This window comes from Neoarius graeffei, chromosome 1, assembly GCF_027579695.1.
Source record: "Neoarius graeffei isolate fNeoGra1 chromosome 1, fNeoGra1.pri, whole genome shotgun sequence".
NCBI classification, from domain to species: domain Eukaryota; kingdom Metazoa; phylum Chordata; class Actinopteri; order Siluriformes; family Ariidae; genus Neoarius; species Neoarius graeffei.
Window position 1 is genome coordinate 32,421,222 of NC_083569.1, and position 248,316 is coordinate 32,669,537.

The 248,316-nt window shown below is 43.5% G+C and overlaps 4 protein-coding genes, 1 long non-coding RNA gene and 1 pseudogene across 7 annotated transcripts; 1 reads left to right on the forward strand and 5 right to left on the reverse strand.

The window, feature by feature from the left end:
• Positions 1-2,381: 2,381 nt before the first annotated feature.
• Positions 2,382-29,643, reverse strand: LOC132887228 (uncharacterized). 2 transcript variants are annotated; one of them, XR_009654797.1, is made up of 3 exons: positions 29,577-29,643; positions 28,881-28,998; positions 2,382-2,531 (listed from the first exon to the last, which is right to left on the reverse strand). It is a non-coding gene; the product is annotated as an uncharacterized LOC132887228 (long non-coding RNA). The 2 variants fall into 2 exon arrangements; XR_009654796.1 differs by lacking the exon at positions 2,382-2,531 and adding an exon at positions 13,858-14,182.
• A 13,075-nt stretch (positions 29,644-42,718) lies between these two features.
• LOC132884785 (laminin subunit gamma-1-like) lies at positions 42,719-137,214 on the reverse strand. The gene is made up of 6 exons (XM_060918735.1): positions 137,031-137,214; positions 131,099-131,401; positions 80,896-81,200; positions 55,555-55,685; positions 42,891-43,057; positions 42,719-42,759 (listed from the first exon to the last, which is right to left on the reverse strand). Exons 1-6 carry the CDS (start codon positions 137,212-137,214, stop codon positions 42,719-42,721), a joined length of 1,131 nt encoding a protein of 376 aa, XP_060774718.1.
• An 11,287-nt stretch (positions 137,215-148,501) lies between these two features.
• Positions 148,502-182,907, reverse strand: dhx9 (DEAH (Asp-Glu-Ala-His) box helicase 9). 2 transcript variants are annotated; one of them, XM_060931000.1, is made up of 28 exons: positions 182,806-182,907; positions 176,449-176,573; positions 176,215-176,355; positions 172,023-172,134; positions 171,540-171,679; positions 171,219-171,367; positions 167,476-167,522; positions 167,180-167,316; positions 166,994-167,083; positions 164,358-164,513; positions 164,166-164,243; positions 162,141-162,332; positions 161,761-161,902; positions 161,459-161,541; positions 161,185-161,341; positions 160,958-161,055; positions 158,840-159,053; positions 158,637-158,731; positions 151,914-151,987; positions 151,621-151,773; positions 151,220-151,380; positions 150,977-151,088; positions 150,715-150,876; positions 150,430-150,557; positions 149,978-150,207; positions 149,778-149,893; positions 149,465-149,665; positions 148,502-149,234 (listed from the first exon to the last, which is right to left on the reverse strand). In XM_060931000.1, the coding sequence occupies exons 2-28, from the start codon at positions 176,557-176,559 to the stop codon at positions 148,841-148,843; spliced, it is 3,873 nt and encodes a 1,290-aa protein (XP_060786983.1). In that variant the 5' UTR covers positions 176,560-176,573; positions 182,806-182,907; the 3' UTR covers positions 148,502-148,840. The 2 variants fall into 2 exon arrangements, with proteins under 2 accessions (XP_060786983.1, XP_060786985.1); XM_060931002.1 differs by lacking the exons at positions 171,219-171,367; positions 171,540-171,679; positions 172,023-172,134; ... (1 more) ...; positions 176,449-176,573; positions 182,806-182,907 and adding an exon at positions 167,742-167,858.
• Positions 182,908-187,583: 4,676 nt separating this feature from the next.
• LOC132884793 (dynein axonemal assembly factor 4-like) lies at positions 187,584-191,084 on the forward strand (annotated as a pseudogene).
• Positions 191,085-209,959: 18,875 nt separating this feature from the next.
• LOC132887232 (RING finger protein 212B-like) lies at positions 209,960-238,335 on the reverse strand. The gene is made up of 12 exons (XM_060922742.1): positions 238,236-238,335; positions 228,554-228,606; positions 226,428-226,502; positions 216,321-216,427; positions 215,994-216,054; positions 215,863-215,891; positions 215,680-215,720; positions 212,429-212,453; positions 212,240-212,297; positions 212,088-212,148; positions 210,127-210,157; positions 209,960-210,044 (listed from the first exon to the last, which is right to left on the reverse strand). The coding sequence occupies exons 1-12, from the start codon at positions 238,333-238,335 to the stop codon at positions 209,960-209,962; spliced, it is 726 nt and encodes a 241-aa protein (XP_060778725.1).
• Positions 238,336-240,888: 2,553 nt separating this feature from the next.
• zp3f.2 (zona pellucida glycoprotein 3f, tandem duplicate 2) lies at positions 240,889-243,507 on the reverse strand. The gene is made up of 10 exons (XM_060918762.1): positions 243,447-243,507; positions 243,156-243,340; positions 242,976-243,079; positions 242,631-242,710; positions 242,375-242,552; positions 242,168-242,291; positions 241,522-241,610; positions 241,339-241,430; positions 241,201-241,265; positions 240,889-240,972 (listed from the first exon to the last, which is right to left on the reverse strand). Exons 1-10 carry the CDS (start codon positions 243,505-243,507, stop codon positions 240,916-240,918), a joined length of 1,035 nt encoding a protein of 344 aa, XP_060774745.1. The 3' UTR covers positions 240,889-240,915.
• Between the last annotated feature and the right edge of the window lie 4,809 nt (positions 243,508-248,316).

Consider the following 248,316-nt stretch of genomic DNA (forward strand, 5'->3'; position numbering starts at 1 on the left):
ACAGGTTAGTGAAGAGCATCTCAATATTAATCCTGGAGACTAATATATGTGCAACAATAGAAAAAGCTCAAGACTGACTTCTTAATTTACCAAATGAGATTAATCAGGTGAGAAAGAAGAGGGGAAAATGCTCAGAAATGCTGTGTGATCACCAATCCAGTTAACAAGAATGTACCAATGGTTTCTTAGACTCACACATTTTCACTCAGGCAACAAAACTATGATGCACACTATTCTTTAAGGCCCGGTCACACAGCGCTTTACGGCTTTATCACGGCCAAAACCCGTCAAAAAGTGCTCTCCCGTGAAGCAGACGATGTTGTTCGTGTTGATGTCGAAGTTAAGACGTGTTACAGCCTCATCGCGTCTGTAGCACTGCCGATCACGTGTTGAGCGCGGACGTAAAACGGGCACTCCACTGCCATAGCACTGCCAAATCACGGGTAACCGCGGCTCAGCGTCGTTGGAAGAGCGGCTTGCTGCGCATATAAAAGCGGTCGCGCACGGCTGGTCTTCACAGTTGCCGATCCAGATCTCTTAGGCTGGTGTCAGTCTCTGCACAATTTCATCGTACATCGCAGGAGGCATCCTCATAAAGTTCTGAAAGGCTCTTGGATCTTCGTTACGCAGCTCGACCATGAGACGGTCGTAAAGCCCAAGCTGAGGTCTCCTCGCAATCCAGTCACGCACCCAGATGTTCCGTACCACCCTCCTCCTCCTCCTCCTTCTTCTTCTTCTCTCAGCAAGGATATGTTGAGCCTGTATCAGTTGGTTCTGTTGGTGCTGGAGCATTAAGATGAGGACATCACAGCGTTGAGGGTTCATGTTCACCCCTTGACATCTAGACTGCAAGTGCCGAGGTCTCAGAAAATTACGGTATTTACATGCCGCAAATCAGAAGTGATGCAGAAGTGATTAGACAGTGATCAATCGAATTTAGAACTTGTTTGAGACGTCGTTTAACGGGCTTAGACAGTGCTATGTACGCGGAAAAATCCATTTCTCAGTGATAAGCCGCTAAACACACGCTATATCCCGTGATACCAACGCGTAACACCCGTCCGATGACCGTGCTCTGCCCGTGATAGACCGCCAAACTTTCGCGTCTTACCACGTCTCCCCAAGTTTTAATAACGGCCGGGACACTGATTATCACGTGTTTTTCACGTGTTGCATGTCTTTACCACGTGTGCCGGCCGTGGTTGTCCGCGGTCTAAAGTTTTGAGCAGTCCAAAACTTTTTGCCGCGTCCGACGCCGTTCCGATTTTCCCCTGCGTCCTGTCACGTCTGTATATCGACTGTAACACGTCTTAACTTCGACATCAACACGAACAACATCGTCTGCTTCACGGGAGAGCACTTTTTGACGGGTTTTGGCCGTTATAAAGCCGTAAAGCGCTGTGTGACCGGGCCTTTAGATGTTTGATGGATCTGTTAGCAAAGAATTAACTATTGGTTTTAATATCCATTTTGCATATTACCATAAATGTTTTTGACAGCCCAAGCAAAGACATTTACATGCCAATGTCAATCTTGCTACATTTCTGAAATAAATGTAAAGCCCCTTTATGCTGTACAGCTGAAGTTAAACTATTCTTACACTACTTTCCTGAAAGAACACAGTAAGCAAAAAAATTGTGTTATATCAGTTTAATATTGGCTCATGAACAAAATGTAATCCAAAAACAACTTATTAGAAATAGAGGTGTAAAGTCCATTGGTATTGGGTAAGGTGGAGTGGGGTGGAACTCTGCATCATTTACAATTTGAGATATGGCACTTATTCATACTGATGGGATGTATGCAACTTTTTCATATTTATACACTACCGTTCAAAAGTTTGGGGTCACTTTGAAATGTCCTTATTTTTGAAAGAAAAGCACTGTTCTTTTCAATGACGATCACTTTAAACTAATCAGAAATCCACTCTATACATTGCTAATGTGGTAAATGACTATTCTAGCTGCAAATGGCTGGTTTTTGGTGCAATATCTCCATAGGTGTATAGAGGCCCATTTCCAGCAACTCTCACTCCAGTGTTCTAATGGTACAATGTGTTTGCTCATTGCCTCAGAAGGCTAATGGATGATTAGAAAACCCTTGTACAATCATGTTAGCACAGCTAAAAACAGTTGAGCTCTTTAGAGAAGCTATAAAACTGACCTTCCTTTGAGCAGATTGAGTTTCTGGAGCATCACATTTGTGGGGTCGATTAAATGCTCAAAATGGCCAGAAAAATGTCTTGACTATATTTTCTATTCATTTTACAACTTATGGTGGTAAATAAAAGTGTGACTTTTCATGGAAAACACAAAATTGTCTGAGTGACCCCAAACTTTTGAACGGTAGTGTATATTTACAAATATCATTACTTTCATATTAAAATTTTTAGACCATCACTCTCAGTTCCAGAACTCAGTCGTGATCCCGTCCCTCTATAAGCCACTTATGCCTAAGAATTTCCTCAAAAGTTGGATGGAATTCAGTGTCTAGAGCCAGGCATCACATTATTAGATCATCACAATCTGTGTCTGTAGAGGATAGAGGTTGAGAGAGGTTTTGAGTGAGAGAGAGAGAGAGAGAGGAGTTGAATTTCAAAACAATTTTATTACAACCTTAGAAAAGACAATAACTACCAAATCAATTACTTTCAGGACTGAACAAGGAAAAAATACCAAAGAAATGCAAAAAAAATAAAAAAGTGTCTTAGGATCCAGATGTCTTTAAAAAAGAAATGTGCAAAATGTAACATCATTTTCAACTGTCCACAATGCACCATTGTAACACCATGTCTACTCAAAAGAATCCAGGGTTGTCACTTTTATAAAGCAATGAAAATCAATTCAAGTTCAAGATCCCACTAAAGTAGAGAAAACCAATACAATATCTTCATTAGAAATTTGTTCAACCTTGTTTTTGCAGCTCACATAACTTGCCATTTTTGTTTGTCCAAGAAGAAAATTAAATCAGTTGACACTTGAAACAACATTTTTGTAAATATTTGAAACCAAAAATAAAAGTCTCCATTGAACAGTCTTCATTAAACTGAATAAACAGCATCTGCAGAACAGCAAACAAAAGGTCTTAGCCTCACACACTGCATAAAAGCATGGAATATAGTTTCCCTTCAGGAACAAAAAGGGCACTCTTGGCCAATTATATCACCAAGGGGGGAAAGGGCACGGCCACCCTTATAAATTTGCTGCAACCCCCCCCCCCCCCCCACTGGCATCCCCTGGCCAGACCAGTCGCATATGCATAATATTTATTTATCTAGTGAAGTCCTTGAGCCAGACAACTGCCTCCTGATCTGCTGGGTTTCCCCCCCATAATTGTAAAGCGACCTTGGGTTTTGAGAAAGGCGCTACATATATAAATTGAAATTATTATTATTATTATTTATGGTGTGTAACGGCTGCAGTCGCAACCACATTCACATTTTCTCATGGAAATCCTGCACCACCATCTGAACATATCTGCATTTTCTTAAAAATTAACAAGAGCATGACTTCCTACAGTAAAGCCATGATGGAGGACTTTTTCCAAATTATCTACAAGCATTCTATCACCAAAGAATCATCTAACTGAGAAACATTATCATTTTCAATTCAGTCTAACCATGAAAGTAGGCTCTGTCTGGCCTTTGTGTCTGAAGAATCTGAGTGTTTTGTATTCATGTCAGTTTGGGTACTTGAAATTATTTGGTTCAATCTGACTCGTCTTTAAAAAAAAATGCTATGATATGTAAGGCAGTACGCTAATATATGCAGTCTGGAAAAATTAATTACAAGTTGTTGCAGCTGGATTCTAGAAAACAGCAAAGCATGATATTCAAATCAGGTTTTGACCAAATATTAGAGTTTTTTTCCCCTGCTAGTACTATGCTTTGACATTTACAATTTAAGAAAATGCTTACATAAATGTGCATATGAATATATGACACATGAAAGTTTACCTTTTTGAATTAAATTACAAAAAATGAACTATTTCATGATATTCAAATTTTTTGAGATGCACTAGTATATAAAACACACACACACACACACACACACACACACACACACACACGTCCATCTCAAACAATTAGAATAACATTAAAGTGATTTTTTTCATAATTTAATTCAAAAAGGTAAACTTTCATATATTCCATATTCATTACACATAAAATGAAATATGTCAAGCCTTTTTTGTTTTAATTTTGATGATTATGGTTTATAGCTTATGAAAATCAGAAATCCAGTATCTCAAATTAGTAGAATATTTCCTAATATCAATCAAAAAAAGGATTTACAATACAGAAATGTCCAACTTCTGAAAAATATGTTCATTTATACACTCAATGCTTGGTTGGGACAAATTACTGCATCGATGCAGCATGGCACAGGCATCAGTCTGTGGCAATGCTGAGGTGTTATTGAAGCCCAGGTTGCTTTGATAGCAGCCTTCAGCTCGTATGTTTCTCACCTTCCTCTTGACAATTGCCCATGGATTCTCTATGGCAGGGGTTTTCAAAGTGTGGGAGAGTCAGCCCCCCCTCGGAGAGCAAATAAACAACAGCGCCCCCCCCCCCCCCCCCCCCCTTACAATTTTTGTTGTTGCTATACTTAATGTTCCATTCGTATTTTTAAAAAATGGCTGTTGTACACATTATTTTTTTCTTTTTCACATTTTAAACATCTGTGCTTTTTAAAACATCTTGTTTTACACATTTTAAACATCTCATAGCATCGTTAGCTAGCACCTCTTGGCAGACAACACACTGTGGCAGTGGAGCATCTTCAGATCCAGTCCATAAAAATCCAAACTTTAAATAATCGTGGTCATACTTCCTTCTTTTTCGAGTCCCCCAGGATTCCGCGGGCCTTTTTTGTGATTGTTGCAGGCTAAAATGTCTGATGTTGCGGGGGTTTTCCAAAAAAAATTGCGATGAAAGTTGCTGTGTTTTTTAGGTTTTTGTTGCGATTACATTGCGGGAGGAAGTGAAAGTTGCGAGAAATTGTTGCGATTTTCTCTTTTTGTGATTAAAATTGAGTGATATGTTAAATATTAAGTTATTACTGAAAAACTATTGATTAAAAAAACAGACACTGAGAAATGGTCCTGTAAACAACTTTACCAATATAAAAGATTACCAGGACTACAAAAATGCAGAAAAATAGGCTTTACTTATCCAAATGCTCCTGTTGGTTCTAAAGTTAAAGTGCAGAGAACCTCACAGCACAACATGAAGATACCTTAAAATATAATATAAATGCCTCAGCTTTCATATAAGAAAAAAAAACTATTAATACTAGTACTGTGTACAGTCAGTCTCTCCTGAAGACTAAATTAAACAATAATTATAAACTAATTAAATAAATGGCTCAGGCTTCATAGAAGAAAAAAAACAATTTGAACAGAATCTCACAGTATGATGCTGAAGCTGCCTAAACAATGGAAAATAAAATACCATTTTGGCAAAAATGTTGGCATCCATTAATTTCTTGTATTAAGTAAAAAAAAATAAAGTGCACACAGTCCTTCACTGTAAACATAACACACTTTCAGTGTTGCCAGATACTGCTGACGTTTTCCAGTCCAAAATATGTTCAAAACCCGCCAAAATGCACTTGAAACCTCCCAATCTGGCAACACTGCGCGCATGCTGCTTCTCTTGAACACACGGAAGTAAGGCGGAAGGTAGTTTGTCGACGTCAACTCAAGACGACGCCAATGATTGGTCAAATTTGCGGGAAAGTTGCGGTGATTGGATATAATTGCAACACCGCCCTGAATTCGCGGGGATTGGTTGAATTTGTGCTGAAGTTGCAAATCGCAACATCCTGGAGGTTCTGTTTTTTTGCTTGGCCCAGACTTTGTCTCCTCACTCACTGTAGCTTTAGGTACTAAAAATCGATCCATTTTGTCTCTCACATTGCGCCCCCCCTGAAGAACTCTGGCGCCCCCCGGGGGGGGGGGGCGCCCCACACTTTGAAAAGCCATGCTCTATGGGGTTCAGGTCAGATGAGTTGGCTGGCCAATCAAGCACAGTAATAGCATGGTCAGCAAACCATTTGGTAGTAGTTTTGGCACTGTGAGCAGGTGCCAAGTCCTGCTGGAAAAAGGAAATTGTCATCTCCATAAAGCTTGTCAGCAGATGGACGCATGAAGTGCTCTAAAATCTCCTGGTAGACAGTTGCATTGATTCTGGACTTGATGAAACACAAAGGACCAACACCAGCAGATGATATGGCACCCCAAATCATCACATACTGTGGAAACTTCACAGTGGACTTCAAACACCTTGGATTCTGTGCCTTTCCACTCTTCCTCCAGACTCTAGGACCTTGACTTCCCTGCTCCTAATATTTGGACCATGAGTGGAGTAAAAGTTCAGTGGTATCTTGTGACATAAGATCATATTCTGTCTGCAGAGACATTCGCTCCTTGTAGGTACCTGGTAATTTTGAGGAAGCATACTGAGAGTCTGAGAGTGCTTGATGTTGCGATAACTTAGCCAATTTCTCTCTCTTTAACCTCTTTTTATATGCCACATAGGAAATGATCTTCCCCCTTATAAAAGCCTTCATCGTTTCCCACAACACAGGAGCTGTTACAGCTGTTACAGCTGTTAAGGAGTCTTCTTAACCTGAAAGAAAAAAATCTCGCCATTTTGAAATAAATGTGGCAAAATCCTCCTCCAACAGCAAATGTGTATTAAAACGCCATGGTGGTTGTGTATTAATAAACTTGTGAAAATAGATATTCATTGAGACTGAAGCATGGTCTGACAAGATAATTGGATCATATTTACAGCTGGAAACAGATGTAAGCAGCCTATTGTCCACCAAAAATAAATCAGTATGAGTAAATGTATGATGAACATGCAAAAAAATTTAACATTTTCTTTTAGCAGGATTAAAAAGGCACCAAGGGTCAACAACATTAAACTCATTCGTAAAGGCTTCAATAACTTTGGCTGATTTTGATTGAACAGCTGGTATAGAGGAAGAGCGGTCTAAAGAGGAATCCAACCAACAATTAAAGTCTCCTCCCAAAATGAGATAATGCTGAGAAAGATCCAGCAACATTGAAAATACCCGTCTAAAGAAGGCTTCGCCCTCCCAGTTGGGCACATACACATTTGCAAGAGTCACCTTAATATCATAAATCTGTCCGATAACAATAATAAATCTGCCCATGGGATCAGATATTGTTTCAACATGAACAAAGGGAATAGCTTTATGTAATAGTATAGCCACACCTCTCAATCTACTGGAAAAAGAGGAAAAAAAATAATTCTCACCCAACTGCGCTTCAACTTGGAACTATCAACATTTCTTAAGTGAGTTTCCTGCAAATAAATTATATGAACATCAAGATGCTGTAGATAATGTAAAATCTTACTACATTTGATTGGATTATTCAGGTCTTTACAGTTCAAACTAACAAATTTAATATCTCCACCTACCACAGGGCCATAAGGAAGAATAAAAATAATTGTATAAACCTGGAAGGTTGGGCTATGTGCCACCCCAAACCCATCAGAACCAAACAGACAAACAACCCCACCCCACCCCAGAAAACAATAACCTGCCCCCTCCCTCTCCTAGCAGAAGCATCCTAGAAATGGTGTGTGCTATCTCCCCCCCACTGCAAAACAAAGCCTGTTGTTACCTGTAGCTCAAACATACTACCCAATGACCTCAGGGAATGTGTAATTGAACTGTCCTATATTAAAAAATGGAAAAACAAGTTTTCACCATATAAGAACAATAGAAGAATGAAAATTAAATAAGATAATAATAATAATAATAATAATAAACCTTTGGCAAGTGCTAGCCACCCCTGATAGGGTTACAACATAGGGTTGGTGGGACCCTTTAGCCTTGGTTGGCATCCTGCCCAGGCTTCTTGGACTCGAGTCCAACTCGTGGCCTAATTTTCAGGACTCGTGACTCGACTTGGACTTTAGCACTGATGACTCGGACTTGGATTCATACGTTAACTGGATTAGGACTCGTAAATTGGAGATGAGGACTCTGATTTTTTCTTTATTTTTTGTAACATGCCATAATGATTTGGCAGAAGATAATTATATCTATATTAATTTTGTACTAATTTCGTGCAAGAGTGTCACACCTGCACGCCTTGGTGGCTGTATCAGATAGACTCTCAGGCGCGCTCCGGACAGCGTGTGCACCAAGCGGATTCTCGAGTGCACGCCATAAATGACTTGCACCTGCACAGGATTAAGGTGCAATCAGCGAGCCTATGTAAAAACTGTGAAAGCACACTTACTTTGCGAAGTATTCAGTTGTGTTGCTGACACATTACCAAGCCTTAATTCCTTGTTTGGTTTCCTGATTTCCTGTTTATCATCTTTGATTCTGCCTAGTCAACGATATCCTGTCTGTGCCTCACTCAACCTATTGCCTGTTTCACTGTTTTATGATTTTGCCTGCCATTCTGGGGTAGGTTTTCCAATAATGTTGCCCTTTAGGGCAAAAGAGAGAGTTGAGAGACTCTCTTCAGCAATGAATGTTGTCTCTGTACATGGTTTTCCCAAACTCACTCATCAGAAGGAGTCTTAATAGTAACATTATGAAGAGCTTCTTTGCAATGCGCATCCCCAATATAGGCATTAGCAGTTGCTAAATCCAGTCAAGGAGGTCACATAGCGTTCATTTTTTACCAAAAAACAATGAAATATAGTGTTTAAAATATGTTAAAATATTGTATTGTCATTAAGCATTACATATATCTCATCTCATTATCTCTAGCCATTTTATCCTGTTCTACAGGGTCGCAGGCAAGCTGGAGCCTATCCCAGCTGACTACGGGCGAAAGGCGGGGTACACCCTGAACAAGTCACCAGGTTATCACAGGGCTGACACATAGACACAGACAACCATTCACACTCACAATCACACCTACGGTCAATTTAGAGTCACCAATTAACCTAACCTGCATGTCTTTGGACTGTGGGGGAAACCAGAGCACCCGGAGGAAACCCACACGGACAAGGGGAGAACATGCAAACTCTGCACAGAAAGGCCCTTGTTGGCCACGGGACTCGAACCCATAGAACCATAGTTCTTGCTGTGAGGCGACAGCGCTAACCACTACACCACCGTGCCGCCCATTGAGCAAATAATAAACTAAATAATTAAGTAAATGTTTTCTCTGTGCCCACTCATTTCACTGTTACTCAAACATACAGTCAGGATTATTTCAACTGTTATGCACAATGCCAAGTTGGCAATGCTCTTCCTTATATGTACGCGCAGAGAGGTTTTAATCTGTGTTTACCGAAGGAGGTTTAATTGACCTTTTATATTTAAATACGTCTCTGTGTGTGTATATACAGTGCCTTGCAAAAGTATTCATACCCCTTGAACTTTTTCACATTTTTCCACCTTACAACCACAAACTTAAATGTTTTTTATTGAGATTTTATGTGATAGACCAACACAGAGTAGCACATAATTGTGAAGTGAAATGAAAATGATAAATGGTCTTCAAAATTTTAAACAAATAAAAATCTGAAAAATGTGGTGTGCATTAGTATTCAGCCCCCCTGCGTCAATACTTTGTAGAGCCACCTTTTTGCTGCAATTACAGCTGCAAGTCTTTTGTGGGATGTCTCTACCAGTTTTGCACATCTAGACACTGAAATTTTTGCCCATTCTTCTTTGCAAAATAGCTCAAACTCAGCCAGATTGGATGGAGAGCATCTGTGAACAGCAATTTTCAAGTCTTGCCACAGATGCTCAATGGGATTTAGGTCTGGACTTTGACTGGGCCATTCTAACACATGAATATTCTTTGATCTAAACCATTCCATTGTAACTCTGGCTGTATGTTTAGGGTCATTGTCTTGCTGGAAGGTGAATCTCCTTCCCAGTCTCAAGTCTTTTGCAGCCTCCAACAGGTTTTCTTCCAGGATTGCCCTGTATTTAGCTCCATCCATCTTCCCATCAACTCTGACCAGCTTCCCTGTCCCTGCTGAAGAAAAACATCCCCATAGCACGATGCTGCCACCACCATGTTTCACAGTGGGGATGGTGTGTGCAGGGTGATGAGCAGTGTTAGTTTTCCGCCACACATAGCGCTTTGCATTTAGGCCAAAAAGTTCAACTTTGGTCTCATCTGACCAAAGCACCTTCTTCCACATGTTTGCTGTGTCCCCTACATGACTTCTTATGCTTGTCTTTCAACAATGGCTTTCTTCTTGCCACTCTTCCAAAAAGGCCAGATTTGTGCAGTGGACAACTTATAGTTGTCCTGTGCACAGATTCTCCCACCTGAGCTGTGGATTTCTGCAGCTCCTCCAGAGTGATCATGGGCCTCTTGGCTGCTTCTCTGACCAGTGCTCTCCTTGGTTGCTCTGTCAGTTTAGGTGGATGGCCATGTCTTGGTAGGTTTGCAGTTGTGCCATACTTTTTCCATTTTTGAATGATGGATTGAACAGTGCTTCTTGAGATGTTCAGAGCTTGGGATATTTTTTATAACCTAACCCTGCTTTAAACTTCTCCAGAACTTTATCCCTGACCTGTCTGGTGAGTTCTTTGGTCTTCATGATGCTGTTTGTTCTTCAGTGTTCTCTAACAAACCACTGAGGCCTTCACAGAACAAGTATATTTACACTACCGTTCAAAAGTTTGGGGTTACTTTGAAATGTCCTTATTTTTGAAAGAAAAGCACTGTTCTTTTCAATGAAGATCACTTTAAACTAATCAGAAATACACTCTGTACATTGCTAATGTGGTAAATGACTATTCTAGCTGCAAATGTCTGGTTTTTGGTGCAATATCTCCATAGGTGTATAGAGGCCCATTTCCAGCAACTCTCACTCCAGTGTTCTAATGGTACAATGTGTTTGCTCATTGCCTCAGAAGGCTAATGGATGATTAGAAAACCCTTGTACAATCATGTTAGCACAGCTGAAAACAGTTTACTGTAGCTCTTTAGAGAAGCTATAAAACTGACCTTCCTTTGAGCAAATTGAGTTTCTGGAGCATCACATTTGTGGGGTCGATTAAATGCTCAAAATGGCCAGAAAAATGTCTTGACTATATTTTCTATTCATTTTACAACTTATGGTGGTAAATGAAAGTGTGACTTTTCATGGAAAACACAAAATTGTCTGAGTGACCCCAAACTTTTGAACGGTAGTGTATGCTGAGAGTAAATTACACACAGTAGGACTCTATTAACTAATTAGATGACTTCTGAAGGCAATTGATTGCACTGGATTGTATTTAGAGGTATCAGAGTACAGGGGGCTGAATACTAATGCACACCACATTTTTCAGATTTTTATTTGTTTAAAATTTTGAAGACCATTTATCATTTTCATTTCACTTCACAATTATGTGCTACTCTGTATTGGTCTATCACATAAAATCTCAATTAAAAAAACTTTTAAGTTTGTGGTTAAGGGATATGAATACTTTTGCAAGGCACTGTACACACACACACACACACACACACACACACAGTATATATATAAGATAAAACTTTACTAATCTCGAGGGAAATTCTTGTGCCAGAAGTCACACCATAACAATACAGTACAAGTTAAAATATAACAATACAAGCTGGGGTGGAGGGGAAAATAAGAACAAAATAAGAACTGTGCAAGATATAAATGCCTAAAAAACAATGCCTAATAGAACAACAATAGAAATACTGTAAGTTACATAAGGAGAATAGAAAAAGCAAAAAGCAGTGCCTTGATGGTTAGCATTCTAACAGTAGAAATAAGGTAAATTATGTAAGAAACTAACCTAATGGTGAAAGTAAATCTTGTACATACATTGGGGAATATATATACAAGGAGGTCAATTCAACCTCCTTAGGTACACACAGATCAAAACCTCTCTCTCGCATGCATGCGTGTGCTCTCTCTCACACACACACACACACACACACACACACACACACACACACACACACACACAATGTTAAAGGTGCAGAAATTTGTCTCATTTATGACACTAAATGAGATAATCACTCACCTTATGGAGTTATTTTGATTAAAATGTGGCAATATCAATGTGACATTCCAATATTCATATGTGATTCCAGACCATACTGAAATATATTCATAATATTTTGTGTATATTTATTTCATAATTAACTCAATGTGCTTGCAAAGTACAAGAAAAATAATTGAACACCGGCAGCAGATTCAACACCAATTTCCCCTGTTAACTGTGAGAGTCCCTCAGGGGCGCATGTGCATTCTATGTATTCGGCTGTGAGTGAGTTGCTCTTTGTTTTGAACGCATGGTCCGGGTCTCTCATAAATTCAGAGCAAACTAAAGGACTACTTGGGCTATGATGTTGTTCGGGTAAACCATGTTAGCTTGACAATTGATCTTAGGAAGTAATTAAAGAGACTCTTGGCCTTAAGAGGCTTTCGGGAAACCCATCCCTGGATTGTTTACCTGTCTTCACTTGTATTAATAAACACACCTTCTGCACTTGCATCCGTCTCCCAACCATCTCTGACAGAATACTTTGCACTCCCTGACAAAGAGAATACACATTCACCTATTCATACATCATGTTCAGGAACAAACTAATGTTGATGGCACTAAAACAACCAGTCAAATGGTGCGGTTGGAGTCTTGTCCTCGGACTTGACTTGAAAATTTTTTTAAAGACTTGGACTTGACTCAAACTTGAACACTGGGGACTCAAGACTGGACTCAGACTCGAGTTTTAATGACTTGACTACAACACTGATCCTGCCTAGAGGTGCCACCACAACCAAGAAGCCATTTCTCACCTATGTGATGATAATTATGTCTAACTTAGATACAGGTAGAAGTAACGGAATAAATGGGGCTGGAGTCACTGATGAAGGCACCTCGCCTGGCAGGGTAGCTGGGAGACAGCAGCCAGTGCCTGATCCTCATCTTGTGACTGCTGTGTAAGAGAACAGGTCAAGGAAGGGAAGAAGGAAGTGGTTGGTTGAGGAGAACAGGGTTCTGATAGAATGCTATTTCAAGAGTGTGCCAGAGAAGAGAGGCTATTGACAGACGATGGTGGGAAGAGAAAGGAATAATTAAAGTGTCTGAACAGAGACATGCAGACCAGGCTCGTACTATTTTGAAAAGCAACTGATTCATAACGGTTGAGTTAGAGGAAATCAAGAGGAATGTGGATGGTGATGGTGGTGAACAAAGAGAAAGGGTTACTGCAGAGGATGCTTTTGTTGATGCTGGAGATGAGGAATTAATTGGGACTGTCGAGGAGGGGGATGCAAGAAGAGAGCAGGAGAACCTGGTACAGGAGCAGGTGTATGATGAAGGTCCCCAGCAGCTGACCAAAGAACAACTGGATATTTGGAATAGACTGAATGAGATTAGACTGAGCAAAGATAGTCAGGACAAAATTCCAGCATTGAAAGGTATCCCAAAGCGGAGGATCAGAGAAGAGCTTAAGGTTGTAGAAGAAGTGGCTGCCTCAATACAAATAAGAGACATTTCAGAAACCAGCAGGCTGCTTTACACTAGTGCAGTGGTTGTGATAGAAAGACTGGGGATTAACCCTCTGGGGTCTGAGGGTATTTTCTGACATTCTAATGATTTTGGGATGCTCTGATTTTGTTGTCAATTTCTACAAATCTAAGCAGTATTTTCAAAGTCATATGACATTTTTTGTATTCAGCACAACTTCAGCTCCAATAATATCTGTGTAGTATGTATGTCATGATTGTATGTTTAAACAAATAACAGATAAATGAAAATGTTGTAAAAAGCAATTTTAGAACTGTGTTGGAACGTGTGAAAAAACATGACCTTACCTATTGTGACGAACCGTTTTGGTTACTTGAGGTGATTCTGTTCAGTCTTAAGGCCCGGTCCCACTGCACTTACGGATGCAAAGAGGATGTAAAACGTAAAAAAATATTTGCCATCCGTTGGAAAACGCTATGCATCAGTTGTGTACTCATTGCATACGTGCTTCATACGCTCTATCCATCGAGCATCCGTCCACTGTGATTTCATCCGCGCAAAAAGTTTTGAGCTGCACAAAACTTTTAGAACGGATGAACTTTCCGCCGTGTACGATGTAAATCCGCGACATATACGAGCAACAAACGTTCTATGTCCGTTATCATCCGTTAAACGTCTGCTGTAGCCTCTCTGCATCCTCTGGGCATCCTTGCAACTCACATCCGCTGCAGCTGAAAATGGAAAGAGGGAGGAAAGATAAGGTACATGAAACGTCTATTCATCGTTAGTAGCACAGAAATAGAAAGGATGTAAGCGTATGCATCTCGTATATAAAGTATTCAAAACGGACAAAGCGTTTATATCTGGGATGTATCTCGTATATTTAGGATGTCTGGAGTATGTCTAGAGTATGTAGAAGGACACCTAGCGGACAATCGATACTTTGTATAAAAAGGGGGAGAAAATCATCTAGTAGTAGAGATGTATCGATGTAGCCGCCAGCACGTCTTTCCGCTTTATGCTGACGGCGTGCATGCTGCATCCTTTTATATCCGCGGAGCAGATGCAATTCATACCCCCCGCATGCGCAGTGAACGGTCTGCATCCGATATACATCCGCGCAACATCCCCTTTGTTTCCGTTAGGCGTACGTGATGTATCCCCTTCATCTGCTATGCATCCGCTCTTTCTGCTATGCGTCCGCTTCTCAGTTATCACCGGTAACCCCTTCGGAGCTGTCATCCACTTCCATCCGCTAGGCTTCCTATGAACATGCGTTTAACATCCCCGCTATATACTACCCACGTCCGTTCTTTTCTCGCAAATTTTCGCCAATTTTGTCCATTTCTGGAGCGGATGAAAACGGATAGAGCCACCCCCGAAATTTTGCTCGTCCGCTGTGTCCTTTTTGCATACGTTTTGTGTCCATCGGCCAGTGGGACCGGGCCTTTAGGAATGTATCAAGCACAAAAACTTAAATCTGCTCCAATGCTTTGGACAATTAACTGGCCATCAAAAAAATTATGTCCTATTGTTTGGGGTTAAAGGGTTGGCAGTGGGAGGGGTATTCAATGAAAAGTTTAAAAAATTTCCATTCATTAAATAAGAAGTGTGAAAACCCCTCCCACTGCCAACTCTTAATCCCATCAGATTAACTCTTAATTCCATCAGGTCAACTCACAATAGGTATATGTTTTTTCACACATTCCAACAGTTCTAAAACTGCTTTTTACAAGAGCTTCATTTATCTGGTATTTGACTTTATTTTGGTATTTGACTCTTTTCAGTGTGTCTTGAAATTAACTCTTGTACTATTTTACTTAGTTCAGAGCCACAACCAACTCTGTTACACAATTACTCTGTAATTTTGCTCCCACTCCAACTTTTACTCTCTAAACTCAAAATAGATTAAAATTAACTATTTTGAGGAAAATATTTTAACTCTGGAAAGAAATTGCTCAGTCATTTTTCCTGTGTATGCACTACAGCACACACATATCAACCAATCTGCTCAACAGAAATAAAATAAGTATTTGCACTTAATTGAGCTGATCTTCAGCTGGATCGAGTCGAAGTAAAAAAAAAAAAATGCACCATTCATCATCAGTGTCGCAGTTCTCAAGATTGAACCGAATCGCTGTCCTGAATCATGAATTGAATCATGAATTGATTTGCTGTCGTGAAATGAATCATGAATTGAATCGCTATCCTGAATCATCCGAAGCGCATAAAATCTGCGTGCCATCTCGTTACAAGTTTTACCTCCAAATAGCCTGAACTGTCTGACAGATTTTATCCTGTTTATGGTGAGCATTTCCACTGCAAAAGAGAAGCCAATCAAAAGTCAAAGAGTGAAAGTGATCATCATGCCGTTACCATGTGAATAGTCTTTTGAATGGTCAATATGTTTATCATGCTTGTATGCTAAAAAAACTCGAAGACATTTCTCAATACATGACCTACTCATTCTAAACCTATCGAGCTTTGCCAACGAAGCTCTCAACCCCAAAGGGTTAAGCCAACCAGGAAGAAAGAACCTAACAAACCATGGTGGAAAAGACGATTACAAGGGCAGGTAGATCAGTTGTGGAAAGACCTTAGTTGATGACAGTAGATCTGCAGAAAAGAGTGCAGTTCGTCGAGAGTCAGGGCTCAGCTGTAACAAAAGAATAAGATTGAAACCAAGGGGATTGGAGTTGTGATTGAAGAATTGAAGCAGCGAAAGTCCACAAGATCAGGAGATACAATGAACAATACCAGCAGAATTGGTTATTTGAGATGAACCAAAGGCAATTTTATAAAGATATTGGTGACCCACAGGGAAGTGAACAACCCATTCCTGATGCTGCTGAATCCAGACAGTTCTGGAGTAACCTCTGGGATCAGCCAGTAGAACACAGAAAGGATGCTGTCTGGCTAAATGACTTGAAGGAAAAGAGCCAAGTAGAACAGCAAGGAGACCTAATCATTGACCTTGAGAAACCCCAAGCAACCCTAAGAAAGATTCCAAACTGGAGGGCACTGGGACCAGATAATGTCCAAGGTTTTTGGTTAAAGAACATGAACAAACTACATGAGCGCATAGTGGTGCAGCTGCAAGAACGTCTTGACGGTCGGAGTATACCTGAGTGGATGACCAAGAGAAGAACTGTTTTGGTGATCAAAGACAAGATGAAAGGGAATGCTTTTGGAAATTATAGGCCTATAATAATAATAATAATAATAATAATAATAATTTATTTCTTAAAAACGCATATTCACATAGAAATCTCAATGCTTTTTACAGTAAGAATCATAAAAAATACTCAAAAAAGATACGAATAGCTAATAAAAAATTAATCATGGCAGTTAATCACTTAAACAAAAATGTCTTTAACTTAGATTTAAAACTATCTATTGAAGGAGAGTCTTTAAGCTCAGCAGGGAGAGCATTCCAGAGCTTCGGTGCTATTACAGAGAAAGCATGATCTCCATAAATTTTTGTGTATGTGTGCGGAACAGCCAAGAGATTCTTCGTAGTGGACCTCAGACATCGAGTTGTAGAGTAATCGTTCAAGAGACAAGTTAGGTATTGAGGTGCAAGGCCATTACGTATTTTATATGTCAGTAACAGGATCTTGTAGATTATTCAATCTTGAACTGGAAGCCAGTGTAACCTCCTCAGAATATCTTGGATATTATCATCAGGCTTTGGTCTTGCAACAACTCTGGCAGCAGCATTCAGGACCCGTTGAAGCTTGTTGATCTCATAAGCAGGTAAGCCATACAGTAGGCTGTTACAGTGGTCCACTCTAGAGGTGACAAAAGCATGGACCAACTTTTCAGCTTGGTCTTGATCCAGATATCGTCAAATCTTAGCAATGTTACTCAAAGCCATAAAAGACGCTTTGCAACAATTAGTAATCTGACCCTTTAGAGATAGATTATGATTGAAGAGAACACCAAGGTTGCGGGCCTCAGGCTTGGGTGCTATAATTTTATCGCCGACAGCAATTCCAGGTAAGGTAGAGAGTGACCGGGCAAACTTTGAGTGAATATGCAAGAGTTCAGTTTTGCCATCATTCAAAACAAGCTTGTTGGCAGAACACCAGGACTTAATATCACGTATGCAGTTCTCAAGAGTAGATTGTGCAGAGTCTTGCTGATGCTTCTGGATAACACAATACAGTTGTGTATCATCAGCATACGTCATAGACGTTATTCCATGAGATGTAAATATGTCTTCCAATGGTGCAATGTAAAGGCAAAATAAGACTGGTCCAAGAACAGAACCCTGTGGGACGCCAGATTCCAGTAGATAGTTGGGTGATAAGAAACTATCAATCTTGAAGCACTGAGTCCAGTTGTTAAGATAAGAATGAAACCAAGAGATAACAGTGCCAGAGAACCCAAAACACTTTTCAAGACATTGGAGAAGTAGACAATGATCGATCGTATCAAATGCAGCTGAAAAGTCTAGCAAAATCAGAAATTCCTCATTGCCTTCATCCAGAATTCTAAGATCATCATTTTGTACGTGGAGTAGTGCAGTCTCGGTACTATGGCAAGAACGATAAGCAGATTGAAATTCAGGATACAGATTATTCTCATACAGATAGGACAGCAGTTGAGGAAGAACAGCGCGTTCAAGAACTTTCGAGAGAAAACGTAAATTGGAGATAGGTCTATAGTTATTCAGTATGTTAGCGTCCAATTTTGGCTTCTTAATGCAGAGAGTAACCAAAGCAGACTTGAAGACACTAGGAACAGATCCAGAGGCCAGAGAACTGTTGATGATAGACATTATAATAGGAAGCAAAACATCAATGCATTCCTTTAACAACACAGTAGGCACAGGATCCAAACTACAGGATTTAGAAGGTGATCTCATGACAATTGAGCAAATTTCATCAGCATCTGGCAAGATAAATTCCGTCAAGTGTACAGAACATGTGTTTTCAGGTGTGGGTGCAATCAGTTAATTATTGATATTAAGTGATCAATCTCGTTAAATCAGTCTCATTAAATTTTGAAGGTCAATAATTAAAATGAATCAATCCCATTGAATTGTTTACTTTGACTTGTTTGAATTGAATCATACCATAGAATCAGTCTCATTCAGTGAATCGTTCAATGAATTGTTTAGTGAATCATACCAATGAATCATTTAGTGAATCATACCAATGAATCATTTAGTGAATCATACCAATGAATCATTTAGTGAATCATTTAGTGAATCATACCATTAATCCTGGTGCTTAATAATAAATTACCAAACAGCTAAATTATGGTACATTTCCAAATTATTACGATCACTTACCATATTACATAACTTTTATATGCACCCTTTTGAATTCTTTGAGAAGATTGGGGACTTCACATATTGTTGTTCACACAAATAAACACAGCTTTGATAATAAATGAATTTATTATACAAAGATAAAAAATGGATAATCAATATATACAAGCAGTGAGATGTATATACATGTGTTTGTGTGGTGTGTGTACGGCCTAGCTTGTTGCTAGCTAAAACAAAGGAATGTTATCCAAGTAGAACAATAGGTTAGCTCTGTTGCTAATCTTTACTTGTGTGTGTGTGTAGGACTTGACCATGTGTTTAGCCTCGTGTAGCTAACTACACGTGGTGGAGGCCTAGATTAGCCTTGTGTTGCTAGTGTGTGTTTGCTAAAGGCCCTATGGCCTAGCTAAAGTGTGTTTGTTAGGCCTTATGAGGCCTACTGAGCACGTGTTGCTAAAGACAAAGGGAAGCTATCTAAAGTGTATCAGGCCTAGTCAGGCCTGTTGAGCACGTGTTCTCTCAGTAACAAAAAGATTCCACACTCATAACATTACCAAACTCACTGAAACCTTGATAAGGTCAAAATGTATGATAAAGAAATTAGTGTTAGTCAGAATAAGAGAGAGAGAGAGAGAGAGAGAGAGAGAAGCATGCGCAGCCTATCTATTAAAACACTTGAGAGAACATAGAACCAAAATAAAACACGCTGCGTGTCTAATAGTGTAATGAATAAACCTGGGTTTAAATTCACACTATTTCAAATAAAAGCAAATTCCTAAGACTATCTTAATTATGCCCAAATGCCAAAATCTTACTTAATCCTGCCTTTAGCAAGATATGAAGAACTATTCGCCGGTGTAGTTTCGGCCTCGCCGTGGGAGCACGTGAGCCGCTCGTGATGGAGGCGTAGAAAACTTTCTGGTCCAGCGGAGCACTTGGGTGGTTCCCGTGGAAAGCAGAGGATTCTTGGTCCGAACCTCAGCGTTCGTGAGGAAAAGTCTCTGATCAGAATAAGATGCACAGCGCTTTTGAGTTAAAAAGGATTCAATCGCTTCTTAACTTTTAACTGCCTGGGCTGCAGTCGTGACGTCACTTCTAATGCAAGTAAACCGGTTGTAACTCAGGTTGAGTTTAAAGATCGCACGACTCTAGAGTTTACCTTTGCCAAGGGTAAGTAAGAAAATCGCGCTGAGTGATGGATCTTGCAAGAAAGAAGACGTCTTTTTGATGGAGAGCGCCTCTTTATACGTCCAGATTCATCGGAAGCCAGACGTGAGAGACAAAGATGGCGGAGCTTCCGCTTGGATTTATGCGTGCATGGCAGACTGACGTAGGTGATCCCGCCCACGCGTGACGTAGGTCACACGGAAGTTGCCTGGGAATTGTAGTTCTGACACAAGATGGCGGCATGATACCTACACAGGAAGAGCAAATAGATGTTCAGAGTCAGTAGTGGATGATTGAAGATTGTCAACTTTGCTTTTAAAATGGTCACCAAAAGCAGCTGGCAAATCAGACTCATCAATGTCAGTCGGTAGAACCGTGGCCTTTCTTCCGTAGACAAGCATGTCGACTTCTCTGAATAAAGCTTTTTGGTCAAGATCTTTCAACTTGTTGTTATGATAAGTAGACTTGGCATTCTTGAGTAGCTGTTGGTAAATTGCACAGTATTCACGATATATTTGGCGATCTACTTCCAAACGAGTCGAACGCCATTTTGTCTCCAAACGATGTTTAATGAGCTTGGCATTCCTTAGTGAGTCATCGAACCAAGGAGCATGAGGGCGTAATGTCACATAGCGCTTACGTTGAGGTGCATGCTGTTCAAGAAGATCACATAAAATAGTGTCAAATTGTTCCATTAGTAATGAAAGGTCAGCAAAAGGTTCACAAGCCAAAGACGAACAGATCACTGATTCCCTAAATTCATCCAGATTGATGCTACGTAGGTTACGGCAAGTCACCAGAACTCTAGTCGGGCGTGGTCTAGGCAAGGTAATATGACAAGAGATCAAGGCGTGATCAGATGGTAAACCAAAGACGACATTAGGCTTGATGACCAATCCGCCAACTGATTTAGTAATAATTAAGTCGAGTAGATGCCCACGTACATGTGTAGGATCTTGTACATGTTGGATCAGCCCAAAAGATGAGAGGAGATCAGCGAAAGCAGAAGCATCAAAATTACTAGAAATAGCATCTAATTGAAAATTAAAGTCACCAGCAATTATATATAAGATTATGGGTAGGAATCGAAACAGTCTCCAGAAACGTCGAGAACTCATCAAAAAATTGGGAAACAGACAAGTTATGTCTGCCGATAATGTGGAAAGTACTCACTGTGATTATAGCAGACGATTTGTACCAACATCCATCACAAAACTCTCTGTTACCTGACGAGCAGAAAGGTTGCCGAAAGAATAGCACAGGAACAAAAGATCAGCTAACTGTAGATAGAGCAATTTTGCAGGATTGCAAACATAGGAAAACTAATCTGGTGATCATCTGGACAGATTATAAAAAGGCTTATAACTCAATTCCTGACTCCTGGATTATGGAAACACTTCAGCTTGTAGGGGCTGCAAGAATATCAAATGATTAATGACTGAAAGTATGGAGATCTGGAAAACACAACTTACAGCATGTGGCAAAGATCTTGGTGAAGTGTCAATTAGGAGAGGAATATTCCAGGGGGGACTCCCTGTCACCTCTTTTGTTTGTGGTTGCAATGTTGCCTCTGAGTAGCATACTAAGTGAGTCTCTTGCTGGCTATCAATTGAGCAAGAAAGAGGGCAAAGTAAACCACCTGATGTTCATGGATGATTTAAACTTTATGGAAAAGATGAGAGGGAAATCAACTTGCTTGTACAAACAGTTCATGCGTTCAGCAGTGTCATTGGTATGGACTAGAGGTCTGCGCGGGACAGAATTTTCAGTCCCGCTCCCGCCCGCTCCCACATTGTGCAGTCCCGCTCCCGCCATATTTTGTCCCGCTCCCGCCTGCAAATCCCGCATGATGCAGACGTTCGCGTTATTTCTCACGAAAGTTCTTGTCATTGGCTTGGGGAATTAAACATGCTGAGCTTAGCTGAGGTCTCCACTGACCGATCCTTCATTTATTGTAAGTTTATTGTTTAGACTCTGACATTCTGCTGACACATTCCAAGTTGAGCGCTGCATGCGCTAATGATTGACAGCTCTCGCTTTGATTGACAGCTCTCGCTTTGCGCACTCGCACTCCCACTTCCGAGTCTGTGGCATTATGATTCCAACCGTGATTTCATTCTCCTCTCATATGAAGTGCTGCGCAACCACAGCCAGCTCCTCAGATTATACACTGTCTATTTCTAGCTTTAAATTGAACAATCTGTGCGATACACAGTCCTTTTTAATACTAGTTAATACTTTTTAATACTTTTATAAATACTTTTTAATACTTAGGACTAATACTCGACTTTTTAACGGTAAATGTACCTCTTTTTAAAGCAGCACTTACTTCTGAAGCACTGTGAGCTTCACTAGAGGAGCTCTGCTCTTCTGCCATGATCGGAGATCTCAAACACGGAAGAGCGGAAAGGAATCGGAAACGTACGCGAGATTAGACCACATCTGCAAATTTAGGCATCTTAAAATGTTTTTATTAATGCCAAATAAAATATCCAGCACAAATTATATACGATAGACATAAATTAATAATTTATAAATTTTATTTTAAACACGTTTTTAGTTAGCGGGACTGCAGCTTATCACCTCTCCCGCCCACGCCCGCATTGTGCACTCCCCCTCCCGCCCGCACCCGCAATGAGCTTTCAAAATTTGTCCTGCGCCGCACTGCTTTGTGTCGGGTCCCGCGGGAGTGCAGGACTCTAGTATGGACTTTGGAATTAAAAAGTGTGCTGTGATGGTAATGAAAAAAAGCAACTTGGTGAAGTCAGAGGGTATAAAATCACCTGATGGAAGAGACGCAAAATATTGGTGATGAAAATGACGGTTATAAATATCTGGGTGTGTTAGAGGCCGATGACATCATGCACAAGGCGATGAAAAGGAATATGAAGGAGTATAGACTACCGTTCAAAAGTTTGGGGTCACTTTGAAATTTCCTTATTTTTGAAAGAAAAGCACTGTTCTTTTCAATGAAGATCACTTTAAACTAATCAGAAATGCACTCTATACATTGCTAATGTGGTAAATGACTATTCTAGCTGCAAATGTCTGGTTTTTGGTGCAATATCTCCATAGGTGTATAGAGGCCCATTTCCAGCAACTCTCACTCCAGTGTTCTAATGGTACAATGTGTTTGCTCATTGCCTCAGAAGGCTAATGGATGATTAGAAAACCCTTGTACAATCATGTTAGCACAGCTGAAAACAGTTTAGCTCTTTAGAGAAGCTATAAAACTGACCTTCCTTTGAGCAGATTGAGTTTCTGGAGCATCACATTTGTGGGGTTGATTAAATGCTCAAAATGGCCAGAAAAATGTCTTGACTATATTTTCTATTCATTTTACAACTTATGGTGGTAAATAAAAAAGTGTGACTTTTAATGGAAAACACAAAATTGTCTGATTGACCCCAAACTTTTGAACGGTAGTGTACCGGAAGAGTCCAGAAAGTTCTAGCTTCAAAACTGAATGGTGGTAATGTTAAGGCAATCAACAGTTGGGCAGTATCACTACTTCAATACAGTGGTGGGATTGTAAAATGGATGAAAACTGAAATTACTAACTTGGATAGGAAAACTAGGAAGCACCTGACAATACCTCATGCTCTTCATCCGAGGGTAAATGTGAGCCATTTTTACCTACCAAGAAGAGAAGGACGGCGTGGATTGCTTAGTGTTGAGGATGCCATCAATACTGAAGAAAGAAATATTAATGTATATGTCAGTCAAAGCCAGGAACTTCTCTTGAAGGCTGCATGGCAGAGGAAGAATGTTGATGAAGTTGAAACACCAATCGAGGACTGGACTGAAAAAGAAATGCATGGGCAGTATAAGAGAAAGACAGAAGAGTTGTCTAACGAATCTTGGAATTGGGTAAGGACAGGCGACCTGAAGGAGACGGAAGATCTAATATTTGCAGCTCAAGACCAGGCATTAAGGACAAATGCTGTGAAAGCCAGGATCAAGAAACAGAATATGTCACCTAAGTGTAGAATGTGTGGAACACATGATGAAACCGTGCAGCATATCTTATGTGGCTGCTCCAAGCTTGCCCAAGCAGAGTACAAAAAGAGGCATAACACCCTTGTCAGGTTGTTCATTGGGAATTGTGCAAGAAATACAGGACTGATTGTAATGCCAAATGGTATGAGCATGCCCCAAGTAGTGTGGAGGAAAATGAGGAAGTAAAACTGCTGTGGGATTTTACTATTCAAACTGATCAAGGAATTCACCACCGGAAACCAGATATTGTAATTCAGAAAAAGAAGACAAGGGAGATGATTGTAGACATTGCTGTCCCTGGGGACAGTAAAGAAAGAAAGAAAGAAAGAAAGAAAGAAAGAAAGAAAGAAAGAAAGAAAGAAAGAAAGAAAGAAAGAACAACTTTATTCATCACACACTTGTGAAATTCCTTTCTGCATTTAACCCATCTGAAGCAGTGAAAACACACACATGCACACATACCCAGAGCAGTGGACAGCCATGCTAACAGCACCCGGGGAGCAGTTGGGAGTTAGGTGCCTCACTCAAGGGTACCTCAGCCCAAGGCCGTCCCATATTAATCTAACCGCATGTCTTTGAACTGTGGGAGAAACCAGAGCACCCGGAGGAAACCCATGCAGACACAGGGAGAACATACAAACTCCGCACAGAAAGGCCCCCGCCCACCACTGGGCTTGAACCCAGAACCTTCCTGTTGTGAGGCGACCATACTAACCACTTACACCACAATGTAAAGTCATACAGAAAGAATTAGAAACATGTTATAAGTACCAAGATCTAGCTAGAGAGATTGGAAAGCTATGGAATTCAAAGACGAAAGTCGTGCCAGTAGTTGTTGAGGCACTGGGCACAATGTTAAATAAGTTGACAGGACACTTGAAGAAACTGGGTATTCCAGACAGGAAAATAATAATGCAAAAGTCTGCGCTCCCTCGGACCAGCACATATCCTTAGGAAGGTGTTAGAAGTCTAAAGTCTCAGGCTGAGACTTGACTGTAAGCTATTTATCCAAAGATGAACCATGTTTAATCCAAATAATAACAACGAGACCGTCAATGACTGCGTAGCTCACTCCGGGCCCGTGTAGTCCAGAAGAAACGATCTAAAGTGGGCCACCTTGCACAATAAATGTTACAAGCTATATACACTATGTGCAAGCTATATACAGAAGCTATATACACCCTAGGAGTACCTACCTATTCGCTAGAAAGAATCCAAAACGGTGATGTTTTGACCGAGAAGGAGCAATTTTTGTTGAACTGCTTATTAAGGCTTAATTAATAATTGTTTATTAATTAATAAACTTCATTAATAATTGTAATTAAGCAAACCTGGGTAGAAGTTATATGCACCCTAGGTACCCCTACCTTCATGCCAGAAAGAATAAAAATCGGTGAAGAATTGAGGGAGAAGAAGCAATTTGTGTGGAAACTGCTCGTTAGGGCTTCCATATCTTCATTATTAATTGCAATTATGCAAATTTGGATAGAAGCTATATGCACCCCAGGCAGACCTACCTTCCTGCCAAAAAGAATAAAAATTGGTGAAGAATTGAGAGAGGAGAAGTGATTTTCGTGAAATGTAGACTACACTGGACGGACGATGGACAACAAATGATAGCATAAGCTCATTGCCTGTCAGCTGGATAAGCTAAAAATAATAATAAAGAATATATTTAAAAAATAATACTAAGTGCCGTATAGCAAATTACAGTCCAGCACCGAATTCTTCTGAGCCAATAGCACAATCTCAAATAAAAACAAATGTAAACCTGAATAACTCAGCACCTAATTACTTAAACAATGTGATGGCACTTCTAATCAGCATAAAAGCAATACTGCCCTGCAGTCTGTGGACACAACCCAGCACTGAGCTGTGCATCCATGATGGGAAATATAATCTTTATAATCTTCATGGAAACACAGACTAATGCTTTATGGGCTCTAGCAAGTTCAAGAGTTAGTTTCCCTCTCGGACCATAGTCTTTTTAAACCTCTCGTTCACAAACTCCAATGCCTGGAACAGGTCCTCAAATCTGTGTGTCTGGCCGCTCGGTATGGTGATAAGTAGCATAGCTGGGTAATGGAGGCCAAACTTGATGTTAGCACATGAATGAAGCTCCTTCTTTACCTTGGTGAAGGCTGTCCTCCACCTGGCCACAGTCGGAGTGAAGTCTGGAAAAATGTGCACCCTTTTCCCACTGTAGAGCAGGGTAGAAGCCTCTCCAGCATGTCATATAATATCATTCCTAACTTGAAATTGGGTGACCCTGATGACCATCAGTTGTGGTGGCTCCCCCTCCTTCAGTTTAGTGTGCAGCATACGATGGGCCTTCTCCAGCCCAGGCTTAGCCTGAAGTTCCAACAAGTCCTGCAAAAGCTGGGCTACAAATTCTGTCAGTTGGGCGCTCTCAGAACCCTCAGGCAAACCCACCAGTTGAAATGTTATTCCACCTGGAGCATGCCTCCAAATCTTCACATTTCTTGTTCAAAGACTCCATTGTAGCAGAAAGCACAGCAATGTTAGCATGCAGGTCAGTTAGCTGGTCGTCATGCTCATTGGTTGAGCACTCCATGTCCGAGATAGTCGCACTTTGTGCAGCAACTTTTTCCTCCAACACGCTCAGGGCAATTGTCATTTGCTTCTTCACAGTCTCCGATATTATGATCTCAAACTTCATAATGATTTCAGCATGTAAGTCATCTACCATGACCTTAATGCAGTGTAGTATATCCTCATTAGCATCTGGCTTCACTGGGGACTCAGGCTCTGGGGAGTAACGTGACGGCCTACTGCGGCCAGGCTTGGCAGGCTAATTTTTCGACAGAGAGCTTGCCATTCATCTAGCTTTGTCACCAAAAAGAAGCAATGTAGTAAAAGCAATCCCAATATGTAACAAAAATGAATGATGGACAGACACAATTAATTAATAAAAAATATATAACAACACATTTCTGAGGAGCTACCACCAAACACATCATACACCATCCATGCTCCGGAGCCCCCCCCCCAGACCTTGATTTCCAAATGAAATGCAAAAGTTACTTTCATCTGAAAAGAAGACTTTGGACCACTGAGCAACAGTCCAGTTCTTTCTTTCCTTCACCCAGGTAAGATGCTTCTGATGTTGTCTCTGGTTCAGGAGTGGCTTGATATTAGAAATGTGACGTGCACAAACGTTTTCAGCCTCTTTCCTGAAAACGTCTGTGCACGGCGGCTCTTGATGCACTGATACCAGCCTCAGTCCACGTCTTGTGAAGCTCTCCCAAGTTCTTAAGTTGACTTTTCTTGACAATCCTCTGTGGTCATCTCTGTTGCTTGTGCACTTTTTCCAGCCAGCCTTTTCAGCAATGACCTTCTGTAGCTTAACCTCCTTGTGGAGGGTGTCAATGATTGCCTTCTGGACAACTGTCAAATCAACAGTCTTGCCCATGATTGTGGTTGCATGTACTGAACTAGACCAAGAGATGAATGGTATTTATACAGTTTTACTCAAGCTTGAAATGAAATATTCAAATATTTTGAGATTTTTTTTTGCACTGTAGGCCATAATTATCAAAATTAAAAGAGAAAAATGCTTGAAACATTTTACTTTGTGTGTAATGAGTATAGAATATATGACATTTTCACTTTCTTAAATAACTGATGGAATATATTGAACTTTTTCACGATATTCTAATCATTTGAGATGCAGTAGTGTATAAAGAATCACTACAAATCCAGAAATTGAGATGTCCACAGATTTCAGATTGTTGTAGTAATGGAGCACCAGAGTCACTAGAAGTGTAATATTACATTACTGTATGAGCACAGTAGTAAATGTTATTTATTTGTGTATTTTTAGAGCATATATTTTATTAATAATTATGAATGATGCACCTTTTTAAATGAGTGATTACACATGTAAACTCACTGTGCCCAGAGTTAATTATAGAAGCTACAGCAAATAGATACTGAAATCAAGTGTTGTTTATTGCTAATGTTTTTTCTGCAAACAAATTGAAATTAATCTCAAATTATTTATTCACACTTTATTATACTCTATTCTTTCTCATAAAGACACAACTCAATTTAATAAAATCAGTTTACAGGCAATATAAACATCACTACACCTTACTTTCCATCACTAATTAACATTACCCTTGCTCTGATGGCAGCAGACGTGACCATTAGCTAACTTAAACACGCTTATAATGCATAAATCTATATTGTCCAATTTGATGTTCAAATTTGCCTTCTGAGAAAAAAAAATCTTTTGGACTTTTTTTTTTTAAAGTATCAGTTCAGGCACCAGCACCGTTTTAAAAGAATTGTTTTAACACCAGTATTAGGAAAAAAAAACAAAATGATACCTAACCTGAATCATGTGGCTAAGAAAACCAGTTTGGAAACCCAGAAAACTTCTGGTCCAGACTGCTTGTTTCTCATTTGTGTTTATGTGGTCCTCTGTGCTATAAAATGGGCAGGAATTTGGGGTCGGGCTCAAGGAGTAAAAATAAATAAATAAATAAATAACCATTCAAATCTTATTCAACTCTTCCTATTTAACTGTTAGAGACCTAATATTGACAAATTCTGACAACTTGTGCCTAATGTATCTTTAACTCCATACCATTTATACTGCTAAATACAGATCAAACTATTATGTCGTATTTTACAAACTTGAGTTTGCTGACTTGGTTGTGATTTGCTTGACATACAGCTGTTCAAAAGCGGTCCTGAAGCATACGAGGGTCATCAGGTACAGGCTTTAAATGAAGTTAAGATTTGTTGGACTTCAGTGTGCTTAGAGGAAATGTGTGTGTGTGTGTGTGTGTGTGTGTGTGTGTGTGTGTGTGTGTGTGTGTGTGTAAATATTTTTCTACATTCCATTATAACACTAGTCTTAACACATTAGGTTAAGTCTTTCACTTAGTGGAGTCCTTGTTGAAAAAAGGTAACCTCATTCTCTGCAATTATTTGTAGCATGACAGTTTAAAGTGTACCTGCAGCCTGCTTCCGTTAATGAGTGATATCCGGGCTGGCAGCGGTCACACTTATCTCCCATGACACCTGGTTTGCAGCTACAACGACCCGTGTTGTCACACTGAGTGCTCAGAGAGCCTGGAAAGAGGAAGAAAACAAACAAATCTGTTAGAAAAAAAAATTCATATACATTCACACCTCTCACAGCAAAATTTACTGGTAAAACCTGTTGTTAAAACAAAGTATGGTGAAGCAGCTTTTAGCTACTATGCAGTACAGCTATGGAACCAACTCCCAGAGGACATTAAAAATGCTCCTGCTGTTGGCAGCTTTAAATCTAGATTAATGACCAAGCTGTTTTCAGATGCTTTCTGCTAACCAATAAATACTATCTTTACATGTTTTTAAACTTTACTTAACTTTTACAGTCTCTGCATGTTTTAAACTTTACTTAACTTTTATTCTATTTTATTCTGCTGTTTTTTACTGAACTTTTACTTCATTTTATTATTTTATTTCTACTATTGTTTAATTCTTATTATTTTTTTTCTTTCTTCTTCCCCCTTTATTTTATGTAATTTTATTTTCTATTGTTTACTGTTTTGCTTTTACCTCTGTAAAGCACATTAAACTGCCACTGTGTATGAAATGCGCTATATAAATAAACTTGCCTTGCCTTGCCTCACTCACTCAGTCTATCCCGTGTTGTCACTCACCAACAGGGTTACAGCTACATGGCAGGCAGCGGTGGTCTGGACCCACTCTGTAGTAGTTATCCAGGCAGTACTCGCAGTTGGGTCCATCTGTGTTGTCAGTACAGTTGCGGCAATGACCTCCATGACCCGTGGCATGGTACAGAGCCGGGTCGAAGTAGCATTCACTGCTTTTGCCATTGCAGTTGCAAGCTGAAACATACATTCACATTTCCAATTCACACAAAAGTAATACAGTTTCCTGAAATCTCTGAGGTTACCTTAATTTAATTCTTTTACACTCTTTAAAAAAAAAGTGTCAAGTGTCAGGCAATGGACAAAGTGAAATGTTATATTTAATTATGTGAACATTACATTTAATTATGTGAAATCCATCCATCTTCTACTGCTTATCTGGATCCAGGTCGTGAGAGTAGCAGCCTAAGCAGAGCAGCTCAGACTTCCCTCTCCCCGGCCACCTCCACCAGCTCTTCCGGGGGAATACCAAGGCATCCCCAGGCCAGCTGAGAGATGTAATCTCTCCAGCGTGTCCTGGGTCTGCCCCGGGGTTTCCTCCCAGTGGGGCATGCCCAGAAAACCTCCCTTGGGAAGCATCCAGGGGGCATCCTAACAAGGTGCCCGAACCACCTCAACTGACTCCTTTCGATGTGGAGGAGCAGCGGTTCTACTCTGAGTCTCTCCCAAATGACCAAGCTTCTCACCCTGTCTCTAAGGGAGAGCCCAGCCACCCTGCAGAGAAAACTAATTTCTACCGCTTGGTATCCGCTTGTATTCTTTCGGTCACTACCCATAGCTCGTGACCATAGGTGAGAGTGGGAATGTAGATGGACCAGTAAATTGAGAGCTTTGTTTTTTGGCTCAGCTCTCTCTTTACCACAACAGACTGGTTTAGCGTTCGCAGCACTGCTGACGCTGCCCTGATCCATCTGTCCAACTCCCGCTCCCCCTTACCCTCACTCGTGAACAAAACCCTGAGATACTTAAACTCTTCCACTTTAGGTAGCAACTCCCCCCTGACCCAGAGTAGGCACTCCACCCGTTTCCGGCTGAGCGCCATGGCCACGGACTTGGAGGTGCTGATTCTCATCCCAGCCGCTTCGCATTCGGCTGCAAACCATCGCAACGCATGCTGTAAGTCGCAGATTGATGAAGCCAACAGGACCACATCATCAGCAAAAAGCAGAGACGTGATCCTGCTGCCACCAAACCGGACACCCTCCGCCCCTTGGCTGCGCCTAGAAATTCTGTCTATAATTGTTATGAACAGAACCGGTGACAAAGGACAGCCCTGTGTGAAATTATGTGAAATGTTACATTTAATTATGTGAATATTTAATTATTATGAACATCCAAGAAACATGCTAGTATAAGTGTCAAGTGTGTGTCAGGACAGCAGATCAAGATCATTTGTACCGCAGGACAATAGCACTGCTTCAGGATCAGTGATGAATTTGCACATCCTGATGAATACATTGGTGTGAAATGTGAAAGAGCTGCTCAGAGATCAGCAGGCTTCCTCTGAGGGACGGGGAGGGAAACAGGAGAGGAGAGACAGGGTGTGGGAATGCTGTGCTCTGGGACCCTCCATGCTTGTATGTGCACATTAGGTCATGCATTTCTAGGAAGTGCCTGCTTGTATGACCAGTACATGGAGAAAGAAAAAACAAACAAACAAAAAAAACCTAACTGTCAATTTTCCTCCTGACTGCTGAGGATTCTAGGGAAGTAAAAGCAGGAAATTGACTGGTTAGAAACAGAGTAAATTGTAAGTGTAGTTGTATTGGTGTTATAGGTGCGTTAATGTCACTGTCATCACTATAAAACCACTACAATGTCACTATAGTGCCGCTTATGTTTTCACTATAATGCCATTACAATGTCAGTATAACACCAGTAAAATGCCACGACTATATAACTAACACTGCCACTATGATTTTACAATAATGGCACTATAACTCCATAGTAACACCACTACAATGTCAGCATGCCCCTTTTTCATCACTATGATGCCACTGTGTTACTAAAATGTCACTAAAGTCACTATAATGGCACTATATTGCCAATCTATCATAGTCACCAAATGCCACTGTGTCACTAACACCACTATGCCATCACTAACATCACGATAATGTCATCACTATAATGCCATTATAATGCCACTTATGTCACTATAACACCATTTATAACACCCCATCACATCACTATAATATCACTAACCTCACTATAACATTATATCACTAGCTCCACTACAGTGTCACTAACACCACTATAGTGATATAATAGTGATATTATAATGTCACTAACACGTCGTCACTATAACACTATCATATCACTACTGCTCCACTCCAACATCACTAACCTCAGTATAACGCTATTATATCACTATAACACTACTATATATATATATATATATATATATATATATATATACACACACACACACACACACACACACACACACACACACACAGTGGAGGAAATAATTATTTGATCCCTTGCTGATTTTGTAAGTTTTCCCACTGGCAAAGGTATGAACAGTCTATAATTTTAAGGGTAGGTTTATTTTAACAGTGAGAGATAGAATATCAAAAAGAAAATCCAGAAAATCACATTTTATAAAATATATAAATTGATTTGCATTTCGTTGAGTGAAATAAGTATTTGATCCCCTACCAACCATTAAGAGTTCTGGCTCCCAGAGACCAGTTAGACACTCCTAATCAACTTGTCTCGTCTCGTCTCGTCTTCTTCCGCTTATCCAGGACCGGGTCGCGGAGGCAGCAGTCTAAGCATGGAAGCCCAAACTTCCCTTTCCCCAGACACCTCGGCCAGCTCCTCGGGAAGAACACCGAGGCGTTCCCAGGCCAGCTGAGAGACATAGTCCCTCCAGCGTGTCCTGGGTCTTCCCCGGGGCCTCCTCCCGGGGGGACATGCCTGGAACACCTCCCCAGGGAGGCGTCCAGGAGGCATCCGAAAAAGATGCCCGAGCCACCTCAGCTGGTTCCTCTCGATGTGGAGGAGCAGCGGCTCTACTCCGAGCTCCTCCCGAGTGACTGTGCTTCTCACCCTATCTCTAAGGGAGCGCCCAGCCACCCTGCGAAGGAAACTCATTTCAGCCGCTTGTATCCGCGATCTTGTTCTTTCTGTCATTACCCAAAGCTCATGACCATAGGTGAGAGTCGGAACGTAGATCGACCGGTAAATTGAGAGCTTCGCCTTTTGGCTCAGCTCCTTCTTCACCACGACGGACCGGTAAAGCGACCGCATCACTGCGGAGGCTGCACCGATCCGCCTGTCGATCTCACGCTCCATCCTTCCCTCACTCGTGAACAAGATCCCGAGATACTTAAACTCCTCCACTTGAGGCAGGACTTCTCCACCAACCTGGAGAGGGCAAGCCACCCTTTTCCGGTCGAGAACCATGGCCTCGGACTTGGAGGTGCTGATTCTCATCCCAGCCGCTTCACACTCGACTGCAAACCGCCCCAGTGCATGCTGAAGGTCCTGGTTTGAAGAAGCCAACAGGACAACATCATCCGCAAAAAGCAGAGATGAAATCCTGTGGTTCCCAAACAGGATTCCTTCCGGCCCCTGGCTGCGCCTAGAAATTCTGTCCATAAAAATTATGAACAGAACCGGTGACAAAGGGCAGCCCTGACGGAGTCCAACATGCACTGGGAACAGGTCTGACTTACTGCCGGCAATGCGAACCAGACTCCTGCTCCGTTCGTACAGGGACCGGACAGCCCTTAGCAAAGAGCCCCGAACCCCATACTCCCGAAGCACCCCCCACAGAATACCACGGGGGACACGGTCGAATGCCTTCTCCAGATCCACAAAGCACATGTGGACTGGTTGGGCAAACTCCCATGAACCCTCGAGCACCCTATGAAGGGTATAGAGCTGGTCCAGTGTTCCGCGACCAGGACGAAAACCGCATTGTTCCTCCTGGATCCGAGGTTCGACTATCGGTCGAATTCTCCTCTCCAGTACCCTGGAGTAAACTTTCCCTGGGAGGCTGAGAAGTGTGATTCCCCTATAATTGGAGCACACTCTCCGGTCCCCTTTCTTAAAAAGAGGGACCACCACCCCAGTCTGCCACTCCAGAGGCACTGTCCCCGACCGCCACGCGATGTTGCAGAGGCGTGTCAACCAAGACAGCCCCACAACATCCAGAGACTTGAGATACTCAGGGCGGATCTCATCCACCCCCGGTGCCTTGCCACCGAGGAGCTTGCAAACCACCTCAGTGACTTCGGCTTGGGTAATGGACGAGTCCACCTCTGAGTCATCAGCCTCAGTCTCCTCAGTGGAAGACATGACGGTGGGATTGAGGAGATCCTCAAAGTATTCCTTCCACCGCCCGACAATGTCCCCAGTCGAGGTCAACAGCTCCCCACCCGCACTGTAAACAGTGTTGGCAGAGTACTGCTTCCCCCCCCTGAGGCGCCGGACGGTTTGCCAGAATTTCTTCGAGGCCGACCGATAGTCCTTCTCCATGGCCTCCCCGAACTCCTCCCAGTTCCGAGTTTTTGCCTCCGCAACTGCCCGAGCTGCAGCACGCCTGGCCTGCCGATACCCGTCGGCTGCCTCAGGAGTCCCGGAGGTCAACATGGCCCGATAGGACTCCTTCTTCAGCTTGACGGCATCCCTTACTTCCGGTGTCCACCACCGGGTTCGGGGATTGCCGCCACGACAGGCACCGGAGACCTTGCGGCCACAGCTCCGAACAGCTGCGTCCACAATGGAGGTAGAGAACATGGTCCACTCAGACTCAATGTCCCCCGCCTCCCTCGGAAGCTGGGAAAAGCTCTCCCGGAGGTGGGAGTTAAAGACCTCCCCAACAGAGTGCTCGGCCAGACGTTCCCAGCAGACCCTCACCATACGTTTGGGCCTGCCAGGTCTGTCCAGCTTCCTCCTCCGCCAGCGGATCCAACTCACCACCAGGTGGTGATCAGTTGACAACTCAGCCCCTCTCTTCACCCGAGTGTCCAAGACATAGGGTCGGAGATCAGATGACACGACTACAAAGTCGATCATCGACCTCCGACCTAAGGTGTCCTGGTGCCACGTGCACTTATGGACACCCCTATGCTCGAACATGGTGTTCGTTATGGACAAACTGTGACTAGCACAGAAGTCCAATAACAAAACACCACTCGGGTTCAGATCGGGGAGGCCGTTCCTCCCAACCACGCCCCTCCAGGTGTCACTGTCATCGCCCACGTGAGCATTGAAGTCCCCCAGTAGCACAATGGAGTCCCCAGTCTGAGCACCCCTCAGTACCTCTCCCAGGGACTCCAAGAAGGCCGGATACTCTATACTGCTATTTGGCCCGTAGGCACAAACAACAGCAAGAGCCCTCTCCCCAATCCGAAGGCGCAGAGAGGCGACCCTCTCGTTCACTGGGGTAAACTCCAACACATGGCGGCTGAGCTGGGGAGCTATAAGGAAGCCCACACCAGCCCGCCGCCGCTCCCCATGGGCGACTCCAGAGAAGTGGAAAGTCCAGCCCCTCTCGAGGAGCTGGGTTCCAGAGCCCAAGCTGTGCGTGGAGGTGAGCCCGACTATCTCTAGCCGGTACCTCTCAACCTCCCGCACAAGCTCAGGCTCCTTCCCCCCCAGCGAAGTGACATTCCATGTCCCAACAGCCAGCCGCTGTGTCCGGGGGTCAGGTCGTCGAGGCCCCTGCCTTCGACTGCCACCCAATCCACACTGCACCAAACCCCTACTGCTACCTCTGTGGGTGGTGAACCCACAGGAGGTCGGGCCCACGTCGCCTCTTCGGGCTGAGCCCGGCCGGGCCCCATGGGCAAAGGCCCGACCACCAAGCGCTCGCATACGAGCCCCAACCCCGGGCCTGGCTCCAGGGTGGGGCCCCGGCTGCGTCCTACCGGGCGACGTCACGGTCCTGGATTTTTTCTCCATAGGGGTTTTTTGGTGAACTGCTCTTGGTCTGGCCTGTCACCTAGGACCTGTCTGCCTTGGGAAACCCTAACAGGGGCATAATGCCCCCGACAACATAGCTCCTAGGATCATTCAAGCACACAAACCCCTCCACCACAATAAGGTGGCAGTTCTAGGAGGGGCTAATCAACTTGTTAACTGCATTAAAGACACCTGTATAAAAGACACCTGTCCACAGAATCAATCAATCAATCAATCAATCAATCAATCAATCAATCAATCAATCAATCAATCAATCAATCAGACTCCAACCTCTCCAACATGGGCAAGACCAAAGAGCTGTCTAAGGATGTCAGGGACAAGACTGTAGAGCTGCACAAGGCTGGACTGGGCTACAAAACCATAAGCAAGAAGCTGGGTGAGAAGGAGACAACTATTGGTGCAATAGTTCAAAAATGGAAGAAATACAAAATGACCATCAATCAACCTCGGTCTGGGGCCCCATGCAAGATCTCACCTCGTGGGGTATCAATGATCACGAGAAAGGTGAGAGATCAGCCTAGAACTACACAGGAGGAGCTTGTGAATGATCTTAAGGCAGCTGGGACCACAGTCACCAAGAAAACCATTGGTAACACATTACGCCATAATGGATTAAAATTCTGCAGTGCCCGCAAGCTCCCCCTGCTCAAGAAGGCACATGTGCAGGCCTGTCTGAAGTTTGCCAATGAACACCTGAAAGATTCTGAGAGTGACTGGGAGGTGCTGTGGTCAGATGAGACCAAAATCGAGCTCTTTGGCATTAACTCAACTCGCCGTGTTTGGAGGAAGAAAAATGCTGACTATGACCTGAAGAACACCATCCCCACTGACAAGCATGGAGGTGGAAACATTATGCTTTGGGGGTGTTTCTCTGCTAAGGGCACAGGACTACTTCACTGCATCAACGGAAGAATGGACGCGGCCATGTACCATAAAATTCTGAGTGACAACCTCCTTCCCTCTACCAGGACACTGAAAATGGGTCATGGATGGGTCTTCCAGCATGACAATGACCCAAAACATACAGCCAAGGCAACAAAGGAGTGGCTCAAGAAGAAGCACATTAAGGTCATGGAGTGGTCTAGCCAGTCTCCAGACCTTAATCCCATAGAAAACCTATGGAGGGAGCTGAAGCTCCAAGTTGCAAAGTGACAGCCTCAAAACCTTAATGATTTAGAGATGATCTGCAAAGAGGAGGGGACCAAAATTCCTCCTGACATGTGCGCAAATCTGGTCATCAACTACAAGAAACGTCTAACTGCTGTCCTTGGCAACAAGGGTTTTGCCACCAAATACTAAGTCTCGTTTGCTAGAGGGTTCAAATACTTATTTCACTCAAAGAAATGCAAATCAGTTTATATCTTTTATATGAAGTTATTTTCTGGATTTTCTTTTTGATGTTTTGTCTCTCACAGTTAAAATAAACCTACCATTAAAATTATAGAATGTTCATTTCTTTGTCAGTGGACAAACTTACAAAATTAAAATCAGCAAGGGCTCAAATAATTATTTCCTCCACTGTGTGTATATATATATATATATATATATATATATATATATATATAGATATAGATATATATATATGTTAGGACTAGGACTGTTTTGGCCTCTAGAGGCCGCTGTTATTTCCTTTTCATGTCGTGTTTATTTTGGCCTCTAGAGGCCGCCACTGTTCCTGTGTTTTGTGTTTGTGTTAATTGCCTAATTATCTTCACCTGTGTCCTTAATTAGTTTGTCTATTTATACCCCTGAGTTCAGTCCTCTTGTCACGGAGTCTTTGTGCTGTTATGTTTATCTCCAGTTTCCTTTGTACTGTGTTTTTTGATCTTCTTAGCTTTTGAATTTTTGCACTTTGCTTTTCTTTTGGATTATACTCTTTGGTTTTTTTTTGTCTTTTGTTTTGCCCTGTATATAGTGTATATAGTTTAAATAAACCTTTTGATTCTTTTTCTACTTCCGCCTCACGCCTCTGCATTTGAGTCATCCCCCTGGTGGCCTAGTGGGGGTTTGCTGGATTATCACACCAACGAACCAGGTTCGAATCCCAGCAAAACCCTAACAGAAAGACTCCGTCATGACCGACTCAGCAGAGGCTGCTTCAACTGTCTACCCGGCCAATCTTCAGGGAATTATGGCAGCTTTGACACGCTTCGGAGCGACCATGGACGCTCATGGACGTACGCTCACCAGCCAACGTGAGGCCCTCGCTCGCCACGAGGAACTGCTTCAGCAAATTGGGAAAACCCTGGCACAGCTGACATCTCTGCCTGCATCTCCTGCTCCTGATCCAGTTCCTGCTCCTGATCCAGCTCCCACTCCTGCTCCAGTGCCTCCTGCAATGCTGCCTTCTTCACCTCGCGAACCCAGCCTTCCTGCACCACAGAGGTATGACGGCAAGCACAGTGAGTGCCGAGAGTTCCTTACCCAGTGTCAACTCACCTTTGAGCTTCAGCCTACCACCTACACTACGGATCGCCGCAAGATTGCCTTTGTGATCACCTTATTAGCTGGTAAGGCGCGAGCCTGGGCTACTGCTATCTGGCAAAGACAGGGACCTGAGTGCTTTGATTTCCAGCTGTTTTCTGAAGAGATGCTTCGGGTCTTCGATCAGGCAGACATCAGTACCGACGCAGCCCGAAAGCTCATGTCCATCCGGCAAGGAGGAAGCGTCGCAGATTACGCCATCTCGTTCCGAACACTCGCAGCAGTAAGTGGATGGAACGAGACTGCCCTGGTGTCAGCCTTCCACCATGGTCTGTCTGACCCCATCAAGGACGGTCTGGCCTCTATTGGATGCCCAAGTGACCTCGAAACCCTCATCTCACATGCTATTCGTCTGGACAACAGGATGAGAGAACGCCACCAAGCCTTGAGCCCCCCCAGCCTCCCTACCTCTACCTGGAGACCGTCTACCTCCTTCAGTGACTGTCCAGAACCCATGCAAGTGGGTCGTACTCGCCTCTCCGCATCTGAGAGGGAGCGCAGAAGGAGGGACAAGTGCTGCATCTACTGTGGCAAGCCTGGTCACTTCCGAGCATCATGTCCCGAACTCTTGGGAAAAGGACCGCCCCGTCCAGCCGAGGGAGGGTTGTGACGGGGCCTACCCTCTCTCCCGGACTCCCTGGCCAAGGAATCTACATCCCGGTCTCCATCTCCTGGGGTGAGTCTGTCCACTCTTGTCAAGCTTTGATAGACTCAGGGGCGGCTGGGAACTTTATGGATATTCACTTCGCCCAAAGCATCAATATTCCGACTGCACCTCTTGAAGTCCCACTGTCTGTGTCTGCCCTCGATGGCCAAGCGTTAGGTGATGGAAGAGTCACCCAAGTTACTTCTCCAGTTTTCCTCCAGTCTCAAGGTCACAAGGAAGAAATATCCCTGCACCTGATTCCTTCACCTGAGTTCCCAGTTATTCTAGGCCTTCCTTGGCTTACTCGCCACAACCCTCGCATAGACTGGGTAACAAGCCAGGTTGTGGAATGGGGCCCTGCATGCCATGCCTCTTGTCTGCTCTCTAGCTCTCCTGTGTCTCCTGCCGAGCCCCCTGATCTCACCGAGTTATCTCAAGTTCCCACAGAGTACTGGGATCTCAAGGAGGTATTCAGCAAGAGCAGGGCCGCCGTTCTTCCTCCGCACCGGGCCTACGACTGTGCCATCGACTTGCTCCCTGGGACTACCCCTCCTCGTGGCAGACTGTTTTCACTCTCTCAGCCAGAACGCAAGGCCATGGAGGAATACCTCAAAGATGCCCTGGTCTCTGGGTTTATTCGACCCTCCACTTCACCTGCTGGAGCCGGCTTCTTCTTTGTCGGCAAGAAGGATGGGGGGCTCCGACCATGTATTGATTACAGGGGCCTGAATAAGATCACTGTGCGCAACCGATATCCCCTTCCGCTGATGTCCACAGCTTTCGACCTGCTCCAAGGCGCCACCGTCTTCACCAAGTTGGACCTACGGAACGCATACCACCTCATCCGTATCCGACAGGGAGACGAGTGGAAGACTGCCTTTAACACCCCGTCTGGGCACTACGAATACCAGGTGATGCCCTTCGGACTCACCAACGCACCAGCTGTTTTTCAGGCCCTAATCAACGACGTCTTAAGGGACATGATTAACCTATACGTTTTTGTCTACCTCGACGACATCCTTATCTTTTCCAAGACCGTGCAGGAGCACCGCCACCATGTCCGCCAGGTTCTCCAGAGGCTGCTACAGAACAATCTGTTCGCCAAGGCCCAGAAATGCGAATTTCATGTTCCCGAGGTCTCCTTTCTGGGATTTATTGTACGGACAGGCCAACTCCAAATGGACCCTGCCAAGACCCTGGCCGTCCGGGATTGGCCTACTCCCAAGTCCGTTAAGGAGGTTCAGCGGTTCTTAGGATTCGCTAACTTCTACCGCAAGTTCATCAGGAACTTCAGTTCTGTGGCAGCACCCATGTCAGACCTCACCAAAGGGACAGGTGGATCTTATGGCTGGTCTCCTCAGGCAGAAAAGGCGTTCAAAGACCTCAAGGACCGCTTCTGCACGGCACCCATTCTGGTTCTCCCGGACACCTCCCAACCATTCATCGTGGAGGTGGACGCCTCGGACAGTGGTGTCGGCGCGGTGCTCTCTCAACGTTCGGAAGGAAAGCTGCACCCCTGCGCTTACTTCTCCCACCGCCTGAGTCCTGCTGAGTCCCGGTACGATGTGGGGGATCGAGAACTGCTAGCGGTCAAACTGGCCCTTGAGGAGTGGAGGCACTGGCTGGAGGGAGCACAACATCCATTCCTGGTTTGGACTGACCACAAGAACCTGGAGTACCTCCAGCAAGCCAAGAGACTGAACCCTCGACAGGCTAGGTGGGCCCTGTTTTTCAGTCGATTTGACTTCACCCTCTCATACCGCCCCGGCTCCAAGAACACCAAACCTGACGCACTGTCCAGACTGTTCTCTGCCACTAACAGGGAGAATGAAGTCGGGCCTATTATCCCTGTGTCCCGGATTGTGGCCCCTGTCCGCTGGGGTATTGAGGAGGCTGTCCGACGAGCCCAACGCCAGGACCCCGGTCCTGGGACGGGGCCACCAGGCCTCTTGTACGTCCCACATCAAGCCCGGGCCAAGGTTCTCCAGTGGGGTCACTCTTCCCCTCTCACCGCCCACCCGGGAGCTCGGAGGACCCTGGACTTCCTGAAAAGACGCTTCTGGTGGCCTAACATGGAGCAGGAAGTAAGGTCATTTGTCCTGTCCTGTGAGGTTTGCACCAGAACCAAGAACCCACGACAGCGTCCCCAGGGTCTCCTGCATCCTCTGACCATTCCCCGGCGTCCCTGGTCCCACGTGGCAGTCGACTTTATCATGGGTCTCCCTGAGTCACAAGGTAACACGGTCATTTTGGTCTTAGTTGACAGATTCTCCAAGGCCTGCCGCTTCATACCACTGTGCAAACTCCCCTCTGCTCTTGAAACTGCGAAACTTTTGTTTAATCATGTCTTCCGAGTCTTTGGTCTTCCACAGGACATCGTCTCAGACCGAGGGCCCCAGTTCTCCTCCCGAGTGTGGCACGGGTTCTGCAAGGTCATCGGAGCCACTGCCAGCCTCTCCTCTGGGTTTCACCCACAGTCCAATGGTCAGACGGAGAGGCTCAACCAGGACCTGGAAACCACCCTGCGAGGCCTGGCTATGGATAACCCGACATCGTGGAGCACCTGGCTGCCATGGGCGGAGTACGCCCACAACACCCTGCAGTCATCGGCCACCAAGCTGTCGCCATTCCAGTGCCAATTCGGGTTCCAGCCACCTCTGTTCCCGGACCAGGAGGAGGACGCGGGGGTGCCCTCGGTCAACCAATATGTGAGACGGTGTCGCAAGACCTGGAGCAAGGTCAGGAAGACCCTCATACAGACCTCCAGAACCAACCAGACTCAGGCCAACCGCCATAGAAGACCTGCACACGGTTTCCGCCCTGGGCAGCGTGTTTGGCTGTCCACTAAGGACCTTCCACTGCGGGTGGAGAACCGCAAGCTTGCTCCTCGCTACATTGGCCCCTTCAAGGTGGTGCGCAGGGTGAACCCTGTCTCCTACCGGCTCCAGTTGCCCCGGACTCTGAGGATCAACCCCACTTTCCATGTTTCCCTGTTACGGCCCGTACTGACGTCTACGTATGCCCCTGCCCCTAGGAACCCCCCACCCCCCCGCATCTTCCAGGGGCAGACTGTGTTCACTGTGAATCGCCTGCTTGACTCCCGCCGGGTCCGCGGCGGGTTGCAATATCTGGTGGACTGGGAGGGCTATGGTCCTGAGGAGCGCTGCTGGGTTCCTGCTCGGGATGTCCTTGATAAAGAACTATGTCGGGACTTCCATTCGGCCCATCCGGATCGCCCTGGGAACGTCAGGAGACGCTCCTAGAGGGGGGGGTCCTGTTAGGACTAGGACTGTTTTGGCCTCTAGAGGCCGCTGTTATTTCCTTTTCATGTCGTGTTTATTTTGGCCTCTAGAGGCCGCCACTGTTCCTGTGTTTTGTGTTTGTGTTAATTGCCTAATTATCTTCACCTGTGTCCTTAATTAGTTTGTCTATTTATACCCCTGAGTTCAGTCCTCTTGTCACGGAGTCTTTGTGCTGTTATGTTTATCTCCAGTTTCCTTTGTACTGTGTTTTTTGATCTTCTTAGCTTTTGAATTTTTGCACTTTGCTTTTCTTTTGGATTATACTCTTTGGTTTTTTTTTGTCTTTTGTTTTGCCCTGTATATAGTGTATATAGTTTAAATAAACCTTTTGATTCTTTTTCTACTTCCGCCTCACGCCTCTGCATTTGAGTCATCCCCCTGGTGGCCTAGTGGGGGTTTGCTGGATTATCACACCAACGAACCAGGTTCGAATCCCAGCAAAACCCTAACACATATATATATATAAAATGCCACTATAAGGCCATCACTATATCAGCATAATAATGTCACTACAATGCCACTATAACATCACTAATGCCACTATATCACTATAACACCACTAAAACGGCACTATAACATCACTATAAACCCACTGTAATGCCATAATAACATCATTATCATGTTATGCCAATATACTATCACTATAACACCACTATGTCATACAAAGCCAATCTAATGCCCCATCAACACCGTTACTTCATGCCACTATAACACCTTTATGATGTCACCACTATGAAGTACAAGGATTTTACCTCTTGCGCCTGTCACATTTTCATTTGAGAAGCCCCTCGTTTCACAGGCATTGCTGTTTATTGAGAAAAGTACATTGTCTAAACATATTGAGACAATTCCGGATTCAGGTTAGTAAGTGCACCATGCTGTACTGCACTGTTCAGTGAAGAAAGTGTGTGTATATATATATAAGTCCACACTCACGCAGACACTCATTGGTGTGGTCAGCAGTGGCTCTTCTCCATGGGCGGTCATTATAAAAGGGTTTACAAATGTCACAGTCATCACCCTCTGTGTTGTGCTTGCAATTACACACCAGCCTGCTGTACTCGTTCTTCACACACTCGCTGGCATGACCGTTACATTTGCACCTGAAGAGGCAAAAAGAGCAGACATAACACCCCAAATCGTCACAGACTGTGGAAACTTCACACTGCACTTCAAACACCTTGGTTTCTGTGCCTCTCCACCAGCGACGGACTGGTAATCTGTGAGTTCTGGAAAAGTCCAGAATGGCCGTCCAGTCTACGGCCGATAATTGGTCTTTTTTTTCGGTCAACCGGCCCTGTCTAACAGTCTAACACCTAGGCCTACCAGCAGATCATGGCGCTGTAACGATAATTTGTCAATCAAACATAGGCCTACATTCTGTCAAAAAGCCAACAAAGAAGACACGAGTGTTTTCCTCTCTACCGCTCTGGAAATGGCGAGCAGAAAACGCAAAGAAAAAGGTGGATGGCAGAAATTAAAAGAGAAAAAAACAAAGTTGTTGGAGAATGAAGCTTCAAAATGTAGGAAGCTTACAGAGCATTTTGACCGCGGTGGTGGGGCTAGTGCCGCCAACAGCAGCAGTAACGTTGATGTGGAGATAGACAGCGAATCAGATTCTGAGCAACATGATGCGGATCATGATGTGGAGGGAGAGACAGCAAGGGGATCTTCACCGCACGAACGTAGGCATGGCTACTTGCCGGAGGAGGAAGAAGAGGAGGTACTGGTAAGTGACGTTATGTAGGCTACTCAATTGACTACTCTGATAATCAGCTTCTACTTATTTGATTTGCGTTGTGATGATGATAAATAATGGCTTATTGCCCTCAAAAGAAACACGCAGTGAATTTGACAAATAGGCTACATTAAAAATAAGGAAACACGGTAAATGACCGCAAATTAATTTCTTTATGCGCCGCAAGTTAATTAATGCATTGGCCTGGAACCTAATAAAACTGCAGCAATGATAACTTGTAATGGAAGACAGGGGAATCAAACTTCTATAGAGTTTAAAACTAATTTGTATCACGAAAAAAATTACAAACAATAACACACATTTACACATTTGATTTTATAGGCTATGGCTATAGGCTTTGATGTAGCCTAGGCAATTTAATTTCTGTGTCAAAGCAAGAGGGTACTTGAAATCTTTGATGAGGTATGAGACTGTTCTGACAGCTCAGCTTTTCCTTCGAATTTTTGAAGTTACCACACCTCTCTCCAAATACTTGCAGACACATGGTCTGGACATCTTGTCTGCTCACCGAATGGTTTTGGCCACTGAAGAATCACTGAGGAACATGGCAAGAGATTTTGAGTCGGTGAAGCAAGCTGTTGATGACTTTCAGTTTGCAAATGAAAAACTGACTGAAGAGGAATGTGACCTGGAAGTGGAGGCAATGCTTCCAGAGAAAAGAGCAAGAAAGAAGAAGAAGATGCCTGGTGAAATGGCAAGTGATGCGACTTTCACAAATGCTAGTAGTGTCTATGAAGCAAACGTCCATAATCAGATCATGGACACTGTAACAGAGAACATCCACAGGCGCTTTTTAACCCATGGTGCTCTCTATGCAGACTTGGTTCTTCTTGACCCAAGAAACTTCCCTGAAGTTTCTTTATCAGGTTTGCCCGATACTGCACTTACGGAGCTGAGCAAATGCCTGCTAAAGTTTGACAACAGGGCAACTACTGCCGCTTTACAAAGTGAGCTGAAGAACCTGGCTGCTCAGTGGCCACGCCTTAAACAGTCTGTTCTTGAGGAGTACACAGTGAGGAGAGCAGAGGATGACCCAGACGAAGTGGAGGAGGTGGACATTGTGAACAGCATCTGCAAATCCTGTAAAGAGTGCCCCAAATGTTGCTATCAGATTCTTTCAAGGTACAACCTTTTAACAGATGCCTATCATCTGCTTGGGTTAGGGTACAAGTTTCTCCTCACTCTGCCTGTAACACAAGTCGCATGTGAGCGAAGTTTCTCCATCTTGAAATACATCAAGAATCGCCTAAGGAGCAGAAGTTCTCAGGAACGCTTGGAAGCGTTCATGTTAATGGCCACAGAGAAGGACATTCTCATGTCACCGGACAGTGACACTGTAATTGACAGAGTGGCAGAAAACAGTGACCTTTTGAAGAAACTGCTACTCCCCCAGCACTAGCTACCTTGAATAGCTAACATTCAGAATGATTGATCAGTGTTACTGTTAATACTCTTATAACTGAGCTCAATTTACTGATCTAAAGTTCTTGCATAAATACTCAAAATGTTCTTGAAGAAACACTCAAAAATAGTTGTGTGGATTGTCAGTTATGAAAATTATGAAAAATAATGGATAATTGATACTGTTAATTGTATAGCCTACTGAGTGCAAGCTTTTGAATAATGACTCAAAGAAATTATTAACAAAACCCTCAAATTTAAATGTGTGAGGGATTTGAATTTGAAAATTCTAAAAAAGAATGATCAGTGCTACTGTCTTCAATATACATTCAAACAGTTCTTAAATAAATACTGAAAAAAAATAGTATGTGTGGGTTTTCAATTATTTCAAAACCATATAGAACCCCCCCCCCCCCAACCTCTCGCCCCCCGGCGGGCCCCTGCGCGCCCCGGTCGGTGGGTGGGCCTATTTGGGGGAAAAAGTCCAGGGCCTTTTTTTGGTCCCAGTCCGTCCCTGCTCTCCACTCTTGATTACATGCATGTAATGACCGTGATTACATTACATTGTAGTGTAATGTAATGATTTCCAAATTAAATTAAAAAAAATTTACTTTGGACCACTGAGTCTTCCCCATGATTGTGGTTGTGTGTACTGAACTAGATGGGGAGCTACATGGTTTTGATACTGTTTGAATAGTGATTTCCTCAAACTCGAATGAAATATTAAAATATTTTGAGATTTAAAAAAAAAATTTGTACTGTAGGCCATAATTATCAAAATTAAAATGGAAAAAATGCCTGAAACATTTTAGTTTACATGTAATGAGTATATAATATATTCAATTTTCACTTTCTTAAATAACTGATGGAAAATATTGAACTTTTTCACAATATTCTAATTTTTTTAGATGCACTAGTACATACAGAAAAGCCAAATGAAAACCATCACTAACACCAAAACAGAAGCAAACAAGGTTACAGTGAGCTAAAGAGAAGCAGTTGTGAACTGTGGATGAAAGTGATGTTCAATGATAAATCACAAACCTGCATTGGCCAAGGAGATAATGCTGGAAATTTTGTATGGCGCAGTTCCAATAACACATATGAAAATGACTGCCTGAAGCAAACAAGCAAAATCCCACAATCATTGATGATATGGCGTTGCATCAGGTAAAGGACCAGGGGAGATGGCAATCATTACCTCTACAGTAAAGGCACAGGTGTACATTGAAATTTTGGACAGTTTTCTCATTCCGTCAATAGAAAGTAGGTTTGGTGATGTCGTAATTTTTCAGGATGATAATGCATCTTGCCACAGAGCAAAGAGTGTTAAAACATTTCTTCAGGAAAGGCATATCAACTCAATGATGTGACCAGCAAAACATTATGGATCTCAATCCGATTGAAAATTTATGGTGGAAATTGAAGAAAAAAAAAAGGCCATGACAAGGCTCCATCCTCCAAAGCTGATCTGTCAACCGCTATATGAGAAAGTTGGAATGTGAATGATGAAAATATTGTTTTTCATTCATGAAGTCCATGCCTCAAAGAATTCAAGCAGTCATAAAAGCCCGAGGAGGTGCAACAAAGTATTAATCATGATTTTTTTTTTTGCTGATGATTCCATAAATTTTTCCTCTAATTGATCAGAAAAAATAAGCCATGAATTTCAACAATTTAAGTTCTTTTGTTTGAGGCATGTTTTACAAAGCCATAATGCTCAGCTGTTAAACAAAAATAGTTTTGTGTCATATCTGTGAATTGTATTATTTATTTATTTTTTGCTGCAAAGTAAACAAGCTGAATGAACATCCTCCAAGAGTCATGATTCCCTATTTTTTTTGGCAGGGGTTGCATCTACTGGTGATATTTTGTAATAAATTTAGATTCTTATTTTCCAAAATAAAACAAACTAGTAGCATAACCTGAATTATCAAAAACCTGACCAGGCAGTTACTAAGGATCAATGCATATTTACAGCGGTGCTTGAAAGTTTGTGAACCCTTTAGAATTTTCTATATTTCTGCATAAATATGACTTAAAACATCAGATTTTCATACAAGTCCTAAAAGTAGATAAAGAGAACCCAGTTAAACAAATGAGATAAAAATATTATACTTGGTTATTTATTTATTGATGAAAATTATCCAATATTACATATCTATGAGTGGTAAAAGTATGTCAACCTCTAGGATTAGCAGTTAATTTGAAGGTGAAGTTAGAGTCAGATGTTTTCAAATCAATGGGATGACAATCAGGTGTGAGTGGGCACCCTGTTTTATTTAAAGAACAGGGATCTATCAAAGTCTGATCTTCACAACACATGTTTGTGGAAGTGTATCATGGCACAAACAAAAGAGATTTCTGAGGACCTCAGAAAAAGCGTTGTTGATGCTCATCTGGCTGGAAAAGGTTATAAAACCATCTCTAAAGAGTTTGGACTCCACCAATCCACAGTCAGACAGATTGTGTACAAATGGAGGAAATTCAAGACCATTGTTACCCTCCCCAGGAGTGGTCGACCAACAAAGATCACTCCAAGAGGAAGGCGTGTAATAGTTGGTGAGGTCACAAAGGACCTCAGGGTAACTAAGCAACTAAAGGCCTCTCTCACATTGGCTAATGTTAATGTTCATGAGTCCACCATCAGGAGAAAACTGAACAACAATGGTGTGCATGGCAGGGTTGTAAAGAGAAAGCCACTGCTCTCCAAAAAGAACATTGCTGCTCGTCTGCAGTTTGCGAAAGATCATGTGGACAAGCCAGAAGGCTATTGGAAAAATGTTTTGTGGATTGATGAGACCAAAATATAACTTTTTGGTTTAAACGAGAAGTGTTATGTTTGGAGAAAGGAAAACACTGCATTCCAACATAAGAACCTTATCCCATCTGTGAAACATGGTGGTGGCAATATCATGGTTTAGGTCTGTTTTGCATCTGGGCCAGGATGGCTTGCTATCATTGATGGAATAAATTAATTCTTAATTATACCAGCGAATTCTAAAGGAAAATGTCAAGACATCTGTCCATGAACTGAATCTCAAGAGAAGGTGAGTCATGCAGCAAGACAATGACCCTAAGCACAAAAATCATTCTACCATAGATTAGATTAGATAAAACTTTATTGATGAATGAAGAATGGTTAAAGAAGAATAAAGTTAATATTTTGGAATGGCAAAGTCAAAGTCCTGACCTTAATCCAAACGAAATGTTATGGAAGGACCTGAAGCGAGCAGTTCATGTGAGGAAACCCACCAACACCCCATAGTTGAAGCTGTTCTGTACGGAGGAATGGGCTAAAATTCCTCCACGCCAGTATGCAGGACTGATCAACAGTTACTGGAAACGTTTAGTTACAGTTATTGCTGCACAAGGGGCTCACACCAGATACTGAAAGCAAAGATTCACATACTTTTGCTACTCACTGATATGTAATATTGGATAATTTTCCTCAATAAATAAATGACCAAGTATAATATTTTTGTCTCATTTGTTTAACTGGGTTCTCTTTATCTACTTTTATGACTTGTGTGAAAATCTGATCTTGTTTTAGGTCATATTTATGCAGAAATATGGAAAATTCTAAAGGGTTCACAAACTTTCAAGCACCACTGTATGTTTATGAACATTTGAGTCTTATATCAGACCTCTCCCTGAAACGTCCCACTTGCACAACTTTGCCTTGTGAACATGGATGGATGGATGGAAGGAAGGAGCCCCCCCAAAGTGTTGCTCTCAGGGTTCTACTGTACGTCACTAGCGTTGTTGGAGTATCATGGTCTCACTATTAAATGGATCAGTAAGATTCCAGGTTTGAACCTCATGACCGGCAGGGGCCTTTCTGTGTGGAATTTGCATGTTTTCCCAGTGTCTGTGTGGGTTTCCTCCCACAGACATGCAACTAAGGCAAAAATAACGAGCCACTGGGGTTACACAAGCCAGTGTATACTTCGTGCCAGTCCCAAGCCCAGATAGACTAGGGAGGGTTGCATAAGGAAGAGCATCCTTTGTAAAAAAAAAAAAAAATCTATGCCAAATCCAATATGCAAATCATGATGATCCACTGTGGCAGCCACTAATGGAAGCAGCCAAAGGAAGATGAACCCCACATGTCCTTGATTTACATGGGGTCATGGGAGAAACTCACAAATCTCTCCTTTCGATTTTGTATGCTGATATTTTGAATTGTTTAAAGCTGTGTTTAAATTAATACAATAAGTGATATATCAAATAAAATGGACAAATTTCACTGTCCATCTACCTCTGTGAAACAAACTTGAATTGTGTCAAATTGCATCCTAATGTACTATTAAAGGCCATTATTAAGTACCAACTCTAAAAGGTTGGTATTGTTATGTTTAGTGTTTGAATTTTAAAAATAGCTCATGTTACCTTCAAACTTGTTTGTTTTACAAACCTCTGTTCTACATTCCAGCCTTCTGGACTTTCTAGCTTAGTAAATACTTTTGAATACAAGGTCAGCATTTTCGATGTGAGCAGTAGCTCATGACAATGCTAATGATAGCAGCGGAAAGGTTTAACAGAGCTCATCAGTGAGGTTAACAACAATGTGGCTGAAATCACTAGACACTTTGCAGCTCACCTTGGATGGAAATCTGATGGACAGGAATGTTTGGGCTTTGAAATTCCTTGATATTTTATATTTATATTTAAATTAGAATACTGTGGAAAAAGTTCAATATTTTCCATCAGTTATTTAAGAAAATGAAACTTTAATATATTCTAGACTCATTACATGTAAACTAAAATGTTTCAACCATTTTCTATTTTAATTTTGATAATTATGGCCTACAGCATAAAAATCTCTCAAAATATTACAGTATTTCATTTCAAGTTTGAGTAAAACAGTATAAATATACTGTGCATCTCTCGGGCTAGTTCAGTACAAGCAACCACAATCATGGGGAAGACTGCTGACTTGACAGAAGGTAACCAGAGGGTAAGCCACAGATGGTCATTACTGAAAAGGCTGGAAAAAGTGCACAAACAACAGGGATGACCGCAGCCTTGATAGAATTGTCAAGAAAAGTCAATTCAAGAACTTGGGAGAGCTTTACAAGGACTGGACTGAGGCTGATGTCAGTGCATCTGTTAAGGGTGGCGAGATGTGGTGAGTTTGGATCCAAAAGCCAGATGTGCAGCTTGTGAACAGGCAAGGCAGGCAACTGCTTGGGGCCCCCCCGAGAGTTGGGGCCCGAGGGCTTATTTATTTTGTTTTTTATTGTTTTTATTGTTCTTTACCATTGTATTTTCACATTTGGAATTTTAAAAACTTTGGTTTCATACATTGGTGTCGGATTATTTATAACATATTGGTGATGAACACTGGTCAGAAGGGCCCCCTGGAAATTTTTGCTTGGGGCCACACAACAGACTCTAGAATTGCCTCTGCCAAAAGCAGAACACAGACCCGAAAATCCAATAAATAAAAAATGATTTAATTGAAGTCAAAGAGTAAATGAACAAAAATAGCAAAATAATCCAGACAAAATGAGGCAGGCAAGGACAAAAATGCTAGCATGAAAAAACATGAAAAATAGTCCTGACAAAAAACTGGAGACAAAAAGCATAGCACAAAAAACATGAAAAAATGACAAGACATGAGTGCAAAAAACTGTAGCAATGAACAGGCAAAACAGAAAGCAAAAATCCAAGAAGCAATAAGGGTGCAGAGATGACGTGAAAAACCAACGAGACGTTCTGGCAAAGTCTCCTTCTGAGAACGGCATTTAAATACACAGCATAGAAAACCAGGACGTGAATACAGACCAGATGGAAGTCCCATCCTGGATCCGGATTAGCGCTGAACTGGGAGATAATAAATCTCTGGAGTGGATGTCCGGGGCAGAGCATGACAGGATCAAGAACCACCACACACAGGCACCTTCAGGAAACTTATCAAACCTCTCCTGAACCAGAGACAACATCAGAAGTGTCTTACCTGGATGAGAGAAAGAACTGGACTGTTGCTGAGTGGTCCAAAGTCCTCTTTTCAGATGAAAGTAATTTTTGCATTGCAAAATGAAGGAAATCAAGGTCCTAGAGTCTGGAGAAAGCATGGAGAGGCACAGAATCCAAGGTGTTTGAAGTCCAGTGTGTAGTTTCCACAGTCTGTGATGATTTGGGTTGCCCTATCATCTGCTGGTGTTGGTCCATTGTGTTTTATCAAGTCCAAAGTCAACACAGCCATCTACGAGGAGAGTTTATAGCACTTCACGCTTCCATCTGCTGACAAGCTTTATGGAGATGCCAATTTCCTTTTCCAGCAGGACTTAGCACCTGTCCACAGGGCCAAAACTACTAACCAAATGGTTTGCTGACCATGATATTACTGTGCTTGATTGGCCAGCCAACTCACCTGACCTGAACCCCATAGAGAATCCATGGCTTATTGTCAAGAGGAAGATGAGAGACACCTGACCCAAAAATACAGACGAGCTGAAGGCCGCTATCAAAGCAACCTCGCTTGCATAACATCTCAACAGTGCCACAGGCTGATTGCGTCCATGCCATGCCACATTGATGCAGTAATTCATGGTAAAGGAGCCCCAACCAAGTACGGAGTGTATAAATGAACATACTTTTCAGAAGTTGGACATTTCTGTATTGTAAATCCTTTTTTGATGGATCTTAGGAAATATCCTAATAATTTGAGATACTGGATTTCTGATTTTCATGAGCTATAAGCCATAATCATTAAAATTAAAACAAAAAAAGGCTTGAAATATTTTACTTTTTTGTGGAATGAACATAGACTACATTAAATTTTACCTTTTTGAATTAAATTACCAAAAAAAGAGAACATTTTCATGAGATTCTAATTGTTTGAGATACACTAGTACATAAGATATGCAGCAAGGTGTAAATCATGCTAGCCACATTACTGCTGCTTTTGCATGCAAAAATCATGTATCAAGTATAAACCAGGCTGCTTTGCATCAGGATGCATCACACCACCCGACATGGATTATTTTCCTACAAGACTTCCCGCTACAGTGATAAGTTCATGCAAAGAATTTTAATTTTGTTTTTAGTTCCTTTCGTTACAGATATGGATGGTATTGACACAATAAAACGTTACATCAGTCTGCAATTCCAAAAAAGTTGGAACACTGTGTAGAATATAAATAAAAACAGAATACAACGATTTGCAAGTCATTTTCAACCTATATTCAATTGAGTACAATAAAAGGACAAGGTATTTAATGTTCAAACTGATAAATTTGATTGTATATTTACAAAAAAAAAACACTCATTCTGAATTTGATGCCTGCAATACATTCCAAAAAAAGTTGGGACAGGGGAATCAAAAGACTGGGAAAGTTGTGGAATACTCAGAAAACATATATTTGGAACATTCTACAGGTAAACAGATTTAATAGTAACTGGAAATGCTCAGTCATTCATAAGCAAGAATAGGGTGAGGTTCACCATTTTGTGAAAACCTGTGTGGGCAAATAGTCCAACAGTTTAAAAACAACATCTCAATGTACAATTACAAGTTATTTAGGGATTTGACCATGGACAATCCATAATGTCAAAAGATTCAGAGAATCCAGTGAAATCTCTGCATGTAAGGGACAAGGCCGAAAACTAACATTGAATGCCTGTGACCTCTGATCCCTCAGGCAGCACTGCAATAAACATGATTGTGAAAGGGAAGACTTAAGGAAAACTGCTGTCTGTAAACACAGTTCATCACTGCATCTACCATGCAAAGTGAAAGTCGTACATCAACAACATCCAGAAACACTGCCAAATAATTTGGGCTTGAGCTTATCTGAGATGAACTGACGCTGTGCTGTGGTCTGACGAGTCCACATTTTGAATTGTTTTTGGAAAGCATGAACTTCATGTCCTCCAGGCTAAAAAGGAAAAAGATCATCCATATTGTGACCAGCACAAAGTTCAAAAACCAGCATCTGTGATGGCATGGGTAACTTGCATATCTGTGAAGACTTCATTAATGTTGAAATGTACCTACAGGTTTTGGAGCAACACATGCTGCAATCCAGACAATGTCTTTTTCAAGGATGTTCCTGCTTTTTCCAGCAAGGCAAGACCAAGCCACACTGTGTTTTATCCATTGTGTTTCATCACAATGTGTTATAACAACATGGATTCATAGTAAAGGAGGGCAGGTGCAAAACTGGCCTGGCCGCCTCTTTCTGAAAATGTGTGGTGCATTGTGAAGTGCAAAAAAATGACAGACACCAGACTGCTGAACAAATGAAGTCATATATCAAGCAAGAATAGGAAGGAATTTCACTTTCAAAACTTTAATAATTAGTGTCCTCTGTTGCCGAACATTTACTGAGTGTTATTAAAAGAATAGGTGATGCCGTACAGTGGTAGATACATGCCCCTGTCCCAACTTTTTTGGAACGTGTTGCAGTCATCAAATTCAGAATGAGTGTACTGTATATTTACAAAAAACAATAAAGTTTCAGTTTGAACATTAAATATTTTGTCTTTGTATTGTATTCAATTTAATATAGGTCAAAAGAATTTGTAAATCATTGCATTCTGTTTTTATTTATGTTTTATACTGTGTCAATGTTTTTTTGGAATCAGGGTTGTAAATTTGAAATTTAAAATAAAATGTATATAAGGACATGCAAAGAAACTTTAGTGCAAAGATTTGGTAATACAATTTCCCTTCCCTTGCTTGTGTTTATTTAAATGGTGAAACTGATCAGGTTATCATACTCTGATATTTTCAAACCATAACACCATGAGGAAGCCCTCTGTGCATTATCAGTTCCTGGATTTGGGGTCTGTTGACCAGCAATACAAATCAATGCCTCTGACAATTACACACATACAGGACCAGCTTGCCCCATTCTGCTCCCTCCATAGTGTAATCCCGCACTGCCATGCAGGAATGTCAGGAATGCAGGCTGCATAATAGAAATCTGATCAACATTTCAAACAGATTAAGGTGAAAAGAAACTATGTGGAGCAGAGAGGGACTTGTTTAACACACTCTCAACACTAGCCTGATCCCTGCTCTTTTTTTAACAGCTCATTCCAGTCTCTTACTGAGTCATACAACAAATACTGGATGTGATTCAGGAGTCAGACATTTTGGAACTTCAAGTCAAGTCAACTTTATTGTCAAATATGCTATGCATGCTCGACATACAGCACAGATGAAATTTCAGTCCTCTCTGACCCACAGTGCAAACAGGCAATACAATAAATAAAAATAGAATAACTGAAATAAACAATATAAACAGTATAAACACTCTAGATAAGAAATAGACATAGACTAAACACTCACAGGTATGTGTATATATATATATATATATATATATATATATATATATATATATATATACACACACATACATACACATACTAGTGTGTGTGTGTGTGTGTATATATATATATATATATATATATATATATATATATATATATATATATATATATATAAAACTGGTGACTCTAAATTGATCGTAGGTGTGAATGTGAGTGTAAATGGTTGTCTGTGTCTATGTGTCAGCCCTGTGATGACCTGGAGACTTGTCCAGGGTGTACCCCACCTTTCGCCCGTAGTCAGCTGGGATGGGCTCCAGCTTGCCTGCGACCCTGTAGAAGGATAAAGCGGCTAGAGATAATGAGAATTATATCACACACATCACATTATCTCTAGCCGCTTTATCCTTCTACAGGGTCGCAGGCAAGCTGGAGCCTATCCCAGCTGACTATGGGCGAAAGGCGGGGTACACCCTGGACAAGTCGCCAGGTCATCACAGGGCTGACACATAGACACAGACAACCATTCACACTCACATTCACACCTACGGTCAATTTAGAGTCACCAGTTAACCTAACCTGCATGTCTTTGGACTGTGGGGGAAACCGGAGCACCCGGAGGAAACCCACGCGGACACGGGGAGAACATGCAAACTCCGCACAGAAAGGCCCTCGCCGGCCCCGGGGCTCGAACCCAGGACCTTCTTGCTGTGAGGCGACAGCGCTAACCACTACACCACCGTGCCGCCCTGAGAATTATATATATATATATATATATATATATATACACACACATATATATACATATAAACTTTTGCTAGTGTCCACAGATTGGCGGGGTCAGCACAGGGTTTATCACCACTACTCTTGGACTTGTTTAAACTTGGATGAAAAGCATTTTTGTCAGATCCACTTTTGGATTTAAGATCCTGGTCTCGAAAGTTTGATGAATTTCTGTGTTTAGAATACTTCCTAGATTTGGACTGATCAAAACGACAATGCATTTAATGTATTTGATTCATTCTCTTCATCCCTTGGTAACAGACACACCAGATACAACAGAAATGGAAAAAAAAATCCATATCAGGCACAACCTGTGAAATGAAAACATTGCAATTTACAGTAATGATGCACTAATTTTGATTACAAAGCTCTCACCTTCCTCCTACAGCAAAGTCGGAAATAGCATAGTAGTATGACTTGAGGACCTTCGGGTCGTTGAACATTTCATCTCCGAATGTGTTCAGCCTGTTCAGAGTTACTTTGATGTCTGTCGCAGTCACCCAGTCCTGCAAGCATAAGAATGCTTAAGCAAGACACTTTCACAAACAAAGCAAAGTAGAGTTTCTTACTCTCCTTTGTGTACAACAGTGAGTCACTGACCAAGCATCAACTCAAGATACGGACAGATAAAACATTTTATTTCTCATTGAACAGTTCATGGCAAGGCATGGACAGTAAGAATGTCATATGGAGATAATTGAGTGAAAGAAAATGCTGTATTCCATATACATCAAACTTCTGTCAACTGTCATCAACTGTTTTCTCTTCTCTCCTCAGGTTTCCAGCAGCTGGACCTCAGTCCTCCATCACTGCAGACAACTTTGCGATCTTCTTTGAGGAAACAATCGTGGCCATCCACAACTCCTTCCCCACCCCCCATCTCTTCCCCTTTACTCTCTGCTTCCCCCCTTTCCACAGCTGAAGTCTCCCAGCTCCTGCTCATTGTCCTACCACCTGTGCCCTTGATCCTATCCCCTCATCTCTCATCCAGACTATCACTCCTGACATCCTGGCTTTTATCACCCCCCCCTTGTCAACTCCTCCTTGTCCTCTGGATACTGTCCCTCCAGCTTCAAATGGGCGCACATCACCCCTATGCTGAAAAAACCCACCCTAGACCCTTCTGTCATCCAGAACTATCACCTGGTTTCTCTTCTCCCCTTCCTATCAAAGACGCTTGAACATGCTGTTGCTAACCAACTCTCCTCTTTTCTCTCTCAGAACAACCTCCTGGATCCTCACCAGTTTGGGTTCTGGGCTGGACATTCAACTGAGACTGCACTTCTCTCAGTCAGTGAGGCACTTCATGCAGCAAATGCTGTCTCCCTCTCCTCTATCCTGATCCTCCTAGACCTTTTTGCTGCATTTGACACTGATGATCACCCCATTCTCTTGTTATCCCTAGCAGCACTGGGGATCTGCAGGACAGCCCTGAATTTGTTCATGTCCTACCTCTCTGGTCACTTCTTCCAGGTTAACTGGTCTGGAACCATATCAGCACCACACCCACTTATCACTGGTGTCCCTCAAGGTTCAGTCCTTGATCCGCTTCTCTTCTCCCTCTATACCCAGTCTCTTGGCCTGATTATCTCTGCTCATGGTCTATTCTACCACTGCTATGCTGAGGACACCCAAATGTTTCTCTCTTTTCCTCCTTCTTACACACAGGTCTCCACTCACATCTCTGCTAGCCTTCGTGACATCCAGAACTGGATGGACAACCATCATCTGGAGCTCAACCAAGGCAAGACAGAGGTGATCTACATTCCTGTTCCATCCTCTCCATCCCTGGACTTTGTCATCCCTCTGGGGGACATATCTATTTCACCTTCAATCAGTGCAAAGAACCTAGGGGTGGTGCTTGATGACAGACTCTCTTCTTCAGCGAACATTGCTGCACTGACCTGGACATGTAGATTTCTCCTCTACAACATCCAAAGGATCTGCCTCTTCCTCACCATCTACCCTATTCAGCTCCTGGTCCAAGCGCTGATCCTCTCCTGCTTAGACTACTGCAACTCTCCCCTTGCTGGCCTTTCAGCATCTACCTTCAGACCCCTGCAGCTCATCCAGAATGCTGCATCCCACCTGGTCTACAACCTCCCTCGTTCCCTTCCATTGTTACCCCACTGCTTGCCACCCTTCACTGGTTGCCTGTCACAGCTCACATCAAATTTAAATGTACTGACTGCAGAGTCATCTGAATTTTTTTTATTGTGCATGGCATGTTCTTATCATCATCATCTTCAGCATCCCTCAGGATGCATGCATCTGGGGGGGTGTCACAGGTCAGCTATCTTCCTCCACTTCTGTCTATCCTGGGCAAGGTTCATGGCCTTATCCAGTGTAAATCCTTTTCCCCATGAGGTGTCGGCTGATGGTGTCTCTCCACCTCATCTGGGAGTGTCCTTTGTTTCTCCTGCCTTCCACCGTATGTTCAAATGCCCAATGGGGTATTCTATCTTTGGGCATTCGAAAGACATGTCCAGCCCAGCGCAACCTGTTTGATTCAATGTCTTCCTCGATTGGTCTCACTGCCATTGCCTGATGCAAGATTTTTAAAGGCACCTTGTCAACCAGTCGCTTTCTCATGATCTTTCTGAGATAGGTATTATCTGCGACTGTGGCAGCGGGGGCATGGCCAAGCAGCAGTCTGTGAATGGAGGGCGGGGTCGGGGAAGGTAAGTGGCTAAGTCACTCCACCTGCTGTTAATTAATGTGTGTGTTTGGTTGTTACAGGGAGGAAATGTAAAAGGAGTAAGAGAGCAGAGAAAAGGGTCTCTCTCCCCAACCACAACACATGTGTGAGTGAGTGAGTGAATGAATGAATGAATGAATGAAAGGAAGAGAAAATGAGTGAAAGAAAGCTGAAAAAGCAAGCTGAAAAGTAAAAATAAAGTGTTTGTGGAAACATCATCTCTTGCCTGCCGTGCTTCTGTGCTCCACCCACATCAGGGTCTTACTACAGTGGTGCTGAAACCCAGTAGTGCAGAAGGGAACAGCCCCATGGAGTCCTCGCCATTCAAAGATCTCATCCATGCCCTTGCCACAGCACAGCAGAACCAGCATCAAGTGCTGACCGCCCTCCGAAAGGAGCAAGAACAACGGTTCGAAGCCTTGGTGCTGGCCCAACATGAAGACCGCCAGGCGTTCCGGCACCTGCTCGCGTTCGGCAGGGTCCATGACCGCCACTGGAGCGGACCCTCCCCACCTCACCCTAACAAAGATGGGTCCGCACAACGATCCAGAAGCCTTCCTCGTGCTCTTTGAGCAAGCAGCGGAGGCGTGGGGTTGGCCGGTCGAACAGTGCGCAGCGTGCCTCCTCCCCCTGCTGACAGGCGAGGCGCAGCTTGCCACACTGCAGCTCCCTGCTGACAGCTGGCTCATGTACGTGGACCTCCGAAGAGCCGTCCTCCAGTGTGTTGGCTGCTCCCCAGAGTAACAGCGGCAGCGCTTCCGCTCACTGCACTTGGGGCCGTTCACGTTCGGGCAACAACTCCCGGATGCCTGCCGGTGGTGGCTGAGGGCAGACGACCACGATGCTGAGGGAGTTATCAACCTGGTGACACTGGAGCAATTCATTGCATGACTTCCAGAAGGAATGGCAGAGTGGGTACAGTGTCATCGCCCGGCGTCACTGGATCAAGCTATCGAGCTGGCAGAGGACCACATGGCGGCAGTTCCGATGGCAGGAAGATGTTTCCTCTTCTCCTCTTTCCTCTCTCTCTTCCTCTCCCTCTGCTTCCCGTCCTTGCCCCATTCCCCCACCGCGGAGGCGGGGGCCAGCTCCCCCCCAGCCGGCCCGGCGCACCCGTGGTGTCCTCCTGTTTTCCCCTTTCTTGTCTGTGTCTTCTCCCCCCCAGGTGAGTGATGTCCATAATACCAGTGCAGAACAGTTCACAACTACCCTTTAGTGTCCATCCACATTCTATTTCTGGGTGAAAAGCATAGTGTAAAGGCGGCGGTTAACCCTCGTCTCACCCACTTGCTGATTTCAGGGACTGATTGGCCGGGTTTTAAGGAGTTAATGACACACATAGTGAGGAGTGGGTCCTGCAGTAATCCATCTGGAGAAGACCCCGTACTAGCATTGGCAGGAGAAGCTGTCACAGAGCCATCTACGTCAGCACAGCGTCAGGGCGATACGTGGAGTGAGGAGCACCCCGCCCCTCCTCCTCTCTCAGGGATTCCCTTGGGGATTTCCCGTTAGAGCAGTCATGAGACAGGACTCTGCGGCATGCATTTGACCAAGTGAGAGTAATTGATGGTCAAATTCTCCAGCCAAATGCGACACCGGACTTCCCCTACTTTTCTATTAGTAAGGATAGGTTAAACCGAGTGACGCAGGACACTCAAACTGGTGAAAAGATAACACAGTTATTAATCCCAAAGAGCCATTGGGAACTCATATTCCAGGTGGCTCACTTTAATCCCATGGCCAGACACTTAGGGCAGGATAAAACACTAGCCCAAATAATGGCCCGGTTCTATTGGCCAAGGATTCATGGGGATGTCCGTCGGTGGTGTGTGGCGTGCCGCGAATGCCAATTAGTAAGTCCTGCGGCCACTCCAAAAGCGCCTTTGCGCCCTCTCCCTTTAATTGAGACCCCTTTTGAAAGAATTGGGATGGATCTCATTGGGCCATTAGATCAGTCAGCATGGGGATATCGCTTTATTTTAGTTCTGTTCTGGTGGACTATGCAACACGATATCCGAAAGCAGTGCCTCTCCGCAATATCTCAGCACGCAGTATTGCGGAAGCACTCTTCCGCTTTATCTCCTGGGTCAGGATTCCGAAATAAATCCTGACAGACCAAGGCACTTCGTTTATGTCATGCACACTGCTTGAGCTGTATGGGTTACTGGGGATTAAGTCTATCTGCACCAGTGTCTATCACCCACAAATGGATGGCTTAGTAGAGCGATTTAACCAGACACTCAAAAACATAATCCGTAAATTCGTAACTGAAGATGCGCGTAATTGGGATAAGTGGCTCGAGCCCCTGTTGTTCGCAGTACGAGAGGTCCCGCAAGCCTCCACGGGGTTTTCTCCCTTTGAATTATTCAGACATCACCAGCCCGCTAACCAATCTCACCTAAAAGGGGGCTCCAGATCCGGTCCAGTGGACGGAGCAGTGCCAACAGGCCTTCTTTGAGGTAAAAGCTGCACTGTGTGGGGGGCCACTCTTACACTCCCCTGACTTCTCTCTCCCCTTTATTTTGCAGACTGATGCATCGGACAGAGGGCTGGGGGCCATTTTGTCCCAGGAAGTGGAGGGCGAGGAGCACCCCGTGCTGTACATCAGCCGGAAACTCTCGATGCGTGAAAGCACGTACAGCACAATCGAGAAGGAGTGTCTCACCATCAAGTGGGCAGTCCTTGCCCTCCAATACTACCTGCTGGGGCACCCTTTCACTCTCTGTTTGGACCACACACCCCTCCAGTGGCTCCACCTCATGAAGGATGCCAATGCGTGGATCACCCGTTGGTATCTCGCCCTCCAGCCATTTAAGTTTGAGGTGATCCACAGGCCGGGGGCGCAGATGTTGGTGGCAGACTTCCTGTCCCGTCGGGGTGGGGGGGGGAGTCAGCTTCAGGCCAGATGGCTCCCTGGCCTGAGTCGGGCGGTGGGGGTATGTGGCAGCGGGGGCATGGCCAAGCAGCAGTCTGTGAATGGAGGGCAGGGTCGGGGAAGGTAAGTGGCTAAATCATTCCACCTGCTGTCAATTAATGTGTGTGTGTGTGTGTGTGTGTGTGTGTGTCTGTTTGTTTGTTACAGGGACTAAGGATAAAAGGAGAGAGCAGAGAAAGAGAGCTCTCTCCCCAACCACAATGCATGTGTGTGAGTGAGTGAGGAATGAATGTATGAATGAATGAATGGAAGCAAATCAGCTGAAAAGCCCGAATAAAAGAGATTGTACATACATCAACTCTCGCCTGCCATGCTTCTGTGCTCCACCCACATCAAGAACTGTTACAACTGCCAAGTGGCAAGGGCCCTTCGAGGTCACATGGCGAGTCGGGGATGTCGACTATGAGGCGAGGCGAACGGACGGGGCGGGGCATTGCAAATTTACCACCTCAATCTATTAAAATGTTGGAATGAGGAGGTCCCTGTGGCATTGTTGTCGGTAATCCCAGAGAAGGCGGAGCTGGGGCTGGAAGTTCAAAAAAGAAAATTGACATCACCAACCACTCCGGTCCCTTGTGGAGACCACCTCTCCCCGGCCCAAATCACGGAGGTAGCCCAGTTGCAGAAAGAATTTTCCGAAGTGTTTTCGCCCCTGCCCGGCCATACCCACCTCATAGAACACCATATTGAGATGCCCCCAGGGGTGGTAGTGCACAGCCGCCCTTACCGCCTGCCCGAACACAAAAAAAAGGTGGTCCGGGATTAACTCGAGGCCATGCTTGAAATGGGCATAATCGAGGAGTCCCACAGTGACTGGAGCAGCCCAGTGGTCCTGGTCCCCAAGACTGATGGGTCGGTCCAGTTCTGTGTGGACTATAGAAAAGTCAATGTGGTGTCTAAATTTGACGCATACTCAATGCCTCGCATTGACGAGCTGCTCGATCGATTAGGCACTGCTCGTTTTTATTCAACACTGGATTTAGCGAAGGGATATTGGCAGATCCCCTTGACTCCTCTGTCCTGAGAGAAAATGGCCTTTTCCACACCGTTTGGCTTACACCAGTTTGTCACACTTCCTTTTGGGTTGTTTGGGGCTCCCACGACATTCCAGCAGCTCATGGACAGGGTTCTCCACCCCCACACCACCTATGCAGCTGTGTATCTCTATGATATTATCATCTATAGCAATGACTGGCTGCGGCACCTCGAACACCTTAGGACTGTCCTAAAGTCGCTGAGGCAGGCGGGTCTCTCAGCCAACCCAAAGAAATGTGCGATTGGGCGGGTGGAAGTACGGTATCTGGGTTTCCACTTAGGCCATGGGCAGGTGCGTCCCCAAATTAATAAGACGGCAGCGATTGCGGCCTGCCCGAGGCCCAAGTCCAAAAAGGGGGTGAGACAGTTCCTGGGGCTGGCTGGCTACTATCGTAGGTTCATACCTAATTATTCAGACGTCACCAGCCCCCTGACTGATCTCACTAAAAAGGGAGCACCAGATCCAGTCCAGTGGAAGGAGCAATGTCAACAGGCTTTCTCTAGGGTAAAGGCTGCACTGTGTAGGGGGCCACTGTTACACTCCCCTGACTTTTGTCTCCCCTTTATTTTACTGACAGACACATTGGACAGAGGGCTGGGGGCCATTCTGTCCCAGAAGGTGGAGGGGGAGGAGCGTCCTGTGCTGTACATTAGCCGTAAGCTGTCAATGCAGGAAGGCAGGTACAGCATGATAGGGAAAGAGTGCCTAGCCATCAAGTGGGCGGTCCTTGCCCTCCGGTACTGCCTATTGGGATGCTGTTTCACCCTCTGTTCGGACCACACGCCCCTCCAGTGGCTCCACCGCATGAAGGATGCTAACGCGTGGATCACCCGTTGGTATCTTGCCCTCCAGCCATTTAAGTTTGAGGTGATCCACAGGCCGGGGACACAGATGGTGGTGGCGGACTTCCTGTCCCGTCAGGGGGGAGAGTTAGCTTCAGGCCAGACGGCTCCCCAGCCTGAGTCAGGCAGTGGGGGTATGTGGCAGTGGGGGCGTGGCCAAGCAGCAGTCTGTGAATGGAGGGCGGGGTCGGGGAACGTAAGTGGCTAAGTCACTCCACCTGCTGTTAGTGTGTGTGTGTGTGTGTGTGTGTGTGTGTGTGTGTGGTTGTTACAGGGAGGGAGCATGAAAGGAGAGAGAGAGAGCAGAGAAAAGGGGTTCTCTCTCCCCAACCACAACGCATGTGAGTGAGAGTGAATGAGTGAAAGGAAGAGAAAATGAGCGAAAGAAAGCTGAAAAAGCAAGCTGAAAAGTAAAAATAAAGTGTTTGTGGAAACATCATCTCTCGCCTGCCGTGCTTCTGTGCTCCACCCACATCAGGGTCTTACTACAGTGCTCATCGTCCTTCTTCTGGGCATTGAGTGTTTCTATTCCATATAGCAGGCTGAGTCTGACACAGGTATTATACACTTTGCCTTTAACATGCAGACTGATGTATTTGTCATAAATGATAGGTGAGATCTTCTTCCAGGCACATGCTGCTGCTTGCTTTCTGTGGGTGAGCTCCTCTTTTGCTTTGTCATTTTTGGAAATAATGCTTCCAAGATATTTGAAACCAGCTTCTCTTCAAGCTGTGTGCCTCTGATGACTATTGAGATACTCTGGGTATCATTTCTTGAGAAATGTACCACCTCAGTTTTCTCAATACTGACAGGCATGCCAAAACTCAAGAAGAGATCGTCCTATTCGGTATGTTTTGCAAGGAACTGCTTGACTCAGAGATTAGTGCCAAGTCATCTGAATAAAACAGCTTATCCTAGGGCCTATCTACCTTGCTCAGTCTACTGATGTATTCAATAATGATGAAAAGGAGAAGGCTTAGTGCACTGCCCTGACAAAGTCCAATTTTCACCTCAAATGGTTTGGTCAGCCCATGACAAGTCCTAACTCTGGCTTCAGCAGCCTCGTAAGTTGCCTCCACCAGTATGACGTCTCTCTCCCTGATGTTGAACCACCTCAGTACTAAAAAACCAATGGTCTTGGTACAATGTCATATGCCTTCATCAGGTCAACAAAACACGCTTGCAGTCTGTGGCAGCGGGGGCATGATCAAGCATCGGTCTGTGACAGGAGGGCGGAATCAGGGAAGGTAAGTGGCAGAATCACTACACCTGAGAGCAATTAACCTGTGTTTGTGTGTCTTCCCAGTGACCGCGCCCTATTTAAGGAGGGAGAGTGAGAGCAGAGGAGATGATCCCCGAACAAGACGCCTGTCGTGTGTGTCTATCTGTGTAATATAAATATTGTTCACTGAAAAGTGTGGCAATAAAAGCCCTTTTCCGAAACCTGATCTCTGTCCTGCCGTCCTCTGTGCTCCACCCACCCATACGAACTGCTACAGTGGTGCCGAAACCCGGGAAAAAGTGGAGCACCAGCCAAGCAGCCCCATGGAGTCCTCCCCGTTCGCCGACCTGGTCCACGTCCTCGCCACGGCCCAGCAAAGCCAGCACCAGGCGCTCGTCACCCTCCGGAAGGAGCAAGAGCAACGCTTCGAGGCCCTGGTGCTGGCCCAACAAGAAGATCGAGAGGCGTTCCGGCACCTCCTCGCGTCGGCGGGGGCCACCAGCGCTCCTACCATGGGCCCGTCTCCCCTCACCGTCACCAAGATGGGCCTGCAGGACGACCCCGAGGCGTTCATCACGCTCTTCGAGCAAGTCGCCGAAGCCTCGGGGTGGCCGATGGAGCAGCGCGCGGCACGCCTCCTCGCCCTGCTAACGGGAGAGGCACAGCTGGCCGCGCTACAGCTCCCCGCCGACCGCCGGCTGGCCTACACGGACCTCCGCCGGGCCGTCCTCCAGCGCGTGGGGCACACCCCAGAGCAGCAGCGCCAGTGCTTCCGCGCGTTGCGCTTGGAGGAAGTCGGCCGGCCATTCGCGTTTGGCCAGCAGCTCCGGGACGCCTGCTGGCGGTGGTTGAGGGCCAACAACCGCGACGCTGAGGGAATCATCGATCAGGTGGTGCTGGAACAATTCGTCGCTCGCTTGCCAGCAGGAACCGCAGAGTGGGTCCAGTGCCACCACCCGGAGTCGCTGGATCAGGCAGTGGAGCTGGCGGAGGACCATTTGGCAGCTGTCCCAGCGGCAGGACAGCAGATGGCATCTTCTCTTCTCTCCTCTTCTTTCTCTCTCTCTCCCCCTCCTCCTGTGTCCCGTACTCGCCCCATTCCCCCACCGCAGAGGCGGGGGCCGGCACCACCCCAGCCGGCCCGCCGCACCCGCGGTGCCCTCCCGTTTCTCCCTTCTGTGTCTGTCTCTCCCCCACCTCAGGTGAGTGAGCCCCAGATCACCGGTGCAGAGGGAAAGCCCGGGCCGGTTTGCTGGTGCTGAGGGGAGCCGGGCCACCTTCAACAGCAGTGCACGGCGATGGAAGTGGGCACGGTGGTTTGGATCCCCGACACACCAGAGGCCACCCTCGATCGGCCCGGAGCGTATTGCATACCGGTGAATATCCAAGGGGATACATATCAGGCGTTGGTGGATTCTGGTTGTAACCAGACCTCAATTCACCAAAGCCTGGTGCAAAACAGGGCACTGGGGGGAGCACAGGGGGTGAAGGTGTTGTGTGTGCACGGGGATGTTCACAGCTACCCTTTGGTGTCGGTCCACATTGTTTTCAGAGGGGAAAAATTCATAGTGAAGGCGGCGGTTAATCCTCGGCTTACCCACTCTTTAATTTTGGGGACTGATTGGCCGGGATTTCGGGGTTTAATGACATGCCTAGTAAAGAGTGGGTCCTGCTATTTGACAGGGGGAGGTCCCGGTGTCGCTTTGGCGGGAGCAGCTGTCACAGAGCCGTCTACATCATCTCCGCGTCAGAGTGAGGAGCCGCTGGCTCCTCCTCTCTCTATTGGGAAATCCCTTGCGGATTTCCCATTAGGACAATCGCGAGACGAGACTCTGCGACATGCGTTTGACCAAGTGAGAGTAATCGATGGTCAAACGTTCCAGCCGAACACCACCCCGTCCTTCCCCTACTTCGCAGTTATGAAGGATAGGTTATACCGAGTGATGCAGGACACTCAAACTAAAGAGCGAGTCACGCAGCTTTTGATTCCGAAGAGCCACTGGGAATTGGTATTCCAGGCGGCTCACTTTAATCCCATGGCTGGACACTTAGGGCAGGATAAGACACTAGCCCGAATAATGGCCCGATTCTATTGGCCGGGGATTCGCGGCGATGTTCGTAGGTGGTGTACGGCATGCCGCGAATGCCAGTTAGTGAATCCAGCGGCCATTCCAAAAGCGCCTTTGCACCCTCTTCCATTGATCGAGACCCCGTTTGAGAGAATTGGGATGGATCTCGTCGGGCCATTAGATCGGTCAGCACGGGGATACCGCTTTATATTAGTTCTGGTGGACTATGCAACGCGATACCCGGAAGCAGTGCCTCTGTGCAATATCTCAGCATGCAGTATTGCGGAGGCGCTCTTCCGCATCATCTCCCGAGTCGGAATCCCGAAAGAGATTCTGACTGATCAAGGCACTACGTTTATGTCACGAACACTGCACGAACTGTATGGGTTATTGGGGATTAAGCCGATCCGCACCAGTGTGTATCACCCACAAATGGATGGTTTAGTAGAACGGTTCAACCGCACCCTCAAAAATATCATTAAAAAATTTGTAAGCGAGGACGCACGTAATTGGGATAAGTGACTCGAGCCCTTGTTGTTCTCAGTGCGAGAGGTTCCCCAAGCCTCCACGGGGTTCTCCCCGTTCGAGTTATTATATGGGCGCAAGCCGCGCGGCATCCTAGACATGCTGCGGGAAAATTGGGAGGAGGGACCTTCACAAAGCAAGAACAAAATTCAATACTTTATGGACCTGTGCGCAAAACTCCACATGCTCACCCACCTAACCCAGGAGAATTTGCGGCAGGCCCAGGAACGGCAAGCCCGCCTGTACAAGAAGGGTACGCGCCTTAGGGAGTTCACACAGGGAGATAAAGTACTCGTACTGTTGCCCACTTCAAGCTCCAAATTGATCGCCAAGTGGCAAGGACCCTTTGAGGTCACATGGCGAGTCGGGGATGTCGACTATGAGGTGAGGTGAACGGACAGGGGTGGGGCGCTACAGATTTACCACCTCAATCTGCTGAAACTCTGGAATGAGGAGGTCCCCTTGGCGTTGGTGTCGGTGGTTCCGGAGAAGGCGGGGCTGGGGCCGGAGGTTCAAAAAGGGGCATTGGCATCCCGTACCTCTCCAGTCCCCTGTGGAGACTGCCTCTCCCCGATCCAACTCACGGAGGTCGCCCAGTTGCAGACCGAGTTTTCGGATGTGTTCTCGCCCCTGCCCGGTCGCACGAACCTCATAGAGCACCACATAGAGACGCCCCCGGGGGTGGTAGTGTGTAGCCGCCCTTACAGGCTACCCGAACACAAAAAAAAGGTAGTTCGGGAAGAACTTGAGACCATGCTCGAAATGGGCATCGTCGAGGAGTCCCACAGTGACTGGAGCAGCCCGGTGGTCTTGGTACCCAAGGCCGATGGGTCGGTCCGGTTCTGTGTGGACTATAGAAAAGTCAATGCGGTGTCTAAGTTTGACGCATACCCAATGCCTCGTATTGATGAGTTGCTCGATCGACTCGGCACGGCTCGCTTTTATTCGACACTGGATTTGACGAAGGGATATTGGCAGATCCCCTTGACTCCACTATCCTGAGAAAAAATGGCCTTTTCCACACCGTTTGGTTTACACCAATTCATCACACTTCCGTTTGGGCTGTTTGGGGCACCCGCGACATTTCAGCGGCTGATGGATAGAGTCCTCTGCCCCCACGCCACTTATGCGGCCGCTTATCTAGATGATATAATCATCTATAGTAATGACTGGCCGAGGCACCTTGAACATCTGAGGGCCGTCCTTAGGTCGCTGAGGCGAGCGGGGCTCACAGCCAACCCAAAGAAGTGTGCGATTGGGCGGGTGGAAGTACGGTATCTGGGCTTCCACTTGGGCAACGGGCAGGTGCGTCCCTAAATTAATAAGACGGCAGCGATTGCAGCCTGCCTGAGGCCCAAGACCAAAAAGGGGGTGAGACAGTTCCTGGGGCTGGCTGGCTATTACCGTAGGTTTATACCTAATTATTCGGACGTCACCAGCCCGCTGACTGATCTCACTAAAAAGGGGGGCCCAGATCTGGTCCAGTGGACGGAGCAATGCCAGCGGGCTTTTTCAGAGGTAAAGGCTGCACTGTGTGGGGGGCCACTTTTACACTCCCCTGACTTTTCTCTCCCCTTTGTGTTGCAGACCGATGCATCGGACAGAGGGCTGGGGGCAGTTTTGTCCCAGGAGGTGGAGGGGGAGGACCTCCCCATCCTCTACATCAGTAGGAAGCTGTCAGTGCGTGAGGGGTGCTACAGCACCATTGAAAAGGAGTGTCTGGCAATCAAGTGGGTGGTCCTCGCCCTCCGTTACTACTTGCTGGGGCGCCCCTTCACCCTCTGTTCGGACCACGCACCCCTCCAGTGGCTCCACCACATGAAAGATGCCAACGCGCGGATCACCCGTTGGTATCTGGCACTCCAACCCTTTAATTTCAAGGTGGTCCACAGGCCGGGGGCGCAGATGGTCGTGGCGGACTTCCTCTTCCGTCAAGGGGGGGGAGTCAGCTGCAGGCCGGACGGCTGCCTGGCCTGAGTCGGGCGGTGGGGGTATGTGGCAGCGGGGGCGTGGTCAAGCGCCGGTCTGTGACAGGAGGGCAGAGTCAGGGAAGGTAAGTGGCAGAATCACTACACCTGAGAGCAATTAACCTGTGTTTGTGTGTCTTCCCAGTGACCGCGCCCTATTTAAGGAGGGAGAGTGAGAGCAGAGGAGATGATCCCCGAACAAGATGCCTGTCATGTGTGTCTATCTGTGTAATATAAATATTGTTCACTGAAAAGTGTGGCAATAAAAGCCCTTTTCCAAAACCTGATCTCTGTCCTGCCGTCCTCTGTGCTCCACCCACCCATACGAACTGCTACACAGTTCTTTTTGGAATTCCAGGGTATGCTTTATGCATTGTCTGATGGTAAATATGGCATCTGTTGTTGACCTGTCAGGACAGAAACCATGCTGTTCTTCTCCTATCTCACTACCAATCTGTGCTCTTATCCTCCTAGCCAAGATTCTTTCTAGTATTTTCAAGCTGTGGCTCAAGAGCATGATGCCTCTATATCAAGTTCTTATGTCCCACAAAAACAATATAATGCGGATGAGACGTGATCATTATGATGTACTGAGGGTCACTTTCCTCTGTTTTGGGACCAAATATCCTACCTCTTGGAGCCAAACATGTGGAGCTTGAAGAAATTAGCATAATTATGGAACTGGGTCACACCAAGATGGCGATGCACAGAAAAGATCATGATTCTGTATTGACCTCAGAGAGTTTTGAATCACAGGCATGTAATTTATGGTTGACATTCATGAATAGGGCCATGAAACAAAAAAAGAATATATTTTCTCTCTGTTACTGCTTTTGTATTATTGTTTCTTTCTTTGCAAGATCAAAACATTAGGTGTATAATTCCATACTCAGACTCACCAATCCAAGAAAAGTGCTGCAAATTCTTTGTCATATTGTGGGTGGTAAAAGAGAGCAACTGGACTTGCTTGAAAATTCTTGAAGCCGTTTCACCTCTCATCCGAAAGGCTTCTTCAGTTCTGTCTGACTAATAGGGAGTATCAGGTATTTATCCTCTCATGGATGAAAAGCAATCCTAAGGTGTCGTTGAGTCATCCTGTTGGTGTGGGTCACTGGGGGCTGGGTGTGAATGGCCTAGAGAGTCGTTGGGGTGATCAATGGGTTGTTGGTTCTCTCTGTCCTCCTGTGAGTCACTGAAAACAGCTGGGTTTTGATGTGCATTCAGTTGTCTGGGATGTGTGCCAAGGACTGCATTGTAGGTGGCTGATAAATGGTGTCTTAGCCCACCACCTCTGTTCAGTGATGGCCTTTCCAGGTTGACAAAAATGGCTTCTTTAACTCCTCGCTCATACCAACGATCCTCTCTAATGCTAAAACGCATACGTTGCAATCCTGAAATGAGTGTTCTTTATTGTTAAGATGAAGATAGACAGCAGAGTCCTGGCCTGAGGAACTGGCTTTCCTGTGTTGAGCCATGCATCTGTGAAGTGGTTGTTTTGTTTCCCTAATATATGAGCCCATGCATTCCTCACTGCACTGAATTGCATACACTACGTTGCCCTGTTTGTGTCTAGGTATTCTGTCCTTAGGGTGGACCAGTTTCTGCTTCAGGGTGTTACTGGGTCTGAAATGTACCGGAATGTTGTGTTTGTAGAAGATCCTCCTGAGTTTCTCAGATAGACCAGAAATGTAGGGAATGACACTGTTCTTGTGTTTGTTCCTGTTATCTTCCTTGTCCGTTATGTTCCTTTTTCTGCTCTTGAAGAAAGCCCAGTTGGGATACCTGCAGTTCTGAAGTGCTTTCTTGATGTGATTTTGCTCCTTCTCTTTTCCCTCTGCCATTGTAGGAATGCTCTGAGCCCTGTGTTGCAAGGTCCTAATGACCCCAAATTTGTGTTCCAGTGGGTGGTGTGAGCCGAAGAGTAGGTACTGGTCTGTGTGTGTGGGTTTCCGGTAGACCTCGATGCTAAGGCTTCTGTCTTGTCTAATGTGTACAACACAATCCATGACGGGAGGACATCAGTGGGAATAATCTAGCCTTCTTGGATTGTGTTGTACACATTAGACAAGACAGAAGCCTTTGCATCGAGGTCTACCGGAAACCCACACTGTAGCGCGAATCACGTGTGGGTGGAGCACAGAGGACGGCAGGACAGAGATCAGGTTTGTTTAACGGCTTTATTGCCACACTTTTCAGGGTTGCAACACTGTTTCACAATAGCGCGAGAGACACACACACACACACAGCGTCTCGTCCGGGTCTCCCTCTGCTCTCGCTCTCCCTCCTTAAATAGGGCGGTTTACTGGGGAGAACACACAAAACACAGGTTAATGACACTCAGGTGAAGCGATTCTGCCACTTACCTTCCCCAACTCCGCCCTCCTGTCACAGACCGGTGCTTGACCACGCCCCCGCTGCCACATACCCCCACCGCCCGACTCAGGCCGGGCGCCCGTCCGGCCCGCAGCCGACTCCCCCCCCCCCTTGACGGGAGAGGAAGTCCGCCACGACCATCTGCGCCCCCGGCCTGTGGACCACCTTGAAGTTGAAAGGTTGGAGCGCCAGATACCAACGGGTGATCCGCGCGTTGGCATCCTTCATGCGGTGGAGCCACTGGAGGGGCGCGTGGTCCGAACAGAGGGTGAAAGAGCGCCCCAGCAGGTAGTAACGGAGGGCGAGGACCGCCCACTTGATGGCCAGGCACTCCTTCTCGATAGTGCTGTAGCGCCCCTCACGCACTGACAGCTTCCGGCTGATGTACAACACTGGGCGGTCCTCTCCCCCCACCTGCTGGGACAAAACGGCCCCCAGCCCTCTGTCCGACGCATCCGTCTGCAACAAAAAGGGGAGAGAGAAGTCAGGGGAGTGCAAAAGTGGCCCCCCACACAGTGCAGCCTTTACCTCAGAGAAAGCCCGCTGGCACTGCTCCGTCCACTGGACCGGATCTGGCGCCCCCTTTTTAGTGAGGTCAGTCAGCGGGCTGGTGACGTCCGAATAATTAGGTATGAACCTACGATAATAGCCAGCCAGCCCCAGGAACTGTCTCACCCCCTTTTTGGTCTTGGGTCTCGGGCAGGCCGCAATCGCTGCTGTCTTATTAATTTGGGGACGCACCTGCCCGTTACCCAAGTGGAAGCCCAGATACCGTACTTCCACCCGCCCAATCGCACACTTCTTCGGGTTGGCAGTGAGCCCCGCCCGCCTCAGCGACCTAAGGACGGCCCTCAGGTGTTGCAGGTGCCGCTGCCAGTCATTACTATAAATGATTATGTCGTCTAAGTAAGCGGCCGCATAGGTGGCGTGGGGCCGGAGGATCCGGTCCATCAGCCGCTGAAACGTAGCGGGCGCCCCAAACAGCCCAAACGGAAGTGTGACGAACTGGTGTAAGCCGAACGGTGTGGAAAAGGCCGTTTTTTCCCGGGATAATGGAGTCAAGGGGATCTGCCAATATCCCTTCGTCAAATCCAGTGTCGAGTAAAAGCGAGCCGTGCCTAGTCGATCAAGCAGCTCATCAATACGAGGCATTGGGTACGCGTCGAATTTAGACACCCCGTTGACTTTCCTATAGTCCACACAGAACCGGACCGAGCCGTCGGCCTTGGGAACCAAGACCACCGGGCTGCTCCAGTCACTGTGGGACTCCTCGACGATGCCCATTTCGAGCATGGCCTGAAGTTCTTCCCGAACCACCTTTTTTTTGTGTTCGGGTAATCTATAAGGACGGCTACGCACTACCACCCCCGGGGGCGTCTCTATGTGGTGTTCTATGAGGTTGGTGCGTCCGGGCCGGGGCGAGAACACATCCGAAAACTCGGCCTGCAACTGGGCGACCTCCGTGAGTTGGGTCGGGGAGAGGTGGTCTCCACAGGGGACCGGAGAGGTGCGAGATGCCAATGACCCTTTTTGGATCTCCGGCCCCAGCTCCGCCTTCTCCGGAACTACCGACACCAACGCCACGGGGACCTCCTCATTCCAGAGCTTCAGCAGATTGAGGTGGTAGATCTGTAGCGCCCCCTCCCTGTCCGTTCGCCTAACCTCATAGTCGACATCCCCGACTCGCCGTGTGACCTCGAAGGGCCCTTGCCACTTGGCGATTAATTTGGAGCTCGACGTGGGCAACAGGACGAGTACCTTATCTCCCGGAGTGAACTCTCTAAGGCGCGTGCCCTTGTTGTACAGGCGGGTTTGCCGTTCCTGGGCCTGCCGCAAATTCTCCTGAGTTAAGTGGGTGAGCGTGTGGAGTTTTGCGCGCAGATCCATAACGTATTGAATTTCATTTTTGCTCTGCGAAGGTCCCTCCTCCCAATTTTCCCGCAGTACATCTAAGATGCCGCGCGGCTTACGCCCATACAGTAATTCAAATGGGGAGAACCCCGTGGAGGCTTGGGGGACCTCTCGCACTGCAAACAACAAGGGTTCGAGCCACTTATCCCAGTTACGTGCGTCCTCACTTACGAATTTTTTGATAATATTCTTGAGGGTGCGGTTGAACCGTTCGACTAAACCGTCCGTTTGTGGGTGATACACGCTGGTGCGGATCGGCTTAATACCCAATAGCCCATACAGTTCGGCCAGTGTTCGTGACATAAACGAGGTGCCTTGATCAGTCAGAATCTCTTTCGGGATTCCGACCCGGGAGATGACGTGGAAGAGGGCCTCTGCAATACTACGTGCGGAGATATTGCGAAGAGGCACCGCTTCCGGGTATCGCGTTGCATAGTCCACCAGAACCAATATAAAGCGGTACCCTCGTGTTGACCGATCTAATGGCCCGACGAGATCCATCCCAATTCGTTCAAACGGGGTCTCGATTAATGGTAGGGGGCGCAAGGGCGCTTTTGGAATGGCCGCTGGGTTTACTAACTGGCATTCGCGGCACGCCGTACACCACTTACGGACGTCGCCGCGAATCCCCGGCCAATAGAATTGGGCCATTATCCGGGCGAGTGTTTTATCCTGCCCGAGGTGTCCCGCCATGGGATTAAAGTGAGCCGCCTGGAATACCAATTCCCGACGGCTCTTTGGAATTAACAACTGGGTGACACGCTCCTTCATCTGAGTGTCCTGCGTCACTCGGTATAACCTATCTTTTAAAATGGAAAAATAGGGGAAGGTCGGGGTGGCATTCGGCTGGAGCGTTTGACCATCGATTACTCTCACTTGGTCAAACGCGTGTCGCAGAGTTTCGTCTCACGATTGTTCCAGTGGGAAATCCGCGAGGGATTCCCCAATAGAAAGAGGAGGAGCCGGGGGCCCCTCACTCTGTCGCGGAGATGACGTAGACGGCCCTGCGACCGCAGCTCCAGCCAAAACGACACCGGGACCCCCCCCGGCTAACCGGCAGGACCCACTCTTTACTAGGTGTGCCATCAACCCCCGGAATCCCGGCCAATCAGTCCCCAAGATTAAAGAGTGGGTAAGGCGAGGATTAACCGCCGCCTTCACTATAGATTTGTCCCCTCTGAAATGTATGTGGACCGACACCAACGGGTAGCAGTGAACATCCCCGTGCACACACAACACCTTCACCCCTTGTGCTCCCCCCAATGCCTCGTCTTGCACCAGGCTTTGGCGGATCGAGGTCTGGTTGCAACCCGAATCCACCAACGCCTGATAGGTCGCCCCTTGTACACTTACCGGTATGCGATATGCTCCGGCCTGATCGAGGGCAGCCTCTGGCGCGTCGGGGATCCGCACCACCGCCCCCACCTCCATCGCGGCACACTGTTGCTGCAGGTGGCCCGGTTCCCCGCAGCGCCAGCAAACCGGCCCGGGCCTCCCCTCTGCAGCTGTGGACTGAGGGTCACTCACCTGAGGGGGGGGAGAGACAGACACAGAAGGGAGAAACGGGAGGGCACCACGGGTGCGGCGGGCCGGCTGGGGTGGGGCCGGCCCCCGCCTCCGTGGTGGGGGAATGGGGCGAGGACGGGACACGGGAGGAGGGGGAAGAGAGAGAGAGAGAGAAGAGGAGAGAGAAGAAGACATCCGTTGTCCTGCCGCCGGGACAGCCGCCAGATGATCCTCCGCCAGTCCTACGGCCTGATCCAGCGACGCCGGGCGGTGGCACTGGACCCACTCCGCGGTTCCGGCGGGTAGGCGGGCGATGAACTGCTCCAGCGCCACCTGGTCGATGATCCCCTCGGCGTCGCGATCTTCGGCCCTCAGCCACCACCAGCAGGCGTCCCGGAGCTGCTGGCCGAACGCGAACGGGCTGCCGACTTCCTCCATTCGCAGCGCGCGGAAGCGCTGGCGCTGCTGCTCCGGCGTGCGCCCCACGCGCTGGAGGACAGCCCGGCGAAGGTCGGCGTAGGCCAGCCGGTGGTCGGCGGGGAGCTGTAGTGCGGCTACTGCGCCTCTCCCGTCAGGAGGGGGAGGAGGCGCGCCGCGCGCTGTTCCATCGGCCACCCCGAGGCTTCGGCGACCTGTTCGAATAATGCGATGAACGCCTTGGGGTCGTCCTGCGGGCCCATCTTAGTCAAGGTGATGGGAGATGGGCCCGCAGCCGGGGCGCTGGTGGACCCCGCCGACGCGAGGAGGCGCCGGAACGCCTCACGGTCTTCCTGTTGAGCCAGTACCAGGGCTTCGAAGCGGCGCTCCTGCTCCTTCCGGAGTGTGACGAGCGCCTGGTGCTGGCTCTGCTGGGCCGTGGCGAGGGCGTGGACCAAGTCCGCGAACGGGGAGGATTCCATGGGGCTGCAGGACAGGTGCTCCACGGTCCCGGGTTTCGGCACCACTGTAGCGCGAATCGCGTGTGGGTGGAGCACAGAGGACGGCAGGACAGAGATCAGGTTTGTTTAACGGCTTTATTGCCACACTTTTCAGGGTTGCAACACTGTTTCACAATAGCGCGAGAGACACACATACACACACAGCGTCTCGTCCGGGTCTCCCTCTGCTCTCGCTCTCCCTCCTTAAATAGGGCGGTTTACTGGGGAGAACACACAAAACACAGGTTAATGACACTCAGGTGAAGCGATTCTGCCACTTACCTTCCCCAACTCCGCCCTCCTGTCACAGACCGGTGCTTGACCACGCCCCCGCTGCCACACACACTTACTGGGCTAAGGAGAGAAAGAACTGGATTGTAGCACAGTAGTCCAAACTCTTCTTTTCAGATGAAAGTAACTTTTGCATTTCATTTGGAAATCAAGATCCGAGAATCTGGAGGAAGAGTGGAGAGGCACAGAATCCAAGGCGTTTGAAGTTCACTGTGAAGTTTCCACTGTATGTGATGATTTGGGGTGCCCTGTCATCTGCTTGTGTTGGTCCACTGTGTTTCAAGTCCAAAGTCAATGCAGTCATCTACCATGAGATTTTAGAGCACTTCATGCTTCCATCTTCTGACAAGCTTTATGGATATGCTAATTTCCTTTTGCAGCAGGACTTAGCACCTGCCCATACTGCCAGCTACAGTAAATGATTTGCTGACCATGATATTACTGTGCTTGATTGGCCAGCCATCTCACCTGACCTGAAGCCCATAGAGAATCTATGGTCTTCTGTCAAGAGGAAGATGAGAAACACTCGACCCAAAAATACAGATGGGCTGAAGGCCACCATCAAAGCAACCTGGGCTTCAGTAGCACCTCAGCAGCTCCACAGGCTGTTCATCTCCTTATCATGCTGCATTAATGCAGTAATTTGTGATAAAGGAGCCCCAACCAAGTGTTGAGTGTATAAATTAACATACTTTTCAGAAGTTGGACATTTCTGCATTGTAAATCCTTTTTTGATTGATACTAGGAACTATTCTATTCATCTGATATACTAGATTTCTGATTTTCATGAGCTATAAGCCATACTCATCAAAATTAAAACAAAAAAGAACTTTTTTGTGTATTTTTTGTGTATGTGTCTATATAATAAAAAGAATATTACACAGTGGTGCGAAGATATGAAGTTTATCTTCTCGTGTTGAAAAATATTTCACTTGTTCGCTTCACTCACTCATGAAATATGTTCATCACTTGAAGATAAACTTCATATCTTCTTGCCACCATGTAATTTCCTCTATATATGTTACCTCTGCGTAACATAATAAGTGTGGTATTAGCTTCCACTGTTATGCTGATGACACACAGTTGTATGTTTCAGCAAAGTGAGATGAGAGACACTAGCTTAATAAATTTGAGGAATATGTAATGAACATTAGACAGTGGAAGCTTATTAATGTCCACCTACTTAATTCTGACAAGACAGAAGTGCTTGTACTCGGACCACATGTAGCTAGAAGTAGGTTTTCTGATTACATAACGCTGGATGGCCTTTCGGTTTCTTCACATGCAGCAGTAAAAGACCTTGAGGTGATCATTGACACCAGTCTTTTATTTGAAACTCATATTGATAACATTACAAGGATAGCCTTCTTTTATCTCTGAATTATTGCTTAGATAAAAAAAATATAATGTTGCATGATGCAGAAAAACCAGTTCATGCCTTTATTATCTCTAGGTTGGATTATTGTAAAGCCTTACTGTCTGTAGGTTGCAATAAGTGCATAAACATGCTCCATTCCAAAGTACAGCAGCAAGAGTCCTTACTATAACTCAAAGATCACCCCTATCTTATCCACACTGCATTGGTGCCCAATCAAATTTCGCATTGATTATAAAATACTAATATTGACCTAAAAGCACTGAATGGTCTCGCACCACAGTACCTGAGCAAACTTCTGGTCTTTTATGACCTGCCACGCCTACTTGGATCAAAAGGTGCAGACTATCTGTTGGTACCTAAAATAGTGAAGGCTACATCAGGGAGAAGAACCTTTTCTTACATAACCCCACACTTATGGAACAGCCTTCCAAGTAGTTTTCGGGACTCAGACCAAGTCTCAGTGTTTAAGTCTAGGCTGAAAACATATCTGTTTAATGAAGTGTTTAGATAATCGCTTTTTATTCAGTAAAGGAGCAGATCTGAAGAAAGAAAGAAAGAAAGAAAGAAAGAAAGAAAGAAAGAAAGAAAGAAAGAAAGAAAGAAAGAAAGAAAGAAAGAAAGCACAACTTTATTCATCACACACTTGTGAAATTTCCTCTCTGCATTTAACCCATCTGAAGCAGTGAACACACACATGCATACACAGGTAAGCAATGAGCACACATACATACCCAGAGCAGTGGGCAGCCATGTTAACAGTGCCCGGGGAGCATTTAGGGTCCTCTGGCATAGTATATTTTGGTAAACTGGGATGCATGGCTGCTGTCAGTGGCATGGTGGTGGAGTTGGTTAGCACTGTCGCCTCACAGCAAGAAGGTTCTGGGTTTCAGCCTAGTGGCTGACAGGGGCCTTTCTGTGTGGAGTTTGTATGTTCTCCCCGTGTCTGAGTGGGTTTCCTCTGGGTGCTCCAGTTTCCCCCACAGTCCAAAGACATACGTTAGGTTAACTGGCTACTCTAAATTGTTCATAGGTGTGAGTGTGAATGATTGAGAGGAGAAAACCTCTATAATAATCCAGTAGAAGGCAACAGGAAACCACTACTGTAATTCTTCCCTAGAGACTTTGATGGCTGAAGCCATTAGAGTGGCTATGTCACGTGGGTGGGTGGATAGATGGATGCTGGTGCCCTCCCATTCTCATATGTTCACTCAGATTGTTTTGTCAGTGGAGTGGCTGGCTGCTTTATGTCCCAGGGCTCCCTCATATCTGTGTTACCTTCTGGCTCTCCCTTTTAGTTATGCTGTCACAGTCTTACCAGAGTCCCTGCTTGCACTCACCGCACAACGTATACTGTTCTTAACCATTAGGTGACAATGGGCATACCTAACAACCTGTGTTTTCTCTCTCCCCTCTCTCTTTTTCCATCTCTCCCTCTGTTGAGTTACATGTCGATCCTGACACACCAGTGATGCTGGCATCTCCTGACATTTGGACCTGCCTGATCCACCATGATACCCTAACTCCTGGCTGGAGTCTCATCACATCACTCCTGTGGAGGATGGGCCCATATGGACAGTCAAAAAACACACTTAGAAGATGGCTCTGGACACTTACAGTTTTGCTATGATGGCTGAGAACCAGAGGACCAAATGACATGATATCTTTAGGACTGCAGTCGTCATGAACAGTTTTGCACTTAAGTTTCTATCAATGAACATTCAATAACTTCAACAAAATTGACTTAATGCTAAAACAATAATGAATGTCCTGGTTACACAGTTGTACTTTGTGACTATATAGAACACAGTTATAGAAGCAAGTTATTTATAAATCACACTATCTGTTATTACCCAAATGAGGATGGGTTCCCTTTTGAGTCTGGTTCCTCTCAAGGTTTCTTCCTCATGTTATCTGAGGGAGTTTTTACTTACCACCATTGCCTCAGGCTTGCTCATCAGGGATAAATAAATTTATTATGGATAAAATTAGTTCATTTGTTTAAGGTCTTTATTTTTCTGCAAAGCTGCTTTGTAATAAACAGGCAAAGCGCTATACAAATAGCTAAGTTTATTTGTATAGCGCTTTTAACAATAAACATTTTCACAAAGCAGCTTTACAGAAAATTAAAGATGTTAAACTTGAGGTAATTTTATCCCTAGTTTATCCCCAATGAGCAAGCCTGGGGTGACAGTGGCAAAGAAAATTTCCCTCAGATGACACAAGGAAGAAACCTTGAGAGGAACCAGACTCAAAAGGGAACCCATCTTCATTTGTGTGATAACAGACAGCATGATTATAAATAATTTGCTTCTACAACAGTGTCCTATATAGTCACACAATACAACTGTGTAACCAGGAAAATCATTATAGTTTTAACGTGATGTTTCCATCAATGAACAGTTTGAGTGCAAAACTGTTCATGACAACAGCAGTCCTAAAGTTAGCAAGTCAACTGTAGTACTCAGCCATAGGTGCATTACTGTAAATGTCCAGAGCCATCTTCCAAGTGCGACTTTTGACAGTCCATATGGGATCATCTTCCACAGGAGCAATGTGATGAGACTCCAGCCAAAGGTAGGGCATCAGGGATGGATCAGGAAAGTCTGAGGAGCAGAAGAGGTCAGCACCACTGGTGTCTCAGGATCGACATATAATTCAACAGAGAGGGACAGACAGAGAGAAGAGACTGGGGTGGGGGAGGGACATAGGTTGTTTGGTATGTCCAGTGTCACCTAATGAGTAAGAACAGTGTACATTTTGCAAACTGCCTTGACTTGAATTCACATTTATTTCATTTAGCATGACAAAAGTCTCGTAAATTTTGATAACATCAAATTAATAGCCAAACAATTTCCCCAAGTCTCACAATTTAGTCATGCATAGTTCACATAGTGGACATGTTTCACAAGCACATCTGGCCCACACTGGACACACAAATGATGAGAAAATATACAAACATTTTCCAGCTGTGACCAAGCGCTACCAAGTGCAAACAGAGTCAGGGTGGGAAAGTTGGAGGCATCACCTAGCAGCATGCTGCAACTCCTAGCAGTGACCAGGAGATGTGTCTGTCCACCCTGGAAATATCATTAATATCTCCATATCTCCTACACACGTGTGTGTGTGTGTGTGTGTGTGTGTGTGTGTGTGTGTGTGTGTATATATATATATATATATATATATATATATATATATATATATATAGTGGGAGCTTCTCTTATTGCCAGTCCATTCACAGTTTTACTCTCTCACCACATCCTGCCCTCCCCAAACTTTAGATGCATTTGCAACCAGACAACTAACTAACTGACTCACTGTTCTCACCTCTGTCACCGATTTAAATAGACTGAGGGATAGTGTGTGTGTGCATGTGTTTTCAAATATTCTCTAACTATCAAGGCAACAACGTTCACCAAAAGGAAGCTAGCCCTGTTTCACAAGTGATTATCAAGATTATCAGATAAGTATATAAGTACAATGGCTATAATGGGCTGTAAAACATCAGTGTGCAGGGTTGCCAGGTCTCAGCAAAGGATATATATATATATATATACATCTTAAAAATTGCACTTTAATAAACTGAAACGAGCCTTAAATTGGAAAAGACAGTATTTTTTCCCATACATTTGCACTGGAAACAAGTGCACTGTGGTGTGCACGCATTTCTAATTTGTTGCTTCAAAAAAAAAAAGCAACCCTGGAAACATTTATTATAAAGCCCACACATCCAAGCTATCTTTTGTTACAACAGGTTGAAGTTCCACAATCTGCCTGGCGAAAACAGCTTCTTGTGGGAAAGTTGGAGATGGAAAAGCACACACTGCTGCTGAGTTAGTGAGCGAACAAGTGTGTGTGTGTGTGTGTGTGTTCATTGCCAAAAATGACATCTGTTATTATGTCTAAAATTCTTAATTGAAATAACAGATTGTGTGAGAGCCCCAGTCAGAGCTAGATACACACAAAGTGAATACAACTAATGCTAACAATAACTTTAGCACTAATTGCTAGTTCTAAGTGGATTAACGAAACTTGGATAGCATGTCTACCTGAAGTACTGGGCTGCTGTCGAAGCTGTATGCACTAGGACGTCCTTCGAGCGTAGAGAAGGCCACGTTTCCTCCGGTGAGTGGAAAGATGTCGTTGAACTCATCCGTGCAGAGTGCCTGTTGCTCGTCCTCACCAGTGGAGATGAAATTTCGGTTCGGCTTGCCATAAGTTTTCTCACACGAGCCGCTGAAGTACTGGTATGGGATCCACGGGCCATCCTCGCGTGTGCGTTTGTACAAGACGAAGCTTTCTGGGCGGCTGGTGTGAAACTTCAGACGCACGTAGGTGATGTCAAAGGCCTTTCCTGAAAAATAGCACAAAACGTCGAAAAATATAAGTAAATAAATAAATAGCCAGAGAGAGAGAGAGACCATGAACTGCAATGAAGTAAGGTTGGTGTAAATAAATACAGGGCTCGACATTAACGGTAGTCTGACTGTCTGGGCCGACCAAATGTTTGGTTCGGATAAGTCAAATCCGCATCTGTCTGTCTGACAGGACACGTTGAATATTTGTTGAAAATCACCATTTTTATATTAATCATTAAAGAGTTACATCAATGAAAGTCCAACAAAACTAGTTCAATCACCTTGATCTGGCTGTGCTTTGTTTATGAAATTCCAGAGAAGCTGAGTGCAGCAGGTGCGTGTGTAAAAATAATCATGTCATAATATCTAATTATAGATTATTAGACTTTGAATTCATCAAAATCAGAGAAATGGTAATCAAATACCTCAATAAAATAAATATCTTTGATGAATCTTCATTTCATTCATACATTCCTGTATTTTTATTTTGTATGGGACACATTAAAGATCACAAATTTCATAAAACATTTCACAAGAATTTTACAACAGTGCCGAATTCACTTACAGCTTGTTTTCATTCATAACATGATTCTGTCACCCTCATCATGTCCAACTTGTTTGCTTTCAGTTTCAATTCTTTAACTTAATTTATACTTCAAGTTTTACTGGTTTAATCAAGATTAAACTTTATTTTCTCCAGAAACTTTAAATTTGGGTGAGTCTCTGAAAATTGCATATCAGGTAATGGGTTATAACGACACATGCACCATAATGGAGCACTGGATTAGCTTTAGTTTATTGTTAAAGTTTGAGCTTTATTGAAAAATGATAAATCATTAAAGCATAATAATTATCATAACTATGATGGTGGCCTGGGGAAACCACTGCCAAAACACTGCATCGCTCCTTGCACAGCCACACCTGTAGCGCTGAAGAAACAGTGGTACTTCAGCACTGTTGATTTTGACAGCCCAAGTCAGTGTGGCTATGGGGTGGAGCCAGCTGATCATGCACTGCTGGAGTGGCATAATTGGCATCTTAATTCACCCTTCTCAAGCAGCCATGAGAGTTGTGTTTCTGTGCCCGCTCACCCTTGCAGTGCAAGTTCTACACTGGTGGAGAATGTGAGCTTGAGCATGACACCCCAACCACCTTTCCCCATGGAACCACTCCTGCAGCATTTCCTGGAGACAAACCTCCAGCAGCAACAAATCGCATAGGAGCTCACAAAAGGCTTACAAGTCACCACCCAGTAGCTGCTGCACCAGTGAGGCAGAGCCCCTCCCCTTCCTGGCTGCCTCCTGGATTCCTGCCAAGAGGCCCTGCATCTGCTACACAAGCTCACCCATTCTGACAATGTGGAGGCATGTCTCTACACCTTTGAGCAGACTGTGTGTAGAGAAAGTTGGCCCAAAGAAGAATGGGCCCAACTCTGGCTCCTCTCCTCACTGGGGAGGCTCAACTGGCCTACTTCAGCCTCCCACCAGCTGTGGCAGATGACTACCCATTCTTCAAAGAGCAGATAGTGGGGTGCTGTGGGTTCTCCATCAGCCAGGGCACAACAGAGTTCTACCGCTGGGCGTATTGGGCCATTGTCAGCCCTCATTGCCAGACTGATGTGCTGCTAAGAACCACCAAGCTCTAGCAACCTTGGACATACAAAAACAAGGAGCCGCAAGGCCAAGAAAGGGCACCGTCAAGCCTCTTCCCACTTCCTGGGAAGTTGCCTCTCCCCTCTCAGACCTCACCAAGAAGGGCAAACCAGAAAAGGTGAAATGGACCAAGCAAGTAGAGCAGGCATTCCAAGCACTGAAGAAGGCCCTCACCACAACCCCATCCTCCAAAATCCAGACTTTGGCCTCCTGTTCATTGTCCAGATGGACACTTTGGAGATGGGCCTGGGTGCCATGCTCTCACATGTCATACAGGGGGAAGAGCATCCCATGCTGTACATCAGCCACAAGCTGCTCCCAGCTGAGAAGAACTGCATGGCTGTGGAAAGAAAAGTCCTGGCCATCAAAGTGGGTGGTAACTGAGTTGAGGTACTATCTGTCCATTTGTCATTTCACACTGGTCACCAACCAGACACCACTGCAGTGGATGATGGCCACCAAAGATACCAATGCTCAAGTTACTCACTCGTTCTTGTCTCTGCAGGAATTCTCTTTTCAGGTTCAGTACAGATCCAGGACCCAGCACAGGAATGCCGATGGCCTGTCAAGGAGATACAACCCTGGGAGGATGACAGGCTCAGAGCTAAGGAGGGGGATTTGATGGTGGCCCAGAGAAACCACTGCCAATACAGCGCATCACTCCTTGCACAGCTACTTCCGTGGTGCTGAAGCAACAGTGGCACTTCAGCATCATTGATTTTAACAGCCCAAGTCAGCGAGGCTATGGGGCAGAGCCAGCCGATTGTGCACAGCTGGAGAGGCATAATCGGTGTCTTAATCACCCTCCTCAATCAGCCAGGGAACACACACAGATCCGAGGGCTCTGGGCACAAAACTCATGCGCTTTCTCACTCTCTCTCTCATTCTGTGTGTACTTAGATAATCTCGCAGACATGAAAGAAGAAAATAACCATGAAATCAAGCTCCACGGATGTCATGCCGGCAACCCAAGCCACCAGACTGCTCCCTGTAAATGGCGCAGCCAGCCCCCACCAGCGACCTTGCCCTAGGCCAGTTTGGCTGCCCATTGTCTGTACTGACTGCACTCACTTTGCATTTCACTCTCCATCACTTTCCCATTCCCCATTTTCTTCATTAAAACTCTCCACGTGTTTTCACCAAAACTGGGGTTGTGTGTCTGTGCTCTCTCACCTTTACAGCATGAGTTCTACAATAACCATACCTGCTTTTGGTAAACTTTGTGAACCAACATCCTTTCATTGGACTAGTAAATACTCAGTAATTAAAAGGTTATGGTCAGGGCAAGTGAGAAATCTTGCTGCTTGTCCAACTGAACAAAAAGTTAATATCGAGTCCTGCTCATGCACACAAAACACTGCTCATGCTTCAAGTGTTGAAAGACAGAATTATAGGGTGAACTAAAGTATTACAAATAATAAAACTATAGCAATAAATTAATACTTGGTGATCTGGGGGGGGGGGGAATTGCATTAGATTTTCAAAACTGGAATCAGTCAGGTTTCTGCAGCAGCTTCTTCACTCTGGCTTATCCAATCACAAGCATTTATATAAAATTTTTAGCTTAAGGAAGCTAAAATCCTGGTACAGCTTTTTTTTTTTTGCTGGTTGTTTTTACACTTTCTGCTTTGATTAGTTCTCAGGACTACTGGTGATGACATTTTACTACTACTACTACTACTACTAATAATAATAATAATAAATTTCAATGAAACAATTTTTCAAGACAGAAGAGAGTCATTGGTTCAGAATAGCTGATGTGTATTAAGACAAAAGTCATGGAGTGGGCAGTTTTTGCTTTAATACAAATAATGTCCATGTTATTTAACACTGGAAATAGACAACAAATTTATTTTTCATTGATCTTCAGTACTTGCTTTATCCTGGTCAGAATAACTGTGCTTTAAATGACTAATCTGTTAACATTTTGGGAAATATAACCAATGATATTTGTTAAAGGTTCTTAGGCAGGTACTGATGAAGTAGGCTGGATTGGTCCAACTTTTTTTGGTAGTGTGTTTGAGTGGAATTAAAAACAAGCAAAATATTGTGCACCTGTATTTCAGAGGCAAAAGCTGGTACAAACAACAAAACACAAAAACTTCAAGTTGTCCTTGTGGTGATTTTATATGCACATACTGTTTGTCATCATCATCATCCTTCCATCTACGAGAGACGATGGTGTAGCATCCAGATATGTTTTCAGATATGTGAGGCTGTTGTTTTCTCTCCTTCCTTCTTGCTCTCTTGTCCTCAAGGTTTTAGTTCCTTGTCTCCTCTGATTTCTGTACATCCTTTGGCACCAAGCTGCATTAGTCCGGGAGCCAAAGGCCCAAATTTGGCTGAACCTGGCTTCGTCGGTTAAAGGTTTTTTTTTTTTGCTATTTGTTGTTGTCCAAGGTCTACTCATTAAGATAAGAGAGGGTGCCCAGTGATATCCCTTGGGCAATTCCGGATATTGGCCCTTTATTGTTGGATGTGCTGCAGTCATAGCCTAAATTCTGACATTTTGACATTCTTCACTTTATGTTCACCAAAGTCTATATATCATACTTATTTTTGTGTTTGTTAACATAATAGGATGAGTTTAAGGCCTGGGGGTGGGGTTCCAGCCATGGTTGGGGGTGTGGCCATGCAATTGGGGGCGGGGCTTATACCAAAAAGCCCTTTATTACTCTATTACTTTGGTTGTTAATGCGAGCCTTAAATTATTAGGCATACACTCCATTGTCATCCTTGTGTTTACTTCTGCAGGGGCATATGAGGGACACAATTAGCTAATTCAAGCCAACTTGTGTAGCTATCTTGCTAACTCTGTCAATCACACTGCCCCCAAAAGATCACAGCACGCATAAGCTAAGCAGAGAAACTATTTGACTGTAATCATGAAAGAGCAGTGACATGTACTCACTGCTCACCAGTGAACTAGACCCATAGTTTTACAACACTGGTTAGCACACCCAACTCTCACCTAGTAAATGCTAGTCACTGATTTTTTTAAGCTAATACATTAAGCTTACCAAAAAAAAACCCCTATGGAGAAAAAATCCAGGACCGTGACGTCGCCCGGTAGGACGCAGCCGGGGCCCCACCCTGGAGCCAGGCCCGGGGTTGGGGCTCGTATGCGAGCGCTTGGTGGCCGGGCCTTTGCCCATGGGGCCCGGCCGGGCTCAGCCCGAAGAGGTGACGTGGGCCCGACCTCCTGTGGGTTCACCACCCACAGAGGTAGCAGTAGGGGTTTGGTGCAGTGTGGATTGGGTGGCAGTCGAAGGCAGGGGCCTCGACGACCTGATCCCCGGACACAGCGGCTGGCTGTTGGGACATGGAATGTCACTTCGCTGGGGGGGAAGGAGCCTGAGCTTGTGCGGGAGGTTGAGAGGTACCGGCTAGAGATAGTCGGGCTCACCTCCACGCACAGCTTGGGCTCCGGAACCCAGCTCCTCGAGAGGGGCTGGACTTTCCACTTCTCTGGAGTCGCCCATGGTGAGCGGCGGCGGGCTGGTGTGGGCTTCCTTATAGCTCCCCAGCTCAGCCGCCATGTGTTGGAGTTTACCCCAGTGAACGAGAGGGTCGCCTCTCTGCGCCTTCGGATTGGGGAGAGGGCTCTTGCTGTTGTTTGTGCCTACGGGCCAAATAGCAGTATAGAGTATCCGGCCTTCTTGGAGTCCCTGGGAGAGGTACTGAGGGGTGCTCAGACTGGGGACTCCATTGTGCTACTGGGGGACTTCAATGCTCACGTGGGCGATGACAGTGACACCTGGAGGGGCGTGGTTGGGAGGAACGGCCTCCCCGATCTGAACCTGAGTGGTGTTTTGTTATTGGACTTCTGTGCTAGTCACAGTTTGTCCATAACGAACACCATGTTCGAGCATAGGGGTGTCCATAAGTGCACGTGGCACCAGGACACCTTAGGTCGGAGGTCGATGATCGACTTTGTAGTCGTGTCATCTGATCTCCGACCCTATGTCTTGGACACTCGGGTGAAGAGAGGGGCTGAGTTGTCAACTGATCACCACCTGGTGGTGAGTTGGATCCGCTGGCGGAGGAGGAAGCTGGACAGACCTGGCAGGCCCAAACGTATGGTGAGGGTCTGCTGGGAACGTCTGGCCGAGCACTCTGTTGGGGAGGTCTTTAACTCCCACCTCCGGGAGAGCTTTTCCCAGCTTCCGAGGGAGGCGGGGGACATTGAGTCTGAGTGGACCATGTTCTCTACCTCCATTGTGGATGCAGCTGTTCGGAGCTGTGGCCGCAAGGTCTCCGGTGCCTGTCGTGGCGGCAATCCCCGAACCCGGTGGTGGACACCGGAAGTAAGGGATGCCGTCAAGCTGAAGAAGGAGTCCTATCGGGCCATGTTGACCTCCGGGACTCCTGAGGCAGCCGACGGGTATCGGCAGGCCAGGCGTGCTGCAGCTCGGGCAGTTGCGGAGGCAAAAACTCGGAACTGGGAGGAGTTCGGGGAGGCCATGGAGAAGGACTATCGGTCGGCCTCGAAGAAATTCTGGCAAACCGTCCGGCGCCTCAGGAGGGGGAAGCAGTACTCTGCCAACACTGTTTACAGTGCGGGTGGGGAGCTGTTGACCTCGACTGGGGACATTGTCGGGCGGTGGAAGGAATACTTTGAGGATCTCCTCAATCCCACCGTCATGTCTTCCACTGAGGAGACTGAGGCTGATGACTCAGAGGTGGACTCGTCCATTACCCAAGCCGAAGTCACTGAGGTGGTTTGCAAGCTCCTCGGTGGCAAGGCACCGGGGGTGGATGAGATCCGCCCTGAGTATCTCAAGTCTCTGGATGTTGTGGGGCTGTCTTGGTTGACACGCCTCTGCAACATCGCATGGCGGTCGGGGACAGTGCCTCTGGAGTGGCAGACTGGGGTGGTGGTCCCTCTTTTTAAGAAAGGGGACCGGAGAGTGTGCTCCAATTATAGGGGAATCACACTTCTCAGCCTCCCAGGGAAAGTTTACTCCAGGGTACTGGAGAGGAGAATTCGACCAATAGTCGAACCTCGGATCCAGGAGGAACAATGCGGTTTTCGTCCTGGTCGCGGAACACTGGACCAGCTCTATACCCTTCATAGGGTGCTCGAGGGTTCATGGGAGTTTGCCCAACCAGTCCACATGTGCTTTGTGGATCTGGAGAAGGCATTCGACCGTGTCCCCCATGGTATTCTGTGGGGGGTGCTTCGGGAGTATGGGGTTCGGGGCTCTTTGCTAAGGGCTGTCCGGTCCCTGTACGAACAGAGCAGGAGTCTGGTTCGCATTGCCGGCAGTAAGTCAGACCTGTTCCCAGTGCATGTTGGACTCCGGCAGGGCTGCCCTTTGTCACCGGTTCTGTTCATAATTTTTATGGACAGAATTTCTAGGCGCACCCAGGGGCTGGAAGGAATCCTGTTTGGGAACCACAGGATTTCATCTCTGCTTTTTGCGGATGATGTTGTCCTGTTGGCTTCTTCAAACCAGGACCTTCAGCATGCACTGGGGCGGTTTGCAGTCGAGTGTGAAGCGGCTGGGATGAGAATCAGCACCTCCAAGTCCGAGGCCATGGTTCTCGACCGGAAAAGGGTGGCTTGCCCTCTCCAGGTTGGTGGAGAAGTCCTGCCTCAAGTGGAGGAGTTTAAGTATCTCGGGATCTTGTTCACGAGTGGGGGAAGGACGGAGCGTGAGATCGACAGGCGGATCGGTGCAGCCTCCGCAGTGATGCGGTCGCTTTACCGGTCCGTCGTGGTGAAGAAGGAGCTGAGCCAAAAGGCGAAGCTCTCAATTTACCGGTCGATCTACGTTCCGACTCTCACCTATGGTCATGAGCTTTGGGTAATGACAGAAAGAACAAGATCGCGGATACAAGCGGCTGAAATGAGTTTCCTTCGCAGGGTGGCTGGGCGCTCCCTTAGAGATAGGGTGAGAAGCACAGTCACTCGGGAGGAGCTCGGAGTAGAGCCGCTGCTCCTCCACATCGAGAGGAACCAGCTGAGGTGGCTCGGGCATCTTTTTCGGATGCCTCCTGGACGCCTCCCTGGGGAGGTGTTCCAGGCATGTGCCCCCGGGAGGAGGCCCCGGGGAAGACCCAGGACACGCTGGAGGGACTATGTCTCTCGGCTGGCCTGGGAACGCCTCGGTGTTCTTCCCGAGGAGCTGGCCGAGGTGTCTGGGGAAAGGGAAGTTTGGGCTTCCATGCTTAGACTGCTGCCTCCGCGACCCGGTCCTGGATAAGCAGAAGAAGACGAGACGAGACGAGACGAGACATTAAGCTAATAGATTGCTTATTTTAACGATATTGACTGTTGAAATAGTAATGTCCCTGGTTCCCTAGTAAAATTCAGGGCATTGTCCCCGATTATCATCTCAAAAGTCTGTTAACCTTACCCTCACCCCCACTCCAAACCACACTGCTTGTGGACTGAGGCCCTGTCCACACGGCAACGGATTCAGGTGACTCCGATACAATTGCTTATCGTTTAGGCCTGGCGTCCACACGGCACCGGCGTTTTGGGTGCCCAAAACGCAATCTTTTTGAGAACGGGTTCCAGAGTGGAAAGATCTGGCAACGTTGCCGTTGTGAAGTCGTCTGGATGAGTAGAACGGATTTGTTTACGATGACATCACAACCACATGACTGTGAGTGCTTCACGCCGGGTAGAAGTGTAACGAATATCACCAGGAAAAAGCCTTACAGAGCACTAGTGAGAGTGAAACACGAGCTTGGATATTATTATTATTATTATTATTATGTTCAGTGTTAGTTCACAGTAGTAATGCAAGAAGCAGAATAGTGACAGTAATAGTGAAGCAAAAACATGCAATTGTACAAACACTGCAGCTCTACAGCAAAATATTCATTTATGAAATGGTCTGATTCTTAACACCAGTAGTGCCAATGATCTTCTCATTGCGATGTGAGTTGTCAACAAATCCTCTAACTTGGTTCATGAAACGCGCTTACAAAATATTTTCACTGTGAATATTTATTGTGTAATGGTGCAATCCCGCCAGCAAAAATAGGGGAAAAAAGGAGCGATCTCACCTCTTCAGATGTTGATTTAAGTCTGACAATACATTCCTCAAAAAGGGCGTAGAGGAGCAAATTAATCCAATTTATTCCGGACCATTAAAGACGCCGCCTTCCGCGTAGAATCATACGTCATCCTCGCCGCCATATTGGATAGGTCAAAGCGGAGAATAAAGATTCATGTGCTGCCTTTAACTGTACCAACAGGTTTACCGTCCAAACGAGATCACATGGGATTACTTTTCACAGGTGAGAAACAAATTAATCCATCAACGTGTAGTATTCAATTTATTCCGGACCATTAAAGACGCCGCCTTCCGCGTAGAATCATACGTCATCCTCGCCGCCATATTGGATAGGTCAAAGCGGAGAATAAAGATTAGCTGCGTTTAACTGTACCAACAGGTTTGCCGTCCAAACGAGATCACATGGGATTACCTTTCACAGGTGAGACTGGAAAAATACTTTTCATTGTATTTGGTCATTATAATGTAATTTTACAAACAGATTTTCCTGACTTTGTGGCTAATATGAAGTCTCGCGCATTATGCGCATGCGTCCTTACTTCTTCTATTGTTCTGGTGTCTCCGAAGGGACCGTCTTACAGCGCCCCTAGAGGTGTGGCATGTGTATTGCATCGTTTTCAGCAAGCGTTGCGTTGCCATATGGACCTGATATTTTACTGATTGTTGCCCATTTGGACGCGATATATTTTTAAATAACATCTCGTTGCCGTTGTCGTGTGGATGTAGCCTGAGAGTCATGTGCACTAGCCAGTCCACTGACTAGCACGACTTTTAAAACGTTGGGCAGTAAGGTTTCCTTAAGCTAATAAATTAAGCTAATAGATTGCTTATTTTTACAATATTGACTGTTGAAATAGTAATGTTCCTGGTTCCCTAGTAAAATTCAGGGCATTGTCCCCAATTCACCCCCACTCCAAACCACACTGCTCTTCCACTGACTAGCACGACTTTTAAAACGTTGGGCAGTAAGGTTTCCTTAAGCTAATAAATTAAGCTAATAGATTGCTTATTTTTACAATATTGACTGTTGAAATAGTAATGTTCCTGGTTCCCTAGTAAAATTCAGGGCATTGTCCCCGATTCACCCCCACTCCAAACCACACTGCTCTTCCACTGACTAGCACGACTTTTAAAACGTTGGGGAGTAAGGTTTACTTAACATTCTCCTCTGTACTAGCTGGCATCCAGTACATAAGCATATTTTTACAGACACTAAGCAATGGCAAAGGGTTTAGAGGGTTTTTTTTTTCATCTGAACTCTTAGTTCTTTCCTTAAATAGTTTTTGTGTTTTGTGTGTGTTTGCATACTGTATGTAATTATTTTACATAATTATTGCTCATTAGTGTGTGTGCATGTGTATGTGTGCATGTGCATGCATGCATGCACGTACATGCTTTATGTACTGTAGTTCTTGTATCAAAATTGTTAATTTTGCAAATTTATGAAAGGGTCAATTACACGTTTGACTAATTTGAATGACAGTAAAGCGTGAATACTGTACAGCCAATTTGGTTAATTGAAAATCAGTATCTTTTGCTATTCTTGTGTGTGTGTGCGCATGCTGTATATGCCATTTTGCATGCTTGATATATTGCATACTGTAGTTTTACATAGTGGATCACTGGTGTGAATGTATATGCATGCTGTATATATTTCTATTTCATGCTGTATATACAGTAGTTCTTTTACATAGTGGATCACTGGTGTGAGTGTATGCATGCTGTATATAGTTCTATTGCATGCTGTAGTTCTTTTACATAGTGGATCACTGGTGTGAGTGTATACATGCTGTATATAGTTCGTTTACATAGTGGATCATTGGTGTGAGTGTATGCATGCTGTATATAGTTCTTTTACATAGTTATTGGTCATTAGTGTGTGTGTGTGTGCATGCTGTATATAGTTCTTTTGCATGCTGTATAGTTCTTACATAGATATTGATCATTATTTTGTATTAACTGTAGAGTTTATGTAATACTTGTATAAAAATCGCTAATTTGGAAAAGTTATGAAAGGGTTAATTAATCCACATTTGATGTATTTGAATGACAATTATAGAGAAAAATGTGAATACCTATCAGATACAGCCAACTTGGTGCATTTAATATCAGTATTTACACTGATATTATTTTTTTTGTATTTTCTTCCATTATTTGGGCATATAGGGCATTAAAGGGTTAATATATTAAATTGTCCAAGGGATATCACCGGGCACCCTCTTAAATCTTGAAGAGCTACCTCAAATCTATAAGATAAAGCAAAAAAAAAAACTTTAACCAAAAATTCCGGGTCCGACCCCATGGCTCCCGGACTACATGGTCATCTGCACATCATTCCCAGGTGGTGATATTAATGCTGGCCAGTTTCATGTCTTTCTTGCAGACATCTTTGTAGTGCAGGCGTGGTCATCCTGCCTGTCGTGAACCCTCTACCAGCACGCCATACATCAAATCTTTGGGAATGCGGCCTAGTCCATTCTCCTGACATGGCCGAGCCAACAAAGATACCTCTCTCTGAGAATGGCGAACATGCTGCTCATCTTGGTGTGTTTCAAGACCTGTGTTTGGCAATTTGTCCTGCTGTCAGATATATAGAATACGTCTAAGGCACCTCAGGTGGAAGCTGTTGAATTTCCTCTCATGGCTGGCATATGTGGTCCACACCTCACTACTGTAGAGGAGTGTGCTTTGCATGCAGGCCTGGTAGAGTTGCAGTTTGGTCTTCTTGGTAGGCTGGGGTTTTTCCAGACTCTCTGGTTTAGCTTTGCCATAACTGCTGTTGCCTTGGTGATCCTGTTGTTCACCTCTGCATCAATGGAGAGCAAACTGGAGACAGTGGACCCAGGTACGTAAAGCTGTCAACAACTTCCAGGCTGTGCCCATCTATGGCGATGTTTAGAGGTGCAAATGTGCCTTGCACCATAATGTTTGTCTTCTTAAGACTGATGATTAATCCAAACTCCTTGCAGGCATGGGAGAGGCGACTGACAAGTTGCTACAGGCCATCTTCAGTGTGTGATGTCAAGGCTGCATCATCAGCAAAGAGCATCTCACGGATGAGTATCTCTGTGACTTTGGTCTTTGCACGAAAGCGGACAATGTTGAAAAGCTTGCTGTCAGCCCGGGTGTAAATGTAGACACCCTTGCTGCAATCCTTGAAGGTGTACTGGAGAAGCATGGAGAAGATGATGCCAAAGAGCGTCGACGCAAGGACACAGCCTTGCTTTACTCCACTGCTGACTGGGAAGGCTTCAGATGTTGCACCATTGAAGCAAACTGTGCTGTGCATGTTTTCATGGAATGAAGTGACAACCATGAGCAGTTGTGGAGGACAACCGATCTTCTGCAGTAGTCTGAAGAGTCCGCTCTGGCTGACCAGGTCAAACATCTTTGTCAAGTCAATGAAGATGATGAAGAGAGGCATTTGATGCTCTTGACACTTCTCCTGCAGCTGGCATAGTGAGATGATCATGTCCACAGTTGACTGGCCAGCTCAGAAGCCACACTGGAATTATGGGTAGACAGGGGAGACAAGGGTCTGCAGGTGCACCAGAGCAACATGGGCGGATACCTTCCTGACAATGCTAAGGAGGGAGATTCCCTTGTAGTTGTTGCAGTCACTCCGGTCTCCTTTGTTCTTGTACAAAGTGATATTGGCAGGAGCGTAGCTGGGGAGGGGGGTCCTGGGTGCCCATGACCCCCCCCCTTTGTTGGACCATACATTTTTTCAATAGCTGCATAAGAATATTAGAAAAGCGCCCACTGTAATTTTTCTAACTTTTTTTTTTAAACTAGATTGTCACCTCAGCCTCATTAGAGTTTCTATAACCTTGACTTCCTGTGGTTGGAGCATGAAAACCCAGTTTGTCAGTGTGTGTGCAGGAGAGGCAGATGTAAGTGCAGATATGTTAAATAATACACAGTGTGATATGAGCATAAAATGCGTGAAATGCACACAACAGGCAAACAGTCCAAAACAGCAGGCAAAGTCATAATCAAGGAAACAGGCAGGAGGTCAATCGAGGCACGGACAGAATATCAGAGGCAAAAATATACACGATCAAGGGACAAGAAACAGGAGTTGAAAAACCAGGAGGTCAACAAGGACAGGGAACAAGGCCCTGTAAGGCACACTAGATGTGGCGTAATACTTCGTATAGTCCTTGCATGGGTGCAGTCCTTAAATAGCCCAAACATAGTTCATTGATTAAAGACAGGTGTTCTTTGTTAATGGCACGCGTGCCAGAGCTCGTTAGGCGCCCGCAGCCCGAGGCGCGCCTTCAGGCACAAGCCAAGGCACACAGGACTGACACAGTCCTGGCAAGTGCAACACAATCGCACTAGAAACTCGCACTAGGTCAAGCTGCCAGTGTAGCTGCAGTCTTTTCAGGTGCGAATTACAAGTATTTCCTCTTGTCTGTGAAGATTCTCAGTCATCCAGGTCATAGTAAACTGTGGGTGGTAGAAGAGAGCAAGTGGACTTGCTTGAAGACGTTTCACCTCTCATCCAAAAGGCTTCTTCAGTTCTGTCTGACTAATAGGGAGTATCAGGTATTTATCCTCTCATGGATGAAAAGCAATCCTAAGGTGTCGTTGAGTCATCCTGTTGGTGTGGGTCACTGGGGGCTGGGTGTGAACGGCCTCAAGAGTCGTTAGGGTGATCAATGGATTGCTGGTTCTCTCTGTCCTCCTGTGAGTCACTGAAAACAGCTGGGTTTTGGTGTGCATTCAGTTGTCTGGGAAGTGTGCCAAGGACTGCATTGTAGGTGGTTGATAAATGATGTCTTAGACCCCCACCTCTGTTCAGTGATGGCCATTCCAGGTTGGCAAAAATGGCTTCTTTAACTCCTCGCTCATACCAACAATCCTCTCTGGCTAAATGCATACGTTGCAGTCCTGAAATGAGTGTCCTTTGTTGTTAAGATGAAGATAGACAGCAGAGTCCTGGCCTGAGGAACTGGCTCTCCTGTGTTGAGCCATGCGCCTGTGAAGTGGTTGTTTTGTTTCCCCAATATATGTGTCCGTGCATTCCTCACTGCACTGAATTGCATACACTACGTTGTCCTGTTTGTGTCTGGGTATTCTGTCCTTAGGGTGGACCAGTTTCTGCTTCAGGGTGTTACTGGGTCTGAAATGTACTGGAATGTTGTGTTTGCGTAGTGAAATGTACCGGAATGTTGTGTTTGTGTAGTGACACAAGCTTGTACGACACATACACCACTCTCTAAGTTTCCATGATAATAATCCAGTGACAAGCATGAGCAAGATGACTGGTATAATTTCAACTGCAGGTTTTGGCTCAGAGTTTCCCTCTCCAAGAGGGGTTGTCGTTACCTTGACTAAGGAGCCCCATCCACCCTGGTTTCGAAATCAGAGTGAACCTTCTTCTAGAGAGATTGCCAACCAGGGCTAATGAGCTCTTTCCACCCAGAGAAACTGGTTTTAAGGCACCAGTAACTCGCTTTTGCCCCTACTCCTAGTTGGTCCCAAACATCTCCACCATGAGAAGGCCAGGAGCTGGACTGTGGCTGTCAGAGGCTATTGGAGATGCATGCCATTTGGGATATTTCTAAGGGGGTAGATTCTCAGGCCTACCACCTATCCCAGCAATGACAGCCACATTTTTTGGCTTACTTTGTGTTAAATAAATAAATAAAACACACACACACAATAATCCTGACCACCCTTTCCACCACACACTGGATAGACAGAGGAGCACCTTCTCCAACAGACTGTTACAGCTTCGCTGTCATAGGGACCGATAGAGGAACTCTTTCCTACCCCAAGCCACCATACTGTACAACAACTCACCTCTGTCTGACAGAGAACCCTTACCTCTCTGCTGTATAGTCCTGTTTGCAATCCTGGTCCTCCTGTAACTTTTGCACTGCCAGAGCTTGTTTGCTTACTGTCAGTCACTTTGTACTGTTAGTGTTTATTTGTTTTTAATTTATTTATCTTCAGTTCAATATTGCCACTTTTTGCACAGTTTTATCTTCCTATATCACAATTCTTGTTTTTAGCACTATTAATGCACATTAACTTGTATAAAGCACATATATAGATTTTTTTTATCATTACATTATCTGTATATTAGATAGTTGGCTTGTTCTTGGGATCTTTTTAAATTCTATTTCATGTTTTACAGTGTGTCATTTTCTTTTTGCATGTTTAATAACTTGCTGCTGCCACAAAACAATTTCCCAGCTTGGGATCATTTAAGTAACTCTATCTATCTACAACCCCAATTCCAAAAAAGTTGGGACACTGTGTAAAACACAAATAAAAACAGAATGTGAAGATTTCATGAAATGTGAAGAAAATCATGAAAACCCTATATTTCATTGAAAACAGTACAAAGACAACATACCAAATGTTGAAACTGAGAAATGTTATTGTTTTTTGAAAAATATATGCTCATTTTGAATTTGATGTCAGCAACATTTTTCAGAAAAGTTGGGACAGGGGCATGTTTACCGCCATGTTGCATCACCTATACTTTTAAAAACACTCTGTAAACAGAAGATGGGTTAAGGTCCAGGTGTGTGTGTGTGTGTGTGTGTCAGGGCTTTACATTAGCACCCGCCCACCCATCAAATGCGGGTAAAATTCGGCTTTGGTGGGTAATGACTTTAGTCCCACTAGCCACTTTGGCAGGTGGTTTATTCTGTGGTATGACAATATATTTTAATTGTAGTTTTCTCTGAAGGCATCTGATATAATAAACACATTGCAATGTAATATTATGTGCCTACAACTCCCATGAGCACCTGCATAAACATTCTGACAACGTTAGAATTGTTTAGAACGTTCGTTAACGTCTCAAATAAAACCAATGATACGGTAACTTACGGTTAATGAACAAAGCAACAAAGTTGCTGACGACTGACAAGTGCACTATGTGGCGGCATATAGCTGGAGTTTCAAACCCTGCTGCTCAGGAAAAAAGGGACAGAGATGATCAGGGCCGCAGGCAGCATTTTAAAATCACTGAGGTCCGTGATGCGCAAAGCGCGTGCCAAAAAAAAATTTCGACATATTTAAATGAGAGGGGTGAATTACACACCACCCAAGAGATCTCATCTCATCATCTCAAGCTGCTTTATCCTGTTCTACAGGGTCGCAGGCAAGCTGGAGCCTATCCCAGCTGACTACGGGCGAAAGGCGGGATACACCCTGGACAAGTCGCCAGGTCATCACAGGGCTGACACATAGAGACAGACAACCATTCACACTCACATTCACACCTACGGTCAATTTAGTGTCACCAGTTAATCTAACCTGCATGTCTTTGGACTGTGGGGGAAACCGGAGCCAGACAAGAGTTCTATTCCTGAAATTACTTTTAATGGTGTTTGAACTGAATATCATCAGTTTTGAAAAAAAAAATCATGTATGTGGCAAGAGTAAGAATAATTTAAGCTTGTTTAATAGTTTGATCTGGCCCAAGCAATGAGGACAAAAGATACCCTAACCATGTAGCCTATGTAACTAAGGTACATTAACAATCTGGCATCCGTTACACCTACACACAAAAAAAAAAATCTGGGAAAAAAAATCAGTATACACCACCATGTTTTAGGCAAAGTTATCCAAGGCAAGCATAAGTTGAAACTTTCCACTCTATTGTTCTGGCTTATCGAATGATTTATTTTTAAAATCACAAACAAGGTAGGCTACAACTGCACTGTTTGGAAAATGTAAATTTAACAGCTTGATGAAAGCGCGCTGATGGTTCCCATGGAAACCCCGTGTCTCCTTCACTGCGTTCCTCCGCCGAGTCGCGTGCTTATTTGCTTTTGTGTTCTTGGTCTCAGAGCCACATGAAACAGACACAGAAGACAGAATCAACATTTAACATAATTAACAATGCACTTTTTACGGAGATGTTTTAATGTTATTCTTTTTTTTTATCCAGTTGAATATTTAGCATACAAATGTATCTTCAGCTCTTAAAAATGATCGAGATCCAGACCGCGGGGGCCTCAGAGCTGGCTGCGGCCATGGAGATGAACAAGACGCTAATAGGAATATAAGACAGTTCAATGACAAATGGAAGTTTGGGTGAGATTGGCTAGTTCATAGCAAAACCGAAAATACCCTGCACTGCGAAGACTGTAGAAAGTATGGCAAAGACAGGCACCAGTAATTTTAAACTCGAAACTATAAAGGACCACGAAAAGTCAAATGCACACATCGGTACTATAACATCAAAACAGGCGAAGACAGCTGGTTCACTATAGGACAGCATTCCTTTCAAGTCTCTGGCTGTCATGAAGTCGGCTGAGCTGGAGAGGATGGAGCTGCTGTTTAGAAACGTTCACACAATTGTAAAGAAGTTGATCTCGCTGCAGCTATCAACTTATGGCCTGCTGGAAGCCTCAGGGCACGAAGACCATTTTTCATGGACCATTCAGACTCATCTGATGATGAATGTAATAAGGACATATAATGTCTCTCTCTACACATGTTCTCTCACACACACACACACACACACACATATACTATTAATAGATAATCCATAATATACATAATAATACTAGATAATACACATAATACTTGCATATCAAAACATCAAATGTTTTTCAATGATAAATGTTTTGAATTGGACTTTTAATATTAGAATCAGTTCAGTTGTACTGAATGTTATTTTTCATATTATATGATATTAATACTCTGTTTATATTTTTGTCTGAATTGGTTGCATGTTTTCATATAGCTACCTTAACAGCACTGAATACTGAGTGCAATTTCCTGGCAACAAAATTGTGGCTAGTGAAAAGGCTGAATGGCTAGTGACTCGGGAAAACCACTAGCCACAGTGGCCGGTGAGCAAAATAGTTAATGTAAAGCCCTGGTGTGTGTGTGTGTGTGAGTGAGAGAGTGCATGCAGGCTGCACACTGGAGTTAAAGTTTGTTTTGTTCTGAGAAATTTGTGAGTTATGTAAAAGTGTTTATAAATGCAATTTTTGCTCATGAATGTATTGTATATTTACCAGAGAGTTATTGCATTTTACTGGAAAAGATCTTTATGAGCTGTGTAACTTAAATGTATTTATTTGGGTTCTGTATTTTTATTTTCTTTATTTAAAGATAGCCACTGCTGTTGTCCAGAGTCCACATTACAGGGTTTTCATTAGTATGGAAAACAACAGATGAAACGTGAAAAGTAACCAGGGGTCAGGGCAACACCCTGGTGGGGGGACCAGGGGGGCAAAGCCCCCTGACCGAAAACAAATTTCACAATTTCTAACAGCCAATCGTTAGCTCTCCATGGTCCATCTGAAATAGATTTTCCTATAAATATATATTTCTGTATGCACAGTGCTGAGTAAATAAGATCTAACATCATATTTCTCATTTAAAGAAGAATAAATTACTGTTATCCATCATTTACTATTACAATATGAATTCTGAAACAGAAAAAACATACCTTCTTCCAAATGATTTTTTCAGTAAAACAAACACTACAACCATCAAGCACTGAACTCTGGAACTTCAAACAAACAGTAAAAGAACTAGAAAACAAAAAAAAAACACAATGATTGAAAATTTTAACAATGAAATCTTCACAATCTGCCCATTGAGTAATTTTGACGCTGCTTCACTTCAATGGGCCAAGTTTCAATGAGAATATCTGTGTATGCAATGTGCTGTGGTGATTTCTGTGATCATCCAAATCAGTTCAGAAACCTACACTGCTGTAGTAATGGTAGATTTCATTTCTAGGTCTCATGCCAATTACAGTTCATATGCCACAAAGCCCAATCAAGATTTGGGAAATCAGAACACAACACGAACGCTTGCAGAACGAAGAAATCGAATGTATAACGACAAACATGCAAAATAGCAATAACTTTTAAAATGTAAACTGGGCAGGGTTCTCCACTTTTCAAAAATAAAAGGTGGCAGAGGGGGCAGGGCCCCGGCCAGGGGAACAATGTCCCCCTGAAGCTGACAGACTTTGGGCTTTTTTGACAGTCAAACTGGCCAATAAATGGATAGGAAATGCTAAATCATTGTTAAAATAATTTTACAAAAAATTAAACACATTCTTACTGTACATATCTTTATCATTAATGTGAGACTCATTTGACATTTCAGTTGAGACTGATGCGCATCCCTGAATTAATTATATTTTTTTCTGTGTGTGAAAATAAATGAATTTCCATGCATAAACAAAATACCCAATTACAATAAATGCATACATTTTTTACAATACACATAATGTTAATTGGGTGAAACCATTCCAATCCATGCACGAGCTGGTGCGCGTGCCAGAGACTGGCACTACAAAGCCACCCCGGCTTCCGTAGTTCAGGTCCTTTGACCCAGGAACCCGGAAGTCCTGCAGTAAACAACCACAGTGAAGCAACTGGAAAATGCAACTCTCGCCTACACGATCACAGATACGTAAAATAAAAGACCTGAACTTAACTAATGTGTGTGCGCTGTTATATGATTACTGTAACTGTGTATGTGTATTACTGTAACTGTGTATAAACACTGCTCGGTATTTTCCGTGAGACTTACCAGTTTTTTCTGTGAAGCCGAAATCGAACAGCGTTCGCTTTCCTTTTTTTGCAGTCGCCATCACACTATACCATACAGGATAGGGTCGCCATCTTACCATGTGGGAACCACGTGATATGCTATAACTTAATACGCACTAAATGATTGGACGATATAAGAAGGATTAGCCAATCGGTTCCCACCTTTTATCTAGTCACCTGTACACAGCCTCAGCAACCAAATGGCACGCAAGTAATGGCGTTCCTTATCAAATAAGTCTGATGAGAAAGTCGAACAATTACGGGAAAATTGCATTTGGCCAAAAAAATGACCGATTCAGACATCGTGACAACCGATGATTTTGATTGGCAATCGGTTACTAATGAAAACCCTGCATTATCGACCGATATTGAAAATGCACCCTCAGCCCATACAATGCTTTGCTTAAAAGCATTTTTTTTCCACTGCAAAGCAAATCAAGTGATCCATAAACCACTGTCTGACCATGTACCTGCCATGAGCCAATCACAGCTCCTCCCAGCACCATGCGGCAGGAAATTCATTGGATGCAGTCTGAATGAGTTAACATTACATGAAAAGAATAGGCCTACAACAGTAACAGATGGTCGAAGCAAAATGGAATCAAATGTCTAGTGCAGCAGAAGGTGAGGAGCTTGTGCCTTGAAGCGGATCATCATCTGTTGTTTGGAAATATTTTGGATTTAGGGCAAATGATTTTAAGCAAGAACAGATCACAGGCAAAGAGTGCTGTAGAGTTGTGTCTGTGCTGCAAAGCAACACAACTAACTTATTCAACCACCTTATTCAACAATTGCAAACTTTGCAATTGTTGCAAATGTGAATCGTCCAACATCAATTCAGACATCCATACAAAGCAGCCTGTACAGTATATATATTGTGGATAGCACAGTTGATAATATCACTGACTTATTGCGCTCTGGTGCAGGGGGTCATGGGTTTGTGCCCTGGTTGAGGCAACTCCAGTGAGCCCCTGTAGGCAAGGCCCTTAATGCTACCTACTTACCTCATAAATGAGAGAATGATGAAGTGCTTAGTGAATACTTCAGGTAGCAGAAACCTAAGAAGGAAGTGCATCATGGAAAGACATTCCATGCAGTGGTTTGTATGACAAGCAGATAGAAGTGGTGACTGGAGAAAGTAAGGCTGGAAAATGACATAGGCCCATATGGAATCAAGTGGCTGGCATAGTGCACAGAAACATCTGTGCCACTGAAAGTGGCTGAGAGTCCTTTGGGACTTCCAGATACAGATGGACAATAAGTTAGTTGTGTTGCTTTGCAACACAGACACAACTCTACAGCACTCTTTGCCTATGATCTGTTCTTGCTTAAAATCATTTGCCCTAAATCCAAAATATTTCCAAACAATGGATGATAATCCAGCGGCGGCACGGTGGTGTATTGGTTAGCACAGTCGCCTCACAGCAAGAAGGTTCCGGGTTCGAACCCAGCAGCCGGCGAGGGCCTTTCTGTGTGGAGTTTGCATGTTCTCCCCGTGTCTGCGTGGGTTTCCTCTGGGTGCTCCAGTTTCCCCCACAATCCAAAGACATGCAGTTAGGTTGATGTGGGGCGGTCTTGGGGTGAGGTGTCCTTGAGCAAGGTACCTGACCCCTGACTGTTCCCCGGGCACTCTGGTGTGGCCGCCCACTGCTCTGAGTGTGTGCGTGTGTTCACTGCTTCAGATGGGTTAAATGCAGAGGATGAATTTCACTGTGCTTGAAGTGTGCATGTGACGAATAAAGGTTTCAAACTGGTAATGGCTAACCAACCATGGCTATAGTGATAGATATGAAAATAACATCAGGAAAAAGGAACTTAAGAAGCTTGAGAAGTATCCCCATGGTCCCCATGATGATCGGACTTCAGTGTAGTGACCCCCCAAACTGGGAGAGTGGCTCCAACATCTGAGATCTCTGTCCAGAAAAGCACAGTCCTAGGAACAGCTAAGATACTGTGCAGGACCTCTGGTAGTGGACCCAAGCTTGAGGGAAAAAATACTGCCCGAAGAAGGGGAAGCCATGGCTTCATGGTTCATATGCAAACATATTGTACATCTGCTCAGTCTGGACACATGGTCAGTGATGTTCCTGGTATCATCAGGTGTTTTGGATCTTTCAACTCTCTCCTCCAGGTGATGCCACCAGGGTTGATAAGACCCCAGCATGTATCCAGACAGCTCTAACTCTGTCTCCATGGCTCTCCTTTTTTTTTTTTAGCCACAGCCATTTTGAGGCTCTCTCAGCCGCTTCAATGGTGCTGCGGATGGCTCTCCTCTTCCTCTTGCCTTCAAGAGGAATGCCCAAGAATGCCCAAACTGAAGGCTCTGACTAGGTGATCTTCCCATGGGATCTTTCCATGGGACTCTTAGCTCCAGCAGCACCACTTACTTGGTGGATTCAGATACTAGGACAATGTCTGGTCACAGGGTGGTGACTGCAATGTGGCTTGTGAATTTCAGCTGTCATTCAAAGTCCATCAATAGCTGCCAGCCTCTTACTGAGGTCAGGATGCCTGCAGATGATAATCTCTTGGCAGGATTTGGCTGCTCTCCAGCTCTGACAAAGGTGATGGTCTTCTGGGGGGGGGGGGGGGGGGGGGGTTTGGCACCGCTTTGCTTACTCAAGTCCTTTGCTGAGTGCTTCAGTAATAATCTTCAGTACCCAATCATGCCTCCGTCGGTACCATACTTCTCTAAGTGTCTTTGTACAGCTGCTAAAAATATGTTCTAGGGTTCCTCATTTGGAACACAGTGGACATTTTGATGACTCTGCTTTGCTGTGCAGATTTGGTGGGCTTGGAAGCACATCATACAGTATACTGCCCAGATGAGAAATTTGATGCGGTAAGGTTTAGCTTTCCAGATCTCAAACCAGGTCACTTTTCTCTCAACTGCATTCTCCCATTTAGTCCACGCTCCCTGCTGCTTCATTCCCACTGCCTTGCAGGATATCATTTCCTCCACTGCTGCTCTCACCTCGTCCTGCATTAGGCAGTGCCCTTCCTTCCTGCTGATGGAATTTGGGGGAGTTGGAAAGGATTCTAGCCTGGCTTGGCCTCAGGCAACCACTCCAACCAGCCTCCTGTGATGCAGCCTTGTCTCTGCTTCCTTAACAGCATCCTCTGCCCTCCACTTTCTACCAGCCCTCACTTGAATCCCTGCATTGGCCACCTTTGGATCACTTGAGTCTCTATACTTTACCACTTTGCTAAGCTGTTGTTACTTTAAAATTTTCCTCCAAGGATTTGAAGGGCAGTTGCAATTTGTTGCATCCATGGAATGCTATGCTACTCAGACTCTTTGGCAGCACCAACCATCTTCTGAGGTAGCTGCTGATCTTCCTCTCCAAGTTCTCAACAATAGAGTGTGAGACTGCATAGACATGGAAGGGCCACAAGATTCTGGGAAGAATGCCATATTGGTAGATCCAGGCTTTAAATTTTTTTCAGGTAGGCCAGACTTGTCCACAGCTTTCAGCCAACCATCCAACTCAGTGCAAGCTGACTGAATGGATGGTGTGTCCCTCAGAGAGCTGTCAAAAACCTTGCCCAAGCTCTTGACTGACTTCTCTGTGATGGTTGGGATGGCTGTGCCTGCGATGGTAAACCTGAACTTGTCCTCCACCTTGCCCTTTCTCAGCACCATGGAGCTTGATTTAGCTGGTATGAAATGCATCCTAGCCCACTCCACCAGTTTTTCCAGCCCCTTCAGAATCCACTGGCAGCCTGGGACTGAATATGTAGTGACTGTGAGGTCATCCATAAATGCCCTGATGGGTGGTTGCCTTTGAGCGGACTTCATTTTAGGCCCTCTACACTCTGGTTCAGCGGACTTCATAAGCATGTTCAAGGCAAATTAAAACAACAACATTACAGAGATGCTACACCATGTAATGATGCCAATCTCTACCTTGTGTCAGCTTGATGTTATTGCTCCTTAAGAAACCCTCATCCTGAAATCATTGTAATAATTAGCAATGAGTTCTTGGATCCTGCTAGTGACATGATGTTTAGTCAGTGTAAACTGCACCAGCTTGTGTGGAATGGAGCCATAAACATTCACTAGGTCAAGCCATAACATGGACAGATTTCCTCTGTTCTCTCTGGCCTCCCTGATGAGCTGTGACACCACACCAATGTGTTCAAGACAGCCTGTCACCCCGACATGCCCCCCTTCTGGACTGATGTATCGATGTATGGGTAGCCATGGCCTAATGGTTAGAGAAGCAGTTTTGGGAGCAAAAGGTTGCCGATTTGATTCCCTGGACTAGCAGGAATGGCTGAAATGCCCTTGAGCAAGGCACCTAACACCCCAACTGCTCCCCAGACTGCTCTGGGTATGTTGTACATCACTCTGGATAAGAGTGTCTGCTTAATACCATTAGTGTTTATATACACACACATACATATATATATATATATATATATATATATATATATATATATATATATATATATATATACACACACACACACACACACCAGGGGCGATTTCTCAGAGACAACAAGGGAAGCCGAGCTTCCCCTAAAATTCTCTCCCCAAACTGCGGCATCTACGACGTTGAATTCTCATTAAAACAATAACTTGCATAACATAATATATGCCTAAGATTGTATTTATGTTCATAACTATCCTGTAACTTATTTGAGTGATGTCTGACGAACTTGCAGTTCGCTACGAGAATCACCTTTGCTGCCAGGCTGTAACCTTTCTTATTTCAATGGGCTCTATGGACTGGCAGCAGTGTTGCCAGATTGGGCGGTTTTAAGTGCATTTTGGCGGGTTTTGAATATATTTTGGGATGGAAAACGTCAGCAGTATCTGGCAACACTGACTGGTAGCCGGGTATCCGTTGCAGTCTATGAGATGGCTCTGAACAGCCAATTTCGGCTAGTTGTTATTGGTTAAAATCAACAAAATCGTCACTTCCAGGGAAGCCGGGCTTCTCTGGGACTAAACGAGACAGTGGCAGGGACAAGAAGCCGGGCTGATGAAGGATTATTGGAGGTAGTGTTTGAAAGACATGAAGAGGGCGGTACTTCGGTGAGGAACACGGAAGTATGATCAGTCAGTCCCTAGCGGATGTCGAGAAAGTGTAGTCGTGTGCCAAAGTGCTGTCCGAATTTCTTTTCATATAAACAGTTCTTCTCACTGATGTCTCTGTACATTACTCTGTAAATAAATGGAAATATTACTCATTGTGCTCTGTTAACTTTCATCCATTCTATCAGTTTGATCATTCGTGAATTCACTCGTTTATTTCATTTGTAGTTCAATCTGGTTGTAGGCTAGCTTGAGCCTTATTGGGATCTGCAGTGCTAGCTGCTATAACAGAAATTGGTGAAGTCTCTGGAAAGCACAACCAGCTGGTATGACAGGGTCACAGACCATTTTCTGGAAAAGGAGCGGAGGGCAGAATTTGTGTATAAATAGTGTTCATGTTCATGAATCTGAAGTGTGTATATTGTTCAGTAATGTTAAGAGAATGGTGGGCTCTGTGTTATAGGTTATACCTGGGTATAATATTCAAGGTTCTGTGTGTTGCATAGCCTACCTGGTTATGAATTTCCAGACTGTGTTGCAGAAGATGTTCAAGGATGTGTTGCACAGCTGAGTGTTGTGTTAAAGACTCTGTGTTGCATATCAGGGTATGATGTTCAAGGCTCTTCGTTGAATAGCCAGTGATTTTTGGATGTTTGATATTTTTGATTAAGGATATGAGGCACTAGCCTGGCAAGCCAGACTATAACATGAAATGTACAAGCAAAAATACTTTCTGCCACTAGGTAGGGTTGTCTAGTTCACTGTGCTAATGGGGCACACTTTTCTATGCTTTGATATCCGGCCTACAGGTTTTACGATGAATGCGTAAAATGGGCTTCCCCTATTTTAAAAACCAGCAGCCGCCACTGATACACACACATTTTATTTATATATATATATATATATATATATATATATATATATATATATTACACACACACATTTTATATATATATATATATATATATATATATATATATATATATATATATATATTACACACACAATATATATGTTCCCCAAACATTTCAAGATGGTGTCATGGACAGCAGCCTCGGCACTGTACTCTCCAGCATTTTGTTTATTCTCTGTATGTCCGGCTATTCAAACCCAATCACTTACACCAGAGAAGAACTGCTTAACATCAGGCAATTCACTCCAGATAACTTTTCCCCTAACTTCACAAACATAGGAAGTTTTCTTAAGGAAATTTTTGTTGGAGGAGCAGCGCTCTATGGGACATGGTGGAGATGCAGAAGGGGTAAGCAAACTGACACACTAGTGAAACTATGTATGCAAGTTTTCACTTCTACTGAGCAGATTGCATAGTGGAATTGTTGGGGGAAAAGAGAGTTGGTGGAATTTGCCTCTACATAAATGAAGGTTGGTGTCCAGATGACACAGTGCTTAGTAAATACTGCAGCCCCAATTTGGAGGTACTGCTCCTAAATTACTGTTTCAAGCCATTTTATTCACCATGGGATTATTCTTCCTTCATCCTGGTTGGTGTTTACATCTCACCCCAGGCCAGCATGGATGATGATCTGCAAACCCTGGCTGATCAGCTAGCAAGCTGGGAACAAAAACACACAGACAAAAACGCACTTTTCATAATTCTTGGGGACTTTAACAGGGCAAAATTAAACCTGGAACTACCAAAATGTACACAGCATATTACTTGTCCCACCAAGGATAATAGCATCCTCTATCATTGCTACACAACTCTAAAGAATGCATATCGTTCTGTTCCCCATGCAGCTTTGGGGCTCTCTGTTCACTGCTTTGTCCATCTCATCCCAACCTACAGGCAGAAATTAAAATCTGTGGTGAAAACTAAAGAAATGGAAACTGTGCCCAGTCCCTTTGGTTTCTCATACAGAAGATGCATAACAAACAACCCACCTCCTGATTCGCATGTTCCACCTGTCCATTGCATTGTGGATGATACCCAGACGCGAGACTTACAGATACGCCTAGACAGTCCATGAAACTGGCCCAAAACTGGGAGATGAACTGGGGACCCTGGTCACTTACGATGTTTTCTAGAATACCAAAGTAATGGAATACATGGCTAAATAATAGTTCGGCTGTTTGAAAAGCTGTGGGCAGACCTGGTAGAGGAATGAGTTGGAGCGCTTTGGAGAATCCATCTATGATTACCATGATGACAGTGTTTCCTTGAGAAGGTGGTAAATCAGTGATGAAATCTGTGGCTGTGTGTGACCAGGGTCTCTGAGGTACTGGAAGAGGGCATAACATTCCAGCAAGAGGGGCACATGGTATCTTGGCTTGGGTGCACTCTGAACACAAGGATACAAAGTGATTTATGTCAGAGATCATGTTCTCCCCCTCCTTGAATCACCACCTTAATGTGGTGGAGGAGTTTGAGTGCCTCAGTGATTCTAGGGACTATGTTGTCAGGGGCATTTGCTCCTGGTAGGGTCTCCCAAGGCAAACAAGTCCTAGATAAGAGCTCAGACTAAGAGTGGTTCTGAAGACCCTTATTGGAAGAAAAACAAGGATCCAAGTGCCCTCGCCCAGACCAGGGAGACTGGGGCCCCACTCTGGAGCCAGGCCTGGGGGAGGGGCTCATTGGGGAGCACCCAGTGGCTGGGCCTATGTCTGTGAGGCCTGGCTGGGGCCAGCCCAAAAGAGCAACACAGAACTACTCTCTTGTGGACCCACCACCCACAGGAGGTGCCGTAAGGGTTCATTGCATTGTGGATCAGGTGGCAGCCAAAGGCAGAGGCCCTGGTGTACTGATCCCTGACTGACAAAACTGGCTTTTGGGACATGGAATGTCACCTCTCTGGTGAGAAAAGAGCCTGAGCTTGTGTGTGAGATTGAGAGGTACCAACTAGATATAGGTGGGCTCACCTCAATGCATGGCTTGGGCTCTGGAACCAATTTCCAATGCGCACGTGGGCAATGACTGAGACCTGGAGGGATGTGATTGAGAGGAATGACCTGCTCGATTTGAACCTGAGTGGTGTTCTGTTGTTGGACTTCTGTGCCATGCACAGTTTGGCCATAATGAACACCATGTTCGAGCATAAGGCTAGCCATAAATGCACATGGCACAAGGACACCTTAGGCCATAGATCAATGATCAACTTTGTAGTCATTTCATCTGATCTGCAACCGTATGTCTTGGACACTTGGGTGAAGAGAGAAGCGGAGCTGTCAACTGATCACTACCTGGTGGAGAGCTGGATCAGATGGCAGGGGAGGAGGCCAGCCAGTCCTAGTAGGCCCAAACATGTAGTGAGGGTATGCTGGAAATGTCTGGCGGAGGCTCCTGTCCATCAGATCTTCAACTGCCACCTCCGGCAAAGCTTCAACTGCATACTGGGGGAGGATTGGAACATTGAGCCCAAGTGGACCATGTTCTGTACCTCCATTGCTGAGGTGGCCCTGCAGAACTGCAGCTGCAAGGTTGTTGGTGCCTGTCATGGCAGTAATCCCCGAACCCAGTGGTGGACACCTCTGGTGAGGGGAGCCATCAAGCTGAAGGAGTCCTATTGGGCTTGCTTAATCTGATAGGGTCTCCAGAGGCAGCAGACAGGTACTGACAGGCCAAGCAGAATGTGGCTCTGGTGGTCGATGAAGCAAAAATTCGGGTGTGGGAGGAGTTCGGTGAGGCCATGGAAAGCAGCTTTCAGTTGGCCTCGAGGAGATTCTGGCAAACCATCCGGTGGCTCAGGAGGGGGAAGCAGTGCTCAGTCCTGACAGTTTACAGTGGGGATGGAATGCTGTTGATCTCAACTGGGGACATCATCCAATGGTGGAAGGAATACTTCAAGGAGGATCTCAATCCCACCTTCATGTTGTCCAAGGAGGACGCAGAGTCTGAGGGTGCTTGTGAGGACTCACCTATTACAGGGGTTGAGGTTGCCAAGGTGGTTATAAAGCTCCTCAGTGGCCGGGCTCCGGGGGTGGATGAGATTCGCCCCAAGGTCCTGAAGGTGCTGGATGTTGTTGGGCTGTATTGGCTAGCACACCTCTTCAACATTACATGGAGGTCGGGGATAATGCCTCTGGATTGGCAGACTGGGATGGTGAGTGTGTTCCAACTATAGTGGGATCACACTTCTCAGCCTCCCTGGGAAAGGAGAACCTGGTCGATAGTCAAACCTCAGATTCAGGAGGAATAATAATAATAATAATAATAATAATAATAATAATAATAATAATATCATCACACTTAATAGAGCGCTTATTCATTTCTGTGCTAAGCGCTTTACAATATGAAGAAAAAATACTAATTGCATTGTCTCAATAAAGCTAAAAATATAGAAATATAAAATAAAAAAAATTGCGATGTAAAAACTAGATAAAAAAATTGTAAATATGCTTGTTTAAAAAGATAAGTCTTAAGTTTACATTTAAAATTATCTACAGAGCCAGTGTTTCGAATTTCTGGTGGCAAATCATTCCAAAGTCTGGGGCAATGATAGAAAATGCCCTGTAGCCATATGTTTTTAGATTATAGTCTTTTGTTTGAAGTCGCCATTTGTCAGATGAAGACCGGATGCAGTTTTCGTCCTGGTTGTGGAACACTGGACCAGCTCTTTACCCTTGCAAGGGTGCTGGAGGGTGCATGGGAGTTTGTCCAACCAGTCTACATGTGTTTTGTGGACCTGGAGAAGGCTTATGACCATGTCCCTTACAACCTTCCCTCTGGCACTTCGGGAGTATGGGTTTCGGGACCCACTGCTGCAGGCCATTTGGCAGGAGTTTGGTTTGCATTGCTGGCAATAAGTCGGACTCGTTCCCAGTGCATGTGGGACTCCGCCAGGGCTGCCCTCTGTCACTGGTTCTGTTCATAGCTTTTATGGACAGAATTTCTCGGTGTAGCCAAGGGGCTGATGGTGTCCGGTTTGGTGGCCTCAGGATCATATTTCTGCTTTTTGCGGATGATGTAGTCCTGTTGGCTTCATCAATCTGTGACCTCCAGCAGGCGCTGGGACAATTTGCAACTGAGTGTGAAGCGGCTGGGATGAGGATCAGCACCTCCAAATCTGTGGCCATGGTGCTCAGCTGGAAATGGGTGGCATGCCTACTTTGGGTCAGGGGGGTTGCTGCCTCAAGTGGAGGAGTTTAAATATCTCAGTGTCTTGTTCACGAGTGAGGGTAAGAGGGAGCGGGAGTTGGACAGACAGATCGAGGCAGTGTCAGCAGTGATGCGGATGCTAAACCAGTCTGTTGTGGTAGAGAGAGCGCTGAGCCAAAAGGCAAAGCTCTCAATTTACTGGTCCATCTATGTTCCCACGCTCACCTATGGTCACAAGCTATGGGTAGTGACTGAAAGAATGAGATCGCAGATATAAGCAGTCAAGATGAGTTTTCTCCGCAGGGTGGCTGGGTTCTTCCTTTGAGATAGGATGAGAAGCTCGGTCATTCGGGAGAGACTCAGAGTAGAACCACTGCTCCTCCACATCAAAAGGAGTCTGTTGAGGTGGTTCGGGCACCTTGTTAGGATGCCCCCTGAATGCCTCCCAGGGGAGGCTCTCTGGGCATGCCCCACCAGGAGGAGACCCTGGGGCAGACCCAGGACATGCTAGAGAGATTACATCTCTTGGCTGGCCTGGGAACACCTTGGTATTCCCCCAGAAGAACTGGTGAAGGTAGCCGGGGAGAGGGAAGTCTGGGCAGCTCTGCTTAGGCTGCTACCCCCATGACCTGGATAAGCAGCAGAAGATAGATGGATGGATGGATGGATCACATTCTCCCCCCAGTACTTGTTTCTTATGAGTTAGTATGTGCAACGACTGCTAGGATGACCAGTGGCGGGTGAGGAATGAGCCCAAGTGATGAGTCTTCCCCAATTTCAGATGGGACATGGAGGAGCCTGGGAGAGCAGTTTTCAGGTAGGTTCTGGGTCTGTGACTGCTGGATCTCTTTGTCAATATCCCAAGTGATAACCTGTACAAAACACTCAGTAGGTAGTATTGGTATGGGTTCAGAGCTGTGGGATGAAGAGTTGTGGATATGGGATAAGGCATCTGCTTTGGTGTTTCTGGAGCTGGAGCGATAAGCTATGGTGAACTGGAAGCATGTGAAGGATAGGGCCCACCTGGCTTGGCGCAGGTTCAGCCGTTTGGTGGTCTTCAGATAGTCTAGGTTATTGTGGTCAGTAAGGATTGTGAAAAGGTGTGTGGCACCCTCCAGCCAGTGTCTCCACTCCTCTAAGGCCAGCCTGATAGCTAGGAGCTCTTGGTTACCAATGTCATAGTTTCTTTCTGCATGTGAGTTTCTTTGAAAAAAAAAAAGGCTACAGGGTGCAGCTTATTTTTCTCCCCAGCACGTTGTGATAACACTCCTCCAACTCCAGTTTCAGATGCATCCACTTCTACAATAAATGGTTTGGTGGGGTCTGGATGTTGCAGAATGGGGCCAGAGGTGAAAGCTGACTTGAGTTTACTGAATGCTTCTTCAGCCATTGGACCCCACTTGATGGTCCATTTTTTAGCAGGGAGGTGAATGGGCTAGTGATGGTGCTGAAGCCCCAGATGAAGCGCCTGTAGAAATTTGCAAAGCTGAGAAAGCATTGTAGCTCCTTGACAGATGTGGGGATTGGCCAGGCGTAACTGCTGTGACCTTGGTTTGGTACATGCTTACTCCCTCAGAACTGATTATGTATCCCAAAAATGAGATCTGATTAACATGGAATTCTTGAGCAAGCATGTTAGCACGGATCTGACATGGGCCTGATGACTGTCCTTATCTGGGGAGTAGATCAGGAGGTCATCTATGTACGTGATGATGAATTTTCCGAGCATGTCTCTCAATACGTTATTTATTAGGCACTGGAAAACACTTGGAGCTGAAGAAAGGCCATATGGCATGACCAAGTACTCAAAATGGCTGGCAGTGGTACTAAAGGCAGTCTTCCATTTGACCCCCTCCCAAATGCAGACCAGGTTGTGGGCACTGCAGAGGTCCAGTTTAGAGAAAATCCTTGCTGATCTTAGTTGTTCCAATACAGATGATACGAGTGGTAGTGGGTAAGGGTATTTGACAGTGATTGGATTCAGTCCTCTGTAGTCAATACATGGCTGGAGCACCCCCTTTTTTTTCTCCACAAAGAAGAATCCAGTGGATGCAGGAGAGGTAGATGGTTTGATATAGCCCTGCTTCAGTGCCTCCTGAACATACTCCATCACCGATTGTTCCTTTTGGGAAAGAGGGTAGATTCTGCTGCGAGGCAGGGCCATGCCTGGGAGGAGGTCTATGGCACAGTCATATGGGTGATGGGGAGGTAGACCACATGCCTTACCCTTGCTGAAGACTTCCTTCAGATCGAGATAGCAGATCAGAATGTTGTCAGGGAATCGGGCATAGGACTCTCCACAGAGATTGAGGAAATTGTGACTTGAAGTTGCAGACAACTCTGAATGCAGGCAGTCAACCATTGCATAATACCCTTCTTCTGCCAGAAGATAAGGGGGTTATGGAGTTGAAGCCAGGGGTATCCAAGGATGAAGATATGATGTGCTGCTTAGGTGATGAGCAGGGAAATGTGTTCGGAATGAAGGGCCCCCACCTGTATTTGGAGAGGAGCTGTGCGTGAGGTGATTAGTCCGTCTCCAATAGGGCCCCCCATCAATAGATTTCACTTTGAGTGGTCCCGGTAGGTGTGTCAGCCCTGCGATGACCTCACGACTTGTCCAGGGTGTACCCCGCCTCTCTCCCCTAGTCAGCTGGGATAGGCTCCAGCTTGCTTGCAACCCTGCACAAGATAAGTGGCTACAGATAATGGATGGATGGACGGACGGTCCCGGTAGGACTTCTGTGTCCAGGTTGAATCTTTGGACGACTGCACAGTTGATGAGATTCCCTTCTGTCCCGGAGTCTATGAGTGCAGAGAGGACATGGGTAGCATCTGGCAGTTTCAAAAGTACAGGTAATCTAAGAGATTGAGTCTTCGAGTTAAAAACAGGACTCACTGGGCTAGGTGGTTTGTGTTCCTGGTGGGCAGACTGGGCATTGGGCGATTACATGACTGGCTTTGCCGCAGTAGAAACATAAGTTTGCAGATGACACAGCTGTGGTGGGGTTGATAACCAACAGCGATGAGGCAGTCTACAGAGAGGAAGTTCAGGCCCTCACATCTTGGTGTCAGAACAATGACTTGCTCCTCAACACCAACAAAACAAAGGAGCTTGTCATTGACTTCAGAAAATGACAGGATAAAACAAATGCCAGCCTGGTGATCTCTGGAGAGGAGGTGGAACAGGTGGGGAGCTTCAAGTACCTCGGTGTTCACTTCTCAGAGAACCTGACATGGGGCGTGAACACCAGAGAGGTGGTGAAGAAGGCCCAGCAGAGACTCTTCTTCCTGCGATCCCTGAGGAAAACTGGGCTCTCACAGAAGCTCCTCACCAACTTCTACCAGTGCACCATACAAAGTGTTCTGAGCTATGGATGCATAGTGTGGTTCTCCAGCTGCACCTCAGAAGAGAGGAAAGATCTGTAGCAGATCATCAGGACTGCATCTAAAATCATTGGTATCCCTCTCCAATCCCTGGAACAGATCTACTCTGCCAGGCTGAGAAACAGAGCCACAAAGATTAGGACTGACTGCACTCACCCTGGACAATGTTTTTTTGACACCCTTCCCTCTGGCATGCTTAGGGTCATAAAGTCACAAACAGCAAGACACCAAAATAGCTTCTTCCCCAGGGCTGTAAAAGCTCTGCTGGAGGCCTGATCCAGACTTGGACTCTCTCTCTGCACCTTATTGTGTTTGGCTACATTGAATAATTACATACTGCAATTTATACTGCTGCTTATATGCCAGTATGCTGCTTTTTAAAAGGTTGTGTGTGTCATCATCATCATTGGCCTCCGTCCGTCTTAAAGAGACGATGGGTTTCGGTCATGGTCGGCATCTTCTTTGGTGGCTGAACAAGCCAATTCTAGAGTGGCAGTCTCTGCCACATCCTGCACAACTGAATGTGGTGGTGTTGGCAGAAGGTGCCTTCTGTCGCCGCTGGTCTCTGAGTTGGGATCTGGTAGCTTCAGCTTCCTTCACCCCTGCTTTGACAATTTGTCTCCATGCTGACCGGTCAATCACTGTTTCCTCCCATGAGTTTATGTCAATGTTAGCCGACTTAAGATCTCTCTTGCACACATCTCTGTACCTCAGGTGCGGGCGACCAGTTGGACGTGAGCTGCATTCAAGATGGCCATATAGGAGATCTTTCGGAATACGTCCTTTCCCCATACGGCAAACATGTCCAAGCCATCTCAGGTGGCGTTCACTGATTGTTGCAAATAAGGTCCTGGAACTGGACCTCTCGAGAACATCAGTGTTTGTTACCTTGTCCTGCCATTTAATTCCTAGGATCCTGCGAAGACACCGCATGTGAAAGGCATTGAGCTTTGCCTCTTGTTTGGCATATGTCGTCCATGTTTCACTGCCATAGAGGAGAGTACTTAGCACACAGGCCTGGTGCACCTTTAGCTTGGTGTTTATTGTCAGGTTTTTGTTTCCCCAAACTCTTTTGTTGAGTTTGCTCATAACAGAGGCTGCTTTGCCAATTCTTGTGTTTATTTCAGCATCCAGAGACAAGTTGTTTGTGACAGTGGATCCCAGGTATGTGAATCGATCAGTCACAGCAAGCAAAGAGCCGTTGATCAATATTACCGGAGGGCTTGGAACATCTTGGGCCATCACCTCAGTCTTCTTTATGCTGATTGTTAAGGCAAACTCTTTACAGGCATTTGATAACCTGTCCATCAGGCGTTGGAGTCCATCAGGTGTATGACTCGCAAGGGCTGCATCATCGGCAAATAGTAGCTCCCTAAGGAGCACGCATGTTACCTTTGTTTTGGCGCGTAAGCGGGCCAGGTTGTAAAGTTTGCCATCATGGCGGGTGTGGATGTAGACCCCATCGTCGGAGGACTGGAAGGCATACATCAAAAACAGTGAGAAAAAGATCCCGAACAGCGTTGGGGCAAGTACACAGCCCTGTTTAACTCCACTGAGAATCGGGAAAGGCTTGGAGGTACTACCCTCAAAGCTGGCAGTGCTTTTCATGTTGCTGTGGAAGGACTTGATTATGCTGAGCAGCTTTGGTGGGCAACCTATCTTCTCAAGTAGCCTGAACAGTCTGCTATAGCTTACGAGATCGAAAGCCTTTGTGAGGTCGACAAAAGCAAGGTAGAGGGGTTTCCGCTGCTCCCGACACTTTTCCTGTAACTGTCTCACTGAGAATACCATGTTGATAGTGGAGCGCCCCGCTCTGAACCCACACTGTGCCTCTGGATACACACGGTTGGCTAGTACCTGTAGTCTGACAAGAACCACACGAGCGAAGACCTTCCCAACTATGTTGAGAAGCAAAATCCCACGATAGTTGCTGCAATCAGTTCTATCCCCTTTGTTTTTATACAAAGTTACAATATTGGCATCCTGCATGCTCTGTGGCACCTCACCTTCGTTCCAGCATAAGCAAAGAAGTTCATAGAGGTGTGGGAGAAGCGCTGGTTTTCCTTCCTTAACTACCTCTGGTGGGATTGCATCGTTCCCTGGTGCTTTTCCACTAGAGAGGGCATCAATTGCCTTCTCTAACTCTGCCATAGTAGGCTCTGTATCTAGTTCTTCGAGGACTGTCATTGATGGGATGCTATTTATGGCCTCCTTGGATACTGTGTTCTACGTGGAGTACAGCTCTGAGTAATGTTCAACCTACCGATCCATCTGTCCCTGTTTGTCAGTGATGGTGTCGCCAGTTTTTGCTTTTAAGGGGGCTGTTTTCTTTATGGTCGGACCAGTGGCCTGCTTAATGCCTTCGTACATGGCCCTAACATTGCCAATCAAGGATGCATGTTCTATGGAGGAGCAAAGATGTAGCCAATAGTCATTTGCGCATTTCCTTGCTAGTTTTTGACTACTAGCCTTAGCATTCTTTAGAAAGAGTAAGTTCTGCAAAGTGGGGTCCCTCTTCCATTTAACTAATGCTTCTTTTTTGGCCCGGGTTGCTGGCTCCATAACCATAAGGTTGGCTTCGTACCAGTCAACATTTCTCTTTTCCTTCCTCCCAAATGTGGCAATAGCAGACTTGTATATAGCAGCGCTGAGGTGCTGTCATCGTGTTTCTGCTGACACAACATCCCTGGCCAGTCTCAGGCTGTTGATAAGGGAATGGAATTTGTTTTTGCTGTCAATATCTTTAGTACGGGCAGTGTTTATCCTTGGGAGACTCCTAGGCCTCGCATGGTGCAGCAGTTTTCTTCCTTGTAGTGCTATTTTGCTGATAAAAGGGAATGATCGGAGTCACAGTCAGCGCTGTGATAGCTCCGTGTGCTGTGCACCGTTTGGAGGGTTTTCCTTCTGGTAATGACGAGGTCAAGCTGGTGCCATTGATTTTATATATATATATATATATATAATATTTTATTTTTATTTTATTGATATGCTGCTGTGATCTGAGCCCTCAAACAGTGTTTCCTTGTATAGTAATATGCAATGTCAATATCTATCTATCTATCTATCTATCTATCTATCTATCTATCTATAAACCCTCTCTTCTCCTTCTTTCTGATTCGGATCACTGCAACTGTATACGAGACACCTCCATAGGCGTTGATTCGCTTGTGACCTGAACAGGAGAGGTAGATGGTGCCATAGAAGGTCAGTTGTACCTTAGATGATCCAGGCAAATAGCTAGGTTGATGAGGGCATCAAGGAACAAGTATTCATCGTGGCATGCTAGTTCACTCAAAAACTTGGGACGCAGCCCCTGGCGAAACATGGCTTTCAGCACCGGTTCATTCCATCCACTGCTAGCAGCAAGTATGCGAAAATCCAGGGTGTATTCGGCGACTCTTCGATAACCCTGTTGCATGGATAGAAGGGTTTCTCCAATCTCAATTCCTTCCGGCTCGTGATCCAACACCCTCTTGAAAAGTTCTCAGAAGTGGTTGTAGGAAGTAGTAGGCTCGCCGCCATGTTCCCATACCACACATGCTCACTTGAGCGCCTTGCCAGTGAGGAAACTAAGAAACTTGGCAATCTTTTGTTCCTCAGTGATGCCGGAGATTGAGGCAAAATACAAGGAGCATTGGAGGAGAAATCCCTTGCATTGTTAAACTTCACCAGAAGATTTTTGGGCAGAGGAATAAGTTGTGCAGCAGCATTGGGAGATGTAGAGTGTGATGGGAGGGCCTGCGAAACAACAGCAGGAAGCTGAGCTGTCCTGGTGTTTAGATCGCAAAGCATCTGCTGATGTTCTCCCAATAGGCAACCCTGAGCGCTGAACGCAGTTTGCTTCGACTCCTCTGCTGCATCCACAGATGGCAAAGTATCCTGTCAGAGTGCAGGCACTTACGGATGCCGGCCCAAGGGAGACCAGGGCAGAGCAAACTGCAGACATAATCCAAATTGGTGTGCAGGAAGCAAGGTCAGGAAACTAGCGATGGTCATGCAGTCAGCAAACAAAGCAACGTAGACTAGACTATAAGACAAGGTCAAGATGAAATGGGAATACTGGTCATACACTGGTAAACAGGCAGTAATCAAATGGCTTGGTACGTTAGAGAGAGAACACCAAGCAATACTTTGCAAAGTCCAAGTGTGAGAGCTATGCTTATGTCCTTGACTTGCAAGTGACGTCAAAGCAAAATAGAAACCTGGATCTTTCTTTCGATTATGTTCATTATGTCTTATATTGAATATTGTTAGTTTTTTTTTCTTTTTTATCAGACATCTAATTTTTTAGGTTTGTTTACCTGACATGTTTCGACGTACGACTGTCGTCTTCCTCAGAGTGTCACCGGATGTTATTGGTGACGCATCTTTTATCAGCTGATGTTTCCGAAGGCGTGGCCTTCCTGTCTGGATTGACAGGTCGGTCACGCCTTCTACTGTCAGTTCGTCCCCTGCAAGATGGCACTCCAGGTATGGGAGAGCATGTATGCTCCCTCATCTCGGTTGATGGTCCTCGGGCTTCGCTTACGGATCTCTATGGCCTCCCTGATCCAGCGCTGATGTTTATTATCTTCTGTGCGGATGACTCTGGCATTCCCCCAGTCCATAACATGATTTTCCCTTTTGCAATGATCTGTTATGGCTGACTTATAATTTTCCTGTTGTGCCTTTTCTTTTATTGTTCAGGTTTGTCTTGTAGCTGTCTCCTTTTCGCACTCTTTCTTATGTTCATTTTTTCTTGTGTTGAAACTCCTTCCTGTCTCCCCGATGTAAGTTTTATTGCATAATTGGCATGGAATCTCATATATGGTGTTGCATCTGTTGTCCGGATGTATTCTGTCTTTGGGATGAACCAGGATCTGACGGAGAGTTGTGTGTGGTTTGACAGGTGTGTTAATGTTGTATTTCCTCATTGCTCTTTGAATGCGTTCCGTTATTCCTCTGATGTATGGTAATGTCACTACTCCCCTGTGTTCTTGTTTGTTGGTTTGTTTTTTCTCTTTCTTCTGTGTTTTATTGTTTTTGACCTGTTCCTCCCCTTTGGATATTGCCCATTGTGGATATTGACATGCCTTCAGTGCGTGTTGTATATGTTGTTCTTCCTGTTCTTTGTCCTGTGCATCTGTAATTATTGCTGCGCATTCATGCAATGTTCTAACTACTGATATTTTGTGCATTATGGGGTGTTCGGAAGTCCAGTTTAAATATTGGTCGGTGTGTGTGGGTTTCCTGTGTACTTTTATTTTGATATCCCCCTCTTCTGTGTGATGTATTTTTAAGTCCAAAAATGCTATTGACTGCTGCGTTTCCTCTTCATGTGTAAATTTTATATTGCCGGTATTGTCTATAGTATTGAGATGGTCGGTGAGTTGTTGAGTGTGTCCCCTCTTTACTTTTTCCAATATGTCGTCCACATACCATTTCCAGAGTGTTGGCCTGTATTCCACTGGTACTGTAGTGAGTGCTTTCTGCTCCAGGTCTTCCATGAAAAAGCCGCACATGATGGCTGAGAGTGGGTCTCCCATGGCAAACCCTTCCTTTTGTCTGTAAATTGTGTTCCTGAACTGAAAGTATGTGGATGTGGCGATGAATTGAAGGAGCTGAGTGATGTCTTGTACGGTGAGGTTTGTGCGTTTCTTGAGCGTCCTATCTGTTTTTAATTTGTCTTGTACTATCTGTATGGTGGCTTCCGTGGGTGTTCTGTTAATAACATCCGGTGACACTCTGAGGAAGACGACAGTCGTACGTCAAAACATGTCAGGTAAACAAACCTAAAAAATTAGATGTCTGATAAAAAAGAAAAAAAACTAACAACATTCAATATAAGACATAATGAACGTAATCGAAAGATTAAGAATAAGTTATGGAGATAAAAGCATCAAGGAGTTTCGCCGCCTTGAAAGTTTGACACGGAAACGGGCACGCTACAGGAATCACCTGAGGTTCAATCTGCGCTGCCGGGATGAGGAAGTCGTACCGGCCAGCCTGAACATCAAGAACCCGATTCCAACCAGAAACGCAGAAAAGGTGATCAGGAAAGTGCGGATGACTCTGGTAAAAGAACGGATACGGTGCACAACTGACAAACTCAAGAATATCAATAGAGAACTACATAGGGAGACGGAAACTTTCAAACGCCGGTTTCCCCAAAACAAGGAAATGGAAATAGCAATACACGGACATTTGGTAGACATACACGAGCAGGAATTCACAGAGACAAAAACCCGACAAATCCGAAAACTGGACAGACTCATTGCACAGAAAAAGAAGGCAGAACCAGATAACGCACACATCAATGAAAAATGGATTCACAACATATCAAGGTACAAACTCTCACAAGCAGAACGCAGTATATTAGCAAAAGGACTCAACTACGCTGTCACACCGAACAACATACCACACGACGAATTCATTCTGGCAACTGAATTAGCATGTGAGAAAATACAGGATCAGGGACAAAAAGCAGCACTAAGAAACACAATAGCTGGTATATTGAAAACGGCCAAACCACCACCCAGTAACATCACCAAACAGGAAGCCAAAGCCATGAGAACGTTAGCAAAAAATAAAGACATCACAATCCTCCCAGCAGATAAAGGCAGAACAGTAGTTATCATGGACACCGAAGAATATGAATACAAAATGAGGGAATTACTCAGTGACAATACCTTCGAGATATTAAGAAAAGACCCAACAGAAGACAAGAAAAAGAAACTAAAAGCATTACTCAAACCACTACTCGATGAAAATAAAATAGATAAACAGGCATATAATCATTTAGTACCCACAGCCAATGTCATCCCCAGGATTTACGGCACACCAAAAATACACAAACCAGGAACACCATTACGCCCCATAGTAGATAGCATTGGTTCAGTTACATACAACTTATCAAAAGCACTCACCGAAATAATTAAACCATTACTAGGACTCACAGACCAACACTGCAAAAACTCAAAACAACTGGCAGAAGAACTAAAAAACATAAAAATGCAACAAGACGAAGTTTTCATTTCACATGATGTCATATCTCTTTTCACCAGAACACCCACAGAAGCCACCATACAGATAGTACAAGAGAAATTAAAAACAGATAGGACGCTCAAGAAACGCACAAACCTCACCGTACAAGACATCACTCAGCTCCTTCAATTCATCGCCACATCCACATACTTTCAGTTCAGGAACACAATTTACAGACAAAAGGAAGGGTTTGCCATGGGAGACCCACTATCAGCCATCATGTGCGGCTTTTTCATGGAAGACCTGGAGCAGAAAGCACTCACTACAATACCAGTGGAATACAGGCCAACACTCTGGAAACGGTATGTGGATGACATATTGGAAAAAGTAAAGAGGGGACACACTCAACAACTCACCGACCATCTCAATACTATAGACAATACCGGCAATATAAAATTTACACATGAAGAGGAAATGCAGCAGTCAATAGCATTTTTGGACTTAAAAATACATCACACAGAAGAGGGGGATATCAAAATAAAAGTACACAGGAAACCCACACACACCGACCAATATTTAAACTGGACTTCCGAACACCCCATAATGCACAAAATATCAGTAGTTAGAACATTGCATGAATGCGCAGCAATAATTACAGATGCACAGGACAAAGAACAGGAAGAACAACATATACAACACGCACTGAAGGCATGTCAATATCCACAATGGGCAATATCCAAAGGGGAGGAACAGGTCAAAAACAATAAAACACAGAAGAAAGAGAAAAAACAAACCAACAAACAAGAACACAGGGGAGTAGTGACATTACCATACATCAGAGGAATAACGGAATGCATTCAAAGAGCAATGAGGAAATACAACATTAACACACCTGTCAAACCACACACAACTCTCCGTCAGATCCTGGTTCATCCCAAAGACAGAATACATCCGGACAACAGATGCAACACCATATATGAGATTCCATGCCAATTATGCAATAAAACTTACATCGGGGAGACAGGAAGGAGTTTCAACACAAGAAAAAATGAACATAAGAAAGAGTGCGAAAAGGAGACAGCTACAAGACAAACCCGAACAATAAAAGAAAAGGCACAACAGGAAAATTATAAGTCAGCCATAACAGATCATTGCAAAAGGGAAAATCATGTTATGGACTGGGGGAATGCCAGAGTCATCCGCACAGAAGATAATAAACATCAGCGCTGGATCAGGGAGGCCATAGAGATCCGTAAGCGAAGCCCGAGGACCATCGACCGAGATGAGGGAGCATACATGCTCTCCCATACCTGGAGTGCCATCTTGCAGGGGACGAACTGACAGTAGAAGGCATGACCGACCTGTCAATCCAGACAGGAAGGCCACGCCTTCGGAAACATCAGCTGATAAAAGATGCGTCACCAATAACATCCGGTGACACTCTGAGGAAGACGACAGTCGTATGTCGAAACATGTCAGGTAAACAAACCTAAAAAATTAAATGTCTGATAAAAAAGAAAAAAAACTAACAATATTCAATATAAGACATAATGAACATAATCGAAAGAAAGATCCAGGTTTCTATTTTGCTTTGACGTCACTTGCAAGTCAAGGACATAAGCATAGCTCTCACACTTGGACTTTGCAAAGTATTGCTTGGTGTTCTCTCTCTAACGTACCAAGCCATTTGATTACTGCCTGTTTACCAGTGTATGACCAGTATTCCCATTTCATCTTGACCTTGTCTTATAGTCTAGTCTACGTTGCTTTGTTTGCTGACTGCATGACCATCGCTAGTTTCCTGACCTTGCTTCCTGCACACCAATTTGGATTATGTCTGCAGTTTGCTCTGCCCTGGTCTCCCTTGGGCCGGCATCCGTAAGTGCCTGCACTCTTTGTTTTTCCACTGCTTTAAGCGTTCTTTTAGCTTTGCCATATCTTTGTGCTGTATATGGTTGTGGTCACAACAGTACTCGTGACCATGGCAGATTCCGATTTTTTAGAATTCTGTCCGTGATTTGGAAAGACAGCGAGGAAACTGAGGCTTAGTATAGAGAGGAGACAAGGGAATCAGGATACTTCATCCAATGACCATTTCATTCAATGCCATTTAGTCCAAAGTCTTTTTCATATGCACTATCAATTATTTTATATTTTGGGTATTCCGGTGTTCGCAAACGAAGCCCCCATGAGAGCGCTGCTCTGTGCCTATAGATTTAATATGATCCAGCCAGCTTTAAAAATTAATAACTCGGCCAACAGAGCTCACAGTGAAGCCAAATTTTACAGGCACTTCCCTCTAAGCCTCCCCCTTCAAAAGAGCATGGTCTGGGGCATGCAAGACCACGCATTGGGCTAGTATTCACGAACGAAGCCCCCACAAGAGTGCTGCTCTGCACCTGAAGATTTAATATGATCTAACCAGAAACAGACATGCAAGTGAGCAGCCTGCAATGACAAGGGAATTAACTCATCCCAAGGTCAGCAAGTGGCACCGGCCGATGTAGTTACCCCCCTTAGTATACTCTTTAGTGTCGAAGCGCACATACTATGGCACTCATTTGCTTTACAAAAATGTATTTCGCTTCGGTCAGATTCCATTGAAAATTCCTTTTTTCAAATAAACAAATACCTGAAATATAAAATAAATGATAGGGCGTATAAAAAAGGCTTTGGATGAAACTAATGGACAAAAAGGCACTGGACAAAATGACCTGTATTCATACTCAATGATCGGTAGAAGCGTCTTAATCTTCAGAAAAGTCTGACTTTTTTCAATAATATGGGTCAAAACTATACATATCTATCTTCTCTTTGTATCAAATCTTCGCTCGATTGTTCAAATCATGGTAACGATTTGGTATTGGACACACAATCAGTGGCTGTCATCCTAGTTGCTTTGTATATCCAGCATCATGGCAGACGCTCATGACATAGCACATTTTGATCACATGGTTGCAAGTCATCTATAGGCTGATTACTGAATGAGATTCAGGTGATGTGATTAATAATCAGGAGACAGAGAGCACTGTGGTTCTTGGGGTTTATAGTTCAGAGTGGCCATGTTTGAAGGCTGTTCTGAACTCGTGTTCTCTGAGCCGTTACTGACAATATGCATATAAAATCACCACAATCCTCCAACTGATGGCTTTTTGATGAGCATCATCACAATAGGTACACCATGAGATTTTGAATTAAAACTTTACAACACTGCCAGAACATTGTCAGCTATCTTTGGTAGCAGTGGCACTAAAATGGCCACCAATGAACATATCACGTTATGTGTTCGAAAACCACAGATTTCAAATCACGACCAAAGACATATTAATGCAGACATACGTGACTGAAAGCAGATGTATGGATGGAGCTACAAAAGTGCAAACAACTGATTCATCACATGCAACCACCCCAGGATCATCCTGACCTCGATCACTATTCTATTCTACTGAACAGTATGTCAAATATTTTTCCCTGCCAGTTTTAGAAAGAACCTAATGGTTAACCAATCTCAAATGGCTTTCTATTCCCTAAACAGCTGAAACCATACTGACACTTTAGACTGTTTGCAAGTGCACTGTTCATCTAATAGAACACCCTCTGGGGTTCAGCATCAGAAAAGGGTGACAAGACGTCTTTCTGTTGTATTGCAACAGACACAAGTCATGCTACAAGTTACAGAAATCCTCTTCCTACTTTTAGAGGTACATGAAAATTAATTATTTTTTGAACTCAACCAAGCCACAGATGGTCCTGACTTTGGATTAGTAAGTGTACCATGCTATAATTCCTGCATTTTAATGATCTAATGCCTCAACTCCAATCCATTAATTATTAGCTCATCTGGCTGACAGGTGATGAGCTTATACTATCATATGTTGTCCGTCGTGCATCCATCTTCCGCATTTCACGAAAAGCGCTTCTTCTCTCTCAATTCTTCACCAATTTTTATTCTTTTTGGCAGGATGGTAGGGCTGTCTGGGGTGCATATATCTTCTACCCAAATTTGCATAGTTGCAATTAATAATGAAGATATGGAGTAATTAAGCCCTAATGAGCAGTTTCCACACAAATCACTTCTTTGCCCTCAATTCTTCACCGATTTTGATTCTTTCTGGCATGAAGGTAAGGGTACCTAGGGTGCATATAACTTCTACCCAGATTTGCTTAATTACAATTAGTAATGAAGTTATGGACTAATTAAGCTTTAATGAGCAGTTCAACAAAAATTGCTTCGCCTTGGTCAATTCCTCGCCATTTTGGATTCTTTCTGGCAAATAGGTAGGTATTCCTAGGGTGTACATAGCTTTATATAGCTTGTATATAGTTTATATAGCTTGCAACATTTATTGTGCAAGGTGGCCTACTTTAGATCGTTCCTTCTGGACTAGACGGAGCCGGCGTGAGCTACGCCGTCATTGACAGTCCATACTGTTTTATTCCTGATTTGGAATAAGTCTGAAATTCCTCTAGTATATTGTTAAATCTGGGAGTAATTAACTGGTTGGTACAATGTAAACAAATTTAGTCTGTAGTCACTTGAGTAGTTTCCTCACTCATAGTTAAAGTAATGAAGACGTCACAAGAAGTCAAGTGCACAACCACCGCTTTCTCGTTTGCTATTTCTATGTGAATTAAATAATCACTTATTTAGACATCTTTGGTGAATATGATGACACCCATAGCCTCAGAAAATGACACTAGATTTCATCCATCCATCCATTATCTGTAGCCACTTATCCTGTACAGGGTCGCAGGCAAGTTGGAGCCTATCCCTGCTGACTATGGGCAAGTGGGGTACATCCAGGTCATTGCATGGCTAACACAGAGACAAACAACCATTCACACTCATCTATGGTCAATTTAGAGCTAACAAATTAGCCTAACCTGCATGTCCTTGGACTGTGGGGGACACCGGAGCAGACCCATATAGACATGGGGAGAACATTGCAAACTCCACACAGAAAAGCCCTTATCAACCGCTGAGCTCAAACCCAGGACCTTCTTGCTGTGAGGCGACAGGGCTAACCACTACACCACTGTGCTGCCCCATCAACAGACCCTGCGGGTCCAATTACAGTGATGATTAAAACATAAAACCATAAAACCAAACACAAAAAAGTAACAGATGTAAAACAGTAAATTATAAAATACATAATGTAAAATTTTATGAGACCAAACAATTATACATGACTTAAAACATATGAAAATATACCAAATAAAATTAAAACCATGTATATAGTGGTTTCAAGTAAATCTGTATGATAAAAATACTTGTCCATATCAACTTAAAAAATAATAATAATAACAACTCCTATTCGTGTCAGCTCTCAGTTCCAGATAACAGCACCATTACAAATTAGGACTGAGAAACTATTTTTAAGCCCATAAGCAATCTAATGTGATTCCAGTCTATATTTCTTGAATAAATTTCACATCAAAGCCTTCCCATCAGGCATAAACCACACACAAATCTATAAACCATGTCTAGCTGTCCTGAACATAGCAAAATGAAACCCATTCAGAGAAAAAGCCAATCAATCGCTGTCACAGCTGTAATACAGACCATAATCACAAAGCAATACAGTTAGGTCCATAAATATTTGGATAGAGGCAACACTTTTCTAATTTTGGTTCTGTACATTACCACAATGAATTGTGAACAAAACAGTTGAAGTTCAGACTTTCAGCTTTAATTCAGTGGGTTGAACAAAATAATTGCATAAAAATGTGAGGAACTAAAGCATTTTTTTTAAATACAATCCCTTCATTTCAGGGGCTCAAAATTAATTGGACAAATTAAATAATTGTAAATAAGATGTTCATTTCTAATACTTGGTTGAAAACCCTTTGTTGGCAATGACTGCCTGAAGTCTTGAACTCATGGACATCACCAGACGCTGTGTTTCCTCCTTTTTAATGCTCTGCCAGGCCTTTACTGCAGTGGTTTTCAGTTCCTGTTTGTTTGTGGGCCTTTCTGTCTGAAGTTTAGTCTTTAACAAGTGAAATGCATGCTCAATTGGGTTGAGATCAGGTGACTGACTTGGCCATTCAAGAATATTCCACTTCTTTGCTTTAATAAACTCCTGGGTTGCTTTGACTTTATGTTTTGGGTCATTGTCCATCTGTATTATGAAACGCCGACCAATCAGTTTGGCTGGATTTGAGCACACAGTATGTCTCTGAATACGTCAGAATTCATCCGGCTGCTTCTGTCCTGTGTCACATCATCAATAAACACTAGTGACCCAGTGCCACTGGCAGCCATGCATGCCCAAGCCATCACACTGCCTCCGCCGTGTTTTACAGATGATGTGGTATGCTTTGGATCATGAGCTGTACCACGCCTTCGCCATACTTTTTTCTTTCCATCATTCTGGTAGAGGTTGATCTTGGTTTCATCTGTCCAAAGAATGTTCTTCCAGAACTGCGCTGGCTTTTTTAGATTTTTTTTTAGCAAAGTCCAACCTAGCCTTTTTATTCTTGAGGCTTATGAGTGGCTTGCACCGCGCAGTGAACCCTCTCTATTTACTTTCCTGCAGTCTTCTCTTTATGGTAGATTTGGATATTGATATGCCTACCTCCTGGAGAGTGTTGTTCACTTGGTTGGCTGTTGTGAAGGGGTTTCTCTTCACCATGGAAATTATTCTGCGATCAACCACTACTGTTGTCTGCTGTGAGTGTCCAGGTCTTTTTGCATTGATGAGTTCACCAGTGCTTTCTTTCTTTCTCAGGATGTACCAAACTGTAGATTTTGCCACTCCTAATATTGCAGCAATTTCTCGGATGGGTTTTTTCTGTTTTCGCAGCTTAAGGATGGCTTGTTTCACCTGCATAGAGAGCTCCTTTGACCGCATGTTTTCTTCACAGCAAAATCTTCCAAATGCAAGCACCACACCTCAAATCAACTCCAGGCCTTTTATCTGCTTAATTGAGAATGACATAACGAAGGAATTTCCCACACCTGCCCATGAAATAGCCTTTGAGTCAATTGTCCAATTACTTTTGGTCCCTTTAAAAACAGGGTGGCACATGTTAAGGAGCTGAAACTCCTAAACCCTTCATCCAATTTTAATGTGGATACCCTCAAATGAAAGCTGAAAGTCTGGACTTTGTCCATGTCCATTATACAACAATAACTTGAATATGTTTCAGTAAACAGGTTAAAAAAAAAACAATTTGTGTCAGTGTCCAAATATATATGGACCTAACTGTACATCAGAACTACAGGCTTATGTGTAAAGCAGGAACATTAATTGAAGCAATAATTAGCATGGTCTGAGAATAATGTGAACTTCAATGCTATAATAAAATAAATGTTTCAGAGTTGAAAACTACATTTCTCAATTCAGAGGAATTTTAGCACCTACTAGTTCGTATTCGTAGATAACACAGGGTGCTTTTTGCACCTTTGAGATTCCAGAGATTCCTAACTCCAGTCCTGGATGCATTGCACACTGTCCTGTATCATTTCAAGTTGCTTTTTTTTTTTACCCCTGCGCCGAGCACACCTGATACAATTTATGGAGGTTTTCATAATTAGCTCATGAGCTGGAGCATGTGTGTTTGGAGACGAGATAACATGAAACTGTACAGCATGGTGTGTATCTCAGGCTGAAGCCCTAAAATGACTGAAAAGTTAATACAGTGGTGCTTGAAAGTTTGTGAACCCTTTAGAATTTTCTATATTTATGCATAAATATGACCTAAAACCATCAGATTTTCACACAAGTAGATAAAGAGAACCCAGTTAAACAAATGAGACAAAATATTATATTTGGTCATTCATTTATTAAGGAAAATGATCCAATATTACATATCTGTGAGTGGCAAAATATATGAACCTGTAGGATTAGCAGTTAATTTGAAGGTGAAATTAGAGTTAGGTGTTTTCAATCAATGGGATGACAATCAGGTGTGAGTGGGCACCCTGTTTTATTTAAAGAACAGGGATCTATCAAAGTCTGATCTTCACAACACGTTTGTGGAAGTGTATCATGGCACAAACACAGGAGATTTCTGAGGACCTCAGAAAAAGCGTTGTTGATGCTCATCAGGCTGGAAAAGGTTACAAACCATCTCTAAAGAATTTGGACTCCACCAATCCACAGTCAGACAGATTGTATACAAATGGAGGAAATTCAAGACCATTGTTACCCTCCCCAGGAGTGGTTGACCAACAAAGATCACTCCAAGAGCAAGGCATGTAATAGTCGGCGAGGTCACAAAGGACCCCAGGGTAACTTCTAAGCAACTGAAGGCCTCTCTCACATTGGCTAATGTTAATGTTCATGAGTCCACCATCAAGAGAACATTGAATGACAATGGTGTGCATGGCAGGGTTGCAAGGAGAAAGCCACTGCTCTCCAAAAAGAACATTGCTGCTCGTCTGCAGTTTGCTAAAGATCATGTGGACAAGCCAGAAGGCTATTGGAAAAATGTTTTGTGGATGGATGAGACCAAAATAGAACTTTTTGGTTTAAATGAGAAGCATTATTTTTGGAGAGAGGAAAACATTGCATTCCAGCATAAGAACCTTATCTCATCTGTGAAACATGATGGTGGTAGTATCATGGTTTGGGCCTGTTTTGCTGCATATGGGCCAGGATGGCTTGCCATCATTGATGGAACAATGAATTCTAGATTATACCAGTGAATTCTAAAGGAAAATATCAGGACATCTGTCCATGAACTGAATCTCAAGAGAAGGTGGGTCATGCAGCAAGACAATGACCCTAAGCACACAAGTCGTTCTACCAAAGAATGGTTAAAGAAGAATAAAGTTAATGTTTTGGAATGGCCAAGTCAAAGTCCTGACCTTAATCCAATCGAAATGTTGTGGAAGGACCTGAAGCGAGCAGTTCATGTGAGGAAACCATCCAACATCCCAGAGTTGAATCTGTTCTGTATGGAGGAATGGACTAAAATTCCTCCAAGCCGGTGTGCAGGACTGATCAACAGTTACCGGAAATGTTTAGTTGCAGCTATTGCTGTACAAGGGGTCACACCAGATACTGAAAGCAAAGGTTCACATACTTTTGCCACTCACAGATATGTAATATTGGATCACTTTCCTCAATAAGTAAATGACCAAGTATAATATTTTTGTCTCGTTTGTTTAACTGGGTTCTCTTTATCTGCTTTTAGGACTTGTGTGAAAATCTGATGTTATTTTAGGTCATATTTATGCAGAAATACAGAAAATTCTAAAGGGTTCACAAACTTTCAAGCACCACTGTTTATATTCAGTAGCACAATAACTGTACTTTTAAGACTGTATTATATCACAAGCTACATTCATGATTTCTAAAAACACACTACACTTATGGTTCACTTATTTGTCCTTTTGTTTATCAACTTAACTTCTCATCCAAAGGTACTTTTTGCAGAAAACTATATGATCAACTAAATAATCCATCTCATTCATGCTCACATGAACAGGACCATCACTGCTCAAATTTACAGTCTGGGCTGGAAAGAAATCAGCCCCAGCTTTTGCTTCTTCGTACCATGTTTATCTGTGTAGTTTGTCTCAAGACCTGTCTGCACTTGATTCCACAAAAACAACAAATAGTCACCCTTTGGGCATTTGTTAACAACAAACAATCTGACATAGGAGTCAAAAAGTAAACCCTATATTGATCTTTGAAAGACAGTGAAAGGGTGACATATACATCAACCCATCTCTAACACTGATTGAGCCTACTGATCAAAGTACTGATTAATTGATGTATTGAGACAAGTACACTATACAACCAAAAGTTTGTGCACACCTGACCATAAGACTCATGTTTAAAGAAAATCCCATTCCAGATTCAGTCCCCTGCTTGCTCTTCTGGGAACGTTTTCTACTCGATTTTGAAGTTTCATTCCAAAGACATCAAGTTGGGTTGAGATCAGTGTTCTGTGCAGTTCACTCTTGTTCTTCTAAACCAACCTTGGAAAACTAGGTCTTTGGACCTGCAGAGATTTTGTCAAACTGGAACATTTTTAGGGAGCATCCAAGTTCCACTGAAGAGAGATTGTACATAGATATACAAATACATCTTATAGGCAGCAGGTTGGGAGAAGATATGCACATATAGATGTGATGGTCATATAGTGCATCACTGTGCTCAGTAAATCAAGGACAGGTAAGTGGTAGAAGCCATGCAGTAGATGCCCTTTCCTGAACTCTACATAAGAGATGGAGGTTGGATCGGATGAGCAGGAACACGTACCTAGGTGCAGGGTTAAGTTGATAGAGTTGGGATACTGGATGCCTGCTAACATGGTCTGACTTTGCCACCACGTGGTGTCCGCCTGGTTGTTGTAGTCGGTGAGGTAGACGGTGCTGTGATGCTGTCTCAGATCTTGGGCATCGCAGATGTGGCACGACTTGGTGACGCCGGTCTGAACACAATACTCTTCAGGCGGAGATCCACACGTGTTGGTGGCCACCACAGTCATGTTGAATGCAGCGTTCACGAACTCAGGCATGCAGCGCTGAGGCCGGCCAGTCTCATCCATGCACTCGTCCATTGCTGCGTGCGCACGCATCACACACAAAGTCAGTAAACTCAAAACAAGAGCCACACAGCGCATTCTTCTTCTTCTGCTTCTTCTTCTTGTCTCAGTGCGTCCTGACCCTTTCGTTTCCCAATGACTTTTCTTTCCGATCTGGATTCCCTGCGCCTTCTCAAAAGGTCTGTGGAGTTGAGAATAAAATCATGCAGAACAGCAGGCGCTTCCTTTCTCTCTCTCTCTCTTTACTCTTACGTAGAGATCAGTGGCGAACGCAGATGAGCATAGAGATACAGACAGTGAAATGTCCTATTGCAGTTATAGAAAATATAGGCACTCTTGGAACACCGCTCGACCAATCAAATTTGTGGGTTGGAACTAACTGTTACATCATAGAGCATATTTATGTCGCATTCAGAAAAGGAACTTTTTAACTGCTATCATTCTGGTTTTGTGCCAGGAAACTCAGAGAAGGTCTGTCTTGTTAAACTATAGACTGAGAGAAACTGGTCATGATGCTCCCTCTATCGGCAATCACTTGACACTGCATTTCTTTCAAACATCAGTTTATTTATGGATCAAAAAGCTTCTCTATGTATATGCATGCCCTAAATACTGAAAGTCTATTCAAGTCGACGTTACAAGTGTAAGCTTGTTTAGTTACTTTGATAGTCCAGTTTATTGTCCACAGTGTAATCTGACTCAAGTTGTCTGAAAACTGGCTTTGTTTTTAAATGCTTAAATTCATTCTCACTACAGATTTCGAATGAACTGTTTAGTCTATCCTAAACTGAACAGGATGCCCAAACTGGAAATATACACACTATTGCAAATTAAGTTTCATGTGAGAAAGCTTTATTCAAGTTTACAAGATGCCCAGAATACTTTTTTTTTTAATCAAGCATTTCAAACACACCCCTGACTGCTAACCTTACTGCTTAAGTGTGCTTAACTTGTGCTTACTGTAAAACTTTTTTGTAGGATGAGTAGCACTGACATGAAATATCTGTGCAGAGAATGTTTGAAAACTGTAGAACATGTCATTATAAAGAGGGGGACACAGATAAAAGCAGTCTTGATAAACTACTAAAGAGAAATTACACAGACAATAAGTGATCAGCTACAAGCAGCGTTCAACAAAAAGCAGTGATCAACTATGATTAGCAGTTTTTATTTGCTTTCACTAATTGACTTAATGTCTTCCTGTTTGGAAATGGTAAGTTGTAAACACATACTGGTCCAAAAAGGGCTACAATGATTTTCATTTCATTGTTTAGTTTCCTACATTCATGTGAATTAAAAATATGGGATAATAAAGTGTTAAAACTGTTGATATAAATGTCAAAAAATATGATGCTAGCCATCAAAACTGTGCTGGAATGCACGATGAAAGTATAATTTTGGCTAAAACTGAGTTTTTGCTTCATGTGTCTGAAGGAAAAAATATGGCTAAAATAATAAAACATTGCTAATGACTGCCAATATTTTTATTCTTTTCCCACATCATTCAATTTCTACTGTAAATCCTTCTTATTTAATTTTTGTATTTCTTTAAAGTGGGCAGCACGGTGGTGTAGTGGTTAGCACTGTCGCCTCACAGCAAGAAGGTCCTGGATTTGAGCCTAGTGGCCAACGAAGGCCTTTCTGTGTGGAGTTTGCATGCTTTCCCCATATCTGCGTGGGTTTCCTCCAGGTGCTCCGGTTTCCCCCCGCAGTCCAAAGACATGCAGGTTAGGCTAATTGATGGCTCTAAATTGACCGTGAATGGTTGTTTGTGTCCATGTGTCAGCTCTGCGATGACCTGGCAACTTGTCCAGGGTGTACCCCGCCTCTCGCCCATAGTCAGCTGGGATAGACTCCAGCTTGTCTTTGACCCTACCGTATACAGGATAAGCAGCTACAGATAATGGATGGATTTCTTTAAAGTCTGAAATAGCTCTGTAGCGAGATTCAGGTGTGGGTGGAGCACAGAAGCACGGCAGGTGGCTGTTTGTTTTGAAGAGGGGTTTTTATTTTACAGTTTTTCAGCATAGGGCTCCAAAAAACTCTCACTCTCTCACACACACACACACACACACACACACATACAGACTGCCAATGAGCGCTCAGTGCCGACCTCCCCTTCTCGCTCTCCTTTTATTGGGCGCAGTCACTGAAGGAGACACACAAACACATGCTAATTGACAACAGGTATAGTGACACGACCACTCACCTTTCCTGACTCCGCCCTCCATTCACAGACTGCCACTCGGCTACACCCCCGCTGCCACATATCCCCACTACCCGACTCAGGCCAGGGAGCCTTGATGGCTAGGCACTCTTTTTCGATTGTGCTGTACCTGCCCTCTCACATCGACAGCTTTCGGCTAATGTACAGCATGGGACGCTCCTCCCCCTCCACCTTCTGGGACAGAATGACCCCCAGCCCTCTGTCCGACGCGTCTGTCTGTAAAATAAAGGGGAGAGAAAAGTCAGGGGAGTGTAACAGTGGCCCCCCCACACAGTGCAGCCTTTACCCTAGGGCCTAGAGAAAGCCTGTTGGCATTGCTCCGTCCACTGGACCGGATCTGGTGCTCCCCTTTTAGTGAGATCCGTCAGCGGGCTGGTGACGTCCGAATAATTAGGTATGAACCTCTGATATTAGCCAGCCAGCCCCAGGAACTGTCTCACCCCCTTTTTGGTCTTGGGCCTCGGGCAGGCCGCAATCGCTGCTGTCTTATTAATTTGGGGACGCACCTGCCCATGGCCTAAGTGGAAACCCAGATACCATACTTCCACCTGCCCAATTGCACATTTCTTTGGGTTGGCTGTGAGACCCACCCACCTCAGCGACTTTAGGACGGCCCTAAGGTGTTCAAGGTGCCGCGGCCAGTCATTACTGTAGATGATGACATCATCCAGACACGCGGCTGCGTAGGTGGCGTGGGGAGGGAGGGCCCTGTCCATAAGCCGCTGGAATGTAGTGGACGCCCCAAACAGCCCAAAAGGAAGTGTGATGAATTGGTGTAAGCCAAACGGTGTGGAAAAGGCTGTTTTCTCTCAGGACAGAGGAGTCAAGGGGATCTGTCAATATCCCTTCGTTAAATCCAATGTTGAATTAAAACGAGCAGCGCCTAATCGATCGAGCAACTCGTCAATGCGAGGCACTGGGTACGCGTCAAATTTAGAGACCGCATTGACTTTCCTATAGTCCACACAGAACCAGACCAACCCCTCGGTCTTCGGAACCAGGACCACTGGGCTGATCCAGTCACTGTGGGATTCCTTGATTATGCCAATTTCAAGCATGCCTTCAAGTTCATCCCAGACCACCTTTTTTTGTGTTCGGGCAGGCGGTAAGGGCGGCTGCACACTACCACCCCCGGGGGCATCTCAATGTGGTGTTCTATGAGGTGGGTGCGGCCGGGCAGGGGCGAAAACACATCAGAAAATTCTTTCTGCAACTGGGCTACCTCCGTGAGCTGGCTCGAGGAGAGGTGGTCTCCACAGGTGACCGGGGTGGTGGGCGATATCAATTTTCTTTTTTGAACCTCCGGCCCCAGCTCTGCCTTCTCCGAAATTACGGACACCAACGCCACAGGGACCTCCTCATTCCAACATTTTAACAGATTGAGGTGGTAAATCTGTAATGCCCCACCCCTGTCCATTTGCCTCACCTCATAGTCGACGTCCCCGACTCGCCGTGTGACCTCGAAGGGCCCTTGCCACTTGGCGACCAATTTGGAGCTCGACGTGGGCAACAATACGAGTACTTTGTTTCCCGGTGTGAACTCCCTAAGGCGCGTGCTCCTGTCATACAGTCGGACTTGACGTTCTTGCGCCTGCCGCAAATTCTCCTGGGTTAAGTGCGTGAGCGTGTGGAGTTTGGTGTGCAGGTCGAGAACGTATTGAGTTTCATTCTTACTGGGTGAAGGTCCCTCCTCCCAATTTTCACGTAGCACATCTAAAATGCCATGCGGCTTATGCCCATATAACAATTCAAATGGTGAAAACCCTGTGGAGGCTTGCGGAACCTCTCATACTGCAAATAACAGGGGTTTGAGCCACTTATCCCAATTAAGTGCATCTTCGCTTACGAACTTCTGAATTATATTTTTGAGGGTTCGATTAAACCGTTCTACTAAGCCATCCGTTTGTGGGTGATGGACACTGGTGCAGATAGGCTTAATCCCCAGTAACCCATACAGCTCGCGCAGTGTGCATGACATGAATGTAGTGCCTTGGTCTGTCAGGATTTCTTTTGGAATCCTGACCTGAGAGATAAAGCAGAAGAGTGCTTCTGCTATACTGCGTGCTGAGATATTGCGGAGAGGCACTGCTTCCGGATATCGCATTGCATAGGCCACCAGAACTAAAATAAAGCGATATCCCCATGCTGACCGATCTAATGGCCCAACGAGATCCACCCCAATTCTTTCGAAAGGGGTCTCAATTAAAGGGAGAGGGTGCAAAGGCACTTTTGGAGTATGAATTCCCGGCGGCTCTTTGGAATTAACAGCTGTGTTATCTTTTTGCCCATTTGAGTGTCCTGTGTCACTCAGTATAGCCTATCCTTAATAATAACAAAGTAAGGGAAAGCCGGCATCACATTTGGCTGGAGAATTTGACCATCTATTACTCACACTTGGTCAAATGCATGCCGCAGAGTCCCGTCTCGCGACTGCTCTAACGGGAAATCCCCAAGGGAATCCTTTGCGTATCGCCCTGACACGGTGCTGACGTAGACGGCTCTGTGACAGCTTCTCCTGCCAATGCTACTCCGGGGCTTTCCCTACCTGAATTATGGCAGGACCCACTCTTCACTATGTGCATCATTAATTCCTTAAACCCCGACCAATCAGTCCCCAAAATTAGCGAGTGGGTGAGACGAGGGTTAACCGCTGCCTTTACACTATGTTTTTCCCCTCGAAATAGAATGTGGACAGACATTAAAGGGTAGTTGTGAACATCCCCGTGCACACACAACACTTTCACCATTCATGCTTGTCCCCAATGCCTCACCTTGCACCAGGCTTTGGTGGATTGAGGTCTGGTTACACCCGGAATCCACCAAAGCCTGATACGTATCCCCTTGGACTGGTATTCGATACGCTCTGGCCCAATCAAGGACAGTTTCTGGTGCGTTGGGGACCTGGACCACCGCGCCCACCTCCATCGCGGAGCACCAATGTTGGAGATGTCCTGGCTCCCCGCAACGCCAGCACACCAGCCCAGGCTCTTCCTTTGCACCATTGTTACAGACATCACTCACCTGAGGGGGAGGAGACACAGACAAGGAAGGGGGAAATGGGAGGACACCGCAGGTGCACCAGGCCAGCTGGGGGGGAGCCGGCCCCCACCTCCGCGGATGGGGGAATGGGGTGAGGATGGGAAGCAGAGAGAGAGGGGGAGAGAGAAGAGAGAGAGGAGAAGAGGAGGCATGCCTTCCTGCCATCAGAACTGCCACCATGTGGTCCTCTGCCAGCTCAATCACCTGGTCCAGAGATGCCGGGCAATGACACTGGACCCACTCCACCATTCCTTCCAGAAGTTGCGCGACGAATTGTTCCAGTGTCACTAGGTCGATCACTCCCTCGGCATCGCGGTCGTCTGCCCTCAGCCACTGCCGGCAGGCATCCCGGAGTTGCTGCCCAAATGTGAATGGCCAACCAACCTCCTCCAAGCGCAGTGAGTGGAAGCGCTGCCGCTTTGGGGAACGGCCGACATGCTGGAGGATGGCTCTCCGTAGGTCCACATACACGAGCCAGCTGTTGTCAGGGAGCTGCAGCGCAGCCAGCTGCGCCTCGCCCGTCAGCAGTGGAAGGAGGCGCACCGGTCCACCGGCCAACCCCATGCCTCCACTGCCGGCTCGAAGAGCACGAGGAAGGCTTCCGGGTCATCGTGCGGACCCATCTTCGTTAGGGTGAGGTGGGGAGAGTCCGCTCCAGTGGCGGTTGTGGGCCCCGCCGACGCGAGCAGGTGCTGGAACACCTGGCGGTTTTCCTGTTGGACCAGCACCAAGGCTTCGAACCGTTGTTCTTGCTCCTTCAGGGGGGGGCAACCAGTGCTTGGTGCTGGTTCTGCTGGGCTGTGGCGAGGGTATGGATGAGGTCCTTGAATGGTGAGGACTCCATGGGGCTGTTCCCTTCTGCACTCGTCCCGGGTTTCAGCACCACTGTAGCAAGATTCAGGTGTGGGCGGAGCACAGAAGCACAGCAGGTGGCTGTTTGCGTTGAAGAGGGGGTTGTATTTTACAGCTTTTCAGCATAAGGCTCCAAAAAACTCTCATTCTCTCACACACGCATGCTTGCACGCACACAGGCACACATACAGGCTGTCAGCGAGCCCTCGGCACCGACCTCCCCTTCTTGCTCTCCTTTTATCGGGCACGGTCACTGAAGGAGACACACAAACGCACGTTAATTGACAACAGGTGTAGTGACACGACCACTCACCTTCCCTGACTCCGCCCTCCATTCACAGACCGACGCTCGGCCATGCCCCTGCTGCCACAAGCTCTTTCCTCTATTGCATGTTTGGTTATCATTTTATTAGCAAAACTACAAATTATTCTAAAAGCATGGGCGGTGCCAAGGAGGGGCTTAGAGGTGCTGTAGCTTCCCCGAGGATAGCCATAGCACCCTATTAGCACCCACAAGAAATTTCTGTGGTTTATTTTTAATGTGTGAATACTATAATTTATAACTTGTAAGTTAAATAAATACATTAATAAAACAAACCAATTATTTTTAGATGAAAATACAGAAAGCCAACACAGCTAATTTGATTCAGCCAATGGGCGCAGCACACGCTGAACTTTTGTCCTTACTTTCACATCTCGTGAGTCAGGGCAAAACTTTTTTTTTTTTTTTGTAAATTAGCATTATCGCTATCATAATGGATCTTTTTTTTATTTCATAAACATCCATCTGTGGCAAATCAGTCAAAGAGAGGCATTGTTTTGTTATGGAGATATCCAAAGATAAGCGCATGATTTTTTCCACCTCTGTTGCCAATTATAAATTTAATTCTTTTTTGCAGTTGAGGCACAAATTCTGACTTCTTATAGTTATTTTTATGCAATGCTCATTCATATAACAGGTCTATGGAATGGAATCCTGTTGGCTTATTAGTTGAGGTCTTGGTAACTGGCAGCATGGCTTTGTTATCTCAGAATCTGAGATTGAAATGGACACAAACCTCTGTGTCTGGTGCTGCTCCTTGTGTACAAGCCCTGGCCACGGCTGAATTGTGTGTAAAATTTTATCTTCAGGTGTGTTTACATAGGCTAGCTTATGAACACACATACAAGCACATATGCAGTACCACTCTGCAACAGTTACAGTGCCATTCTGTGCTAAACACAAGGCGAGATATTCAGTTCACAGGATATACATGGTTCAGCTCACCATCTATATCCTGTGAGCTGAATAACTTGCCTTGTGTTTAGCACAGAATGGCATTGAACTGTTGCAGAGTGGTGCTGCATACATGCTTGTGTGTACACACGTGTCAGGGGTATTGCAATAAGGGCACTCGGAGAGCACAGACCTCCAAGACCAAATGTTGCAACATTAGCAAATGTGAAGCTAAATTTGTCGAGCCGCCCTGTAAGTCAGATGTGTTTCAGAATTGAATGGGTTCTTCCTTGGCCTATGCTACACCTTTCTACCAAATTTTATGAAACTCAGGCTGGTAGTCTTTGCATAATTCTGCTTACAGTCAAACAAACAAACTGAAAGCATAACGTCCTTGGTGGAGGTAATTAAGCTGTAGCAATTGGCACATTAAATGGGAATCCCAAATTTCAGAGCACCCTCACTCAAGCAACCCCATAGCAACAGCAAAAGAATCTCTGGCACTGCTCCTGCCTAAAAGTAAAAATGTTTCATGATATTTTTGCCTCCTCCAGGTAAAGTATCTCTAGGTAAAGTTTAGGTCAAGTCATTTTTTGTATGTCTGTTGTTGTTGAACACTGCCTTTAAAATCGAACTCCTTACTTCTCTCTTTTTCTCTCCTGATATATTACCAAATAATAGAAAACTTCTGTTCCAGTTTCAGGCATATTCCTACAACTTGCTCCCTGCTACTAATTCACTCCATCCCGTTGTGCTACTCCATATCTACCCCTCATCCCACCCCGTCCTGCCAGCCCATATCTACTCCTCATCCCCCCTCGTCCTGCCACCCCACATCTACCACTCATCCAGCTGCGTCCTGCCACCTTACATCTAACCCTTGGTGATGAGGATCAGCAGCCCTTCTTCATCCCATCTGGCCAGGTATAAAACTGCTCCTATTCCAAACAAAGAGCTATTCAAGTCAAGATGTTGTAGTTTGTGTTGAGAATCAATGAATCTAATTCACTTCCATACAATTACAAATGAAGCACACTTTGGGTACAAATTTGAGACCATCTCTATCTCTAACCTTTCAACTTGTGGATGGATGAACAAATGGATGAATTCCAGCTACTTTTGGGGAAAAACAGAGACTTTTCTTCATCGGCAGTTCTGTGCTTTATGGAGACGTGGCTGTGTGGATCAATACCAGACTCGGCGCTGCAGCTGGCAAGCTTCCAACTCTTCAGAGCGGATCGTAACACAGAACTCTCCGGCAAAACTAAAGGTGGAGGAATCTGTTTTTACACAAATACTAGCTGGTGTAACAACGTGACTGATCCATCAACACTGCTCTCCTGATCTGGAATCTTTTTTCATTAACTGCAAACCCTTTTACTCCCCCCCCAAAGCTCATCTCAGAGGCTGTATCTTCTGCAAAGGCCATTGGCGTTCCCGTGCTTGGTCCCTGTTGGTCCTGGAAAGAGAAGTCCTGGAAAGAAAAGTCCTGTAACGACAAGAACCAGCGAGTAACATGAGTGTTGATGTCTTTGGTGGCTGCCATCCACTGGAGTGTGGCATGGTCAATGACCAATGTGAAATGACAGACAAATAGCACCTCAGCTCAGTTACTGCCCACTTGATGGCAAGGGCTTCTCTCTCCACAGCAACATAGTTCCTTTCTTCTGGGAGTAGCTTGCGGCTAATGTATTGCCTGGGATGCTCTTTGCCCTCTACAACCTGTGACAGCATGGCACCCAGGCCTGTCTCCAAGGTGTCTGTCTGGACGATCAAGGGGAGATCATAGTCCAGGTTTCGGAGGACAGAGTCAGTGGTGAGGGCCTTTGTCAGGGCCTGGAATGCCTGTTCTGTCTGGCTCCCCCTCTTCTTGGTCAGGTCTAAGAGGGGAGAGGCTAGAGAAGTTGGGTATGAATCTACAATAATACCCAGCTAACCCCCAAAAGGCACATACCTAGTGCTTGGTGGTGATTCTGCATGGCCTCTATCTTCTTTGGGGTAGCCCTACATGGGAGAACAGCAGAACCAGCTCCTGGACTATGTTTTTCTTTTTTTTTTTATCAAGTATGTTGTATTAGAGGTAGATTGCAGAATGTAGGACAGGAAAAACAGTCTACATTTTCATTACAAAGAAAGAAAAAGTACAAAAAATACAACAAATGTATCCCACCTAAATAAAGTACATATACCCTCTTTTCCAACCCACCCCTTTCTGCTCAGTCGATACATGTTGTGATGGAGAATTAAGGACAAAAGGTAAAAAATAAAGAGTGATAGCAGACAATCACTTATGCAAGGAAAGTCGCCTATGGGTTATTTTTAAGGTAACGGATGAAGGGCAGCCAGATCCTGTTAAACTGCAACTCTGTTCCTCAGAGCAAACCTTGTTTTTTCAAGGTGCAGTGTGTTAGCCATTTCTTTGAGCCACATCTTAAAAGTAGGAGCCTCCTACTTCTTCCAGAATGTCAAAATCAGTTTTTTGGCTGGAATCAAGCCATAAGAAAGAAGTTGCTTTTGTGTTCTTCTCAGTACTGACATGGAGTCTGAAGCTCCCAACACAATTAAGACAGGGTCAGGATCAAAGTGAATCATAAGAACGTCAGTGTGTGTTCTGAAATTTTTTGTCCAGAATCTCTCTATCCTAGGACAGAGAGCAAATCAGTGGAGGTTGTTTGCCTCTGTTGTATTGCATTTATCACATCATGAGGATATATCTGGAAACATTTTGTGGAGCTTTGATTCTGAGTAGTGAAGTCTATGGATGACATGAAACTGAATATCTCGAGTCTCTTGAGTTGATAGAGCAAGCATTAACCTCTTTGAGGCTCTCTTCCCAGGTCTCATTGGGGATTGCTGTCCCCAGTTCATTTTCCCATGCAGTTTTGATTGCTGTCATAGAAAGGGGAGTAATGGAGTTTAATAAGTCATAGAAATGTGATACCTTTCTGTCAGAACCAGTATTCTGAAGACATCTGTCTAAAGCTGGGGGTGAGGCACTTTCAGAGGGTAAGTGGGTACATAGTTTCTGATCTGAAGAAACCTGAAAAAATTACTCCAAGGGAGGTTATAATGTTTCTTGCAACTGAGCAAAAGAGGCAAAAGTTCCATTCAAATAAAGGTCACCAATTGTGTAAATGCCCAGCATTCTCCATTGTAAGAATCCAGTGTCGAGCTGGGATGGTGGAAAAGGAGGATTCCCAGCTAAAGGGAGCAGGAAAGAAAGTGAACTGATCCCAAAATGTGTCTTAATTTTCTTCCAAATTTTAACCATATTATTTATAACAATGCTTCCACCATAAACAGATTTGTCTAAGGCCACCGGGGACAGGTGGCCTTAGACACCTAAACTATACAGACGACACTGCTCCAGCCAAGGGGGGCCTCAGCTGACTTCTCACCACACTGAAATTATTTTAAGATTAAAAGACCAATAGTAGAGACAACAATCAGGGAGAGCTTGCCCACCAGATTGTTTCGGTTTGCAGAGATGAGCTTTTTTTTTAATTCTATGACTTTTATAGTCCCCTCCTAGAACTGCCACCTTATTGTGGTGGAGGGGTTTGTGTGCTTGAATGATCCTAGGAGCTATGTTGTCGGGGGCATTATGCCCCTGTTAGGGTTTCCCAAGGCAGACAGGTCCTAGGTGACAGGCCAGACTAAGAGCAGTTCACCAAAAACCCCCTATGGAGAAAAAAATCCAGGACCGTGACGTCGCCCGGTAGGACACAGCCGGGGCCCCACCCTGGAGCCAGGCCCGGGGTTGGGGCTCGTATGCGAGCGCTTGGAGGCCGGGCCTTTGCCCATGGGGCCCGGCCGGGCTCAGCCCGAAGAGGTGACGTGGGCCCGACCTCCTGTGGGTTCACCACCCACAGAGGTAGCAGTAGGGGTTTGGTGCAGTGTGGATTGGGTGGCAGTCGAAGGCAGGGGCCTCGACGACCTGATCCCCAGACACAGCGTCTGGCTGTTGGGACATGGAATGTCACTTCGCTGGGGGGGAAAGAGCCTGAGCTTGTGCGGGAGGTTGAGAGGTACCGGCTAGAGATAGTCGGGCTCACCTCCACGCACAGCTTGGGCTCTGGAAACCAGCTCCTCGAGAGGGGCTGGACTTTCCACTTCTCTGGAGTCGCCCGTGGTGAGCGGCGGCGGGCTGGTGTGGGCTTGCTTATAGCTCCCCAGCTCAGCTGCCATGTGTTGGAGTTTACCCCAGTGAACGAGAGGGTCGCCTCTCTGCGCCTTCGGATTGGGGAGAGGGCTCTTGCTGTTGTTTGTGCCTACGGGCCAAATAGCAGTATAGAGTATCCGGCCTTCTTGGAGTCCCTGGGAGAGGTACTGAGGGGTGCTCAGACTGGGGACTCCATTGTGCTACTGGGGGACTTCAGTGCTCACGTGGGCGACGACAGTGACACCTGGAGGGGCGTGGTTGGGAGGAACGGCCTCCCCGATCTGAACCCGAGTGGTGTTTTGTTATTGGACTTCTGTGCTAGTCACGGTTTGTCCATAACGAACACCATGTTCGAGCATAGGGGTGTCCATAAGTGCACGTGGCACCAGGACACCTTAGGTCGGGGGTCGATGATCGACTTTGTAGTCATTTCATCTGATCTCCGGCCCTATGTCTTGGACACTCGGGTGAAGAGAGGGGCTGAGCTGTCAACTGATCACCACCTGGTGGTGAGTTGGATCCGCTGGCGGAGGAGGAAGCTGGACAGACCCAGCAGGCCCAAACATATGGTGAGGGTCTGCTGGGAACGTCTGGCCGAGCACTCTGTTGGGGAGGTCTTTAACTCCCACCTCCGGGAGAGCTTTTCCCAGCTTCCGAGGGAGGCGGGGGACATTGAGTCTGAGTGGACCATGTTCTCTACCTCCATTGTGGATGCAGCTGTTCGGAGCTGTGGCCGCAAGGTCTCCGGTGCCTGTCGTGGCGGCAATCCCCGAACCCGGTGGTGGACACCGGAAGTAAGGGATGCCGTCAAGCTGAAGGAGTCCTATCGGGCCATGTTGACCTCCGGGACTCCTGAGGCAGCCGACGGGTATCGGCAGGCCAGGCGTGCTGCAGCTCAGGCAGTTGCGGAGGCAAAAACTCGGAACTGGGAGGAGTTCGGGGAGGCCATGGAGAAGGACTATCGGTCGGCCTCGAAGAAATTCTGGCAAACCGTCCGGCGCCTCAGGAGGGGGAAGCAGTACTCTGCCAACACTGTTTACAGTGCGGGTGGGGAGCTGTTGACCTCGACTGGGGACATTGTCGGGCGGTGGAAGGAATACTTTGAGGATCTCCTCAATCCCACCATCATGTCTTCCACTGAGGAGACTGAGGCTGATGACTCAGAGGTGGACTCGTCCATTACCCAAGCCGAAGTCACTGAGGTGGTCTGCAAGCTCCTCGGTGGCAAGGCACCGGGGGTGGATGAGATCCGCCCTGAGTATCTCAAGTCTCTGGATGTTGTGGGGCTGTCTTGGTTGACATGCCTCTGCAACATCGCGTGGCGGTCGGGGACAGTGCCTCTGGAGTGGCAGACTGGGGTGGTGGTCCCTCTTTTTAAGAAAGGGGACCGGAGAGTGTGCTCCAATTATAGGGGAATCACACTTCTCAGCCTCCCAGGGAAAGTTTACTCCAGCGTACTGGAGAGGAGAATTCGACCAATAGTCGAACCTCGGATCCAGGAGGAACAATGCGGTTTTCGTCCTGGTCACGGAACACTGGACCAGCTCTATACCCTTCATAGGGTGCTTGAGGGTTCATGGGAGTTTGCCCAACCAGTCCACATGTGCTTTGTGGATCTGGAGAAGGCATTCGACCGTGTCCCCCGTGGTATTCTGTGGGGGGTGCTTCGGGAGTATGGGGTTCGGGGCTCTTTGCTAAGGGCTGCCCGGTCCCTGTACGAACGGAGCAGGAGTCTGGTTCGCATTGCCGGCAGTAAGTCAGACCTGTTCCCAGTGCATGTTGGACTCCGGCAGGGCTGCCCTTTGTCACCGGTTCTGTTCATAATTTTTATGGACAGAATTTCTAGGTGCAGCCAGGGGCCGGAAGGAATCCTGTTTGGGAATCACAGGATTTCATCTCTGCTTTTTGCGGATGATGTTGTCCTGTTGGCTTCTTCAAACCAGGACCTTCAGCATGCACTGGGGCGGTTTGCAGTAGAGTGTGAAGCGGCTGGGATGAGAATCAGCACCTCCAAGTCCGAGGCCATGGTTCTCGACCGGAAAAGGGTGGCTTGCCCTCTCCAGGTTGGTGGAGAAGTCCTGCCTCAAGTGGAGGAGTTTAAGTATCTCGGGATCTTGTTCACGAGTGAGGGAAGGATGGAGCGTGAGATCGACAGGCGGATCGGTGCAGCCTCCGCAGTGATGCGGTCGCTTTACCGGTCCGTCGTGGTGAAGAAGGAGCTGAGCCAAAAGGCGAAGCTCTCAATTTACCGGTCGATCTACGTTCCGACTCTCACCTATGGTCATGAGCTTTGGGTAATGACAGAAAGAACAAGATCGCGGATACAAGCGGCTGAAATGAGTTTCCTTCGCAGGGTGGCTGGGCGCTCCCTTAGAGATAGGGTGAGAAGCACAGTCACTCGGGAGGAGCTCGGAGTAGAGCCGCTGCTCCTCCACATCGAGAGGAACCAGCTGAGGTGGCTCGGGCATCTTTTTCGGATGCCTCCTGGACGCCTCCCTGGGGAGGTGTTCCAGGCATGTCCCCCCGGGAGGAGGCCCCGGGGAAGACCCAGGACACGCTGGAGGGACTATGTCTCTCGGCTGGCCTGGGAACGCTTCGGTGTTCTTCCCGAGGAGCTGGCCGAGGTGTCTGGGGAAAGGGAAGTTTGGGCTTCCATGTTTAGACTGCTGCCTCCGCGACCCGGTCCCGGATAAGCGGAAGAAGACGAGACGAGACTTTTATAGTTCCAAATAAATAGTAATCTCCTAGATTAAATTTATCCAACACTTTAAATAAGTAGGACCATTCCACCTGATCGAACACCTTTTCAGTGTCAAGAGAGATGACCATGAGGTCGCTCAGACTAGATTTGGGGCGATACATTATATTAAAAAGACATCTAAGGTTGGAGACAGTTTCTACCTGGAATAAATTCAGACTGATCCAGGTGAACCAGTGTGCCAATACATGTGTTGAGTCTGTTTGCCAGGAGTTTGGCTAGTATTTTCTGATTCACATTCAGGAGAGAGATAGGCCTGTATCCTCCAACCTCCTCCAGATCCCTGCCCCTTTTGGGAATAAGAGGACAGCCTCATTAAGCATTTGTGGCAGAGAGCCCTTTTCAAGAGCCTGAGAGAACATATTAAGCATATAAGCTGCAAGTGTGTCAGTAAATGTTTTGTACAGCTTAGAAGACAGTCCATCGAGGCCATGAGTTTTACTTCCTTTCAGAATTTTAACTGTATCTTTCAACTCTTGAAGAGTGATGTCTTTGTTTAGGAAGACATAATCCTCCTGTGAGAGGGAGGGAAGATCGTTACTTTTGATAAAGTTTTCCATATCATGGGGTCCTGCACTTGTTTTAGAAGTATAAAGGGTTTCAAAGAATTCCTTAAAGCGCTTGTTAATGTCTTTCACTGAGGTAAGAGAAGCTCCATATTTGGACCTGATTTTATGAATTGTGTGGTCATTTTCTAATTTGCACAGTTGCCTGGCAAGCAGTTTTTGGGGTTTCTTGCCAAATTCAAAGTACTTCTGCTTTAAAGAAATTATTTTGAAATCTTAGCTAAAACAAACAAATCAATCTGATTATACTGAAGCCTCAACTCCAAGATTTGTTGATATTTGTCCAATGAGGGGTGATGTACATTCTCCTTGTCTAACTGATGAATTCAGTCTTCCAGCTCTAGAAGCTTAGCTTTATTCAGTTTGTTCTTATGCCCCAGATAGGAAATGATACAGCCCCTCAGATATGCCTTTAGAGTTTCTCAGTAAACAAGAAGAAATCTCTGGAGTGTTCTTGAATTCAAAAAATATTTTCATTTGCCCATTTAAATATTCACAGAATTTGGGGTTGTTAATAAGTTGGGGATTCATCCTCCATAATGGCCAAAAAGAATGTAGACCACTTAGGTTAAGGGTAAATGTAAGGGGGCTATGATCGAAAATCAATACCTCATGGTATTTATGGTTATGAATGTGGGGCAGTAACTTAGAATCAACCAAGAAGTAGTCAATACGGGTATAAACGTTATGTACATGAGTGAAAAGAACAGTCTCTTTCTGTGAGGTGGAAGAATCTCCATGCATCAGATAGGTTTCAGTTGTTAATATATGCTTTTAAGAAGTCCCTGGAATTAGAATGTGGGGCTTGCTTCTTAGAGACGCTATCCATATAAAGATCTAGAACACAATTTAAGTTTCCTCCAACAACGAGGTTTTTTCAAGATGTTGGTTATTAGGGAAAACACCTTCCTAAAAAAGGCAGGATGGTCAAAATTAGGCCCATAAATATTAACCAAGGTTATTGGAACCGAGTGAATTTCCCCAGTGACAATAAGGTAGTGACCCTCCACAGCCGTTTTTGTCAATTGGTGTTTAAATGGAACCCCTTTGCGAATTAAAATAGATACACCTCTGGCTTTTGCGGAGAAGGATGAGTGACAAGTTTACCCAATCCACCTACTCCTTAGCTTAACGAGAAAGGACAATGGAAAGAGGCAAAGACGACTGCATTATCAGGTCCAATATTAATTCTGATTCTAAGCTCGACCATTATTCTGGAAAGAATATCACTATTACAAGTCTAAACACTCAACGTAATGCCCCGAATGGATCATAATGCATTTTTCTAAAGTTGAGGGTGACTTTAAAACCCTTTCCAAAATAACAGAAGACTGTCATCTATATCCCCTGCCCTATATACCAAGTTTGAAGATATATTGTGTCTCACATTTTTCAAGTTCTGCTACAGGAAACCAACCCTACTTCTTTACACTGACCTCAGCAGCCCATGGCATAAGCCCACTGGACCTTTAGTCCAGGTGAGCTAAAAATTAAAATCTCACATTTCTTCGCCTCAAAAGGCACATACACATTACTTAATCAACACGTATACCAACTTTCAAGACCATACCACTCAGTTTTCAAGTTCTGCTCTGGAAACAAAACCTACCCCCCTAACACTAACCTGAGAGACTAAGTCTAAAATTGTTTCCATGGAAACATGAAAAATTAAAATTTCTCAAATTTCTTAGTATGAAAAGGCACATCTACATCACCTTGTTAACATGTATACCAAGTTTCAAATCTGTATCATGAATAGTTTTGGATATATGCGCCAGAAACAAACATTGCTCTTAGAAACTAAGTCAAAATCTATTTATGTAAAAATTTGAAAAATATTTTTTGTAAAAATCCAAAATAGCAAAAAGATGTATTCGGTAGTTTTAAAGATATGGCCCGAAAACGAAAATGTGATCGGACAGACAGCTGGAACCTGTTTCTATATCCCCCGCCAAACTTCGTTTGGGTGGGGGATAATGAAGGTCAGGACCAAACCACAAGTGAAGAGAATGAAACTAAACAGTTAGCTGTTCACAAATTCAGACTTGAAATCAGCATCACCAAACTTGAGTCCAACAGCATGTGTGGGGTGGTCTAGCTGGGAAAGTAATTTGTGGGTCAGGTCATAAAATGAAATAATGTAACTCACAGGTTAGAATTAAAATGGACCTGTTGATGAGGACCTTTTAATGAAATGTATTTCAATAAGCCTATCCTAACAGCAGTTTAGAGTTTTTGACCTTAATCCATATTTGTAATATCCATTCATTTGGGTGTTAAATAAATGACAGCACTAATTTCATAGTTAATGATGACTTTACTGTTACATTTCATTCAAGGAATGAATACACATTTTGCAATTTATCAAAACACTACACTTGAACATTAAAATGAAAAGAATAATTTGGTCACTTTTCAAATGAAAGCATCACTATGAAAGTACCAGAAGAGACTTTGATGCATACTTTTTTTTTTTAATAAGGGTTCAACTAGAATAGGTTTCTACTATTTCCCAAATGCACAAAACTAGACTTTTAACACACAAAATTAATCAAATCATGCAACAAAACATTAAACATGGTGCTAAAATGGCACAAACATCTGCAAACATTAAAACACCAGTTTTAAGTCCATCTCTAGAATCCTCCATTCCCACCTCTGTTGAACCCACGACCTCCCCTGTAACCGCCTCCCCCTCCTCCATAACCGCCACCGCCTCCCCCTCCTCCATAACCGCCACCGCCTCCCCCTCCTCCGTAACCACCTCCACGCCCTCCGTAACCGCCTCCACCTCCCCTGTAACCGCCTCCACCTCCCCTGTAACCGCCTCCACCCCCTCCGTAACCGCCTCCACCCCCTCCACCCCGATACCCACCCGAACCCCGGTATCCACCTCCACCCCTGTACCCTCCTCCTCCACCACCACCACCACCACCGTATCCTCCACCTCCTCGGTAACCTCCCCGACCCCGGAATCCTCCATCGCCATCCATCCGGGGCATCTTTGGAGGCCGTGGACCATCTCCAAAACTTGAAAAAAAGGAAATAAATGAATAAATTAATTATGGGATGGGCACTACAGCAGATACATTCTCTCCCAAATGTACCATTTGGAACTAAAATGCATTCATCTCTTTCACTAATGTTTTCGGTAGCCTGAAGGGGGGCTTCCCTTTGAACGATGTCAGGGCAAACGATGTCAGGCCCCACGTTGTTGAACACCTGATTCATCAGGCACTCTGTATATATGTGAATCTCACCGTGGATTGCTGATCATGAGATTGAGTCCTGCAGAGGAGGGTCTGGAGAGGAGCCGAATGACATTCAGCAAGCGTTCGTTGGTCGGGTCGATACTTCTGATGTACTCCGGATCTTTGGTCACTTCCACCACTAAAGCCTCCATTGCAGCTCTTAGTCCGGCAATGCCACCAGCGACTTCATGCTCAATACGCAGATTGATCCTGTGATCAGAACAAATTCTTCAACATGCAACAAGTAGACAAGTAGGACAGTGACAAGTTTTATCATAAACAAAGAAATTGAGAGAGCGTCATTTTTTTTTTTTAAACTTACCAGTCATCAAGTACAACTATTTCTCCATTAGATGTGATTTTCTTGGCAGCAAACAAAATGAGCTGGAGAGGGCTGACCATGGTCATTCCTTTGGCTGAAATGGCTCGGGTTCGAATCTACAATAAATATAAACAGCAGTTGGCATTAACACCTGCAAGCAATCTGTTCATTTTTGAGGCAAGAAAAACCACCACACTGACCTTTTCCCCAAAGACGAAGAAAGGTGACGGATAATTCGGGTCTTGACTGGAGAAAGGGCAGTTAACAGAAGACTTGTGGATGAGTGCATTTCGACCTTCGGTAGTCAAAATTTTCCTTTTTTCTTTGTGGTAACAGACATTGGGGTAGGAGCCATAGGTCAGCAAGGAGATCACCACATCCAGATTATTGTCTGGCCCCACGTTGTTGAACACCTGATTCATCAGGCACTCTGTACAGAAGAATAAATATTCACACAGTTCTTAACTGAAAATAAGGAAGAATTAAACAAAAATTCCAAAAGGAGAGGGGGGAAAAAAATGTTATGAAAAGAATTGCCAGCTGTTAATGCTCCACCACCAGAAGCCTTAATACACTTACAAAGTACTAGGCAACAGTGCATGACTGTAATCATGTTTGCGGTTAACTGGTTTAGTGGAGAATGTTTACATACCTTCAGGAAAACCGGTGTTAATTAGGATCTCCTTTAGCTGGACTTTGGCCTCCCAGGTCATCCTTAAAGTGGACATATGCAAACGCTTGTGCTCACAGAACCTGGCTTCTGCCTCTTCTCCACCCATCCTAAAACACAAGATAAACCCTTTTTTAATTCCAAACACATTCATTACTTTTTAAAATCACTTAGACCATACAATCCTATCAGGGGCTGTAAAATAATCTGGCTCCTAAAATTCATGTGTACGCGTGCGTATTATGTTTCAACAGCAGAAACTCCTACCTGACTTCATCCCAGGCTTGAAAGACAGAAAGTAGGGCCACATGGTCAGAGAATCGTGTGCCTGCAAAGTTCCTGTGAACAAACCCCAAACGCTTGCCCTCGCTGATGAATGGCTCAGAGAAGCATGAGGCGGCAGAAATTGTGCATACGGCATCTCCTACACTAGAAAGGCAACACAGACACGGATATGCAAATAGTTAACAGCCATGACAAGCAAGTTAAAAACTTTATTTCACAAAACAAGTAACATCAAAACAGCTACTTTAGGATGCAGCCCATGATCATCATCTTTCCCAGACGAGGCTCAATGGGCAGTCGGGCCAGGATACGTCCCATTGGGGTCAGCTCATCGTTGCTGTCAAGTGCATCTAGCTCTGGAAAATCAAATTCGTTCCCATGTAGGTTTTACTTAGGACACTAAAAAAGTATGCACCATTTACAGCATTTAGTTCAACCGATCATTTATTTCTGCAAGGCTAAGCATGGTGAGATATATGTGCAGTACCTCGGAGAGTGTGTTCAGCTTCAATCACAGCATCCAGAGGAGGAGGCTCAATTGCTTTGGCTAGAAAATGGCCAATAGCACCAAGCCTGAGCAGCTTGATGCTGAGTGCCACCTCATGCAGCGGTGTGCGAAAGATCTCTGGAGTCATGTGGGTCTCCAATCTATAGTGGTAATCACATTAACAATAAATAAATATTTTATTCCATGCTTGGTGTAACAGAGCAACACTGAAGTCTAGAATATAAATATAGAATAAAAAGTTGCATGCTAACTTGGCCCAAGACAGGGATTCAGTTGTGCTTTTAAAAAAATTAAAATAAATAAAAAGTGCCCCATAACACCCCATTACATCCATGAAAACGCAGAGAATGTAGATTTGATGTTTTGTAATGTATACATACTTGTCAAAGCGTGCTTTGCTACACAGGTGGAAGCAGAAACCTGGCCTCACACGTCCAGCTCGGCCCTTTCTCTGCTCCAGGTTGGTCTTGGATGCCCACACAGTTGCATAGTTGGTCATGTTGTTATGGGCAGTAAATAGCTTCACCTTCTGCCTGTGTGGTTAAAACCAGAGTAAATTATTTAACCATCATTATGTTAAAAACAAAAGGCGCTCAAGCAGATCGGATGGATATTAAGTACAAATTTAGGAGTTGTGAAATGCTCATGTGCAATATTTATACATAAAACGTACTTGCAGGAGTCAACGACATAGACCACATCGTTGATGGTAATGCTGGTCTCAGCAATATTTGTTGATAGAATAACCTGCAAAGACAATACACAAAATCAATGAATAAATCAGTCGGGGAACATGAGGGGGTGGGGGTGTTTTGTGTGTATGTACACTACTGTTCAAAAGTTTGGGGTCACTTTGAAATGTCCTTATTTTTGAAAGAAAAGCACTGTTCTTTTCAATGAAGATCACTTTAAACTAATCAGAAATCCACTCTATACATTGCTAATGTGGTAAATGACTATTCTAGCTGCAAATGTCTGGTTTTTGGTGCAATATCTCCATAGGTGTATAGAGGCCCATTTCCAGCAGCTCTCACTCCAGTGTTCTAATGGTACAATGTGTTTGCTCATTGCCTCAGAAGGCTAATGGATGATTAGAAAACCCTTGTACAATCATGTTAGCACAGCTGAAAACAGTTTCTCTCTTTAGAGAAGCTATAAAACTGACCTTCCTTTGAGCAGATTGAGTTTCTGGAGCATCACATTTGTGGGGTCGATTAAATGCTCAAAATGGCCAGAAAAATGTCTTGACTAGATTTTCTATTCATTTTACAACTTATGGTGGTAAATAAAAGTGTGACTTTTCATGGAAAACACTAAATTGTCTGGGTGACCCCAAACTTTTGAACGGTAGTGTATGTATAATAGCTAACAGCACTTTGCTAGTTTTGAAGCTCAATCTAAAACTATTTGAAAAAACAAAGTTTAAATATATTTGAATTACAAACCCCAATCCCAGGATAATTGGGATATTTTTCAAAATGCAATAAAAACAAAAATCTGTGATTTGTTAATTCACATGAACCTCTATTTAAGTGACAAAAGGACAAAGAAAAGGCTTTCAATAGTTTTAATGACCAACTTAATTTATTTTGTAAATATTAACAAAAATTAGAATTTGATGCCTGTAACACACTCCTCTTTACTTTTACTACTTAGGCTACCCACGTGTTAAATGCAGAGGAGGAATTTCGCAGTGCTAGAGTTTATATATGACAAAAATTAAAATAAGTAATATAATATATAATAGTTGTTCTGCTTGATTTACCCACAAATGTATTTATTCCACTTGAAGTGTTTGGCAACCTAGCTACTGGATTTGGGACACTACGACATCCTGAACTATTTAGTATTTGGGACTTCTCGATACACCAGAGATGCTAAAAAGGCAAACAAAAGTACAGATGCCTACTAAAAGGCAGCTTTCATGAGTGCTGGAATGTTATGGGAAATTCCCGATAAAGAAAAACACTATGACAAAGGTAAGCTCAAATGTGGACTTCGAACAGTAATAAACAAACCAGAGCCTACAGCTCACATATTTTATGGTGTTTAGCCGAGTCTACATTATCAGTACATAAGCATGCTGCTAGCTGAGCCAAGCATGAGGGGAGGGCTAACAAAATATATCGTGTCCAAAACCCACATTCAGATATCCGCAGTTGCGATGTCACATAAAAGCGACCACAATGTTGTAACCTTTTCGTTCTGTTCACTTTTACTTCGTTTGTTAAATAACCTAACAGATTTGCCATGGCAATTGGGAAAAATTCAAGTAGGAGCCCTGCATCCCGGGACGCATTAAATTCTGAACATGCATTTTGTGCGTTAAAAAAAAAAAAAAAATGCACGATTTCTACGTTAACGCGATCCCTGACAGGTCTAAATTATAAGCGTCGCAGCAACGGTTTAACGGGTAGCGGCAGGTCACTAAGCGTATCGGTCAATAAATTCAGCATAGCGGGGCCGCTATGCTGGGACGCTTTAGGGGACACCCTGCAGAGGGAGGAGAAAGTGCTGTTCATTCATTCAACTCCGCTGACATTTTTCCTGTCCAGGAACTGAACCAGAACAGAACCCTTTGGGCCCAAGGCTGCTTCTCTACCCTTCAGGCCATGGCTGCCCCCAGTATTATTTACTGTAGAATTTGAAAGACTGAAATTCTCTACAATCTTGTGCTGAGAAATGTTCTTTTTGAATTGACGAACAATTCTCTCACGAATCTTGGCATAAAGGAGTGAGCCATGACCCATCCTTGCTCGCAAAGACCGAGCCTTTGGTGCATGCTCCTTTTCTACCCCATCATGATACCCTCACCTGTTACCAATTAACCTGCTTATTGCAGAATCTTCAAATATGGTGTTACTTGAATATCGTTTTAATTTTTTCAGCTTTTTTTTTTTTTGGTGTGGGACAGGCATCAAATTCTAACTTTGTTTATATTTCTGAAATACAATTAAGTTGGTCAGTAAAACTATTAAAAATGGTTCTTTGTACTTTACAAATCACATTTCTATTTTTATTGCATTTTGGAAAATAACCCAACTTTTCTGGAAATGGGGTTAGCAGAAATGTTACATAATATAAAATTATTTATTACTGAAATAGTGTGAAATCAGAAAGTATACACAATTTTTTATATCAATCCATCCATTATCCGTAGCCACTTATCCTGTGCAGAGTCAGAGGCAAGCTGGAGTCTATCCCAGCTGACTATGGGCGAGAGGCAGGGGACACCCTGGACAAGTCACCAAATCATCACAGGGATGAAAGAGAAAAACAAAAATTCACACTCACATTTACGGTGAATTTAGAGGCACCAATTAGCCTAACCTGCATGTCTTTGGACTGTGAGGAAAACTAGAGCACCCGGCAGAAACCCACGCAGACACGGGGAGAACATGCAAACTCCACACAGAAAGGCCCTCGCTGGCCGCTGGGCTCGAACACAGAACCTTCTGATATTGTATTCACAATAGAACATAGACAACATATCAAATGTCGAAAGTGAGACATTTTGAAATTTCATGCCAAATATTGGCTCATTTGAAATTTCATGACAGCAACACATCTCAAAAAAGTTGGGACAGGGGCAATAAGAGGCTGGAAAAGTTAAAGGTACAAAAAAGGAACAGCTGGAGGACCAAATTCATTAGGTCAATTGGCAATAGGTCATTAACATGACTGGGTATAAAAAGAGCATCTTGGAGTGGCAGCGGCTCTCAGAAGTAAAGATGGGAAGAGGATCACCAATCCCCCTAATTCTGCGCCGACAAATAGTGGAGCAATATCAGAAAGGAGTTCGACAGTGTAAAAGTGCAAAGAGTTTGAACATATCATCATCTACAGTGCATAATATCATCAAAAGATTCAGAGAATCTGGAAGAATCTCTGTGCGTAAGGGTCAAGGCCGGAAAACCATACTGGGTGCCCGTGATCTTTGGCCCTTAGACGGCACCGCATCACATACAGGCATGCTTCTGTATTGGAAATCACAAAATGGGCTCAGGAATATTTCCAGAGAACATTATCTGTGAACATAATTCATCGTGCCATCCGCCGTTGCCAGCTAAAACTCTATAGTTCAAAGAAGAAGCCGTATCTAAACATGATCCAGAAGTGCAGACGTCTTCTCTGGGCCAAGGCTCATTTAAAATGGACTGTGGCAAAGTGGAAAACTGTTCTGTGGTCAGACGAATCAAAATTTGAAGTTCTTTATGGAAATCAGGGACGCCGTGTCATTCGGACTAAAGAGGAGAAGGACGACCCAAGTAGTTATCAGCCCTCAGTTCAGAAGCCTGCATCTCTGATGGTATGGGGTTGCATTAGTGCGTGTGGCATGGGCAGCTTACACATCTGGAAAGACACCATCAATGCTGAAAGGTATATCCAGGTCCTAGAGCAACATATGCTCCCATCCAGACGACGTCTCTTTCAGGGAAGACCTTGCATTTTCCAACATGACAATGCCAAACCACATACTGCATCAATTACAGCATCATGGCTGCGTAGAAGAAGGGTCCGGGTACTGAACTGGCCAACCTGCAGTCCAGATCTTTCACCCATAGAAAACATTTGGCGCATCATAAAACGGAAGATACGACAAAAAAGACCTAAGACAGTTGAGCAACTAGAATCCTACATTAGACAAGGATGGGTTACAGTTTTTCTCAATTGCTAAAACACTAAACCCTACTGTCTGAACCAAATGCTCAGTTGCCTGAACCCACTGATTGAATCAATCACTCTTTTGGCAAAATCATAAGCAGTTTTCACCTGTTTAGACACAACTTGCCAACACATTTTCATTGTGATGCACCCATGCTGCATAATGGTGAGCACAGGTGACACCACTTGAACACAACAACTCAAAACTGATCACACATTTGGCTAATGATGTGAGGGAACATATAAGCTAGTTCAGAGAGCACTGGTTTGTGAGGCCCTACAATGGATAGAAATCTGAGAGGAAGAGTTTGTGTGAGAGGAGGTCGAGGCGGTCAGTGAAGACAAAGAACAGTAATATCTGATGAAAATCAGAGCTACTGTGATTGACCATGTTCTTGTCCATAGTATGAGCATGAGGGAGGCTGGAGAAAGGGTACAAACAAACATCAGCAGATTCACTGTGTCCACCATAATCCGAAGATTTAGAGAACAGGTAATTACCTTTTTTGACATTATAGTACAGTATGTAAATGTTGACAGCAATTACTGTATGACATACTATATACTGTACCACAGTATACTTTAAGTAAATATATGTTTCAGTACATCACTGTACCAATGTACTGTAGTATTGTAATGGAGGGTTGGTCTAACTGTTTGTAGGCCTAGTATTCCATGTATATTTTTTGTAACTGCATGTTCTCTTTTTGTAGAATTGAAAGACTGACACATGAGGGTGGTAGGACAGGTATGTTCTCCCCACACCAAGAGACCCTAATTGTTGATATGGTCCGTTAAACTGAGTGAAATTGAGCAGAAGATCACTGAGGACCATGTAAATTGAGGGTATAAACAGTGTCACCCTCTCTACTGTTGATCGTGTCCTCAAGCGCAACAGACTGCACATGAAACAGCTGTACAGAGTGCCCTTTGATCGCAACTCTGAGTCAAAGAGCAAAGATTCCAGTATGTACAGGTTGGTATATATCCAGACACATTCAATGTTGATTACTCCAAGTAGTGATTTACTGTAGTGGCCTAAATCACTTTTTCTGTATCACTTACAAAACTATATTTCTACACAGAGGGTTTTTCAACTGGATGCAATGGAAAGAACCCATGAATACATCTACAAGGATGAAGCTGGGTTTAATCTCTCCAAAAGGAGAAGGAGAGGCCGTAATGTGATTGGCCATTGGGCCATTGTTGGTGCCCCTGGGCAGCGTGGTGGCAATGTCACATTATGTACTGCCATCAGCAATCATGGGGTTGTCCACCATCATGCCAACCTGGGGCCCTACAACATGCACCAGCTCCTCATTTTCCTCAATCACATGCGAGATGCTCTGTTAGGGCAGCAGGATGAGCATCCCATCTATGTTGTTGTTTGGGACAATGTGAGTTTTCACAGAGCCCTCCAGGTTAGAGAGTGGTTCAATATGAACCAAGGGTTTATCAATCTTTGCCTTCCACCGTACTTCCCCTTTCCTAAACCCCATTGAGGAATTCTTCTCCTCATGGCGGTGGAAAGTATATGAACGCCAACCTTACACCAGGGTAAATCTCCTGCAAGCCATGGAACTTGCCTGTGGTGACATAGGTGTGGAGGCATGCCAAGCCTGGATACGGCATGCCAGGGGTTTTTCCCCCCGTTGCCTGGCCAGACAAAATGTGGCCTGTGATGTGGATGAAGTCCTGAGGCCTGACCCAGTACAGAGACATGATGCTGTGGCTGACTAATGCACTTATTTGTATATTTTTGTACTTTATTTTTACCTGGGCTTACTGTACACAAGTGGCAAATGCACAAGATTTCTGCTTGTGCATTTACATGTAGCACTTGTAAAAACAAGATTTCTGTTTTTTTGTCTTTTTGTACAAGTGCTAAATGCACAGTTTTTTTGTTTTGCAACATGCATTTAGCCTACAGTGAACAATAAACATTTATTTCTCCAGCTTCATGTCCTGAGCATTGTGTTTTCTATTTTTCTATGTAGTGTTTAGTGACTGCTCAGTAGTGTTTTTAATTTTGATTGACTCGGGGCACGATTTGACAACATAGTTCAGTTTTGAGCACAGATTGAACTGTTTTGAGGTGAAAGTTTGGTTTTGCAAGAAGAGTCTGAGGTTTTGTGAATGTAGCTTGAAAATTGGGTTGTGTGTTCACAGTTTAGAGAAAAGGAGAGCAGCTTTCAAGAAATGTGTCTGAGCAATCGAGAAAAACTAACATTCCTATCCCTAAACTTGAGCAACTTGTCTCCTCAGTCCCCAGACGTTTACAGACTGTTGTAAAGAGAAAAGGGGATGTCTCACAGTGGTAAACATGGCCTTGTCCCAACTTTTTTGAGATGTGTTCTTGTCATGAAATTTAAAAAATCACCCAATTTTTCTCTTTAAATGATACATTTTCTCAGTTTAAACATTTGATATGTCATCTATGTTCTATTCTGAATAAAATATGGAATTTTGAAACTTCCACATCATTGCATTCCGTTTTTATTTACAATTTGTTCTTTGTCCCAACTTTTTTGGAATCGGGGTTGTGTATATTACACACACTTTAACAAACGATTATATTAAAAGTAATAAATGTTAACTTATAAATACATGTACAAAAACCACTGGATACAAAATACCATGAGCAAAGTTAGCTGATGGCTAATCATTTACTCTCCAAGCTGGACAGATATTTTAACGTGATACACAAACTCAATGTTAAAAAGGCACACACCTTAGTCACTCCTTCAGGTACGGGCTCAAACACCAGCCTTTGCTCCTCTCTGGGGATCTGAGAGTGGAGAGGCAGGATCCTGTAACGATGGCTACCTAGTACACACAAAATAGCACAGATGAATTAGCTTCATCGGCAGCTTAAGCTTACCTCAACAATGCAATACACGGTATTGGCTAAATGAACTATGAAGTCTAACTGACCAAAATGTGTGTTCATCTCCAAGTGTTTCTGCATGGAATAGATGAGATTCCAGCCAGGCAGGAATACTAATACAGCCCCAGCTACTTGCAACGTTTCGATGTACTTCAACAGGGCCTCAATTAACTCAAATGGAGTTTCCTTCTCGTTCATTTGGGCCATGGAGCGTTTGGTCTCTGGACCATACTCGGGTCCACACGTTAAGTTACAGTTTACCTGTGGAAGACAAAAACACCTTGTATTGCAAAGAGGGTTCATTTTGCATTCTCCACATTCTTATTTGTTCAAGAGTGTCAATGAAACATACACCCCTATGGAGTAACTAGTGTCAGGCATGAAAACGGGTCAGGGGTGAAAAAGGTGAGAAGGGTGCGTGAGTGGTGACGTGGCCTCTGGTGTTGTTTTATTTTGTTTGGGGGGGGTCCTCCCCCAGAATAAATATTATAGCCTCCTTACTACGTAAGTATACTGTATTGACATTTGCACAAGGACATACAGTACAAATATACAAAGTAGTTATAGTGAAATTATGCCCTGGAAAAAAATGCGAATAATAGAACGAAGAAAGTGGAGAACACACAAGGAATAGTGATCATATTTTCCTTTTATTTGCCTGGACCACCAGTGTCTCCATGGCCCGCTTTCGTTGAGTTGCCACACGTTTCAGCCTTGCCCGCTTCTCTCCTTCAGCAGTCGGTTTCTTGGCCTGCTGAGCACTGCAAGTTGCTTGAGAGCCATACTTGCTCTGCTGCTTTTCCTCCTTGTTCACCCTCTGCTGGAGTTTGTATGTGGCTGCTGCAGAGTTAATGTTCTTGCACAATGTTCTGTCCACTTCCCCAAACTTCACGTCCTCCCTTCTAAACAGCTGCATAGCTGTCTTCCCCCTGGACATCAGCGTGTACTTGACCGTCTGTATTGCATTAAATGTTTCCACATTCATGTTGCCACTCCTTTGATCAATTACATCATTCATCAGACTAAATGAGGACTCGACTCTAGGTCCATGAAAGATGGAGAGGCAACACTTAACCAGTGCACCCAGGGAGGGGCACTTGTCTGGTTTGTCGAAGACATGACCCCACCACTCCACGATGCTCTCTCCCTCCTTGAAGCTGGGCATGGTCAGGTCAACACTGAACCGCACAAGTTCCCTCTGGATATCCTGGTCTGCTGGCAAGAGGTGCCCCAGCATACCACTCAGCCTGCCAAGATATGGAAGTACCTGCAGCTTTCAGTTCTTTTTAAATCAAGGCTGAATACTTTCTTCTTTGCTGCTGTCTTTTATTAAATCAAATTTGAGACTTTTAAATTGATTTCTTTCAGCACAGACAGCACTACAAAACGGCGTCTCCACTATACAGTGCCCTATATAGTGAGTAGCGAGCAATTTCAGACACAGATTGTCGAAAGAGGGCGCGCCCTCTTTCGAATGCTGACGTAATCAAGCTGGAAGTTTTGTTTGTTTTGATAGCAGTCAGGAAAGTTTGAAAAAAGTCGGAAATTCAGTACGATGACTTAATCCAGCTTCCAGCTTCTGGTGGTCTGGTCTGCACTCTGACTGATGCGTGCATGCTCTGGCCAGCAGGAGAAGAGGTGCAAAATGATGCTGCTTGCCCTTCGCAGCGAGATGTACTCGTCGCTATGGCGTCAATATCAAAGCAGGAGGAGGAGGCGCAAACTGGCACGAACTGTCTATGGATGCGAAGTGACCTCCTTGCCCTTCGGGTCAATATCAAACCCCCCCCCCCCAAGTTTTCTCATCGGATCTACACGATTCACATAGGTCACCCATTTTGTTTTCAAAACGGCGAATTTCGCCGAAAGGTGAGGGATTTTCATGTATGTAGTGTGCAAGTGAAAAAGGACATGCAATATTAATTTAAAAGGGGGGGGGGGGGGGGGCAGGATGGACGTTGGTGGATGTCAACACACTAACAGCTCACATACTTGCAATTAGTCATCAGAAAATACTGTGGCTTTTCACGCGATTCTGGTGTGTACCGAAATGTGCTTACATTTGGGTACTTGATGTACTCTACACATTTGTTTATCAGCATTTCAGCATAACCTAACAATACAGAAACAGGTTTGGAGCTGGTAGACTTTATCCTTTTGCATACCTCGTCCTCACCACCTTCCTCATCTTTGTCTTTTCTCTTCTTATCTGATGGAGGTGGAACAAACTGTGTCATCTGAATGCAGTCCTCCAGGAAATACTCTGTAAACATTAGTGGGAATCATTTTTACAGAACGCCAGATACATATTCTTACAAAACTACCCACAAAAATATTTTTCTTCAACTTTATTTTACATTTCTTTAATATAGAGAGGCCAGTAATTACATACGTTGAACGGGGTATGTGCGTCCAAATACTTCTATGATGGGACAGTTGAAGTAGTATTCTCTGAACATGGTTGTATCAATGGTGGCAGACATAAGGACAACACGGACGTCAGGGAAGGTATGGATCACATCTCTTAACACCACCATCAGGAAATCGGTCTTGAGACGAAGACAAACGTGCACCAAATTGGTCACCAAATCTTGTACTGCTTGAATTTCTAAAAATCACACAAACTTGGATGGCAAGAATTAGACTTCATATACTTTATGCCTTACATTAATGTCTCGCTCATGGATTTCATCTACAATCACATGGCTGATTCCTCGAATTCCGGCTTCCAGCTTCCTCAGGAGAACCCCTTAGAAAGGAATCAAAAGGCGGCTAATTATTCAAGGAATCAAGAAAAGTGAAAACTACTTATTGAATAAACTGATATTTTACTGTAATTATGGCTACAGGCAGGCATATTTTTTTCCAAACAACTGATCACATAACACTGCTTTATGATAATTTGAATTGGTGTACTCTGATTCACGCAAAAGGCATGAAGGTTGTCAAGTGTGATATATCAACTCACCGACAGTGCAGAAGAGGATGCTGGCATGCGGTCTGGGCAGGATGGACTCAAAGCGTACGCTGTATCCGCAGCTCTTCCCGAGATCTTCACCTCTTTCGTACGCCACACGCTCAGCCACTGACACCGCGCTGATTCGTCGAGGCTAGTCCGATCACATTAGAAACCAAATTGTTCCGAGTTAATTGCTACAAGCAGTGCATTCAGAGGCAATGTAATGCATTACCATGTCAAATCTAATGAATTTTAACTCTCAATACTGGTCCCTGTTAGATTTTTATACAAGTTGTTCCACTTACAACATGCAAATCAACTGCTTCATCTGTAGGAGCCTATTGATTAAACTCTGCTCGTTCCTAACATGGCCCTGTGTAGTAGTTCACCTGAGTGACGACAATGTTGCACTCTGAGGCTCTTCCTCCTCGAATGTACTGGTCCAGAATGTACTGCGGCACCTGCGTGGTCTTTCCGCAGCCTGTGGCCCCACGGATGATCACTACCGGATTGCTGTTGATGGTGTGCATTATTTCCTCCTCAAACTTTTTGACAGGCAGCTGCTCTCGCTCATGCAGCCTCTGCCATAGAAACAAAAATCGGGTGCTGAGCACAAAGCCGGATTTTCATTTCAAATTCTCACCTAATGATTTACATCACAAAAGCAACAAGAACAGCAGATAACCGTAAAACTCAGAGCCTAATCGAGGAATTTGAAAATAGGGGACAGAAAACATTAACATGGGTAAAAATATCCCTCATTTGTTCCAGTTAGTGGGGACAGAAAAATAAGTAATACATTGGTAGATATTTTCAAGAGTACATCTTTAAACAGAACAGTTTTATTAATAAAACTAAATACATGTAACAAACATTCATATCAGATGTTAATCTATATAATATCATAATTATCCTCCTAAGACCCAAGCTGTTTTTTTTACATGCATTTTTTATTTCTTTTTGCTATTTGGGCTTATTAGAACCTGATTAGAATAAAAACTAAGCATCATCTTTGATAAGATGTACTTTTTGAGAAAAAGTATGTCCACATATGTGGATTCTTGTTCTGAATTTCTAAAAAGTGCTGTCCACGTATGTGACCGCTAGGCCCTAGGAGGTTAAGGCACTATACATATCCTTTAATACAGTGATATGAAAACCACATCAGCAAACACTTATTCACAGTTTATAGTATTGCACAAATATTATGATCAGATCTGAACTTTAAAAATGTAAAGATTTTAGATCAAAAACTATATGAAGAATTATATACACTGCAAAACCTTACAAAAATGATTAGTTTTCTGTTATATGACTAGGTTACTGTTTTACTATAAATCATGTGACTAGCCTATTTTTACCAATTTGACCACCAGTAGTATAATATTGCATATCAAATATGACTAGGTTAATATTACATCATTTGATATAGTAAAGTCTAAAATCCATGTAGTCTTGCCACTATTAATTAATAATAAGATGAAAAATCTGACTTTCTGAATAAAATAAAATCACTATCAAATATTTAAAAATGCTATCATATTTGTTTTGTTCAGACCACCTTTCATGAAAGTGAAAAACAATCTACCCATGTTTAAACTAGATTTTGACATAAATGACTGGAGATAATCTCAAAATTCAGACTTCCTAAAAAGTATATAATCTCTATCATTTACAATCTTACAGTACCTACAATTACACAAGAACAGATTAAATATATTTCATAATATTTAATAAAACTTACATAATACCAAACATTATCAAACTAATTGTATATTGGCATTAGGAAAATAATATCAAATTAAAACTACAAAAACCATTATCAATCAGAATCAAACGACTTAGTATGTCTTCACACTGTCATATAATTACTCTAAGATCATATTTGTACACAAACTTATTATGTTTGGATGAGACAGAACGATATGCCATGTGCTTTCGGGTATTTTTAAAACACTTCACACGATTGGTTGAGATACACTGTCTTCCGGTTCAGTGACCAATGATAATAGTTCACAAAACTGTTTTACCCACTAAATAAACCATTCGGAATACTTCAGTCCTTTCCGATATTTTCCGATTGGTGTGTAAACGCTATATTTACCGCAGTGCTTGCTAGCTGGTGCTGACAAATTGATACGCACAAGATTCAGTAAAACGCGACTACACGCTCTCTCTACTTACAAATGCGCGACAAAATGAATAGATACGCAATATCACTCTCGTGCCCAAAAAGTGGATGTGCGACAGACAGATAAAAAAAAAAAAAAAAACGCGTATTATCACATATTACGCGCCCTAGATTAGGCTCTGAAACTGACAAATAGTATACTGAAGAAAGTATATCTGCATGTACGTATCATGGTCTTTGAAGACGGTGCAAGTTGGATAATCAGTGTATATATCCTTCTCACCTCCTGCAGGTTGGTGTCATGATCTATTTGGTAGTGGAGCTCACTTTGCAGGTCTGAACTGATCTGCTCTGGGGTGCACTGCCAACGCGTTCAGAAATGTGGAAAAACAAATGTAGGCATTACTCACTACAATGGAAATTGTATTCTGTTTAAGTTTAGAGAGAATAAATATCAAACAAAGAGCAAACTTACAAAAGCCAGAGGTCCCTCATCAATGTTGCTGCTGGTCCAAGGGTTCCAGTTGACTTGAGGAGGAGACCACTGCACCACACCTCCTATACTCTGCCTCTGTGATGGCTCAAACTGGGCTAACTTTCCCTGAACCAGAGACACTGGGCCACTAGGATCCTGGACCAAAAATAAGGCATATTTTAATAAGACAAGAAAACCTCATACATTCAGTATCCATTTTTATGCCACACGCTGGACGAACTCTAGAGACTACTGCGTGTGAAAACCCTAGGTGTTTCTAAAATTCTCAAACCAGCCCACCTAGTATCCACACCATGCCAAGGTCAAAGTCACTGAGGGCGCTTTCACACCGCTAGTTCGATTATTTGGTCCGCACCAGGCAGTAAAATTGTTACATTGCAGCATACAGACTGCGTGTGGTCCGCGTTCACACATGCAAACGAACCAAATTGGTCTGAATGACGTTTCGTCATCTTTTGGTGGAAATAAGCGCCAATTTGGACTTTCACAATGGAGCGACACGTTCGCATACTGTTTCTTGCGCTGGTCCTTGCTTTTTATATCGTCAACATTACCCATCTCTGGCAAAATATCCAGTTCCGGAATGAGTCGCGGCTGCAGCTGGAAAACAATCTTCGGATATACTGGATTCGCCGAAGGCATATAGCGCGTCATTTCAGGCAGAGGAGACACGCTATTTTCACCAATGCTGTCCTGCTGATGATGAGACAAGCACCTTTCCAAAGACCCACAAGGTAGGCTATAGTCTATTAGCCTTTGCATCTGTAAGTGCCTGCACCCTGACACAGCTGAAACATCTGCAGTGTTGTAATGTCAATTTAATTGAAACTCCTGAGTTGGTCCAGGTTCACGTTCTCACCAGAGGTTGACATTTGGTGCGGAATCAAGCGGACCGAGACCACCCCTTTTTGGAGGTCTCGGTCCGCTTGATTTAGTGCGCACCCGAGTGTGATTGATGCTTTCACACTGACGAAAACGAACCGAACTAAGAGCTTTTGGTTCGAATGGACTGTTTAGTGCACACCAACTGCTGATGGTGTGAAAGCACCCTGAGATCACATTTCCCCCATTATAATGTTTGATGTGAACATTAACTGCAGCTCTTGAGCTATATGTGCATTAGTTAAATGCACCGTGCTGCTGCCCCATGACTGGCCGATTGAACAAAAATGCATGTGTTCCTAATAAACCAGATGGTGAGTATGAGACTAAATCAGGGATGAGAATGAAAAATATTTTAAAAGTCTGAAAAAAACGGGGCGGGGCACGGGGGGGGCTAATTATTTTTGGCTTTTTTTTTTTTTACCCCAAAACCATTAATTTTATCAGCAAAAATTTGCAATTTATTTGGAAATAAATTCCCCTTCTTGGTGGACTCCCAGGTGAAAATGATTAATATGGTACAAGAGACTTGTTTTTAATCAATTCACATTTGATGATTTCAAAAAAATCAATGCACCTTTTAATATAAACGAGCTCTACAGTATTATATTTCTGCATTTTTGTGATTCATCTTTGAATACTCCAATCTTTTAAAATGAAGTGCAAACCAGAAAAAAGTTCTATCATATAATTCTCTTAAGCTTTCTTCTGATGTTATCGTGGTAGCAGGAGGTCTTGCATATTAAGCAGGCAACATTCAACATCACTCATCACTTCCCTTTCAACTGTTGTGTGGACTAACTGGGTTTTATCTGGACAGGATGTTGTGTAATGTAATACAGATACCATATGGTCAATCTGAAGATTGAGATGGTGATTTTGAATTAAAGAACAGGCATGTACAATGGGCATTACATATTGGAAAATTTTTTTTTTAATTCAAAAACTATAAGTTCATCTCGGCCTAAAAAATTTGGGCAGACGCTCCCGCGTGGCACATGCCAGCAATCCCTCCTATGAAATGAGCAATAAGTAGGAGAGTTATACATGCTATCATACCTAAAATTATCAGAAATATAGATATGATACTATGATTCTCCCCAACATGCTACATTAGATAAGCTAACCCCATTTATAAAAAGATACACACTTGTATATGATGTGTAATTGATATATATTTTTTGGGGCGCGTGCTCTCTCTCTGCCATGCTGATCCTGTAGGCTGCACTGACTCAAACTCTGGTCCTCGAGGAAAAAAAAAGAAAAAAAAAAAAAAAGAGATAAAAGCCCGCCCACACTGAAAGCTGATTGGCTTATTTTGCTAAGTAACCCAATCAAGATGCTCTTTGTCTGGCATGCGCTACATGAACAGGCACACAGGCAGTGTTGCCAGATTGGGTGCTTTTAAGTGCATTTTGGCAGGTTTTGAACATATTTTGGGCTGGAAAACGTCAGCAGTATCTGGCAACACTGCACACAGTCTCCCTCGCGCGCGCACATTCTAAGATGCGTGATGCAGACCTTAATGTTGCGCACGCACGCTTATGCTTGCTTCTATCAATATGCAGGAGACTCCCGGAACTTCCAGGTACCCCCCCCCCCCCAAAAAAAAACCTCAACGGATTTACATCGATCTCAAAAACAATCATTTTGGTCTGCAAAAGTCGGAAATCCGCCAATCGGCGGAAAATTCTCATCCCTGCTAAATGATAGAACTTGACATGAGCACTTACAGCTGGAGGAATCTGGATGCCAAGCTCATGGATGAAACTCTGTAGTTGATGCTTCAGCTCATCACTAACGTTCACATTATACACCTCCAACTAGCAAAGAAATAGGAAACTTTAGTAAATTACCAAAGAGAGATCTAAACGCACAGTCCTCGTTCTAGTGCTGCAAACATGAATGACTGAACTCACCGTCTCTCCTTCTTTCTTCTTGGTCTGTCCTGTAAAAGCCTCAATGACCCCTAGATGGTAGAGCTGACGGACCAGGGACAGCGCGCACGACTGGGCTGCCAGCTTTTTATTGGAGCCATGCTCACGAGCAAAAATATCTGCACATTGTACAGAAAGTATCATTAAAAAAACAAACAAACAAAAACTTCACCGTACTGTAAAAATCCTAGAGCAGAATTGAAATTTCCTCTTGTACAACATGGATTGGTGACAGTGCAAAGCTGACATGAAATGCAAAAGATTAAAAAGATGCTTACTTCTACGCAACTGTTTCACAAAGATAGTCATTTCAGCAATGAAGCTCCTAAAAGCATGAGATTATTAAAAAAAAAAGAGACACAAGTCAAAAAGCAGTTCCATGACATGACTAAAAATCTATACAGATATTAATTCAGTATCAGAATCAAAAGGAAAGCTGTTTTTATCCCCCAGTTATACATATGGCATTAAAAGTAACAGAATGAAATTTTAAAAGCCAAGAGGAAATCACATACATTTATACAGTTCCGTTAAAAGAACTGACCTCTGCCTATCAACTGAACACCATTTCATGAATAAGTGTCCACATGTCAGTGCCTCATCTTGAGTAGGTATGTTTTTCTGCCAGACTTCCAACCATCAACCACTTCCATCTCAGCCATGGGAGCCTCCATTCCTGATGAAGGAGTGACACCAGAAATCACAACCAGCCAGTACCACGCCACAAACAGTCCAGCACTCATCCAATCAAGCACTCCATGTGGCACCTTAGTGCAGCCTAAGCCTTGCCACATGTTTAGCACAAATAAGGTTGTGATTTCTGGTATCATTTTCTCCCTAGCTTATTTCATGTCATAGTTGGCAATGTCAGGACAAGTTGAGCAAAGCATATAATAGTTACTCCAGTAAAGAGAACTTGTTCATGATTTTACATTTCATTTCTTTTCTGTGAGATCCCTTTGGAGTTTAATGTACACCAAGGAGATCTCTCATTCCATTACAAGTCCAACAGAAAAACATACACTCAAATCAACCAACACTACAGGGCAAAGATGTAGAAGCAAGCAGTGGATGGGTTTAAAAATATTTTCCGATTACATCAATTATTTACCCAAAGATGTTCTCCCAAAATATTTCACTAACTTGGTGATTTCCCCCGATTTTGATGGTAACTGTTTTACAGTGAACTATTACGATACTATTAAAAGCTATCAACAGTTACTATTAAGCCCTAATTTATCCCCACACTATTCAGTTAATCAACCTACAGGAGTGCCTAAATGTGAGGAGTCAGATGTACAGTTGCCTTGCAAAAGTACTCGCAACCCTTGAACTTTTTCAAATTTTAGTTAATACCTGAAATAGACAAATCATATATATATCTACTAATGATGGGAGAGCACGGTGGTGTAGTGGTTAGCACCGTTGCTTCACAGAAAAAGAAGGTTCTAGGCTCGAACCCAGTAGCCAACAGGGTCCTTTCCGTGTGGAGTCTGCAAGTTCTCCCTGTGTTTGCATGGGTTTCCTCCTACAGTCCAAAGACGTGCAGTTAGGCTAACTGGCTACTCTAATACCCTGTCCACACTAGGGATTTTGTACCGATACGAAACTACTTTTGTACCACAACACCTGTCCACATTAGCAACTATACCAGTACTGTAGCGGTATAACTGTATCGGTACGAAACCCACAAATGTATGGGTTTCGTACCGGTACAGTACCGGTACTGTAGCGCTTCGCTGTAGTGTGGACAGATGAAGCGGCTCTGTACCAATACAAATATAACGCGCAAGCGCAATGAACCATTCCTACTTCTTCCGGGTTATTCATACAATACAATACGCACGTGCTTTCCAGCTGTAAATAAAACGTCAAAATGGCTCAAAACGACCGTGGAGCTACATGGAGCAAAGAAAGGGGGGAGAAAGGGAGAGGGGGAGGGAGGGGGAAAGAGGGAGGAAGAAAGGAGGAAGAGAAGGAAAGAGGGAGAAAGGGAGGGGAAGAGAAGGGAAGAGGGAGAAAGGGAGATTCATTTTCTTTGTTTCTTTCTCAACTGCCTCGCACGTTTTGCACGATTCGACTGAATAAATGACCACCAGAAACACCGACTGTACATTGACAAAAAGCACACACACGTTGTTTCATCCGCCATATTCTCGGAAGGAAGTTACTCGGTAACCACGGAAACATTTCGCGCACACGCATTTCAACTACCGTGAAAGAAAACCGCAAACATTTCTCGCTAGTGTGGACAGATGCACTAAACTGTACCGGTATACTTTGTATCGATACAGTTATACCACTTTCGTACCGGTATAAGTGTGAACACAGCATAAATTGCCCATAGGTGTGAAAGTGTGCGCGCGCACCACCCTACTACTACAATTCTGGCCGAGTCAACCAAACATGATTCGCCTCAAGCCCGGATAGGGTTTGACAGTGACGACTACTAATAACGAGGCATAAATCTACACAAAACATCTACATACTTTTGGCCTTTGCACAAAACATTATGCCTGGTGGAAACCAAACATTGCTCATCACTCAGAAACACCATTCCGACAGTGAAGCATGGTGATGGTAGCGTGATGTGGGGATGCTTTTCATCAGCAGGGAAGCACTGGTCAGGGGTTAAAGGAAAGGATGGAGCAAACGCAGGGCAATCCTACACGAAAAGCTCTTCCAGTCTGCAAGAGACTTGAGACTGCAGTGGAGGTTCACCTTCCAAAAGGCAATGATCTTCGGCATGCTGTCGGAGCAACACTGGAGTGATTCATAACCAAGGGCCTGACGTTATTAGAATCGCCCAGTCAAAGCACAAACTTCAACCTGACTGAAAATTGGTGGCAAGACTTGAAAGCTGCCATTCACCAACAGCCTCCAGCCAGTTTGACAGAGCTTGAAGAGGTGTGCCGAAAAGAATGGTCAAAAATAAAATATCAGGGTCCAGATGTGCCAAGCTCGTAGCCAGAGATGGTTCTACCAAGTATTAACCCAGTACGCAACCAACAAATGTCTCCTTTGTTTTAAAAGTATCCTTTCTCACAAAAATTATTCTGCACCTTCCAAGTGTTACACATATTACAAGTGGTAAAAAAGAAAAAAACAAATAAAGTACATTTCAATTCCAGGTTGTAACAATACCAAAATATGGAAACATTCCGGGGGGGGGATGCTTATCAAAAATTTAAGTCAAACGAGGAATCTGTTAGATGTCCACTATCGTTGTCAACATTTAGTTACACCCATTCATTCCACACAGAAATAACTGTCTATTAACAATACATTCAAGTTAATTTTACAGTTACTGTTGCTTCCAAACTTCTGTGGTGCAGTGTAGCTAACTCCTGGCTCCCTCGCTTCGCGCCTCTCAATTTTCCAAAACAACCAATCTCTGGCGTTATCTCGTGCTGCATTCGCTGCAGTCGGACATTGGAAATTCGCGCACGTAAATGTCAAATTGGCCGTAATTTTTCTTTGAATTCGTTGCTGCCAACTGGGGTGGTAAGGCTTTCTTTTAGGGTGGCATTTGCCACCCTATGCCACCCCGGTAGATCCGCCCATGGTTATTCACCCCCGAGCGCGCTGGAAACTGTTCCATTGGTATGTTCAGATCCAGTCACGAGATGAGGTTGCCAGATCTCTCTATAAAAAGGTGACTTTGCGGTCTGAATCTGTGGAATATTCGTAAGCGAGGACTGGCAACCAGCAGTGGGTTGCGCACCAGCTGATCAGAACTCCAATGGAAAAGAAGCGCGTGTTACTGTTTATCTCGATTGGCTGTAACCTTGTAAGTGAAATGTTTGGCAACAATAACGTTGTAGCCTGCCTACCCCCCCCCCCCCCCAAAAAAAAACTCTTCGGATCTACACGATTCACACAAGTGACCTATTTTGGGATCAAAACGGCGAATTTCGCCGAAAGGTGAGGAGTTTGCATGTGTGCTTATGTTCCTTGATTTTTCCACACAAGTTCTGAGCTATGGACGAAGTATTTCTTTTTTTTTTTATGGCATCCAAACCTGTTGTGGTCTGGCCCCACTTGGTTGTACTTGTAGTCTGTTTGGATTTTGTCTTTCTGAAAGAACTGGTTCAGACGGGCCTTGGCATTATCCAGAGTCCAGTTTCCGTGTAGACCAGCATTTAAATCTACTTCCTCAGACTCTAGGGTCTAGCAACAAAGGGGGGGAAATAAATAAACAAACATTTTAGATACACTTAAAAATTATAAAGTAAATTGTTGATAAAATGTCACATTTGTATGTTAATACTCATGGGTACTCAATACAGTGCACATTTTTCTTTTGCCCATTTGTTCATTTTACGAAAGTACTCAGTCATACAGCTTTTGCATCCTGTTCCTCTTTCCTGGAGTAGTAATCCTGTAGATTAGCTCCTCGGTCCCACTGAGGATTTTTCAAACCCGAGTAGCCAAGGCCAGTTACTCCAGGAACTGGAGCAGAGCTCGGCTCAGTTTCAGTCTCTGAGAACAAGATTTAGTGTCACTTTTACAACAGATCCAACACCATCACAGCATGTTCAACTAAAAATCGCAGAAAGTTTAACTGTAGCCTTAAAAATGGCCGTAGAATAACCAACAAAAATTAACTTTATATAACTTGTAATAAATACAACTTTGCTTTTAAGAACTTTCAATAAACATCCTTTTGGCACATAGTTAATCCACAGCCAAAAACATGAATGTAAAACTTAGAAAATTTACTTGAAGAAATTTACAGAAACGTTTAAATCCGGCGTGTGGGTTCGCTTGAATATTAGAGGAAAAATGCATATTTGGTGGTCATGTTGAAACATATCCATCATACCATTCTCTTGTTTCACAATTAAATGTGGTGGCAAAGGACCACTCGCAGGCAGAGTCCCAAACCCACTCCCTTCTGCACCACCGCCTCCATCGGGCACATCTGGAACACTGGCCTGGCAACAGGAGGACATAGAATGTGCAAGTCTAAACATTTGAAGGTGTCATGTGCGTACACTCATATAGCTGTTGAAAATGAGCAAATCAGGTAACTTAAAGGAGAAATGAAGGCAAAATTATCATCAAAATTCTATTTCTCATTTTATTAAATATAGGAATGCATTTCTGATCGCTATTTTGTCACTGCTATAGCAAGTTATGAGTGTTTAAAATACGCTCTGTAATGCATCAGTCCATATGTCAAAAGCAATGGCCGTAAACGAGATTCGCCGAGACCTGTGCGAGGCATCGTAGGACGGAAGTAAAACGTACAGCGGAAATCAAAGTGACCGTCCCTGTGTCCGAAATAGCTCACTCGTTCACTACTCCCTATATAAGGAATTACTACAGTTAGGTTCATAAATAATTGGACAGAGACAACATTTTTCTAATTTTGGTTCTGTACATTACCACAATGAATTTTGAACAAAACAATTCAGATGCAGTTGAAGTTCAGACTTTCAGCTTTAATTCAGTGGGTTGAACAAAATGATTGCATAAAAATGTGAGGAACTAAAGCATTTTTTAAACACAATCCCTTCATTTCAGGGGCTCAAAAGTAATTGGACAAATTAAATAATTGTAAATAAGATGTTCATTTCTAATACTTGCTTGAAAAGCCTTTGTTGGCAATGACTGCCTGAAGTCTTGAACTCATGGACATCACCAGACGCTGTGTTTCCTCCTTTTTAATGCTCTGCCAGGCCTTTACTGCACCGGTTTTCAGTTGCTGTTTGTTTGTGGGCCTTTCTGTCTGAAGTTTAGTCTTTAACAAGTGAAATGCATGCTCAATTGGGTTGAGATCAGGTGACCGACTTGGCCATTCAAGAATATTCCACTTCTTTGCTTTAATAAACTCCTGGGTTGCTTTGGCTTTATGTTTTGGGTCACTGTCCATCTGTATTATGAAACGCTGATTATTATTTGGCTGGATTTGAGCACACAGTATGTCTCTGAATACCTCAGAATTCATCCGACTGCTTCTGTCCTGTGTCACATCAGAGGTGATGTGACACAGGACAGTTACCAACAAATTAGCATTAACACTAGTGACCCAGTGCCACTGGCAGCCATGCATGCCCAAGCCATCACACTGCCTCCGCCGTGTTTTACAGATGATGTGGTATGCTTTGGATCATAAGCTGTACCACGCCTTCGCCATACTTTTTCTTTCCATCATTCTGGTAGAGGTTGATCTTGGTTTCATCTGTCCAAAGAATGTTCTTCCAGAACTGTGCTGGCTTTTTTAGATGTTTTTTTAGCATAGTCCAATCTAGCCTTTTTATTCTTGAGGCTTATGAGTGGCTTGCACCGTGCAGTGAACCCTCTGTATTTACTTTCATGTAGTCTTCTCTTTATGGTAGATTTGGATATTGATACGCCTACCTCCTGGAGAGTGTTGTTCACTTGGTTGGCTGTTGTGAAGGGGTTTCTCTTCACCATGGAAATTATTCTGCGATCATCCACCACTGTTGTCTTCTGTGAGCGTCCAGGTCTTTTTGCATTGATGAGTTCACCAGTGCTTTCTTTCTTTCTCAGGATGTACCAAACTGTAGATTTTGCCACTCCTAATATTGTAGCAATTTCTCAGATGGGGTTTTTGTTTTCGCAGCTTAACCTCCTAAGGCCCAAGCTGTTTTTTTTACATGCATTTTTTATTTCTCTTTGCTATTTGGGCTTATTAGAACCTGATTAGAATAAAAACTAAGCATCATCTTTTGATAAGATGTACTTTTAGAGAAAAAGTATGTCCACATATGTGGATTCTTGTTCCGAATTTCCATAAAGTGCTGTCCACGCATGTGACCGCTAAGCCCTAGGAGGTTAAGGATGGCTTGTTTCACCTGCATGGAGAGCTCCTTTGACCGCATGTTTTCTTCACAGCAAAATCTTCCAAATGCAAGCACCACACTTCAAATCAACTCCAGGCCTTTTATCTGCTTAATTGAGAATGACATAACGAAGGAATTGCCCACACCAGCCCATGAAATAGCCTTGGAGTCAATTGTCCAATTACTTTTGGTCCCTTTAAAAACAGGGTGGCACATGTTAAGGAGCTGAAACTCCTAAACCCTTCATCCAATTTTAATGTGGATACCCTCAAATGCAAGCTGAAAGTCTGGACTTCATGCCCATGTCCATTATATAACTATAATCTGAATATGTTTCAGTAAACAGGTAAAAAAAAAAACAATTTGTGTCAGTGTCCAAATATATATGGACCTAACTGTATAGTGAGCTCATTGGTAAAATGAAAAAACGCTTTGGGACACTAGTCTGTCGCACTGGTATTTACATCATTACTGTCACACAATTTAAATGTGCCAGATCTGTCAGCTGGTGGGTTTTCAAAATAATAAACATGTATTTTTGTGATAAATACATATTATACTGAGCGTATTTCCCACATCAATAAATACAAAGTACCTGCATCTTTCATTTTTTTTTTAAAATCACGGCTGACTACTTTCTTCTTTGTCGCTGCCTTTTATTAAACCAAATTTGAGACTCTTAATTTGATTTCTTTCAGCGCGACTGCAATGCATGATGGGATATATCACTTTGGTTAGTGACCATCGTTGTATACTACTTTTTGTGATGCATTGTGGGATACTTTGAGTGCACTATATAGGGTCAAGTCAAGTTTATTGTCATATATGCTATACATGCACGACATACAGCACAGATGAAATTTCAGTCCTCTCTGACCCACGGTGCAAACAGGCAATGCAATAAATAAAAATAGAATAACTGAAACAATATAAACACTCTAGATAAGAAATAGACATAGACTAAACACTCACGTGTGTGTGTGTGTATTTTATATATATATATATATATATATATATATATATATATATATATATATATATATGTGTATGTATATTATTTATATATATATATATATATATATATATATATATATATATATATATATATATACACACACATTATATATATATATATATATATACACACACACACACACACACACACATTTTATATACACATAAATTGGAGCAAAAGGACATAAAATAAACAGTCAAGGGCATTTGAGGTATAGCAGGTAAACATGAAATAAGCAGTATAAACAATAACTAAGAGCTGTTAAGGTGAGGTAGTGCGGAATAGTGCAAATGAGCGAGGTAAAGTGAAATGTGCAGTCCCTGAGTTCAGTGTGCGAATGAATGTTGAGTGTGTGTAAATAATCCTCACTAAGGGTTCGGACAACACTACAAAATGGCGTCCCCACTATATATAGTGCCCTATATAGTGAGTAGGGAGTGATTTCGGACACAGGGCAACATCTGCCAACGCTGTCAAAAGACGTGTGTGCCCTCTTTCGAATGCTGATGTAATCAAGCCAGAAGTTTTGTTTGTTTTGATAGCAATCAGGAAAGTTTGAAAAAAGTAGGCAGTAATCGTCATTTAAACTTGTTTTTTGTGCAAGATTTCATTTGGAAAACAGTTTTCAAAATGGCGGCACTGACACCTGGCTGACACTTCACGTTTGAAGTCTCGCACAAGTCTCATGAAGATCGCGCGGATAAGCGACGCCTGCTGTGGGCCGAACAAACTAAATTCAGCATGGCTAAAAACCGAACAGGCCGAGAAGTATGATATTTAATTGCAATTAGTTGCCAATATGAGTCACGATATAAGGTTACTAAAACCGAAAACGTAATTGAATAACGTTCATTAAGAAATAAAGCAAGTTTAAAAATGACTTCAGGTTCCCTTTAAATGTTAATGGAATATAATTATTCCATCCAAGTTGAAAAGAAACACATGGGGGGGGAATCACACTTTTACTTCACTGAAATTCTTTGGAAAGTCTTTTGACCTAAAACATGGAAAGGCTTCGTACACTAAGAATATTTCATCAAGTCAATATCTTGAACCCTGAGTTCTTTACCACCTAAATTTGGTAGACTTCAAAAAAAATAAAAAATACTAACAGGTTGCACATGATATCCGTACTCAGACTAATATAATATAGCACAGCACACATGTACACACACACCACTCATACTTACCCCTAATGCAGGTACTTCAGAAGCACTCATCTGTCCCACACGGACCAGATAATTTACAAAGTCTCTTGCTGCATTTGCCTGGGCATCCTTTTTATTGGTGGAGTTTCCCATTCCGATGTAACTGAAACTCTCAACTCTCACCTAAGGGGAGGCATTGTGTGCAGAAACAAATCGGAATTTTTACAAAGACACACTTAACATGTTTTAAAAAAAAAAAAATCTTGTTTAACATACCTCACACATAAACTTCTGTCTGTTCTTATTTCCTGCCGCCCGGATATCATAGTTAGGGGTCAATTTCTTTTTTCCGCACCAGGCATACAGAAAATTTTTTATGTCCCCCATGGTCAAGGGTACACCTGTTAAATAGACAAACATTAATAAAATAAGAAATAAACTAATGCTGTTGGTTACTCCCAATATAATAATTAAGGCTAGCTGCAAAAGATAAAATCTACTAACAAACTAACTGACTAGATAAGTTACGGTTTCACAGAACTCAACATTAACAGTAATCTGACTGTCTGGAACGACTAAATGTTCAGTCTGGACAAATCAAATCCACATCTGCCTGCCCGATGGGACAAGTTGAATGCTTGTTGAAAATCACAATTTTTAATCGCAATTATTCAAGACTTACATCAATAAAGTTCCAACAAAACTAATTCAGTCACCTCTGCGATCTGACCGTGTTATTGTTTATGAAATTTCAGGGAAGCCGAGTACAGCAGGTGCATGGGTAAAAATATCCACATTGTAATATCTAATTATAGATTATTAGACTTTGAATTCCTTGAAATGGCAATCAAATACCTCAATAAAATAAATATCTGTGGTGAAGCTTCATTTCAAGCCTAGGTCACAACCGGACGTACGATTTTTTTGGCCATGTGACTTTTGGCGTTTCCCAAATCGCTGCGGTTTTTTTTGTTCGTGGAGAAAGACGCACGTTGGCCTTAAGTTTGTCTTGCAACCTGAAAAAAATGCAAGTGCCCGTAGAGTTTGTTTGACATGACAAAGAACCTCTGCAGCCGGTCTGCGGCTTGAAAATCAGCACGTCACACGCGCACCCTCCATGCGTTTCTTGCACGTAGACCGCCCGTAGGAGCACGTACAGCCGGTTGTGACCGAGGCTTAATTCAGACATTTATTGTACTGTTCTTTTGTATGGTACACACTAACAAATTGTAAAATATTTTGCGGAAATTTTACGACAGTACGGCACTCACTTACAGTTGGTTTTCATTCACAACATGATTCTGTCACCCTTATGTCCAACTTGGTTTCTTTCAGTTTCATTCATCAAAAATTTTTTGATAAGCTTTGTTAATCACTTTCCTTTCACTGAACTTGCAAATACATAGTAATAAAAAGGTTATGGTCAGGACAAGTGAAAAATCTTGCTGCTTGTCCAGCTGGATTACAAACTTTATGTCGAGCCCTGTTTCACTGAAGCAGAGACGGCCCACTGATGAAAACACGAATGCTGGCACCATGTTTTCCTTTCAATAGAAAGTAACTAATGCGTGCTTAGAGAAGCTCCAAGTTGATGGATGACATCATGGACTCATTTGCATAGGTTGTGAATCTAAATCATTTCCACATCAAAGCGTGTTCCCTGAAGAAGGAACATTTTTGAAATACATTAGGAACTTCACTTTCAGCACTGGAGCCAGCAGAAGCGGGTGACGCGTTGCGCCATATGCATTGTGTGCAGCGAGCGCACAGCAGGAATTGTGTCAGATAGCAAAGTTGGATTCAGAAATTCCGCTTAAACATGAAATGGGTTTCTTATGACCTAATTTTGACCCAATGAGAGTGCTATGAATGATGCAGGCCTTTTTTCCGGTCTAAAACAAGATGTAGGCCGAAGCCTTGGATGAAAATGTGTCGAAGGTGAGATATTTTTGCATTTCTGGTCGTAATTGTTGAGGTTAACCTCCAAAACTAAGTTGCTCATAAAACTGCACCCTTTTTTGGTTCTAACAGTACCAATTCGGACCATGCAGACCCTTTCATTTTGTGCTACAATGTTAGGTAGAGGTGTGGGGTCAGCACGCTGCAACTGGGCGGCATGGGCCTGGGCTCCCAGCGCAGAGTCCCAGCTGGCTCAGCTCCACAGTCATGGTTGCTAGGAAGTTATGGAATTTAATCCATATAAAATCAGTCTGTAATTGCCCAACATTTTAGGACTACATACAGTGGTGCTTGAAAGTTTGTGAACCCTTTAGAATTTTCTATATTTCTGCATAAATAGGACCTAAAACATCATCAGATTTTCACACAAGCCCTAAAAGTAGATAAAGAGAACCCAGTTAAACAAATGAGACAAAAATATTAGACTTGGTCATTTACTGATTGAGGAAAATGATCCAATATTACATATCTGTGAGTGGCAAAAGTATGTGAACCTCTAGGATTAGCAGTTCATTTGAAGGTGAAATTAGAGTCAGGTGTTTTCAATCAATGGGATGACAATCAGGTGTGAGTGGGCACCCTGTTTTATTTAAAGAACAGGGATCTATCAAAGTCTGAGCTTCACAACACATGTTTGTGGAAGTGTATCATGGCACAAACAAAGGAGATTTCTGAGGACCTTAGAAAAAGCGTTGTTGATGCTCATCAGGCTGGAAAAGGTTACAAAACCATCTCTAAAGCATTTGGACTCCACCAATCCACAGTCAGACAGATTGTGTACAAATGGAGGAAATTCAAGACCATTGTTACCCTCCCCAGGAGTGGTCGACCAACAAATATCACTCCAAGAGCAAGGTGTGTAATAGTCGGCAAGGTCACAAAGGACTCCAGGGTAACTTCTAAGCAACTGAAGGCCTCTCTCACATTGGCTAATGTTAATGTTCATGAGTCCACCATCAGGAGAACACTGAACAACAATGGTGTGCATGGCAGGGTTGCAAGGAGAAAGCCACTGCTCTCCAAAAAGAACATTGCTGCTCATCTGCAGTTTGCTAAAGATCATATAGACAAGCCAGAAGGCCATTGGAAAAATGTTTTGTGGATAGATGAGACCAAAATAGAACTTTTTGGTTTAAATGAGAAGCGTTATGTTTGGAGAAAGGAAAACACTGCATTCCAGCATAAGAACCTTATCCCATCTGTGAAACATGGTGGTGGTAGTATCATGGTTTGGGCCTGTTTTGCTGCATCTGGGCCAGGACGGCTTGCCATCAGTGATGGAACAATGAATTCTGAATTATACCAGCGAATTCTAAAGGAAAATGTCAGGACATCTGTCCATGAACTGAATCTCAAGAGAAGGTGGGTCATGCAGCAAGACAACGACCCTAAGCACACAAGTCGTTCTACCAAAGAATGGTTAAAGAAGAATAAAGTTAATATTTTGGAATGGCCAAGTCAAAGTCCTGACCTTAATCCAATGGAAATGCTGTGGAAGGACCTGAAGCGAGCAGTTCATGTGAGGAAACTCACCAACATCCCAGAGTTGAAGCTGTTCTACATTTAGTTGCAGTTATTGCTGCACAAGGGGGTCACACCAGATACTGAAATCAAAGATTCACATACTTTTGCCACTCACAGATATGTAACATTGGATCATTTCCCTCAATAAATAAATGACCAAGTATAATATTTTTGTCTCATTTGTTTAACTGAGTTTGTTTTATCTACTTTGAGGACTTGTGTGAAAATCTGATGATGTTTTAGGTCATATTTATGCAGAAATATAGAAAATTCTAAAGGGTTCACAAACTTTCAAGCACCACTGTACATGTTAGATCTAAGAATATCTTGATCATATAATTTTCCCAACTGAAGGCTAAACTGTTGGCTTAAGAGCAAGACGTACTGTAGATCTAGAGTGAAGACCAGCGTAGGCCAGTCAGCTGGTTGCTTGACATACTGTAAATGCATTAGTTTCGCTGGAAATCTGCATTAGTTACATGCATCAAAAATATTTATTTTAAACACAAATCAACTAGAGAAGGAAACAAATCTGCCAAAGCTCAGAATCATAAAATCTGGGAAGTTTTACATCGGCAAAAAACAAGCCTTATTATAAGGTGCAATTTAATTAATAATTCATCTACGTACATTACAACATTAATTGTGTGAAGTAATTAATTGACAAATTGAGGAGTAACACAGAATAAGATACTCAAAACTGCCATTTCTGCATCAGCTAAGATCCCCCCCCCCAGTGCATGAAGGTCATTTCAAGGTCATGTGTATGCTATTCATAACATTATCACTGTATAGGTATGGAGTCGCTGAGTACAGAAATACTATATGGTTTGTACCTATTAAAAGAAATAAATAATGCTTGGAATTGAATCTTGTAAATTCTTTAAAAAACAGATTTATTGCCCAATTTTTTTGTAATAACACATCATAATATCGTTGGGTGTATCAGTGACGACAGAGAGGAGGAGTATAGGAGCCTGATGAGGGACTTTGCTGTGTGGTGCAACAGGAACCATCTGCAGCTCAACACCTCGAAAACCAAGGAGCTGGTCATTGACTTTGGGAGGTCCAGACCAAGGTCACGACCAGTTCTGATCGAGGGAGTCGAGGTGGAGGCTGTGGATTCCTACAAGTACCTCAGGCTGTGGCTGGACAGCAAGCTGGACTGGACTTGCAACACCAATCAGTTATACAGGAAGGGACAGAGCAGGTTATACTTCCTTAGGAGACTGCAGTCCTTTAACATCTGCAGGAAACTCCTGTGGATGTTCTATCAGTCTGTGGTCGCCAGTGTCCTGTTTTACACCGTGGTGTGCTGGGGGGGCAGCACATCCAAGAAGGACACATCCAGGCTGGACAAACTGATCAGGCGGGCCGGCTCTGTGGTCGGCATGAAGCTGGACTCTGGTGACAGTGGCAGAGAAGAGGTCTATGGACAAACTATTGAACATCATGGACGATGCCAGTCACCCTCTGCACACCGTCATCAGCAACCAGAGGAGTCTGTTCAGTGACAGAATGCTCCTTCCCAAGTGCAGGATGAACAGACTCAAAAACTCCTTTGTCCCTCACGCCATCAGACTGTACAACTCCTCTCTGGGGGGGAGGAGGGGGAACAGGAGGACAGGAAGAAGCAGTAGCCTAGCCTAACAATAAGCAATACCGGACAATGTGCAATATAAAGTGCAATATCTCTCCTGCTCGCCCCCTTCCCCATATCTTATTCTTTTTATATTTGTATATGTAAATACTTGGGCAGCACGGTGGTGTAATGGTTAGCGCTGTCGCCTCACAGCAAGAATGTCCGGGTTCGAGCCCCATGGCCGGCGAGGGCCTTTCTGTGTGGAGTTTGCATGTTCTCCCCGTGTCCGCGTGGGTTTCCTCTGGGTGCTCTGGTTTCCCCCACAGTCCAAAGATATGCAGGTTAGGTTAACTGGTGACTCTAAATTGACCGTAGGTGTGAATGTGTGTGTGAATGGTTGTCTGCGTCTATGTGTCAGCCCTGTGATGACCTGGCAACTTGTCCAGGGTGTACCCCGCCTCTCACCCGTAGTCAGCTGGGATAGGCTCCAGCTGGCCTGCGACCCTGTAGAACAGGATAAAGCGGCTAGAGATAATGAGATGAGATGTAAATAGTACTTAATTCATCTAGAAGTTTTTTCTCTATCTGTAATGATGCTGCTGGAATCTTAATTTCCCTGAGGGAATCCTCCCAAAGGGATCTATCTAATCTAATTACTGTTGTTGATTTTTACTAAAAAAAAAGTTAAAATCGCCATACCTCTGCAACTGTAAAATATTTTTTTCAAAATTCCAAAAGCTATGTTCTTCTTTAGGGTGTCCTTTAACCGAGAGCAGATTTTAAGGTGAACTGAACCTGTTTGAAATTTTAACATAAAAGTGCCCAAATACATATTCTTAGAACAGAATTATATGAAAGATTATAATATGTTGAGGTTATAGCAATGCAAAGTCATTATTACGTATTAAAAAAAGAATACAGAAGGAAAAACAAAGTATGAGGGCGGGACAAACAATAGTGATCAGTGATTGGTCAGTGGGAACAATGACGTTATACTAATCGAAGATAACGGAGTATTAATTCTCCTTTGATTCATCATACAGCTAGATTTTAAATTAAAATCAATTTGGTTGGTGAAATATGCCGTCCAAATCGGATAATTTGAAAATCAGTCAAATATACTGTATGCGGCGAAAATATTTGGGAATTTGATAAAAAAAAAAAAAAACCTGAGATCGTCGCCAAAATGGCCGCCAAGTGGACTGACGTCACTAGAGATATTTTTTTTTAAATCGCAGTTGCTAGCGGCAGACTAGCAAGGTTATTTATCATGAAGCAAATAAATATCTTGCTAATTGTTGTGTGTAAATTTCTGCGGAAGTATTTAAATACAATTTACATATCTACGAGCTCGAATTCTTCCTACAGCCTTGTCTAAAACAGGCTGAATTTAATAACAGCCCGGCAATGCAGGCTAACATGTAGCAGAAGTGCTATATATATATATATATATATATATATATATATATATATATATATATATTCTTTTTAAAACTGAAATAGCAATATAACCAGCAAACGCTGGTATTAATAATCTGTAATAAGCAATAAAAAAGGAGATAACTCACAAGCCAAACGCAAATCCACAAAACTCACTACCAAGCAGCTAAATCGGAGGCCTTCCCCACTACACCGCACAGAGAAAGAACAACTTCTTCTTTTGGGTTTAATGGCGGTTGGCATGCCGGCTTAAAGGTGCATTACCGCCACCTACTGGATTGGAGTGTGGAACAGAAGCTTGGCAGGACCAAAAAAGGGGCGATTTCTCAGAGACAACAAGGGAAGCCGAGCTTCCCCTAAAATCCTCTCCCCAAACTGCGGCGTCTACGACGTTGAATTCTCATTAAAACAATAACTTGCATAACATAATATATGCCCAAGATTGTATTTATGTTCATAACTATCCTGTAACTTATTTGAGTGATGTCTGACGAACTTGCAGTTCGCTACGAGAATCACCTTTGCTGCCAGGCTGTAACCTTTCTTATTTCAATGGGCTCTATGGACTAGGGTTGCCACCTGTGTCTGACAAAAATCCTGGACATTTCGACCATCCAATCGACCTTTTTGCTTGTAAGCAACGGCGCCCTTCACACATCTAACCCAAGACAAAAATCGCCCTTCTACGCTGAAACTGTATTGCTCTAATTAGTAAAAATGACGCTTTTGCTAGTTATTTGTTTAGTTAATTGCTTTACATAATATAGCAGGTCTTCATTAGCCTGGCAAGCCAGACTAAATGTGAATATTTATTCTGGCCTCAATCCGTAGACATTTCCGAAGCGGGTAGGAGGAACCCGCTGTCTTTCAAACTGTCTCTGTGCGTGTAGGCCAACGCTCTGACCAATCAGCGCAACAGTGACTGTGACGTAGTCAGAGCGACAGAAAGCAGTGGGGGAGGCCTTGAAATAAATAATTTTTCAAAATGCGTATTAATTAATAAACATGTTCTAGATATTAAGAAGTTTGGAGATAATGACCACAAGTTTGGAGTTAATGACCACAAGTTTGGAGTCTGTACCACATACATAACATACACTCATTTTTTTTCCCCAAGTGTTTTTCAAGGGTTTGCTTAAACTGTTTTTGAGAGTTTTTATTTAGTGGTGTTTGGTGAAATAATTTCCCTTAAATTTAAAATAACGGGAAAATAAGAAACAATCAAAAAGTAATGTTTCAAAGCTGTTTATTAATTCTTCGTACTGCACAAACTAGCCCCATCCTTTTGGCTACGAGCGGAGCCAGCTGGTAGATCAGACTTTTGCCATAGCCGGTCGGCAAAACAGCGAAAACGTCCTTCTTGAAAAGGAATGGGCGGAGAGCCTCTTCCTGCTCATGTTTCAACGAAAACTCCAAGTCTAATTCTTCTAAAACTGATTCCAAAGCGGAGTCAAACGCGCGCTGTTCACTAGCCGTAGCCATCTTTCCTACTGCGCTTTCTCCAGCGTCGCGCAGCTTTGTCGTCACTCCTGCAAAAGCCCGCCCAAAGAATCCAAACAAAAACCTTGCGTTGTGATTGGCGGGCACGATTTGATGCCCGGAGTGTTTTTGTTTACATGGTGCGAGGCTAGACCCACTCGCTAGACAAAAATATTTTTGGCCGCTAGGCGCGTGGGTCTAGTTTACTAGGCTAGGTCTTCAGTATTTTGGTTTATTTCCAACAGTTTTTGGTTGTGGACACCTGGGGGCAGTAGTGGGCACAGGTAAAAGGGAAATACATAATTAAGTTCTGTTTGTTTGCTTATGTGGAATAAAAATAAATAATCTAATTTTTCATTGTATCTAAGAATACCTGAATGTAACAATGTAAGGTGTAGTGTCAAACAGCTTACCTGATTGCTTAGAGTGTGGTGTGTGCTTTGCTTGTGCTTGCCTGTGCCTCTGCTGCTCTTGGCTAAACAAATACATAGGAGGACATGGAACTGATATAACTGGGCACATACAGGAGTATGTTACTACACTACACTACTTCATTTAATTCACCAAAACCTTACCTAATCTTCCATTTATATTTGGTGTTTTTCTTTGCTGCTGCTATGAGTCCTGGCTGATTTTCAATGAATGTCTTGAACTCAGTACAGGACAACTGAAAGTTTAGCCTGACTTGAAGCTCAGCCTTCACCATTGCAACAGAGAGTCTGTTTCTTTTATCAGTCCAAGCCAGTTCCAGGCTAGCACCAACTCTCTGCTGGGCCAGAGGAAAGAACCGCTTACGTCAGCGGGGGGGCGGAGTTGTTAAGACCAACAACAATAACAAGACCATGAAAGATCGCCATTTTTAAGCGCCGAGAAGCCGCAGCTGTACAAACGCGAAGTCATCCATTATTATTATTATTGTTGTTACTGCTGCTTCTTCCGTGTTTTTGCTTTGATATTCGCGCCAAGGTTTATGTAAACGTAGCGCCGTAACTGACGTATACAGCGACGTAAGTGACGTATACAGCGACGTAATGACGTGGCTCCGCTTAGTGGCGCTTAGCACGGGCGAGCTATGGAAAAGCAAACTGGTTCTCAGCTGGCTCGCAAGTTGAAATACACATTTTGCCCATCATGTACAAAAAACCGGGACATTCAGTGTCCCGGATTTTTTTTTTTTTTTTTCCGGGACAGACCATGAAAATCCGGGACAATCAGGAAAAACCGGGACAGGTGGCAACACTACTATGGACTGGCAGCAGTGTTGCCAGATTGGGCGGTTTTAAGTGCATTTTGGCGGGTTTTGAATATATTTTGGGATGGAAAACTTCAGCAGTATCTGGCAACACTGACTGGCAGCCGGGTATCCGTTGCAGTCTACGAGACGGCTCTGAACAGCCAATTTCAGCTAGTTGTGGTTAACATCAACAAAATCGTCACTTCCAGGGAAGCCGGGCTTCTCTGGGACTAAACGAGACAGTGGGAGGGACAAGAAGCCGGGCTGATAAAGAATTATTGGAGGTAGTGTTTGAAAGACATGAGGAGGGCGGTACTTCGGCGAGGAACACGGAAGCATGATCAGTCAGTCCCTAGCGGATGTCGAGAAAGTGTAGTCGTGTGGCAAAGTGCTGTCCGAATTTCTTTTCATATAAACGTTTCTTCTCATTGATGTCTCTCTACATTACTCTGTAAATAAATGTAAATATTACTCGTTGTGCTCTGTTAACTTTCATCCATTCTATCAGTTTGATCATTCGTGAATTCACTCGTTTATTTCATTTGTAGTTCAACCTGGTTGTAGGCTAGCTTGAGCCTTATTGGGATCTGCAGTGCTAGCTGCTATAACAGAAATTGGTGAAGTCTCTGGAAAGCACAACCAGCTAGTATGACAGGGTCACAGACCATTTTCTGGAAAAGGAGCGGAGGGCAGAATTTGTGTATAAATAGTGTTCATGTTCATGAATCTGAAGTGTGTATATTGTTCAGTAATGTTAAGAGAATGGTGGGCTCTGTGTTATAGGTTATACCTGGGTATAATATTCAAGGTTCTGTGTGTTGCATAGCCTACCTGGTTATGAATTTCCAGACTGTGTTGCAGAAGATGTTCAAGGATGTGTTGCACAGCTGGGTGTTGTGTTAAAGACTCTGTGTTGCATATCAGGGTATGATGTTCAAGGCTCTTCGTTGAATAGCCAGTGATTTTTGGATGTTTGATATTTTTGATTAAGGATATGAGGCACTAGCCTGGCAAGCCAGACTATAACATGAAATGTACAAGCAAAAATACTTTCTGCCACTAGGTAGGGTTGTCTAGTTCACTATGCTAATGGGGCACACCTTTCTATGCTTTGATATCCGGCCTACAGGTTTTACGATGAATGCGTAAAATGGGCTTCCTCTGTTTTAAAAACCAGCAGCTCCCACTGACCTCCATCCATCTCATCTCATCATCTCTAGCCGCTTTATCCTGTTCTACAGGGTTGCAGGCAAGCTGGAGTCTATCCCAGCTGACTACGGGCGAAAGGCAGGGTACACCCTGGACAAGTCGCCAGGTCATCACAGGGCTGACACATAGACACAGACAACCATTCACACTCACATTCACACCTACGGTCAATTTAGAGTCACCAGTTAACCTAACCTGCATGTCTTTGGACTGTGGGGGAAACCGGAGCACCCAGAGGAAACCCACGCGGACACGGAGAGAACATGCAAACTCCGTACAGAAAGGCCCTCACCAGCCACGGGGCTCGAACCCAGGACCTTCTTGCTTGTCATTTGTTCATGTGCATATTATTTATACTAGCTGTTTGCTGCTAAGGCTCCATGATAAGGCCAAACTCCTTGAAGAATTGCTGAAAGTTGCAATAGAATATAAAAGAAAATATGAGTTAAATAATAATAATAATAAACAGTTTACATAAATAGTATTAACTAGTCTGTGATGACCTGGCGACTTGTCCAGGGTGTACCCCGCCTTTCGCCCGTAGTCAGCTGGGATAGGCTCCAGCTTGCCTGTGACCCTGTAGAACAGGATAAAGCGGCTAGAGATAATGAGATGAGATGAGTATAAACTAGTCTGCATTACATTAATGGCATTTAGCAGATGTTCTTATCCAGAGTGACATACAGCATACCCAGAGCAGCCTGGGGTTAGATGCCGTGCTCAAGGGCACTTCAGCCATTTCTCCAAATCCAGGGAATAAAACCAGCATCCTTTTGGTCCCAAAGCTGCTTCTCTAACCTTTAGGCCATGGCTTTCCCTAGTCTACATATTTTGTCACATTTCCTACAGATAAACCTATCTATTTTGATGCTGCCAAATTTTAACTGTGATGTAGAAAGGGCTTTCAGCGCGGTGCGTCACATCAAGACAGAATTCAGGAGTCTGCTGTCTCACCAAACACTTGTGAATCTGATGTCTTGCAAGATGAACAAGTTCATTGATACAGACTGCCATAAGATTGAGGCTTCTGGCAAACTGCTCAAATCTGCAAAGCAAGCGACATCACAAGACAATGAATGCTTGCAAAAGAAATGGGAAAACTAGTACTTGTGTTTATGTAATACTAGTTTCAGAAAAGCTATTTTTTTCATGTAAATAGTCTCTAAAAAACTTTTTGTTGTATTCATGTTTATTTCAGTATCTAATTAAAGTAATTTTCTGTTGTGACAACATGTCCCATGCAAGAAGGGAACAAAATTTTTCTTTCAAAACTACAGCAGTTGGTCTCCTCAGTTCCCAAACATTGACAGAGCGTTGTCAAAACTAGAGGTGATGCAACACGCACACACACACACACACACACACACACACACACACACACACACATACATATGGTATATACAGTGGATATAAAAAGTGTACACACTCTTAAAATGATAGGTTTTTCTGATGTAAAAAAAAATTAAAAAATTAAAAAATGAGATCATGATAAATAATTTCAAAACTTTTCCCACCTTTAATGTGACCCATAACCTGTACAATTCAGTTGAAAAACAAATAAATCTGTTAAGGGGAAAAACATAAAAAATAAATAAAAAACGTACAATAAGCTGGTTGCATAAGTGTGCACACCCTTAAACTAATACTTTGTTGAAGCACCTTTTGATTTAATTACAGCATTAAGTCTTTTTGGGTAGGAGTCTATCAGCCTGCCGCATCTAGACTTGGCAATATTTGCCCACTCTTCCTTGCAAAAGTGCTCCAAATCTGTCAGATTGCGAGGGCATCTCTTGTACACAGCCATCTTCAGGTCAACCCACAAATTTTTAATTGGATTTAGGTCTGGGCTCTGGCTGAGCCATTCTTTTGTTGATTTCGATGTATGCTTGGGGTCACTGTTGTGCTGAAAGATGAAATTCCTCTTCATCTTCAGCTTTCTAGCAGACACCTGAAGGTTTTGGGCCAAAATTGACTGGTATTTAGAACTGTTCATAATTCCCTCCACCTTGACTAAAGCCCCTGTTCCAGCTGAAGAAAAACAACCCCAAAACATGATGCTGCCACCACCATGCTTCACCGTGGGTATGGTGTTCTTTTGGTGATGTGCAGTGTTGTTTTTGCACCAAACATACCTTTTGGAATTTTGGCCAAAAAGTTCAACCTTGCTTTCATCAGACCATAACACATTTTCCCACATGTTTGGGAGAGTTGATGTAATTTTTTGCAAAATTTAGCCAGGCCTGGATGTTTATCTTTGATCCTACGTCATAGTCCAGATATATGGAGAATACAGGAGATCTTTGTCACATGTAATACACAACCAGTACTTGCCAGAAATTCCTGCAGCTCCTTCAGTGTTGCTGTAGGCCTCTTGGCAGCCTCCCTGACCAGTTTTTGTCTTGTCTTTTCACCAATTTTGGAGGGACGTCCAGTTCTCAGTAATGTCACTGTTGTCCCATATTTTCTCCACTTCTTGATGACTATCTTCACTGTGCTCCATGGTATATCTAATGCCGTGGAAATGTTTTTGTACCCTTCTCCTGACTGATACCTTTCAACAATGAGATCCCTTTGATGCTTTGTAAGCTCTCTGCAAACCATGGCTTTTGCTGGAGGATGCAACTGAGTAACATAAAGACCTACTAAAATACTCGCTTGTTAAGTCCAACATTAATCCGTCTGAATGGACGAACCTCGCATCTGATCGCCATATTTGGAAGAAAGTTATAAGGAAAGGCATGAACCATTTCGAACAGAATAGACTCGCTGAAGAAGCAATGAGGTGTCATAAACGCAAAATGAAACAATTGAACAATCCTGTAATATAAACATTAAGCCGCAATACTTGTTTACAAGTGGCAGCAAAGAAGAAGAGCAACTAAGTAAATGTCTGAACTTTATTTAGGGTTAATCAGAGTCATTTTAATTGATGGCAGATGTGTACCCAAAAAGACTCAATGCTGTAATTAAATCAAAAGGTGTTTCAACAAAGTACACAACATGCCTACCACTTTAAAGGTACAAATTATTATTATTTTTTATCGTGACACAAACAATAATTAAGATGAAAAGCTTAAATGATCCTCATTATATAACTGCATAAATGCAATTATATAATGAGTTAGCAGCAGTGCAGTCAACAGAATGGCACCAACAGATGTACGATGAGCTGTGGCTCCACCCTCAACACTTCTGATCAGAGATTACACCTGGAGCCAGACTGAGAGCGTGGTGTTCATTAATGTGCCATTAAAAGCTGGTAAGCCAGGGATGTTATATGCACGGAAGAGTATCTGAAGGTCAGTTTCCCTCCATTTCTGCTCAAGGTCTTCTTCTTCGAGCCAACAGACAAAGAGAACAGTGTGGCAAAAACTGGAAATGGCATTGCACTTTTCCCACTGCCCAAAAAGAAGCAAGGCATCTGGGAACAGCTCAGTGTAACATAGAGAAACACAAACAGAGAGATATTTGAGAAGGAACCATCATCAAAACCCAGAAGAAGGTGGTAGAGAAAGATGAAGTGAAAGCCCTGAGGATTCAGCAGCAGAGGAAGTTCACACTGGAGACCATGATGAAGATAGAGGAAGAGGAGCAAGCAATAATGCAGAGGATAAAGGATGAAGAGTTTACGAGAGCCATAAAGGAACTGGAGGACTGTAAAGAGAAGCAGAAGGGGAAGAAGATGATTGAAGAAGTCTACAGGAAGCAGCTGCACAGAAAACAAAACAAGTTCATCAGTACAGAAAGCCTGAGAAGGTTATAACACCTGCATAAAACCTGAGCAGAACTGAAAGTGAGATAAGCAGTGGGAAAAAGTCCAAACAGGTGAATCTTCCTGCTCCAAGATCAGTGAGGTGCATTAAGGTCAGCTTCACTCCTTGTGTCTTCCCCAAGCCCTTATAAGAGCCTTTGATCCCCAAGGAAGAAGAATGGCTCAGGAAGCAGGCCAAGGCAAGATGGGTGCTGAATGCAAATCTTGCCGAGCTGGATGAGCTGATGGAAGAGAGAAACCCTGACTGGCTCAAGGATAAAGGAGATAAATTCTTCACCATGGGGAACTACGAGGCCACACTCAACATCTACAACCTGCCCATCAAACTCAATCGGTGGATCCCTGCTCTGTTCTCCAACTGAGCAGCTTGTCATCTGAAGCTGAGAAATCTTCACAGAGCCATCGAGAACAGTTCTCAGGCTCTGGAGCTGCTCATGCCAGCAGTCTCTGGTAACACTGCAGCCCAGATAAAGGCCCACGTGAGGAGAGGAACAGCATTCTGTCAGCTCAAGCTGTATGTGGAAGGGCTTCAGAACTACCAGGCTGCTCTCATCCACACAACAAACAAAACAAGTTCATCAGTACCAGGCCCTGCAGGCCAACATCAAGAAGATCTGAGGGATCGTTCAAGGCACCAGATCTGGCTCAGAATGACTGACAGTGTCTGCAAGGGAATAGGGAAAATCTATTCTGATGCTAGGGCAGTGGGGTAGGACAGGTTGGAGTCAAAGCTTACCACAGGGAAATGGACAATCCCACCCACCAGAGTCTGGGGTTGCACTTTTGGCAAGTGCCAGCAACCCCTTAGCCACCCTAGTCAGGGTTATGACAAACAGAAGCCCTTCCAAGTCCCCAATGGCAAATCAGGCAGAGGAGGAACCATTAGACAAATTCTCACTGGCTGTGGAGGAGGGTGAGGGCAATGCCAGATGGATTGGCTATGAGGCACAACTCCGTGAAAGCAAGTTAGTGGCAGTCCATTGCAGTTTCAGTGCCAGATCCTGTATGTCACATATTATATGTGCCACAGTGGAAGGTCTTGAATTCATAGTGTGTGGGCCACTTCCTTTCAAGTTGAGGTCTACCTTAAACAAAGCAATGTATAAAGCTCTTCTTCCCAACATTCTACAATAGATTTTGAAACCTTTTGGGTCAATTGGATTCTCTGGTTGGTTACTTATAAATAGTCATTAATTCAGTAATTGATTTATCCTGGTCAGGATCAGGATCCTATTCCAGGTGGATCTGAAGTCTGTCCCAGGAACACTGAGGCGTGAGGCAGGAATACACCTTGAATGGGATGCCACTTCATCACAGGGCACCATGTGTATACACATTGACAAACTTATTCATACGTACCTGCAGATAATTTAGAGTAACCTATATCCACCACCCATTATGCTTTTGGGAGGTGGGAGGAAACCAGAGACCCTGGAGGAAACCCATGCATGCAGAGAATCCAACCGGGGAGTCTAGAGCTGTGATGTGGCAATGCTACCCTTTGTGCCAATATTTAATATTTCACAAATATACACAGAACTAAATAGCAAAAAAGCTCTCTCAAAAGGAGATCCACTGTGTATAATGCCTGGGCCTGAGACTATTAATTTTATTTTAAACAGTATATTAAGATTTTTAGGTCTCTAGAGCAGGATAATTTCCTCAGCTGTCTTCTTTTGATTGTGGAACTGCTCAAACATCAATACTGGGAAGATTACTTAGTAAGTCTAATCCGGTACTAAATACAGATGTCACTTTAGCAATGAGTTACTTTTGTAGATTACTTTAAAAGTCTGCTGTAATCAGATTACTTTTGGATCACTTCTGATCTAACAGGCTAATGTTTTTTTTAATTAGTTTTTCATGTCATCTAATATTGCATTGCTTTAATTGGTGTTTAAAGTACAAAAAAGGAAAATGAATTATAAATTAACATATGTATAACCCCGATTCCAAAAAAGTTGGGACAAAGTACAAATTGTAAATAAAAATGGAATGCAATGATGCGGAAGTTTCAAAATTCCATATTTTATTCAGAATAGAACATAGATGACGTATCAAATGTTTAAACTGAGAAAATGTATCATTTAAAGAGAAAAATTAGGTGATTTTAAATTTCATGACAACAACACATCTCAAAAAAGTTGGGACAAGGCCATGTTTACCACTGTGAGACATCCCCTTTTCTCTTTATAACAGTCTGTAAATGTCTGGGGACTGAGGAGACAAGTTGCTCAAGTTTAGGGATAGGAATGTTAACCCATTCTTGTCTAATGTAGGATTCTAGTTGCTCAACTGTCTTTGGTCTTTTTTGTCGTATCTTCCATTTTATGATGCACCAAATGTTTTCTATGGGTGAAAGATCTGGACTGCAGGCTGGCCAGTTCAGTACCCAGACCCTTCTTCTACACAGCCATGATGCTGTAATTGATGCAGTATGTGGTTTGGCATTGTCATGTTGGAAAATGCAAGGTCTTCCCTGAAAGAGACGTCGTCTGGATGGGAGCATATGTTGCTCTAGAACCTGGATATACATTTCAGCATTGATGGTGTCTTTCCAGATGTGTAAGCTGCCCATGCCACACGCACTAATGCAACCCCATACCATCAGAGATGCAAGCTTCTGAACTGAGCACTGATAACAACTTGGGTCGTCCTTCTCCTCTTTAGTCCGAATGACACGGCGTCCCTGATTTCCATAAAGAACTTCAAATTTTGATTCGTCTGACCACAGAACAGTTTTCCACTTTGCCACAGTCCATTTTAAATGAGCCTTGGCCCAGAGAAGGCACGGTGAATTGTGTTCACAGATAATGTTCTCTGGAAATATTCCTGAGCCCATTTTGTGATTTCCAATACAGAAGCATGCCTGTATGTGATGCAGTGCCGTCTAAGGACCCGAAGATCACGGGCACCCAGTATGGTTTTCCGGCCTTGACCCTTACGCACAGAGATTCTTCCAGATTCTCTGAATCTTTTGATGATATTATGCACTGTAGATCATGATATGTTCAAACTCTTTGCAATTTTACACTGTCGAACTCCTTTCTGATATTGCTCCACTATTTGTCGGCGCAGAATTAGGGGGATTGGTGATCCTCTTCCCATCTTTACTTCTGAGAGCCGCTGCCACTTCAAGATGCTCTTTTTATACCCAATCATGTTAATGACCTATTGCCAATTGACCTAATGAGTTGCAATTTGGTCCTCCAGCTGTTCCTTTTTTGTACCTTTAACTTTTCCAGCCTCTTATTGCCCCTGACCCAATTTTTTTGAGATGTGTTGCTGTCATGAAATTTCAAATGTCTCACTTTCGACATTTGATATGTTGTCTATATTCTATTGTGAATAAAATATCAGTTTTTGAGATTTGTAAATTATTGCATTCCGTTTTTATTTACAATTTGTTTTTTGTCCCAACTTTTTTGGAATCGGGGTTGTATGCTACAATGAAATTTTCTGATTAGTCCTTCAATTTCAGATGATTAAATCTGAATGAGATACACACGGGGCGGCACGGTGGTGTAGTGGTTAGCACTGTTACCTCACAGCAAGAAGGTCCGGGTTCGAGCCCCGTGGCCGGCGAGGGCCTTTCTGTGCGGAGTTTGCATGTTGTCTGCGTGGGTTTCCTCCGGGTGCTCCGGTTTCCCCCACAGTCCAAAGACATGCAGGTTAGGTTAATTGGTGGCTCTAAATTGACTGAGTGTGAATGGTTGTTTGTCTCTGTGTGTCAGCCCTGCGATAACCTGGTGACTTGTCCAGGGTGTACCCTGCCTCTCGCCTATAGTCAGCTGGGATAGGCTCCAGCTTGCCTGTGACCCTGTAGAACAGGATAAGCAGCTATGGATAATGGATGGATGAGTGATGTTTCTTATGTAAATATTAAGCTATTTTCAATGCTTGATTTTAATTGTGTAGAAACATTGAGATAATGAATATAATGCACTGTAATGCAAAGGTTGTGTACATTCACAGGTTATTCACAGGTTAAATATTGTTTCTGAAAAGTTGATGAGTGTGTATGTACTTGAGGCGTGTGTGAGGGGGTGGGGTTAGAATATCAGAATAGAATGTTTATTGCAGAGAGAAATTCTAGAATAAATTCATCCATCCATTATCTGTAGCTGCTTATCCTGTTCTACAGGGTCGCAGGCAAGCTGGAGCCTATCCCAGCTGACTACGGGCGAAAGGCAGGGTACACCCTGGACAAGTCACCAGGTCATTGCAGGGCTAACACATAAACACAGACAACCATTCACGCTCATATTCACACCTACGGTCAATTTAGAGCCACCAGTTAACCTAACCTGCATGTTTTTGGACTGTGGGGGAAACCAGAGTGCCCGGAGGAAACCCACGCAGACACGGGGAGAACATGCAAACTCCACACAGAAAGGCCCTTGTCGGCCACTGGGCTCAAACCCAGGACCTTCTTGCTGTGAGGTGACAGTGCTAACCACTACACCACCATGCCACCCCTCTAGAATAAATTATGTAAACAATTCCACACGACATTCAGATAAACAACTCAGCTGCGATCCAACATCTTGAGCAAACCATGCACCTTTTAAACCAATATCTTTATATTTTTAACACCTCTAATCATATTTTTGAGCACTTTGAACATGAATTTCTGCAACTTTTTCGCATCAATGTCATCTTTTGAGGAAATGGTAAGTTGTGAGCAGATACAATAATGCTACAAATAAGGCTGTTAAACAATTTTAAAATAGTTATTTTGTAAAACTTAAGGTTAAATATATATATATATATATATATATATATATATATATATATATATATATATATGCATGCTATTTACCAGCTTGGAGGTCTGTATCGTGAAAAATACCGTGATTGAAGTCTTGAAAGTACTGACCGAGGCCCTCTGGGCCGAGGTCAGTATTCAAGGCCGAGGTCACGGTATTTCACCATATGCACCGACCTTAAGCTGGTAAATAATATATTTATTTTTTTCTTTACCAAATTCTTACAGAAAACGAGAGCGCCCGAAAGGGAAAACCTAGGCAAGCCGCTATTTTGAATCCTCATTCACGGCTGTAATGCAAATGGCTTCTTCCTCGGTATACAAGTGCACTTCCATGGCAGGAAAAATCTATATTTTGCCGCCTATGTAGTCCCCTATTTATACAAAATTGAGTCATTCAGGATTCAGCCATGTTTTTGCTCGGCGTTAGCAACAGTTACAGGTTTTTAGCTTTCTCCTGAAATGTTTTCTTTTATTTCTTCTTCCTCAGGGTAGTAAAACTCGCTTTCGCTGTGAAGACTGTCGTTATCGCTATCCATGCTATAAAATTAATGCTATTCTCCTGAGAAATGCTGGCAAAAATTTATAAGATTTTTGATAATCTTATAAATAAATCTCATTAAAAAAAAGATAAATTTTGACAAAAAATGCTATTATGTTTGTTGTTGTTGTTGTGAATGTAGAACTTTGCACGGGTGGGTGGAGCACAGAAGTACGGCAGGCCAGAACTGAGTTTCCAAAAACTCCTTATTTACACTTTTCAGTGTTTTCACTCTCCCAGACACTCAGACACACACACATCAGGCGTCTGTTTGGGGATAGAGCTCTCTTCCTCTGCTCTCTCTCCTTATATTGGGCGTGGTCGCTGGGAAGACACACAAACACAGGTTAATTGACATCAGGTGTAGTGATTCTGCCACTTACCTTCCCTGACTCCACCCTCCGGTCACAGACCGACGCTTGACCACGCCCCTGCTGCCACAGTGAACAAGCGAGCCGCCAGTGGTCCATAACTGGGGTCCGTATAATAGGATACGGACCCGCCCACCAGCCAATCAGAGTGCAGGATTTGATGGAAATTGGACCGCGAAAAAAATAATGTATATTATTTCTGTCCCAGTGCCAAGTCGTTCACGAGTAAATCAGTTCTTTGATTCAGCTCTTAGACTCGGGTCTTTTGAGCTGAACTTTGAAGCCAACTCACTTATATGAGTTTTTCTGTAGCTGTGTACTCTTTGTACTCAAAAAGAACAACATGGCAGGCATTTCTTCTTGTAGCTTAGATTGAGGTTAAATCTTTAAATTAGGAATATTTAAACACCAACCCAAAACCTGTTTCTTTCCACCACAGGCATCTTTTCCCAGTTTCTGGGACCTGTCCTGTTCTGTTCTGGACCGTGGGTTCAAGTCAATGACCTACAGCCCCTTGTCCCAGCATGTACCGGTACCATCAGGAGCAGGACTTTGCTCACTGTGCTGAGCCCCAGGCTTATGCCAGCTTGCATGGCCAGATATATACGGATAATCTCTTCAAACCCAGAGTTAAATCCAGAAAACATCCTGATCATTTCTTTCAGGAATTTGTATGAATTGTGTTGGGACAAATATGTCTTCATGCATTTCAGTGAAGTTGCTTGATTTTGAATATGGTGTTTCAAAAATTTCTGTCTGCAATTCTGACCGGTGTACTGACATGAAACATCTGTCAGTCAAGTGCATCTTTAAGTTACTCATAAACCAATGAATATTTGTGCCTTCACTTTTATTTCTGCTACAAGATCCAACTGTGCAAAATGCCCATCCAACACTTGAGGAAAATCCGACTGAGCAGATGAAGCTGAAAAATCAGCAGCTGCTGGGAAGGTTTCTCATAAGTGACTGAGAAAATGTGGACAAAATGAACCAAAATACCCAACATAAAACTTTCTTGGACTCTATTAAAATTTGTATATGCCTGGAATGGTGATAAAAATTACTGACTTGTTATTCTGCTCTCTGAAGGAGGTGGAGGCAGATAAAAGAACATCTGGGACAGTACAGGCAGCTGTGTGAAAGAAACAACAGCAGCAGCACAACACCTCCATTTCCTGCATTTCAAGAATCTCACTAAATCTTAGCACTTCAAACAATTTCTTATAATTTTAGAGAGAAGCCTGTCAGCCCTGCAAACAGAGAGAGAGCGCCAGCCTCTGTTTCAAGTGAGAAGACAGGGACAGGAAAGGAAGGTAGATGGCTTGATGGACAACGAACAGAAGATAGGATGCTTGTTCTCAAAATAAACACAAAATGGAGTCCAGAGGAGAACAGATATCTAACTTTCTTTATTTGTCCCTCTGGGAGAGCCATTACACAGTGTCTTGCAAAAGTATTCATCCCCTTTGGTGTTTGTCCTGTTTTGTCACATTACAAGCTGGAATTAAAATGGATTTTTGGGGGGTTAGCAGCATTTGATTTACACAACCTGCCTACCACTTTAAAGGTGCAAATTGTTTTTTCTTTTTTTATTGGTACACAAACAATAATCTCATCTCATTATCTCTAGCCGCTTTATCCTGTTCTACAGGGTCACAGGCAAGCTGGAGCTTATCCCAGCTGACTACGGGCAAAAGGCGGGGTACACCCTGGACAAGTCGCCAGGTCATCACAGGGCTGACACATAGACACAGACAACCATTCACACTCACATTCACACCTACGGTCAATTTAGAGTCACCAGTTAACCTAACCTGCATGTCTTTGGACTGTGGGGGAAACCGGAGCACCCGGAGGAAACCCACGCGGACACGGGGAGAACATGCAAACTCCACACAGAAAGGCCCTCGCCGGCCACAGGGCTCGAACCCGGACCTTCTTGCTGTGAGGCAACAGCGCCAACCACTACACCACTGTGCCGCCCACAAACAATAATTAAGATGAAAAAAAAAAAAAAACAGAAATCTGGAGTGTGCATCGGTATCCCCCCCCAAGGTCAATACTTTGTAGAGCCACCTTTTGCTGCAATTACAGCTGCAGTCTCTTGGGCTATGTCTCTATTAGCTTAGCACATCTAGCAACTGGGATTTTTGCCCATTCCTCAAGGCAAAACTGTTCCAACTCCTTCAAGTTAGATGGGTTGCATCTGTGTACAGCAATCTTCAAGTTATGGGCTTTGATTAGGCCATTCCAAGACATTTAAATGTTTCCCTTTAAACCACTCCAGTGTAACTTTAGCAGTATGTTTAGGGTCATTATCCTGTTGGAATGTGAACCTTCATCCCAGTCTCAAACTTCTGGCTGACTCAAACAGGTTTTCCTCCAGAATTGTCCTGTATTTTGTGCCATCCATCTTTTAGTCTTTTAGTTCAATTTTAGTCTCATCTGACCAGAGAATCTTCTTCCATGTGTTTGGGGAGTCTGCCACATGCTGTTGGGCAAACTCCAAAAGTGTTTTCTTATTTTTTTTTCTTTAAGCAATGACTTTTTTTCCTGTTCACTCTTCCATAAAGCCCCGTTCTGTGGAGTGTACGGCTTAAAGTGGTCCTATGAACAGGTACTCCCATCTCTGCTGTGGGTCTTTGCAGCTCCTTCAGTGTTATCTTTGGTGTCTTTGTTGCATCTCTGATTAATGCCCTCCTTGCTCGGTCTGTGAGTTTTGGTGGGCGGCCTTCTCTTGTCATATTTGTAGTGGTGCCATATTCTTTCCATTTTGCTATAATGGATTTAATGGTGCTCCCTGGGATATTCAAAGTTTACAATATTTTTTATAACCCAACCTTGATCTATACTTCTCCACAACTTTGTCTCTGACATGTTTGGAGGCTCCTTGGTTTTCATTTTGCTTGCTTAGTAGTGTTGCAGAGTCAGGGTCCTTCCAGAACAAGTTGATTTATTCAGACATCATGTGACAGATCATGTGACACTTTGAATGCACACAGGTGGAGCTTAATCAACTAATTGTATCTTGTGAAGTTAATTGGTTATTTAGCTCTTATTTAGGGGTTTCATACGAAAGGGGGTGAATACCTCTGCACACTCCAGATTTCTGTTTTTTTTTTTAATCTTAATTATTGTTTGTGTCACAAAAAACAATTTGCACCTTTAAAGTGGTAGGCATGTTGTGTAAATCAAATGGTGCTAACCCTCCCAAAATGCATTTTAATTCCAGCTTGTAATGCAACAAAACAGGACAAACACCAAGGGGGGTGAATACTTTTGCAAGACACTGTAGTTCAGGTTTTTTACAACCCCGATTCCAAAAAAGTTGGGACAAAGTACAAATTGTAAAAAAAACGGAATGCAATGATGTGGACGTTTCAAAATTCCATATTTTATTCAGAATAGAACATAGATGACATATCAAATGTTTAAACTGAGAAAATGTATCATTTAAAGAGAAAAATTAGGCGATTTTAAATTTCATGACAACAACACATCTCAAAAAAGTTGGGACAAGGCCATGTTTACCACGGTGAGACATCCCCTTTTCTCTTTACAACAGTCTGTAAACGTCTGGGGACTGAAGAGACAAGTTGCTCAAGTTTAGGGATAGGAATGTTAACCCATTCTTGTCTAATGTAGGATTCTAGTTGCTCAACTGTCTTTGGTCTTTTTTGTCGTATCTTCCATTTTATGATGCGCTAAATGTTTTCTATGGGTGAAAGATCTGGACTGCAGGCTGGCCAGTTCAGTACCCGGACCCTTCTTCTACGCAGCCATGATGCTGTAATTGATGCAGTATGTGGTTTGGCATTGTCATGTTGGAAAATGCAAGGTCTTCCCTGAAAGAGACGTCGTCTGGATGGGAGCATATGTTGCTCTAGAACCTGGATATGCCTTTCAGCATTGATAGTGTCTTTCCAGATATGTAAGCTGCCCATGCCACACGCACTAATGCAACCCCATACCATCAGAGATGCAGGCTTCTGAACTGAGCGCTGATAATAACTCGGGTCGTCCTTCTCCTCTTTAGTCCGAATGACACGGCGGCCCTGATTTCCATAAAGAACTTCAAATTTTGATTCGTCTGACCACAGAACAGTTTTCCACTTTGCCACAGTCCATTTTAAATGAGCCTTGGCCCAGAGAAGACGTCTGCACTTCTGGATCATGTTTAGATATGGCTTCTTCTTTGAACTATAGAGTTTTAGCTGGCAACGGCTGATGGCACGGTGAATTGTGTTCACAGATAATGTTCTCTGGAAATATTCCTGAGCCCATTTTGTGATTTCCAATACAGAAGCATGCCTATATGTGATACAGTGCTGTCTAAGGGCCCGAAGATCACAGGCACCCAGTATGGTTTTCCGGCCTTGACCCTTACGCACAGAGATTCTTCCAGATTCTCTGAATCTTTTGATGATATTATGCACTGTAGATCATGATATGTTCAAACTCTTTGCAATTTTACACTGTCGAACTCCTTTCTGATATTGCTCCACTATTTGTCGGCGCAGAATTAGGGGGATTGGTGATCCTCTTCCCATCTTTACTTCTGAGAGCCGCTGCCACTCCAAGATGCTCTTTTTATACCCAGTCATGTTAATGACCTATTGCCAGTTGACCTAATGAGTTGCAATTTGGTCCTCCCGCTGTTCCTTTTTTGTACCTTTAACTTTTCCAGCCTCTTATTGCCCCTGTCCCAACTTTTTTGAGATGTGTTGCTGTCATGAAATTTCAAATGAGCCAATATTTGGCATGAAATTTCAAAATGTCTCACTTTCGACATTTGATATGTTGTCTATGTTCTATTGTGAATACAATATCAGTTTTTGAGATTTGTAAATTATTGCATTCCGTTTTTATTTACAATTTGTACTTTGTCCCAACTTTTTTGGAATTGGGGTTGTAGTTCATATTTACAAATTTCAATAAAGCTGTTTAACTTGAATTCCCTACAGGATAACAGCAGGAGTGGAACATGGAGAAGATCCCGCTGAGAGAATGTGGCTGAGAAATGAGCGGCTTCTGGCACGATTTTTTGTAAGTGATGTAGACAAAAATGACCAAAATACCCAACATGAAACTTTCTTAGAATGTAGTATATGTCTGGAATAATTATAAAAATGAATGACTTGTTATTCTGATCTCTCTTAAGGAGGTGGAGGAAGATTTAAAAAAAGATGAGTCATCATGGGCAGCTGTGCCAAAGCTAAAACACCAGCAGCACAGCACCTCCACCTCTAAGGCCAACAGAAGCTGACAGATGAGTGATGTGTCTCTTTTCCTCATTTCATGAATCTCACTAAACCTTAGCATTTCAAATCAACCTTGTCAAAACCTCAAGGTAAGGGATAGCCTATCCCCAAGATACCAGAGGGAATGTACTTAAAGCAGCTTTAAAATTAGTATATTTGTCGTACAGACGGCACGGTGGTGTAGTGGTTAGCGCTGTCGCCTCACAGCAAGAAAGTCCGGGTTCGTGGCCAGCGAGGGCCTTTCTGTGTGGAGTTTGCATGTTGTCCATGTGGGTTTCCTCTGGGTGCTCCGGTTTCCCCCACAGTCCAAAGACATGCAGGTTAGGTTAACTGGTGACTCTAAATTGACCGTAGGTGTGAATGTGAGTGTGAATGGTTGTCTGTGTCTATGTGTCAGCCCTGTGATGACCTGGCGACTTGTCCAGGGTGTACCCCGCCTTTCGCCCGTAGTCAACTGGGATAGGCTCCAGCTTGCCTGTGCCCCTGTAGAACAGGATAAAGCAGCTAGAGATAATGAGATGAGATTTGTCGTACATTGTTTTAGGTGCATGGAGTGTCAATGTGCAATTTTAAGTAGTTTTTTTTGGGAGGAAGGATTTAAATTTTCAGGAATTTTTAAAGACAATTTTCCTGTACAAATAAATTAAGCTTTGTGCTGCTGTTTTATTGTTAAATGGCATTACACTGTGTGGTTCTATTTGTAATGACAAAATATAAGCAGGTTCTCTGGACATGTCAGTTTTAAGGAAAAAAAAAACCTAGGATTGGTTAGTTTAGATGTGTCCTCTTTTGTGTTAGATGTACTCTTTTGTGTTGGTACAGGGCCCAATTACCTCTCTATGTTGCAGCGGCCTAACCCAATCAGATCTACCAGATCACAGCAGCAAAATTTACTGGTAAAACCTGTTGTTAAAACAAAGTGTGGTGAAGCAGCTTTTAGCTACTATGCAGTACAGCTATGGAACCAACTCCCAGAGGACATCAAAAATGCTCCTGCTGTTGGCAGCTTCAAATCTAGATTAAAGACCAAGCTGTTTTCAGATGCTTTCTGCTAACTGATAAATATTGTCATCTTTACATGTTTTAAACTTTACTTAACTTTTATTCTATTTTATTCTGCTGTTTATTTACTGAACTTTTACTTCATTTTATTTTATTTCTACTATTGTTTAATTCTTTTTTTTTTTCTCTCTTCGTCCCCCTTTTATTTTATGTTATTTTATTTTCTATTGTTTACTGTTTTGCTTTTACCTCTGTAAAGCATATTGAACTGCCACTGTGTATGAAATGCGCTATATAAATAAACTTGCCTTGCCTTAGATGTGTTCCTTTTGTGATGTTTCCAATGCTATAAATTTGTCTACAACAGAATAACTGGGGACCTGCAAAGAAGACATCAGGGGAACAGATCTATGATCAAGTTGCACATGAAGATTCTCAGAAGTGAAGGAAAAAAAAACTTGATAAAGAAAAAAAATGATTGCACAATCTCTGAGTGCTTTATCTATTCATTATAAAGCAAATATACACTCACTGAGTACTTCATCTTTGGCACCAAGCACCAATGGAGAAATGCTTAGTTGTACTGAAGACTGTAACAAATTGGATTATGTAAAAATCTTCATTTATGCTGCCTTTAAAATATCAGTTGGCCTTATAATTAATTTTTCATATAGCCTTTTCACCAGTTATCATTATATATTAATTTTGATACTGTCAAGTTTAGTAATCTTAGATGACTGATTTTAATGGACCAAGTATTAACGAAATGTTAGCACATTTTGTAGTCTTGTAGTTGACCTTATAAAAATTTAATTTTGTAAAAATGTTAATTTTGGGGTTTGTGTGTGTGTGTGTGTGTGTGTGTGTGTGTGTGTGTGTGTGTAAATAAAGTAAAAGTTTTTAAAAAAGCTGCTTAAAATAGCTTTGAAAAACAAGTTGTCAGTCATAGCTCTTGAATTCCAGTACAGTCTACTATAATGCATTTTCTTTTTTACACACCAAAGTAAACACAATTTCTTCAAAGTGATTCATTTTCTGACATTGCAGTTAGTTAAATCATAGAACTGGGTTTTGCAGACTGTCCGTTTGTAGTAGAACATGGAGTTTTTGAGACCTTAATAAATAGTTTGTTTCAAGGTACCAACTCATATTTTGTGCCTTTACAGACCATCCAAGTGACCCACATCTGACATGACATGGAAAAAAAACACATCAGAAAAATCAAGACTAACGTCAGTGATCTGTCAGGATTTATTGAAGCTTAAACTTACCTCTAATGGCCCTTTTCCACTACCCTTTTTCAGCTCACTTCAGCCCGACACGGCTCACGTTTCGACTACCAAAAAACAGCACGACTCAGCTCGCTTCAGCCCTGCTTAGCCCCTAAAACTCGCACCGTTTTGGAGTGGGGCTGAAGCGAGCCAAAGCGAGCCGAGTGAGGCTGGGGGCGTGAGCAGACACTCCCCTGTGCACTGATTGGTGAGGAGGAGTGTCCTCACATGCCCACACACGCCCCGCGAGCACGCTGGGATCTGTAAACACCGCAAACCCGGAAGAAGAAGAATTACGAATTACGAGAATTTCTGAAGCCTTATGCGCCTCGCCTCATCTATACGCTCTTGTCAGTATCTGTTGGCGTTGTCGGTGACTACAAGCCACAGCACCAAGACCAGCAACACTAACGACTCCATGTTTATTGTTTACTATTCGGGTCGTGAGACTACCGCTTAAAAGCTCACTGATGTCACTGTTTGCGCTGCTTAACGACATCACGTGACGTCCACCCACTTTCGCTAACTCCACCCAATGTGTCCACCCACTTCCAGCCAGCACGGTTCAGCGCGGTTGTAGTCGAAATGCAACTCCAACAGCCCCGCTCAGCTCGACTCAGCCCAACTCAGCCGCGTTGGTAGTGGAAAAGCGGCATAAGTGTTTTTGGACCAATTAACAGCTTATTAAACGTATGTAAAACACAGTGCTTGAAAGTTTGTGAACCCTTTAGAATTTTCTATATTTCTGCATAAATATGACCTAAAACATCATCAGATTTTCACACAAGTCCTAAAAGTAGATAAAGAGAACCCAGTTAAACAAATGAGACAAAAATATTATACTTGGTCATTTATTTATTGAGGAAAATGAGCCAATATTACATATCTGTGAGTGGCAAAAGTATGTGAACCTCAAGGATTAGCAGTGAATTTGAAGGTGAAATTAGAGTCAGGTGTTTTCAATCAATGGGATGACAAATCAGGTGTGAGTGGGCACCCTGTTTTATTTAAAGAACAGGGGTCTATCAAAGTCTGATCTTCATAACACATGTTTGTGGAAGTGTATCATGGCACGAACCAAAGAGATTTCTGAGGACCTCTGAAAAAGTGTTGCTGATGCTCATCAGGCTGGAAAAGGTTACAAAACCATCTCTAAAGAGTTTGGACTCCACCAATCCACAGTCAGACAGATTGTATACAAATGGAGGAAATTGTTACCCTCCCCAGGAGTAGTCGATCAACAAAGATCACTCCAAGAGAAAGGCGTGTAATAGTCGGCGATGTCACAAAAGACCCCAGGGTAACTTCTAAGCAACTGAAGGCCTTTCTGACATTGGCTAATGTCAATGTTCATGAGTCCATCATCAGGAGAACACTGAACAACAATGGTGTGCATGACAGGGTTGCAAGGAGAAAGCCATTGCTCTCCAAAAAGAACATTCCTGCTCGTTTGCAGTTTGCTAAAGATCACGTGGACAAGCCAGAAGGCTATTGGAAAAATGTTTTGTGGACAGATGAGACCAAAATAGAACTTTTTGGTTTAAATGAGAAGCATTACGTTTGGAGAAAGGAAAACACTGGATTCCAACATAAGAACTTTATCCCATCTGTGAAACATGGTGGTGGTAGTATCATGGTTTGGGCCTGTTTTGCTGCATCTGGGCCAGGACGGCTTGCCATCATTGATGGACCAATGAATTCTGAATTATACCAGCGAATTCTAAAGGAAAATGTCAGGACATCTGTGCATGAACTGAATCTCAAGAGAAAGTGGGTCATGCAGCAAGACAATGACCCAAAGCACACAAGTCGTTCTACCAAAGAATGGTTAAAGAAGAATAAAATTAATGTTTTGGAATGGCCAAATCAAAGTCCTGACCTTAATCCAATCGAAATGTTGTGGAAGGACCTGAAGCGAGCAATTCATGTGAGGAAACCCACCAACATCCCAGAATTGAATTTGTTCTGTATGGAGGAATGGGCTAAAATTCCTCCAAGCCGGTGTGCAGGACTGATCAACAGTTACTGGAAACGTTTAATTGCAGTTATTGCTGCACAAGGGGGTCACACCAGATACTGAAAGCAAAGGTTCACATACTTTTGCCACTCACAGATACAGTGCCTTGCAAAAGTATTCATACCCCTTGAACTTTTTCACATTTTCCCACCTTACAACCACGAACTTAAAAGTTTTTTATTGAGATTTTATGTGATAGACCAACACAGAGTAGCACATAATTGTGAAGTGAAACGAAAATGATAAATGGTCTTCAAAATTTTAAACAAATAAAAATCTGAAAAATGTGGTGTGCATTAGTATTCAGCCCCCCTGCGTCAATACTTTGTAGAGCCACCTTTTGCTGCAATTACAGCTGCAAGTCTTTTGTGGGATGTTTCTACCAGCTTTGCACATCTAGACACTGAAATTTTTGCCCATTCTTCTTTGCAAAATAGCTTAAGCTCAGCCAGATTGGATGGAGAGCATCTGTGAACAGCAATTTTCAAGTCTTGCCACAGATGCTCAATGGGATTTAGGTCTGGACTTTGACTGGGCCATTCTAACACATGAATATTCTTTGATCTAAACCATTCCATTGTAGCTCTGGCTGTATGTTTAGGGTCATTGTCTTGCTGGAAGGTGAATCTCCTTCCCAGTCTCAAGTCTTTTGCAGCCTCCAACAGGTTTTCTTCCAGGATTGCCCTGTATTTAGCTCCATCCATCTTCCCATCAACTCTGACCAGCTTCCCTGTCCCTGCTGAAGAAAAGCATCCCCATAGCATGATGCTGCCACCACCATATTTCACAGTGGGGATGGTGTGCACAGGGTGATAAGCAGTGTTAGTTTTCCGCCACACATAGCGCTTTGCATTTAGGCCAAAAAGTTCAACTTTGGTCTCATCTGAACAAAGCACCTTCTTCCACATGTTTGCTGTGTCCCCTACATGGTTTCTTATGCCTGTCTTTCAACAATGGCTTTCTTCTTGCCATTCTTCCAAAAAGGCCAGATTTGTGGAGTGGACGACTTATAGTTGTCCTGTGCACAGATTCTCCCACCTGAGCTGTGGATTTCTGCAGCTCCTCCAGAGTGATCATGGGCCTCTTGGCTGCTTCTCTGACCAGTGCTCTCCTTGGTTGCTCTGTCAGTTTAGGTGGACGGCCATGTCTTGGTAGGTTTGCAGTTGTGCCATAATTTTTCCATTTTTGAATGATGGATTGAACAGTGCTTCTCGAGATGTTCAGAGCTTGGGATATTTTTTTTTATAACCTAACCCTGCTTTAAACTTCTCCAGAACTTTATCCCTGACCTATCTGGTGAGTTCTTTGGTCTTCATGATGCTGTTTGTTCTTCAGTGTTCTCTAACAAACCACTGAGGCCTTCGCAGAACAAGTGTATTTATGCTGAGAGTAAATTACACACAGTAGGACTCTATTAAGTAATTAGATGACTTCTGAAGGCAATTGATTGCACTGGATTGTATTTAGAGGTATCAGAGGACAGGGGGCTGAATACTAATGCACACCACATTTTTCAGATTTTTATTTGTTTAAAATTTTCAAGACCATTTATCATTTTTGTTTCACTTCACAATTATGTGCTACTCTGTGTTGGTCTATCACATAAAATCTCAATAAAAAACTTTTAAGTTTGTGGTCGTAAGTTGGAAAAATGTGAAAAAGTTCAAGGGGTATGAATACTTTTGCAAGGCACTGTATGTAATATTGGATCATTTTCCTCAATAAATAAATGACCAAGTATAATATTTTTGTCTCATTTGTTTAACTGGGTTCTTTTTATCTACTTTTAGGACTTGTGTGAAAATCTGATGATGTTTTAGGTCATATTTATAGAAATATAGAAAATTCTAAAGGGTTCACAAACTTTCAAGCGCCACTGTAAGTATTCAGACACTTGGCTAAGGCACTCCAGAATGAGTATTCTGTTTGCTTTGATTATCCTGAGCTGTGTCTAGAACTGGACTGGAGTCCACCTGTTGCAAGTTTAATTGACTGGATATGATTTATAAATTTTAAGATCCCACAATTCACAGTGCATGTTAGACCAAATAAATAACAAACAATGCTGGTGTAGCTTTGTGACAAGTCTCTGAATGTCCTTGAGAGTCCCAGGCAAAGCCTAGACTTTGTGGAGAGACCTGAAGATGGAGTTCACAGATGCTCCCTGTCCAATATGATTGAGTATGAGAGGATCTGCTTTGAAAAATGGAAGAAACCGCACCAAATACAGGTGTGCAAAGCTTAAAGTTACACAAGAACACTCAAAACAGCTGTCAAATTGCTGCTTTATCATTATAGGTTGTTGTATGTAGCCTGATGGGCATTTGTCAATCTGGAAATGTAATCCATTTTAAATTAGAGCTCATCTCATCATCTCTAGCCGCTTTATCCTTCTACAGGGTCGCAGGCAAGCTGGAGCCTATCCCAACTGACTACGGGCGAAAGGGGGGGTACACCCTGGACAAGTCACCAGGTCATCACAGGGCTGACACATAGACACAGACAACCATTCACACTCACATTCACACCTACGGTCAATTTAGAGTCAGCAGTTAACCTAACCTGCATGTCTTTGGACTGTGGGGGAAACCGGAGCACCCGGAGGAAACCCACGCGGACAACATGCAAACTCCACACAGAAAGGCCCTCGCCGGCCCCGGGGCTCGAACCCAGGACCTTCTTGCTGTGAGGCGACAGCGCTAACCACTACACCACTGTGCCGCCCTAAATTAGAGCTATAAAACAATAAAGTATGCAAAAACTGAAGGGGTTTGAATATTTACTCAGTATATTGCCAATATGTTGCTTCCTGAGTAACTGCAAAATGCTATTTCCTTCTTCAGTCTACTATCCCTGATTTTTAGATACAACAGTCTAAATTAGGCCTAGTTTGTAACTTTCTTGAGCACTCACATGGTACACCTGTGTTAATTTCACATCCAGCTGTGTGCAACTGTATGATTACACAATAAATATCACTGCCGTTGTGAGGTGTCACAGCTAAAATGGCAGCTCAGATCAGTTCTGTTGTCATGAAGGCCAAAGAATTTCCCATGAAAATTTGAGATGAAGTTGATAGGAAGAAAAAAGCTGGAGAAGGTTATAAAAAGATCAGCAACACTTTGAACCTTCCTATGAGCACTGTGATCCCAATAAGAAACTGGAAAAATTATGGTGTGATCCAGACACGACCATGATCAGGCCATTCTTCCAAACTGAGCTTATGAGCAAGAAGAGTAATTGTCAAAGAAGTGTCCAAGAGGCCAATTACACCAAAGAAGTTGTTACAGAGCTCACTGACGAAAACAGGAAAACCTGTGCCGACTTCAACATTATAATCAGCTCTTCATCACAAGTCGGAGAGTGATTACATGGAAGCCATGCCTGAGAAAGGCTCATGTACACTCACTGGCCACTTTAATAGGAACTTCTTGTTGAATCTAAGATTCCTGTTTTTGGCTGGCAGGAGTGGAAGCCAATATGGTCTTCTGCTGTTCCATGCTGAGATACTTTTCTGCTTATCATGGTTGTGAATTACTATATCCTTCCTGGCAGCTCAAACCAATCTGGCCATTTTCCTCTGACTTCTCTTATCAACAAGGTGTTTCCACCCACAGAACTGTCACTCACTCAATGTTTTTTTTTGTTTTTCGTACCATTCTGTGTAAATTCTAGAGACTTGTGTGTGAAAACCCCAGGAGATCAGCAGTTTCTGAAATACTCAAACCAGTCCATCTGGCACCAACACCTATGTACGCCACAGTGAAAGTCACATTTGAGATCACAATTTTTCCCCATTCTGATGTTTGAAGTGAACATTAACTGAAGCTCTTGATTTGTATCTGCATGATTTTATGCACTGTGCTGCTGCCAAGGGACTGGCTGATTAGATAACTGCATAAAACAACAGGTGGATGGGTGTACCTAATAAAGTGGCCAATGAGTGTATAAGCCTCATATGTTCCTGAAATTCCTGAAAGGTCTAGTTATATCTAGAATCTGTTTCATAATTACTCTCAGAAACCAAAGTGGCATGTTTTCTTCTGGCCTTCAGAAAAGAACTTCAAAACTTGAATTTCAAAACCTTCCTTTTTATAAAGATAGGTATTACAATGGTACATAAACAACAAATAACACACATTTCCATTTGCTTCAAATTAGTCTTTAACCTGCAGAACTGCAGTTAAGTTTGTCGTCATCCTACCCATTCCCTTCTCAGAAACAAACAAACTGAAATAAGGATACATGAAAACCACTTTCGCTGCAATCTAATTTCATTGAAACTAATGTGATCTCTAGGTGTCACGTTTACAACCAACCAGGTTGATATGACATGTCTTGTTTAGATACCTGACCATTATACATTCCATGGCTGGGGAGATTGAAATGTTGCCCCAGGCAACAACGGGAACTGAAAAACGTTTGGAGTTACATGGTCTGACCTAAACAAATAAAAAAGAAAGCAATTTACTTCATTAAACTTATGTCAAATTTGAACTTGTGTTTTTTTGTTTTTTTTTTTACCTCACTGGAGTGTTAACAGAGGTGGGTGTTCCTGAAAATGAGAAGACTGCATGATTACTGATGAGAGCAATATTATTACCTCCGCCAAGGAGGTTATGTTTTCGGTAGCGTTGGTTTGTTGGTTGGTTTGTCTGTTAACAACATTACGGAAAAAGTAATGAACGGATTGCTCTGAAATTTTTTCCAGAGGTGTGACTGGGCACAAGTAACAATCCATTAAATTTTGGCGGTGATCCGGATCACCTTCTGGATCCCGGAATTTTTTAAAGGATTAATTTTTCCCCATTGAAATGAATGGGCGCGTGACGCAAAAAACAGATTTTTCCTTCTGTAGGCCAAACCATAAGGTGTAAAGTCATGAAACTTGGTACACTGATAGAGGAGTGGACCCAGACTTACATGCGTTCATGCACGTAACTTTTGATCATGCATGTAACTTTTGATGTCCGATTTTCATAAGTCTGGTGCCGTTGGAATCCTTGGAGCTAGACGATTCCAACGCACCCTATGACGTTATTCTCCGCCTAATTAGATTTTCCGCCATTTTGAATTTTGTCCAAAGTGAAGGTAGAGTGACCCTGACTGCATGTTTTGTCCGATCATCACGAAACTTGGCACACATGATCTCCAGTCTATGCCTAATGAATGATATACGTTTCGCTCTCATACGTCAAAGCGTTCGCCCGTGGCAGCCAATCAAAATCGATGGCGAAGCCACCAAACAGGAAGTGAGCTCATATCACGGAAACACTTTGATGTATCAAAACCATATTTAGTGGCATGACTTTGGACACCATCCAAACTACCCTTATCAAATATGATGTCATTTGGCCACTAGGGGGAGTCACAATTAGCAAAAACGTATTTTGGCTCATATCTCAGAAACGCTTTGACTTATCAAGACTATATTTGTTGAGATGACTTTCGGCACCACTTCATGTACCCTCATCAAATTTGGTGTTATTTGGCCACTAGGGGGCGCCACAATGAGCAAAAACGTGTTTTGGGTCATATCTCTTTACGGATTTAGAATTACATCTACATTTTCATGTTAGTGATGCTCTGGGATGTCCCTGTAAAGAACCTTGCCAGCCTGTCATCTCCGTATGAGAATCCGCCTTGTGTTTTGGCCAAACTTTCGCATGTTGACACAAAACTTGTCGTGTGGGCGTGCAGTCGCCTCTCTTGCCGGGTCGCCATGGCAGCGCACCTGAGGAAGCACACTTTCGCATTTTCTCCGGAAATGCATTCTAGTTATTATTATTACCTCCGCCAAGGAGGTTATGTTTTCAGTAGCTTTGGTTTGTTGGTTGGTTTGTCTGTTAGCAACATTACAGAAAAAGTAATGAACAGATTGCTCTGAAATTTTTCCAGAGGTGTGACTGGGCACAAGTAACAATCCATTAAATGTTGGCGGTGATCCGGATCACCTTCTGGATCCCGGATTTTTTTAAAGGATTCTTGGCGGAGGTCTGCGCTCTCCGAGTGCTTTTCTAGTTACTGCTGCAAACATATGTCACTGGACAAGAGATGTGTTTCACTGGACATGCAATAAATACATTGACATCTTTTGTGTCACTGCTCATATTTCTGAGAAACACAAGCAAATCCTTAACCAGTTCTTTATGTTAAGACGATCGTTTAGATAAATATTTGATCGCATGATATGTATAGGCATAAATTTCAATTCTATTTTAAAGGGTGCTCATAGACATTCATGTTTGTTTGAGATTTTCAAGTTTGTTCAAAGATAAAACCTGAAATGCTTATATGACAACCTATTAAAAAATCTGCTGTAATTTTTTTTAATTACAGTGGCTTAAGAAGATCAATTTGTTGGTTGGCAACCAAGTGAAATTTGATTATCTTGTGCACAAGTTAATTAAATGGTGTAAATTAAATGTGTTCATTTACTTGAAGCAGTTATTTCAATGTAGCCTTTGAAAGTAATCACAACTTACTAAATCCATGCTCATTCAGTGAACTCAGGGAGGATACAGGGGTGGCTGAATCCAGTGGAGACTTTCACATGAAAATGAATAAAAAAATTATAAAAAGGAAAAAAGGTAACAGTAAACAGGATAATTCTGTAAAAAAACAATTAAAAACGTACTGCCATGCTGTGTCTGAAGTGTCGAAACCTTTCCATGGTATCACCAGAACCTGAGTGACTATCAAAAGTGAACAAAGATCCACTATTTTATTTCCAAAAGAGCACTGCCTGTAAAGTGAGTCATTAAAATAACAATACTAAAATGAATGAAATAATTAAAAGTGGTTGGCTCAATTAAATGTTATCTACCTTACAGTCCTGGAGCGGGGAGTGACTTTGAGAAATGGAAAAGAAAGCTATAATATAATACTATGTCTCCTATAAACACAAACATTTATTGAGTCAAACATACACACATGGCATAGCAGGGGTTTTCCTCAACAAAGAATTCAAAGAAAGTCAGTTTTTCCCACTGCACTCTCTGGTATCAGTAATCTGTAATTTAACAGCCATACTGGCCCTTATTCAGATGTAGTGAAATACAGCACAATACATCTAAAATATGCTGGTGACATGAAAAATGCATGTACTGTGCCATAAATAGTGTATATTACATGGTTGCATGAAGATATGAAGTTTATCTTCGAGTGGTGAACATAGTCATGAGTGAGCAAAGTGAAAGAGTGAAAATATTTGCAACACAAGAAGAAAAACTTCATATCTTCATGCCACTGTGTAGTGTTCTTTATATTATATGGAGACATCCACAAAAAATAGTTAATCAAAAGAATTTAAATTTTGAACCAGTTCACCATTTTGACAACATGCATCCAGTCAGCAGGAAAACACTGGGAGTGACATCATAGGAGTGAAATATCGGGAATTATTTTTTTCGCGGTCCAAATCCTGCGCTCTGATTGGCTGGCGAGCAGGTCTGTATCCTACCCCAGTTACAGACCTCTGGCGACTCGCTTGTTCACAACAACAACAAACATAGTAGCAATTTTTGTCAACATTTATCTTTTTTTTTAATAAGAGCTATTTATAAGATTATCAAAAATCTTATAAATTTTTGCCAGCATTTCTCAGGAGAATAGCATTAATTTTACAGCATGGATAGCGATAACGACAGTGTTCACAGCGAAAGCGAGTTTTACTACCCTGAGGAAGAAGAAATAAAAGAAAACATTTCAGGAGAAAGCTAAAAACCTCTAACTTGCTAACAGTTTGATCTCATTAGTTAATGAGGCCCATTTTGGACCATGTTATCCTCATACATAATATTACGTTAGGTAAAAACTTTAAACCAGTACAACCTCTTCTTCAAAGTTTCACCAAATGGCTTTATTTCTCATCTCATTATCTCTAGCCGCTTTATCCTGTTCTACAGGGTCGCAGGCAAGCTGGAGCCTATCCCAGCTGACTACGGGTGAAAGGCGGGGTACACCCTGGACAAGTCGCCAGGTTATCGCAGGGCTGACACATAGACACAGACAACCATTCACACTCACATTCACACCTACGGTCAATTTAGAGTCACCAGTTAACCTAACCTGCATGTCTTTGGACTGTGGGGGAAACCGGAGCACCCGGAGGAAACCCACGCGGACACGGGGAGAACATGCAAACTCCGCACAGAAAGGCCCTCGCCGGCCACGGGGCTCGAACCCGGACCTTCTTGCTGTGAGGTGACAGCGCTAACTGAATGACTCCTATTTGTATAAATAGGGGACTACATAGGTGGCAAAATCTAGTTTTTTTTCCTGCCATGGAAGTGCACTTGTATACTGAGGAGGAAGCAATTTGCATTACAGCCGTGAATAAGGATTCAAAATGGCGGCTCAGCTCGGTTTTCCCTTTCGAGCGCTTTCATTTTCTGTTAGAATTTGGTAAAGAAAAAAATATATATATATTATTTACCAGCTTAAGGTCAGTCCGTATGGTGAAATACCGTGATCTCGGCCTCGGTCAGTACTTTCAAGACCTAGGTCACGGTATTTCACGATACGGACCTCCCAGCTGGTAAATAACATTTTTTTTTGAGGGGGCATTTTTTTTTTAAGTTTGAGGGTGCATTGTGTCAGTGCCAGTTTGAAACTAAGCTATGTTGGAGAAAGCTTTCTAAAAGTTACTGTATGTTCTCACTGTTTACAATGGCATGGTCTGCCATCTCATCTACAAGCTTGTTTTTTGGCTTCTGGTTGCACTTTAACCCCAAAGGGGAAATTTAAGTGAAAACAAAATAAAGGTACAACTTGTTTTGAACCATTTCTTTGTCATCTTTAGTTTGATTTTTAGTAGGGGGAAAAACATCGATTAAAATCGAAAATCGGATTTTTTTGCCCAGCTCTACTTGAAAGTCTACCAAAACTTCATTAGGTATTCTTCACACACATTTATAAGCAGTGGCAAACTGTTACTATTAAAGCTGGGACTTCAGCTCAGCCAAAACTTAGCAAAAAAAAAAAAGCAACAAGGCAAAGGATTAGTGGCAGGCTGCCAGGTAGCTCCATTGTGTGTAGATGTCAATGTTGATTTTCAAAGTAACTAAATAAATTACATAGGGAAATGAATACTTAAGTCTGAATGAAAAATACTGTGGCGAGCGTGCGTGGAAGAAGAGTCTGGAAACAGAAATCTTAGTTTCTCGAGCGTTAGCCTGTGCTATGTGCTCTCAATAGCATTGGCATGACCACTTTATTAGCATTTGCTAACACTACTGATAAATGCTACACTGGCTTGAAGGTCACTTCACTGCTGCGCTGATGGTGCTGACTCGCAGTGAAGCTAGCAATGGCCTTCGAGAACGCTGATATGTTTGGGCCTTCTCTGAAGACCTAGAAGGCCCAACGGACATCGAAAAACTGGAAAAGAGAAAGTGTATGTATAATAATAATAATATTGGCTGGGGTTTTTTTTTCGTGGTACATCAGGTATATTCCATTCCATTCATGATACTGAATTTGCCTTCGACTTGTTCAATATCATGCTAGCTGAATGGAATATATCTAACATACCATGAAAAAAGCCAGCCAATAATATTTAAATATATTACTCAGATCCGCAATGTATTTCATATTAAAAAAATGCATGTTTTTCAACACAAGAAGATAAACTTCATATCTTCAAGCCACCGTGTGATTTTCTTTTGATTATATATACACATTCACAAATAAAAAGTACCCAAATTTATCAAAACAATTCATCGATATCCTCACAAGTGACAGACAGAGATGTTATGTCACGGTTTTGGTTCTTCATGTCCCAGATGTAGTTCATATGAAAAATACAAGTGGTGTATTTCCCATTAAAACACTTGTGTCCACACAATATTCTAAATTATGTTGTATTGGGTCTGGAACATTAAATCAACTCAACAGTTTCCTAAATTACATTATAGGCATTTTGCAGCTTATGGTTTATATAAATATGATCGATAAAATCCCAGAGTTTTTAAATCTAATTGAACCCAATCCCTGCTTCACTAGTCTGTTACCTGATTCAATTCAAGCCAGAAAAAAAAAAAAAAATCCCTGTTAGGCCATTCAGTCACTAAATACCTGGAGATGTGACAGCCACTGGTAATGTCATTCTTGGAATCCTTCCATGGATAAACAAACAAACAAACAAACAAAAAAAGAATTAATGAAAGAAACAGGATTATTATTTATATTTTCATTACTGCTGTAGAATTACACACTATACACAAATACTAATTTAAAATGAAAAAGTACTGATAATACCCATTAGCCTTAAACGTTCCAGGAGATACCTGTGCATGAGGAGAGAGACAGATTCTAATATTTTCCAGGTTTTTTGTTTGTTTGTTTTTAAACAACAAAACCTAGTACACACAAACATAAGTCTCTCTCACCCTCCTTTGGGAAAGAGGCTTCTTAAGTTCAGCATTCTCTTTCCTGAGCTCTGACACCTGCCTAAACACAAAGATAAGCGCAGAAAATAAGTAAGAACTTCATGGCTCAATAGGAACATGTATTTTTACTGGTCCGAATTTTCATACTTCTACACACTGCAGTCAATAATAAATATAAGCCTGCTATACATTGCTCTTATTTGTCATTCCCACTAATCACCAGACTATAACACAAGAGATAAAACAAATAAAGTGCCATATTGGATCCAAATTTTAGACTAGAGAATACTGTTTCTTCATAATAAACTGGAAGGTCACTCCTTGCACCTGTGGCACTGTTCATTGACTTCCTTTAGTTTTCTTTCCATCTCCATACATTTGTGTTTGTGGAAGGCTATGACTCGCTCTTTCTGTTTTCTCTGGAATGTTGCAATCTAAAAAAAAACAACAACAACAACAAAAAACACCTTTTAGAATGAAAGTTGAAACCCAAATAATGTGCAGTGCTTACTTAGGCCTTACTTCACATATACCAATTTTATTATGTTACATACATTTCCAAAAATTTACAGAAGCCTGCAAAATTCAGATACAAAGCTATTCTTAATAATATAAGCTTCCAAACAAAAAGATCATAATTAACCCTTTCATCATTGCAAACCGGTAATCTGGTCTCATTGTAGTAGGGAAATCCCTGTGTTTGAAGTTACGCAGTAGTGAAAAGGTTAAAGTTTTTGCCATATTTTATAAAGAAAAAGAATTATTAAAATTTTATGTATAACGTACAATACTATTAATATTTAATGTATAAAAGTTCATCTCATCTCATTATCTCTAGCCGCTTTATCCTGTTCTACAGGGTCGCAGGCAAGCTGGAGCCTATCCCAGCTGACTACGGGTGAAAGGCGGGGTACACCCTGGACAAGTCACCAGGTCATCACAGGGCTGACACATAGACACAGACAACCATTCACACTCACATTCACACCTACGGTCAATTTAGAGTCACCAGTTAACCTAACCTGCATGTCTTTGGACTGTGGGGGAAACCGGAGCACCCGGAGGAAACCCACGCGGACATGAGGAGAACATGCAAACTCCACACAGAAAGGCCCTCGCCAGCCATGGGGCTCGAACCCAGGACCTTCTTGCTGTGAGGCGACAGCGCTAACCACTACACCACCGTGCCGCCCATGTATAAAAGTTATATAATAAAATATTGTATCAAGGAAAATGAATGTAGCATCATGAGAATTCAGTCTCCTGCACACTAATTGGCAGATTTTTGATATAAAAATCTGAACAGAAATCGAGCATAGCGTCATTCTGGCAGGCCATGAAGTCAAGCTCAGCCATCAATCCAGCTACATCAGCTGATCTCAAGCCAGCCCACATCACCTGTCAGCTCAGCTGATTCCCTTCTATGCATTCTATTGGCATATCTCTCATATAGCGCCTTATTTAAACTGTCTACCTTTACTGCTTCCTCTGTAAGCCATTTTGCAAGAGAGCACCATTTCCATTCACCAGAGCTTTCATTTGGCAAGTAGAAGTCTTCTGCTCCCAGGATTAACAAATGGCCTGCACCCAGGCTCCTGGAAATCTTGTTAATAAATAGCATCACTGCTCTGGTCAGAGCTTCTCTTGAGGAACTGTTTGCATTGTTGCGGGGGGCATCTGCATTGAGTCCCCAGCTACAGATCTTTTCAGCTCCTCTGCTCCTAGGGGAGCCGCTGAAAAAGAAAGACACTGCCTGCACCTCTGCACAGTCTCAGCTCCAGCCACTCCACCGCCCAAGAGAGCGCGAGTCTAAGCCAGCAGCCGCACCTGCAGACCCAAATAACTCCTTGTCAGCCTTGTCCAGCATCCAGCGTCACTTGCCACGATGAACTCCAGAATCCAAGCCCTGAAGTCCAGTCAGCTCCCTCTACAAGTTTGCATTTCCCAGCAGCAGCAGGTTTGTTTACATCCTCCGTGCTCCCAAATTAGCCACGGAGCCAGCTCCTGCATTGCAGAACAATGACATCATCACCCAACTACTCAATCTGACAACTCACACTAACCCTATAGGTACAGCTCCCTGTAAATACTTTGGGGAGAGGGGGGAAAAACACCTAATAATTGATTTATCTGCTCTAATGATGAAGCTCAAAGTATCAATAGTCTCATTCATGTCATGTGTGACAGAATGCCAGTCACTACAGTTGAGTATGTGCTCTGACTGCCCTACCAATGAGCCTGGCTCTTTGATGTTGTGGTCAGGGTGCAGGTTTGGTATCCTGTAGACCTGGGTTCAAGGCAGGATAAGGTGACTGTTCTCTCTTTACACCATTCGCATTGGCATTTATTTGGCTAAATGTAGAGATAGGATGTATTTCTACAACCCCGATTCCAAAAAAGTTGGGATAAAGTACAAATTGTAAATAAAAACGGAATGCAATGATGTGGAAGTTTCAAAATTCTATATTTTATTCAGAATAGAACATAGATGACATATCAAATGTTTAAATTGAGAAAATGTATCATTTAAAGAGAAAAATTAGGCGATTTTAAATTTGATGACAACAACACATCTCAAAATAGTTGGGACAAGGCCATGTTTACCACTGTGAGACATCCCCTTTTCTCTTTACAACAGTCTGTAAACGTCTGGGGACTGAGGAGACAAGTTCCTCAAGTTTAGGGATAGGAATGTTAACCCATTCTTGTCTAATGTAGGATTCTAGTTGCTCCGTTTTATGATGCGCCAAATGTTTTCTATGGGTGAAAGATCTGGACTGCAGGCTGGCCAGTTCAGTACCCGGACCCTTCTTCTACGCAGCCATCATGCTGTAATTGATGCAGTATGTGGTTTGGCATTGTCATGTTGGAAAATGCAAGGTCTTCCCTGAAAGAGACGTCATCTGGATGGGAGCATATGTTGCTCTAGAACCTGGATATACCTTTCAGCATTGATGGTGTCTTTCCAGATGTGTAAGCTGCCCATGCCACACGCACTAATGCAACCCCATACCATCAGAGATGCAGGCTTCTGAACTGAGCGCTGATAACAACTCGGGTCGTCCTTCTCCTCTTTAGTCCGAATGACACGGCATCCCTGATTTCCATAACTTCGAATTTTGATTTGTCTGACCACAGAACAGTTTTCCACTTTGCCACAGTCCATTTTAAATGAGCCTTGGCCCAGAGAAGACGTCTGCGCTTCTGGATCATGTTTAGATACGGCTTCTTCTTTGAACTATAGAGTTTTAGCTGGCAACGGCGGATGGCACGGTGAATTGTGTTCACAGATAATGTTCTCTGGAAATATTCCTGAGCCCATTTTGTGATTTCCAATACAGAAGCATGCCTGTATGCGATGCAGTGTCGTCTAAGGGCCAGAAGATCACGGGCACCCAGTATGGTTTTCCGGCCTTGACCCTTACACACAGAGATTCTTCCAGATTCTCTGAATCTTTTGATGATATTATGCACTGTAGATGATGATATGTTCAAACTCTTTGCAATTTTACACTGTCGAACTCCTTTCTGATATTGCTCCACTATTTGTTGGCGCAGAATTAGGGGGATTGGTGATCCTCTTCCCATCTTTACTTCTGAGAGCCGCTGCCACTCCAAGATGCTCTTTTTATACCCAGTCATGTTAATGACCTATTGCCAATTGACCTAATGAGTTGCAATTTGGTCCTCCAGCTGTTCCTTTTTCGTACCTTTAACCAATGCATCTCAAAGCTCAACATATATTTACAAATTGGGTGGGTATTCCGCTATCTGAAGAGAAAACATCAGGCCCTCTCCAGACTATAGAATTTCTAGGCATCACCTTAGACAGCAACCGGATACAAGCTTCACTGCCTCTCGAAAAAATCAAATTGCACAGAGAGGTCATGAGAAGAGCAGGAGGCAATAGCCTTTTCAAAGAGGGAATTGTTTCTATATTTGGGCATCTTATTTATGCATGCATGTTATTCCCTGGGGATGCTCCTTTGTATCCAGGCTTCTTGACCTCTCTAAATCTGAAGAGAACTCCATGATACGTTGAGCTTGGATACAGGCTGCAGATCTGAATGTCGGTTCTGGTTTTTGTTGGATAAATGGAACAATATCTCATTCTTCTATAATGAAAACCTGGAATCTCCATTAGCAATTAAGTTGTTCACAGATGCAACCCCTTCCACTGGTTTGGGGGTGGGTGGGTGGGGTTGGTTTGTGTTCAATAATCAGCAGTTTGTTGATGCATGCCAAAAGATTGTCATCCTTGCCAGTTAGCACTTCTTCCACTGCTCTAATGGAATCTACCCAATTGTGTGGCTCATCATTTGTGGGGTAAACACTGGCCAAGAAGCAAATCCTGTTTTTGTGACAATGAGGCAGCTGTAAACATCATTAACAAGGGTGCTCCTCAGTTCTGTTATTAATAGATTTGTGACGCACCGCATATGGTCCTCTGCGTTGGATGTTTCCATCGTTTGAACAGCCCATATTCCAGGCTTGGACAACAATAGCCGATTCTTGTCCCACTTTGAACTTCAGAATTCACTAACTGTGCCCAGAGGCAGGGCCATCTAGCCTGACCTGCCCCATTCATTCAAACTGCACTTGGTTAAACAATAAATGTATGACATACCTGCTCAGGCTCACTGTATAAACCTACGAGCTATGTTACCCCAACTAGCAATCTACGAAGCTTCAACTCGCCTCACCATATTTCATCTTGGTTTAACTTGCTTCCTACTTAATAGTTCAGTGAGCTCCTCCTGCTGGCTCTTCCATGAAAGCATGGAAGGCCAGGGAGGTCTGCCTGGTGTGGTGGTTTTTGGGGGTTTTGCTGCGACTCTCCCTGCTTTAGCCTTTCCATGTAGGCACATGGTAGGGCAGGGAGGTGTGCTCTCCCTGCCACAAGGCTTTCCATGTATGCACATGGAAGGGCAGGGAGGTCCTAGTACAGAGTCACCCACCAAATACAACTTGTTGCAAATATTGCAATGTAAATAAGTTCCTTGACGAAAGTGGTCCTGACAGAAATTGAGCATAGCGTAGTTCTGGCAGGCCATGAAGTCAAGCTCAGCCCTCAATCCCAGCTACATCAGCTGACTGCAGCTGATCTCAAGCCACCCCACATCAGCTGTCAGCTCAGCTGATTCCCTTCTATGCGTTCTATTGTCATATCTTTCATAGAGTGCCTTATTTAAGCTGCTTTAACCTGCCTACCTTTGCTGCTTCCTCTGCAAGCCATTTTGCAACCCATCTCCACCCCACCTCCTCCCCTTTTATGCTGTCTGACTTAAATCAATGTAATTTCTGTATCATTGATGCCTGCTCACAACCCAATCCAGACCACCTTCTTCCACTGCTCCATGGTCCAGTTCTGATGCTCATATGCCTATTGTAGGCACTTTCCTTGGTGGACAGGAGTCAGCATGAGCGCTCTGACCAGTCTGCAGCTACTCATCCCATACAAAACTTTAGCCATTCCATGCAGGCACATGTTCTTCCTGCCTCAAGGCTTTCCACGTAGGCATGTGAAAGGGCAGGGAGGTCCCATAATCCATGCCATTTCCTTTGTTGCCACCCTCCCTGCTTTAGCTGTTCCATACAGGCACATGGAAGGTCAGGGAGTTGTGCTCTCCCAGCCTCAAGGCTTTCCACATCTGCATGTGGAAGGGCAGTGAGGTCCTATATTCCGACCTTAATCAATGTAATTTCTGCTGTCATTGATGCCTGCTCTGTTCTGTACTTTATGGGGGGTTTTGCTGAGGCTCTCCCTGTTTTAGCCTTTCCATGTAGGCACGTGGTAGGGCAGGGAGGTGTGCTCTCCCTACCCCAAGGATTTCCACGTACACATGTGGAAGGGCACGGAGGTCCTAGAACAGAGCCACCCACCAAATACAACTTGTTGCAGATATTGCAATGTAAATAAAGTTACAGTGGTGCTTGAAAGTTTGTGAACCCTTTAGAATTTTCTATATTTCTGCATAAATGACCTAAAACATCATCAGCTTTTCACACAAGTCCTAAAAGTAGATAAAGAGAACCCAGTTAAACAAATGAGACAAAAATATTATACTTAGTCATTTATTTATTGAGGAAAATGATCCAATATTACATATCGGTGAGTGGCAAAAGTATGTGAACCTCGAGGATTAGCAGTTAATTTGAAGGTGAAATTAGAGTCAGGTATTTTCAATCAATGGAATGACAGTCAGGTGTGAGTGGGCACCCTGTTTTATTTAAAGAACAGGGATCTATCAAAGTCTGATCTTCACAACACATGTTTGTGGAAGTGTATCATGGCACAAACAAAGGAGATTTCTGAGGACCTCAGAAAAAGCATTGTTCATGCTCATCAGGCTGGAAAAGGTTACAAAACCATCTCTCAAGAGTTTGGACTCCACCAATCCACAGTGAGACAGATTGTGTACAAATGGAGGACATTCAAGACCATTGTTACCCTCCCCAGGAGTGGGCGACCAACAAAGATCACTCCAAGAGCAAGGCATGTAATAGTTGTCAAGGTCACAAACGACCCCAGGGTAACTTCTAAGCAACTGAAGGCCTCTCTCACATTGGCTAATGTTAATGTTCATGAATCCACCATCAGGAGGACACTGAACAACAATTGTGTGAATGGCAGGGTTGCAAGAAGAAAGTCACTGCCCTCCAAAAAGAACAATGTTGCTCATCTGCAGTTTGCTAAAGATCATGTGGACAAGCCAGAATGCTATTGGAAAAATGTTTTGTGGCTGGATGAGACCAAAATAAAACTTTTTGGTTTAAATGAGAAGTGTTATGTTTGGAGAAAGGAAAACACTGGATTCCAGCATAAGAACCTTATCCCATCTGTGAAACATGGTGGTGGTAGTATCATGCTTTGGGCCTGTTTTGCTGCATCTGGGCCAGGACAGCTTGCTATCATTGATGAGACAACGAATTCTGAATTATACCAGCGAATTCTAAAGGAAAATGTCAGGACATCTGTGCATGAACTGAATCTCAAGAGAAAGTGGGTCATGCAGCAAGACAATGACCCTAAGCACACAAGTCGTTCTACCAAAGAATGGTTAAAGAAGAATAAAGTTACCGGAAACGTTTAGTTGCTTAATCAATGAAACTGCCCTCTCTTCGGGATGCAGTGCCAGAAAGCTCTGATGTTTTGAGGTCCGCTTCTGTGACTGAAGTTACATTGGTGGTTAGAAATTTCTCAATAACAAAGCTGCAGTGGTGGATTGTGATTTGGCTGGAGATGTTGAAAGCACTGCTCTATAGTGTTGCATGGACCAAAGGGTGTGATTCTGTTACAAGAGAATCATACTTCTCAGCCTCCCAGGAAAAGTACCGTATATGCCATGGTTCTAGAGAACAGACTCTGTCCGATGACTGAACCTAGGATTTAGGAAGAACAATGTGGACTCTGCCCAGGCTGTGGAATAGGAGACCAGCTATTTCATTTTGTAAAGCTTTATGGGATGCCTGGGAGTATGCTAATCCGGTGGACATGTTTTTAGTGGATTTGGAAAAGACCTATGATTGTGTGCCTTGACATTTGCTGCCAGAGGTATTGCGTAAGTACTGGATATCTGGATCACTACTTCATGCAATTCAGTCTTTGCATGAATGCGGTGTGAGTTGCATACACTTTCTTGGTATTAAGTCAATATCATTTAAGGTGGGTGTCTGACTACTTGAGAGTGAGTTGTGTCTCCACTCCTGTTTGTTATTTTCATTGACAGGATATCAGAACACAGCCACAGTTGGAGAGGTGTCCAGTATGGGGGGCTAGAGGTACACTGCAAAAAATGGTATCTTAGCAAGTGAAAATATCTTGAAAATAGTTGAAATGATCTAGCATTTCCTATTAGAAGAATACGAGACACCAATTCTGAGATTATTAAACCTAGTTCTAGATTGCAACCAACTTGTTCCAAGATGTCTTATGAAGTAAAAATATCTGTCCATGCAGCAAGATAATTTCACTAGTCTTTAGTAATTTTCTCCTCAAATTCAGTTTTCAATTTTTTTGCAGTGTAATGAGGCATCCTCCACAAGGTGGCTGGGCTGGTCTCTGTGATAGGAGCTGCTCAATCTTGAAGAGCCTCGTCCACATTAATATGATTTAGTTCTAAAGTGCCATTTTAAAACAAAAGCAATCTCCATCCAGATGAGTGTTTAATACCATAACACAAATAATCTCTGTCCATAATAACACACCTAAAAACACATATCACATGACCATTTGCGCACACTGGGCATGTGCTTGCCAGTATAAATAGGAAGCAGATTGTCTATTCTGCAGTTGGTTACTTAGTTGCAGTTTAGTTCCACTGGTAGTCGAGACTGTTGTCATTTGTTTTCTTTTGAAAATGTGTCCTTCATATGATAGGAGTGTAATGAATCAGGGAAGAATACATTGTGACTGAACAAGAAGCAAACATGGGTGCCTCGACCATCATTCCCAAAAGTCTCCGTTTCCTCCTGTACAGACTAAAATGTGACCCTGGAGTTTTCAAATTAAAATGGAGTGAGCAGCATTTCCAAAATTTCTATTTTAGGGACTCAAAAACTCCGTAGTGCCAGGCATAAACATAGCAAAAGTGATGCGTTTTAAAACTAAAACATATTAATGTGGATGTAGCCACAGAGTAGAACCACTGTTTGAGTAAAATGAGTGAAGCCAGTTGAGGTGGTTTTAGCACCTTACAAGAATGCCCCCTGGTCAGTTCTATCTAGAAGTGTATCAGGCATGCCCCACTGGAAGGATGACACGGGGCAGACCCTCAACCCAATGGAGACATTATATCAAACAGTTGGCTTGAGAACGTCTGGGGATCACCTAGGATGAGCTGGAATCTGTGGCTGGGGACAGAGAAATCTGGGCTTCTCAGTATGTTGCCACTGCAAACCCCACCAGTAAAAGTGGAAGGAGAATGAATGAATGAATCAATCAAATCAATCAATTACTACAGTGGTGCTTGAAAGTTTGTGAACCCTTTAGAATTTTCTATATTTCTGCATAAATAGAACCTAAAACATCAGATTTTCACACAAGTCCTAAAAGTAGATAAAGAGAACCCAGTTAAACAAATGAGACAAAAATATTCCTTACATGAACTGCTCGCTTCAGGTCCTTCCACAACATTTTGATTGGATTAAGGTCAGGACTTTGACTTGGCCATTCCAAAACATGAACTTTATTCTTCTTTAACCATTCTTTGGTAGAATGACTTGTGTGCTTAGGGTTGTTGTCTTGCTGCATGACCCACCTTCTCTTGAGAGTCAGTTCATGGACAGATGTCCTGACATTTTCCTGTAGAATTCGCTGGTATAATCCAGAATTCATTGTTCCATCAATGATGGAAAGCCGTCCTGGCCCAGATGCAGCAAAACAGGCCCAAAGCATGATACTACCACTGCCATGTTTCACAAATGGGATAAAGTTCTTATGCTGGAGTCCAGTGTTTTCCTTTCTCCAAACATAATGCTTCTGGCTTCTGGACATAGCCTTCTGGCTTGTCCATGTGATCTTTAGCAAACTGCAGATGAGCAGCAATGTTCTTTTTGGAGAGCAGTGGCTTTCTCCTTGCAACCCTGCCATGCACACCATTATTGTTCAGTGTTCTCCTGATGGTGGACTCATGAACATTAACATTGGAGAAGTTACCCTGGGGTCCTTTGTGACCTCACCGACTATTACACGCCTTGCTCTTGGAGTGATCTTTGTTGGTCAACCACTCCTGGGGAGGGTAACAATGATCTTGAATTTCTTCCATTTGTACACAATCTGTCTGACTGTGGATTGGTGGAGTCCAAACTCTTTAGAGATGGTTTTGTAACCTTTTCCAGCCTGATGAGCATCAACAATGCTTTTTCTGAGGTCCTCAGAAATCTCCTTTGTTCATGCCATGATACACTTCCACAAACATGTGAAGATCAGACTTTGATAGATCCCTGTTCTTTAAATAAAACAGGGTGCCCACTCACACCTGATTGTCATTCCATTGATTGAAAACACCTGACTCTAATTTCACCTTCAAATTAACTGCTAATCCTCGAGGTTCACATACTTTTGCCACTCACAGATATGTAATATTGGATCACTTTCCTCAATAAATAAATGACCAAGTATAATATGTTTGTCTCATTTATTTAACTGAGTTCTCTTTATCTATTTTGAGGACTTGTGTGAAAATCTGATGATGTTTTAGGTCATATTTATGCAGAAATATAGAAAATTCTAAAGGGCTCACAAACTTTCAAGCACCACTGTATGTATAGCTAATAATGGCATCTCATTAATTCCCTTCAAACAGCAGTAACATCATCAAAACATAGAAACTGAAAGTTACTCATTTAGAACATATAAGGAGAGTGTACCAAGCTTGAGCCTGCTATCAAAGAGGATATTAACTCTGTAAACAAATATATTACAATATAGACCTGTGCAATATGCTCCAGTTGGGTATGAATGATGTTTATTGGGTCTCTGAAGAACATCTGCTCCTTCGGTTTCATCTTCAGCAAGTTCAACAAAGATGATGGAGTGGACACAAGACAAACAACAGGGGCAAAAATTGTTCAATCATTCTTAATTAATTCAAACAGGCACTCACTTAATGCATTATATCTGTATAACTTTAATTATATGATGAAATAAGTTGCCCTGTTTTCCTTCTGTTGAAGCAAGGGTCCTGATAATTGCTGCAGTTATTGGAGAACATGTTACACTAACTTAAAACACACACACATCAGGAGAGAAAATCAAGTTTCTTTCTCAAGCTAATCCAACTTAAGTAAGAAACTTAGGTTGGATTAACCATCATGACAAGCCCATTATAATACCCATCAGTTCCATAATGGCTATCATGGCACCACAATCAAGAACATAATCAAAAAGTTTTAAAAGTCTGGAACAGTAAAGTCACACAGTAAGGACAATGGAAAAAGGCAAAGAAGACTGCATTATCTTATCAGGTCCAATATTAATTCTGATTCCAAGCTCGACCATTATTCTGGAAAGAATGTCACTATTACAAGTCTAAACACTCAACCTAATGCCCCGAATGGATCATCGTGTATTTTTCTAGAGTTGAGCGTGACTTTAAAACTCTTTCCAAAAAATATTATGAACTTAATAGGTAAGCGGGGCAGCACGGTGGTGTAGTGGTTAGCGCTGTCGCCTCACAGCAAGAAGGTCTGGGTTCGAGCCCCGTGGCCGGAGAGGGCCTTTCTGTGCGGAGTTTGCATGTTCTCCCCGTGTCCGCGTGGGTTTCCTCCGGGTGCTCCGGTTTCCCCCACAGTCCACAGACATGCAGGTTAGGTTAACTGGTGACTCTAAATTGACCGTAGGTGTGAGTGTGAATGGTTGTTTGTCTCTATGTGTCGGCCCTGTGATGACCTGGAGACTTGTCCAGGGTGTACCCCGCCTTTCGCCCGTAGTCAGCTGGGATAGGCTCCAGCTTGCCTGCGACCCTGTAGAACAGGATAAAGCGGCTAGAGATAATGAGATGAGATTTACAAAAAAAAAAAAAATATCCCCTGCAATTTTTACACTGTGTCCAGACTTTATGTCCACTGCACAAATCTAATACTGAGATCCTTTTAATAACCAAGTCTACTCTCTGAAAGAAACTGTTGCCAAGTGAAACATCAAGAACATGTTGACTATGGTTTAAGTCTATCTGTGTTCTGTGTTCATAAGGAAGCTCTCTGTTATATAAGTCCAAATCAGTCCAATCCAAAGCTTCATGGCAGTTTCCAACCCAATAACGATATTCAGTATTGGATCTGTGCCTCAGAAAATCACTCGGCTGTGTAGTTAATTGCTGAACGTAACAAGTGGAATAAGTATTAAAAATACATTAATAATTAAATAACAGTTGCATCCAGTCCAAAGCCAGAACATGATTAAGTAAGGATGATTAAATAAAACCTATTGCTTTACTGATGCTTCTTTAGAAATGAAACAGTATGTGCTTTGTTTGTTCACCATTCGTATTTTATGGATGGATTATGCAACTTCCTTAAAAAAAAATCAAATTTCATCTCATCTCATTATCTCTAGCCGCTTTATCCTGTTCTACAGGGTCGCAGGCAAGCTGGAGCCTATCCCAGCTGACTACGGGCGAAAGGCCCCTACACCCTTGAGAAGTCGCCAGGTCATCACAGGGCTGACACATAGACACAGACAACCATTCACACCTACGGTCAATTTAGAGTCACCAGTTAACCTAACCTGCATGTCTTTGGACTGTGGGGGAAACCGGAGCACCCGGAGGAAACCCACGCGGAGACGGGGAGAACATGCAAACTCCGCACAGAAAGGCCCTCGCCGGCCACGGGGCTCGAACCCAGACCTTCTTGCTGTGAGGCGACAGCGCTAACCACTACACCACCATGCCGCCCCAAACTCAAATTCTGCAGTTAAATATAGTGGGTAATTTTCAAATGATGCTCACAAGTTCATTTCCCAAAGATGTATGCAGATGTTTGTTTTATAGCTGAGAATCTAGGTCTACGATGCTGTATTTATGACTGTTAGTAAGTGTCTACACTATCACACAAACCTGGTTAGAGATAGGCAGGTAGCTGCAGCTGGACTGACACACACAGCAGTGATCTGAGAAAGGCAACAGAGGTAATTGATTAGAAGTAATCATGTGCTAATTTACAGCTGCACATTGTAGTAACAGAGTTCATTACAGGTACTGCATACACTGGCTGATTATTGCAGTGGTATGCAAAAGTTTGGGCACCCCTGGTCAAAATTGCTGTTACTGTGAACAGTTAAGCAAGCTGAAGATGAAATGATCGCCAACAGGCATAAAGTTAAAGATGACTCATTTCCTTTATATTTTAAGCAAAAACAAGTTTTTATTTTCATCTTTTACATTTTCAAAATAACAAAAAAGGAAAAGGGCCCAAAGCAAAAGTTTGGGCACCCTGCATGGTTAGTACCTAGTAACACCCCCTTTGGCAAGTATCACAGTTTGTAAACACTTTTTGTAGCCAACTAATAATCTTTCAGTTCTTACCTGGGGGATTTTCACAAATTTGTCCTTGCAAAAGGCTTCCAGTTATACAAGTTTCTTGGGCTGTCTTGCATGCACTGCTCTTTTGAGATCTATCCACAGATTTTCAATGATGTTTAGGTCAGGGGACTGTGAGGGCCAGGGCAAAACCTTCAGCTTGTGCTTCTTGAGGTATTCCATTGTAGATTTTGAGGTGTGTTTTGGATCATCGTCTTATTGTAGGACTCATCCTCTTTTTAACTTCAACTTTTCTACAGATGGTGTGATGTTTGCTTCCAGAATTTGCTGGTATTTATTCGAATCCATGCTTCCCTCGACCAGTGAAATGTGCCCTGTGCCACTGGCTGCAACACAACCCCAAAGCATGATCGATCCACACCCATGCTTCAGAGTTGGAGAGGTGTTCTTTTCCTGGAATTTGGCACCCTTTTTTCTCCAAACATACCTTTGCACATTGTGGCCAAAAGGTTCTATTTTGATTTCATCAGTCCACAGGACTTGTTTCCAAAATGCATCAGGCTTATTTAGATGTTCATTTGCAAACTTCAGACGCTGAATTTTGTGGCTAGGACGCAGGAAAGGTTTTCTTCTGATGACTCTCCCATGAAGGTCATATTTGTTCAGGTGTCTCTGCATAGTAGAACAGTGCACCACCACTCCAGGGTCTGCTAAATCTTTCTGAAGGTCTTTTGCAGTCAAACAGGGGTTTTTATTTGCCTTTATAGCAATCCAATGAGCAGTTCTTTCAGAGAGTTTTCTTCATCTTCCAGACCTCACCTTGATTGCCACGGTTTCTGTTAACTGCCATTTCTTAATAACATCACAGTCTGAGGAAACAGCTACCTGAAAACACTTTGCTACGTTCTTGTAGCCTTCTCCTGCTTTGTGAGCATCAATTATTTTATTATTCAGAATGCGAGGGAGTTGCTTAGAGGAGCCCATGGCTGTTGATTTTAGGGATAAGTTTGAGGAGTCAGAGAATTTATACGGCTTTGAAATCTGCATCATCTGACCTTTCCTAACGAAGAATTTGAACACGCCATGGCTCAATAAGCTAATTAAGGTCTGGAACCTTGGTAAAAGTTACTTGAAAACTCAAATGAATTGGGTGCCCAAATTTTCGCATGGTGTTCCTTTTCTTTTTTCACTCTCCAATTGTACAAAACAAAAATAATACACAAACCTTGCAGAAAACGCTGAAATGTGTCGTCTTTACCTTTATGCCTTTTGGTGATCAGTTCATCTTCTGCTCACTTAACTATTCACAGTAACAGACATTTTCAGTAAGGGTGCCCAAACTTTTGCATGCCACTGTATGTTTGTGCTGGATGTTCAGCATACCCAATATTAAAAATCAGGCTTAGTCTGACAAGCTACCAGCTACCAAAAGACAAGCCAAACTGGTCAAACTGGTAGACCATCTTTGCCTTTAGATTTGACTTGTCTTGCAGATGTTCCACAAGAATAAATGTAATGACAGATTGTTGAGAAGTGTCATGTCACTGATTAATACACTGAAAATGGTAATTGTTGCCTAATCACTGTGGTATAAGTATAGGTAATCGTATGGGGCCGAGTAAAATTAAGGATTAATTTCACGAGTGATTTCAAAGTTTTGAAAATTGCCCGAGTCGCGAAGCAATGAAGGCAATTTCAAAACTTTGAAATCACGAGTGAAATTGATCCTTAATTTTACGAGGAACCATACGATTACTTGTTTATAATATATAGGGCCAAATTCATACTTCGGAAGTCATTCAAGTTCACAACATTTGTCATTCACGTTTTCTGAACCAATCAGGGCGCAAGACTATCTTGCATGTTTGAATCAGTTTCTAAAGCATCTTTCATCATGACACGGCGACACGACACGAGGATCTTGAAAGTGGTTTACAAAATTTTATTGGAACTTCTTTACGGAAGCCAGTTTGTTGACAAAATTTGCTAATTTTTGTAACCGTAACCAAGCAATGAACTAGCCAATAGTATTTCAGAAATACGGCCCCGTGTAAAGGAAAAAAGCCCCCCTTGATTGACCAATCAGAATTGAGTAATTTGGCCCTATGTATTATCTCATCTCATTATCTGTAGCCGCTTTATCCTGTCCTACAGGGTTGCAGGCAAGCTGGAGCCTATCCCAGCTGACTACGGGCGAAAGGCGGGGTACACCCTGGACAAGTCGCCAGGTCATCACAGGGCTGACACATAGACACAGACAACCATTCACACTCACATTCACACCTACGGTCAATTTAGAGTCACCAGTTAACCTAACCTGCATGTCTTTGGACTGTGGGGGAAACCAGAGCACCCGGAGGAAACCCACGCGGACACGGGGAGAACATGCAAACTCCACACAGAAAGGCCCTCGCCGGCCATGGGGCTCGAACCCGGACCTTCTTGCTGTGAGGCGACAGTGCTAACCACTACACCACCGTGCCGCCCCTATGTATTATAAGAGAAATAAAACAATTTGAGAAGCACTGTTAGTACTTTGGAGTTAGTGTTGTAGTACTTAAAGTGCAGATCTCATCTCATCTCATCTCTAGCCGCTTTATCCTGTTCTACAGGGTTGCAGGCAAGCTGGAGCCTTAAAGTGCATATTCTGGACCAATTTGTTTTTTTTATATGAAAGTATGTCCGTTTACACACTCATCCATAAGGGTAATTTTGCACAAGGCCATCTGACTACAGCAGAAAAAAATAAAATAACAAAACGCATCTGGAAAAATCCCAAGGGAGTCTGGAGCCAGATTCGTGACGTCACCTGCGGAAGCGCCAGCAGGCCGCGCGAGCTTTGCACGGTTTCAGTGCACAGCCTGCGTAGCCCAAGCACTCCCATTTCTCTCTTTGTCCGGTCTTTTGGGAAACAATGAGTACTAATCCCATCAAGATTGGTGTTGCTACACCCTCCTACGATACATCTGTTAACCATTTTAATAATTACGTGATAACGTTGAAGAAATTTGCAGAAAACCACCAGGTCGTTTTCTCATAAACAAACCAGCGCTGACGTAGGATTCAGAGGGAGGCGTCCCACACGTGACGTCACGAAAATCAATGTTTCCCAGGAAATTCAAATGCCAAGTTTTTTCAGAGGTGGACCAATTCAACTCAAATGGCTGGATTTCAACTGAATTTTTCTGGTATTGCGCAAGGTAAATAAATTGCACAAAATGCAAAATGTGGCAGATATTTAACCAAAGTTTAATATAAAATAGGAGAATTACATTGATCTTGCTCCTGAATTTACCCGTGATATGCACTTTAAGACCTTGACTACAACACTATGTGAAGTATCACGCCACAAAATCATGGATTATTTCTAGGACTATAGGGATGGTTGCCCAGACACAGATTAAACCTAGTCCTGGATTAAACTGAATTTTAAATAGAGAATCTTCAAACTAAACTCAGTTTAGTCCAGGTTTGATCGGTGTCTGGGAGACAAACACATTTTATGGCCATGATTAAAGAACTATTAACAAACAAACAAAAAAAATGTATGGGAGAGTGGGGTGAGATGTGCCAGCGGGGAAGTTGTGCCACCCCCTGTTTCTAGGGAACCATAGAAGAAATTGGTCATGTGACCACACATTTTTGAAGAGTCAGCCATTTTACTCATCCTGCAAAGAAGAGAGCCTCCATTCCATGAGAGGTAAGCACATTTAATTTCAAAAAACTGTTTTTTGCCTTGCAAAGTAAAATTTCCATGATCAAGGTTTTTTGATTGTTTTGTCTGAACAGTTATAGACAAGTTTGAAAACATTTCACACATGCTTTAGTAAAGCCTCGGTCACAACCGGCCGTACGTGCTCCTACGGCTGGTCTACGTGCAAAAAATGCAAGAAACGCACGGAGGGCGCGCGTGTGACGTGCTGATTTTCGAGACGTAGACTGGCCGCAGACCGGCCGCAGAGGTTCTTTGTCATGTCAAACAAACTCTACGGGCGCTTACGTTTTTTCAGGTTGCAAGACAAACTTACGGCCAACGTGCGTCTTTCTCCATGAACAAAAAAAACCCAGCGATTTGGGAAACGCCAAAAATCGCACAGCCAAAAAATCGTACATCCGGTTGTGACCTAGGCTTAAGCTACACTATGAGTCAATACAGCTAGCTTGATGTTAGCTCAAACCTGCTGGATGATGCATTTTTTCCAAAATGGTGGGGTTGGGGTGATTTGTGCCAAAGGACCTGGGTTAAGTTGTGCCAACCAACCAAACCAAAAAAGAAAGTGATTGTCTCCAGTAGCTCAGAAGAGAGTGACATTTCCATTCCACTTAACGACATCACTGACTATGAGAGTTCAGATGTCCAGGATGATGATGATGGTGACAAGGATCTGTCTGCTGGGGACTTTGTCAATGTGAACTTTGCAGGCAAAATCAAATCCTGCAACTACGTTGGATTGGTTGAGAAGGTTGATGGTGCCGACATCAGTGCAAAGTTTCTAAGGCGACGTCGTAAGAGGTCTGTGGATGGAAAGCCCATCTTCACTTTCAAAGAAAATGATGGAGTCATCCCTAGAGAAGATGCGCATAAGAAACTACCTACACCACAAAAACTTGGTGGTACAGCCAGAAGGGAGCAGAAATTTATATTCCCCTGTAGCATCGACAAGTGGGATGTTATGTAGTAGGCCAGATCTGTGAAGAGAATTGCAGTCATTTTGGTCTGAACATGTGTTCATGTGGCACGAGGCCTTGTTTAAGAACATTGGCCTTCAATGTCATAAATTACCTATAGAATTGCTGATTTTTTTCCATTTGGAACTCAACTTTGTTCTGATGTGTTTATGAAGAGCTAGGCCTTGTTTAAGAAAATTGACCTTTGATGTGCTCATGTGGCGCAATAGGATTGTATGAAAATTTGCCTTTGATGCCGTAAAATAACTTTAAATAAACCTTAAATGAGTAGTTTTGTACTGAATTCGTCTAGCATTTATATAGCATTACAGTTTCTGAGATCAAAATATACTGTTTTACTTCAGAGCGATAGCAGGAGTAGAGCAGACACATGGGAGTTGGGTGCGGCACGGTGGTGTAGTGGTTAGCACGGTTGCCTCACAGCAAGAAGGTTCCGGATTCGAACCCAGTGGCTGGCGAGGGCCTTTCTGTGTGGAGTTTGCATGTTCTCCCCGTGTCTGTGTGGGTTTCCCCCACAATCCAAAGACATGCAGTTAGCTTGATGTGGGGCGGCCTTGTGCTGAGGTGCCCTTGAGCGAGGCACTTAACCCCTAGGGTTGCCACCTGTCCCGTAAAATACGGAATCATCCTTTATTTGGCAATTAAATCTTGTGTCCCGTATTGAACCGATACGGGACGCGATTTGTTCCGTATTTTCATAAATGTCCAATACACGTCTGTCTCACACATATCAACACTAAATCTAACAATAATGAACAAAATAAAACAGGAAATACTACGTTGCGGGATCTACCCAGGACACAAACCCCTCCAATCTGTGTCCCGCTCTGTGCGTCTGTGCCTGGCTGCCTGCGTCACTGCGTGTGGCGCTGTCACGGTTGCCTAGAGACAGACAACACACACCGGCGCTGCTCAAAAAACCCGGGCCTTTTAAAAATGTCTGCTGCACCCGGGACTCCACCACGTCCTCAAAAGCGTAAACGCTTACAAAAATACAGACGTGAGTGGGAAGAGGCACATCCTTGGCTGGACAGCGTGAGTGGAGACGACTACACAGCAAACTGTAAACAGATTGTTGTGTTTTTGTTCTCTTTTTTCTCTCTAAGTAAAAATGTCCCCAAGGTTCACAAAGAGAGTCCCTACACCAAGAACAGTTATGCACTTTCATTTACAGTGATATTAAGTTCTCAATATATTTAGATTATATTTTAAAAGTTCATTGTTGCCCATGTTGTTCATTGTACATTATACATTTTTACAGCATTGGTAATAAAGCATTTCAAGCTTTAAGTATGAGTAATTGCTTTCTTGATCACCCCTTTACTAAAAACACCTACAAAATAAAACATACCACTGCTGCGGACACCCCACCCCATGGGAGTCGTGCCCGTGGTGGTCATGGCCCCAAGGAGCCGTGGTGGGCGTCCCTTATTTTCATTTCTGAATGGTGGCAACCCTATTAACCCCTGACTGCTCCCCGGGCGCTCTGATGTGGCTGCCCACTGCTCTGAGTGTGTGCGTGTGTTCACTGCTTCAGATGGGTTAAATGCAGAGGATGAATTTCACTGTGCTTGAAGTGTGCATGTGATTGAATAAAGGTTTCTTCTTCTTCATAATCAATGGCACAATTTACCCCAATGTATTCTCTCCAAAGGCACAACTTACTCCGCACCAGGGGCAAGTTGTGCCCAGGGGCGCAGATACGTTTTTTGAACTGGGGGGGACAAAGCTGCCAGCAAACCAACCCCAACCCCACCCCCAACATGTGTTGTGCGAGGAATATACTTTGATGCCCTCAGGGTGGCGACATTACTCAGCTAAGACAAAAAAACCATCACTCCTTCATCCCTGCAACCATCAGCTTAGGCCTACTAATAAATAAACAGTAGGAATAGAGCACACCTGTGTCTGGTGCTCTCATGTGCTACATGTTCCTTATGAAACAATATGCTCGCTGAAATTATGGCAGGGAATGCCAGATTAAACATTAAAACTGCCTTCTGAGCACTGTATCTACAGGCTACCACCTAAAGGAGGCTACCAGAAAGGCATCTCTACTCCGTATGATTTTACTTTCACTACGACATTACTTTGAACAGACTATCAAAAAATTGCAAGGTGATATGATAAAGTAAGGCACAGTTTACTTACAGTCGTTGTTTTTTTTGAAAAAACGATGCAATCGTTTTCTGCCTTTTCGGTTTGGCACCCTTCATCATGCCGTGTTGGGGACCTGAACTAGGAGCTGTCCCCGATATGCCTGTCAAACTTCTTGTGGGTAACCATAGCAACCAAGCTCGAGCTCGCAACCTGTGCAGTCTGCGCAGCTCAACCAACCGAATATCAGTCTTTGTTTTGTTTTATGTGAGTTGTTGCAACTATGTATGGACTGCTGTGCACCTCAATAAACCGAATGGTAATTAGTCTTTTGATTTTCCCGTGAGGTTTGCCTTATGCAAAGAAAGACAGCATAGACATTTTTTCCTTCCTATAAGTGGGGGGGACCGAACGAGGTGAATTTAAATCTGGGTGGGACGAATCCCACCCATCCCCCCCCTCTATCTGCGCCCGTGGTTGTGCCACAAGACCACTTTTTTTCAGAAAGCTCGTCTCGTCTCGTCTCGTCTTCTTCAGCTTTATCCGGGACCGGGTCGCGGAGGCAGCAGTCTAAGCATGGAAGCCCAAACTTCCCTCTCCCCAGACACCTTGGTCAGCTCCTCGGGAAGAACACCGAGGCATTCCCAGGCCAGCCGAGAGACATAGTCCCGCCAGCGTGTCCAGGGTCTTCCCCGGGGCCTCCTCCCGAGGGGACATGCCTGGAACACCTCCCCAGGGAGGCGTCCAGGAGGCATCCGAAAAAGATGCCCGAGCCACCTCAAGTGGTTCCTCTCGATGTGGAGGAGCAGCGGCTCTACTCCGAGCTCCTCCCGAGTGACTGTGCTTCTCACCCTATCTCTAAGGGAGCGCCCAGCCACCCTGCGAAGGAAACTCATTTCGGCCGCTTGTATCCGCGATCTTGTTCTTTCGGTCATTACCCAAAGCTCATGACCATAGGTTCAGAAAGCTATATTTTTTGGGGTGTATTCAGACCAGGATAGTTCGATAGTTCACTTGCTTTGGTCCGAACCAAATGTTTTTTTTATTTTTTCATTTTGGTGCGGTTCGCTTTCACACTGTACATTTTAGTAAGCGGACCAAAATCTGTCAACAAAGCCACGCGCCCTGAGGTCGTTCAGCTATTGGTCAGAGACGACACGCGCACAAAGCGTTAAGTTCAAAAGTAGTCACGGAGGATATCGCTGATGAGCGCACATCATGTTGTGGCTCTTCACGCAAGTCGCTAGTACTGCCACTTTTTGAAAGAATGTCCCTGATTTTAATGTAGGTCTGACGGAGTTTCTTCACTTTTAGCCGACATTGTTCTGGGGAGCGCGTGAACACCTTCTCCTTCATTTTCTCACTGAATACAGCAAACACGTCGGCATTTTTGTGTGTTCTCTCCAAAAGCTCAGATATGTGGACATCTGCCCATACATCCACAAGGGTACGTGTTTCTTCCTCGGCCCACGTTTGCCCCCTACTCATTTTTTGTACTCTGTAGTCTAGCCTGAATGACTGAACGACTGTTGTAAGGTTCCCTTGACAACCAAAACAGTGTTTGCGCTTTGCGGTGGAGTGTCAAGACTCTGTTTCCCATAATGCTCGACAAACGACGGTACAAAAAAGCAAAACTGTCGGATTAGGTCCGGTCTGCTTTCACACCTCCAAAAGGTCCGCACCAGGGTTCCTTTGGTCCGGACCGAGTCCGACCTTGCAGCTCGGTCTCGGTCCGCTTGTTTGGTCCGGACCAGAGTTCGGTGGTTTGTATTCAGACCAACCCAAAAGGTCCAGACCAAACGAACCAAATTTCCCTTGGTCCGGACCTTTTGGGTTGGTCTGAATGGCTGAAAAGACTTTTGGGTTGGCCAAACAACGTAGGTGTGAATACACCCTCATCTCATCTCATTATCTCTAGCCGCTTTATCCTTCTACAGGGTCGCAGGCAAGCTGGAGCCTATCCCAGCTGACTATGGGCGAAAGGCGGGGTACACCCTGGACAAGTCGCCAGGTCATCACAGGGCTGACACATAGACACAGACAACCATTCACACTCACATTCACACCTACGGTCAATTTAGAGTCACCAGTTAACCTAACCTGCATGTCTTTGGACTGTGGAGGAAACCAGAGCACCCGGAGGAAACCCACGCGGACACGGGGAGAACATGCAAACTCCACACAGAAAGGCCCTCGCCGGCCACGGGGCTCGAACCCAGGACCTTCTTGCTGTGAGGCGACAGCGCTAACCACTACACCACCGTGCCGCCTGAATACACCCTTAAATACTATATTTCAGATCCAAAGTGATTGTTCCCAGGGATGCACCACATCCCGAAATATACGTACATAATTTAGTTGGAAGCATTACTGTCATGGCCTCGCTTTAAAGTCACTTTAAGTAAAAACTGGCACATCTCACCCCACTCTCCCCTATTTACTAAAACATTCCAAGGTCACATATCTATCTCACTTGGTTTGATGCAGCTCTCACAAAGTACATGGCCACAGCTCGACACTACAAACTTATTGCCTCGCCTCAAAAAGCAGTTGTTACAGTGAAACCAGTCCATTTTGTTTCTCTCTCTGAAAAACCACCTGTGGAAAGAGATTCATGAAACATTAAGAAGGAAAGCAGATTGCTAGTCAACCAGCTACTGATTTAAAAATAATTAGCTAAAAGATGTATTTATTAAGCAAGACCAGTTTTAGAAAGAAAAAAAAGTTAACTTTTACAGCACTGTATCTACAAGGACAAAGGAATACTTTTCTCGTCAGACCTTTAGCTTAAGGCTCAAATTGCTAGTGCGCGAATATTACGTGTATGGTAGTACATTGAACAGCACTGTCCGTCTATCTACAGCTATGACGTTTCTCTATTCACCACAAAATGTAGGATTTGATTTAAACTTTAATCTGGCGTTTTTACAGGTGCAGTATTATAAAAATCCAAGTTAAAATCTTTAAAGATTTGTCCCCAAAACGTATATACACGAATTTAGTTTAAACTATTTAGACAGACGCTGGTTAATATACTACCGTGCAGCATGTAATAGTCGCGCACAAGGGAATTTAGGACTGATTATATTGGTGACCTCTATGCTTTGTCACAGAGCTGACCCAAACAGAAATTTAGTCTAACGCTGCTGTTAATTATAAATAACATCTGAAGAAAACATGACAATTGACAGAATGCTGGATTAAACACGTCTGTGAAGTTTCAGTCTGAACACTCCAGAGCGAATGATAGCTAAGGGATTGAATGGAAGTTGTGTGTAACTGGTTGACAGCTCACATGCAATCAAAACCATTTTAGGGATGTAGTGAAAGACATGGGGCTTAAAGTAAAATATGAAGCATGGACGAATGTTAATTCAACATGTAGTGTTGATACCCATTCCGATATAGGCCTACTGTACTACTACAGGCGGTGTAAAGGTTTTTTTTTTTTTATTTAGCTGGCCATGGTGCTGCAGGACATACTCTACATGTCCCCTCAGGGGACATTACAGAGACTCTGCAGCAGGAATGCTACAATAAGAATACACATTTTCTATTCAAAATATCACTTTTGCACATTTCTCAGTAACATGACAAGCAGCGTGATGGTGTAGTGGTTAGCACTGTTGCCTCACAGCAAGAAGGTTCTAGGTTCAAACCCAGCTGCCGGTGGGGGCCTTTCTGTGTGGAGTTTGCATGTTCTCCCCGTGTCTGCATGGGTTTCCCCCACAGTTCAAAGACATGGCGTGCCCTTGAGCAAGGTGCCTAACCTGACTGCTCCCCAGGCACTGTACTATGGCTCTGGGTGTGTGTGTGTTCACTGCTTCAGATGGGTTAAATGCAGAGGATGAATCTCACTGTGCTTGAAGTGTACATGTGACAAAGGTTTCTTCCAACCTGCTAGTTATTTCTTAGTTGTGAGGAAAGGCTGGTGAAAGGATGAGCTCAGCAGGACTGTAGCTTGGGGGGTGCCCTGCAGTGCCCGTGACCCCCCCCCCCCCCCCATTGGACTGTACTTTTTTTTTTTCAATAGCCACATAAGAATATTAGAAAAGCAGCCACTAATTTTTCTAACTAGATTGTCACCTCAGCCTCCTTAGGGTTTCTATAACCTTGTATGGACTTCCTGTGGTTTGGGCACAAAAACCCAGTTCTGTGCAAGTGCAACATGATTGCACTAGAAAGCATGGTCAGGCTGCCAGTGTAGCTGCAGTCTTTTTAGATGCAAACTGAGTATTTCCTCTTGTGCTAATAGTTCACCATGTCAAAACATTCCTCCTTTCGATGCGCAGAGGTAAGCAATTTCATCTCATTATCTCTAGCCGCTTTATCCTGTTCTACAGGGTCGCAGGCAAGCTGGAGCCTATCCCGGCTGACTACGGGTGAAAGGCAGGGTACACCCTGAACCAGTCGCCAGGTCATCACAGGGCTGACACAGACAACCATTCACACTCACACCTACAGTCAATTTAGAGAGTCACCAGTTAACCTAACCTGCATGTCTTTGGACTGTGGGGGAAACCAGAGCAAACCCATGTGGACACAGGGAGAAACATGCAAACTCCACACAGAAAGGCCTTCGCTGGCCACAGGGCTCGACCCTGGACCTTTTTGCTGTGAGGCAACAGCGCTAACCACTATTCCACCCATGGTAAGCAATTTATTTATATATATCCATCAAAGTTGCATTTTGTGGCTCCAAAGTTGTATGCGGTTTCTGGAATGCAACAGCAAGAAAACAGTGTGTTCCATGGCAGAGCAATCAACACTGACAAGATCGTTGACAGCTTTGCCATTTGTCATCAACAACACCTTTTACTTAGAAACATTTTGGCCACCAAGCAGTAAGACAATAAGAATAGAGAGAATCTGCATCAGTTGACTAGGGTAAGATGTTGAGCCGCTCTCTATATACTGCCAGATAAAGCTGATTTGGCCTAATTATTGTCCGACCTCTCAACATGAGATGAAAGAATGATGCAAAGACAGTGTTCTCAAATGTACTCATTTACAAACCTGCAGGTATGTACTCAGGCTGCCAGTCAGTGTGTGACCCCCCCTTTGAAAAATCCTAGCTACACCCCTGTTCAGTTGTAAGGGGTAAAGAATACTCAAGACAACAGGTAGCACAACAAGCATTTATTTTGTCCAAGTTACCAGGCAGTGGGAACATGTGGCTGAACAACTGGGTTTGAAACTTGATTCAGTACCTGAAAAACAAGAAAAAGGCTTTCAGTGGGCAGAGATGTCAGTTTAAAAAGATAGTCAGCACACACCCATCATAAAAGCTTCAGCCACTTCTGTGGCAACAACTCTATACAAATGTGAATGAAAGAGGACTTAAGGGCTGATTGAATCAGGTCCAACAATTAAATACTCAGCCCATTTCCAAGAGTTGAGTCTGTATGGAAGAAGTTTTACATGTTGCTCAAAAGTACCGTAGGTGACGTTAAAAGCAGTGGTCCCACAACAGAACTTCGAGTTGGTCCTTGGAGCGCTAGGGCTTTTTAAAAAAAATAAATAAAAATCAACAAGGTTACAAGCATAACAGCAGACTAAAGGAATCAATAGCCCACCTGATTGTAAATCCTGTACTGCCTCTTGATTGCAGCCATAATCACAGCAATTGCATAGATCAGATTGGAAAGGGTCATCTAAAAGTTCCCACCTGTCAATGAAGTTATGAGGCTGGAGCAAAGATTGACTTTTAAAAAAAAAAAAAAGGGACTGAACCTTCAAAATAAGTCTGGCATATTTACTTTCCACTAGATTTGTCATAATTGCAAGCTTTGTTTTCTTCATTTAAATCATCTGGGTTCCATACTGCTAGTTTGCAATGGATGTACACCTGGGTAGAAATGCAAAAAAAAAAAAATTAGGAGCAGAATCCTTGATACAATCAAGGAAAGGCAGCACTCCAGTTTCATGAGGCCACATTAATTGCATGTATTCCAGTTTTAAGCTCACGCTTAATACAGCAATCCTCAGTCATTACTTTACCCTGGTCTTCAAAATAGACCATGCTAAAACTGATTTTCCTGGTTACACAGTTGTACTTTGCAACTCTATAGGACCATTATAGAAGTTATCATGCCATCAGTTGTCACCCAAATGATGGGTTCCTTTCAGGGCTTCTCCTTCCCTCATATCATCCAAGGGAGTTTCTCCCACGACACAATCACCACAGGCTTGCTCATCAGGGGCCAAACTTGGCTCATATGTTTAAAGGTTTTTTTTTTGTAAAGCTGCTCTGCAACAACATCTTAAAAGCACTATACACAAATTTGACATGAGAACTCTTCAGACAGCTCAGGAACTCCAGAGCTACCTGTTGCCAATCCACCCTGTCCGTATTCATGCACAAACAAATCTTATTTATATTTTGCATATAAAAGCAGCACACACCAATGTGGATGCATCCACTTCTTGCTCTGCTGCAAATTTGAAGGCTTGGAGTTGAAGCACAAGTGAAGAGGACTGATTTCTTGGCAAGAAACTAGAGGACCCAGATTTTCCATCCACAAGACATCTGGGGAGGAGAAATTAGCAGTCACAGAGAGCATCCTCATTTTTGTAAATCATTGTGCTACATTAGACATTTAATCCACATACCCCTTATTAATTATAGGATAGGTCAGTGACTGTGGTTCAAGTACTAGGGTGTTCGAAGCAACACACTCTTCCAGATAGATCATTAGGGACTGATGAGTTTGCTGCATTACTGAAGCACGAATGTTAATCATGGAACCAAGAGGAAAGGAGTTGGATAATGCCAGACCACTTAGATCATCTGTTTGGGAATAAAAGGAACAGACATTTAAACAAAGAATTGTGTTTACAACTACAAAAACAAGTTCAGTCAACATACCATTCAAAAGATCCAAATGAAAAGTCAACTCTCCTTGACCTTGTAAGACTCCAACAGCAGGCTTCACAACTGGAAAAGGCCTAAAAGTTGCACACACTCAGCAGTGCATTTAATAGTTAATTAGGTCACCAACAATTAAAAGGTCAGCATTTGAAGGATTCCCATCTATATTCAAAGCTTCACCCCAGAATATTTGGTAGAGGTGCAGCCAAACAAGTAAATTAATACCCCTTCAGTCAGGGCACAGCTAAAGCCAGTTTTAAAACCCATGCGCTACATGATTAAAATATTTCATTTCAAATCCTTTAAAACCATTTTCTCAGCAAGAGTGACTTGCAAGCTTACCTTTCAGCAACACACTTAATAGGGTAGACAATCACTGAAGAATTTGACTTTGATAACAGCCTAAAAGTCAGTTCATTTTCATAGATCAGCTTCTCAGGCGTTTCCTGGTGGGGCAAGAGTCATTCCATTTGACTACCACATTTTAGGCATCAAAAATATTTACAAAAAGTTCACATGTACCCTTTGTCTGAAATGGCAGTCAGAAAAATGATAGTGGAAAACTGCCTCCCGTCCTCCATCAGCTGTAGATGAGAACTTCAAAGGAAAGCAATCACCCAGTAGAAGCTCAAAGGGTGTTTCAGCCAGGTTTTCAATAACCTTCCACATGACTACAAGGGAGTCTTTTCCACATTTTACTTGAACATCTACAAATTAAATGCAAGAAAAGATATCCAACATCAAATACTAGCATAATCAAATATCCAATTAGTATAAAATTGGACAAATACAGCTTCACAGTTAGTTCATTACCTTTTTGGGCCAACACCACATTTACAGTTACTAGGACAAACCCCAGCCAAAAGAAACACATGATTGCTTGATTGTGAGACCTGTTTGACTAGCACTGTAAGTGTCCTTTTAACACATAGCAATCCTGGTCTCACTGAAATCAGCTGTATTTATTATGCTTCACCAATCAGCTTTCTGAAATAATTAACATCTTTCAGTGGGCAGGGCATCAAGGTTTTGTGAGAAAATGGTCACAGGAAGTAGCAGTACACGTATAGACAGTCAATTTAAGGCTGGTTTTAAGGAAAATCTAATATGTAAAATAATCACTTTCAAGCAACATAAATTTAACATAAATCAATATCTTGATTTGTTCTATAGACTATTTGACATTCTCATTGCAGCACATCTCTGCATGAGCCTATATCTTTACAATTTTCTGCACATAATCCCAAATTGATTAAAAAATACTTTTTGTGCCAGATTCCATTAAAAAAACTCAGCTGAAATCAGCTACTGAAAAAGCTGTATAAGTATCAATAATCTGTTTTTAAAAAATATTTTCAAGTTTTATGGTCATCATTATCAACAATTTATTTTGACATGAAATGGTCAATAATGTCATTGGCAAAATCAACAAGCACTGTCACACCCTCAAGTCTTGCAGTGCATGAGCCTTGTAGATGAAATAATAGGAAATGGCTGGCTGGTTACCTCTACCCCTTTCCACCAACATGAACCAGGTGCTAGTTCTGGACTGGTTCAACTTGCAAACCTTCCACAGGTTAGAGAGCCATTGCTCACTGTATACGTATCTGCTTTCCCAGCTGCTAGCCCACCTTTCTAGCACCACTAGCCATCCACACTAGTGCCACTAGAACTGTTGGCCTGCTATGCTAGCATCAGTACTCAGCCCTGCTAACACCACTAGCAACAAGCACAACAACAATGATGGACTACATTATCTCCTTTTTTCTTCTTCTTCTTTGAATTAGTCAATCTAGACACTACACTAGCTCTGGCTTTTTAAACATGATGGTCAAAGAGTTTTAGCTGGTCACGTTAATCTCAGCCCTAGCCTCCGACATAAGCAGTTCTTGGTTCTAGACTAGCAAAGAGTTGGTGCTACTCTGGAACCAGTTTTCCTGGCTGATACTCCTTTTCTACCAACAGGGAACGGATTCCATTCTGGTTCACAGACCAAATTTTGAACCATTCAGAGAATTTTGACCAAATATAAATTGGGTTAGGATCTGAAAAGTTGGTTCCCAGCTGGAACCAAAATATAGCTGTTTTTTCTAGCTACAGTTTGGAAAGGAAGCAGAGCACAGCAGTGGAAAACACAATGGAAAACGATATATATTTAGAAAAAATGGAATGGAAACAAATATCTTCAAGAACAGAACAAAAGCTCAGGGGTAATCAATGCTCTCCACCATCTTGTTACTACTGTTTACTCCCATTGTGAATTGTGCAATATCCTCCATTCATGATGCATCCTTGATGACAATGGTTCCACTCAAAACTGGTCAAAATGTGGGTTGGTTCAATAGCTGGCACCAAAGTTCAAGGAATCCTGAATGGAACTGGTTCAAGAACCTGTTCCCTGTTTGTCAAAAAGTGGTGTGAGAGCCAGTTCTTTGGTTGTCAAAACACAAACTGGTTCAAAATTAGGCATGGGCTCTGAGCCAGCCTTGGAACTGCCTTGGAGGAAAAGGTGCATCTGTGGGGGTTGATGTGGATAGGGTTGAGCAAGTAGGGTTTTTAAGACAGCATTATTTTGTGTTATTAAAAAAAAAAAAAACTTTTTCAATGCTTTTGTATGTACAGATTTGTTAGCTTCCACTAGCATGGAGTAGATTACTAGCTGCATTTTATCCTTTTAGCCACCAGATATCTTCAGTGTGCACTGTGTTCGAGTAAAAGCTTTGCGTAATGAATTCTTTTCACAAGTGGAAGGAAAGCTTAATTTTGCCACACTTACTGTACGTTTATTATTGTAAATTATTACAACTATATTTAAAATCAATTAACTGTATACATAGGTGCCAAGTTATGAAATACATTGGGAGTGCTCATAATAGGGCAGCACGGTGGTGCAGTGGTTAGCACTGTCACTTCACAGCAAGCAGGTTTCGGGTTTGTACCTTTCTGTTTGGAGTTTTCATGTTCTCTTCCTGCATGTGTGGGTTTGCTCTAGGTGTTCCAGTTTCCTCCCACAGTCCAAAAACATGCAGATTTAGTCAACTGACTTCTATAAATTGTCCATGGGTGTGAATGGCTGTCTATCTCTCTATGCTAACCCCAGAATAAACTGGCGACCTGTCCAAAGTGTACCCTGCCTCTTGTACAGTGTTAGCCGGCTCCAGCTCACACACGACCTGCAGTGGATAAGTGGTATAGACAATGGATGGATGGATACTAGCACCTTGAAAGGGATGCCTGGGTATAATAGGGGCAGCATGGTGGCACAGCACATGGTATTGCTGCCTCATTGCACCAGCATCCCTGGTTTGATCCTAAGCTTGGGTTATTGTTTATGTTCAGCATGTTCTTCCCATGTCCATGTGGGTTTCCATTAGGTTCTCCAGTTTCCTCCATAAAATATGCCAATAGGTGGATTGGCTACACTACAGTGGTGCTTGAAAGTTTGTGAACCCTTTAGAATTTTCTATATTTCTGCATAAATATAACTTAAAACATCAGATTTTCACACAAGTCCTAAAAGTAGATAAAGAGAACCCAGTTAAACAAATGAGACAAAAATATTATACTTGGTCATTTATTTATTGAGGAAAATGATCCAATATTACATATCTGTGAGTGGCAAAAGTATTTGAACCTTTGCTTTCAGTATCTGGTGTGACCCCCCATGCAGCAATAACTGAAACTAAACGTTTCCAGTAACTGTTGATCAGTCCTGCACACCGGCTTGGAGGAATTTTAGCCCATTCCTCTGTACAGAACAGCTTCAACTCTGGGATATTGGTGGGTTTCCTCACATGATCTGCTCGCTTCAGGACCTTCCACAACATTTCGATTGGATTAAGGTCAGGACTTTGACTTGGCCATTCCAAAACATTAACTTTATTCTTCTTTAACCATTCTTTGGTAGAACGACTTGTGCGCTTTGGGTCGTTGTCTTGCTGCATGACCCACCTTCTCTTGCGATTCAGTTCATGGACAGATGTCCTGACATATTCCTTTAGAATTCGCTGGTATAATTCAGAATTAATTGTTCCATCAATGATGGCAAGCCTAAAAGTTCTATTTTGGCCTCATCCGTCCACAAAACATTTTTCCAATAGCCTTCTGGCTTGTCCACATGATCTTTAGCAACCATGATACTACCACGACTATGTTTCACAGATGGGATAAGGTTCTTATGCTGGAATGCAGTGTTTTCCTTTCTCCAAACGTAACGCTTCTCATTTAAACCAAAAAGTTCTATTTTGGTCTCATCTATCCACAAAACATTTTTCCAGTAGCCTTCTGGCTTGTCTGTGTGATCTTTAGCAAACTGCAGATGAGCAGCAATGTTCTTTTTGGAGAGCAGTGGCTTTCTCCTTGCAACCCTGCCATGCACACCATTGTTATTCAGTGTTTTCCTGATGGTGAACTCATGAACATTAACATTAGCCAATGTGAGAGAGGCCTTCAGTTGCTTAGGACCCTGGGGTCCTTTGTGACCTCGCTGACTATTACACGCCTTGCTCTTGGAGTGATCTTTGTTGGTCGACCACTCCTGGGGAGGGTAACAATGGTCTTGAATTTCCTCCATTTGTACACAATCTGTCTGACTGTGGATTGGTGGAGTCCAAATTCTTTAGAGATGGTTTTGTAATCTTTTTCCAGCCTGATGAGCGTCAATAACTCTTTTTCTGAGGTCCTCAGAAATCTCCTTTGTTCATGCCATGATACGCTTCCACAAACATGTGTTGTGAAGATCAGCCTTTGATAGATCCCTGCTCTTTAAATAAAACAGGGTGCCCACTCACAACTGATTGTCATCCCATTGATTGAAAACACCTGACTCTAATTTCACCTTCAAATTAACTGCTAATCCTAGAGGTTCACATACTTTTGCCACTCACAGATATGTAATACTGGATCATTTTCCTCAATAAATAAATGACCAAGTATAATATTTTTGTCTCATTTGTTTAACTGGGTTCTCTTTATCTACTTTTAAAGACTTGTGTGAAAATCTGATGTTTTAGGTCATATTTATGCAGAAATATAAAAAATTCGAAAGGGTTCACAAACTTTCAAGCACAACTGTAAATTACCTCTAGGTGTCAAAGTGTGTGTGAATAGAGCCCTGTGCTGGACTGGCATCTCTAATATATACCCCATTATCCATCAGGGTCATGGAGAAAGCTGGGGCCAATCCAAGCTGAGTTCGAGCAAGAGACAGGGTACACATGTGAGTGATACACATTCATGCTGACTTTAATATTTCATAAAATACCTACTTAACCATGTTGTATAGGAGATTGACTCTTCTGTGTCTGAATGACTGTGTGGTTACAAAGTCAAATTTATCTGTATAGCACTTTTAACAACAAACATCGTCGGAAAGCAGCTTTACAGAAAATTAAAGATTTTAAACGTGCTAATTTTATCCCTAATAAGTTTATTTAGCCCTGATGAGCAAGACTGTGGCAACAGTAGCAAGGAAAAACTCATTCAGACGACATGAAATCTTGAGAGGAACCAGACTCCAAAGGGAACCCATCCTCATTTGGGTGATAACAGACAGCATGATTATAAATAACTTGCTTCTATAACTGTGTCCTATATAGTCACAAAGTACAATTGTGCAACCAGGAAATTTATTATAGGTTTCGCATGAAGTCTGTTTTGTTAAAAAGTTATCAACTATTCCTTG

Bases quoted from the DNA above. Each gene is read 5' to 3' on its own strand.
- dhx9 (XM_060931000.1), bottom strand. From the start codon at position 176,559: ATGGGGGACATAAAAAATTTTCTGTATGCCTGGTGCGGAAAAAAGAAA. The intron at 176,356-176,448 runs GTATGTTAAACA...GCCTCCCCTTAG, and splicing joins GACAGAAGTTTATGTGTGAG to GTGAGAGTTGAGAGTTTCAG. The intron at 150,877-150,976 runs GTAGCTGTTTTG...TTGCCTTTCTAG, and splicing joins ATCATGGGCTGCATCCTAAA to TGTAGGAGATGCCGTATGCA.
- zp3f.2 (XM_060918762.1), bottom strand. From the start codon at position 243,507: ATGTGTTTCTTTTGGCTGGGGTTTGTCCTAGTAACTGTAAATGTGGTG. The intron at 243,080-243,155 runs GTACATGTGAAC...TTGCCCCACCAG, and splicing joins ACTGCCATTTCAGACAAAGG to GAAACGCCTGAGAAGCTGAT. The intron at 241,611-242,167 runs GTGTGTGCTGCT...ATTTCTACCCAG, and splicing joins AAGTGGATGCATCCACATTG to GTGTACATCCATTGCAAACT.
- LOC132884785 (XM_060918735.1), bottom strand. From the start codon at position 137,214: ATGGGGTTGGCCGGTGGACCGGTGCGCCTCCTTCCACTGCTGACGGGC. The intron at 55,686-80,895 runs GTAGACATGCTA...TTATGCTTGCAG, and splicing joins ACAGCAGCCCAGTACTTCAG to GACTGGGTGACTGCGACAGA. The intron at 42,760-42,890 runs GTGAGTGTGGAC...CTCAATAAACAG, and splicing joins CCACACCAATGAGTGTCTGC to CAATGCCTGTGAAACGAGGG.
- LOC132887232 (XM_060922742.1), bottom strand. From the start codon at position 238,335: ATGGACTGGTTTCACTGTAACAACTGCTTTTTGAGGCGAGGCAATAAG. The intron at 226,503-228,553 runs GTTTGTGTGATA...AACTTGCTGAAG, and splicing joins ACCTGCCTATCTCTAACCAG to ATGAAACCGAAGGAGCAGAT. The intron at 216,055-216,320 runs GTGCAAGGAGTG...CTTTGTGTTTAG, and splicing joins GTCAATGAACAGTGCCACAG to GCAGGTGTCAGAGCTCAGGA.